We start from the raw sequence: 288,358 nt of genomic DNA on the forward strand, positions 1-288,358 counted from the left end.
AAGAACTTAGAGACTAAGAACAAAAAGATTATTTAATATTCAATTTTTATTAAACTGATTCTGTTGCAAATTGGTTAGATTATTCCATGTAAAAGTTGAATAGCTATAACAAAATAAAACACATGGTTTTAATGTCTATTTTCTCAAACTAAAAATGGATTAAAGAAAAATTACATTTTAAGTAGTGAATGTATATTTCCTATTTTAATCAGAAAAATGAGAATACAGCCTAACTGGTAATTAATAAATTAAGATCATTCCCATCTTTCTACTAAATTATTAAGGAACTTAAGGGATAGTTATTTTTAATAAAGCTGTATACAACAAAATTATTTGTCATATAAAATGCTACTTAAAGGTTGAAAGACAAATGTCAGGGTCATTGATAAATTTAGAAAATTGAAAATCTAAGCAGTTTATGTACACAATATAATTTAGCTTTTCATTCATTTTCTCTGAGGCATTATGTAAGTGCCAACACACGAGATCTGCACATCCACACACATACTCATAAAGCAGCACTGCATAAACACAGGGTCCCAGTGTTATCTGTTCTATGGGGGTCAAAACAAGGACCCAGTATTTGCAGACTTGAGACTGTGAAGACAGGAAAGGAAACCATCTTTGCAAACACTGCACTGGGTGCAATGCCCTCCCAGTGCAAAAGGACCAGAAGCAGATAAAACAATGAAAAGAATGCAACGATGTAATTTATATACCCAATTTCGAGTTTCCTTGACATTACATAGGCAAGGCTACTCTATTATTCTCTTGAGATATGTTGTTGAAACTAAAGACAAACATTCGTAGGAGCTTTAGTTTTCCACTCTCTTAAGTCATTATATAAAAGAACGTACTGGTTCACATTCATGATAAATGAGATGTCTTTAAAATGAACAGAACGTTTTTCTGAAATTTCATTTTATTTCATATTTAAGAATATGACCCTTGCATAAGCTCCCTAGAAATACATTTCTTGTCATAGTGTTCAAGCCCCACTGCACTGTGAAGAAAAAAATAATGTAAGAAATATCTTTTAAGCCACTCGTGAGGGGGAAAAATATGTAGAAGTAAAGATTTACGTGGCAGGAACCAATACCCAAGAAATAAAAACACTTGATGAACTGAAACAATCACCCATACTGTCAATAATGATCCCAAATCTTCCTCTTCCACCTTTTAAGTACATAAGCTCAGCATTTATCTATATAATATCAAGTCTAATAAATGAAGCTTAAATTTCAGTTCAGAAAAAAGAAACAAAAAAAGGAAGGAAAGGGTAGGGAGGGAGGGAAGGAGGGAGGGAGGGAGGGAGGGAGGGAGGGAGGGGAAAAATGCAGGGAAGGTATTTTGTTTCTTACATTTTTTTGTATTTAGCTTTTTCCTCACCTAATACTTCCAAAATTCACTTTTGTATATTGTGGCAACTAAAATATATAATAAAATTTCTGCCAAAAGGGAAGTATGTCAGTTTATTAGCACCAGATGATGCATGTGTCTTAATCCTCTCATACAATGTGCATCTTGGTTGATGTCATATGCATTAGGAATTTGTCTAGGAAGACTGAATTCATGAAGGACAGAAACCATCATTCTACTATATACTTCATTATGCCTAATAGTACTTCAGATCCTGTATCTGTGAGCATTTGCTATTAAATTTATATATCGTACCAGGTATAAAACATCAATTATAAAGGTATTTTGAATTTAAAAAAAACAGAGTTCCCAAAATTTCAATCCAGTTACTCAATATTATGAAAAAACTTTTAAAAGTAAAATTAATAATTGGTGTGAAACTCATACTTCATGCCTTTTGCTTTTCATGTGTGTGTGTGTGTGTGTGTGTGTGTCTGTGTGTGTATGGTATATGTGTGTATATATGATATATAGTCAAATACATGATCTATACATATATGAAAAGCAAAATATCATATATATATTAGCCAAGAAGCCCTAAAATCTAAATTATGAAAGAAGAAAATGAAATGATCACTATCTAATTTATGAAACCTTTAACAACAATTTTTTTTTAGTTTCTAGCTTTAAATTTTAGTTCACAAATTCAAATGAGCCACATGAATATTAAAGTAAGTCATTTTCTTCTGAAGTATGAAAGATGTTTCACAGCTGTTTCTAGCAATCCTTTAACAAAGCTCCTGCTTTTGAGCATAATTCTCAGGGCCAAAGTTGAACAAGTTTTTCTTGGGAGCAAAACTAAAAAGAGAAGGCACAAAAGCAATCAAGAATGGAGTCATGAGGAAGTCAAGGAATGTTTGTTTAGGACATCACTCATCTCCATCATCTGCCTGACTTAAGCTTTTATTACAAAAGCTGCCTAACTGCTGTAAATATTTTCCCACCAACAAAAGACACTTCGTGGATAAAAAGCACTTCTCATCAAATTTAATGTTTAAAAAATTTCATGTATTCCTATTCTTTACCCAAATTAGGGCTCTGCAGAAGATTGCTAAAGTCCACAGCAACCACATGAAGATCCTAACAGAGTACAAAGAGTAGATGTTGCTCTGATCTGAGCCATGGAAGTCATCTTCCCTTCAATTAATTGACTCTGCCTTTATGAACTTAAGAATCTTTCAAGGGGGCTGACATTTCACTCTTATGAAAGAGCTTGGAATGTGACAGGGGAGAGGGAGAAGTAAATCAAAGAAGTGAGCAATTTTCCAGATGCAATGTATTTTTCTTCTTCTTCCTTTTTTTTTTTTTTTTAACTAGAAATTTTGGAGAGCCTCCTGACATCTCAATGCTCCATGCGAAACACAGTGGCAAAAATGCTTAAGGCACAGAGCGCCAAGAACCAGACAGGCATGCATTTGAGCATGCACACACCCACAAAACAAACATCAATTCCAAGCTGTTGCTCCTTTGATTGTAAAGTTTTCCTGAATTGGCTGGATATCTGAGTATGCGATTCAATCAACGCGATTTTAGCATGAAAGCAACAGCACATTGGCTAATGTTTCTTGGTTTTAACCACTAAGCCTCAGTCTTCATGCTGGCCTCTTCACCTAAAAGTTGCATTTATAAAACCTGTCCAGTTGACTGGACTTTAAATCACACCAGAATATTTCACTTGTCACCTTCTGCCACATGGTTGCAAGAAACTGTGCCCAGATATTTCATGCAAATACTGATCCATTCAGAAAGTATCCCCCCCACCCCACTGAGTAGAAATTCACTAAAACATTGAAAGGTTAAAAAAAAAAATCTTGAGACCTGAAGATAAATTCTGAGCAACAGAGTATATGATCGTTGTGTCTTGGAGCCAAAGAAGGGGAAATGGAGTTAGCTCTCAAAGCTCCCTGGTTCAATATTGCCTTTTTCCCCCCGGGGTGTTTCCTCGTTTATCAGGTATCATTTTACAAGAGATTTCTTGTTATCCACAACTAGCATAAATCAATCTATCACAGAAGGATTTGTTTAATACATTTATTCCTTTAAGAAGTTGCATGACCATATTTCATTGACTTGTACAATAGGAAAAAAAAACTTACTACTAAAACAGAGTTTGTGGAGGCTGGTGCATGGTAAACCTATTTAGTCCTTTCAGGGGTCCATTCTTAGATTTTTAATGTTAAATAATAACAACTATTCATGTAAGCTGGTCTCGCTGTATATCTTGACCTTTAGCCCTTCCACACACAGCAGCTTATTGTGGTATCCTTTAAATATGAGAAATAAGAATGTTTTACTTTGCTATGAAAAGAAAAATAAAAGAGTACTGTATGTTACATGGCCCATGAAATATTGGCGGTGTGCTCCTTGGCTTTCATTCTCAGAACGGCGATACTGGAAGACCTCCTTTCAAACTCGGGCTTTGTTTCAAATGCGTGTCCGTTGGTAGCGCCAGTGAGAAGAGAGTCAGTGAAAAAATTGTTGAGGGGCACGTGGCTGAACTGATTCTGGTGGTTTGAAAACCCCGCGTAACTGGAGTCTGTCCGAGGCGAGTGAGAATAAGGCGTCATGCAGGGGGACGCGTCACGTGGCAACATGCACGAAGTAACCACGGAACCACCGCTTGCATTTCCTGCCCACAAATTGTTCTGGATCTGGAATATATAAAACAGCAAATGTTACATTCACACATTCTCACTTGTGCACTCTTACTTTCTTTCCTTAGGTTTACAAAGTTGGGCTAGTTATTCAGTATTTGACCCTATTAGGAGATCTGTAATTTCATTCAAAACATGTCTACAAAACACTGAGTGGGGAAAAAAAAAATCACTGAAAAATTCTTAGTTTGTTTACTATAATAGGCCATCAAAGCTCACATACTTAATCATAGAAAATACTCTCAGAAAATGAAAATTTCTTGGTTTTCTTGTTAGAGTCACAATTTTAAGATGCATATGAGATATTTAGTCATGAATCATGGCTTCTATTCCCTAATCATGGTTTAGGGAAGGAGCTTAAAACATGGTCTTAAATTTAAAGATAATTTTCATCTTTCTCAACACAGTGATACAGCTGTGTTTTTTCCAGTTCTGAAGTTGGACTCAGCACAGCGGTTTTTGTTGGAAACCATGGCTGACTTTTATGCAATTTTGTCTGAAATGATATTTTTAATTGTATTCATTCAGAAAGTATTTTCACTTTCATTGCTTCTTGTGTCTTATATCTCTCCTTCAATAAATTCCTCTGTGAACCTGAAATAAGCATATTTGAAACATTGATTCTACTATTTATATATGACATGGGGGAATTCAAAACAGACATGTGACATGTAAAACAAACTTATAATTCTAAAACATTAACCATTACCAAACAATGGAAGTACAGGTGAAAACCTGCAAATGTTAAGATGTCATGTGAGGATAATTAAAGCACTCCAAACATAACCTATGCAAAAAAGAGGTATGATTTTTACCCAACAAATTCAACATTCATATTATTAAATATATAAAAAAAAAATTAAGTAAAATAAAACTGTCATGCACAAATTTTTCAAAGTTAGTAGCAGATAAAAGGAACACTAAGTAGAATGTTAAAAAAGAAGAATTTTAAATAAATAAGTATCTTAATCATTCTGGGCAAGGAAATTAAACAACAAAAAATAAAAGACTGGGAGACACATAGAAAATCACAAGAAGTGGAAACGGGGAAAAGGAAGAGTTGAGACTGTCACGTGGTATGGCAAGGCAAAGAGATGCACCCTTAGGAGATGACAAATGTATGTGCTATGTGCCCTGTTTTTCTTTCTTTTTTTTTTCTTTTTTGCTTGTGCTCTTTTGTTTTGCTTCCCGAAAGAGAGACTCACTGTGTAGTCTAGAGGTGCCTAGAACTTGCCATGTAGCCCAGGGGAGGCTGGAGCTCCCTGTCCTCCTGTGTAAGCCACCTAAGTACGGGATTACAGGAACGTGCATCACTCCAGGCATGTTGCTCCTAACAACCTGTTCACAACACATTTAAACTAAACATGGCACCAAGTATGTAATGTCACTATATCTGGCTTTCTTCTATTGCTTTAAGTCATGATAAAAAATGGAATCATCAATGATTTTGACACATATGGATGTCTTGTAATTTGCATATCCCAGGCTTCTACATGTAGCTTCTGATGTATTCTTACAAAGCCCAAGTTGAATAGCACTCTATGACAGCCTATGTTCTGTTAATAATTAAAAAAAAAACGTATTCATAAATCTAGCACACACCAATAGAGAAGTTACTCTGAGATTCAAAACAAGATGGTACATTTGTTTCCAAAGCATGGAAGAGAATGTATGCAAATGATTTTAACACTTCCGTGGTGTATCTCACAAAAATACTTAACTGAATAACAAAATACTTCTGTGTTGTTCAAAAGTGAGTTCCTTATATGACTGTATTGAAAAATCTGTTTTAAACTTGTGTCTTTATGTAACTATAAATGTAAATACAGAGTTGACCGGTGTACCTACATGGAGATGTATATAATTGTTTGAATATTTGATTAATCCTTAAGTCACCGTGAACTCTGTAGTTTTACTATTGGCTTACTCCTCTTTACACATTTCATATCAGCCAAAATGATGCCTGGGCTATGTATCTCAAACCAACAAGAGGGCTGTTAATGTCATTACTCCATAAAACTAGCTCTTCTAATGTAACCTGGATGCTTTTCTCAAGACTCAAACATTGCAAACATTGCAAAACCCACAGTCACATGACAGAGAAAGCTTTCAGAAAGGAATTTAAACTTGTTTGTTTATTTGAAAATGAATGGTGATGGGGAACATTTACTTGCCTCTCCTTATTAAAGTGTTTCTTAATTTATAATGTCCCTGAAATTTATTATTCTCATATATTATATTCCACATGCATAGAAATATGTTTCTGACCCCATGACATAGTGAACAGAAGTGGGTAAAGACAAAGAAACAATCCATAAACTTAAATCAAGAAAACATTTATTCTGAAAAGAATTAACATTAATCAACTTATATACTTAAAAATATCTGGAATTAATTTTAATGGAAAATTAAAGGGTAAATGATTTTATTTTATCATTAACTTATCTGGATCTGATCAAGCATGTCAATGTATTATTTGTGATAGAAAAAGTTACTAACTTGTAAGGTATATTTTCAGAGCAGATCAAATTGATAGAGTACACTACTTATAGCGATACTTTAGTTTGGATATACAAACATTTTTAAGAATTTTGTTTCCTCCCTTGCATAATAAACTCTCAGAAACTTTTCCTAATACATCATTTCTCTGTGCTGCTTCTCTAGCACTTCTTACTCCCATCCCAAATATGTATTTCATTTTAAAAATATAACTTTGGGGTCTAATAGGTTTCTATGGAAGAACTTCAGGTGCAAATTATATCACAAAAAATGTGACTTTACTTTCTCTAAACTATTCCCTCTGAGTGTTTATGGATTTAATGAGGATGGCTAGTATCTAGTGCTTGACAGCTAAGGGATATTAGTTAATTACCATGTGTGGCATAAACTACAAAAACTTTTATTTTAACACAAGTACATGGGTGCTTTACTATCTGTTCTTTGTAGAAGGTGAGTCAAAAGCAAAGCAAAGCAAAACAAAAAACAGAGAACTGAGACTGAATTACCAATAAGGCCAAATCTTACCCAAAGAAATCTTAAGACACTAAAATAATGTGACTATTTTTATAAGTTATAATTGATTATTTATTTGTGCATACTTCCAAATATGTGATTCCAAGGCTCTACTGTATGGTAGCAAATCCAGTGATGATCTATCTTAATTATTTTACTTATCTTGGCCTATAAAAATAAATAATAAACCCTTCAAAAATGTATTGAGTATGCAAAGTTCCTAAGAATGTGAAATTTACACAGATCAGTTTCTGCAGGTATGATAAAAATTTAGGAACTACTTGGATTAATATAGTTAATGTATATTTATGGTTGAAAATATAAATCACCACGAGTATAATCCCCACAAAAATCATATTCAGATTCTTCTACTTTGCTGTCTATATCTACATACAGGGTTTTAGTTATCAAAACTTATTTTCCATCACAGATCCATTTAAAAGGTACTTGCTCATTACATATGTAGTATCAGATCATAGAATTTATATTAAAATGACAGTAGTGATAAAATACACATTGCTCTTTTTAAAAATCACCAAAATTAGGAGGCACTACTGGAGTCCAACTTCCAAATGCAATTATCCACTCAACAGCTTTAACTTGATTCATTTCCTGTGGCCACAAGGTCTACTACTTTGTAGGAATTTCATTCTTCACTTACGTTCCATAGAAGAACACTGACTAAGCATTATTTCTCTTACTTATGAAAAGCTTCAGCTGTTAGGCAACTATGACAAAGTTCCCATGTCTTTTTTTTTTCTCCAGGATTTAATCTCTCGTTCTCTCAACCACTTCTCAACTGTCATGATTCAAGACTGTCCATTGATCACATTCCTGTAGATATGTCTGAGTTGCCAATCACCTTCACTCTGACTGTCATGGTGCATCTACAATGGGTTTATTATAGAACAGGTGTGATCGAACTACAGCAGAGGAGACTTGCAACTGTCATCTTCTCTGGGAATGACCTATTTTTAATAAGTTAATGCTTGAAGGCAATACATGATAAAACAGCTGAATTTGTTGGAATCCAGACAACATATTCCTATGCCAATTCAATTAAAGTCTCTACTGGAATCTACAAATTGCATAATCTAAAATTGTGCATTGCTTTTTTGTGAATGGCAAACCTAAGAAAGATCCCATCCTTCTACTCTACTAAAAAAAATGCTATAGTAATTTTACTTTTAAATGGGGGCAAGTTTCTTTGTGGAATATTTCACAGAGACGACAATGGCCATAACTTGTACCAAATTGTTATCTGAATTGTTTGGGGATCTCTAAAGTACCTGATATTCACATGCTACACAACCACAAAATTCCCTTGTGTGTATTTCCTATGCAATACAGGAAAAGGATGCCTGTACATTTTATTTTCTATTTGGAACACATATTCTAAAAACATTCCATGTTTTAATGTGCTTCCTGACATTTTTTAGAGGCTCGCTCTGGGGATGTGTTCAAGGCACTGTCGATGAACTTAGCCATGCCTCTCATTAGCAAGACTGGAAGCTCCACTTCTAGACAGTGCACTCTGCTCCATATTTTACTAATCAAATGGGAAACCTAACACTTAGTTATCTTATGTATTTGGAGTTATGGAGAAAGATGTCTTGTTTGATTCTTTGTAAGCTCAAACTAAATTACACTCATTTTTCTTCAAGACATTGAAAGCATCGGAAAAGAGAGATAGAAGGGTGTGTGTGTGTGTGTGTGTGTGTGTGTGTGTGTGTGTGTGTGTGTGTGTGTGCAGGAAGTTTGGGGGTGGTGGCATGCCTGCTTATAGATAGCTTCACTCTGGGTGCATACAGATAGTGATTTGACATCGCAAGACACATCATACTATGAAATCATATAGTTCCTTTATCATGGAAACTCCATCTTCATGTGGATTCATTCCTTGCAACCAAGATTTAAAGGACATTTTAGTATCTTAAACACGGTGCATATTTACAGTGCAGGTTTCTTTGTAACTTGTAATAGTTTTTTTATAGATTTTAAAGAGAAATTCTGCCTTTATCTTAGCAAAAAAGCTTGATATAAAATAGTTTCTGGGTAGCATTGTAGCCTCTCTCTTCTAATGTAGACCATTTAGAAGTGCTCCACTTCTGTATTAACAACATGGACATGTGTAACACATTTCATTTTGAAGTAGTTTTAAAGCAATTAATGGATAATATTTTTCTCTTAAAATAAATTGCATTTACCCTGCCTCATGTCATCAAAGAGACCATTTTCCTACCTCCTGTCACCAACATTTGTAGTATTCCTATGCACACACACACACACACACACACACACATACACACACACACACACACACACACACACACACACACACACACACCCCTTATACACATTCACATTACCCTTATATCACATATGTGCACATTCCTTGTAGGAGCTAAACTAAACACTGTTTGAAAATAAATAGAGTAGGAACACACAAGAAGTACTCTTAGTGATGTTAGAGCAATGTTTTCTTTTCACTAAAATCCAAAAGTTGATTTGGATCTTTCCCCTTGGACAACTGTTTACATTTATTGATTGTTCTATACATTTTCTGTTCTTACCATGAACATTTATTATTGCATTATCACTATGGAGTTTGACAGATTTTTATGTGATGTCTTCAAAATAAAATTATTCATTTCTACAAATGAAGTTTAATTTTCTAGAAGCTATTACATGCTTTGCTATCATTTCTCCTACTGTAAAGTTTAGCTGACAAAATACTAATAATCATATTATCAGTAACTATTGACTGGCTTTATTATTCATTAGTTTTTCTGGTCAATATATCGATAAGTCAGTGGCAAGAAAAAGGATGATATTTCTAAAGAATGTCTTTGCTTCCGGTGGCTGAAAGTGTCCAACCTGAGTTAATTGGGCAATGAAAAGACCAATTCAGATAGAAATGAGGGCACAGCTTCAGTTCCTACTTGCTAGCTCTAATTTTAATTTTGAAATATTGAAAATGATGTATCAAAGACAAGAATTTTTTAAATCAATTTACATCTTTAATTCCTAAAATACATTTATTAGTTGTGCAATGTGATAAACTTGAAGTCATATAAATTATATATTCATTAGAAGATCCTCTATTAAAATAGTTTCCCATTTTTCGTTTTAAGTAAAATTCCATCGTGGAAATGAAGGCAGGTATTTGGAAGAAGTAAGTGTGTTATTTCCATTTTAAAATCACTATAATATGGAACAGTATGATACTGACAGAATAGGAAAAAGCTGCCCAACAAACTGTCATGTCACTGAAAACATAAGAAATTGAATGCCTAAAAATTTTCGAAGTAGCATCACATAAATGAGTTTAAATTATTATTCTAATAAATTCTCTGAATCAAAGACATAACATTTCATTCTTTGCCTATAATGTTGAACACATTCTTAATTTTATAGGAATTGTGGTAACTGAAAAGGATTATTTATGGGAAATCTCTCCATGTCCAAATGATTTCAAGTGTGAAGGAGTAAATAATATTATTTAATCTTCACTATTTTTTCTTATGAAGAACTGTGTTCATATAGTACATTTTCCAGACATTTCTTTCACTGTTTCTTCATGGATTTCAATGTGAACATGAGTCATCCTGATCCAACAGTACTTAATTTATTTTTATTAACAATTATTTTATTAAATTCACAGCTATGGGGGAAAGCTAAAATGATCATTTGTTCCTAAAGTTTACATTGTGCATATAAAATCTATAACATGAGACAAACATGCAAATGCCTTGATTTTTCCAGAATGTTTCTAATCTTTTTATCTACTCCACTCTGGAGCCATATGTTAACTTTGAAGGTATTCATTCCCTGCTGCACAAGTTTATCAGTTTTATAATTTTTATTGTTTTGTTTTTTAAGACAGGGTCCAGCTATGCAGCCTTGCCTGGCCTGGAGCTTTCCTATGTAGAACCAAGCTGGCCTCCAATTCACAGAGATCTATCTGCCTCTGCATCATGAGTGCTGATATTAAAAGCATGAGCCACCTGGCAATTTTACTTATTTTTTAATTTAGCTTTTGTTTTATTTTATTATTTTTAAATATTTTTTAGATTAAAATAAAATACATAATTTTCTTTATTCCCTTTCCATCCTCCAACACTTTGTATGTACCAGCCCTTGATTTCTTTCAAATTCATTGTTCTGTTTTTTTAATTGTTGTTATGCTTACCCACATGCATTTTACTTGTATTAAAGACAAATATAGAATTTTATTCTTGTAACTTTTTATTAACTAATTTGAATCTTTATAAAATTTTATTTAAAACTATGATTTTTATTTTTCAAAATGTATAAAAACACAAGGAATAAAATATAACATTAGACCAGCCAGGGCAGAGTAATTAGACACCACGCCAAAAGGAGACACACTGATTAAATATGACCTAGGTAAAACTGTAAGTCACAAGCAAAACAAAGTTCTCACAGAAATGAAGGCAAAATGCAGGTTTTAAACCACACATACATGCTAGTTGACTGGCCAAGCTTTATTTCCTATAGGATTGTCCTCTGTTCATTTGAATAATATATGTGTGTGTATTCAAATGTCTATATATTTGTGTGTATATGTATGCTAATATTTCCTATCATGATGTGCTCATGTATTCTAGTAAACTACTTAACTGTATTTTTTCTTAAGATATAAAAGAGTGCTGAAAAAATTATCTAAGTCCAATATTATAACTTATGTTAAGCAATGAAGAAAAGCCATAAAGTCTTCTTCAGTTATGATTTGACATTGGAAAAACAAATAAATGTGAATTTTCACAGTCTAAGTAGTGTGAATTACTTCTTTGAGTGTTATTCTTTATAACTTCAAATTTTTAATGTTTTAACATAAATAAATTTTAAGTTAAAAATTATATGTTTCACTTACATGATAAACTTTTAAATAACTCTGTATAACTAGCTGCACTTTGAGGCAGTGGATATTGATAAAATATTTAATGAAACTCATAACTTATTTTTAGCATATATATACATATATGAAATATTCCTCATGTACATTTATGAAAGCTTATATATTTATACATTAAATTAAAATAGTAGCTTTACCCATTATAAAGCTATTATTTGGATAATATAGACTATCCTGTATTTTTCTGATTTTAAATATTACAGTTAGTGAAAGTTCTGAACTGTCAACACGATTTGTTGGCCTAATGATGGTATGGTTTCTGTATCTTTGGTTCCTGTATCTTTTCATGACTGACTATCCCGTAGTTGTTTCACAGATTAAGAACATTCATTATCCAATATATCAAACAACTTTGTGATTAATTATTTTAGGAGATAATGGTTCATTTACTTTAAAAAAAACTCTGGATGTGAATAAAATAAGTGATAAAATGAGATTCTATATGTATTTGGTATAATGGACTTAGTGATGGTTCTCTCACCACATATTATATAAAACTTCATTCATATCCTAGTTTTTAAAAATAAGACAAAATAATGACTTCAAACCTTTAGCTGAAACTTTCTGTGGAAACATTTTCTTCATGAGAAAATCATTTCGGTGATTTGAAATCACATGCATCCAAACTTATAAAGTTACTCTGTTTGATTGTAGTTAAGTAAATGTGTTTTCCGCCCAAGTCCTTAAAAAGTGATTTTACTCTGATTGGATGAGATTAAATACTACAGTTTTAAGAGAGCAGGTAGGTACTTAGAAAATAAAAATTGACAACTAGTGGCTATAAGAAGCACTGCCGTTTTATTGAGAGTTCGTGCATGCAAGACACTGTCCGAGGGACTTTGCATAAACCTTTTGTTCAACACTCACAAATGCCCTGTGAACTTCCATCCTCCTACTCTAAGTGAGGAGAAATGTTCCTAGAAGTTAATTCATTTGCCAAAAGTCTGAAAGTGATTAAGCGGCAAAGTCAGGGTTTGAATGCAAACCATTATGTTAACCCTAAGATCTCCTCACATCCCAGGATTCGGTGCCAAAGAAAGCAAGTAAACAAGGACTTTTCTGATTATTATTATTATTATTATTATTATTATTATTATTATTATTATTTGGAAATCAATTTAACCCTCAGGATAAAGGAGGAACCATCATCAGTCGTGCACTAGCCTGCACTAGCCTCAGGAATACTTCTAAATTTCCAGATTAAAGACTCAAAAGGAAGCCAAGGAATTATTCAAAATCATCTAGCTACATAATAGATACCTAATAAAGCAAATGTTCCTGTGACCCAAATGAAGGCTAACAGTATGGAGATATCAATCCTTGTAGGGGCAAAGGTTGACAGAAAGTATTTAACCCTCAACAGAAAACAGCTCCTTCTTCAAAATTATTGTTATTGTTATTATTTTATTTTGTTAATTATAAATAAATAAGCATTGAATGTTGACAGATTCTCACTTTTTAAATCCAGGGCTAAAACCATTAAGTCTCTGGTTAGTTGGGCCTAGTTTCTGTGCAGAAATGAGTGACTTAGTATAAACATTACCTAGCTTGTAATTTACCTATAGAGCAGAGGATTTTGACTTAACCATTCACATATCTTCCATTCCTTAATCAGCAACTAACATGTATATGTTGAAAAAATTTAAAAAATATTGGGGGGAATCATTATGATGAGATGGGGTCTGAAGGTCTCTCTAGTCTATTAAAGAAGGAAAGCGGGAAAGAGTTAATTGCTTAAATCCACCAGTGCCGCTTCTGATAGAGACTGCAGAAGCCATCTGTTTCACTGATCATTATTTTTAGTTTTATAATAAAAAAATGTTGAAGTAAATCAAATGAATACTTGCATTTAAATCTACTGACTAGTTAATAATTTGTTTGCTATTACAGTGATACAGAGGTGTTCGATTGTATTTTTAAAAGACTACATGGCAAACAGTAGGAAGATCTTGCATACCTACCCCATACTTCACTGTCTCTAAGAAGGTTCTAATAGAGGGAGAATTTAAGACTGTCAAGGAGGAAATATCACATGAGTAGGGAAGGGAATTCTCATAGAGAAACAGAATCTACACAAACAATGAGATGATGTCCTGAGCATCAGATAATTTAGCTTGATCAGAGTATTGCCAAATGGCTACTGATATTGTAGGCAAAAGCAAAGTATATGTGTATAGATAGATAGATAGATAGATAGATAGATAGATAGATAGATAGATAGATAGATAGATAGATAGATGATAGATAGATAGACAGATAAATAGATGACAGATAGATAGACCGATAGACAGATAGACAGATACACATATACCTTTTGTTTTCTTTTTAACTCTGTGTGTACCCCTGTGTGCAGGCATGTGTATGTGAGTACAGGTGCCCAAACCACTGGCAGCTGTGAGTTCTCAGATTTGCATGCTTGGGAATCAACCTCAGGCTCTCACCAAGCCAGCTCTCCAGCCTTGAACTCACATAGATCCTACGCTCTCTGCCTCCTGAAGGTTGGATTAGATGTGTGGGCAGAATGCCTGGCCTTAATGTATGTGGAGTGGCTGGTTAGTTGGCTGGTTGGTTGGAACAGGGTTTCTTGTAATCCAGGCTAACCTCAAACTCACTGCTAAAGATAGCCTTGAACTCTTGCTTCCATTTGCTGCTAAAAGCTGGGATTTTAGGTATGATCACCATGCTTACTTTAAACTGTTTTCAGCACATTAAAAAATATGTTACCCTAATGTATGTGATTCTAGACATCATATAGCCCATCTTGTTCATGTGCAACAAAAGATAAGCAGATTTTTTTAAAAAAAATCCTTATCAGAGTCTAAAAAGATTCAACAATTTTAAAATATTTTTACATCATTCCTCTATAAATTTTAAGATGAGAGCCTATTTTGCTTTGCAGAAAAGAAGGCACATTTTAGTGACAAAATTAACTATTTCATGATATGATGAATTTAAAAGAAAAGATTGCTGAAGTAGGCCTTGATGCCTGACCTCAGATGATACGGACTCAAGTGAGTCTATGATGATCAGAAAGACCCAAAGTGACTGGGTTAAAATAACACCTGAGTGATTCATTTTTACTGATATTTCTAGCATGATATTGTTACTACAAAGTAATGAAAACCAGTTGGAAACAAAGTTTTTAAAGCATGTCACAAGAGTTAATTATGTCCTATGTAGACATCTTTCTGCTAGGTAGTGATTTTCCATACTTCAAAAGACTGTATTTCAAACCCTCTCTGTTTTTCCTGTATTTCTGTGTATGCTTTTGCTTTCCTGCCAAATTGTTAATTCTTTATTTCTGCCCTGCCTCCAACAGTTTCCAGTTTTCAGCTTTTTTTTTATAGTTTATAGTTTTTTTCCCCTGTAATTAGTAACAGTACCAAATTCAATGTCTTATTGCACTAAGTTGTTGGATTCTATTTCAGTGCCTATTTCTCCTATTATGTGTTTCTATTTTCAAGCTGCATGATAGAAAACATTTCCTTTAGGCTGAAGCTTGGGAGACCTAATCTTGACATAATTTTTTTTTCAAAGAAACTAAAATAAGTCTGCTCCATACTTCATGTGGAAGGAGCATTCTCCCCCGGCTTTTGCCAGCATTTACTGTGACATATGCTTGATTCAAGAATTCCTGACCAAAATAATAATAATAATAATAATAATAATAAAATTAAATGATTTACAAGTAACATAGAATAGTGTGAGAGGTTGTTACAATGCTCATTTTATAGGCATTTATCAATTTCACTGTCAAAATAAATTCAACACAATTCTTCTCTATTCCCATACTTTAGTATAACCAATTTATTTACATGACACGGAAGTTTCAAGGAGGTTAAGAATAAAATTCCCATGATTTGTGGAAGTGAAAAAAAAACTATCCAATGTGTACCTAGACATACCTTATCCACTTCCTGTGTTGTGTTAACTGATGTCCAAAGCTGTAAGGTACAGGAAGCCAATGGCAAAATAATGCCAGTAAAAAGGATGGCTAGTCAGTGCTTTGGGCCCTTACAAAGATTTTAATTGGTGCCAGACCCTATGCCAAATGTTTTATGAAACAGCAAATAAGAAAGATGAGCCAATTCCAAAGTAACCATCAGCCAGGAACACAAATAGAAAATGCAAATAGTGTTCAAAGGCAAAGGGAAGAATACAAGCAGCAGTATTCAAAATTAAGGATTTCAGTCAAAAATTGTGTAGAAATTTTACAATTGTTTAAATTCTACTTGGAAATAGTTCAACAGTTGGTATCTTTCTCTCCTAAAATCTGAAGTTAGTAGTTTCAAAATGATATAAATTACACACTGTCAGTCACAGTCATGTATTATTTCACTGGCTTAGGGGACATTCCCTGCCTCCCTGAAGTAAACTGCAGATTCTAACAATGGAACTCATGGCTTTTTAGAATTATGTTGCTGATAATTCAAAGACTTAAATGTATTCACCTAGAAAGACAGTCTGTCGTATGAGAAAAGATCAGCTATAAACCACTATAGACATGAGCAAAATTAATGGTCTCAGCAGGCTGTGTGTGTGTGTGTGTGTGTGTGTGTGTGTGTGTGTGTGTGTGTGAGAGAGAGAGAGAGAGAGAGAGAGAGAGAGAGAGAGAGAGAGAGAGAGAGAGAGAGAGAGAGAGAGAGAGAATAAATACAACAATAATTACTAAAGAAGAATTTGAGAGTAAATGGGTAAATTGGGGGAACTGGAGGGGGAGTTAGGGGTGAAGTGATATGAATATAGTGTTCATGTTTGAAATTTTAATAAAATATTTAAATAGTATGTTTCCAGAAAGATCTTGTGCAACTGAGCCAAACCTGACTCTGATCAAATCTGAGTGTTATCACAAGTGAAAGTAAATGTATAATTCCTATTTCTGTGCCTCGTTTTCCCCAGGAGCAAAGTGGAGAAAATTTATACCCATTATAGATGGCTGTTATTTTGGTTAAATAAGTTTCTATGCTACCTGTTTAGGACTTGGCCTGGATAGTTCATAAGAGTCCCAAAGTGATTTAAAAAAAAAAAACTATTTGGAACAGTGGTGTCTCTTCCCATGGAGTTTACAATCTAGAGGGAAGCATCTGCATAATGTTGTGTTAAAAATGTAACTGTCACCCCCCCAAAAAAAATAATATGAGTTTAATGAAATTTCGCTAGTCCTGTGGCCATAAGTAAGCACAAGATGGCCATGCTTCTAACAAGGTAGGTGTATGGTAATTGATTTCAGATTAAGTTTGAAAGGATACAGGACATACTAATGGAAGAATGTGGCAATGTTTCGAATCATTTCATAATTCTGGCCTCTTGAAACCTGCGGGAGAAAGACTGACCCATAGCAGTTGCTCATGCCTGCACTGTAAGAAACCATTGATGGGTTCCTGGGCCAGTTCCTTAACATAACTAGACTTGTTCTTCCTAAGTTTTACAGTGAGGGAGCTGAACTTGGTACTCTCTGATGTTCTTTTTTAAATGTATAAAATTGCACGATAAATTAAAAAAAAAAAACTATATGCAAGAGAGAAGTTCCCAAAACCTCTTTTCAAGGAATTTTAAAGACAAAAGAATACCAGAAAAGAACTACACCGGAGGGCTGAATTCACATGGAGGGTGAGAATTTACATTTGAGCAGAATGGCTATTCTCACATTTGGAGCTGAAATGATCTATTTCCTGAAATACCAAAGTAGTTATCCAGAATACATTTCATATGTGTTTCCATGGCAGTACCTCACAACGCATGTATCAACAAGAAACAAGGTATGAAACAACACACAGCATGCTCCAGACAATCCCCATGTCCCTTATCAAGCATCAGCAAAGCAGTGCAGAACATCGTTATTCTATATTAAGGCATAATAGGATAGATATTAAGATGAGAAAACACATGCACACATATCACAAAGTGTGAAAAAGAAGAAAACATTACTGATCCAAAAGAAACAAAAATGAGGAAAGGAAATATGAATGCTTTTTGAGATGTGATTAGAGAGCCCCCATTATTTAAAAAAAATCTTATGTGTGATTACTTTTAAAAAATATGTCTACAGATTATAAAGTATTGAATGTGCTCTCAAAACAACAAGTGACATCAAACCTGACAAAAATAGATTGGTCAAAGAATGAGGTTTTTAAATAGAGTTGAGAACTAAAAGGTCACATTTAACAGCAGCATTTTGTACATTGCACAAAATTGTGGCCACAGAGATTTTATGACAGGCAACACATTTTTTTAATCTAATAAAGAAAAATAGCCTGAATAATTAAAATACATGGTAAAATTAAGACATATTAAATGCTATTTTTTCGATATATAACAAACCCAAAAGGTACAGACCATGGAATATTTTTTTCCAGTGAATCACTGTGAAAGAAAATAATAAAAAATAAATAAATATCATTTAGTAAATTAAAAATTTGTTAAACATGGAATCAGTTTTCTGGAGGTTGAACTTTCACTCTTGATCCAGGACACCCTAAGGTCCCCCTCTGAATCAAGCCATACCCACTGCCCTTGAAAAGCACTCTGTGTCATTGACCATACCTGTGGGTAGCTGTCAGTCCTTGGTAAAACTGAGATGTCATACGCGGCAGCAAAATGGGTTTTAGCTTGCTGTATTTGGCCATATCGCTCTCTTTTCCTCCACTTGGCCCTTCGATTTTGAAACCAAACCTAGTGTGTGTGTTTTTTTAAAAGAGTACAATTTTAGCTGAAGAACATTACACAAAGCAAATGTGACGTTAAATTTTTCATGCTAGAAAGGAAAATCAAGTCAGTAAAAAAGTAACAGCAAAGGAATTTCTTTACGTCAGAACTGGACCCACATGTTTGACTTTCTCTTGTACTTTGATATGAGGCATAGTATGTCCATGAGGTAACATCACTTAACGGAAAGAACGGGATTTTAGACAAGTCCATTTATGTACAGGTGTCTGTGTTTTCAGTTGTGAAAAACAAACCAAAAAAAAGGCAATTTGTTCATATGATCATTCTTGTTGTGATGGGTTATTATCCTCTAAGTAGACTTAGTGAGCCTGAGAGACAATATCTCATACTTTTCTTCCCTCCAGCCAATTCATAACCCAGTTATCATCTTTGTCTATCGACAAATTATCTTGAAAATGTGTCCTAAACTGAAGACTCTTCAGAGATGAAGTTATACTTAAATGATCTTATGGAAGTTAAAAATTGATATTTTAGCTAAAATGGCTGGTAGCAGTAATACCTTGATTATTTAGAAATAGGAAAATAAGATGATATTTTCTGTGGAGCATCATAAGGCTGATAGGTGAAGTGCAGTCACCTGAAATTAAAACTGTGATTTGAAAACACATAACTGTACTTATTATATCCAATCAAAAACACTTATCGATAGTAAAATAAGTGAGGCAGATGGAACCAGATGCCATGAATGCCTATGAGTCAGTCTGCTGCTTCTAGGTTGTTAAACTGCCTTCCATGAGCTCTCTAAATGTATCTTAGGAATCCTCATCCAAATAACTGTATCCCTGAGAGGGACCCTGAATTCTCATTTCTGGGTCTTGGAATTTTTAAAATTCCAATATTGCGGTATTTTAAAAAGAGAAAAAGAAAATTATATTTTAAATGAAAGCTTTGATGTTTTTGAGTAAACACCATCTAGGCAGCATTCAGGAATCAGTCGATCTTCTTTACATAACCATATGGACATTCTAAACGGATTAGAAAGAAATTGGAAATTAAGTATAAATAAATATAAATTGCAAAAACATTTTCACTAAATATTACTCGAAATTTGTGTATAATTTTTAAATACTAAATTCTAATTTTGTATGTTTTATACCATCACAACTTTTGCTGCCTGTCAATATTCAGTTCAAGACCTACATACATGTTGCACATTTAATATTACACTTTGAAGAGTTTTCTGAAATCGCAGCAAGTCTTTAAACAGCATTTTCCTCTATTCAGCACAGAGAAGCACAAAGAATACATTGCATGTCATAAATGCTTTCTGTCTTCTCCCCCTACTCTGCGACGGTCTCTTTAAAATGGGCATCGATTTCCACGCTGCTGTAAAAATGCATGAAAGAGAACAACCTGAGTTAATTAATACGGGTCAGGTTGGCTCTCTCTGCATGTCCTCAAAGAGATAGGAATCTGAACTGAAGGGAAACATGCAGTGAACAGCTGATCAGTCTGCATATAAACATATTTTTCTATGGTAACAAGTATAACTAATTTAAATAACAGTCACGGGACAAAAAACACATGCAGGGCTGGTGTTAATACGAGGCAATTCTAACGTTCTTCATTAGTACAAGCTCCCTATGTATTCTTTTGCTGAACTATGGTAGAGTTACCATTTGCTTCGAGAATGTGGAGCATAACCTGCTGCCTGTCATCCCTGAATCACCACATGTGGTCAATAATGACAAATGGACCATACAAGCAAAACTAACTCCATTAAAAAAAGAAAAAAAAAAGTCAAAATTTATTCATCTTTCTATTACAGTAATTTATGAGAGAGGGAATTCAATCATGCAGTAAAAGTATATAAAAAGAAAAAAAGGTCTTTTGAATTATTGCTGCCTTTCAAATTTGTACTTATTACTTGACAACTAGTAAAGTGTCATTTAAAAATATCAACTCTAGCCATAATAAAAATACTGCTGAGAAAGCAGGTAACATTTTGTCTGGTATAATTCTTTCTTCCTTTCTTTCTTTCTTTCTTTCTTTCTTTCTTTCTTTCTTTCTTTCTTTTTACAAGAAATTAGATTAACTGAACCTTCTGGTTTAGTAATTTGACTAAACAGTTTATAAATGCAATCAAGTGCATAAAAGTTATTTATATTGCATTGTTTAATAAGTACTCTGAAAAAAATTTGTACTGTTATCTAGACCTTAAAATGTAAAATGAAATGATATGTATTGAAAATGGTTGTGGAATTCTAAATGAGCCATTCTATGTTTCTTAAATTTTATTAGGGAAAATATCTTATGGTATACATAGCTATTAAGAGTATTATTATCTCATTTTTCCCATTACAATAATTCCAACCTAAATAAAGCTATATATTTATGAGCTAGTATACAAATAATTTGCAAATAATTCATATAATTTAAAATTAAAACCATAATAGTTGAAAATATACCAAAGAGATAAATTAATATATTTATTTATTAACTAAAGGTAACTATGAAATTTGTTTTTTCACCCTTTAAGATTGTTTTAATCAGAGATATGCAATTATACTCTGTTCTTTTTAATGACTTTCATTATTAAGTTTCTGAGATCACTCTTTTTCCTAAGCTTAGTGAGTGGTCAAAATTATTACAAGTAAAAAGAAATTTTAATGGGCCAATTCGCTCACAAGTTATGTTGGTACAAGTAAGATTTCATAGCTGAAAACATTTCTTCCTTTTTGACAAATCACAAGTATTCAAGTATTTGCTTATTCTAATATTATCCCTCCTTGAAAGGCCATCTTTCGGAACCTACCTGGACCCTGGCCTCAGTGAGCTCTGTTCTCAGTGCAAGCTGCTCTCTGACATACACATCCGGGTAATGGGTTTTTTGGAAGACCTTTTCTAGTTCCTCGAGCTGCAAACTGGTGAATGTTGTTCTGTGTCTCCTTTTTTTGCTGCTGGACACATTGCTGTCACATTTGTCCCCAAGTTCGTCCAGTTCCCCCTTCTCTGGCATCCCTTTCACAGGAGACATCCTGAGATTGTTGCAGCTGTCCATTGCTCGATTAAGCTCGGTGTGAAGGGGCTGTCCTTCCACTTTGGTGATTCCATAGTTCACTGCACTCAGAAGGGAAAAAGAGCAGTACTCAGGATGGTGAAGCATACTTTGATGAAATAACTAATGTGAAGTAATTTAGAGCATCAGGAAATAGGTCTGCTAATAATTTATTTTGCCAGTATTCCATCATCACATTATGTGCAGTGCATAATTATTAATTCAATGTTGACCAGGCTTAAAAAAGTTTTAAAAAATGTGTGCATGGACTCATGATTTGCTCAAGTGCACAGGTTTGTTTTATATGGCAAATGTACTGTTTATGCATATGATTTATAATCTAATTAAAATAGTCAAGTGAAAATTTGCTCCAGACTAAAAAAAAAAAATCTAAATAACCATGACTTTTGAAATATGTACAAAATTCATATAGCATATACTTTTATTTTGTACATAAGACAAAATTAAACTCCTTCTGGTTTTCAAAAACGTGCCATTTCAAGTTTAAATAGGACCTATCTACCAATATTAAATCTATCTCCCACCCTCCACAAATTGATGCTGAGCAGAGATTTCAATGGGATATGATTACCATTACATTTCACATATTTGAGCTCGTGTTTGAATTTAAACTTCCTTCAGAAAGCGACCAACTAATTTTTTAAAAAATTCTTACCACGTTCTGGATTTGCTCTTTAACAGAAAGGTATAAGACTGAAGTGAACTTCTTTACACTAAAAATGTCTCGCAGCCCTTGACTACTTCACTCCTATCTGCGTAGGTCAGAAAGTTGTTCTGTTTTCTCTAGGAGCGCTCAGAAATGAAAATCACACAAACAAATGAAGGAAAGCGGCGTTTTGCGTTCTGTCAGGAGTTTTTTCAGTCTCAATGATGTTCTTGAGATCGGAGTTCAAGCTTGCACTATAGCAAGAAACTAACTGTATCATTAAAAATTACAGTGACCTTAAAAAAGCAGGAGCGATTCGGGGGTTTGGGTTGTTGTGGAGGTCTTGTAAGGAAAACAAAGGCAGTCCAACCAGAACACTAATTCCCAACGAATGAGCCTACTTTTTTCCATTTGTTTCTTTAAAAGGGGGTGGGGGTTGGGTGGGTGGGGAGTGGGATTCCCCATAACAGCTTGAAGAACCTTTTCATGTGTGCTACAAATGTACTGAATTTTGCTGTCTGTATAATTTCAATTGCACATTGGTCTTATGCAAAGGGAAGATGGGATGTAAAATTAACTATGAAGAGGGCTATGACTGATGAACAAAAAGGTTTTGTCTTAGCAGACAAGAGTTAAACCGGGAACTGCGGCAATTAGGGGTGGGGGAGGGGAAGCCGCAAAGACGCTGGGGGCAGGTCTGGAGAAAGACGGACTTTTTTCTCAAATGTAGCCCGGCCACCATCCGTGTTCATTCTATTCAACGTGTCTCCGTTAAAATTCTCCCCAACAGGGAGATGATCGCTTAAAAATTAATGAAGCACTCCAAATCAATCACCACTTCTCTCTCCCCTTTCCCGACAATTAAAAACATTGTGGAGTTTATCTAGCAGTCCGTGCAGGCCACCACAGAACCATTTGGAAAAATCCTGTCAGTTCAAATAACTTCGTGCATGCATCTGAGAAGGCCGAAAACACAGATGCGCCTGCCGAAATGCAGCCAGGACGCCAAAAGTTTCTTGCATGTAAAAATTAGCTGTTCCAGTCTTTCCAAATAAACGATTGAATCACTTAAACAATAATTTCCTCTACCATGTGCATTTTTTTTGGGTTGTAACCGAACAAGTTAAAAGTCACCCTCCGCACTGAATAAAATTAGTAGAATATGAGTTTCATTTAAAATCTATGTACGCAATATCGAGCAAATGAGCTCGCGAAAGAATAAACTTCCATTTGAAAAATCTGAAGGTTCCATTAAAATAGGGGGCGGAGGCTTGTTGTAAATATTTCACACTTAATTCGTTTGTTATTTTAACGCAGCCCGCTCCTTACAGCTTAAGGGTGGCATATACACTATGATAAGGAAAAGTCCTCTTGGAATCATAAACCTGCTTTAGCTGTCGGGATGTGAAATGATAGGTTTGTGCTTGGGCTACGAGATCGAAAAAGATAGATGGTTTGTTTTGATAACATTTTGACTTGGAGATACGCTGGCATTCACAGTTGAAGATTCTGTCCAGAAGCATTCCGAAAGCCTCTTTAGGTGGCATTTTTATGTGGAGTTAAGATAAAAGTAGACAACGCAGAATCCGAAAGTGAGTGATTTTATCGGGAATGCTTTGCACAAAGCCAACGCGATTTGATGTTTAACAAGAACGTGTGTTTGCCACTTGCAAACGCAATGAGTAAGTAAATAAAATCCGCAGAAATCACAAATTCACACAAGCTAATATAGAACAACAGAAACACACCGTCTTTACACACCGTCGTCACGACTTGGACAGCAAAAACAGTTTTGTTATTGCCCCCCACACCCACCCCCAAAGGAACTCGAAAGATTTTGGGTTTCCTGATCACTGTTAACATCCAGTGATGGATTTCTCGTCCGTGCGCCCTGGCGTCCCGGCGGGGGCGGGTTCACAACCGAGGCGCGCTATCTTGACTCAATTAGGATCTATTTAGCGCCCTATTAGCCTACACTGGGGTCCTGGTGCTGTCCAGTTGTGGATTCTCCAGGAGAGCAAAATAGCATCACGCAAGATTGAGCCCTGGACCCCGGTCGGTTGCAGGCGTTCCCAAAGCAGGAGAGAGTAAGTGCTGGGGGGGGGGGCCCCAGGCTGCCTCCCTCCGCTCCCCTACAGTCTGGATCCCCGTTCCCACGTTTCTTCACTCCGACCCGCATCGCACTTCACTTCGGGGAAGGGACAACTGAAGCTGGCTGGGGCTAAGGTTAGAGCCGGGTCCGGGCCCGTCGGGAAATAAGGATAAGGATGGGGGTTGGGGCTGGAGCCGGGCCTGGGTCCGGGTGACTTACCGCTGCTGTCTTGACAGGGCGAGGTCCTGTCTAGGCGCACGTGATGCTCGGCTCGCGGCAGCGGCCCGAAGGCCTGCACGCATTTGCCAGCCGGGGCTTTGCCGTAAAAGGACTCATTGTCCAGCGTCTCCATAACGTGCTCCAAGGCGCCTCCCGTGCCCATGTAAAAGTCGCTGTTCTTGCTTGGCGGGCTCTTCAGGGCGAACTTCTCACTCAGGAACTCCATAATCCTGGAAGGCTGTCCCGCCGCCGCCGCCGCCGCCGCCGCCGCCGCCGAGCTCCCGGGGCGCTGGATGGAGGAGGCTGGAGGGCGCGGAGGGAGGAGGGACCAGTGGGCGGGAGGAGGGAGGGTCAGAGAGGAGGGAAATGGGAAGCCAGTCCCGAGACGACGGGGACGACGACTCCCGGAGCTGCCCCGCTCGCTCCCTGCCTCTTAATAACGTCCCGGCTGCAGAAGGGGCACCCGAAGTTTGCTTTTATATCTTGAAACTCAGCTGGGCTCCTCCGGCAACCTCCCAGTCCTAATGAATATGAAAATGGGCAGGGACTAACTCCACCCCAGGTTCTCTCCCCCCCTAACCCCCCACTCCACCCCCGCGCGCGCGCGCCCCGTCTCCTCCCCCCACCACCACCCCACACTCACTCCACCCCACCCCCATCTTCCCTACTCACCCACCCCGGGCAGGGCGAGGCCCCGGGCCTAGTTCAGACAGACAGTTCCATTTCAGACAAATGCCAAGAGAGACGGACAAGGCCCCGACAACCCAGAAAAACCGTAACCGTCTCCACTGTGGACTGGCATGGCCCGGCGGAGGAGCCTGGTGAGAACGCAAAGTGGTTAACCCTCCACTCCCAGCGCCCTGCTGGGTCATCCCCCCCCCCCACCTCCCATCCCCACCTTCTCTCCCCCCCCCACTACCCCCAACACCCGCTGTCCACCCCGCCCCCACGCCAGCCACTCACTCCCAGAAGATTTAGAGGCATCTTAAGAACTTGAAAGGAAGTATTGCTCTAAAGAGCTTTTATTTCATCCGTAAATCGTTTACGTGGAAGATCCACATTAATCTGAGCCCAGGACGCCGGATACAGCGGCAGCTGTTAACTGGGTGGCTGGTGGTGGTAGAGGGGCCCGAGGTTGCTTCCAACCTAAAAGGCTGGCGTCGCGGCGGGCGGCCGCAGCGCTCGTTCGCCCAGGCCCTCGGTCTTCTTCGCGTTGGCTGTGGGATGCAGTGGCCTGTGGATGTAGCGGTGGTGGCACTGGATGGGGATGCGGGGGTGGGGGGTTGAGCAAGCGTCCTTGAAAAGATCTAATTTTACCAATGCCAGCCAGTATTCCCCCACCTCTGCCCTAGGTCCTCGCGTTCATCATGAGAGCAACATGATGTCTTTAGAAAATTCACAAGGACAGTGCCAACCCCAAAGCCGGTTCTTAACTGGAGATCAGAGGAAGGCTCATCACACAAAGTAGCGTGTGGGGTGGTAGTGTGTGTTGGGGGTGGGAGGTGGAGGGGGTGAAGGCCTTCGGAGTGTTTTAAGAACAGCATTAGTGCTTGCAGTTTTCCAGAGTCGGGGCAGCGCCTTTGTAAAGGGTGATGGAGAAGCCGGTGGTTCCCCAGGAGTGGGGTTGAACTCGCGGTTGCCTTTGCGGGCCTAGAACCTTTAGCCCAGCTGAAGGAGATGCTAGGGCGGGTAAAAACAGCACTTTTAGAGCTGAAAACCATTCTGTTTGGCCTTCTGCCCGACTTCAGGTTCTGAGGAGACCGAGGCATCTGGGGGAAAAAAGGGTTCATTGCCTTGGGCACATCCAAGCAGCCATTTGCAAGAGATCACCCAAGCTTGCAAATCTGGTCAACCCCCCTACAAATTGTGGACGAGGGAGGTCTCTGTTCACCGGTCCTGAAGTAGCCTTTCTCATCCCAGGCCTTCCCAGCGGCTGTCACTTTTCTCCGGGTTGCGTTGGCAATTACACCAGAGCCTTAGACACGTCGGGTATCCCTGTTGCCGCGGGTGGCCTCGCCCAGTTCAGACGACTGTCTGTCAGTAAGGCTCGGACATTTCCACGTTCTTCGGGGGTCCCTCTGACTCACGCCGCCTCACAGGTGAGACCCTCTGGGATGCCCAACCTGGCCAAGCTTGGGAAGAAAGATTCCAAGCACAGAGCACACCAGAACGGTCGCCAAGGCATGGCTGGCAAGGCAAATGCAGATTCCATGGACAGGACCGGAGCAGGAGGGTCAGGAGCAACAGCCACGTTCGTGTTCGCAGTGCCCGCGGTCCACCACAGACAGTCATCCCAAGAAGCGGCTCGTGTTCCCAGGAGTTGACGCTGCCATTTAACTGGTTCTATTAAGTTCTCGATTGAGGCCAAGCTTGCTTCACCTTAGCTGGAGAGGGATGGAAGTGGGGGGAGGGAAGCCCCCCTCCCTCCGAAACGCTTGCGGGAGGTCTTGTTTACAAATAAGAGATGCTGTACTCTTCCCACCGACCCTCAATCAGATTATTCCTCGTGGGGGAGGTAGATTGAGTTAGCCTCTCACTCTGGGTTGGCTTGGTGATTTTTCAAGATCTCACCTCTCCCTTTTTAATCTATCTTACCTCTAGGTATTTTGAAAGTACGCTTTACCCCCAATAAACTCGGGAAAGACGATAGACGACGTTTGATGGGTCTTTGAAATTGTCACAGCAGCCAGCGCTCCTGTGACTTGATGAAGAACTATGCCGAGAATTCCTAGTTATAAACTTAGCTCTATCGGAGAGCTATGTCAGTCTGTTTATAAATACGCATTTTAGGAGCTCCAAATTCCCTGAAAAACATTCGGTGTCTTTTAAATCAAAGACATACGATACCAGTCTCTCCAGGACTTGTGTACCCATAGAGGTCCGAAAAGGAGAAAACTGCCCGGTAGGCCAGGTCAACCGGTGCCTACGGAAGCCTTTTCCACGCCATTCCCCAAATCCAATGACTTCGTGATTGAAGTGGTTGAAGGGGTGGGGTAAAGGTGTCACCCACCCACACCAGATCCCCGAAACCCCTTGGAAATTCAAATCTATTACACGGAACCCCTTCTGTTTTGTGACATGCAACCACACATGCCCCCCGTAACAGGGGGAACCGTTAATGGCAAACTCCCATAACGAATGCGTAATCTGCAGTTTTTGGCAAGGAGCTGAGTCTTCGGTTGCCAAGAGCTGCATTAACTCGATCTTGAGAGGCTGAGATAGAGTTTACAGAAGTGACACAGCCCTAGCCATCAGGGCATTAACATTGAATCTTAAATACCAATTAGAGCAATGATAACTGAGTGGTTTTTGGAAGTCACAAGAAGGCGAAATAAAAGAGGAGGTCATTTCACCTGTGCTACGTCTGTCTGTCTGATGTTTGGGGAGATAATGTTGGAAATAGATTGAAAAACCCTTTGGTGAATGCTCTCACTTATCAAATGAGATCCAGCATGGGTGCTTACTCGCTTTCAAAGTTGCCTTCTTCTAGTCTTTGCCCCCATGCCATCTCTCCCTGATTCAAACCACCCAATGTCAGTGATGCCTGGGAAGGAGGAACCAGCTAATTATGTCAGGATTTAGGTGGCTTTATTTATTTATGTACTTACTTACTTACTTTTTTATTCCTCTTCAGCCCCAGGCTGTCATTTCCAGGTTCCTATTTCACTTTTGCATTTTCCTCACACTTCTTTGCACATCCACAACTTGTACTCTGCTCAGAACTCGGGATACACACACCTTGCTTCTTTTCACGTCATCCAACAAGTCAATCAGAAATAGGCTTCTGGGCTTCTTTCTCTCATCTGCTTCCTTCACCTTTGAGTTTTGAGGGTAGGATATCAACAGAGATGGGGGACCATTGTTTTTCTTTTTAAGCCTGGGAATATCCTGGACACCCCAGGATTCCAGCACTTTTAGATCCCTGGAAGTTTCAGAGCCCTGGAGGAAGCCTCAGCACCCGTGGAGGATTTCAGGGTGGAATGTAAAAAGGAAAGAAAGCAAAGAGATGAAGGGAGTTAAGGAGACTATTTGGGGTGAAAATCTTGGCTGTTCTCTCCTCCAGTCATTAAGATGTGTTGGAGTAAAGGAGATCCTTCCTCTGGCACCATGTGATGGTAAAAACATGGAGAGGGTATTCTGTGAAGATGACTGCTACTCCCTTCTGAAGTCACAGCTAGCATTATTCCTGTAAAGCTTATTGTTGCTTTTTTTCAACCTGGCAGCCTCCTATATATAAATACAGTTTGGTTATTTATGAAGTTTTCTGTACTTGGTTTCCTTTTGAGGAATAAAAATCAGAATAAATATATGAGCTAAAAATATTCAAAAATTCCATTGATATGGTTATTTTACACTCCCCTTAGGGAGAACCTAATTAGAATGTTCCTATGAGTGATTGACCTTATAGGGCAGATTCATTCATTTTATACCATTTCACGGAATAAAAGCTGCTTTGAGTGTTCTTCCCTATGCCAATGCATTTTGGGAAAGGGAAGATATTTTTATTTACATCAAAGCCGTAGAAAAGGCAACATGTGGACCACTCTAGTTTCTTTCTCAACTCATTAAATGAAACATCATGTTTGTTTATTAATAGTGGGCATGTCGAGAGAAGACTCCAAAAGTTTTAGTTTTAGCACTTTCTTATTTCAGAGAGAGTTCTGGGCTTATAGTAAAGCTTGGGTTTTCAGGACCTTCATGTATGCTGAATCAGGAGAAGTATGCCAAATGTAGAAAAGCAATGGCCTGTAGAGCGGGGGAGGAGCTGGTGAGAGAGAGAGACTCTCATGAAAAAGGACTAAAATAATTGAATGTCATGTATCATGGCAGGAAGCCAAGTGGCCTCCTGTTTGTGTATGCTCTGCTGCACGGCTCCTTCCTTGGCTTCATCTTCTGCCTTCCCACAGTTCTGCAGACATACTTGATGCAGAAACATATATTGCATCAAACAGCTTGGTAGTTTTCACACACACACACACACACACACACACACACACACACACACACACAGAGGGAGAGAGAGAGAGAGAGAGAGAGAGAGAGAGAGAGAGAGAGAGAGAGAGAGAGATATTTAAAATATATGTCTCAAGTTATAACATTCCCGGAAAAAGTTGCCTAGAGACTTATAGAGAAGGGTGGAGCTTGTCATTATTTGTCAATTAAGCCTTGTACAACAATGACCTGAAAGAAAAATGAATCTTGAAGTCTTTCAACTGTGCTATTACAAAGCCCTCTGACACTATGTTTATCTTGACTTCAGTGGCAATATTATTTGGTATCCTAAAGCAACTCATGAGTTTTCACAAAGCTATATTTGTTTCTGAGCTTCAACTAGTTTCAGTAATGGTTTTTTCACATAGATCATTTTTCTTCAAAAGAGAAAGGATGGGGTTGAGTTCAGTTCTTTGGTTCTACAGGATCCAAGATAAGTGTAAAAATCTCAGGTGATTTGTCCTTAATACAAATGCTTTGGTATATTTAGCAACTGGTAATATTATAGGCATTGTTTATATTCACTAAAAAGTGTGCTTTATTATAAATATATATATATATATGTAGTAGCTAAAATCATGATAGATTATTTTTATTTATAAAATATAATAGCTATGATAAGGATAATAGAGATAACTTCATTTCTCTTTAAAATTGTGTTCATTGTTCTAAAAAGTTCTGAACATAACAAAGGACTGCTGGAGTTTTTACATTACCTATACCTTTAAATGATGAACACAATTCACAGATCCTGATTGCACTAACAAATTATTAACCATTTAAAACACACTTCCTAATATCATATTTGATAAATAAGGTGTTTAAACTTCTATTCAGTATATTTTGAGTTTATTTTCCTTACTGATTTCTGGGGTATATCTTAAAGACAGATAATGCTTGTCCTCATAAAGTTATGTGTGGTTATCCCACAAGCTTTTTATCCTTTCATGTGGAAGACTTTTTTTTTTTTTTAAGAAATCACAGTATAGATTTTGAGCTCAAGTGACAGATGTTTCTCCTTTGCACTAGAATTAAACTACGTTAAGTGTAAAGTCCATGGTCATTAAAACAAGTCCACTAGGGCAAGCCAGATAGATAAAACCAAGGCAGGTTCAAAGAGAGAGAGCATCCTCCTGTCTAAATAGCTCACCTCCGTCTCAGTACCCTTTGACTCCACAGCACAAGAGGACAGGGTTTGGAAGCTTAGATGGTGAGTGTAGTCCTGTTTGCTAGAGGTGGCATTTACAGGGAATCTAGCAACTTTTTTTTTTTTTTTTAAACCATGGTACTCCCTGCTTCGTAAACCCAACATGGAGAATATGATTCTCACACCAGGATTCATTTCTAGAGGAAGAGAAAAAGGTGAGTGCACCAACTCCTTTAGAAAATCAATAAAGAACTGGAGAAAAGCGAAGCTCAATAGGCACTCTCTTCTCCTTTTCAAACTGCTCCTTCCCCTCACCGCAGCGTTCCTGGCGTGAGTTTGAACAAGTGAGATCTAACTTGCAACGTGTCCTAAGGAGAGTTTTCCGGTAAATAAAGGTCTCCAAGTCTGCGGGAGTCTGATCAGGGACATTCCAGAGAAAGAATGCAGACTAGAGGAAAATCTCAGTCTTTTAAATAGAATGAAAATAACACTTCCTGGGACTACCAGCAAGGTCCCTCCCAGAAAGGAGAACTTGCTCGCTAGCCCAATCCCTCACCGGTGGCCACTTCAGCCCGACTGCTTGCCAGGTCCATCTGGTTATAGTTCCTCAGACAGCCCTTGAGTTTGTTGCCTCACAAAGGTGGATAGAAACCTGGCGCTCACCTGAGTGAGACTCATGGTCCGGGATAGAATACCGAGCCCAGGAAGCAATGAATGATGGAGGTATTGAGCATCTAGGGTGGAAGCTAGGTTTCCAAAAGGTTCCCGAGATGACTCAGCACTGTAGACAATGAGACCTACAACCAGAGAAGACTCTTTGTTGAAGCTTGTGTGTTGGGATGTCTCTTCTGAGGGAAAGCAGCGAAGTTTCGTTTCCAAATGGAAACTTGAAAGGGCTTCTTGAACAAGAAAAAAAGTTAGTGGTTAACCGATTCGCTGCTAATATTTCATCAGCGGTGCTTTGCCCCCCTTTAAAGCCTAACTCTTGGAAAAACAACATATTTTAAGCTTTCCACCCAAATATTGATGTTGGCAAACAGATAATCTAACCGTCCCTTGGTAAAGACAGTGGCTGTTTTGTTTCCCAGATCGGGAATCAGAATTCATCCATATCACAAACTGCTGCAGATTTCGAGGTGGTACAGGCAGGAGGCAGGTACATTTGACAGTAGTAGCTGCCTAGCAGCCTGTGGTGTGTTGGTGCGTTCATGGGCGGGATGGGTGGAACCACGGATTCCTCACTTTCAGCAGAGAGCGATCCAGTGTCTGGCATTGCGGAAAGCCAGGTTTTCTGTGTGACTGCAAGCTGTGAAGTGAAATGCCAGGCCTCCTCCCCATCCATCTCTTCTCAGATTTTGCTCTTAAGGAGAAATTTCTTAATGTCATCGAAAAAAAATTCTGTCATTTTTCATTCAACAAAGCTGACACTTTACCTTTTACCAGGGTGCCACTGGGGGTGTCCAGTCTTACAAAAAAAAAAAAAAAAAAAAAAGGTCGGGGGAGGGAGGCAGGACCTTTGGGAAATAAGTCATCTTTCAAATTCGAACATCAGATGCTCACAAATGCAGCCTTCCTATCAAGTCAAAACAAAATTAACCATTCCTGTCTTCATAGATGCTCTCTAAAAGCACACAACTTCAATGCACAATTGATTGTTTATAGTAAGCAATTCTAATATTTACTGTTCCAGTAACTACTTAGGTGAGTATTTTTTAAGATACCAAAAAGAAAGAAAAAAGTCCTTTAGACATTTTTTTTTTCAGTTTCATTGCGGGGTTTCAGGCACTTGTGCAATATCAAACCCACTATCAGGAGAATTTTAATTTTAAAAGGAACTGTTTGGAGAAAAATCTCTTTAATGCAATTAGTTGTAGGGAACCTAACTCCAATAGTGTGCCTTTCTGATTGACGTTCTTGGAATTCTTTCTTTCACACTGTATTTGATTCATATGTGCTACTTTTGGGGGAGAAGAGTATACAGCCTTTTTTTTTCTCTCTGTATTAGTATTGGCTCAATAACTGAACTGAATTGAACAAACCTAAGTAACTCATTATTCTATTTTGAGTAAGAGTGCCCTTTAATCTTGTATTCTTTCTGTTAGTAAAGCTTAGAACACTGTCTCGGCATTTTTAAAGAAATGTAAATCTTGGGAAAATGAATTAAGGAAAGAAACTTTAAAGTATTTTTCATTTTTTTAAAATGAAATAAAGTAGATTGTATCTCCTTTAAGTTATGTGGGTTTCTTTGAGTTGAACCATTTGGAGCAAAGTTGAAGCAAGCCATGTGTAGGATACAAGAACATCTCTACATCTCCTCATGCAATATCTTAACTCCAGGAGTAATAATGGATTCTGAAAATCACTTACTTTTCTACAGGTGTTCTGTTGTTGATGATGATTAAATTAAAACTTTCACTGAAAATTGAACCATACTCGATTACTTGTAATGCTAGTTAAAATTTTGGGGGGAACAAAAGACTTTGGAAAAGGAAGAGTGACAAAATTAAATCAGTGGAGAGAAACACAAAGTTGCAAATTAAGGTTAAAAACAGGAGGAAACAAAGCTTGTAAGGTTTTGAACAAGGAAGAGTCTAGGATACTTTGAATCTACTGTTTGGCTTAGTTGCTAAGCTAGAACAAATTTCAGTACATGAACAGATGTGAAATTGGTCAAACCAGAAAGCACAGATCCACCCTGTAAATCATGCTCTGTTGCTTTCAAGACTGTTTTTGTAGATGAGAGTAAGGTTTAACCTTTTTCTTTCTTGTAGTGGCTGTGACTGAGCCAAAGGGAATGATTGAAGTCATAAGAATGATTGAGAGAGATGGTGATTTTTTTTAATGTAAGAGAAGATATATGAATCAATGATTAAATGTATGCAGTGTAGACCCAGAAGCAGAAATGCTGAACAGCATTGGATCAGAAAAGAGAATTTTTGTATTAAAAAAAATTCCAACAATTAATGCTCCTATGGCCCTAGTGGGTTGGTTCTCAATAGTTGCATACTACTGGAAAAGAGATGCTCTGGAGGTGCTAGGGGTCATGCAACTGTATTTGAAGTCCAAGCTTCCAAATGATATCGAGCTTAACTCTTGAAGGAGCTCTCATCTCTGAAATGACCTTTGCAAGAAACCAGAGTACCATTGTTTTCTAAACTAGAAAACTTAAGAGAAAAAAAAAAGGTGTTATCCTGCCATTATGTTTTAATTTATTTCATTTATTTATTTATTTATTTATTTATTTATTTATTTTGAGATAGGGTTCCTTTGTGTGTAGCCTTGGCTGTCCTTGAACACACTGTATAGGTCAAGATGGCCTCAACTCAGAGATCCAAGCACCTCTGCCTCTCAAGTGCTGGAACAAAGGTGTGTGACACCACCGCCTGGTTAAGTTATTTATGTTATTATTGATCTCAAAATAAGTAGCATTTGGATTTCCTACTGGCAGATGTTTGAATCTGTGATGACATACACGTTGATCATAATGTGTATTCACATCTATTTACCCATAGTGCCAAAATAATGATGATGATGTGCAGGTTAGATTTAGACTCACAGCATTTATATCCAGGTTTGTACCACCTGTTTGCTGAGGGTGATGGAAAATGGATGTAACCATTCTGATTCTGTATCACTGAGTATAAATTTGGGCAATTTCCATCATCGGGTCAGAAGTAAATATAAAGACAGCTAATATGCTTAGCCATGTAGACAGTGCTTGGTCATAATTTTTTAACATAATTCTTAAAATTAAGAATTTTAAGATCAAAATCACTCGATGACTATGGATCACTGGGAAATCAACTAATGGTGATATGAAATGAAAAAAGGGATACTAAAAATGCAACAGAATTCAAACATTACAGAAAATGAAATATAGAATTTTGACTAGTTAAGAGATGAAAAGGATCAATGACAATACATAGGAAACAAATTTCATAATGCTGTTAGGCCCTGAGGTGTGTACATCCATCCTGCTGTTAGGTTCTGAGGTATGTGTCCCACTAAGATAAGTGTACTTGCCCCCACTTATTATTCAATTAGGATATAAACATGTGTATTGTTTGTAACATACATTTCCCAAGACCTTTGTCACTCAAGGAACCAGGGTTCTACTCTTAGCCTTGTTAAGTATCTCTAGAACCTAAAACAAAGGCAGTTTCCACTCCAGGACTCAGTTTCTACCATAAGCTATCACGGTAAAATTTGAAAAAATATTTTATTGAATTTTTTTTTTTTTGAAAAATGTATGGCTTGAAGAAGTTTCTCTGTAGAAGTTGTCTCTCCCCCTCTCCCTAAACATATGTTTTGGTGGAGTTTAAGTAATGGGCAGTATTTGGAGGTGGAGTCTTTGGAGGAAATCAAAGTGAGATTAGGTGGAGTCTCATGATGAGATTACTGCCCCCCTCAAATGGGGATGAATGATTGGGAAAATCTTTCCCCACCATATGTAGCACACAGCAAGAAAATGGCTTTCTTCAAAGCGTAACCAAGAGTCCAGCAGCTCTAGCACCATGATTCTCAGAACTCCAATTTCCAGAACTGTGAGAAGTCCAAGTTTGCTGTTTCAACACTTCAGTCTGCAGTATTTGTTGTTTAAGATAAGTCGTCACCAATGTTTGCAAATATTGTTAGAAACTCCAGCTTTTCCCCCCAGGCATCCTTGGTTTAGAGACAGCACAGACTGCTGGAAGTAGTTTGAGAAGTCATACATGGGGCAGAGCTCCTAGGACCAGAATCCTCCATCTCTGTGACTATCACCTTGAGAACTTTATGATGGTTCTCCCAACGTCTGTACTTCAGGGAACTTCATTCAGATATACGCATCAGCAATACCGAGATCAACTCTCATCAGGTTCTCAAAAGCTTATAGTGTTCTTTATCTCAGTCATTGAAGTTTTGTCCTTTAAGAACAAGTAATCATCCCACTCTTTAATATGTAACCCTATAGATTTAATATTAATTATATTAATAGTATTTCTTAATATCTGTTTATCTAAGAAATACCCCAATAATTACTACTAATAATATTGACTGGGGATATTATTGTGTTTCTGTTTTCAAAAACAACCTCAAAACACATAAAGGCCACATCATAAGAGCTGTATGGCTATCAATGTACTTCATCATCCTCCCTGCTAGTCATGGCTCTCCAACAACAACTCCTTGTCATTTCCCTCAAGGCCCCCTTACTTCTACACAATAATCAATTCCCTTGTTTGCTCTACTTTCCATTCTTGGCATGTGCCAAATTTATTGGTCTTTGGGTATTTATTTTGGTCATATTCCTATGCCTAAAAATGATTTAACTACATCAACTCATCCCTCAAATAGAATATGAAAATGTCTTTTTCTTGATCATCCTCCCTTGAAACTAATTCTTTTCTCCAGTTTTAAACCCTTGTTTACATGTTAAAATTAAAATTCCTTATTTATTATTTGGTATAGATTGATACTCACTAATAAGTTAATATATGAAAAGAAAAGGTTTTTTTGCTATATAAAATATAATTGAAAGCTTAAACATCAAGTAAAGATTAAGAATCAAATCAAAGGGTGGATGTTCTTTGCTTTGTGTGCCTAGAGATGAACCAATATTATTTTCATTTGAAAAGGAAGGAATAAAAAGAATATGTGGATTCTAGACAATTATGTGACATATCCTTTGGGATTCTTGTGATGGAAACATTTCATTAGTTTATTTTGTAGTATAAAATATTGCCTACAGGCCGGGCGGCAGTGGTGCATGCCTTTAATCTCAGCACTTGGGAGGCAGAGCCAGGCTGATCTCTGTGAGTTTGAGGCCAGCCTGGTCTACAGAGGGAGATCCAGGAGAGCCAGGGCTACACAGAGAAACCCTGTGTCAAAAAACCAAAAGAAAAAAAATTGCCTAAAGAAGTAAGGGACTAATAGTCTTATTTCCTATAAATATAATTATATTAACAATATCAAGATAAGATATGCAGAGCTGATCTACCTTTAGTCTGCTTAGTGGAATTTTGGTTTAATTTTGAAAGATTAGCCTGGAAAGGTTTACTGTGCCATGTTACTATTTACTGTTGATAACACACAACTGAGATGCTAAGCCTGGGACTTTTCATATACTCTGTTATTTGACCTTATAGAATCCTTCAGCTCCATATTATAATGTTAATATAATGGTAAGAGAAGAGCCTCTGAGAGTTTGTCACTTGCTCAAGATGACTTTTCAAAGTGATGAGTATAACATGGGCCAGTCAGATTATATAAAACATGTTCTTTTCACTTTCTTCCATATGCTTCCTACCAAAATATGTACTTAGCAGGGTAAAACTGCTGGGCTGATTCTTTACTTTGTTCTATGTATCATATTGAGTTATTCTAAACATTGGTTTCATTTTGAAGTTCATAGAAAAATCCATGGTTAGACCAAATCTGAGTGATGTAGAGAGATGAGAAACAGACCCACACTTACTATGTCTCCTTGTAATTTTCTGTTGCTACATAAAATTTAGTAGAGAAGTCTAGCATCCAATAACTTTCAATAGAAACCTCAAATCCACATCAAAGTTTAAAATAATAAATTTGGCCTTTATGTATTTGATTTGGAATATGTTTGGTCACTTATTAATAGTTATGCATTTATAAATGTGCAAATCTACAATTTCTTTTAATCCATAGCTTTTATTATCTTGTAATATTAAGGAATAACATGGTTAAAGCTTTCTACCCTAAGACAAGTTTCTCTCTGCCAACCTTACCCACATGCTGATCCTGTACTTATAGAGAGCAGATATAAGGGACTAAAACACGTTACTTTGTTATGCAATACAGGGACTTAAAACCAATCCCTTGTGAACACTGAGGAAAGACCAATATTGTATATAAAAGGCTAAAAAATATTCAAAAGTAAGCTTTGTCTATTTTTGTATGTTTACTGCAACTGTCAGAAACTTGACAGTTACACACGCATCTCATAATGGAATTGTATTTCCCAGTGATGGCTTAGAGTAGTTCTAGTAGGATCCTTAAATAATTCTGAAAGCCTCTGTAACAGACATTATAGCAAGCCTGTGCTTTTCACCGATTCCACTGGTGTATTCAATGATGGGTGAAACTTTCCATTTACTTACTTGGTGACATCCAGCATGGATTTGCAGTGTGCCTAAACTCTAGCCCTCAAATATAAAATGCTAAGAAGACACCTACAGTGTGGCAAAGCTAATACAGATGATAGTCCCTCGGCAATTGTAAACGTAAGCCAGGAAGAATAAGAGGAATTTTTCTATTTTATTTATTTTTTAACTTTTTTTTATTAAGATTTTTTTTATTCATTTTATATACCAACCACAGATCCCCCTCTCATCCCTCCTCCCACTCTCCCCAACCCACCACCTATTTAACTAAAATTATTCTACTGGGTGAGGTGACTTAAACAACTGACAATCCCATGGAGGTTGAGGCTAGTTGATGGCCATGAGTTCAAAGACAAGTTGGGCTATTTAGTGAGTACCAGACCAGTCAGGACTATATAGCAAGAGCCTGGGTAAGAAAATAAGAAGCTTCATAAAAAGGATCGGCTGATAGCACTTGAGCTAGTACTCAGTCTGGAGGAAAGCCGTGGTGATAGACCAGGCTTGACCAAACAGCCCACTGTTCCAGGCTGCTTCATGAGAACTGCCTCACTGAGCACTAGTGAGACCTCATGATTTCATCCCACAGGTCTGTTCCACCTCTATTAGAAAACTCTTGAAACTTATTTGTCCTTCGCCCTAAACTGCTGACAAGGATATGGGTTCTAAGGAAATCAAATGAAAAGCTTCCTTTTATGTTTTGGTTTAGGAAAAATCTTGACTTCTGTGAATAGTGAATCAAATGCATATGTGGGAGGGAGGACAGAAGGTTGGAAGGAGGTATCATCCAAAGCATGTCCTGATCACATACTCCTTAGAATTTAAAGGCATGACTCATTCATGAAGACAATGCACAGCTCATAATGAAGTGGAATGTTCTGCAACAGGCTGAAGAAGATACACTGTTGATTACTATGTTCCCGAAGGTGGAGGTGCTGACCCAGACTCTGAGAAGGGACCCTTGTTATAAGTCAGTGTAGGGACTCTCTCGTATCAAAACATTCTGGACTTGCAAAATGATCTACCTAATACTTCCAGCAGACCTTTTGTGAATAGTGATTCAGTTTGCCATTCTTACCAAAACAAAACAAAAAACTGATGAGTCTTCTGTACTGGAAGTGGGAGATACAGAGGAATGTAGCTGGACAGTTTTCTCTCCAGGTCCTGCCAAGCCCCAGCAGTCTGACAGCCCACTTATAAAATAAACACACAGATGCTTATATTATTTAAACTATTTGGCCTAATGGTTCAGGCTTCTAGCTATCTAGTTTTACATCTTAAATTAACCCATTTTTATAAATCTATACCTTGCACGTGGATTACCAGAATCTTCACATGCTGCTTGTCATGGTGGCGGCTGGCAGTGTCTCCCTCCTCTGCCTTCCACTTCCCAGAATTCTCCTCTCTCCTTGTCCTGCCTATACTTCCTGCCTGGCCATTGGCCAATCAGCATTTTATTTATACAGAGTGATATCCACAGCACTTCCCCTTTTCTTTTTTAGAAAAAAATCACATTTATAATCAACCTGATTTAAATAAAAATATTGGTTTTTCTCTGTCCCATACCAGAGGGCTCTTCTGATATGGGACACAAGAATCTCTTAACCTTTTATTTTAGCAATATGCCTGGGTTTAGAGCAGGAGTGAGCCAATTCCATCTCTAAAGCCACCTTGGTCTATTTGGGAATCTGGGTGTAACTTCCCTTACTACTTCCTGCTGGAAGGGGGTGCTGTATCTTATGGGGACACAAAGAAAAGTTTAGGATTATGGAGTAGTCCATAAGGGTGTATTGTCTGAGCCAGTTGCCTTGAAACGGTTCTGGATGTTGGATCATCTGGGCCTTGGTGTCATCGGAGACCTTTCAGGGGGTCTTGGCTGGTCAAACCTGATGTATCTTAATCTAGAACAAATCCATAGCCTCTGGCTTTTTGTGGAAACAAAAGCAGAGCCTCCTTTTTAAAGCAACATCCAAATTTTGAAGTCAAGGTACCTTTAAAATATACATTTTGGCATAACTAAACAGCTTTTGTAATCAATTTTTTTTTAGTTATGAATATCAAAGAAAACATAATCTAGATTCTCTGTGTGGTAGCCATCTTTACATGGCTTATTTTTTATATTACCTTGAGCCTATTGCTTTAAACTGCACCATTCTAAGACTGAAATGGTGCTGTGGCTGTTGGCTCCGCCCACTTTAGCTTTCCAACATGGCGATGCTATGTTCACCGCCAGCTCTGGGAGCCATTGTGTGTTTATGTTTTTATAGAAGGTTAAGAGATTCTTGTGTCCCATATCATAGAGGAAGTGGGGGAACCTAATTCAGAAGGTGTTAAAGACAAACTATATTTATTTAGGCGACAGTTAGTCCTTCTGTGTATTTAACTTAGATTAAAACTTCATTTATGACCTGAAGACATGCTTCAGTGTCTAAGACCACTGGCTGCTCTTCTAGAGCACCAGAGTTCCACTCACAGCTTCCACATGACAGCTCACTGAAGTCACAGGGAACCTCATGTCCTTGTCTACCCTCATTGCCACCAGACCTGCCCCTAGTGTACAGACATACATGCAGACAAAATAGCCACACACACAAATTTTTAAAAATTAAAACTTCATTTATCATACAGTAGAATGGCTTACATTATAAGAATCTATTGAGATCACACTTCATTTAGAAATTCAACTGTTCTCTTTACATATATGAATACATACACATGAAGATATAAAGTTTGATATATCATGGCTAAGAATGTGAGTGTAAGCCAGAAAGACAAAGAACTTCAACTTGACTTTGTAAGATGATCTCTGATAAAAAATCAAATAAGCACAAAATGAAGAGACTGAATGTCATGTCAAAATGTACAACATGAAAGTCTAGAGCCACAGCAGAGTTCTCCTCCACTTCATCATATTCACTGTATTTAGCAGAATCAAAGTTCTCCTTATTAATATATGGGATCTGTGTGGAGTTTTTGTAGTCGCTATCTATCCTGATCCTACCAATGGCTTTCTGAATCATCTCACAGAGTAGTCTCAAGATCAGAACCACCATAGATAAATGGAATGTTAGCCATCTATATAACACTTATGAGCACAAAACATAATTATAAAAAAGTCACATTTTTATGCTGAAATTTTGAAATATGACAATTTACACATATATCTAAACCGAAATTGTTTTTAATTGACTCTATAATATATAGGTCTAGACTGTTTTCTTGAAAAATGCCTATATCTGAACCTCACAACCATTGATGAGAAAGGCAGGTCCATATAGACAGACAAAAATATCTTGGCAGTTAGTATCATCAAATATTGAAATTAAAAGTAGAATTACATTTCCTGTTAGCAATTACTTAGAAATTGAACTTGATGACAATTGTAGAATATGTTAGGATTTTTTTCAAAATTAATATATTCATTAAATTATTGTCTTTTTCTTTGTTATAGTCAGGAAAAGAATAATCTATATGATAAACATTTCTCATATTTAAAGATATCAAAAACTCCATTTGGCATTATAATTCAGGTAATATAATTTATTAAGGAAGTCTTTATTTGCTAACCCTTATTATGTCAATGACATGTTTTTCTTTTTATAATTAATAAAGATGTTTCTCTTTGCCACACTATTTATTTCAGTTATTTTGTATAGAATACACTGTCAGTTAAACATTTTCAAAATATAATTTAAACCTCAATAGCCTAAATTTAGATCATGCCAGCAAAAACATGAATTAATTACAAACTAAGAAAAAATTAAGGAAATGACCAATCTAATAAGTAAACAGTACAGTTGGTTAATACAAGAACAAAAGTTTATGGTGCTAATATTAAGATTTAAAATAAATACCCATTAAAAGACTTCTATTTATTTTTACAAATATCAGAAACACTTTAATACTTGTCTGTTGCCCCTAGTATATTCTTAAGATAAATTCTCTCCTTTCTGTCAAAAGGAAAAAAATCTCTACCTTCCAGGAATGTTGGTATATTATCCTTTTAGCATATAATTTGAAATTATAATGCATGCAACCATATTTTGGTTTTTGTTACATTCTTATTTTCATTTCCTTCAATGAGATTAGTATACCTCCAACTCATTCCTGAAGACAGTGAGGAATAGGGGTGCACAGTTCATAATGAAGTGGAATTATGGTTTGCGAGAGGCTTAAGAAGATCTATCATTTATTACTGTGTCACGAAGGTGATGCTGCTGGCCCAGATGCTGAGAAGAGTCCCTCTCATATCAAAACATTCTGGATTCTCTAAACAACCCACCTAACACGTCTAACAGGCTTTTTTTTTTTCATATAATGATTCAGTTTGTCATTCTTATCAAAAACCAAGCCAAACCAAAAACTGATGAGCCTTTTGCATTGAAAGTGGGTTACAGAAAGGGAGGGGACACTGTCATTCAGAAGGTGTTAAAAGTAAGACATAGTATCCAGGGAAGACAGTCAGTTGGAGTAACGCACGTGAATAGCACCGATGACTAAGTCTATTACTGTCAATATGGAAATTCATAATCAGCTACATGATAAGACAGGCTTACATATTTTCCTTCTTGAACCCTAAGGATAAATATTTGCTCAAAATAGCAAGGTAGCTGGGAAGGAAGAGGCACTTATGCTCAGTTCTGAAGAGTTCAGTTCTGTCTTGGATCCCACAAGGTGGCAGAAGAGAACTGACTCCTGGGAGTAGTCCTCTGAGTTCCACAGGTGTGCCCTGGCATAACTAGCCCTCCACCCCGCCCCCATCTCTCCATCTCTCTACACCACACACACACACACGCACGCACACGCACACACACACACGCACATACACACGCACGCACACACACACGCGCACACACACACACACACACGCACACACGCACACGCACGCACACGCACACACACACGCACATACACACGCACGCACACACACATGCACACACACACGCACACGCACACACACACGCACGCGTGCACATGCACACGCACAAAATAAATAAATAAATAGCAACTGATTAAATAAATACATAAATAAAATTTTAGGAATGTCTCCTAAAAAAAAAAAAACCCAGAAGGAAACAATTCTTGGATCAAATACTTGGATGTTTTATTAAACTGTAAAAATATCAGTTGCATAAACACAAATATACTAGTAGTACTATAAAATGACAGGTTTGAAATATAAGGTTCTTTAGATAATCACTTTCAGAGTAGGCACAAATAAATCACACTATAAAGAACTTCTGATTTAAACACCATAATTCAGGAACAGTTTTATTCACATTTATCAACTATCACCTACAAATTTAAGAACATCAATAGCAATCACCTTCACAATTAATATTATGGGAAAAAAATCACAAAAGCTTATAAAAGAAGAAAGCTATGAAGTTTCTCTTACATACTAAAACAGTTGAATAATAAACGTCTCATTTCTCATACTAGCCTTTCCACTTCATTGGGTAGGTATATGAACCATAAAACCCTATCGATGTCAGCTTTAATGTGGTTTTTTCCCTCTGAGTTGAAAATAAGCTGAGATAAAATATTTTCCATCATTACATTATGCTGATTTGTGGATGTTGTTAGCAAAGGGATGACCTAACAGTGTTCACAAAACAAGGACATGTGGAGCTCAGTTTCTAGGCTGAAACAAACGAATCCATGTTTTCTTTATAGATTGACAGCCCAAGGCTCATTAACATTTCTATCCCAATCAGGTTAAAAGAGATTTACAGGTTTGAAATGCAACAGGACTCCAAAAGTGCAGGGGGATAAAAACTAAACAAATGCATCTTGAAATCTGGTTAGTCATCGCGGGATGAAGAATTTCACCAGAGAGCCGGAAAAAACAAAAGGGAAAGCAGAAGTTCACTGGATCCTATTACACAGAGTGCGCTAAGGAGAGTCACTGGAGAACCCTGGCTTTAGCTTCGTGAAAGGCATTCCAGATGCAGATTAATAGGTCCTCTGAGCCCTGAGCCGAATGCAACATTTTGCATACTGTATTTGCCAAGATAATAGGAGAAAATTATCCTCATGCTAGTAAGACCTTAGTGAGACCTTTCTGTAATTTAAGAAAAAACACTAAAATTTTAAAATGATGGTTTTCAGCTCGGAAAAAAAAAAAACCTTTAAAATAGCAATTTAAAGGTACTTTAAAAATGTTTAAAGTGACTGAGTATGTGTGAATGAACTGAATAATCTTAAAGAACACAATTCACATTTACGTAAACAAGAATAAAATACACTTGAATGAAACATTACACATAAACTTTCAAATGAATAGGTTGATAATTATTTAAATTTGTATTTCATTTTAACTTAAATAGTACATACATATTTTACTTCTCTAAGAAGCTTCAAAATAAAAATGGTGATTTTTGCTATCTATTTTGAATTGCCATATGAGATAGCTAAGAAATACAATTTGGTACATTCAAACTTATACTGTAGTAATTATTCACTAATATTTCTCTAATCAACATCAATATATTTATATTCCTTTACATATTTTATTAAAATAGTAAAAAGAATAAAATCTTGAGGATATGTGTCATAGAATATAAACCAAACAAGAAAGTGTATGTACAAATTGCCCTGCAGTATCTCGAGAATTTTTTTGGGTGAGGCTATTCCATAAGAACACAAGAGGAAATGCAAACTCTAGCAATGAATGAGAAGTAGATAACTGACCCAGAAAACAAGTTTATGAAATATCATAATGAAACATTAAATACATCATTCTAAAACATTGTTTCCAACTCATAGCAGGACCAGGTATCCATAGACTTAAATAAGTCATGGGCCTTGTGTTTGGGATGCGGACGCTGGAAGGATCAGGTGGAGGTTTTTCACCTTCTTTTTACCACTTCCCCATCCACCGCTGAGTCGAACAGGATTGTCACGGAATGATATGCGCTCTTTAATGGAAGGTCTTGTGTTTGTTATCATTGGTGCAAGTATTTTCTTGCTTGAACAACCTAGACAGTGATATTAAATATACTTTCTCTTAACATGATCCAATCAAATCATACTTTAGAATAAGTATTCCTAAATCAGCAACATGCACTTGAAAACTTTATAATTTCTGAGCATATAAAAATACATTTGTTGAATTAATGTATGTAAATGATATATGAAAAATATTGACACAAATTGCATTTAGGTTAAATAAAAGCAAAACTGTAACATAGGTAATAGACATCACTGTTTCCTTTTTTCCACATAGGCTTCTTTGTTTTTTTCTATCTGTAGGTTCAATGTTACAACAGTATGCAAAGATGAAACATTTTAATGATTCTATACATTTCTACGTCCAAAAAGTTAGTAGTTAGTGGTTTCTATTTTATAAAATAAAGCATATGCTAAAATTGGCCTTAAAAGTTGAGTTATTGAATTATTTCTTCATAACAAAGACTTTTTTGGTACAATAGAAAGTACATTAAACCCGGAAATTAAGAATCTCTTTAGGATCCAATCTAGCAGAACATACACAGAGACAGACACACACACCCCACAGTGGTTGTCAACAACCTGGGTTGTATAAGTGGAGGTTACACATGCCTTAAGTGTTGGGTGGGGAGTATCTTTTCAGCTGTATTGTAATGACAGAAAGCTGTGAGGATATTTTGTGCCCAGGTGCTATAAACGTAGAGCTGGGTGAAGGTTTGGTTATCTGGATCAAGTTATAGATTACCTATGGAGAAGCAACGGCAGCAGCTAGCTGTGGAAACAAATGGTCACAGAAATGGGCAAACGGACAAAGCATGTTTTGTTCAGCCAGATCCAAAGGGGCCATATCAAGAATACTATTAGAAACTTGTGCTCATCTGCTTCAAATCTCCTGGGGATTAAGCGACAGGGCTGTGTTTGTGGGGAAGCCACTGTAAAAGCAGCCGAAAGACACATTCCAGGGCTTCCTCAATACTGGCTTGAGGCGAAGGTTCAAACCACATGATTCTCCATTGTGATGCCTTCGTGTTTAAGGAAGTTTAGACAAGACAAAACAAACTCCCAACCTCCTTTTTTAATTTAGGATGGTGGAGTCTAATGAAAATTTCAATGTATTTTAAAACATTTTAGAAGAATTATCACAAAGGTAGACAGTATTTTGTGATTTAAATTTGTTATGACATTATGAACTTTAAAAACTTATTTCATATTTAAAAATATTCTCATAATTAGAGTATTACACTTTAGTTTCTAGAGTTAATACTGCGATGAAACAAATTCAATGACATTACTGAATGTCTGCAAGTGAGAATATTTTACTGATAGTCTACAAAAAGAATATTTCTGAAAAGTGTGTGCAGGGACTAAAACGTATTGTTTCAGGAAAGGGTGTTTGAGACATAAAGAGATTATCACCTAAGTGCCAAGGACTGCTGGAGAGAGAATACAGTTCAGGGGTTGAGACTTCTCAGCTGGCACTCCTTGTATGCAGTTTCAGCAGAGAAACTAATCAGGGAGGGAAATGACAGCTGAAGCCGGCTTCCACATGTGGCCAGATTCATCCTGCCTTAATCGAGCCCTGTGGGGGAGACTGCAGAAGAGGAGAATGCATTCAAGCCACAGGGATGATCCAGACATGAAGCAGAGATGTCCCATATGATAAACCAGTGGCCTAAAGGGTGCCAGGGGAGCATGCCAACAGCACAGCCTCTTTCTCACTATTATATATTGGAAAAGCTCTAATTTAATTTTTCCCCAAGTAACTGAATGAAATGTCTACTTCACACTTCTTTAAAAGCAGTCAGAGCAAGCAATCGCTACACTCTAGTAGTTAAAACTCTCTGAACAAAATGGAAAATGCAGGCTTTTATGAAAATACACACACACACACACACACACATATATAATGAGTATATATACATACACACACGCACACACACATATATGACTAAGGCTGGGTGTGGAGGTGCAAGGAATCTGAGAAATAATATATTTATATTAAAGTATGAGACTAATAAAAAACGAGTAGGTTTTTCACTAACATCTAGCCAAATGTGCTGCTCAAATACAGAGAACTAAATCAAGTGGTTGCAAGCATTATTCAAAGTAGTAGGTAGAAATAAGTAGGAGCTTTAAAACTGAAGTCAACAACATAGTTCACTATTGGTTAATAGTATTCTTCTTGAAGCTATCTAATAACAACATCTATCATTCAAATACTTTCTGCTTAATATAAGTTTTAAGCCAAAATGCCAAGAAGCATCTAAGCAGAGAAGCATTTTATGTCCACATTATTGAAACATTTATAGATAATTTTACATACTTCTAGAACAATTATTTTAACTTTAGATCAAAATTAATTAAAAAGCTCTAATTACAAGTGTTTCTCCAATCTGGATGATTCTCCTGCTAAACATTTACCATCTGGTCTATTTGTTTAACTAATTCTGCTCTATTGTCATTGTTTTGGATCTGCTGACAAGTCTTCAAATCTTCTTGTACTTATCCTCACTCTGCTCCTATATTTATAAAGCCTGTTTATAAATTTTCCCTTATCTAGTGTAGTACATTCAGGAAATAATAACTACAATTTAAAAAAAACATTATGGGAAGACTTCACAGCAATTGTGAAATATGCTGTTAGTGAATTGACAACTAGGGAATTAATCTTGAAAATAAGCAATACTGTAATGAACCCAGAATTTTTTCTAAGACAATAGTTTAGGTGTGATTAAGTGCCTGAGTTTATTATCTTGCTATGTGTAAATGAACAGTTTAAGCAGTAATCTATATGGCTTATTTTCTCATTGCATTAGTGAGAGTCTTTGTTATCATATAAACTCTCAAATCACTAGATACATTGAAAACAAACAGAGAAGTAAAAATGCATCTGTGAAGGAATCACATATTGGCACTGATAACAAAATCATTACTTCATCCCGTGATTACTTAAAGAATGAAACACAGAAATAAAAAGCAATTTAATACGGTCAATGTATAATCGTTTGAAAATTACTTACCCACATGAAAATAAAAGAGAAAAAGGTTCTTGCTTCAAAACATTGATAGTGGAGTTCGACATACCTTACTGAAGAGAGCTCCAGGAACAGAAAAAAAAAAATATGACCAAAGCGATTTTAGCAGTACTTTTCTGCAGAATTATTGTTATGGGGTTTATTTTTGACAATAATCGGCTGTGTATTTGCAGGCAATTATAGAAATCAGTCAAGTGGGCTCTCACATTGGTGCTGGAAATGTGTCCTCATGAGTGTGCTATATTTCCTACCAAGCCACTTCTTTGCTACAAGAGCTATGTTTTGCTCAAGATTTGTTCTGGTCTTAAATTGAAAAAAAAAAAAAAAAGATTTAATCCTTGGTTCCTAACTAATGCCAAGGTCTATATATACAGTGTTTTGATAAGTAATTTAATATGTAAAATGCTTTGAATGACTCTCCTGGTATGTATAAAAAAACCTGTTAAACGGGTCAAAATAGAAATCTCATGATGTATAGTAATACGTCATTGGATTTTCATCAATACACCCAACACTATGTGTCTGGATATAAAAACCTTTGCAAAGGCCTTCCCATATTGTATTACTTAACAGCAGATACAGCATAAGTAAAGCATGGAGAAAAAAAATTTAATGAAAGTGACCAGAACAAATTTTTAGCAGCAAAGCATTTACATCGATTTCAGTGTGATGAATTAGTTACATTGGTCAAGTTCGAAGCAGGGTGGGTCAGACAGACTTCAAATAACACCACTCTTAAACATGTTTGATGCTGAGTGAAGTGCAGGTAGACCAATTTAAAATCAAACTTGAAGAATATAGATAAAGGATGCACAGGTTATTTATGCCTTGTGAAGAGTTCCTCAATGTTATTTTGCTTGTTCCTGGGATTTTAATTTTTGTTTACAGAACAAAAGGGTTCTATAGGTTATAAATTATTAGCAGAATTTTTCTGATGCTCAAAATTGCAATTAAAGAGTGAAAATTATGTTTATTCTTCTTATTTTCCTTTTGAGAAAGAGTCTAATTATGTAGCCTTGACTGGCCCGGGGAACTCATTATGTAGACAAGGCAAGCCTGGAACTCCTAGAGATCCACCTGCCTCTGCCTGCTAAGTGCTGGCCTTAAAAGCATGCAGCTTCACGTCTGCTTTATATTTATTCTCTTACTATTTAAGAGACAAATAAAAATCATAGGTTGGGTATCTTTGATAATCACTAAAATATCCACAGTGTTTGTTATCAGCATTAGGATAAATAAGATGTCTATATTTGCTTCTTACTTTTTATTTTTGGAGGTGAGTTTTTTAAATGCCAACATGCATAATACAAATATTTAGCATTGACAAAGCATATTGATTAGGAAAAAAATACACCTAAGAGGTAAAATGAATCAGAGAGGGGAGTTTATTGTATAGAATATCTTGTATTTTAACCAGTTAGAACTACTAGAATGATTGTCATATATATTCGACTTAGAATCTTTTAGCCTGCCTTACAGTATGCACTGTTTTCCAGGTTTTACCGCTTTTAGCATGTGGCTGTGGAATTACATCATTTCTTGCAGCTGTCTTCTGGACACACAAGGATGGCTAGCACATGCAGCAAATACGGAGAGCTAACGTCTTGGCTTGATTCTATATATATCTTGTGGTTAATACTGCTCAATACTGACCTTTTTCCTCCTGGAGGATTTTATCTTTGGCGATTTGATTTGGACAATAAAATGCTATAGGATTTGCCTCAGAAATAGATTACCACTCTCTTACGTGGCTCCAAGTCACCCCAAACCCTTCTTTCTATCAGCAATTATTTTGCATAACCTTGATTATTGTGGTTTTATGATTTCTCGATTTCATATTAGATAATTATTGGATTTTTAAACTAATATATTAACCAGGTAATCAAAAGTGCATCTCATTATTCAAAGAGTGAGATTTAATAAACAACAAGCAACTTCTATCAATCACAATCTCCTACATATTGTTGTTCTTAATGGAATTTTATAAGTCAGACCATGCTTGTCACAAATTTTTATGCTGATTTGGGATAAGTCTATTTATAAAACTCTCCAATCACTTTCAAAAAATATTCTTTTCAGAATTATATTCTGTTTCATATATTAACATCGAAGCAACCACAAGTATCTGTAACTAAGAAACTGTGTCTTGGACAAGGTAAATAACTAAATGTATATTTTTATCTTAGTTTGATATATGTATTCACTTGATGCTATCTAGCTCATGTATAACACAATATTAAAACATTTAATTATCTTCTCTCTTCTCTGCCTCATGTTAACTTTGTCAAAGCAAATTTGTAGCAATATTATGCATTTTAAGTAATCCCTAAAATGCTTGTTGCATCCTTTAAAATGTGAACTTTTAGAACTCAATTGGATTTTCAAGTTCACTTGCTGTCTTCACTAGCTTCAATTGCAAATGTTGCTTTAGTTCACACATTCATTCATCATGTGTGTGTGTTTATGCCTCCTGTGGTAGACACTGTCCTATTACTGTTATTCAAGTGAAATTCCTTGTCAGTTTCCTTCTGTGAACCAAGTAATATCAGGAGCTGTTATACTGTGGTGGTTTCCCATGTGACTCTATTCTCCAAATTTCATCTTTAGTGTCCTCATATGGAACTTGTATAAAATGAATACTTATTTCCACATTCTCAGATAGTGAAGACTTGTGGAGAGGTTTCCCAAAAACTTTTCATGGAAACTTTCATTATCCCTTTTCATGCTTATTAGTTCTTAGCAGAGAGACATTTGGCAACAATAAACATGGCTAGCCCGAGGATTTATTATATTATTGCACTTCAGTTTCATTCATTTGGCAAATGCATTTCACATTTGACCATACTCATTTATTTCTGTACCACATTAACTAGTGTAAGAAATTGGTTTGAAAGCAACAATAATAATAACAGAAAAGAAAAAAATAGAGTAAAATAATTTATTTAAGAAGAAAGCTGTCATGAAAGAAATGAGTAAGAAATAAAATATTATAGTTAGAAACATTATGCTTTAATTTATTATCAATAGAGCATGCACGTATCTTGCCCTCAAAAAATTATTTTTTTATCTACAAGGAATAAATGCAGCTGACATGTTATTTATCTCATGTAAGGGCAGATGAAATTTGCCTTTTTGGGATTGTGTCAATCTATGTTTAAACTAGCTACAGCTTCAGATCTGAAAATGTTAATCTGGGGTTACTAATAACTGTTATATTTAACTGTGCTTGTAATCATTGCTCACTGTTTCCTTAAACTATCTCAGATCTTGGATAGTATCAACTGCATCAAAGATATTAAGGCAACAGCACTTTATTCTGTGTTTCCTTTCTCAATGAGACAACTTTAAACATTATTTTTATTTGGGCAGTCTACTAACCATATAAGCATGGCCTTGGTGTGATAACAATTCATTTTAATTTACAATTTTGATTACTGGACTATTCTAAGAGCTGAAGCATCAATGTCAATGTTTGTTCAATTAATTGTCAATACTTCAGAGATAGAATATCAAGATTTAACAAGTTTGTACATTTTAATGTCCCTGCCCAATAACTTAAGACAGAAAACAAAACAAAAAAACAAACAAACAAAAAAAACCCAAACAAGCAAAAAATAACAAAACTTGACCTCTCCACTACCCCCACCCCATACCTTTTAAAACAAGAATAAGAAGGAACCTTGAACTAGCAACATGGGTCAGTTGGTGAAAGTAGGTAAAGGAATTTGCTTTCGAGTGTACTGACCTGAGTTCCCCCAGACCCACATGGTGGAAGATAAGAATCAACTCTCACAAGTTATCTTTTGATCTCTACAAGAACACTGTGTACTGCATGTGTGTGCACCCACCCACACACATGTGTGTGCCTACAAGTATAATAAAAATAAGCCTTAAAGTTAAAAGATTTACATTGGCAAAGACCAAAACATAACAGTAATAGTTCTTTGTGGTGTCAAAAAAATTAGCATTTTTACTATACTTATATTATTATAAAATAAAAACAGGAATAAAGATCTCAGATATTATTGTACAGAATAGAAGTTTAACTTTTCAGTCAAAAACATATTTGAAATGTGCTTACACTTATTTATTTATTTCATATGGGGAACACGAACATGTACCTGCAACAGCACTCCTGTGGAGGTCTGAAGAACCTGAAGAATTTGGTTCTCTCCCTCTACCTTGTAGTTGTGAGTCATAGACTCAGGTACTCAGCCTTGGTAGCAAGTGTCTTCACCTATTGGACCATCTCACCAACAGTGGTCACAAATATTTATAATACCTGAGATTATGTTTAAATATGGGGAAATACTTTTTCTAGGAGGGATTTAATTCAAATGCTTTTCACGGACAGTATGAAAGTCAACTGAGCATGTTCTATAATGAAGCTTTACTGTTTTCACAAAATGTGAACATCAATAATTGTTTTAGTAGATTTGTAGGCAGAACACAGTCAGTTGTACTTTTGCCATTTATTAAAAGCACTAATATATATGTTATTATATATTACATATATCATATATTATATATAATTATATTATATATAATATTACAAACATATAAACATATATATTTTATATTAAGGTGGAATTTACTATTAAAATAACATTTTATTATCAATCTGCTAAAAGAATATTTCATGTTTTTCCATATGCTTCCATCATCCATTTACTCTTCAGTTGGTCAAGTCAAATTCCCTCATGCTGTTACTATAAACATCATGCTGAAGGAATAGCAAGTAGCAGGAATCTACCATCCCAAGCTCTTACTTGAAGCTCCCACTATTACATCTCTGCAAAATATAGATCACCACTCTCAGTTGCAAATTGGAAAACACAGCCAATGTAGTAAGGTATTGATTGCCCAAAGTACAATGATAGTAACAGAATCAAAATTTAGCTTTGTATGACTAGAGTTTTCTTTCTTTTTCCTTCCTTCCTTCCTTCCTTCCTTCCTTCCTTCCTTCCTTCCTTCCTTCCTTCCTTCCTTCCTTCCTTCCTTCCTTCCTTCCTTCCTTCTTTCCTTTATTCCTTCCTTCCTTCTTTCCTTTATTCCCTCCCTTCCTCTCTTCCTTCCTTTTTTTCTCTTTTGTTCTTTCCAAGGAAATGTTTCTCTGTGTAGTCCTGGCTATCTAGGAGCATACTCTATAGGCAAGGCTAGCCTTAAACCTGCCTCTCCTCCCTGAGTCCTGGGATTAAAGGAATGTGCCACTGTTGCCCAGCTGGCTAGAATTTATCTTAGAGAAGACATCATGCTTTACATTCACTAATAAAGCATGGCTTTAACACAATAGCAATATTGACAAAATAATCATAAAATATAATTGTGAGGTACATATCTGCTTGTAAAAGCATGGAAGGGAAAGATTCACCCCTTATCTAAAAACCAGGCATTGAAAAGAAAAAATGAAGAAAAGTTATCAATGTGTGAACACAGTAAAACACTTATGTATGTATGTATGTATGTATGTATGTATGTATCTATCTATCTATCTATCTATCAATCATCTACCTATCTATCATCTTCCTATCTTATACCTTCGACATAATTTTTAAAATTCAGAATCATTTCATTAAGTGATGTTTTTAGACTTCCATATTTTTATGCTTATTACACTGACTTCCCATTTACTGCTCAAAGTCTTGAAAGATTTATGTTACCAAAACTTTTAAGGTTGGTCAACGAATCCTAAGATATATTTGTGGTTATGGCCATACAACATAAACATATACTTAAATAACATTAAGAATAGTCTCTCCTGGGAACCTTTTAAAAATAGACACAAAATAAGAGATTCCTTCATGACTAATCTTTAAGATAATCTCTGAAGAAATTAGTCTAGAATTATAACTTCATGGGTTTTCTTTATTAATTATTTCCTTCATTAATTTCTTTATATTTACTTTTTATAAGTTCCAAATATAAGTTAAATGCTCACCATTTAGAGGACAACTATAAGAAAATCAATTTATTCTTTTAAAAATATAGTTTCAGTTGATATGAAAATATGCAAGCTGGACATGATTAAGTATAATTAAAACATGTTTGGACATCGAAAAGTAATAGCTATTTAACCTAAGTATAAGAAGTTTATAATATTTAGTGAGGAAATAACTATGCATAAGTGTAAGTTATGGAATGTAAGGGACCTATAGAAAATAGAATAACTGTCTATATAGTCAAATGCTAGCTAGAGATCTTGAAACTTTGAAAGTAGCATATGTAAAAAGATATGTTAGGGGCAGGAAAATAAGATTTGAAAATAAGATGACAAAAATGGGCAGGTTAGTTCACCAAAGAAACCATAGTATTTGAAAAGTTTATAAATCAACTTATAGTTATAAATTAGTCATGTAACAAGAATTAGGAGGTGATGTTCCCTTGCACATACCTTTGTGAGCGCTATCATCTATCTTATCCTATGTAAGTACGTATATATGTATATATGATGCATGTATGTGTGTATCATCTATTATCCATCTATCTGTCTATTACTGATCTATTGACATTATAAAATGTAAAATTATACATTTAGCTAATTACTTAACCAGATTATGAAATAAAATATCATGTGTGACTTTCCTCATCTTTAACAGCAAGATGAGGTGTGTTATTATTTTTGCTGGTGGGATACAATCAAGTATGACCTGCTATACATTCTCTGCATTCAAAATAGTTCTTAGCTGACTCTTAAACAGGTGCTATTTTAAAAGTGGCAGTCAGTCATATTTAGGTGTCAAGGCATCCTCTAAGTTTGAAGGAACCAGGTGCCCCCATTCAGAATACTCTTAGTGATAATTACTACACCTACTCAGATGATATCTTATGAAAATAAGACATTGAGGAATATTGCTCAGAGAGAAAGACTGCTATGCTTGGTGGAGTCTTTTGAAAAACACTCACCCTCACCTAACCAAGCATCCTCACTGGACGAGCTAGCCGAAAGCTGCACATGTCACTTCTTGAACCATAAAATATGAACACCTGGGAACATTACCACACCTTTGCATCAGATGAGATTTATTATCGATGCTTTCAGAGAGAAATAAGGTATTTAACCCAACAAATAACGCTATTTTGAAATTCCATTGAGATTTTTCTTAGTTTTGAAAACAAACTGGAGCTGTAGTCTCTATTTCAAAATCATAGTATCCACTGTGGTAGAGATATATGATCATGAAGCCTAATGTTTTTAAAATATCATAATTTTGGTATTTAATTTAATGTGAAATTATATCTATCACACATAATAGTCACTGATGTATACTTGATGATCAATACATGTTTGTTTAGTGATATAGCTTTTCTTCAATTTCATTTCTATTAATACTTAATATAGTCCAAGCTGTGGTCTTTTGTAAAGGGAAAACTGTGCCTAATTTACTCTTTATACAAATGTTCTTTGTATATACTCTTATAATGAAAAATTTTTATTATTCTATTCAGAAAGTAGTAATTTAACACATGAATTTATGAACATGTTCATTATCAAGTTATTACCAGTTACCAACAAATGCATCCTCACAATATGATTTGTAATAAGGATGTTTCTCGAAAGCATTTCTCTTTTAAAATGAAATCCATACTCAGCTTACTCATGAAAAGGTTTTTAGAGAGGCACTGCAGGAGGATGAGGCTTTGGAGTTCCTGACCAGAATGTTAGTAGAGTGTCCCCTGTGATAAACTTCCCTGAGTTATGAGTTACAGGACCAAATCAGGAGCCCAAATCCACAGCAAATATTTCTATAGATCAAAAACTCCATGATGGATAGACAGTGTGGTCTTGCCCTGAACTCTTCTTTGTGTAATATACTGAACACCAAAGTGAACTTTACATTCCTTTTTGAATGGACAATTAATAGACTGACTTCAAAATAAGCTGGAACTATGGAAATTTGTGTCTCATGATAGGGTTATTTTAAAAACTCACCTGGAATGAAATCCTTCATATACTGACAGACCATCCTCATGAATGCTTATAAATATGAGGACTTGAGCATGACAATGTCTCTTAGACACTAGAAAGTCTCCAGTTGAATTTCTACCAAAGCTTTTAGCTTCCTTAATCAGCATACCCTGCCTCCAGCGAAGGAAGAAGAAAATGTCATGTACTCTCTCTCTTTCCTACCCTTTTCCCAAATGTCACTCAGTACAAGTGAAGCACACTGCTTACAAGAGGTGTTCTGCTCTCAACACTACGTTAATTGAGTCACTTCTGAACAATACACACTTCCATATTCAACAAAAGGGTTCACATGTCATGAGATGTTTCTATGTATCCAAATGAGGGCATGACTTGGGGTTTATTATTCACTATTACCGAGCCATTGTGGATATCCAATTCTTTGCTAATTGTAAAAATGAAGGCTATCAAGAAAGCACAGAAGTTGCCATGTTAAGTATGAAGAGACAATAAACATTCAATAAATGGCTTGAAAATTTTTATGCTCTACTCTTTATCAGCCAAGTTATGAATTGGAGGATTCAAGTAGCTGCTTTCTCTTTTCTGTGGGGATGGAATCTAATTTGTGAAATTCTTCAATTTTATTTATATTAGCTGTCAAAGAAAAATTATCATGAAGTGTAAAGATAATAAAAGTAATTGTTTTCTTTTGTTTCTTTTTTAAGAGGGTTTCTCTGTGTAACCTTGACTTTCCTGGCACTCACTCTGTAGACCAGGCTGGCCTCAGACTATCTGCCTGCCTCTGCCTCTCAAGTGCTGGGATTAAAGCCGTGTGCCACTACACCCAGCAATAAAAGTAATTTTCAAAGCTATAAGTTGCTTTTACAGTACAATTATTATTGTAATGCATAGTAGATAATAGGTATTAAATGGTAAAAACAGACAAAGCCAAAATAACTAATAAAATAAGATATTTTGCATAAATGTTATTTAAATAAGAAACTCACTTGACATACAAGTTTTGAATAACAAAGAAACCTCCATTCCTTCTTTGCAAACTTTATGATGGTTCAGAAATCTAGATAGTGATAGTAATCTTGGCTTATTTTAATGAAAAGTAAAGACAAAAAGAAAAGGGACAAAAATTAAGAAATTCTCTGTGCCAAGATACAATTGCCTGTGACAGCTGGCATAATAAAAGAACACGCAAGAGAAAGGCAGTTCTGCTGTTGGTTCATTTTAAAATCTGCAATAAGACACAAAGGATACAACGACAGAAAAAGAGCGGAACCTGTTGTTTCCTTTACAATATGCTAAGTAATATGTCACCTAATTTACACATTTTACTGATTTATTCATAACACCCTGTGAGAGAAACATTCTTGTCCCATTTTACAGATACTAAACTTATTCTTACAAGTTAATTTATCCACAGTCGTATGACTTGTCTCTGATAGTAGACCTGAGATGATAAGCCAGTATTTATCTAATTATGAAGGATACATGTTACACTATTATGGAAACAGTGGAGGATAGTATTTAGAAGAGTCCAAAGGCTCCCAGAGCATTTCACAGCTGTGGCTCATAAACTGCCCTCTAGATTTGGCTTTCAAAGTAAAAAGAAATGTTTTAACTTTAACAGGGTGACAAGTTTTGAGAGAGAGAGAAAGCTCAAGGAAAAAGAGCTTTCAAAGCTATAAGCAGTTGGCCCAGGGCCATGAAAGCGCAGTGTGTAAAATCTTTGAAGGTTAAAGGATCTCTATAAACTAAAAGGCTAAACCAATTATTTTTGGTCAAGAAACTAAGAGTCAAGTCCTTATACATGAAGAACCAATTAGCCTATTTACCTCTGCACTTGAGATCTCAGCTGCCATGCCTAGGTTGTGATCATAAAAACACTTACTCATCACTTATTTTGACCTGACATTATTCTAAATGCATTCTATTTGACTCTAACGGCAATTCTACAGAAAAGTAGCACTATAGTCCGTTTTGAGGTACTAGGTTATGTTTGACGTCAGTACTCACAGTGTTTACAATTATATTGTACGGATGTAGCAGTAGATGAATAATTACAATGACTAAGTATTTTACTCAATCATTTGGATATTTAATTTAATCCTTTTCTAAAATGACTTATCTTAAAATTTCACTTGCTAAGCTTATTTAAAGACTGTTAGTGTTTTCAATATAGTCATCTATCATCAACTAATTGGAATTTCATTGTGTGGGAATAGTATTATTCTGTTGTGTTACAGATTGTATTAGGTTGAGGAGGCAGTCTGCAGGCGTTGGGAAGGATAATAGAAAGTAGGGGTATTCAGGTATGTTCACAACACATTTATACCACATCATTAAAGATTTTTAAATAATACAAAGGTAAGTATAAAAATAATCTAGAGGATTTATAATCGAAAGGAATTCATGAATTTTATTTAATGATCTTATATATTCTGTGACCTATGGTTCAATGTCATGCATATGAAACACAAAGCTGTGTGTTACAGCATAGTTGCTGATTTATTGAGCAATTTGAATTTTAATTATCTGATGGCATATAATCAACAAAGTTTCTTGTTAGTGTTATTTATTTCTTCCTTTTCATTTTTTTTTTTCAGTGCTGGGGATCAAACTTAGGCTGTGCTTGCTAAGCAAGCTCTCTACTAGAAAACTAAACAACACAAGTCCTGAAGAAATGTTTTGATACTCTGTACAATGAGAAAACAGTATTGTGCTTTTGTATTTCATTTTAGATTGTTCATTTTTTAACCTTTAGTGATTGAAATTGATATCCAATGCATAACATGGGTTGCATTACTCATATATATGTATGCCACAGCTGAAATCGATGTAAACAGCATATTCTAGCAAGAACCTCGAAATTTATAAAAGATAGGAATTTTTCTTTATATCAGTAAACATAAAATATTGTTAAATCATACAGAGAAAATAAGCAAATTCTGTAAAGTAATAAATATGCCAGAACTGTAAAATCTTATATAACTGGGAATATGTGCAAATTAGAGATATTGAAGTAATTATTATAAAAGTAAACCAACATTTATCACAGTTAAGTTGCATGCGTAAAGGGATTTCAATTCTTATAATCTACTGAAGCCCAAGCATCTGGATGAAAAGTAAGGGCTCCAGAAGCATTTCCAGGTTTGATTTTATCTGGAAAGCGCTAACTGTATTATTGATTTTTTTCACATTCAATAGAATATGAATTTTGTATAAATATAAGATCAAAGAGTATTGAAGCTTTCAAAACAAATAAGGATAATGCTATGAACTTATGTGTGGACTTTTATTTCACTCGTGTTTTGGAAAATTAACAAATATAATATGAAGTGAAACAATTTTTACATATTACAGGTCATTTCAAATGGTCTAGGATACAAATTAAATGAAAAATTAGAAAAACAGGATTTATTAATATAAAATTCCTCAAGATGCAGATTTTTTTATGTTTACCTTTTTGAGAGTTTATACCTGTTATATATTTTTGTTCATATAACTTTTTACATCTGTAAAGCAGGCTGTTCCATCCCTAAATTAAAATTGAGAGATAATAAACATATTTGGTAGGCGTGACTATAAAGTCACCTGTGACAAACATAATCAAAATGACATCTTTCAAATTAAAGTATTTTTTAAAATCATGTTCATTTAATACTTTATCATGCAAAATTCTGCTACATTTGAAAATGTTTTCTTTAAGACATAACTTTCTTTGAACCATTTAATAATGACGAAGGCCCAAATTCTCTGGTTTAATATACAAATTCAACTTTTAAAGGTTATCCTTAGAATCTTTAAAAAAAAAAAAAAGATCAAAGCATCCAACATGATCAAGAGAGTGGATGAGTGAGGAGCCTTGATTTACATAATCTAATTAAAGAAGTACTGATGCCGTGAGTTTTAGAAATAATTTAATTTGGTCCATATCAAAGAAGACATGTAAAGGAAGGAGAGAGGGCAAAGGCAAGTTTGTGGGTAGCACTGGTGGCTGGCACCCTAGCTCCTATCTGTGAAAGAATGCATGTTGGCATTAGCTTTGGTCAATTCCATCTGTGATGTCTAAATTAATTCTGAAGGAAACCATAGCTTACTTGAGGATCCCGATGAGTATCTGCGTGCCTGGCTTTTTTTTTCTCTGTTCACAGACAAAGCACTTCCACTGGTCATGGAAAAAAGGTCTAAATCCGTGTCTTCTCTGCTTACAAGTCTTGCCTGGGAGCAATGGGAGAGAATGTATACAATCATGAAACAAAATATGGCATTTTCTGAATGCAGCTCACATTACCCCAAATAAACAAACAGGCTCTGTCAAACAACCTTCTTCAAATGATACCACAATCCTTTATTGCTGCCCAGCCAGAACAAATGCACTATGTCAAAGCATTTTTTGCAAATAAGAGACGATTTTCAAATTGAGGTTCGCTATTTGAGTCTGTACAACAAAAGAAAACATTTTAGTACAGTAATTTTCATGAAAATCAATCTTAGAAGCAGTGGGTGAAACTACAAACAGCTTAACCTCACTTACTGACCAAGTATATTATTTAATACTTAATTAAACGTTAGAGATGTCATATTATATTACTTTTACAGTATTTGTATTTAGACCGGGTACAGCATCATTTTCTATCAACAATCCTTGACATGAATTTTCCATATTTGTGTATCACTGCATCACAGACTATATCTACTCTTCTATTATAACCATTGTCAGTGTAAAATATTGCACTTTAAATGGTCTAATTTTGAGGTACTGTTAAATATATAATAATTTCAAGGAATATTTTATGCACCCAAAGGATTATTCAGTCATCTGAAATTACAGTTGTATTTTATTACTATCTTATAGTGATACTTAGCATCAAAAGAATTGCTTGTTACCTATAGGATACTCTCCTACAGAATGTCTTGTATCATTAGGAATTTATCAAGGTTGAGCTGTGAAGTGGGGAATATCCGTTATAAAAAAACAAAACAGCCTCTAAGTGGCTGGGCTCTACCCAAACCACTGCATAATTGGATTCCTATGAGAGAGTGTTGTCCTAAATGTTTGATGGGAGGAAAATTTAAACATGGTGAAATAAAGGCAAGAAACCACGACTGTGGTTAAAAGCTATCTCTGTGTAATGAGTTACACAGACTCAAGGAACCATACCACCTCCTCCCTTCCCTCATCTTCCATCTCCTCTACTTCCCTCCCCCTCCTCTCTCTTCTTACACATCTCCATCTTCCTCTGTCTCCCTTTCCTCCTCCTTTATCCCCCTTTTCTCCTCCTCCTCTCCCTCCCCTTTCTTCTTTGAACTCTGCTCTCTTCCTGGCTGCCCTGGAACTCTGTAGTGATAAAATTACAAGCATACACCAAGTCTGGTTTGCCATTTTTCTTTCCTTTCTTTTCTCATCTTCTCATTCTCACTCACAAATGAATGAAAATATTTTTGTGTTTTTTCTCAAATAAACATAATTTTAAAGTTTGGGCATATTTATGTTGCATAACACATTTTAAATTTGTATACACTATGGAATAGTCCCCAAAAGCTATTGACATATGAATTAATGAGCAAACTTTCAAGCCTTCCGTAAACAAACCTTTGGACCATATCTGAAATTCAAACCATGAAACAGAAAATCAAATTTTTAAAGTGCAATATAACAGGAACATATGACTTCACATACGTGTCATCTAACAGCTTAAATTTACATGAGTAAACATTTTTGTTTTACTTCATGGGAAGACAAAATGGTGGGATCCTGGCAGCCTTCTACAGAAAACTAGAATTTCACACATAGGCTCAAACCTCGACTGTCGGTGGATCTGGTAGAGCTCATAGATTATTAAGGTTTACATTCTATATCTGACACATTGGCTTTAGCACTGGTCTATCAGTTAACAGAAAAAAACTGTAAAAGAAAAGTATGTCTTTTCTGCTGTATGCTTGTTATCATTGGGATATGAAGTATCTCCCCAAAAGGCTTACATTCTGAAGGTTTGGTCTGAGCTGGTAGATCCAATCTGCGGTGATTGGATCATGAGGCCTCACAGAATCTTTAGATTAATCTATTGAGAGACTAAAAATCTATTCCTATAATTGGGAGATGTTGCAAAAATTGGAGGTAGGGCCGAGTTAAAAGAAGTATGTCACTATATCTTATCCTGGGATCCTTCCTGTGTCTCTCTGTCTCTCAGCTGCTGTTACCATAGTTCCAGAAACACAGACTCTCGTGACTATGGGCTTAAGCCTCTGTAACAGTGAGGCAAAAGAATCTTTCCTTCATCAAGTTTTTTTTTCATGTATTTGCCATAGTGACTAAAAATCAGACTGAACATGAAAAAAAATACCTATTCAGTATTTTCTTTGACTCCACGGGCTCCAGGACTGTGGTGACTACTGAGGATGACCAGTCATATATGTCAAATGATGCAGTGTTTACATGTAACTTAGAGAATCCATTGCTATAGCTTAAATCATTATCCATTACTACTAACAACTAACACAATATCAACTCTACATGGGTAGATCTTCTAGTGCACTGCATAGAAGACAGGAAGAAAGAAGTGTTTACAGGTTGGCCACACAGGGTATTTTCCCACATATCTCATTCTTATATTTTAAGTCAATCAATATGAGTCCAGTGAATACAAAAGGATAACTGTTTTTTTAAAAAAAATATAACTAACCACAAATGAAATATTTATGTTATGGAAATATGTTAAACATCATGTTAAATGATGGAATAAGCAGACTCAATTCAGATAAGAATATTCTAAATGGAGTTCAATACCAATTATTTACTAAAGAGTAACTCTGAAAAGAATTTTTTTTTTCAGTTTTGTTTTCTGGACACTTCCTTTTCTAGTCTACCTGTGCAGTTCTGAAGCCCACCTGCATCTCACCAAAAGGATGCAAATTTGAAATAGAACTATATAAATATTTAGAGTCAGATCTACCTACAATTGCCACAACATAATCAACAATAAAGTTTTACATTATTTAGTAAGGAATAGGGACAATTGTCTAATCAATATGATGTTAAGAAACATTTGCATGCATTGTACTTTTTAAGTGAAGGTATAATAATATTATACTTCTATTTTTTTATGTATTTCTCAATGTGTATGTTTTTTCTGCATGCATGTCTGTGTATTGCTTGCATGCTGACATAGGATAAGGCAGAAGAGGGTGTTGGTTCCCCTGGAACTGAAGCTACAGACAGGGTGAGACTCTAGGTTGGTTCTGGGAATTGAACCCAGATCCTCTGCAAGAGTAAGCCATGATCTTAAACACTGAGCCATGTTCCAGGCCCTTAGTATCATACTTCAAAAACAAATACCTATCTGCTTATTACTTGGATTTAACAATGTATTTCCCACTCAATATTAGTCTCTAAGGTTATAATGGAGGTGAAAATTCATGCTGTCTAACAACATCTTAACTATTGTAATACTGGTGTAAAAAAAAAACTGCCCACACAGCACATCACATAAAACCATATATAATTTTATACAGTACATAATAATTGACAGTGATAATAAAAGACTTTAGATCTATTGGCTAATGTAATTTTTATCACTGTTTCAGAGTATAGTTCTATTTATAAAAATAAAGGTTGACTATATGCATAAGGAGTATGCACTACACAAGAACAGTTTAGTACATATTTCATATACTATATCTGTAACTTGTAAGAAGAGGTCATATCAAGAGAAGGATCTATGCTATCTAGGTTTGAATAAGTGCAGTATATGAGGCTCACACAACAAAATCAATCAAAATGATGATATTCTTCTCAGTAAGTGTCCCGTTGTCTACTATTTTCTCAACTAATAAATTTCAACAATTTCTTTTAAACTGTTTTTTCACTGTATATTGTATCTGTAAGATCTAAATTTATTCTATTCCTTTTAAGTGTTTCAATAATCTGCAGATTTTGCAAAATCATTATATATACTTCAAATATTCCATCAATTTTACTTAAAAACGTCACTTTTACTTATACAGAGCTGAATTACGAAGATGCTCTTTTTCATAGTAGGTGATTATCATTGCACAGATTCCTTTTCTTATTAATAATGCAGAATTAGTAAGAAACCATCTTAGATGGCAGTGGGCAAGTTACTTCACATGTTTTAGATAGCTCTCTATATAACTTACATGCAATGAAATACATAGACCTGAAGTAAAATTCAATGTTCAAGATTCATGTTTTTAAAGCTTTCAATTATAACTTGCAAGGAAGCTGCAAAAAACAATACCAAACATTTCCTTGGTAACCTACACCTAGCTTGCCCATTAATTTGTTTATGACAAAAATAGAATTACCTTTGCTTCTTACAAGCCATGAAATTGGCATGTGGGTTGCAATACTCCTAGCTACAGCCCCTGTTATGTCTTGAGTAGATCTTACATGTAATATTTGTTTTGATTGTAGTTCTATTACTCTTCATTATATGTTTACATCATTATATCTTCCATTACAATCAAGTGAAAAAACTGTTTCATTTTTCCAAAGAACACCCTTTACTCTTGGTCACCCTCAGGCTAACGAGCAACCACTGATATGGTCTCTATTTAGCACTGTGATGTTCAGAAAATTATATGAGTGCTGTTGTACAGTATTATACTATACAACAGTCTGAGGTAAACTCTTTAACATGGTGTTCTATGTGCATGTTAATGTTTCCTTGCTTGTTGCCATGCAATCACTTCATTTTACATCTATTTAACCTCTGTCCACTGTTATATTTTCACACACTGAGTGGATTTTGGTTGTGTTAAATTTTGCAGCTATTATGCACAAAACTACTACAAAACTGTTGTGCTGTATTTAAAATGAATATGTTTTCAAATTCGTTGAGAATTTTATTTTATTTTGTATTTTTTGGTATTCTTTTTTAAATTTAATTTTTTTTTCATTTTACATACCAACCAGTTCCCCCTCCAATCCCTCCTCCTGTTAATCCCTCCACACCCCATCTACTCTACCAACAGGGTAAGACCTCCCATAACAAAGCCTGGTATATTCAGTTGAGGCAGAACCAAGCCCCTCCCGACTGCAACAAGGCTGAGCAAGGCATCACACCAAAGAAAATGGGCTCCAAAACGCCAGCTCCTCTACCAGGGATAGATCCTGATTCCATTGCCATGGGCCCCTCAGACAGACCAAGCTATATAACTGTCTTCCACATGCAGAGGGCATAGTTTGGTCCCATGTAGGCTCCATAGCTGTGGGTACAGATTTCGTGAATTCCTGGGAGCTTGGTTCTGTCTTTAGATTTTCCCACCATGATCTTGATCCCCTCCCCACCCTCGTACTCATATAATCCCTCCTCCCTCTCTTCTACTGGACTTCCAGAGCTTGGCCTGGTGCTTGGGTGTGGACCTCTGCATCTGCTTACATCAGTTACTGGATAAAGGCTGATAACAGTTAAGATATCCACCAATCTGATTACAGGGAAAGGCTAGTTCAGACACCCTCTTCACTATTGCTAGGAGTCTTAGTTGGGGTCATCCTTGTGGATTCCTGGAAATTTCCCTAGCACCAGGCTTCTCTCTATTTTCATAATGGTTCTCTCTATCAAGGTATCTCTTCCATTGCCTTCGACCTCAGTCATTTCCCCATTTCGATCATAGTCATCCTATTCCCTCATGTTCTCATCCCTTTTCTCTCCTCTATCCCCTCTCTCCACCCTCAGTTTACTCAGGAGATTTCATCTATTTCCCCTTCCCAGGAAGATCCATGCATCCCTCTTAGGATCCTCCTTGTTACCTAGCTTCTCTAGAGCTGTAGGTTGTAGTCTGGTTATTCTTTGCTTTACATGTAGTATCCACTCATGAGTGAATACACACCATGTTTGTCTTTCTGGATCCGGATTACCTCACTCAGGAAGATTTTTTTCTAGTTCCATCCATTTGCCTGCAAAATTTCATGATGTCATTGTTTTTGGCAGCTGAGTAATACTCCATTGTGTAAATGGACCACATTTTTTTTTTATCCATTCTTCAGCTGAGGGGCATCCTAAGTCTACCTCAAGACACAATTATACCACTCTTGGGCATATACCCCAAGGGATGCTCAATCATACCACAAGAACACTTGCTCTTTGAGAATTTTAAATTTTGAGAACCTATTTTGATCATATTCAGCCATCTTTGTACTATTTTTTTTAATAAATGTTCATTTCTTTGGGAAAAATGTGCAATAGCTCATCTATTGCATGTACGTTCCTAAATTTTCTTCATTAAACTTCTTTAATTAAAAAATAATTAAAATAAGCCGGGCGTTGGTGGCGCACGCCTTTAATCCCAGCACTCGGGAGGCAGAGGCAGGCGGATCTCTGTGAGTTCGAGGCCAGCCTGGTCTCCAAAGCGAGTTCCAGGAAAGGCGCAAAGCTACACAGAGAAACCCTGTCTCGAAAAACTAAAAAAAAAAAAAAAAAAAAAAAAAAAAAAAAAAAAAAAAAAAAAAAAAAAAAAAAATAATTAAAATATAATCACACCATATCCTCCTCTACACTTTTCTCTTTACAACCACTCTGATACTACCCTTTATTACTCCCTCTTAAAATTGATGGTCTTTTTTTTCAAAATTTAAAATTTCAAATTGATCTTTTTATTGTTACCTATATGACATTATTATATTGTTAGATACATTTACATGTAAATATATAAATACAGCCTGCTGAGTTTGTTAATGTTGATTGTGTGTATTTGATTTCAGGGATGATCAGTTATTATTGGATAATGTATTAGTGGGATCAACGCTGGGAAAGATTGATCCTCCCTCTATCAGTAGTCATTAGTTGTCTGTGTTTGCTTAGGGTTGGGCGGGCATTCTGTGAGGTTTCCCTCTTCTCTGTCAGCATGACCCACAACATGACCAGCATGCCAAGATATCCCTACAGGTTTAAGAGTGGCATTCACAATGTGGTGGTAACCAAGAGCTGTCTAATTAGATGTAAGGCACATTCAACAGGAGGGAAATCTCATCTGGTACTGGAAACCTAGTGAACTTCTTGGGACAAGTAAGATCACGGATGGTACAGTACTACTATTATTTTACTACATTAGCATAATCCCTAACTATAATCTAAAACTTATCCTTATACCCACAGATAAGTGTGGTTCTCACACTGAATCAAGACAAAGAAAACAAAACCTTCACTTTGCAGCAAACAGACCATTACAGAAAAATCACAACTGATCATAATTCAGAGATCATGGTGTGCTCAGCTCGAATGGATGCCATCTATAGTATAACTGCTATAACTAAGCCTCAGGGAAAATCATACACAAACTGGCTTATTAGATCCCATTCCCTAAGGTGCAATGCCTTAGTCAGCCTTGATGCAGGAGGGAGGAGCTATGTCTGGCCCCATCATGGTATAACAGCCTGTGTTGACTACTCAAGGGAGGCCTTACTCTCTATGAGGAGGGGTTGAGTGTAGGATGGGGGTAGGTGGGGAGAGCAGGAGAAGAGGAAGGAGGGGGTACAAGGGTTGATATGTAAAAGGAAAGGAAAGAAAATATTTTTAATAAAAATTATATATAAAAAAGAAAGATTATAACAGCAGAGAAACAGGATGTCTTCTCTATGATGGTGTATCCTAGAAACAAGAGAGAACTTACACATAATATCTTAACAGTATGGTTACCTAGCAATTCTTGAACAATTACAATACCAGTAGATACGTTAACATGGAAGGGGTAATTCAATAGACATCATATCCCCAAATTTTAAAATCTGAATCTATTTCTAGAATAATGTGACGGTTCTCTGGAAAACCCAAGAATGTGATTCATTTATCAATTTAATTCAATTACCAACATACTTTTCTATATTTCCTCATACATTTTACAATATTATAAAATGATATTTTCTAATTTCTTTCAGTTGTGTAACATGCTTTGGCCTTATTTAGGCAGAGATATTATTTTCTAGCTCCTTTACATGCAGAAATTGACTTTGATTATGCTTTATGCTATAATATTGAAGTTTGATAAGAAGTATACATAATAATTTTTATCTCCACTATTAATAATTTGTTGCCTTTTAATTTTTTTCTCCTTTCTTAAAAGTGGCCATTAATGAATTTGTGCAAAAATATAGCTAATTACACACAAACACATATATAATTATGTATATATGTATTTATTATGTATGCATATATAATTACATATTACAAATATGTATATATGTAATAGTAACAGTCTGATGTACTAATATTTCTAATGTAATATGCATGACACTATCACAGAGGAATCTTACTAAAATACAAGAAAATATTTAATGAATGATAATTTTGAATAGGAAGATAGAAATTTTCCCTTCCTTCCTCTCTGTCTCTCTCTGTCTCTGTCTCTGTCTCTCTCTCTGTCTGTCTTGTCTCTCTCTCTCTCTCTCTATATATATATATATATACACACACACACACACACACACACACATATATATATATATATATATATATTAGATATATATTTAGCAATTATTGTTCAAATTCAGGGAAGTCTTTCAAAATTGTTCAAGAAAACACTATGTAAGTGCTCTGACAGCCATAATATTATTTTTTATCACAAAGAAAATTATCTTTGGAAATGAAATTCTCCATGGAAAACAAAATATTAATCCATTTTCTTGGGCAATGTAGAATCTGAGTAAGGAATATTCTTAGTTTTCATGAATAGGAGGTGTTGTCCGCTTTCATCACCTACAGCAGAACCATATACTCACCAGTCATGATGCCCTCTTTCAAAAATATCTGAAACAGCACTGAAATTTTTCCCTTTTATGAGATTCACTTTTCTAGACCCCATGTTGGCCACATTCCTCTATTTACAAAGTCTTTCTTCAAGTAGCGTACAGAAGAGTGAATTTAACAAGCATATGCCTTCCATTTTCTAGACTACACTCTTATTACTATGCTTAGAATGTGACCTTAAAGCTCAAGTAATACCAGAGTATCACTCAACTCCATAAAACTTAGAGGGGTTAAGCTGCTAATCACTTGTTACTTTTAATATGGTTTGATTTTCCAAGCTGGGAACTCATATTGCTGTTACTTTCCAGTGTAATCTACAAATTCAGCTCTTAAAATCTTGAAGAAAATAATCTCATTAAGCAATTTCCCATTCAGAGTAATTTTGTTTAAAAATGGTAACAGGTTAATATTTTCACATCTGTCAAATAAAATTATTATTTTAAACAATGTCATATTGTAACATTATATTGCAAGTCTAGAAAATACGTTATTATTTTAGCATATGGCATTTGAGGTCACCGCAAAATAGATACAGTTGTGATATTTCATAGCTTACACATATTATGAACATATTTTAAAGTGTTATTTATTGAGTACGTGTGTCTATAACATTTTTCTGTAACTTTAAACATATTTCTTACCACAAGTTGAACTCTTCCACCATTAAGTACATCTGGATCTAACTCAGGCAAGAAGTGATTGCTTCACGGTGACACAAATGGAAAACAAGGTATAGTAAAAATACAGAATAAAAATATTAAAAAATTCCCAAATATCTTTATTTATAAAATAGAGATGACAGTTTTAAATTATGTTATATAATAAATGCACATATTACACATATATTTCCATCATTATTTATAAATTAAGTTTCACAAAAATTAATTTCTATATAACACTTCAACAGTACCTCTCTTTTTAAAATATAAACATTAATGAGCAAAAACCTTAAAGGACCAATTATGATAGTTAATAAATTATAGAAAATCTAAGTGTATTTTAATGACACTTACTTACTCTTTTCCCCATTTTCCTTTGGCTCTTTGAGACAGGGTCTCATGCTGTCCAGGCTGGATTCAAACTCACCATATAGTCAAAGGCAAGCCTGAACTCCTGATTCCTTTGTCTCCCTTCCAAGTTCTGGGACTACAGGCCTGCATCATCACTTGTAGCTTTTACAGTCTTAATCTTTTATTTGAGATAGGCTAAGTTTTCTAGTTTAGTGCTCTACTATGTTTAATGCACCCTACTAATATTTACAGTGAAGTTTAATTTTATCAGAATATTGACATTTTTCTTTTGAAAGATTTTTGTCTTTGTGAGCTATAGAGATAATGGTGGTCTGTGCTTAGAATCAAAGAGCTGTGTGGCCTGAGTAGGGGTGATAAATAGATCCATAGACTTTGCCGGGCAGCCAACCTAGCCTAAATCAGTGATTCTCAGACTAACAAGTGACCACTTCTCAAACAACACTGTGTTAAAAAAATAAAAAGACAAAAATTGTATGGTTAGAGAAGGGGTGGTGGATCTGGGAAGAGTTGGGGAAGGAAGTGATTATGATTAAAACTCACTATATAAAAATTTTAAAGAACTACTAGAAAAAATAAGGAAGAAGGTTCCTGAAGAACGACATCAAAAGATGATTTCTGACTTCAACATAATACACACACACACACACACACACACACACACACACACACACACACGTGCATTTGCACACATATACGTGAACTTCCCCAAAGTGCAGATGCACGCACACACACACAGAGTTTTTTATATTTAAAAGTTATTTTTAAATAAATTACACAAATCTTTTATATATAGTAAATACAAAATAGAAATTCTGAAGAATTGTTTCTTCTACTAGATACAGATTTTACTTACTAGTAAATGATGATATTCAATGTTTAAACATCTAAAATTCACCTTAAATATTGTTTATATTTTCCACTGTACCACATCTATATTAACACTTTAACTCCTTACCAAGATGTCTCATGTCTAGTTAATAGAGACAAATAATAGATTTCGTTGTATTTGTTATAATTCTAAGGATGATAAGGATGATAAGGAAGAATTCTTATGAATTCAGTCAACCTGAATAATGTGAACACGAAATAAATTTGTTTGCATTAATTGGAATGCTTAAAAATAAAACATGAGAACTTTTGATGGCTTTCTTTCTTTGTTCATAATAAATATGTCAAGTAACAAACGGCTTCCATTTTCAGTTTTGTTTTTACATGATGTCCACATTTTGTAAGAAGTTAAATAACCTGAGGTCCTCATATGTGAAAGTTTAAGTCACATTTATCATCATAAACCTTTAACCCAGAATTTTAGCTGTCAATTTTATATAAAAAATTAAAACAAATCTATATATTGAGACAGCCACAAACACTGGATACCACATGTTTTCTTTAAGAAGTCAAGGAGACTGCATGGTTTGTGTGTTGGTCTTAGGCATAACAGAATAGAATTCTTCCTAAACACTTTATGGTGAAAACTGTAAAGAACAATTAAATCCATGCTGTATGAAAGCCTCTGGCAATGTGATGTATTGGCTTTTGGCTATGAAGTTGTATTTGTTTTAGCACAATTAACCCAGGTTTCACTTTTCAAGATATGTTTACGATATAAAAATCTAATTTAAAGGAAATGACCTCACCATTTCAGGGCTCTGGAACTAGTTGCTTCTGGAACGCCAACTTGTGTATGAAGCCACTGGTAGGTGTACTCATGACTCCTTTCTGACTTTTCATTCATGGTGGTCGGCTTGGAGAGGGCATCTTCCTCCTCATCTTGGGAAGAAGTGTGTAACATTCATCATTCAAAGAATTCAAACCAGGGCAGGTAGCTCACACGATGTCAAGAATTTCATCATAATAAAAGAAATATTGACTAATGCATGGTGACTAAATAATGTCAGTTGTTAAAAACTAAGCATCTCCTCTATTGCAGTTTCAATTACATCTATGAAGAATAAAAGAAAATTTTTAATGCAGCTACCATTGTTTAAAAATAGTATCAATTAGAAAACTCGTTTTTTTTGTTGTTGAGACAATAGATTTTCTTATATTAATAGGCTTGCTTTTCAGCTTATTTTTAAGATCTAATTGTCCTTACACCATCCTCATATACAGTAGAACTTATAGATTACAACCAAGGCATTTAAAACAGATTTTTGATTTTACAGAACTGAGCTTTGTGTAAGCTAGTATTATTTTCAATTATTAATAGTTTGCAACAGTTATTCAAAACAATAAATTTCATTGTGATATTTGCATACATGGTAGAGGAAGGAACTGATTCTCAAAAGTTGTCCACTGACCTACACATACCACATGCTGTGGCACAGGAGAGCTCACATTATCACACATCCAAAGTAAGTGTACAAGTATAGAACGTGCTAAATGAAATCTTTATGTTAAATTGCAAAAATTTCTCTGTCTCTGTTTCTCTCTCAGCATGTGTGTGTGTGTGTGTGTGTGTGTGTGTATGTGTGTGTGTGTGTGTGTCTGTGTGTGTGTGTCTGTGTGTGTGTATGCGTGTGTGTGTGTGTGTGTGTGTGTGTGTGTTTAGAAAACCCTGCAGACATTGCTACTATGCCAGTGTTCCACATTTCAGCATTCCATCTTTACTTTGTAGAATTGTTTAGCACTGTGGGCTAGCTCTATTATATTTCTGCTCTTGTGGGGTGCTCATGATTGACCAGGGCTTGCTGGTGTTGTAAGCTTGATAGACTGCATGTTTCTAAAGTCAATTCATGCTAACTAAGCCCACAAGTATATAAAACTATAAAATCTGATGGTTAAAGAATGCCAATATTTTCAGGTGCAGCAGTAATTACAACATTGAAGTGGTGACTCAAATTGCAAGTTCAAGTTTCATCTGGGCTATATGAAAATCACCAGGCAAGACAAAGAAAGATATTGAGGAGGCATTTAAATAAAAGGGAGTAAATAAGTCAAAGAAAATTGAATGTTAACTTATTAATTTGATACATCTCATTGCTTGAATCAGAATATTTTTATGCTTTTTGGAAAATGAAGCATGTCTTCAAACTCTTACTGAATATGTATAATATACTTCTGTATACACACAAACTTTAACATGCATAATGCTGAATACGATGAGAATGAACATCTTACATCTCTTTTTCCTGTAAAGGTCTGAGAAATGACATTGGCTTTCAATTCAAGATGTTAGGAAAGTCTAAAAGAAGGGTGCTTGTTTCTCTAATGTCTAAGTTACTGTTGCTTCTGGTGCTATCACATGATTCTAAAATGTCCACAGCTCCTGCCAAGCAATCTCCAGGCTACCCTTCACTAGTTACAACTGGAGGAAGAATTCCCTCACATGCCCAGGCTGGCCAATGAATTCAAGGGCAGAGAAGCATTTGATACATACCGAAAGTGTAAAGCAGACTGGCACAAAAGGAAGACGTGTTCTCACAGTTACTCTACAAAGTGAAGCGTCTCCTCTGCAGATCCTGGGTTCTGAACTACCGTTCCTGATTTACCACACCAGGTACAGTTCAGTGATGTTAAACAGTAAGACTTCAGTGAGTCTGATGGTCAGCTGAGCAAAGGCTCAATGCTTACCCATCCTTAATAAGTAGGAAATGTTATAGTAAGTGTATGTAGCTTAGAACTATCTGTGGCCTTCTGTTTCTTTAATACTGACATTTACTGCCATAGTAAATTTACTTATCAATGCACTCTTGGCAAATATCTCCAATTCTTCATAACACTAACTGGTTTCACGGCGGAACTCAGACAAAGCTCTAAACAATTCCTGTGTAAAGAACAGATCTTTCGCTGTAAGGGAAATGTATATAGACCATCATTAAACCACAGACTTGTATATGGGCTGAAGCTCAGCATAAGAAACAGACCAAGTACAACGTGAACTTGGCTGACTCTGACCCAAAAGTAGTTTAAAGTTGAAGGATGTGGTTCCATCCCACCTCAACCACCCCAAGATTATCCTGTCACTGAGAAGAACACCCAAAGTAAAATTCACTCTGAATCATATAGAAGGCCTTCTTCAGCATCTTTGTTGGGAAAAATCACAGAGGCTTAGATTACTTTACAGGTCTCTCTGGTCATGTTGTTTCATAAGCCTCTCCCTTCATTGTTAAAGGAAGCATCATTCTGTCTGTAAGAGGTTAAGTCCAGGACCCCACTGGCCTTTACTTTGCATCCTGCTTTACCTGTTTACCTGTTCTCTGAACCTCAGAAAGCCGACTTCATTTGCTACTAGCTAACCTCTGGTGACTTTAAACCAGAGCTTTGAGTAATTTTAATTAAAACAATTGTTGGACTCAATAATAAACTGCTATGTCATTACTAGAGACAAGAAAAGAAAACCTAAAAACAAATTCCATTTTGCAAAGGCAGCTACTTTGTAGCACTTTGAGGTAAGGTGTTTTTTTTTCCCATAAATTTGTTTGTTTTCACTTCAATTTACATTAGAATATGGGTTCTTTATATTGTTTCCAGTTGGTCGCAACACAAACATTATATGCAACATAATTCTCATCTTAAATAACGTTTTTGTTGATTAATATAAAATATCAAGTTGTCTGGTGATCAGATTTTTTTCAAATTTATTTTAATCGTGTGTGTTTTGTTTGCATGCAAATGTGTGCATCATATGCATGCAATGCCCTTGGAAGCCAATACAGAGTGACAGCAATCCTGGAAATGAGTTCCAAATGATTGGAGTTGTCCTGTGAATGTTGGGAATTGAATTCCAGTCCTCTACAAGAGCAGCAAAACAAATGTCCTTAACCTCAGAGCTATCTCTCTAGTTTCCTGATGATGAGGTTTTTTTTTTTTTTTTTTTTTTTTTTTTTTTTTTTTTATCATACCATTTAATTTATTTTCAGGTAACTTTAGCAAAAAAATGTCTAAAATTATATATATTTTGGGAAACTTGGTATTTGTATACATTGCCCTAGAAAGTTTTCACAAATATTGTTTATTGAATACTTGCTTCATGTTGGCATGTTAAATACTTTAAAAGTTATTGATAATTGGACAATATTATCCAATTATGGCTGTGATTTATTTCGTTACTGCCAGGTAAACAACATTAGCTCATATAGTTATTTACTAATTTTATATTATATACTGTGAAAAATGTTTCTCATACTTTCAAGTTCGAAACTACCTAAATCATATAGCATCTTCCTTTATGTTTTTGACAAAGCATACAGCCTTTATTATTAATGGTGAAATATTTTTCTTACTCATTGTTGATTTCAATTTTTTATTCTCTTTTCAAAAAGGCCATCTTTCTAGGCATGCATATCTGTGTGTGTCTTATATATCATCCAAACTATATGCCATTTTCCTCTCATGGCTTGCATCTCTGAATTCAATACACTGCATGCGGTGTAGGACTCCAGGAAGAAATTCTACACATTCTTGGTGATTTTTCTTCTACAACAAAACTCTTCAATTTATTCTTTGTCCTTGTTTGTCACCTTCTGTTCTTTTGTAATTTACTGCAATCTGTTATATCCTGAACCTAAGATGGGCGTGGTGGCTCGCCCTTACCTTCCCATCATCCTGGAGATTACAGTAAGGGGATTGGTGTGAATTTAAAGCTGGCCTGAGCTATAAGAGTAAGACGTGACTCAACCAACTCCAAGCAAATAGAAGACTTTAAATTTCCTTATCTTTCAAATACATTCATTCCTTACTGTCATTCACTTCTCTGCTAAATTAAATTACACAGGCCAATTTTCTTCTTTCGAATACCATATAAACCACATTTTTATTGCTTCCCTTCAGGTTATTTCATATTTTTTTTTAGATGTTGGTTTGCCGGGGTCTACATAGTTGAACCTCTTATAAGCATCACAATGTGCTGGCTTCTGATAATGACTGAGTAGGCAGAGTTTTCTATCTCATAGGGCTAGCAAATTGAAGGGCTAGGAATGAATGACTTCCATCTTACTTCTGGAAATATCTTATATTGTCAGCTTCATTTCAGAAGCATTACTTGTATTCTTCATCATCATCATCATCATCATTATCCTCAAGTTTGATTTTGCTCTTGAACCTTCAGGTCACCCAGAATGGATAGGCTGTAATGATGCCTGGTTATTCTTTACTTAGCACCAATATCTAAACATAAAGTAGAGTAAGCGTACCTCCATGATATATCGTTATTATGGTCCCTATTTTCCATGCTTGAACCATTTTGCAAAGGAGTGAACATGCTGTCTTTTATCCCCCATTATCTTACATGCTGAAACCCATTTCTTCCAGCAAGCAACACCACCTCCATTTTCAAGTCTTTTATTGTATGTGATTCACTGAGATTGATTAGGGTCCAGCAAGAGCACAGATAGGTTGTATATTGGAGCACAGACTACTTTTCTGTGGCAACATTACTATTTGCCAACAACTATTAATTGTCATTAGAACCTCAGTTAGGGGTGGGGACTCTGTAGCCTCTTCCCTGATGAAATGTTGTAGCCCTAATATTTTACACACGCACACACACACACACACACACACACACACACACACACACATATATATATATATATATATATATATATATATATATATGTCTATCTATCTAAGTGGACAGACATTATATATATATATATATATATATATATATATATATATATATATATATATATATATTAACAGGCATTGTGTAGGTAACCATCAAAACAGCATTTCTTCAAGTTATTCTTCTACTTCCTTTCCTTTCTTAATGTGGTATCTTGAACTGCTAAAGGTATCTGCCTGCTAGTAATGCTTCAGCAAAATAGTTTATTCTTGGTACCAATTCATTGGGACTGTACAACAAATTAACATACTGCTAAATTATGAAGAATTTTGAACTTACTCATGGTTTGAATGAGAATAGCCCCCTATGCTCCTATATTTGCATGCTTTGTCTCTGTTTGATAGAACTATTTGGGAAGGATTAGGAGGTGTGGCCTGGGTGGAAGAAGCATATCAGTGCAGGTGGACTTTAAGGATTCAAAAGCCCATGCCATTCCCACTACCTCAACCCCTGCCTCTCCCCCACCTCTGTTCTTGTGGATCAGGAAGTAATACTCAGCTACTGCTCAAATGCCATGCTTGCTAGGACCATGCTCGTCGCCATGATGATCATGGACTCTAGCCCGCTGCAACCATAAGCCCCAATAAATGTCTCCTTTTAGAAGTTTTCTTGGTCACGCTGTCTTATCTTTGCAGTACAAAAGTAAGGAAGATTTCAGACGTCACTGTCATTACTCCTCAAAAGTCTTGTCTTGTTTCCTCCAGATTTTGTTTCCTTACACTTGCCCGTCTTCTTCTGCTCTTGTAACCACGCACCACCACCTCCTTTGAGGGCTCAATTCTGGCCAGCCCTTTGGATGTCAGAGTATATTCTTCTCCCTCTGTACTCTCTCTGTACTATCTTACTCTTAGTTATACTGCCTCATGTCCTGACTTCCATCTGAATTCTTCAATCACTATTTTTATCCCCTTGTGAGAGAAAATGCTTTTGTTATGGTTTGAATCTGAAATGCCCCCAAAGGTTAAAGTGTTCTCCAATGCAGTAGCCTTGAGAATGGAGTGGGCACTAGGGCACGAACTTCACCAATACGTAAATCCACAGATAGTGCAATGGTTTGATGGACAATGGAGGTAGCAGAAACTCTGGAAGGTAGGCCTAGCTGGAAAGGTCACTAAAAGATGAGACTTTGAAAGGTATTTCTTGTCACTGGTCCCTTGCTCTCTCTCCTCTCTCTGTCTCTCTGTCTCTCTGTCTCTCTGTCTCTGTCTCTGTCTCTCTGTCTCTGTCTCTGTCTCTCTCTCTCTCTCTGCTTCTCAGGTGCCATGAGGTGAGCAGTTTCGTTCTCACACATCATCTCCAAAGTGATGCTTTGCTTTCCCTTTAGCCTCAAACAACAAACTCCGTAGACTGCAATCTCTGATACTGTGAGCCAAAATAAGTCTTTCCCTTTATTTGCTGAATTGTCTGTCACAGTGATGAAAACCTAACACGCCTCTTTTAGAAAACCCATCATACCTCTTCAATCCCACAGCTGAAACTCTTGTTCCTCAACTGTCTCTGGATTAATACACAAAGTGGTTTTTGTTTGTTTGTTTGTTGTTTTTTAAATAGTAGACAAGCCTTGCTTTAAATCTTGAGAAGCATCTTTTAAATTCCTACCTTAATCCACCAGACACACTATAGTTACCCAGCTTTTTGTACCTGCAAGTTTTTTCTTCAATGATGATATCTCTGCTTCAAGTCTTCAAGTATCAGTTTATAAAAACTATTCTTCAGAGTAAACCATCTGACTTTCAACAATGTGTTTTATATTTAACTTAGAGTAGTTATTAGTATGGTTTTAACAGGTTGGTTGTATGTGAATATTTGGTCCCCAGTTGGCAGTGTTATTTGGGGAGTCTGTGAAGGCATTATAATGTGGTCAGGTGGACTTATGTCATTAGAGGTGGGCCTTTGATGGTACAGCTCTGATTCTGGTTCAAGTTTAGCTTTCTGCTTACTGATTCATCAAGACAAGGAGACACCTTGTGCTAGTTATATCACCCCTGTGATACAATATGAACCAAATCAACTTGGGCAGGAAAGAATTTATTTGGCTTATATATCCTGACCATTGTCCATTACTGAGGGCAGCCAAGACAGGCACTCAACCAAAACAGAACTCTGGAAGCAGAAACTGAATCAGAGACCATGGAGGATGGACCATCTGCTCATGTATGTGTGGCACTGAATACAGTGGCCAGGGCCTTCACTTACCAGTCATTTATCATGAAAATGACCTAGGATTTGCCTGTGGGCCAATTTGATTGAGGTATTTTTCTCAGTTGCGGTTCTTTATCTTTTCCTAGAAGACTGTAACTTGTGTGAAATTGACAAAATAAAAAAAAAACTAAAAAAAAAAACCTAACTAGCACAATTTACCTCTTGTCAACTTTATACATAATACTCACTATTAAAACAATTTTCAGTGTCATAAGATAAAATATAATATAACTTTAAAAGTCCCATAGCCTTTAAAAATTTCAAACATGTTAAAAGTACCTAAAAATAGTCAACATCTTTTTAAAAAGTCCAATATCTCAGCTGAGTGTGGTGATGCATGCCCTTTCATCCTAGCACTTGGGAGGCAGAGGCAGGAGGATCTCAATGAGTTTGAAGCCAGTCTAGTCTACAAAGTAAGTTCCAGGACAGCCAAGTCTATTACACCAAAAAACCCTGTCTGGAAAAACAAATACAAAATAAAAAGTTTAATATCTTGCAACTGCAGCTCTTGTGAGATAGAAAAAAAATAAGTGAGTTATGTAACTTTTTCCAAGAGGGCACAACTGTGACAAAGTTACAATTATACCAAAGCAAAATAAAATTCAAACAGTGTGAATAGTTCAATGCCCAATGTCTGGAACTCACTCATGATCTGGATTCTAAAAGCCTTGGGTGGCTCTATGTCTGTTCTATTCTCATAACATACAATTTGTCTCTTAGGCTCATGGTTGCTCTACACCTGCTGCTTTCATAGGTGATCCCCCTACAGTCCTGGCATCTCCAACATTCTGGGGTTCTCAATTGCAACTACGGTTCCACTTTCACCAGTGACCGTTCTTCAGGGACTCCAACCCTGATGCACAGTGCCAAACTGCAGCTGCCTCTCTGTGATTCCTCCATGCTGTCAAAATCAGTAACATGTGGGAGTCTCTTACACATCACCAAGCCTGGCTGCCAGCATATGATGCAGCCTCCTTCACTTCCCGGCTTCTGGACCAGAGCTCCTGTGTGCTGACCCTGAACAAATTCTCCCCCAAAGGTTTCACCTCAATGATGCTGTTCTTTCTTAATAAGGGCTAATATCTCAGTCCTATCTAACCAGCATCAATTGTCCTAGGAAATTCAAGTTTCACTTCAATGGTTCTTGTCTCTTAATCACAGTTGATTCTTCAGCCCCAAGTGACCAGAAACCACAGGCTGTTAATTCTAATATATCACATGAACAGCCCTGATAGTCTTTGCTTCCCTCTGAGACTTCATAAGCCAAACCTCCATCATCTGGATCTCTGTCAGTATTATCTTCCAAGTTCCTACAACAGCTTATTAAACTCTGAGCACTCAATGGCCTTTCCAGCTGCAAACTCCAAAATCCTCCTATAATCCTCCCTTGAAAATCCATGGTCAAGCCAATCTCAGTAATATCTTCCTCTGTGGTACCAATTTGTCCTAGTTTGGCTCCTGTTACTGTGATAAAACACCGACCTAAACCAATCTGGGGAGGAAAGTATTTATTTGGTTTATACATCCTAATCACTGTCCATCATAGTGGAAAGTCAAGGCAGGAACTCAAGCTGGGCAGGGACCTGGAGGTAGAAACTGAATCAGAGACCATGGAGGAATGATGCTTACTGGCTTGCTTCACATGGCTTGCTGAGATTGCACTGTTACAGGACCTAGGGCCATTGGCTCCGTGGTGGCAGCACTCGGAGTGGGCAGGTCCCGCCCACATCAACCATTTACTAACAAAACGTATGCAGGCTTGTGTGATGGCTGCATTTTTCTCAATCGAGTTTCCTCTTTCCATATGAGTGTAGCTTGCATCAAGTTGACAAAAATCTCACAAGCACACCCATCCCCAACATGTTGCCATGGGCATCGACTGGGCTACATTTTCCCTGCCATGATGGATTGAAGCCACAGACCGAAACAAATCTTTCCTCTGTACGTTGCTCCATTAAGTTTTATGTCAAAACAACTAGAGAAGGAACTAGTACAGGACGCTCATTTCAAGGGACCCTATAAGAACTCCAGGACACCTGTCTTTATGTCATATAATTTCCTATTTTTAATGTGTGTTTTGCCTCTTAATATAAGCTCTTGATAATATTAATGCATAATCTGACATCACTCAGGAAACATCGGTGAAAAAGGAGCATTTGCCATAATTGTTCTTTCTGTACTTAAAAAGTGCAGAGCTCTCCTCTTAAATCCGTTGAACAGGCTCACATTTTCCCCTGACAGCAGGGGCGGCTCTAATATGCTGCCCAGTAGAGGTATGGGCCCACTCTCCTATGTGCTGCAGCTGGTAAGGGGCAGGGCCATCTCTCCCATTCTCGTGACACTGGGGCCAGCTCTCCCACGTGTGTCAAGGAGTCGGGGTGGTGAGGGCATCTTTCCCTCGCCCACGCCACTCTATGGCAGAGGAGCCCGGGCAGAGTCAGCTCTCCTGCTCTCCTGCCCTCTGGGCTAGCTTAGCTGCACCCCCCACCAAGAGGTGCAGGGCCCACTTTCCCAAGTGCTGCTGATGGTGTGTGTGTGGGGGGGGGGAGCAGTGCCAATTTTCCCACTCTCATGACCTCAGGACCAGCTCTACCACTGCCACAGGCAGCAAGGAGCAGGGCAGGGGGGGGGCAGAAAGGTCTTCTCTCCTTAGCTCACTCTACCATATAGCAGATGAAGGGTGGGGGCAGATCTCTCAGGCATGCTTGCGGGGTGGGAAATCATCTGCGCCTGTGTCAGCTTGTATGCTGAGTGGTGGCATAGGTGAGGGAAATATGCCCTCTCAGCCCACCCTTTATAAACCACCTGTGGTAGGCTGGAGAGCTGGCCTCAGGGGCATGAGAATGAAAGGGCTGGCCCTGCCCATCACTAACTGAAGCAATCTGGAGTGGTGAGCCTTGCCCCTTGCCTGGGCAAAACAGTAGAGCTGGTACCTGGTGGTGTGAGTACCAGAGTAGGTGAGCTGAACTTGAGCATGTGAGAGCAGCAGAACTGGTCCAGCTCCTTGCTGCATGCTGCATTGGGTGAGCTAGCTGGGGCAGTGTCAGAGAGCTCACCTGAGTGGTGATGATGAAGGAAAGATGGTGGGCTGATTCACCCAGCTACGACCCAGGCCCAGAACTAAGGCTACGAGTTAGCCCACCCCAACATCCACTTCATCTACGAACTGCTGGAGTATGGAGGGAGAGGGGCGGACTTGCAGATCCAAAGCTACATGATCTCCATGACACAGGACAACAACAGGATATCCAAGAGGAGTCTCAGTGAGAGCCTATTATCAATAGTATAACAGAAGCCAGAATCCTCCAACTAGACCAATGACTCATTGCAATGAACACTTACAGGTAAAGATGGATGGACTAAAGGGTATACTGTGTGACTCACTGGGCCACACTACAGCTTCCATACCAAGATTTGTTTGTTTTTGATTTTACTTTTACGTTTGGTTTTGCCTTGCTTTGCAGAGGAAGGTTGCAAGGGTTGAGGGTGGAAATGAGGGGATGAGGAGATGGATGGGAATGGGATGCATGATGTGAAATTCTCAAATAATGAAAAGTTAGAAAAAAAAGGTGCAGAGCTATAATGCAAAGGCTTTTAATTCATAGACAAGCCTGAGTATTACGGAAAATAGCATATGTCTAAACATGATTAACTTAATTACTAGAGTAGGAAGGAAAATTAGCTCTGAAAGTCAGAATTATATTAGAATAATAATAATAATAATAATAATAATAATAAAGACAACTAAAACTAGCAAATCCAAACACAGAACCAAGAAGATAACCTCTTCATAGTTCCATAGCATATATAAGCCTAGAGAAGAGTGGTTTTACTTGAGAGGTTCATCAAAAGAATGAAGTAATTTAAAAATTCATGGAAATATTATTCTTTTCTTCATAAAAGGCAATAAAAGGTACTCATTAAATCCATATGCTTCAAATAAATCAAATTTCTAAATTTTCTGCATAATATCCTATACGGAGGGAAATTAAGATTCAATTATCATTAAGGGCACAGAGAAATAAACTAAGTAGTTATATTTTTAATTCACATGGTAACTTTCCCATGACTGTTTCCTTTTGCACTAATGGCTTTTCTCAGTAATATAATTTTGAAATAGTCTTGGTTTCATGAACAGAGATGAGTTCATCTGTTTACCAAACGCTTTTGGGGGACATTGTTGTGGCTACACAAAATGCTTCTTCTCATGCTGTGAAATATTTTAAGTCATTTTGATAAATGGGTGACTCTACGTAGCTCAGGCTGGAAATACTAAAAAACTGCTTTATAAAGCATAAGTGGTTTGGATGTGTTTAGTAAAGAAATTATTACCTCATACCTCGCAAATAAAGGACAATTGAAAGTGGAATTTGGCATAAATACACTAAGAGAATTTGAGTTTCATTAGCATCTGTATAAATACTTGTTGATAGGCTGTTTACGGCTTCTTCCTTAACCAAGCCAATCTGTGGCTGGAAAGCCTACAGTATTGGCAGGAAACCAGTAATTCTCTCAGAGCCATTTGAATGTGACAGCAACATCACTATTCTTTAAAGACATATTTAAGTATACATGCGCTGGATCACTAAGGGAAAAAAATGACTTCATGAATAAAGACGAGGATTGTTGGTAAAAAGATTAAAAACAGAAACTTTGGGAGGGTAGCCAAAACTGTATATGTAAGGTCAAAGGCTAACTACAGCATTAATCATTCCTTTACTCAGTTCATTCAATTTTTATGGCCAAACAGATTTGAAAAAAAATTGAATGAAAGATACTTGTGAGTTTCTGACATTTGAATTAACTCTTAAAACTGGGCTGTTAGGAGACACACAAGGAGCATAAATGAGTTTTATGAATGCAAAAATAAATAACAAAAAACAAACAAATAAAAATACTTAAGAAGCTTTATATCTAAAGTAGTTGATATTTTAAAGATCTTTTAAATGCAGAATTGCTTGGTGCCTTGAATACTTGTGAAATAACAGAATAAATCCTTTAATAAAGGGTTTATTATCCAATTATAAAAAAACCAGACTATCTAGTTCTTCCAAAATATAACATATTTTTGACATTGTGTTCTCAAGTGATGTGTGCCTCTTTGCTCATGTGGGTATAGTGTATTCTTGAAGGTACTTCTATAGTTTCCTCCCTGACAGTCACAAAAATTTTGTTCTATAGTTTCATATGAATCTGGCACAGCACTTCATTATCTATGAACAGAGGAGCTGGTTGTGACATATAATGAATTAATTCTGAAAATAACTAATTTAAGTGATGTGTTTGTAGTTATATTTCATCTGTCTTTGTATCTGTAGGAAAGTAACTTACACAGAATAATCTGGCTTTTCACTTACAGGCCATGTAGTGACACACAATTGACTTACCATCTCTCTACTTTTTTTTATCCTTCTTACAGTGAATGTACAAATAAAATAAAATGAATAACTATGCTGCCCTTAATATAGAGGTATTTTGTAATTGTATTCACATTGCTATAATTTTCAAAGAAAATGGATTCCATTTTGTGTGGCCTTAACATTGCCTCACTTAGCACAGGCCAGTCCTATCCTATCTTGCAGGGAAAGTGCATGTATGAGTTAAAGTTTCCAGGGCTCTACTGGAATGAAGAGAAGACTTCAGAGTTAATCACAATGGGAGGGAGAACAGTTTTCTGGAGGTTACTCCAGGAAGTGCTCCTTAGAAAAATTCTAAATCTTCAACAGATATTTTTTAAAAAAATATATTTTCTTTCATAATATGTAAGGGTTCTCATGTGTCCTTTATAGAGAAAAATCAATTTCCAAGAGATAAGAAGGGTGTATGGTCCTAATTGATTTCAAGTTATTTCAAATAATTTTTAGCAATTGCTTAGTAATAACCATGAAGGAGGTTCCATTGACATGATTCTCTCCTGTTTCACTTTTTTAATTTAATTATCCTTGGAAAATATTCCTCTGTCTAACCTAGATTCCCTCAGGGAGTGTTAATATGGTAGGTCATCCAAACTAGGGCCCACCCAAAAGAATAATCAAGAATAATGATGTAATTAGGATGGTTTTCAGAATAATATGCTTATATTGACCAAATAAGTACTATTTGCAATTATTTTTATAGTTTATTGATCTGTTTCTGATATAAACGTACACAGATTTTTGCTCTTTGGTGAAAAGACATCTATAATTATAATCATACATATATGTACTTATTAATTGATATCCAGGCTTATGACATAATTTCCTTTACCTGTTCTGTTTCAGTGGAAAACAGTAAGTGGTACTACAATGATTCATTCAGGCTAGGAGATCTAAATAAACTATTGAAGTTTTCTTGATGTCCTTGTAATCATATAATATTACATAACAATATAACAGAATATTCCTCTACCACACATATCTACACGTTCATAATTAACTTCTCATTGTGCCTATTATAATAGTTCAGTTATTTCTTTATATTATTGTAGAGCAGTGATTTTTATGTTTTAAATTCAAAACAGATATTCTTCTGTTATGGAAAAAGTTCATAGGAAATACTAAATATACCTTAAATATTGCTTGCATTATAAACAACAATAAATACAAAGTGTATTATTTTACACACTGAATAGACACAGCCTAGAGAATATGAAGTGATATTTTTTTCTGCAGATGAAACTTCAAGAAGATATTTTATTCTTATTCCATTATCACTAAAGAAGATGAATTATTACTTAATGTAGTAAAACTTTATTATACTCAGATTATGTCATTTTGATGGATATCACTTCATTAGAGACAAGTTCAAGACTCCTGATGGGTTTTTATGCTGGCAGAAGAAGCCCATGGAGTAGGTTTGTACCTACCACAAAAGTCACTCTCAGCTTCAAACAATTACAGAACACACAAAACGTCAACATAACATACATATGAGACATTAAGACTCAGAGTAAAATATTAAAAAAAATACATTATAATTATATAAATTAAAATAGAATGAATATCCCATGAGATCTCTGGTAATTTCAAAAGTAGAAAAATCTGCAAATAGAAGCCCTACAAAAAAACTACAAGTATAATGACTATACTAAATGATATAATATTTACTTTCTTGATTTACTTTTTACTGCTTAACTCCTATGTATTTGAGCAGCATAGTTTTTGTTAATCTTAAAAGGTTAATTTTTGAAATTATATGTATTTGTCTATGCAGGTGCCCACAGAAGCCAGAAGAGGGCATCAGATCCTCTGGCAGTAGAGTTATGGGTGCTCATGAGCTGAATCAACTATCATGTTGATCAAGGTCTTTATAGTCCCACGAGTTGTTTTCTTAGTTATCAACTGGATACATCAGCCAGAGACTCAGTGAATACTGGTCACTAAAAATGTAAATATAATTACTTACTTACTAAAATAATGCCATGTCCAGTTTTTCCCTCAATTTTTTTTTATCATTCTTTGTGGATCTCACATCATGCATCCTGATCCCACTTATCTCCCTGTCTGCTTGCTTCTGCCCTCTGCCTTTGCAACTTCACCCTCAAAAAAAAAAAAAAGTGAAGCATCTCATCTTGGAAGCTGTAGTGTGGCCTGGTGGGTCACACAGTTTATGTTTTAGGCCATTCATCTGTACTTGTAAGAGTTCACTGGTCAGATGAATAGCTCATAGCAAGTATTAGTTTTGTTCAATATTATTTGAGAGTTACTGTGTACCCTGTGGGGTGCATAATATAGTTCACTGTATTATATTTTAATTATTGCACTGCATTTCATTCAATGGATTTGTTACAGTTTATTCATACCACTCTTGTTTGACACAGGGACAATTCTGTAAGTTCTGTAAGTTGTGATAGATGGTAGGTTACATGTATGACAAGAGCTTATCTCTTCAGAATCTATTTTCATTACTTGTGTACTCAAGTTTCCACTCAAAATATAGACTCTATTAGCAAGTTTAGAGTTTGAAACAATACGGTGATATTTTATTTGTGCTGAAATGTGATTTTATTTGTATGTTAATAAATAAAAGTGCCTGGGGGTCAGAGCTAATAGCAAGCCATAGCAGAAGTCTGGCAGTGGTATCACATGCCCTTAATCCTGATCATATGACAGGCAGATCTCTGTGTGTTCAAGGACACCACCAGCATGGAGACACATGACTTTAATCTCAATACCAACCATAGAAGACCTGGAGGTCTGAATAGACAAGCAGTGACAAAGAGGTCATGTGGTTAGGTTTACAACCAATTAGAAGGAAGGAGAGAAAGTCAATAAAAAGACAGATACACAGGAAGTAGGTCTCTCTGTCAGGGGAAGGACAGCAGCGGCAGTGAAGGGTAAGAAAGGGTTTTTAGTATCAGCTCTCAGCTACTGCTCTGACCTCTTGGGCTTTTAACTCTGTATTTGGCTCTGTGTTTCTTATTTAATAAGACTGTTACATCTACAAAACAATCTACCAGAATTCAATTGAGATTGTCCCTCATCTTTAAGTCAATTTTGGAAAATTAATACCCTAATTGGGTATCTCATGGTAGCAAGTAAAAACAGTACTAAGAATGGGTTACATTTTTAAGCTGTTGGTCAATGAGTTCCCATAGACTTCCAAGCATTAGCATCTACAGTAGTACTCTGGTCTACCCTCCAGAACTTGATAATAAGATACTGTTGCAGAGGACATTGTATAACTGAGAAATCAATCTGGCACTCAGTGGAAGCTTCATCCCTATTGGCTAGCTCTCATTTTTCTAGAGAGTGTTATGCACACCAACATAGGAGACAATTAGTCATCGACCACACTGAGTTGTGAACTCTGCAAGATACAGCAATGACTAGCCTGAAAAGGTATCCCTGTTGGTAAAACAGTGGCACTAATGTTACAGAAGTAACCAACCATGTTCTGATTGGATCTGAGGCACACTCCATGAAGATGAAACCCATACATAGGGTTAATGGGATGAAAATCTGTGGCTAGATAGGCCCTCAAGAATACTATTAGTAGATAAAATATTAAAACTACCTTTAATGGCCTATAAGTAAACATAGATCAGAGCATCTCTGAACCCTTATCAGAGAACCTTCTTGTAGTGGATGGAAGTTAGCATAGAGACCTTCAACTGGTCAGCCCAGAGAGAATAAGTGTCAGCAGAGTTCACAGTCTTAAATTTGACACACACACACACACACTAATTATATATATATATATATATATATATATATATATATATATATATATATTATGCCCTTTCCATTGAGGCTCAGAGAAGTTTTAAGAATAGGGGTAGAAAGTTTGTAAGAGCTGGGGTGTTGGATAACATCAAAAAAAAATTGTATTTTTCAGACACAACAGGGAAGTCGCACATGTGAACACACAGTGACTGTGACAGCATGTAAAAGATTTGTGCAAGCACAAGACAGACAAAGCCCCAGCACACAAGAAGGTGGGAATGAAATCCCACCCCACCACTAACTGAGGATCTATTGGCATTTGATGGTTCCTGGGAGAGGAAGAATACGTTTTCTTCAATGATGTAACCCCTGCACAGGTCTGCCATGTACCACATGTGAAGCCCAACTCAAGAAACTACTTGGGCAACACATGATGAGGGCTGCAGAGAAGAGGAAAACTCATAGTTGGGTAGGTAGGGAGGGAAGGGTGGAGATGGTGGTAATGTGAGGAGCTGTGGGTAGGAGAGACTATGTTCAAACTGCATTGTATGCAATTCTCTAAGAGTTAGTAAACTATTGTCTTAAAATATTTAAAATTAAAGTCTTATTTCATAAACATACTTCTAGAAATATCAAGTTTGAAAATAGTGCTGCCTATGCACCACTGGTTTAGGGTGCACCCCACCCCCATTAAAATGTCAACTAAGCATAAATGTACTAACTTGTACATAAATGTACAAGCCTAACTTGGCTTACTATTCCTAGCCACTGTACAATAACCATTGCCCCACACTTCTCTGTATTTAAAGTCCTAATTTTTGCAACTGTTTAATGAATTGTGTACTGATATGGTAAGTTCTCTTACTTTGTAATAAATTGGATTTGGGTCAGTTTAGTTAAGATATTCTGAGTGTTTGTTTTTTCCTTCCAATAATTTTTCACATACATTGACATAAAGTAGTTATACCATCTGTTATTCCACCCATTTTTCCATCCACAAGGCCGGGTAATTTTCTCATGAAGAAAACATGCCAATATACATCCAATTTATTAATGTTTTTGGCTTTACTAAATTTATCTTTACTGGTACAAAATAGTGTATTTTTTATTTTATTAAGCAATGATCCTATGAAATGTAATGCTGTAACATTGTATAATTACTTTTTAAAAAGATCATTATAATTTTTTATACTTGTGATTTCTAGCCACTTTTAAATTTATAACCAATTGAGCTTCATTTTAGTTTGCTTAGTGTTATTTACTTACAACTTAATAGCATTACCTTCAGGAAATGCACTATGCAACTGTTTAATTCTTACCAACTTTCAGTTCTTATTCAAAAGCAATAAGCATTCAGGCTTGGTTAATATCACTCTGTGCTTCAGGATACCATACTTTTCAGTCAATAAATGTTCTATATAAGAACTTCATCTATAATTTATTATGTTTATCAAATCATATCCTTAGTGATTCTCTTGAATATTCTTTAAGTCACTGAAGGAAATGTCATTAAAACTTCTTGATATAATTGTTGAAATTTCTTCTTGTTACAACTTTAATTTTTTACTTATATTACCATTATGTGTTATACTACTTCATACAAAATTCAGGGCATTAGAAATGTATTAGTTATTTTCCCGCTCATCTTGACAAATGCAAGACATCACACCATAAAGGAAGGATGATTTATTTTGGTCCATGGCATCACTGAGTTTAGTCCATGGTCACTTGTCTTTCATGTGTTTGGATAGAACATCACTGGCCTGGGGCACATTGTAGAGAACCTGTATTACTTCATGTTGGACTAGGAAGCAGAGAAAGAATAACCAGCTACACTGCCTTGTCATATATTGGTTTGACTCCTAGGTTTCCTTTTGAAATTTTGGCCCAAGTATCCATAAACTTGTACCTCTTATATTGTTGCATTTACAATATTGGTTTGCATTTAAGTTGTGGAGGTAACATCAAGGTGTGCTATATGATCAAGCCTTAACCACGCTAGTTGGACCATGGATGCATTAGCCTCTGAATGCCTGTAGATTTGAAGACAGTGAAAGGAATTCAGTGAAGACAAGCAAATGTCTTTGTGGCTCAGTATCAGCAATGTGTCTCAGAGATTATCATTTTTCAAAGGTAAAACTAATAAATAAATTTATTTTTCTATACTCTGAAGCTTCAGATGAGTGTCTTGTAAATTCACGAGATGACTTCAAGAAATATTTTTCTTTATAGTCAATTAAATACTACGTCATCTTTAAAAATTCCTCCAGTCCACAGGTTACCATGCAAAGTGATGTCATACATACACTTTGTCATAATTCATCTTCCTCTCTGATGACCCTACTCCACCCCTACCATTTCCTTCTTCTGATGTTCTCTCTCTTACTTAATTGACATCTTTATGATGCTGATTTCTTTGTCAGCCATGCATTCTTTAGCCTAATGGACTTTAATTAGCACCCTCCAAATTTTCAGTCTTCTTGCTATTTTTACCTACAATTCTTACCTCAAACCATGCTAAAAGTGGTACTAAATATGGCACAGCATGAAGAATAAAATTTCCTCTGACAAGGTAACTCATCACTTAAAATTAAGTCTTTTCCAATTTCTCATGACATGAACAAGATGTAGACACATTTTTTCTAATATCATATATCATGAATGGCTTTTAGTAAATTTCTAAATATGAGATTTATTCCCATATGTAGTCTCATGACCACAGTGTTTGCTGGCTGAATTCTTCTTTGCATTCTGGTGTCTGGAACTACTAGTAGAATTAAAAAATTCAGCTGAGCTTGCAGAATTCTTGAGTTTTATTCCCTATGTCTCCAAGATTCTCCAAATCCCCATCACAAATCAGTCCCAAGCATTTAAAAAGCACACAGTCATACTTAGTCATGGCATTGACCCCATTCTAGTAATGTATTTTCCATATTAGTTACTTTTCTTGTTGCCCTGACAAAGTTTCTGACATAAATAATGAAAGACTGAAAAATTTGTTTTTTACTTCAAGAGTTGAGTCTAATCACATGCCCACATGCTTGGGCAAAATTCATGACCGCAGAAACCTTTGCAGGTGTGGTTCTGTTTCACTGAGAATAAGAAGCAGAAAGAAAGGAAGAACCCCAGTGGGGTTCATCCATGCATAATAATCTTCAAGGCATATCCCTGCTTCTACTTGACCCAACCCCTAAAAAACACATAGCCTTCCCAAATAATATGAGCAGTTTTCAATGTTAGAGCTATAGGGAAATTTTTTTATTCTAACAAATCCTATCTTTTGCTCAACTATAATCTATTTTATCAGATTTCTTCAGTGTTTTTTTTGTGAGGTATATAAAAATATTGTACGAACAAAAATAATTTCCTAGTGTTTTAGATTACTTAACCTAACCCTAACCCTAAGTAAATCATTTGCAACTATATTGGATCTCCCAAGAAACTGGTGTTATTGTTTGAAATGTGCCCACATTTTTAGCCGCTGAAAGACTCTTGCTCAGCTCCCAATACTCTGGATGCAGGTGGCATCCTTAAAAGGTAGCAGTTAAAAGGAGTTAAATCATTAGGGAGTATTGAATCCAGAACTACTCCTAGCTTTTCTGCCATCAAAATTCATGTCTCATTCACACCCATAATGAACACTGACTTTCCTAACGCTGCACAAATAGACCCCCAGGAACCATTGACTGGAAACACAGAAATTGTGAGTGAAATTTTCTTCGTTTAAGTTGACATTCTCAAGTAATTTGTCAAAGCAATAAAGAACTGATTAACATAATTGATAGATGTGAATTTATCCAACATTTTGTGATTTCTATTCATGTCTGAACCATATCCTTTTGCTTAGCCAAGCAATTATATTAACTGCTTCTTCTTAGTCTTTTTCCCGACAAGTGTAGAGATTATATTAGTTGTATCTGTTCATTTGGTTTTTAACCCTAGAAATCACAATGCATTTACCAGACTTAGTGCAATCTATAATTAACCAATTAAAAAATTATTTTACTGCTTTAAGACAGCACCCTACTATACAGCTCTCACCAATGAAACTTGGTGTGGACACTCACCTGGCCTGGCACTCAGAGATCATCCTGTCTGTGCCCTTGAGTTCTGGGTTAAAGTTCCCTGCTGGCAAGCTCAGCCCTAATTTACCCTTTTCTTAGAGAATGTAAGCGAATTTACCTCCAGCTGACTGCATATTAACATTTCTCTTTGTACTTTACATTAATGTAATTTCATGATGTTGTTATCTAAATTATTAATTTATGCTTAATTATACCAACATTATACAACAAATACCCACCATAAATGCTTCAAACAACACATGGATATTGCTCAATAGTATCTTTTTACAGGGTGAGTGCTATTCAAAGTCAGTTGGTGTCAGAAAAGCTTGTAAAATTCTGTTTTTATGTAAATAACCTCTCATTCATTGTTTTTCCAAACAATGTTTTCTGTGCTGTTCAAAAAATACAGAAGAAAGTCCTTTGTTAGGGAGAGGCATAACAGTCAGAACAGACAGGCTATAGAGACAAACTGATCAGATACACACCTGACAGATTACAGAGGGCAGAAACCACCCAATACACCCAGATGGAAGACACCAGAGGAGAAGCAGGGAACTCAAAATCAGATTCACTCTTTGTCATATATTAATTCAAGAGGAGGTTACTTTGGTTTTATGTCTTAATGTGACATCTACACAGTCTATAAGGGCTTTTCTTCCTTTTTCTTTTTTTCTTGCACAAACAGATAAAGAAACACCAAAACAAAACAAAACAAAATCACCACTAGCACTATCACTAGCACCACCACCACCACCACCAACAACAACAACAACAGCAAAACAAAAACAAAAACAACATCCTCAACTCACCTATTTTAAAATATTTTTATTTAACAAGAATCAGCTAGGGATTTCAGGTTGTTTTATCTGAAAATTCCAAACTGTGGAAAGATATTTCAATGATACATCTTGGTAGCTACATTTCCTACATCAATTCTCTGGTCACTTTCTATTTTGTTATTTTCTCCTATTGATTTTAAAACATCAACTTTCAGTTTCACTTCATCTTATTTAAAGGTGATCTCATCTGTGGAGCAGAAAATCTATTAGCACTTCAAGTACAACTTCATCAATTATTAAACAGGAAACACACACCTTGAATTCTTACTATGACAATTCAGGCTATAAAATTCATTTTTTAAATGTCCTTCTCTATTGAAGTATGATTGATGAACAGCTATGGATTTATTTTCAAACACATCATATTTAGGATTCAGTATTATGGATTTTTTTTTCATGCATTCAAGATAATTTTGAGTTGTTACTGTGCCATATTTTAAATAGCTTCTTCTTTACCTGGAATCTAATGAGCCAAATTTAAAGCAGTGGTTCCCAACCTTCGCAATGCTGTGACCCTTTAATATGGTTCCTCATTTGTGGTGACCCCCAACCATAAAATTATTTTCAATACTACTTCATCATTATAATTTTGTTACTTTTATTAATTGTAATGTAAATATGGGTGTTTTCCCAATGGTCTTAAGTGACTTCTGTGAAAGGGTCACTTGATCCCCAAAGGGGTTATGACCCATAGGTTGGGAACCATTGATTAGATCGCCTCTATATTTCTCTTTATATTTTTACCTCTTCGACTTCCATCCCTTTGCACTGGAATTTGGATATGGTTTCTTACAAATTTGCAAACTCCTTTTATACTTGTATCATTTTTATTAACAGTATTTTTATATTGCAGCCCTTTATTATATTAAAGCCATTATATTTTTATGAACATTATTATACTGTGTTATTATATTCATGGGTATGTATGTGTGTGTATTACTTCCCTCCAAATTTTTCATACTAGAGGTTTTAGCAATGTCACTTTCTTGTCCTTTCTTGTTAGAGTGTTTCTATTTGGATAAAATTGAATGATCTTTCAAAAAAATCTTCATATTTTAAAATATTTATATAAATTATAAAAAATTAAAAAAAGACTAATATTTTATTTTATCTTACTGAGTGGATACAAAAGTAGAAAAAGTCGGTTCCATTTACTTCACCAAGTTTTGTTTAATTTCAAGAGTTTCTCTCTGCTATAGAAAATGGCAGTCTTCCTGGAACAAAGTTACCCTAATCCATAAAATGCATATATTTAAATCACAGACACAGGCAGATAAATTAAAATTGTTATAGTCACAAAATACTGTAAATTCATGTTTATGAAAACGATTATATGCCAAGAAGTGGTAATTTTACTCCAATTGTTGCCAAAGGGGTCCATAAAATGAACTAATCAAAACATGGAAACAGAATTTGAGGCTGTCGAAATAAATGGTTAAGCAGTTAAGAGTGCTTCCTGTATAATCATGAGGACTGGGGTTCAGACAAAAGCACCACAGGGCAATCCAGGTACCCATGCCCACTTACTACCCCAGGTTTGATGAAGACAGAGCCATGAGGATTCGAGAGGCTTGCTGTCTTCTAGCCTGGCTCTAAAATATGGGCTCCAGATTCAGATTCCTTACCTCAAAGGAATTGGTGAAACATGATAGAGGTGGATATCTGATGCACTATACATAGAGACACATATTCATATAGGTAAATAAAAAGACAGATGTCTAAGTTGGAAAAAAGGGCTTTATCCATAAAGTAATAAGCATGAACGTCAGTAAATTTTCATAGGTTCACTTTATCTCTCAATTTCATAAAGATAAGGTGAGAGAGATGTGAATACCATGCAAGGTAGGTTTGTGTTGTAACTAATGAAGTTGTTTTCTTAATATATAAAGCAAATTACATTGTAGACCAAAGTGTTTACCCATATATTTAAGAGGAAAAACAACCTCTTTGCTCCCCTCAAAGAAATCAGTGCTATTTATAGCTAAAAACATTCGGTTTTTAATAGTTTTTCAGCATAGAAAGATGTAGTAGTCACAGTTGTACTTATTTTCCAAAATGTGAGAAAAAGCTTTTTTTTTTTCCTTCAGAAAGCAATTAGCATAGAAGGAGTGCAGCATTATGGGATACATGGGTTCTGACCGGCTCAACCATAATTCCTATGACTAGAATGTTTACTGCACTCTGCCATATTCATAATTTAATATCAGAATGAATTTAAAAGAAACTTACAAATTCCTCTGAAACCAAATATGGGAAAATTGTATTTTAAATTTTTCCTTATTTTTTCCAAAAGAGAAAATTAAATTATGTGGGTTTTTTTTTGCAGCTGGTATATTAATAACATAGTAAACTCTCATTTATTTCCATATTCACAAACATTCTAAAGGGAGTTTTGTGGGAAAATACAGAATTTTAGTGAAGTGGAAGTATTATGTGGACTTTAGGGTCATAGAGATAGAGGTTGAAATTCCAGTGTGCCATCTGCAAAGTTATAAAACTAAAGTTTCATTAAAAAGGTTATTTTTCTCTTAAGGCTATTATCAAGAAGTAATTATCTGTATAATAATTCTTTCCTCAACAAATAGCACCCTATGCTTTTTTCTCTCCTGTGCCCCCTAACTCAAAAATATTAAGAATACAGCTTATGTATAAATTTGTTAGATACGGCTATTTACTAGAGATATTTTATAAGGGATTTGCTTTTGTGTGGTAAGTAAAGGATCTTCTGTGGACTCATGTCCATAGAACTGTTAAAATCATAGATGATTGCTTTCCTTGTTCAATGGAGTTCAAGAATGATTTCGAACACATTTTTGAGATATAGGGCTAAAATACAGGAAGAATCATCTCCACAGGAAAATATGTATAACAATTAAGTGTCATTCAAAGAACATGAAGAATTGTTAAAACTCAATGAAGCAGACTACTTAAAAAAACAAACAAACAAACAAAAAAACCCTAGATACACAACACCAAAAACATAAACAGCAAATCAGTGTGGATAAAGATGTCAATTCCCAAGCCCCTCCCCCTGCATCAAGGCTATGGGATTGGACCTGCCTCAGCTGAATGTGCTGGGCTTTGCTGACTCCCCATAGGAGGTCATACCTTTTCGGAGGAGGGGATGAGGGGGAAGGCTGGGGAGAAGTGGAAGGAAGAATGAAGGTGGGGATCTGTGGTAGGTATGTGGAATGAATAAAAAAAATTGTTAATAAAAAAAAGATGTTCAATTTCTCATACCATTTAGGAACTCCAATAATAATGTGATACTACTACATCCCTACCAGAAAGTGAAGTATCCAAAACATTAAAACATCAAGCAGTGAGGAAGAAGTGGACCAACAGGGAATCCACAAATTGGACATGGACAGTCACTTTAGAAAACAGCCTGGCAGCTGATTAGAGATTAAACATGCTCTAAGCATATAACCCAGTAATCACACCGTGGATTTTACCCCTAAATGATCTTAAAGCATACAGACACATAATAAATACTGCAGCTTTCTTTATAAATGCTAGAAATTCAGTGGGTGGGTGGCTGGACTGAGGTCCAACCAATAGTGGGCTATTTGTGAGCTCTGAAAGGAAATAAGCTAAACAAGGAAAACTATACCACCACCATCAAAATGGGCTGGACACACTGGTCCTCAATTATAATCCTAGAACTCAGGAGACTGTGGCAGCAAGAGTGTGTCAGGAGCCAACTATTCTCAAGACATTCCAGCTTAGCTGAAGATACAAAGTGATGTCCTGTTAGAAGAAAGTATATACCACCTGTGCTGCTACTGGGTGTTATGGGCAAGGAAGCTTCTTTTGCAGGGGTACTGATGACTGCGGACTCATAATTGGGAGTGAGAGACATTGAAGGATTCTGTGACAACCTCTCTCCCTCTCCCCGAAAAAAGAAACAGTGCAGATGGGAAGTCATTGAAGAGAACCCTTACAATTGTGATAGATGATGAAGTGTATGTAGCTCTTCACAGTTGATGGGTTCTGGCAAGGGTGGGGGAGTGGGTAAGAACTCAAGTCTTTAAGGTGCTGGCCACTGGGAGTTTGGCTGTGCTCCAGTGAGTATTTTGGCAACACAAATTGAACTTGCTGCCTTTTTTTTCTTTTGGGGCTGGGCGAAAAGCACAGGGTGAGAGGAATGGACAGCAAGTGTGGTCAGGGGGCATTGTGTGAAATTCCCAAATAATCAATAAAAATATTATGCTGGAAAAAAGTAGCTATAAGGTCATAGATATAAAATGAATATTAAATACACATCAGTAAGTGAAAGAAGACAATCTTGAAAGTCTGTATGCTATATAAATCCAACCATATGATGCTCTTAAAAAGGCACAATTACAGAGGAAGTTAAAAAAAAAAAACACTGGTTCGTTTAAAAGGGAAAATAAGATTTGGGAGAAAGGAAAACAAGGTACACGGTACTATCAAGATAAACCTAAAACAAACTCTGAATTTTAAATATCGATGATGTGTTAGTATAGCCTCTACCATTCTGGTAGAGATAAAATGACTCCTGTTGATATTCTGCTATACTCATAGATAAGTGCCTTGCTTAACCATCATCAGAGAAACTTCCTCCTACAGCAAATGGTAGCAAATACAGAGATGCACAGTGACAGAGAGACCTTGGGACACTTAGCCCTAAGACAGATGTCTTCATAAAATTCCTCCCCTCAGAGTTTAGGATAACCTCATGGACTAGGGGGCAGAAAAGATATAAGATCCAGAGGAGATGGAGGACACCAAAAACTCAAGGTCCTTTGAATCACAAGGATCAAAGCCCATATGAACTCACAATAGACTGAAACAGCATGAAAAGGTCTGCACCAGGACCTCTGCTTGTATATCATGTCTATAGGTTTTAATGTTTTTATGGGTGAGTGTTTGAATGAGTAAGACTTTGATTCTTGTGCCTTCTTTTGGGTTCTTTTCCTTCTGTTGGTTTTATCCAACTTTGATGTGATAGTTTGTTTAATCTTACTATATTTTATGCTGTTATATTTTATTACTGTTTCTTAGAAGCCTGTTTTTTTCTTTTCTTTTTCTTTTTTTATTTTTTTCTCTCATACAAGACATCCCGACCAGAGTATCTGCTCCCTTCAGTCCTCCCAGTTACCCCTCCATCTCCTCTCTCCCCCAGATCTACTGCTTCTCCATTTCCCTTCAGAAAAGAGCAGGCCTCCCAGGGATATCAACTGAACATGGCCTAACAAGTTACAATAAGATTAGGCACACATGCTCATATCAAGGTTGGACAAGGCAACACAGTAGGAAGAAAAGGGTTCAAGGAGCAGGCAATAACTAACATCAAAGATACCCCTCCCCCACTCTCACTGTTAGGCGTTCCATTTTCTAATGAGACAGAAAGGGAGTGGATTTGCATGGGAGAGGAGGTGAGGAGGAACTGGGAGCAGTAGAGGGAGTAGAAACTGTTATCAGGATATATTATGTGAGAAAAGAGTCCGTGCTTAATATAATGAGAAAGAAGGGTACTGGAAATAAAAATAAATGAAGTGTGTATGGTCAAGAAAACTACATGTGCAGGATGTACAGAAAATATGTACTCTCCACTCAGTTTCTTTGTGGAATTAAATGACTGAAAAATAGACTCTGTTTCAAAAGAAACATGAACCTTTCAGGCCAATGGTTGGATCTAGAAAGGACCATATGGAGTGACATAACCCAAACCTGGAGAAAAAAATGTCCCACGACCTCTTTCTGAGGGTTCTAGCTCCAAATATTCAGATGTGACTACATAGCTGGAGTAACTGCAGAAATCAGGAAAATAAAAGTGAGCCATTGCCAGGCTGGGGATTGGAGGATAGACAGAGGAATAATAGACAGAGGATACAAATGAGTTGACGGGGAAATGGGCTGGTGTCTAATTACTGAAAGGGAAGGTAGACAAATACGGAAGAAAGAGAGAGAAGGGTAAAATAACGGTAAGGATTGTGGTGATATTTTATTTGTGCACCCCAATAAAGCTTATCTGGGGATCTGAGGAAAAAGCCAGCCACTAAATTAAACATAGAAGTCAGGCAGTGGTAGCACACACCCTTAATCCTAGCATTCAGGAGGCAGAGATCTATCTGGATCTCTGTGAGTTCAAGGCCACAGTGGGAACAGAGCCAGGCATGGTGGCACATGCTTTTAATCCCAGCACTAGTTAACCATACAGGTCTGGAGATGAGTACAGACAAACAGGAAGCGATAGAGCTGGGTGGAAAGAGAAAAGTGATGTAGCTGGGCAGAGAGAGGAAGTAAGATGGCAGGGCACAGACAAGTATATAGGCATGCGTATACAGGAAGTAGCTCTCTTTGGCTAAGGATTTCCTAGAGGTAAGATGTGTCTGGCTTACTCTCTAATCTCTCAGTTTTTACCCCAATATCTGGCTCCAGGTTTTTTATTAATAAGACCTTTTAAGATTCATGTTACAAAGGATATCTGAAAAGCTTACACTATTAGTCATCTACATAAAACATTACCTATAATAATGAGAGTCTAGTATAAATATACATATATAGTTTAAATTAAAATATCCCATCTGAGCAGACAATGTTTTCTTCAAAAGCCAAAGACCATCTAACAAAATCCCTCAACACCAGGCATGAGAATCCTCCTTTTGAGTTGTTGGTCAGGGGTGTCAAAGAGACTCCTCAAACATCACAGGCCATTACTCCTGCCTTTGGTTGCTCCCCAGTTGTGCAAGTTAAGTTCCTGCTGCTGAATTCAGTCCAAAGTCGTCGCCCCCCTGCCCCCCCCAAGCTGAAATTGATTTGAAAACCTCCTTACTGACAACTGGCTTTCATGGTACCAGAGATGCCGTGCAAGCTCCCCAAAAAAGGAAGTAACCCACAATTCTACCCAGCTATAGTGCCGTGAACCACAACAGCCAGCAAAGCATGATAATCCCAAGGGTATATCAGTGGCATATGTAACTTAGTGACCAACAGCTCTCTAGTTAAGACTTAAGACCCACTCAATAAGAGGCAAATAATGCCCGACATTGGAAACATAGTCAGAACTACTGAAGTCATGGGTCTCGGAGGAAAATCAACATCTGCACTTTACTAAAACAACATAACCCATAACTATAACATCTATCCTTATACCCACAAGTGAGTGTAGTCCTTGTCCTTCATCAAAGAAACTCTTCTTTCACACAGGTGGAGACCATTCCAGAAAACCACAACTGATCCAATGCAGAGCTGGGGAGCCCTGTTCCCAGTGGATACATCTCCAGAATAACTCTTATACCTACAGCCCAGGGAACATTGCATAAGAGGTGTGTGTGTGTGTGGGGGGGAGTTAGGAGGCAGAGGATCAGGTCAGGGCACTTGTTGTGAGACTGTGTCTCCTAAAAATGTCAGAAGCCACACCCACAAGTGTCTGTCATAAAGCACATTGCCAGAAATGCACATCTATCACATTTACTGATGAAGCAGAATGTCAGCTCTTCAGGGACATACATGAGAAATTTTTGTAAGCCTGTGTGTCTGCTATGCCGGGAGGGCAGATTTGGAGGTAGAGAAAAGATTCCAACATCAGTAAGACTTGCAGTTATCCAGGAAGGTACTAATTACCCAGTGGCCTTCTGCAGAATTGCACTGTCTTTCCTTGTAAAAGCTGCAAATCCATTTTATTTTGCCATTTAAGATACACACATTTCATCTCTGAGAACTTACAAACGAATTGTATAGTACATTGTAGAACTATTAACTTAAAATCAGTTTGAAGCTCTTATAGCACATTAACTATACAATAAAACTTATTGATCTTCTTGCTGGGCAAAGAGTACAATTATCTCTTATATTCATACCTAATTTTAAGGGTACAGTTGGGAGTATTATTTCACATTTTATTTAGTCAGTAGTATACACATATAATATGCTTAATATTATATATATATATATATATATATATATATATATATATATATATATATATATATATATATTGTTGTAGTTGAGGGTTTCCATTGCTGTGATAGAGCGCTATTACCAAAAACAACTTGGTAAGAAAAGGGGTTCATTTCATGTTATAGCTTTTGGGTCATACTCCATCACTGAGAGAGCTGGGACAGCATCTCCAGAAAGGAACCTGTATGCAAAAGTCATGGATGGTCAATGCTTAATAGCTGGCTTGTTCTCTATGGCTTGCTCAGTTTGCTTTCTTATACAATCTAAGAACACTGGCCTAAGGATGTCATTGCCCAGTTATACTAGGCACTTCAACATTTCTTAATATTGAATCTAACCATTAGTTTTCTTAAGTATTCTGTAGGCTCAAAATGATACAGTTTTGGAGTGTGAATGATATCGATAATAGGAAGCACACCAGGCCACCCAGACCAGCATGGCCCCCATAGCAGCTTGGCCATCAGACACTAACATGGCCCCAGGTGGCAGCCCAGACCCCACCACCACCACCAGTGATTGGCACAGTTGGTCTTTGATGGTCTCAGGAGCCACAGACATCAACACAGATCCTGGCTGCAGGTAGAACCCCGGGCCCAGACGTTGTCCTCACCTGCTGCCCTGGTCCACATGCTACCATGGCCCCAGCTGAAAGCCCTGGCCACCCAACTCGGCCTGGACTCAGTGAGGCGCCGGCACAGCTTTCGGACACCAACCTGGTCAGTTTTTGGCCCAGAACACACTCTTCACATACCCCGTGGCCGCTGGTGCCAACATGGGTCAGGGACACCAACAAAGACCCCGGCAAAGGCAGAACCACAGACCCAAATATGGTCCTCGGCAGCAGCTGAAGCCACATTGTCACCATGGCCCCAGGTGGCTATGCAGGCCGCCCAAATTGGCATGGCTCCCTTGGCAGTTTAGCCCTCAGACATCAACATGGCCCCGATGGCCACCCAGACCACAGGCCCTTGTGTAGCCCCCAGCAGAGACAAGAGCCACAGACATCAACACAGCGCCCCTCCCCAAACCCCCCAGGCTGTTCCAGGGCCCGGGAGCAAGACCTTGGTCATAGCCTAGACCCATGCATCTCCCTGGGCGGGGGTGACCAGCTGGCCATTTATGTCAGCCTGTTCTCCACCACCCTCACCTCTCCAGATCCACCTCTCTTCAGCCCAGGAACCATTCTGTCTCTCCCTATCTTCTACCTACCCACACTGTACTCGCCCATCACCTTGGTGCCCAACCACACAGCGACAGGGCTCTTGGTTGGATCACAGGTGGCACTTGGTTGAGCACAGCTCTCCCTGTCTACAAGGAATGGCAGTGCTGGTGTCTTTCTCCTCCCCCCATGCCCAGGCCTAGAGACCTCAGGCAGTATTTGATATGTTGGTGCCTGATCGCTTGGAGCCTTTGGCGCTGGGCGGGCTGCTGGTTAATTGTGGACCCCCAGATCACAAAGACAGGGGGAGCACTGGACACAGATGGAGCTCAGGCACAGATGGAGCTCTCCCAGACTTTTTGGTGGTGGTGGTGTTGGGAGTCACAAATCAACCAGGAGCCGTTGGCCTCACCTGGGGCTTAATTGGCAGAGGACACAGATGAGAGAGAGAATAAAGAATGTGGATTTTGGTGGCTGGGCATGTGAGAAGGATCTGGGAGGAGTTGCGGGAGGGAAAACTATAAATAGAGTATATTGTATGAAAAAATTCAATTAATAATGTAAAAATAAGTTATTCCATGAAAAAAAAATGCTTACATTGCAATCAGCATCTAAATCCAAATATTTTCTTTAGCATACTATTTTTGCAACAGAGTATAATTATTCAAAGCTATCATCAGTAAATCAAATTACCTCAGATAAAAATTGTAATCTTTAAGTATTCATCATAATAATTCAGTGCATTTTATATGAACTGCTTCAGCTTTTATTGAGCACCTACTATTTATTTGCTGGGAATTTTTCTATGCAACAAAGACCTAGCTGTGAGACAGCAGAGTCCTAAACTTTAAGCAGCATATGGGAAAAAATTACTTAATAGATGCTACACAAAAATTTAGCACATGATAAGCCCTAAGGCCCTAAAGATACGTTAGTTCTAAGAGTAATGGATGGAAGGCTATAGAAGAGAGGCTCTTTGTCAAGTCACGCTGATTGTTAATTGTGCTCTGTGAAGCCACAGGAGGTTTTGCCAGTGGAGCCTAGTGACTACTATAGAAAGTAACTGAGTGGTCACATCTACTTCCTAGACCATTGCTGCTTTATACTACCTTGAATTTTTGAAAATATTTTATGTGGAAAAAAAGAGAGGCTTTCTGCTAAAATATAAATTTTGAAAACCATTAGCCAGTTGAACAATCACTAAATCTTAACATGAAAATATTTAATTTGTATCCCAGTCAAATGCCCATTTATACTTTGAATTCACATAACTAAACCATATGTAAACACATTAAACACATAACTAACAAACTGATGAATCCAAACAATCGTGATCACAATTTTCAGTTAAGCTATAAATAAAATTATATTCATGATTCTGTTCAGGTTGTTGAGTATGAAGTAACCTTTATCCAAGTTCACATTAAGAGAACTTTGAGAAAGATCTGGTATCCACTGATGTTCAGGTTACAGATTTTTTTTTCCTCATTGAGAGGCAGGTAAACTAAAACCAAAAAAAAAAAAAACACATTCACAACAATAATAAAATGTGGTAGGTGCATCATTTGGACACAGAAGTGGAAAAGCTCTTTATGATCTGAGGATGAGCTCTATAGGACCCAAAGGTGTCATGTAAGCTGTCAAGAAATAAACACAACTGATAGTCTTGTCCAGCTGTAAGGTTTATGAACAACAGTGACCAGCAGAAGAAGATGTCCTGACTGCATAACAGTGGCACATACATCTTGGGGGCAACCAACAGTCGTTTGATTGGCCTTCATGTACTTTCAGTAGGAGGAATTCCATGTCTGGTACTATAAGCCTAGCCAACTACCATGGTGAGGTCATAGACCTGAGAGGAGACCTATGACTGTCACTTTCCTAAACCAGTATATTTTCTAACTGCATTCCAAAAACTTAACCTTTTGCAGATAAGTGTAGCAGTAAACCATCATTAAAGAAGCTTCATTTAGCAACAGACAGATGTCATTACAGAAAGCCACAACTGGTCAAAATTGAGAGAAAAAAAGAACCAGTGCATCTAGCACCAATTAATACATCTACAACACAGCTGCTACGCTAATACCCTGGGAACATTGTTGAAAATGGGACAGAAAGATTGTAAACTCTAGAGGAGAATGAAATCTGCTCTAAGATAGTATTTTCTATATATGACAGGAAAGCCATACTGGTGGAATCCTAACAATATGGTCACCTAAACAAGAACCATACAGTGACACCATCAGTTGACACTCCAATATAGATGGAAGAAAATCTCCTAGAGCCCTACTAGAGGAAGAGCTGCAGGTAATTAATGGCTGTGGAGAAAGGGAGAATATGTCTTCCTCAATTCCTAATTGGTTGGTTGTCTAATACCAAGTGGTCAGCCTTAAATGCATACATATCTGAGTATCAATAAATGGACTTAGTATACTGTATTTATGTAGGTAGGGGTGTGTGTGTGTGTGTGTGTGTGTGTGTAGGTGTGTAGGTGTCTGTTTGACAATACTGTTTAAAGAACAGGAGGTCATGAATTTGAGAGGGAAAACACAGGAGGAATTGGAGGGGAAATGGAGGAACAGGAATGGTATAAACATAGTACTCATGCATAGAATCTCAAAAAGAAAAATGCCACCAACAAAGGAAATTTATTGTAGAAAGCTGTAACATATTACCTACATTGTATTCATTTCATTTAATTCTAACAAAAATTTTGAATGGTACTTTTCATTTTTAGTTTTAAAATGGAGGCCAAAGGTAATTTGCCCTTGTTGACAGTGATGAGGCTCAGAGCTAGCTCTGTATTTGTTTTATCTAGTCATTCTCATAAACTGATGCTATCCTACCTCTTGACATCAACCCTAGATCTGATCAGATTAAGGAAATGGACGATGGGATGTAGGGCCTATTTCTTTGATTCAGAAAAAAAAAAAGGTAAGAAATTATGTAACAATACGAATTTTTAAATATGATAGAACCAATAAATGTCTTAGAAAATGGGTATTTTCTCTAAGAAAGAATACAGAGCAAAGACTTATTAGAAAAATTAATCACTGCACAATTCGTTCAGAGTGAAGTGTTGCTATGAAAGTTCTCAAACAGATGCATACAAAAATAACAGTGGTATGCCATGTCAGGAGAGGTAGCATATGTAATTCACACAAATCTAGGCAGGCTGAGCAGCCTTCCTGGCTAAGAACTAGGAGTTACGCTTGTTATGGGGAACTCTCAAGGGTACCGTGCAATCAGAGGTCACAATCGAGGCAACAGAAGCAATGTCACCATATCACAGAATGGGCCAATTCAGATCAGGCTCATGACAGTCACTGAGGTCAAGGCTTGCAGCAAGTAATTGTGTTAAATGGGAGTATTCCCTGTATACTTTTAGAATTGTCATCTGAACAAACAGGTCCAGGTCATCTATAGGTTACATCTGAGTTCTTTCCCTGGTACTTAAGATTTACTTTCTGGTCTTAATCCCTCACAGTTTTTTATCTTACAATTGAAACTTTGTTTTGACCAAGTAGATGCATCAAGAATTTCTGTTGTCCAACTTGAAATCTCATAACCAGCAAAACATTTCATTTCAATGTCTGCATCTGACACTTAATTGTGTCAATGTTATTTGTTCTGAAATGTTGTTAAAATTCTGTCACAGTGACAATATAAATAATTTAAACCTAATAATTTAGTGCATTACACTTAATTACATTATACTTAAAATAATAAGAAAATAATTGTATGTCTAAATTAAATAGTTCAAAATCGATGCGTCATTGCATATGTTTTACTAATAAGCAATTAAATTTCAAAAAAAGTATATTTTAGGAAAAACTATAAAATTTATAATAGTATGTAGTATGTAGAAAAGATTTATATTTTTGTATCTTAAGTATTATTTAAATTAAATGACAAAAATACAATATCTAATGGGCTTCCCTTCAAACTTACAAGAAACTTATTGTTTGCATAATATTTGTTTATAATCTCCTAAAAGCAACCTGAATTTTATGAATTATTAATATTAGTTTCTTGAACACCTAGATAACATTTGTTAATTTAGTAACAAATGTTTAAACTATCCACATTTTGCTACAATTTTGATTATGGATATAATTTCAACAACTAAAGTTTATATTCATTAATTTGAATATATATTCTTATTTGATAATGATTTCTATCTTGCTTTTGAATGTCCTTAAATTTAACATTTAAACTGAACATAAATACAGACAATTCCATGGAATAGTTCCAAATGAAGCTCAAAAAAAAATTATGATATCCTAAACTCACTAGCAGTGAATCAGCATTCAACTGAGTACCCTGAAATTCTCTATTTTTTTAATGACTTTTCAGCTAGTGCATTACCAAGGAAGAAGTGTGGACCTTGGGAGTGATATGCCATGTTACACTCTAAAATACATTACTCATCTTTATAACGAGTAGTTGTCTATTTTTAAAGCATTCTTTAGAATGTGCTAGAGAAAAACTGAGAATTTGTTGTCTGATAAATTATGCCATCCTTGTTGAAAGTGTAAATTGCAGCTTACACAACTTAGGGTAAATGTCAATTATAGTGGTTTCTCAATATATACATTTTTCAAATAAAACTTTAAAAATTAAGTTCTAATGTATTTGTAATCTATGACTTCATTATCTATAGAAGGAGGAAAATATCAACCGTATGTTAAACATGAAACTGTTATTTTAAGGAAACACTTCTTGACCTCATTAAAACAATTAACATTTCATAACACTATATTTCACATCCAAACTATGGAAAAGCAAAAAAAAAATTATCAAAGCAAACTATGGTCAATTACATTTTCAGATCAGCAAAATGCACTTGTAAAAGTCTTCCTTCCCTTAATTCAATTGTCTGAGCTATTTTAACAGATCAGAAGGCAGTTAGACACATTCCTGCCTGCTGTGGGACAGAGGCAAGGTTTTCTCTGTTGTTCTTCTGTCTTTCCCTAGGTATAAATGCTAATAGAGAAATTAGGCTGCACACATGCATGTGTGTATAGCTATATACAATTCAGCTTATTTTAATCTAACTTGTTTGTGAGTTTACTGGTGAATTATTATAATAGCAGTACATTACATTGAGGGTATTTTTAGAATGGCCTAGATTATTTTAGTAGAAGGGAAATGAGAAACTGGACTGCAAGTTTGTGGTCCAGAAATACCTGCTGATTTTTAATCCTCATGGACAAGAGAATCAGTGCCTTGACAGTTTTAAGTATGTTCAGTACAGAGAGGTAACTTATTTTTATACCTTTGTATTTAAGATACATAATTTCCCTTTGAAAGAAAGAATTTAGTGAAACTCCCTTCTCTAATACTATGGCATTTGATTTGTTTCTAAAATTATCCGGGTTTCGCACTCTTAGACCTAGGTCACAACCTTATTGAGGGACAGGAAATAGTTATCAGGTCATCCAGTGGTCAGATGGAAAAGGATTTGAAATGCTCCAGCATTTCAAATAGTCCTAAGTGGACTCTATTCATTCAAATGATTGACTTCGACATTGAAAAGGTTGGAATTTCTTTACTGGATCGAGACTGCCTACACCTATGTGATTATTGCAAAACTTAGAAAAATCTAGTGTCAGCAAAAGTCTCATAGGTCAACAAAAGCAATGAACTTTGGAACAGGCATGGTTATTTTAATTAACAATACTTAAGTTGAACTCTTTTGGTAGATTTGAATAATAAAATTGAGGTGTAAAAACAAGAGGAACTAACATTATTTCTTTATGTTATTTTTCTTCCAAACAGCTTTCAAACATTGAGGTAATTTAGCAACTTATTTTATTATCATACAGGATAAGATCACATGATTGTTCCTGTACTCCTATGGTTAAGTTCATGCACAAGATAAGTTCTCTTCTGTTTTTATATCTGCCTGATACTATTCCAAGTAAATATAACCTATTTCTGAAATAGATGAAAAAGGAAAAACAAGAGGAAGTTGGGAGAATGGAGAGTAAATATTTTAAAAGAATTACTCCACACTAGACAATTTTTCCTGAAGTTCAAATCATTATTGATAATAAAAATGATCACTTTTTAAGTCAGTAATCAAATTTGATACAATAAAATCTCGTGGACTAAAAAGGCATTTTAAACCTATATGGTCAGAGAAGGACAACAATAATGGCAAAGTGTTGACAAAAACCACTCATTTCTAAATGTCCAAAAGCCTGGGAGTAGTACTTATGAACCTGAACACGGCATGAAATAAACGTGTGACACAGTCACAAATACACTTAACTGCCTACCACTACTGAAATTAAGAATTATCCAAGACGCTTTACTCCACAAAATTGGAGACCGGCAGCTCTATCACTGATAGACAGAAGGTTGGAAAATTAAGCACAGGTTTTATTTTTAAGTTTTATTTTATAATAAGAAACCAGGCCACTAAAACTATGTAACCAAAGCTGGAGTGCGTGCACTGGAAGGCCCCTGCAGTCTTTTACAGCTTTTCAGAGGCCCTCGTTGTGAACTGGGTTTGCACTCTGCCAGCGGAGCAGACCTGACCCATGGAGAGCACTCTTTCAGATCAACACTGCCTCGGGCCTTTCTGCTTTCTCCAAGAAGTCTTACATTTCAGGCATCAAGTTGAATTTCTTCTGGAGATGATTAACCCAAACCCATGACAGATTTTTTCCAAGATATCCAACCCCTGATGTTTATTTTATCCTGGCTCTTTTTTGGATGTACTGGACACAAGTAACTTACTCATTTTACATGTTAAAGGGCTGGTGGGGAGCCATTAATTCCCTTAAAAATGAGAAAATATTTCAATGTGCGGGGCTTTATTGTGTGGGCTCACATTAGCTACATGATTTTGAATTTTAAGAAAGATGCTTCTCCTCTACTATAGAATTTAAAAAAAACAAAAAACAACATTTCATCACATCTCAAGATACAGATCTTACACTTTTTGGGGAAATGCATTCTTGTGATGTAGGAAAAAACACAATGTTAGAAGGATCAGTTTCTGTTTCCGTAAGCTTGGTTTGTAGAGGGTTTCAACTAACCTATGTCTTGGCACACACAATTTCAGTTAATAGTCAAATAAAAATCTATAAAAGGTCTAGTCTCTTTGTGCTATACCAATCAACCCCAGTCATTGTTTTTATTCTTCAAGTTTTCTTCTTATCAGTGAGATGAATAAGTCAGGTGCTTGATGTCATAGTTGAAGTGGGACTTTTAAACTTCAAGATGGCTATGTGAATTTTTGAATATGGCAGTAGTGTTTTAAAACAAGAGTTTCTTTAAAAAAAAACATTACAATAGGTGAGGTCATTGTAGCATTTTGAGAACATATTAGGACCCAGTACTCTGATAAAAATAGAATTATAATCATAAATATGAATTGTTTAAAGAAATTTTATACATTACACTATTGCAAATGTATTAACTGCCAACACATAACAACATAATATCATATTTAGTAACATATTACATGTTTTTATACTAACAACTGTATCATAGGAAAAACAAAAAATAAAGGCTTTTAAATGTAAGAGCTTAGTTTCATTATAGAACCTGATAGGGGAAAATTATGTTAAAGGGTGTAAATTCCAATTTGGCATTATATGCCAAGATTGAAATGTGTTTCATCAGATAGAAATATGTGCAGATGTGTATCTGTGGACACAATAGGAGTTGGAGAGCAGTTTAAGTTAGCACACCACCACAAACACAAGTCCATTGGAACATAATTATGACATTCATTTATTCATATTGTTTAAAAAAAAACTTGCAACCTTGATTTAGCATCTGCATGATGATAAAATGTTAACCATTTAGTAAATATAGTTTAGTTTCTTAAAAGCAAATTTAATTATTCCCTATGATAGAAGTCCATCTAATACATTTCCAAAGAGTATTTCACATAACATTTTCCCATAAAAGAGAAAGAAATTTCATATATAGTTTATGGTCATAGATTCAAAACACACAGCATATATTTTTAGGAAACTTCAAGTGATTATTTATTTCTCATATTGATAAATATCTGAAAAATGTTTTAAAATGTTAAGTACTAGATCATAAGAATTACAGGAAATCAATTCAATGTATGTGCTGAGGAATTCTAGAAGTGTTAAGTTTTCTCTGTACCTGAATAAAATGGCAATGCAAATTTTATCTTTATAAAACATATATCAATATCTGAATCAAAATATTTTATCGTTAAGTGAAGGATAAAAACTAAGTTAATTTTTGTAATTAGATTTATTACTGGAATGTTTGGAGATATCAGTTTCTTCTTTTGTTCATGCTTCAGTGGGCTACCTAAGTTCAGGACCTTGCACAGGGCAAAGAGAAGAAATGGCCAGGGACAGCATATAAACCGGGTGGTAGGTTAATGTCAGAAGTGTGACTGATTGATTGATTGACATCACCTTGAAAATCTGGATTAAGGTACTTTATTAAATTTATCCAGGTAAATTTTTAAGTAGAATGGATCACTGACTAGATTCAGCATCTTACCCGTTTGCCAGAACCTGGAAAATTCCTTTGCATGCAAAAATAATTCACTAAGCAGAATAATAATTGTCTTACCACACACCACCTATTTATGCAAACTACATCCAATATGAAATATATCAAAATGTATCCAGTTACTATAATGGAATTAAAATTTAAATATAATTTTATTGAAAATGGCTACTGTTTTTGATATTGGCAAGAGCTAAAAGTGGTTCCAGTGTTTTATGTGTACTAATTCATTTGCTGAGCTCCGAATTATACATTATTTCTCTAACGTTTACCTATTTTAAAACTAGAAAACAGATACAGAAATGCTAAGGAGGAGAGGTTAGATTTAAATCTAAGAGACCCGAGACCACAATCCAACTTTGGAACTATTTTGGCTGTTGTATTTTTATTTCTTAAAATAAAACAGCAATGTTAAAATATTTTATAGATGGTAGTGAAGCTTTAGGATAAAACATAGGATCTCAAAGTTTTCCCAAAGCATTGTGAAATCTTTATAGAAAAACATCAATCATTTAGCTTTTTCTGACACATAAGACATATATTGACTATATGTTTAATTTCATTCCTTCAGATGTTTGCAAATTGATGAAACACTGAAAATTAAGGAATGATATTTGTACTAAGGTTCTTAAGATCAACAGCCTCACCGCTGGTTAGGGTCCATGAGTGTATCTTTGAATGAATTATGATGTTTGCTAAATAGATCTCGAGGTGGCTGAGAGTAGAACTTATGGCTTGGATGTGAACATAAACATGTCAGAAATTGAAATTGGGAGGAGGTCAGCGTATGAGTTTGGGGAATAGCAATTGACAGGAAGAGTTTTCTAAGGAATCAAAGTTTTTTTTTTTTTGAAGTCACAAATGTATATTAATTCACCAAACAGTCCTTGAGTACCTAGTATAAATAGATCCAATACAGTTAGTGGGTTCTAGGGCAAGAGGAATCAGACCTATGAACAAGATTTGATCTCTGAACTTGAAAAGATAACAATCTGGAGAAGACCGATGATAACACAGGGGAGTTTGGAAAAATGGTGAGGCTGGGCTGCATTAGAAATGATATTTATTTGAATTATGAAGAGTAAGCATGACTGAAATGTAAAATTGAGGAAGGGCATTGCTGATAAATGTAAAAGTATGAGGATGAGAAATTATTTTGAAAACAACAAATAGTTTATTAATATTTGAAGAAATACTGAAGTACAATATTCTCAGGATCTATTTTGGGAATGGAGAAGAATGTTACAAAGTCAAAATGGAAAAGTAGTTTGGAAACAGGAAACCTGGAGTTTTCATTAGAGGGAATGGGCTTTAAACAATTTTCACTGATGGTCAGCTGTAGGCAAGGTTATGGTTAAGTAGGGTAGGTATGCTAGACTTGCATTTTATCCCAGCATTTGGGAGGCTGAGGCAGGGAGATTTTGTGAAGCAATACTAGGTTACATCGTGACACTCTGTCTTAAACCAAACAAACAAAATGACAAGACAGAAAATAAAATAAGAATTATGGTTTAGAAGGACATATCAGTAGAAATGTAGATAATAGCTTATGCAGGACAGATGTGCAGATTTCAGAATGAGGGCAGGGTATTTTGAGGCAATCTGATACATGGAGGCAGTACTTACTTTTAAGATATGAGACTTACATAAAATGAATGATTTAATACTCTAAGAAAAATGTAAATGGATGATTAACAATACTTTTAATAAAGATATAATACAAAGAATCAAGCAGGCATAGAGTATAGAAAGACACTTCATAGTAGATATGTCAGGCATGAAAAATGAATGAAATATTAAAGGGATAATGATAAATACAAGATGTTTGTTTATGATAATCTATGACCACAAGTCCTGGGAGAGAATCACCTGTCTATAAGGATCCCCACATATAATCTTCATACTAAGGTTTCTTTGCTCATGATATTGTATGTGGTGATTTCATGGCACACATGAAAGCTTTTGAGAGTCAGGTCCCTAGTATCACAAGATAACTGGTGGTGGAATCTTTAGAAGGGATGCAGCAGGAAGGTGGATGTCACGGAGATGCTTTCCTTCGAAATTATACATGGAAAGATTAATGCTTTCTTTGGGAACTACTTTCTATAGGACTTGGTTGTTAGAAAAAAGTAGGATTGGCCATTTCTGTTTTTTTACTTTCTCTGTCTCCATATAATCTCTTCTTCATATACCTCCGACTATGCCGTAATATCATTTGTCAGAAGGATCTCGGTGGAAGCTGAACAGAGGAGAACATATCTGTCTTTCAGGCTCCAAAATTTTGACTTGAATATACCACTTTGCTTTGTATGTTCCTAGTTTTAGATTTTTTTTTGAGACAGAGTTTCTCTGTGTAACAGTCCTTGCCTGGCCTCAAACTCACTGAGATCCACCTACCTCTGCCTCTACCTCCTCCTAAGTGCTATGATTTAACGGCGTGCACCACCACAACCTGGCTAGTTTTAGATACTTTGTTATAGTACTGTAATTCTGAAATTATCTAAATCAAAGACAAATTTTTAACAACTAAGATATGTGTTGATTATTAAGTGAGGAGCCAATAAAGTTATAGAAAATTTGGGGATGATAATGAAATTTACATAATGACTTCTGTCCATACTGATTATTACATACTGTGATAAGTGATGAGATGACCTAACACCATACATGTACTGCGAGAGCGACATGTTGCAGTTTTCTCCAAATGTGCATGAACAGACCTTTCTCATCTCCATATTTCCTCTTCTTTCTCGTCAGTCCTAGGGTAACATCTCCAAAGGTCATTACCTTGTAGCTGATTTTACCGTGTTCTGTCTTTATTTGTCCTCAACGCATGTCCTCAAACCACCACTTTAACAGCAAACTTGATTTTTCTCATCTTATAATGACTTTTTGTTTTTGTAATATAGAGAGCCAAATTCTCAAGGTAGACTACAAAGGTTGGGTGAACATTGTCTTGCCCCTGCCGTGTTCTCCAGTTGCATGCCAAGGTTTGTCCTGCTCACATCAATGTTATCTTATTTTCTTGAATGGCCTCATCAACATCCACTTTTAAGGTCATGTCTTCATTTGGATTACTCAATTCTTGTTTTTCTCTTCTTTTTACCCAAACTTTAAATCCTGCTCAAATGATCATTTCTTCCCTAATCTTCTGGGCTAGATTCACATTGGGTTTTCCTTGTATTTCTTCCACAGAATACTATTTAGTTTTGTTTCCATACACTTAGATAATATTTATTAAACGCAACACTGCCTGTCACGTGTTTCTCTTCTGCCAAATTAGCTGACTCCATTATCCATGATTGGTGTTTACTTCATTTTATCACACTCTATCCTGATTCTTTTGCATGACAGCAATGTCAAGATGTATTGTCAATGAATGTGTTAAAGGAATAAATAGGTAAGTCTATGCCCAGTCCCTAAGTTTCAAAGGCTTATCATTCTAATGTTGTAAAAATGCTTTTGATGACTTTATGCAGTGCATATTATTTGTTTTAAAAGATATTGGTTAAACAAAGTTTTTAAAAGTTAGATAAATTAGTCAAAAATATGTAAGCTATTACAAGTGCTCAAATCTATTTAAAATTCTATGCTAGTGACATTTTTTTTTAAATTCTCAACAACTGGAATAGAGATACAAAAAGATAAAAGTAGTGCAAAACTCCATCAAAACACAATGAAAATATGTCTGGGACATGACAAGAAATTTGATTCACAATTAAGAAAACAAAGTGAAGTCTTTCTTATGTAAATTTGAAAGTGGAATGGTTCATGAAAACTCTACAGTTTATCTCATTTCCACAATCTAGGGTACACATATTTCCCATCATATAAAAAGATAAAATATTTGCATATAACATATATATACTTTCCTTTATACTTTAACTCTTTGTAGATAATTACTAAGTAAAATTGCAAAATCTAAATTTATATTTTATATCAATAATTACTTAACAATATATGTAATTTGAAATTATATTTAATTAATGCTGTATAGTGATTTAAAAATGGAAATCAGTGCCCCTCTCCCACTTTCCACCTCCTTGATCCTAAATTTAAACTCTGAAAAACCTATCATATAAAACAATTTTAGTATTTTCATTATTTATCAAATAGACCTTGATTTCATTCACAAATCTGACTAAGGTAGATCATTATTCTTTAATATAGACTACAAATCTGCAGTTACTTCTCCTTGGCCCATCTTTAAAGCTAAGTTTTATCTTTCGGCATCCTCTTACATGATGATTCCAGTGCCTTAGGAGCAGGGGTTGTGTATCCCATTTAGAGCTGTATGTCCCAGGGTCTCCTATTTTCTGTATGTTGGCCAGTTGTGGTTTTCTGCATTAATTACTACCTACCTCCAAAAGAAGATGATATAAATGGTAGTATTACGTGTGTGTGTGTGTGTGTGTGTGTGTGTGTGTGTGTGTATGTGTGTGTAGAAATAATCACAGAAAATGAGGTCATAAACCTGAAAGAGAGTAAAAGATATGGTGGGGTTGAAAGACAGGTAATTTGGGATGTCTTGGATGGAGGGAAAGGGAAGGGAGCAAGTGATGTAATTATATTTTAATTAAAAATGAAACAAAGAAGCTTCTTTAATTTGGTGAAACATGAATTAACAAATGAGTATAAAATAAGAACATGGGAGTCAATTTAACAGAATAATAGTTTTAGGCTCTCCTAGAAAGACTAATTAGCCATGATTTTCTGGCACAGTTTACAGTGTCAGGCATGAATTCTCACTTGTATATTAATTAGGACTTAAATTCAAGCAGGAAAATGGTTGGCTTCTCCCATAATATTTGTACCACTATTGCACCAGTGGATATATTTTGCCAGGTTGGCCATATGGTTCATACTTGAGTAAGACTGTTGAATTCTTCTCTAGTACCATGAAAGCAAGTAGCAGTGATGAAGTTACTATGTCAGCACCACCTTGATTTCTCCATATCCTATGACTCAAATGTGTGGTGTCTTAGTGCCTTACCATTAAGTACTGGAAGGTAATTAAGAGCAATGACAACAGTATCGAATACTTGAGGATGGAACTTTGTAGAACCTCAGTAATCAACAACTTGAAAGTGGTAACCCATGGTTGGCACAGGGAATTTTATTAGACAGCCAATGGTGTCTAGGAGAGGCACAATCATCCTCACTCCCCCCACTCCCACCAATTATAGGGTAACTCCATTCATTCTCCTTGATATATGGGTACACAAGTATTTTATGAAGACTGGATAGTAGTAGGTCTCCATAGGTAATTTTCAAAGGTCTTTAGTGTTAATCATCTTTCTTCTTACTGCCTTCTCTACCCTGTGTACCTTGGTTAGACCTTAATCTTCCACTCTGCCTCCTTTTAGTGGTTTGAGATGTAAGTTCTTAGCTGTTCCCGCTGCCATGTCTTCACTCTACCATCATGGTCTCTAAACCTCTGGACCCTTAGGACCAACTAAATGCTTTCTTCTTTAAGTTTTCCTTGCCATACTGTCTTATCACAGCTATAGGGAAGTAACTAATGCAGAAGTTGGTACCAGGAAGTGAGCTATATCTGTGACAAGCCTGGCCAAGCCCTTTTTTTTTTTTTTTGATAAATGTAGATAACTTAGGGATTTTTGAACTAAATTAGCATTTCAGTGTTGTAAGTGGAGCTTAATGGGACATCATACTAGAAGCTTGGAAGACAGTAGTGATGAGGGCTATGAGGACTGTAAAGGCCCAGTTGAAGGTTTTGTAAGTAAATTTTAGCAACTTGTCTACAGACCATTCTTATGATATTTTGGCAAAACAAACAAACAAACAAACAAAAAAACAACCATGTGGTTGCTTTCTGCCCTTGTCCTAAGAATTTCCCAGAGACTAAATTAGAAGGAAATGGACCAATTTCTTTGGCTGAGGTAATTTCAATCATAATATTGACTTTGTTGCGTGGTAAATATTAATCAATCATATGCTGGCCTACAATGAAAAAGAGCAAGTGAGGTAAAGAAAAAATATGAAATGCATGTACAGTTTAAAGGAAAAAAGAGTACCAGAAAATTAAGTGACGGAGCCAAGATTGATTATGAAAGAGATAAGAAAACTAAGGAGAGGTCTGATCTAGATCTACAATAGAATAAAGGGAAGCATGTCCTCAGGGCAAGACCAGACCTAGTTGAGATTTAGACTAAGGAGTTTTCTGCTCCTAAAACAACAAATGAAAGCTGATGTAAATGTGATTTAAATGGGTCAGGTTCCATCCAAGCAAGCAGCTGGACTGAACAGTGTCATCCATACTGTTTGGCTTTAGCGTCATAAGGATATATGACTAATGGGGTTGTGGAATCCTCCCCTTTTTAAGGAGAATCACCCAGGACAGGCCATATGTGGCAGGGTAGTCCCTGCATAAAGGCTCTGACAGCAAGATGTCTTAAGAGGCCATTGCATGGAGCTGTGGAAGTGAAGCCTGGATTGCACTAAAAATTGCAAAATGTTGGAGATGTCAGATCTCTGAGATATCTGCCAAGGAGAGCTTCAAACAGAAAGTGGAACCAGCCCAAGAGAGAGATGCATATTACAGGCAGCAGAGCCAGAAGAATGGAATCATCGCCTTCTCACATCAGACATGGGCTATAGGATCTGGAGTTTGCTCTGTTGGATTTATGTGTTGCTTCAGTCCAGTTCCTCACAACTCCCAGAGACCTCCATTTTGGAATGGTAATGTATATACTAGTGTGCTATTGTATGTCAAAGGTACATACTTTGCTTTTTTATTTTTACAGAGGTTACAGTATGATGGTGGTGAGGGAGTGGGAGGTGATGGTTTGAGTGAGAATAGACCCCGTAGGCTCATATGTTTTGATGCGTCATCCCCAGTTGATGGAACTGTTTGAAAAGGATTAGAAAGTTTGGCATTATTGGAGGAGTTTGGTTACTGGGGGTTGTCTTGGAGGTTTTGAAAGACTCAGGCCGATTCTACTGTGTTATCTGACTCCTGGTTTTGATTGGAGATGTGAGCTCTTTGCTACCATGCCTATACCCCCATCATCATGGAGTCTAACCTTCTAGAATCTTAAGCCTAATTAAACACTCTTTAAAAGTTGCCTTGGTCATGGTGTTTTATCAAAGCAATACAAAAGTAACTAATACATAAGCTGGCACAAAAATGGGTTTCATCCTCCTTTGGTTGAAATATGGCACAAATGGACCTTGACTAGTTTTCTGACTTCTATTTTTACTCCAAATAAAAGATACATATCCTAAATTTCAACCTAGTATTCATATATAGGGGCAAACATGCACGGTTTTTCTTTTGTGGTAAGGATTATACTGTTCAGAATGATTGTGCATGTTGCACATACTCTTCTTTTGCATATGTTATTATTTTCTCATATTGAATTAACATGATTTCCACATTGTTTTCTTTGAACAGCAATTCTCCCAATCCTCCCTTATAATGGTGCAGCTTTTGTAAGTTTATATATTCAATTATTACACATCTGTCTGTAGTTCACTGCTGATTATTATGTTTCTTCTATTTCTTCTAATCACCATTAATGCTTCTGGATTTTTGATAATTTATCAAGCTAGAACTTCCTAAACTAAGCTATTGCTCTATATATTTTCTCTGATTTCATTTCATTTTGTATTCATGATGCTTTCTGAGAAATATCTTAAATATAAACTTCTATAACTTTATTTTCTGTATAATTTTTTTTTATTTTGAGAGATATATTTTCTTTGAATTCCCTCTTTGTGACTGAGGCATCTCATTTTCATTTGTTGGACCTAATCTTATGTTACATCTATGAGAATATTCATGGTATTTTTTAAAGTTTTTTTGTGGTAGCATAGTAGTTGATTATTAATTTATTTTTTTCTCTGTAATCATGCTGTAAGTTTTGGCATTTGAAAATTGTCAGTAAAACACACATACACATACAAAACAAAAAAAGTGAGGACTATTATTAGAGAGCTTCAATTTAAGATGACCCACCTGGAAATTCCTGATGTTAATTAATAGTAAGAATGCTTCACATGTATAGATTTAAATCTCTAAGAATTCTATTATAGTCTCTTTTCTGGTCAATAACGATATGGTGTCATGAGCTCAATTTCTATACATATAAAACTCTCTCTACTGAAGCCTTAATTGTCAATATATGGGTGTTTAGAGCGAGCTCTCTGGGGATGTAATTTGTGTTGGATTAGATCACTGAATTAGTTAGTATTCTGTTGCTGTGATCAAACACCACAATTCAAAGCAACTTACGAGTTTATTTGCCTTTGGTTCTAAAGCAATAAGAGTCCATCATGGTAGGATGTGCAGGAGCAAGCAGCAGGCATGTTGGCAGTTTCAGGAAGCTAAGAGCTCACATCATGAAATGTAATCATGATCTAGAGATAGCAAACATTAAGTGGTGTGAAACTATAAATCCTCAAAGCCCACTCTCAGTGAAATGCTCCAGCAAGAATCTACCTTCCAAAGATTCTCCGACCTCCCCAAAGAGCGCTACCAACTGGAAAGCAAGTGTTTGGATATCTGAGCCTGTGGGTCTTATTCTAACAACCCCAGCCAAATAAGCAGGGCCCTTAATTGGTCTCATTTATTCTCCCCTCCCCTTCTCTCCCCTGATTTCCCCTCTCCTACTCTCCCCTGCCCCACTCCCCTCCCTGCCTCCATTTCCCTCCTCCATCCCATCCCATCCCCCTCTCTCTCTCTCTCTCTCTTTTTTTTTATCTTTCTTCCTCTCCCTATGCCCCTCTCCTTTCTCCCTTTTCCAAAAAGGCAACTGTTTTGAAAACAGAGAGACAACCATTGCCAGGAACTGAATTCAATAGAACGTAGATCTTGTACTTTCAGTATATAGAATTATGGAAAAATCAAGTCCTGATAAGACACTTGGTTTATGCCAATACGCTCCTACTCCCCCTGTAGCTTGATATTAAGTATGCATGTCTACGTTTCCGCTTAGTGTTACCAAAGTGACAAGAGCTGCAACAAAGCTTGGTGTTCTTGAGTTCAAAGACTGTGTTTACTCATAATTAAAATAAGCAAAAAGTTAAAATATAGCTCCATATCCAAGAGTCTGCAACTCAATGTAAATTTTATTTTAGATGACAATCCCTTCTTCAGATCCTTTCTTTCCTAACAGTTAGGTTAAAAAAAAAAAAAGGTTTGTAAACCAAAATTCTAATGCTACTTCATTTTTAATCCCATGCAAATACAAGCAGATTTTGGCTTATATAATCTCTTCTAAAAATAATGAAGATTTTTCATTTCTTGGAACATAAAAGTTTATCATGAAAATTCTAGTGGTTATAAAGATAAAACACTTGGTACAAAACATTATACAAACTGTAAATGACTGTTACAAAGAGAGCATTATATATTTATTATATTATTATAATACATTATAGAAAAACTATTATTCAGCATAGGATGGAAATAGTGAATTGTGTCCCAAGGTTGATAAAAGTCTTCCTAAATGATTGATTTCTGAGAGTACAAGAGGAAGCTATGCGAAAGGATTTTCTGGGTTGCCCAAGGACAACTATACAATGTGACAAAACAAACCACATGTTCAAAGACATCTGTGAGTATCTTTTAACCTAATCTAAATTTAGGGTCAGAATTATTTGTTTTTACTTACTCAGAAAACTATTTTCTGAAGATTTACTTTTTAATGATGAAAGCTATTTTATTTTCTCATCATAAATTTAAAAATAAAGTATTTTAAAGGCACAAATTTAGTATTGTCATGTCATGTTGCATGTGAACACTATTCTTGTCTTTTATACACACATGAAGTCAGGTCAAACTTGGCCAATGGTACATGTTTCTTCATAACTTTATGGTCTATGGCCCTACAAATACCAGCAGGGGATACCAGAGATGATATAAGATATTCACAATGTGGTAAGAATATAGTAATTCAAATTATAGTAATTATAGGAAACCAAGCTACTGACAAAAAACCCACATTTGCTAAATCTTTGTATCCATGTCTAGTCTGATTAATATTGTATTTTACTCCACAAAACAAGACTACCAGCATCTCTTAGCAGGATGTTTTCAGGATTTCTTTGCTTCCACATTCCCTGTGGTTAAATGATGGTCAATCTAAATGTTGGCAAATCTCTGTTAACTCTTAATACATAAACACCACACACTATTAGCAAGTATTTTATATACAGCTTTGGAAACACAAGACCTAGTCTAAAACAATCTGCATAATATGATTTTGTGCTCTAACCTGTCATTAAGATGGAGAAAGCGGAGGAAAATGCTTGTAATCATAAGGCAAAAAATCCCACAAAAGAAGATGGTTTGATTAGAATGCTCTGAAGTAAAAATTATAAACATTAAGGTTTTTCAAATGTCTTCATTACTTGAAAATTTAATACAAAATATTTAAGCATTTATGACATATAGGAACATATGGTATCTGTAAATCTTCTATTTTACAAGAGGACAAACAGGATTCATGTTTGTGATGACAGCGCCATACTGGGATTTAAGAAAACTTGGCTTTAAAAATCAAGTAAAATTGTTCCAGGGAATGAAGAAATAAGACTTAAAACTGTCTTCCTGAGAAAGTTGTCAGGCTAGACCCAATTTTTTCCAGCTTGATTTTTTTCCCCCTGGCTAATCCCAGAATTCTAAATTTGCTTTAGCTTTAGAAGTAGCAAATTTGGAAGTTCAGTAGATGAGGGTAGGGAAGGAATTTCATTTATGTATAAATATAGATGAGCATACATGAGGCAAGAATACATTGTTCATTTTGCGGCTGTGTGTGAAGGTTCCTAAATATCTGAAAATGAACAGACATGAAGTAAAATATTGCCATTCATTATCATGAAACCACAGTCAAATAGATTTGGTTCTCAATAAGGTAATATCATAATGTCAATGTTAGTAGCTAACTTCAGCATAAACATCAAATATTTATTTCAATGATAGTAAAAAAAAACCCAACTTCATTTATATTGGTGCCAACAAGGACACAAAATTAAAAATGAAATTCACCATCAGTTTCCTCGAGTTTTGCATAACCTACTATAGTAGTGTTTATTTTTACTCAGAATTTTAACTCTAAAGTGTGCAAATTTCAGAGTTACCCTAAAATCTTCTTCTTCAAAATGTGCATTGTGTTTTGACTTTCCTAGCTTTGATTTTATGAAGAAATCAGCTCCTTTTTCAGGCTCTTACTCTTTATATGACTTTGGACAAGTTATTGATCAAGTCCTCAAAATCATGAATTCCTCACTTCTAAGAATTGGACAGTTATCATACATGTATGTATCATAGTCTCTGACAGAGATTAAGCCCATAGTCCTTAATAATAAATGCAAATTTTAAGCAATAAAAAGCTATTAATTGAGAGTTGATTAATATTGCCAATAATTTCAGGTTCTGGCTACGTACTATGTAATTATGATATGTATGTATGTGCTTTATGATAGGATCTCAGGTTGTACTGTCACCACTCACAAAAGTATGTATAATTAACCAGTTTTATGAATACAAATTAATGACTCAGCAATTAAGCATATTTTACAAAGAACTGAAGTTCAGCTCCCTTCTGACTCCACCTCCAGAATGCAAAACATTATCCTTAACTTTGTGGGCACTTGCGTGCGTGTGCGCGCATGCGCGCGCGCGCACACACACACACACACACAATTAAAAATAGTAAAAAATAAGCCTTAAAAACTAAAAGTAATTAAAATAAAACTAAATGTATAATACAAATTGACACAAAATAGTAAATTAGCAGAAGTCAGCCTCCTGAAGAGCATATAGATAGTAGCCAGGAAAGTTGGAATTCAAACTGTTATGACCAAATGGTATTTATCTCTGTGATGCACAATTATTGTGACACATGAATCTCAATAAACTTATTCTTAATAGTGAAAATTTGAAAACTTTTCCCCTAAGATAATAGAATAAAAAGATAACTAATCCAACTACAGAGTACTGGTAGTTTTATCTGGAAGAATTAGGCAAAACAAAGATATAAAAGGCATTATAATATGTGAGGAAGTAAAACTGTCTCTATTTGTTGACATGATAGTCTTATCTAGTCTACTACCCCAAAAATCCTTGTGTTATTTGATCAGTGAATTCAGTAGAGCAACAAAAAACAAAACATGAGTAGTTTTTCTATATATTTATAAAATGTACACATTTATAAAACTCACAAATGAAATTAAACCAACAACTTAATGACAAAGGCAACAACAATAAAATCCTTGTATACAAATTTAATTGAAGAAGGAAAAAAGAACTTGATATTGAATAATACCAAACACACAAGAAACAAACTGGCAACTGAAGAAACATTTAGAAAATGAAAAGCCAACCCAGGCTAAAGGGCTGTAAGTTACTTTTTGCTTACATCTTCATACAAGACTTTTCAACAGATTCAATGTAATTGTATCAAAATTCCAAGGTTGTTATTCACATAAATGGAATAAAATTATTAAATTTGCATGGAACCACAAAAGAGCTAAAACCATCATGAGCTTAGAAAGCAAAACTTAAGGCACCAAATTCCCTTATTTCAAAACTTATTAGAAAATGACTGTCAGCAAACGGCATAATGTGGACATGGAGACAGACACATGAGCCAGCGGAAAACTCAGAAGCCAACCCACATTTATGCTTAGTCTCATTTCTGCACGTAAGTCTCAAGAAAATACAATGTGGAATGAATAATTTCTTCTATAAATTGAAACGACCACTACAAAAAATAGGGAGGGAACTCAAAGACAATGACTCAGGCAGTGGCTTAAAATACATACTATAATAATCTATCTATCTATCTATCTATCTATCTATCTATCTATCTATCTATCTATCTATCTATCTATTTATCTATCTATCTATCCATCCCTCCCTCCCTCTCCCTACTTCCCTCCTTCACTCTCTTTCTTTCTTTCCCTTTCTATCATCTATCTATCATTTGTCTATCTATATCTGACTATCATCTATCTACCTACCCATTCATCTATCTAAAAAAAGGACATACAAATGACCAATATGTATATGAAAGCTGTTCAGAATCACTAACATAAGGACAATGAAAACCATAATGAAATATTATGTATTTTAGTTAGATATTATTACAAAAACAGAAGACAAAAAGCCATCATGTGGAGAAAATGGAACAGATATACATGGTTAAAGCAATATAAATTAGTACAAGCTATTATTTAAAAACACTATGGAAATTCCTCAGAGAACTCAATATAGAAGTACCATTTGATCTAGTAATTTCACCACTGAAAAAATATTCAAAGGGAATGAAGACAGTATGTTTGAGATATCTGTAATTCTGTGTTTATTTCGTTATTTGTAGTCATCAAAATGTGTAAATAAATGCAGTGTTTATTAAAACATGAACGGGTAAAGAAAATATAGTATACATATACAAAGAAATATTATTCAGTCTTCAGGATGGTGAAGGAAATCCCATTATTGTGACAACGTGAATGAATTAGAAGGAAATTAGTGTAAGTAGCATAATACAGTATGAAAAAGGCAAATGACTCATCATGTATCATATGTGGAATCTGGAAATGTTGACCTTATGAATATAGAGAGTAGGATAGCTGTTACCAGAACTCAAGGTAGGGAGAGTAAAGGGAATGGGGAGCTGCTGATCAAGATCTGGACAAGAAAAATAGGTGTTGAGTTCCCCCATACAGCAAAAATACTATGGAAGATAATGATGCCTTGTCTGCTTCAGAATAGCTAATGGTACAATGTAAATGTTTCACCATAAAAATTATAGGTAGTTGAAAAAAATGCGTGTTTCTTAGCTAAATTTAATTATTCCATGTGATATTCTTATACAAAATACCACATTGTTCCTCATAATTTCGTATAATCGTGATTTATCAATGGGTATAATATTAAAAGGAATAAAATAACTTACAATAGGAACTATCCAGGATAGTGACATGAGCATCCATATACCATTTTCTACTGACTGAACCTGAAAATCTCTTTTATAAAACAGTTTAATGAATGCCATACTATAAGTAATTAAATATACATGTTTTAATTTGCTGTTTATTTATAGCTTTAAGTAATTATTTTGGTTGTGAGCCTAGCCTTTAACGGCTGAGCTATCCCTCCAGCCCAGCTTTAAGTAATTAAAGCATATAGTTGAAACAGCTTATTTTTTTTAAAAGATTTAAGCTGTGTTGGACAAATTGTGGCATACACACTTATAACACTGTTTCCTCTTAAGTCACTGACAAATATTGAAGCGTGATTTCAGTATTCTTAACATCACTTAAAACAAAACAAAACCAATTTTTTTTTCAGAGACTTTCAAGGGAATATAGAGTTTTGATTTTCAAGGCAAGATTAGATATTTAAACCCAAGTGAGAATTATATGTGATAAGAGAGGTGAAAAATATGTACCTAATAATCAATCAATCAAGCAAGCAAACCCATAATAGATCTCCATAATCGTTAGGCCCTCAGTCCTATAGGAAGAACCAAATAATATCTGACACATGGCATACTTTTGGTTACCCTGCATACAGATGAGGTCAAAATCTAGCCTTGACTAGGATTAAGTTAAAAATTTTCTATATTTCCACAAACATGGCAAACTATTTATATAGGTATTTTATGAAAATGGACTGATAAATGTTAAGGTTTTTACACTGTGCTACTTAATATAATTAATTCCCTACCAAATATTCCTCAGGTGTAACCATATTTTTCATGTGGACATCTTCATTTGTCTATTGACATCCGGAAAAAAGGCCATAATAATAATCAAAACATTTAATATAATTTGTAAGACGCATGACATTTCACATGGTCATGACTGCAAAATTGAAAAAGAATGTTTTTCTATAACTCATACAATGTTACTATAAAATAAATTAGAATTATAGAATCAATACTCAAATAATACTATGATCTAATTTGAGGAAACTCAAAAAATTATAAAACAATGCTGGCATACCTTAGTTCTGAGATACTATTCCACATGGAGTTATTTAATCTAAACATATAGCAAATTTAATTTTGATTTCTCTCATTGAGTGGTGGTTCAAATTCCCACTATTAATTTTATTTCATTTTTTCTTAAGGGAAAATAAGTTCTAACCTTCGAAAACTAAAAGATAATGATGGTTACATTAACCGTAAGATTAATTGAATTTTTTGTCTTAAAAATATAGTGTATAACATGCAAATTGTATCTTTCAAAATGCACCAATGACTGGGCCATTGCAGTTGTTCAGCCTGCTACATTAACCTTTTCTCTGCATAATGGAACCTATGCCTAGGTGCAGGTTGAGTTCAGAGCAGCAATTAAGACAACATGGGGTTCAACCAGGAAATCAAGTCTTTCATCTTTAACACTTCTTTACAAAAAGAGACATGTTAACATTTCCATTGGAAATTTTCTTTCATGTAGAACCATTATTGTCAAGTCCATTCCTTAAAATCAAACCCCTTAAAACAACCACAAGAACTATTACCTACTAGTTAGAAAATCTATCTGTCTGTCTATCTCTTTCTGTCTATCATCTATCTATCTATCTATCTATCTATCTATCTATCTATCTATCTATCTATCTATCTATCTATCTATCTATCTATCTACATAATACTCATTCAATATACTAAAGGGAGTTCCAAATATTTAGGAGGATTCCAAAACAATACATAGAACACCAAAACAAATACACTTCACATGGGAGAAAGAAAACTAAAAACAATTTTGGTGATACAGCTTATGTCCAACAACTGCACTCTACAGAACATTTTATGTATCTATTGTGAACTTTTCTTAGCCTATCTATTACTAATATAATATATTATATTAGCATAGTTAGAAAAACATGTTGTTCCCATGTAATCCCGTGGTAAGAAAGTGAGAAAACACTGGAACATTTTAAGATAGAGTTCTTCTTTCTAAATGTCCAAGTCATCTAAATTAAATGTCTCTTTCTTCTAGGTATTTCCTCTCTATGGGAAGGATGTCTCAATTCTACAGGGAAAGGTTATCTTTGGAGTTGATACTAATCATATCACAATTGCTATTTTTATTTATAAAAATAGTGAACTACTAGTTAACAGTATCACCAGAAAAAGAATGCTGTTTGAAAGTCCCTGTTTATTTTATTTTGGGAAACATAATTTAATTATATTAAAATATTCTCTAAAATATTGAGGTTTTTATTTTTAATTTTATGTGTAGGGATAATTTTGATTGCATGTGGTCTATGTACTTGTGAGTCTCCAAGTCGATTCTTGGATTTGAATCCAGGTCCTATTAAAGAGTAGCCACTGCTTTTAATCAATGAGCCATCTCTCCAGGCCCAGTACTGAGTTATACCCTTAATGGGCACTACATTTTGAAATTGTCTTACCATGAAAAATTGAAACTATTAAGACAATAGAATGAACACACATACCATAAAAATACATACATGACATATTCTGTTCATGCAATAAACTCAATGAACTGCCCCACCTGCTTTATATATCTTTTTAAATATGTGTTAGTTGATACAGACTTTTGACAAAACTCCAGATATATGTCTTCTAACCAAACACACTTTAATATGTCTCTCTATTTCACAATAATTTAGTGACTTCTAAATCATAATGAAATGCAAATTACAATGAACCTATTCTTAATCAGGATATTAGTGACGTATGCATTTTAAGATTTATTACATAAAACATACAGAAGACAATAGTTACTTTCCATTTAAAAATATGCCTCTTTTACTCTGTTATAGATAATTATTGGGAAGCATGGGTAGAATAAATTATAAAAATGTTAGTACTACAAATAGGTATGAAACTGGTAAGTCACATTGTGGTTCTGTTTAATAATACAAGTCTATAATTCTTTGGTATGATGAAATCAGAAATGTAACCTCTTAACTAGAAAACCTTCAATTCTGAAAGCAACTGAGAAAATTTTCACCATTGAAAATATTTTAAATAACAGAGTATAGCTTGCACTGTTTAATGACATTTGAACATACTAACTATAAGTATATTATAATATGTGATCAGTATCACTAATTGAAACTAATATACTTTTCACCTGTTAAAATTTATTTTTATATTAAAACTGATGATATAATATTACATGGTTATTTATACAAAAAATGGAAGGCATTTAAAATCCAGATAAACACTAATACAAATAAAAAATATACTAATATATCAACAAAGTATAGAGTTTTTATTTTAATAATTATAATAATTCTTCTTCAAGGCTATTCTACACACATATATAAATATGTATGTATATTTCATATATGCAATTTGGGTTTTATGAGGACTGAAATCATTTTAATAACTTATTTCTATCCTTACAGACCTTTTAAATCTTTCTGTATCTTTCATTAAACCTTACCTTCAAAGTAACCATCTCTCCTGAGCAGTGTCTTCTTCGATGGCTTTGTAACAGAAACTTCATTATTGTTTTTTTTGAATAATGCTAGTCGCACAGAGGGGTCTAGAGAAGGAAGATAAGAAAGACCAGCTCTTGGTTACTCCTTATCTAACACGATCATGTGTTTCCATTATGCTGGTATTAACAATTATGTACATTCCATTGGGTCTCTGAAATTGCTGAGGCCTTCTTAAGCTAGATAATGTAAAAGAAAAGGGCCCAACATTTATACATTCTTAGATATATGATCAAACATATCACCCGCCTTTAGTATAATATCAGAAATTTTAATATTATGAAAATTTGAACAGACATACTTTTGCCAGTTGGCATCATCTTTTTATTTGGGAGTCATGCTACCAATATTTTAGTTTCTTTTCTAATGTTTTTCCTCAAATTAGAAAAAGCTGTTGATTAACAGGGAAGATAATATACTCACTATATTCTCACTAAACTATACAGAGAACACACGTTTGAGATGGAAGCAAGACAGAAAAGAAACAGATTACTAGAAAATGTTGATTTCATGTGAAAAAGTGGTGGTGTCCCTTCTATACTAATGTACACACAGAACAAAAAAATATGAATTTTTCTATATTTTAAAGTTAGAAATATAATTAACCTATCATATTACAGAGTGAGTCACTGTGAATGTAAGGCATTTTCTTATGAATGCAATTTCTTATTAACAACAAATGATTTTATAGAATGTGAGATGGGATTTGGCCCTGCAGTACTTAGAAGTTTTGCCTAAAGACTGAGAAGGCAGTGATGTCAGCACTAGGGGATGAAAGTTAGTGGGAAAGTTAGTACTTTTGGTATGGTTACATAAAAATCACCTTTTCGGCGTGACACTTTCTTTTTTAATTATCTTTAATTATCTTCTATTATTTGAAAAAAGTCTAGGAGAGTAAGAACCTTGGTTAACGTCTAGTGTAACAGATTTAAAAATATCAAAGAGAAAAGAAAAGACTTTACACATCCAAGATACTTAAGTACATTTATAGTTTAATACTAAAGTAGTAAGTTCCGGACTGTACACTGAGTGAAAGAAATGCATCTGTGGAAGCATGCTCTGTGATGAGTAACCTGGAACTCCCAGTAGTCTTCTAGCAGTAACTGAGCCCCCTTAAGACTCATTTTTTTTTGTGTCTCACAAACACTATATTGATCATGTCTACAGAAACAATCTTTCTATGTTTGGCTCCTTTCTGTGGTATCTGTGCCCCAAGGTATTACAGTCATTGTAAGTTCCTACAAAAACCTCCCTAGAAATTAGCAATCATAATAAATGTATAGCCACACCATAGTACAGGTAAGATGCTATATAAGCCATCCACATATCTAGGGATATGTCAAAAGAAACATGTCAATTAGGGTAAGTATAATTCCATAATCTTATATTACAAACTGTGGTAAATGGTAAATGGTTGTGGTTTGTCATGATCATGTTTGGACTCTCTCAGTGTTCTTTCTTGTTGTATTCTTATTAGATCTATGTTGCTTTCAGAAGGATGATGTTATAACTCTATGTAACTGGGTTAGATATCAGTTCGAACTTTTACTACTTGTGTGAATGTGAAAACACTGCTCTCCCAATCTGTCTCTTTCCAAATTGAACAATAGTGACTTTCCATGTGAGAGGTGAAATTGTGGGAAATGGTTCATGCTCACTCAGCAAATGACACAAACAAATATAAGTCAATGCAAATCATAGCAACATTGCCAAATAATTATGTTCTTGGCAAATACCTTGAATATAGGAAATGGATAGATCCAACAGTGGCTAGCTTTTATTCCAATGAACAAAATATTGTGGACAAAAACATGAGTCGGTGCCTTATTTGGAACTTCCTTGGAAAAGTAGCACTCTCCCTCTGTATGAATTCATGTGTGAAGCAGGGGTATCAATAGCACTTCCCTCATACTGTTATCCAGAGCCAGTCGCTTAACACACATAAACTATTTAGAATTCATGTCTGACAAAATTTACTCATGAAAATAATTTTATTTATCTTAAGCATATGCAGAGTACTACTACATTATAAATATCCTTTTAGTTTCAGAACACTTTGATTGCATCACCTTAAATTGATTCAAAAGTTCATTTAAATTTCAAAGGGATAATGATAAGGAGAAAGAAATATGGTGATTTAACAGGGGAAAAATAAATGGATACTAATAGTCCCTAGATATAACACAATGAATAAAATAACATTTTAAGGCTTAGGAAATGCATAGTCATGTAGGGAAATCACGAAAAAGGGATACTGTAAAGAGAATAGCTTATGGATCATTTTGTGTACATTGTACAGTGGGCCAGAACCCAGGCCCACCTTTTACTCGTTGCAGAGACATGAGCAAACTGATCTTGTACTCTGTCCAATGTTTCCAACATTGACTTTGACTATGACAGGTGACACAGTGTGTGTGTAATGTCCAAACTACATGCTCACATAAGTATAGGCACTCAATAAATGCCACAAGCAAATGTAAGTCAGCACAAATAATGGCAACATTTCTAAATTATTAAATTACTGGAAAATGCCTTTAATCATTCATAGAATAAGGTAGGTCATCCAGAGAATAGATAGATGGATTCAACATTGTTCACTTTTAAAGTCTGGTTTTCTCATTAAGTATACTTGGGTAATTATTGTTACTTTAAAAAGTTCTTTCTCTTTCCTAGTATGCCTTGCCAGTGTAAAAAATTAAATTAACTATACCTTTAAACATATCTAAAGAGACTTTCAGTTATGAGAACCAAATTCATTTATACATTTGACTCCATACATGATGCTTTGAAACCATTATCTCATTAAGGTAAAATAATTTGAGTCAATTCATAAAGTTTCTGTGACAATATCTATCACCTACATAATCCTTCTGTTTCTGTAGTCTCAGTTGTGACTTATTACCTCAATGTCATTCTTCTTGTACAAATTATCATAAAATGCAGTTATTGTGACTTTTTTTGAAAGACAGGGTCTCAAACAGTCTAGGTAGGCTGGTCTCAAACTTTTAGGATAGCCTTTAACTTCCACCTCCCTGCCTCTACCTTCTAAGGGGATTTCAACCATGCACCACCATGCCCAATTTTTGTAAGCTTCCAGGGGCTGAAACCAGGGCTTGCAGTATGATGACAACATTCTTCAAACTGAACGACTGTACTAGTTACTTTTCTATTTCTGTAATAAAACACCTAGACCCCAAACCAACATTGAAAAGAGAGTTTATTTTAGCTTATGGTTGCTGAGGGATAAGAGTCCATGATGGCTGAGCAGAGTCTTAGCAACAAACAGCAGCCATGGCCAGAAGAACAGGAAGCTGAGAGCTCACATCTTGAACCAAAAGCACAAAGCAGCCAGAGCAAACTGAAAGCAGAAATGTATTTAAATCACATCCTGCCCCATGTGCTTCCTCTATCTCCTAAACCTCCTCCAAACAGTGTTACCAACTAGCGACCGAGTGTTCAAATGCTTGAGACTATGGGGGACAGTTCTAATTTGAGGCACTACATTCAACTCCCTGGCTCTAGTCTTATTATGGCCATAACATAATGTGAATTTCATAAATTCAACTTCAAATGTTTTCACAGTCTTTTACAGTCTTAGCACTGTCTGAAAAATCTAAAGTCTCTTCCATTAACTCAAGGCAATCTCTTAGTTGTAACTTCTTGTAAAATAAAAATGCAATTTACATACTTCCATCATACCATGGCACAGAATATATATTACCATTCCAAAAAAGTGGAGTATGAGCCTATCAAAGAAATACTGGAGTAAAGCAAAACTAGAACCTAGCTAGGCAAAGACCAAATCCTGTAGCTCCATGTCTCATGTCTACTACTTTAATTTCTAAGAGCTAGGTGCTCTTTCCACCAAGATTTCCTTCCTATAATATGCATCTCTCTCTGGCTGGCTCTGCTCCCTCTATACAGCACTCCTTGGCAGATATCACACAGCTAACATCTTGGGTATTCACTGAAGTCTAGGTTTCATGCATACACTCACAAAATGGGCTTTTGCCTTCTCTGGCCCTTCACACAGGAACTCCTCTGTCACATGTTGCATGCTCTTATCAGCTCTCAGAAAACAGGAAGTGAGAATCTATTCTTCCTTTACTCTTGCATCGATCATGACTCTAAAGCCAGCATCACACAGAAAACACTGCTAAGTTTGACTTGGGATGGACTTTGGCCCTCTTGAACCACATTAGCACCAATTTTATTTGCATATATATGTGTATTATCAACTAATTTAAATTTAACTTCCATTATATAAATCCATAGTTTATTAAAGACTCACAAATTCATAAGTATGTCCTTCTTTAATGTAATTTTAATGTAATTTATTGTCGAGTCAGGTGCCAAACATATTAGTAGACTCTGGGAATGTAATGCAAAGTAGAGATTGGACTTCTTACCATTCAAAATGAATACTATTATTGCTTTTGAAAGCACAACAAATTAGTGTTTGACTAAAATTCTTATTGATTCTTTCTAGGACTCTTTGAGGTAAATAAAATAAATCTTAAGGAAATCTCATTTTGCTGAACTTTTGTCAATATTGGTCATTCTTGATCCATCTCACTTAAAAGTTCCTTAGCTATATTATTATTTTGGAAACTCCTTTCTGACAACCTATGAACAGCTCAAAACGCAGAAAATGAGTCTGTCCAAATTTTCTACATTACTTAATTCTTGTATATGATTTAGTGGTACGAACTGGCTTAAGCTATTTCTCATGGAAATAAAACCAACAAATACCTACTGCCCGAGAATTGTATGCTTGACACTAGTAGGTGGTAAAAGAGCTGATGAATCATCTTTATCCTTCTGTGTCATGCTTCTTTCAAAAATAAGTTAACCTGTTTTGTTTCATCGTGTTTTTTCCTTTTCTTTAATTACAAAAGCTTAAATTCAACATACATAAATTTGATAAATACAAAGAAAAATATATTTTGTCTTCATTTTATATTTCCTACCCTTATACTTTGCCAGCTCGTAGGCACCCAACTCCTTCTACTTGGAGCTTCTAAGGAGTGGTAGGCATCAAAACCAGCCACCCACTCCTTTTCCTCAGCCCGCTTGTCTAGTCTTACTCCCAAATATGCTCACTACCCTCAGGTTATTGACCCTGCATGTTTTCAATAGACCAGGGAACTCTCACTTTACATATGATGTTCTTCATCGCAGTGCTGAATCTTAAACTTCCCCTCAGTGTCTGATAACTCCAAATCTGATCGCCAAATTCTGAAATCACTTTTGTGCCTCCTTCAGTGGGTCAACAGAACAAACAAACAGACAGACAATGAGCAAAACAGGACTAGTCACTATTGTTTCTAGCTGATGTCAATCATCATAAGGGAAAAAACAATTACTAAGGCAAACAACAACAACCATAATTCAAACATAAACTGAGTAAACCATGATAATGACAACGTCACAAAACTTTAAACTTCCTCTCAAGACTGCCAAGCCATTCAGCCATAATCTTCCCATTCTTCTCTCTTCAGCTTCTCTTTATTTTTTTTCCTATGCAAAGGATACTCTGTATCAAAGAAGTAAGACGAAACAAACCAGACCTGGGTGCAAGGCCTGTAAACTCAGCTACACAGGACACTGGGTCCCACCGCTCCTTGGAGCAGATGGCTTTGTTTATGCCAGCAGATTTCATCAGCACTGGGGCTTCCCTCAGAGCTGTCCGCACTCTTCCTCGGCTGTGTTTCGTGATTAATCAGTTCCCTCAGCAGTTTTCTTCCTCTATCGGCAACTGATTTCATTAACCGCGCTACCTTCTCAAGTCACCGGACTTTCTGCACTTGCCGTGTTTGCATTTTCACATTAAATGAAAACTGTTGATTCATATTCCTTGGCTAATGAAAGTATGTAAAAGATACAAACAGGAAATATTAAGCGCTTTCTCCAGACCAGGTATTTTCTATTTTTCATGAATGATATTTAATGCTTCTGTACTCCATGTGTGTACATGGCTTCCTTGAGGATCACCGCTCTGTTAGAACAGAGAATACTGTTGACTCCATGTGATTAATAGACCACCCCCCCCCCTCTCTCTCTCTCTCCTTTCTCTTTCCCCTCTCTCTTTCTCACTCCTCTCTTTTCTCTCTCCCCCTCTCTCTTTCTCTGTCCTCTCCTTTTCTTTCTCTCTCCTCTCTGTCTCTGTCTCTGTCTATTTCTGTTCTCTCTCTCTCTCTCCTCTCTCTCTCTCTCTCTCTCTCTCTCTCTCTCTCTCTCTCTCTCATACACACACACACACACACACACACACACACACACACACACACACTGCTCTCCTTAGCCAGCAGAATTAGTGAGTTTACAGCACTTTTGTGGACAATACTGCCCTCTCATGGCTTCAAATTTTCTCATTGGCAAGTTTTCCGCATAAGATGTGCTGAATATCTCCATTAATATTTATTTTTTCTAGGAAACTCATAGTTTTAGGAGAGTTTAGATTTGAGCATTGCCCTTAACGGCTAAAAGTTTAAATGATGGTCATAGTCAAGTAAATTAATAGCACATCACCAGCTGAATTAATAAAAACTAGAAAGGCAACAGGATTTTGATCTAAGTTTTAATCTCTAAAAGAAAACCCACGTACAGAGTCTTATATAATTTACTCAGAGATGAAAATGGTGTAAATGCTATGCCATGGACTTAGTAGAAGATAAGTAAAATGTGAGCAGTCAAGAGGGTCCCTCCTGTTTTCTTTCTTTCTCATTTTTAACCTTATTGTCTATGGTGAGGAGAGAGTACAGGATAGTCATGACAATCATGAGAGACTCATCATTAAGTTCTGTATTTAGATTCAGATTTTAAAGTCAAATTGATTTTTTTGTCATTAATATATATTTATGTAAAAATAGCAACAAATACGGACCACAGAGATTTAAAGTATTCACTCAGTGGTAAAGAGTCTATTGGGATTCTGTAATTAGTTGATGATTTTCATTTAAAAAGTCACAATTGTAGATGACAGCCTTTACCTGACATATCGTGCCTATTCACGACTGCCGTAACATTAAGTTAAAAACGGAGTTATGAAGTTTAACTGTGGGGTTTCCCTTTTCATTCTTGACCCTATCACGCCCCCTTGTGACTGACAAAAAGAAACTTCCCTTTTGTTTAATTATAGATAGTTGTGACCACAAATTTAAAATCAGTAAGTAAAATAGAAAGAAAGAAAAAGGGACATCTATGCAGGTATTGCTTGCTGGATCATTTGCTGAAATGGATTTAATATGTTGACTTATCAAATCTTCCTCATCCAAAACAAATAAGGTTTTGATGATCACCACAGGAAGCAAGACATTTCCAGCAGCAGAATGATAGAAGTTCTGGTGACATCAACTTTTCTCAGCTCTCTCCAGGAGAGGGGACGGCAAACATGGTGTTACTTCCATTCAAGCAAAACTTCTCGGACAGAAATAAGCAGTTACTTGTTGAGTGCTGATTGGGTCAGTCCTCAACTCGTTTTGCCTTTGACCTTGGCTCGGGAGTTTCTATATTTTTGCGTTATTCTTAAAACAGCTCCTTTTTGAAATTCTTGTGGAGGGACAGAAAAACAGATCAAAGCAATAAAGACATTTATTGAACTACCTTATCTGCTGTATTGTATCCCACATGCCCAGACTGAGCATCAAAACTCTCTGGGTCTGGAGTTACTATTTCGCTGAAGTAGCCATAACATGGTTTGGTTCACAGCAGATGAACTTCATAGGGGTTTACAAAATGAGTGTACAGCAGGAATAGACACAGCATAGCATTTACTTAAGCTCATTTTAAAATGTTTAAATGTTCAATGTTTTGTATCTGACCAAAAAGGATACAAAATTATATTTATGTCAAAAGATTAGAACATAGAAATAAAAATAACTAATCACATACTAAGATAGAAAAATTACATGTTTAAAAACCCCCAAACCATGAATTTATCAATGGCTAGTAACTGATACGACAAGTATTTGATTTATTAGAAATATGAAAGTTTTTTTTAGATTTTTAAACTTATACATGAATATACATAAATCAGAATTCAATAAAGAGGTAATTTCAACAAATAGGTAATTTCTGAGCTATAAGAATAGATTTTCTTCTTGGTTACTTATAACAAAAGTACACATTAGACGAGTCATTATTAAACATTATTACAAATTATTAAACCCATGAGATTTAAATTCATGACACTATAAAGAAAGAAGTTAAATGCAATATGTAGATAATTTTAAATAGGTTTAAGAAAAGATATAAAATCATAGCCATTTTCTATTTCTTGCCTGATGTTTTTATATTTAGCCTGGATATCAAAAAGAATCAGAGTGTCCAAAAAAAAAAAAAAAAGAAACAAAAACAAAACAAAAACAAAAAGCGAATTATTTGTAGAATAGTTTCAAAAGTGGATAGGAAAAAGAAAATAAAAAAGATGCCTCCCAATTTTTAGCAAATTCTTCAAAAACCATCAAAAAATAAATTGAATTTCTTTTCTAGGGATCATATGTAAAATCTCTATAGATAAAATCTACCAAACTGATGTATTTAGTTTACTGACTAACCAAGCATTTGGGAGCTCTCAAAGGAATGAGTACATGAAGCGGATGGTTTTTGAATCAACATTCCATGAATTACCAGCTTAGAGACAAATTACAGCTTAATTGCCACAGTGTACAGCACACAGGAAAGTCAATACCAATGTACATGAAACAGGGAATCGTTTAAAATAAAAGGGCAAAATAGATCATTAAATGTGATAACATAATTTTCTTTGGAAACCAAGGATTTTGTAGTTACTATCTTAGATGTAGTTATCTATGCATTAATTTCTGTTCACATTAAATATAACATAGAAAACTTAATTTAAAAATTAATTGTCAGTTTCACATACAGCTACCGCTCAAAGGCCATTACTTACCTAATTTTTTCCTTAATTTTTTTGACTTCATTTTCTGTGCTCTCTTTAGCATCTGCTGAGCTGTAGATATATCCTTAAAGCCCCTGTTGAAAAGATAAATTTAAAATATCTAAGGCATATTTAGACATATACATATATGTAAATGTACATGTTTCAGTTCTATCACATTCAACAAATTTGGAATCCCACTTAAGAAAGCCTAACATACTGCAAAGATTAGTTTCTTAAAGATTAATGACTTCTTGAATGCCCCCCTCCAAATATCTGCCTTAGATATCCAGCAGTTCTTCAATTTCTTATTTTCTTTAGTGTAAAATAGAGGACTTACCATTCTTCTGAAATTTTTTCTTCTTTTTCAGATTGCAGTAAACTCTTCTTACTGCTGTTTGATTCAGGTGTCCGGGATAAAGTTCTGTTTTCTGATCTGCTAACAGAAATGCATGTTTTTGCTCTTTTTTTTTTTTTTAACAAAATCCACACAAGTATAGCAGCTCTCTTAAAAACTACAAGCTGTTTATGTTGTCTCAAACTTGGAAATAAAATCTATTTAAGCCACAGAGGAGCTTTATCTTGAAAAGTCATAAAAGTCTTCCATTAATTTAAAATGTTTACATTTCAATTACATGGAGCATATTTCAGTTCTTTTGCTGAAAGGACCGTGGCTCTAGGATTTTTATTCTAGTCCTTCTCTCTACCTGTCAGTCCATGAAGATCCCTTTGCACAATGACTGCATTATTTCACCAAAATGTAAGTCGGGTCCTTGCTTTAATGCTTCTTCTACACACAATTTGAACAATAGAATTTCCATATTTAACATTCCATGTGTTTCATCTTCTAATTCAGTCAATTCACATCTGTTTTTATAGATGTCCTACTTTTGTAAGGGATGTGTAACTTCTGTCTTTGCTATTCATAAGTTGGTCCCCGCTTAAAAGAGTCAGTTAGCTTACCTGCTACTTAACTGTGTCTGTTCTGATGAAAACAAATTTTCTTTCTCATTCCATAGCCATGCCTGAGCTGGACGAGTTGGTACAGGAAGTGAAGTTTCATCATGTTTCAAAGCCTGAGAGTTCTTATTCTCAAAATGTAAATAAATGTAAAGTAAATCGAACGATTCCAGCATTTGTGTTGTTACCTAACATGTATAAACCTGAGCAGTCTCAAACGGGACATTTATTACAAAATTAAAATGACAATAAAATGAAATTTCTGGAACACGCTTAAATATTCTTTTATTACATGGTGAAGAATATGCTTTTTAGTACAGCTCATGTATAAAAAGTGATTAATTGCAAAGCTTCAAAAATCTCAGAAAACAAAAACTTCAAAGATTATCAAATAAATAACAGATATTGCAGTCCCTTGACCTCTGGTTGAAGATCCTCAGCTGCCGCCTCTCGGTGCGTATTTCTGCATTTTTAAAGTGCCGTCAACCAGTAATTTTAGTCCACTGCCAAGCATGCAGCTGAGGCACATCATTTTTTTTTTTTTCTGGCTACTGTTAAATAAAGTGTTGAAAGAAATCCAAAGTAAAGAAAAAAATAAAGAGCAAATGAAAGAAAAGCTACATGAAAAATTACATCTGGGGATGAGGAGGAAGTCAAAGGCTTCTAAAAGTAATTATGTTTTTCAGGTCAATAAATTGCATTATTAATCACCACAGCATAGCAGAACCTTCAGAAGCCAGCAAAGATGGAGCAGTCAGAAGTGTCCATGACATTTTACCTTTGGCCAGGGCAGCTGGTCGGAGGAAGGCAGTGTTTGTGAAGGGAAGCCGGTGGAATCTAAAACTGGCCAGTCTTTCTCCAAGGCATCCTGCATAAGTAACGGCATCAGAATGGACAAAGTGTAACTCGCAAACCTTTATCAGGTTTCCTTGAAATTGTACAGTGTATCAGAAATATTCACAAATCCATGAGAAAATATAGGAAAGTTTGACTTAATCTTGCAAAAGGCTGTGCCTCTGTCTGGTTAAGTCGTACATTATAAAATATTGATGGGGGTTTTTCATCAACACATCGGATGCTAAGGAAAGAACTGATATTTGATTGCTCTAAAATTGAGGTAAATATTGTTCTGCATATTTATTCATTACTGACTTTCAGCTAAGTCTAGAAATAACTAAGAGGCATCAGTATTTTAGCTCACTGTCATGCAAATTATATTTTCTACTAAACATTGTTATTTAAACTACAGTACTTTAACACATTAGAATCAGTTTTCCTAGTACAACACATAAGCTAAGGTTTGTCTTAATTTTTTTTTCAAATTTCAGAAGTATTTTGTGTGGACATAAAAGAGAAAATTTTAAGAATTAATAAAAAATGAGTAGTATATAATTTCTCATGTAATTATTCTCCAACACAACTCTACAAATGGGAAAAAAATTGGTTAGTTTACACTTCAAGTGTAAAATTTCTGCTTTGTAACTCCTTTCTCTTCATCCTGAATCATACTTGTTCCACTTATACAATTCCCAAGTTTGTTCTTTATTCAATGAAGTTATATTAATTATATAAGTGCTATACATTTAAGATACAATTATCTGAATTTTATTTAATTGGATTATCTTATCAGATATATCTTAGAATAAACTTCTGTGATTCTTTATGAACAGGGGTCACCAAAACACAGATTAGCATTTAGAAAGCTGTAAAATAGCCAAACATTTTAAAAATTAGTACGATTATATTCTAAGGGGATATTAACAGAGTTTTACATTCACACAAATCCAATCTGCCATGGTTTTTGATTGACTACTGAAAGTGTAAGACTAAGACATAGAGATAATCGGTTGACTAGGTAACAACACACTGTTACTTGGGCCTTAGTCTTAGGAAACAGAACCAAGTTCATGGTATTCTGATACCATGTAAGTAGAACAATACCCAGTTAACTATCTTGTGGGAGTTCCTACTATGTATTATTAACATACAAATATCTGTCTTACCATTATATTGAGTTTAATAGTTACAATTGGACAGTGAGGAGTTAAGTTTAATTTTATTGTGGTTATAGCAAGTAACAGTCTACTAAATATCTCTGAGAGGATTTTAACTATTCTCATGACAAAATAATAAATATACTGGTTATTGTATTTTACAATAAAAATAATATTTTGATTCTACCTGAAGACATATTTTAAAGTATTATATTACAAATAATAAACATACAAATTTTATTTTTCAAATAAATTATTCAAATGTGAATATTCTCCAATAAAGCATTATTGAGACAGACAGAAAGGGGGGCATGAGAGAGAACTCTCACTGACACCTTCAATGTTCTTCTTTCTCATATCTTAGAATGATAAGATAAGAAAATGGCAGCCCAGAAACAATGCTGTTGTTCTGTGAACACAACAATGAGAGGAAACAAGAGTTTGTTCTTCAGACTTTGAAAGAGTTGACACAAAGGGCATTTGCTTTGATATTTCTGGAAAAGTTATGAAAATAAGATATTGCGAATGTTTGCAACATATTTAAGCTGCTAATATTAATCACTTGTTAAATCATGTCAGAAACTCAGTAAACTCCCTTTGACTTCTACATTCAGAATGGTTTGTCCAGTTCATGACAGATGATTAAAAAAAATTTGATGACTGCCCTTAAAAAAACAGAACTACAGTTCAACATAAAACTCTTGACAGGATGTAGGCTCCAATTTTTAAATTATTTTCTGAGTGGCAATGTAGACTTATTCAAGGAAAGTTCACAGGTTGCTGCACACCAGCTATCATGAAATTAGTGATCCTACTGTAAGGGAAATGGTTCACATGGAAAGATGACAACCAGCAAAAGACACCAGGCCATCTGACTAGTTGCTATGGGAGACCACTGGTGCTGCCAGGCCTGGCATGACATTATACTAATCTTCTGGTAACTAAAAAGAAAATAACCTGTGCTTTAAACCATCTGTCCAGACATCTCATTTGTTCTGTCCTAGAAGTACTGCACTAGCAGTACAATTCCACAGAATTTCTATGTACAACAGTACTCCAACAGCAGTACTCTCCACAGAAGTTCTATGTACAGCAGTACTCTAATAACAGTACTCTCCACAGAAGTTCTATGTACAGCAGTACTTTCCACAGAAGTTCTATGTACAGCAGTACTCTAACAACAGTACTCTCCACAGAAGTTCTATGTACAGCAGTACTCTCCACAGAAGTTCTATGTACAGCAGTACTCTAACAACAGTACTCTCCACAGAAGTTCTATGTACAGCAGTACTCTCCACAGAAGTTCTATGTACAGCAGTACTCTAATAACAGTACTCTCCACAGAAGTTCTATGTACAGCAGTACTTTCCACAGAAGTTCTATGTACAGCAGTACTCTCCACAGAAGTTCTATGTACAGCAGTACTCTAATAACAGTACTCTCCACAGAAGTTCTATGTACAGCAGTACTCTCCACAGAAGTTCTATGTACAGCAGTACTCCAATATCAGTACTCTCCACAGAAGTTCTATCTACAGCAGTATTCTCCACAGTTCTATGTACAGCAGTACTCCAACAGCAGTACTCTCCACAGAAGTTCTATATCTACAGCAGTATTCCAACAGCAGTACTCTCCACAGAAGTTCTATGTACAGCAGTACTCTCCACAGAAGTTCTATGTACAGCAGTACTCTCCACAGAAGTTCTATGTACAGGAGTACTCTAACAACAGTACTCTCCACAGAAGTTCTATGTACAGCAGTACTCTCCACAGAAGTTCTATGTACAGTAGTACTCTAATAACAGTACTCTCCACAGAAGTTCTATGTACAGCAGTACTCTCCACAGAAGTTCTATGTACAGCAGTACTCTAACAACAGTACTCTCCACAGAAGTTCTATGTACAGCAGTACTCCAACAGCAGTATTCTCCACAGAAGTTCTATCTACAGCAGTACTCTCCACAGTTCTATGTACAGCAGTACTCCAACAGCAGTACTCTCCACAGAAGTTCTATATCTACAGCAGTATTCCAACAGCAGTACTCTCCACAGAAGTTCTATGTACAGCAGTACTCTCCACAGAAGTTCTATGTACAGCAGTACTCCAATAGCAGTACTCTCCACAGAAGTTCTATCTACAGCAGTATTCCAACAGCAGTACTCTCCACAGAAGTTCTATGTACAGCAGTACTCTCCACAGAAGTTCTATGTACAGCAGTACTCTCCACAGAAGTTCTATCTACAGCAGTACTCCAACAGCAGTACTCTCCACAGTTCTATGTACAGCAGTACTCCAACAGCAGTACTCTCCACAGTTCTATGTACAGCAGTACTCCAACAGCAGTACTCTCCACAGAAGTTCTATCTACAGCAGTACTCTCCACAGAAGTTCTATGTACAGCAGTACTCTCCACAGTTCTATGTACAGCAGTACTCCAACATCAGTACTCTCCACAGAAGTTCTATGTACAGCAGTACTCTCCACAGTTCTATGTACAGCAGTACTCCAACATCAGTACTCTCCACAGAAGTTCTATGTACAGCAGTACTCTCCACAGTTCTATGTACAGCAGTACTCCAACAGCAGTACTCTCCACAGAAGTTCTATCTACAGCAGTACTCCAACAGCAGTACTCTCCACAGAAGTTCTATCTACAGCAGTACTCTCCACAGTTCTATGTACAGCAGTACTCTAACAGCAGTACTCTCCACAGAAGTTCTATCTACAGCAGTACTCCAACAGCAGTACTCCAACAGCAGTACTCTCCACAGAAGTTTTCTATAACAATACTCCAATAGTAGTACTTTCTACAATAGCACTCTTTAGAGCATGTTCTGGTGGAAGCTTCACCTCAACTCCCCTCCCCCAGCCCTCTCCCCAATCCCTGCCCTGTCTCAATCACTTCAAACACTGCTCCTCCCCCAGAGATGCTCAAGACCACTCCCACGGCATATTTAAGCTGCATCTCAGGAAACAGACACATGGTTTTTCAGTATCTCTTCCCTCTCTCCTCTATGGGGGCTGGAAAAATCACCCAGGAGGGTTTTATCTATTAAACCGGGGCCTTTCTTTCTTCCTTCCTTCCTTTCTTCCTTCCTTCCTTCCTTCCTTCCTTCCTTCCTTCCTTCCTTCCTTCCTTTCTTTCTTTCTTTCTTTCTTTTCTTCCTTCCTTCCTTCCTTTCTTTTTTTTTTTGTTGTTGTTTTTCGAGACAGGGTTTCTCTGTGTAGTTTTTGGTGCCTGTCCTGGATCTCACTCTGTAGACCAGGCTGGCCTCGAACTCACAGTGATCCTCCCGGCTCTGCCTCCCGAGTGACTGGAATTAAAGGCGTGGGCCACCACCACCCAGATTTTTCTTAATTTGGTGTGATTTGGATTGCTGCGTTGGTGGAGAGCACCTATCAGGGTGCAGAAACTTTTCATAGCAGTTGCCTCTAGAGCAGTACTCTAATAGCAGTACTTCAGTAGTAGTGCTAACTGCAGCAGTATTCCAATAGCAGTACTCTCTACAGCAGAACTCTCTGGAGCAGTGCTCTCTAGAGAAATACTCTCTACAGCAGAACTCTCTATAGCAATACTCAAGATGCAATTCTCTCCAGAACAGTACCCCAAAAGCAGGACTCTAGCAGTACTCTCTAGAAGTTGTCTCTATATCCTCTATGGCAGTATTCCAATAGCAGTAATTTCTACAGCAGTAGCTGTACTCTCTGTAATAGTACTCCCTAGACCACTTCCCTCTAGAGGAGCACCCTATAAGAGCAGTTATCTTTAGATCAACACTCTCTAGCGCAGCATTCATTGCCTTATTACATAAATGTAGAATGAGTGTTTTTTTCTCCTGAAATATGTTACAGAATCTAGAAACAGCACTCTCTTTCTCAGACTTTGATTTTCATTTCCTTCAATTATGTGTCTATGTTGGGAGTTGGGGAAGTTTGTGGCTGCTTCTCAATAAGTGCAGTACCGATGGATGCCAGAGGAGGGCATCAGATCTCCTGGAGGTTGTGTTTCAGGTGGCTGTGAGCCACAAGATGCTGGGGCTGGGAACTGAATTGGATCCTCTACAAGTGCATGCAGTGCTCTTAGCTGCCCATCCAGCTCTCCAGAACCCAACACATTTTAAATTAATATTTAATTATATAGAAACCTTTGGAAATACTTTTCTTTGCCTGTAAATCTATACAAACTTACACAGAGTTCTAGAACCATTTTAAGCACCACCACCTTTGAAAAATTATCATAAAGTGATAAAGATGGTTATAGTTATCATTTAAATACAACCAGAAATGTTACCAAGAGTGCTATATATGAATGAAAGCTTATTAATATCAAATGTATTGGGTATCACATAGTACACTGGAGAAAATAAAATTGCAATGTGTCAGAAGGAATTTGCCAAGGATTATGAACATAACTCTACTGTGGAAAATGTATATTAATATATTATGTCTATTATTGAATACTTACAGGAAGTTTAGGTATTAATTTAAAATACCTTGTCCCAAAACCCTTTAACTTACAGCTGAGATTATGGAGGGCTTCACAATTCCTCTTCCTTTATGACTGTCATCCTTAATATTGAAAATTAAGTTCCTTAATATTGAAAATTAGCTTGAAAGTTTGATCAGACTTAAAAATATTTTTATTTGAACAGAGAAGGGATCATCTAATAAAATTAAACTTTCTCTGCCTCTGACTTGCCCTACCAAACCACAGTAACTTAGAGAACTTCCTGGATTACTCATAAGGATGTTCTCTAGGGGAGCTGATTCACTGATTGGGTCTGTGTTTCCAGTGTACGCTAGACTTGTGAAATTGAAAACTTACCCATTTGTCTTGCAGTAGATGAAACCTCATCTAATGGGCCATTAGGATGCTTGCTTCTAAATATTGACGGCATCATAATTTCAATTCTGTACCACCGTTGCTATTTTTCACCACATCAATCAGCTGATATTAGCACATTAATGTGCTAATAGAATGAGGTCTGCATAATATTTCAGGTTCTAGATCATTTAAGTCTGACAGGTATGCACTTTGAATCATATATATCACACTTCAATTTTAAACAGTGTTCTGCCACAGTTGTTCCTGGGAAAGACAAGTATTTCTTTTTCTTAAAAACAAACGCAGGATGATTTGTTTTCTAACTCCATCCATTTCCCAGAGCCAGAAAGAAAAACATGATATGTACTCACTTATAAGTGGATATTAGCTGTTAAGTAAAGGACAATAATACCACAATCCAGACCCAGGGAGGCTAAGTAACAAGGAGAGCTGGGGTGTGTGTGTGTGTGTATGGATCTCCTTGGGAAGGGGAAATAGAATAGAATGGACTAGGAGTGGGTAGTGATATAAACAGGAAGGATCAAGTGGGGGAGGAAGGAATGGAGGGAGAGAATTTTGGGAGAGAAGATTGGAACTGAGGCACATTTTGGGGAGGGGTTGGAATCCTAGTGCAGTGGAAACTTCCTAGAACCTATAAGGATGATCCTAGCAAGGACTCCTAGTAATAAAGGATACAGAGCCTGAACCAAGCCATCTTCTGTAACTAGGCAAGGCTACCAGTGGTGGAACTGGGACACCAATCAAGTCACAAAATCTTCGACCTACAACCTGTCCTGCCTCCAATATGTGCTGGGACAGTGGTGGCTCAGAGCTTGTGGAAATGGTCAATCAATGTCTGTTTTAACTTGAAGGAGCCCATGCTGGACACTGCCTGGATGGCCATGATCTGGATTCTGGATGGCGCAGACACCTAGGGTAGAACCTAACACAACTGAAAAAAAGTCAATGAAATGATTCCAAACAATATTCTGTAATAGTCATAGATCGGTGACTATATCAATTGCCATCAAAGAGGCTTCCTCCAGCAGCTGGTGGGAGCAAATGTAGAGACCTGTAACCAAACATTAGGTGGAGCTTGAGGAACCCTGTAGAAGAAGGTGATTGACATGGCGCATAAAATCATTGGCTCACAGGGGCTCACAGAGACTGAAACAACAACCATGGAGTCTGCATGGGTCTGAGCAAGATCCTCTACATTCACGTTATGGTTGTTTAACTTTGCATTCTTTGTGGTACTTCAAACAATAAGAGTGGTGGTGTATCTGACTCTTTTCTTGCTCTTGGGATTCTTTTCCTCCTTCTGGGTTGCCTCATACAGCCTTGATAGGAGGGTCTGCGTCTAGTCTTATTGTAACTTATTATGCTGTGTTTGGTTGCTATCCTAGGGAGGCCTGTTCTTTTCTGAAAGGAAATGGAGGAACTGTGGATCTGGGGGTGAGGGGAAGAGGGGAGGAGAAGAAATAAAACAAAACAGGTACAGGTCAGCATGACTGACTTATCCACAAGGTACAGCAAGTACCAGTGACTTCCTAGATGTTTAAATTAATCCTGATGAAGTTTTATAAATATGCTCTTGGACTTTGTACATGGACTTCGTGAATGAAAAATTCAAGTATAAATAAATAATAAACTGAAAACGTAAATTGGTAGTTACTGAAGAGAGATATAATGAATTTGAGTAGGTGAATTGAAAATAACAATTTATTGCCTTTGAAAGCAACACTGTAAATCCTAGGAGGTATAGAATGGAGAAGGAGCAGTGACCCTTTTTTCTCAAAATGTCCTGTACTTTTCAAGAAAATTCTCCGATGGAATCTACTTAACTGGTGAAAGGCACCTAACATTTAACTTTCTGTGAATCTTCCAGCCCTACCAATATCTTCCAGTTCTGACTTGATGGTGATTTCCCCTAAACTCACTAAGAAATCTATCAATACAGAAGTGAAAGTGCAGAAATCATCCCGTGAGTCATGTCACATTTCACATTATGCTCCTCTGCTAGATTTTTCCCTCTATCATTCCCAACCATTTTATTGGGTGGACAAATCTTTTGTAGGTGTTACCGTCCCAGCACACTGTGCCCTGAGAATGCACTAGTCTACCTACATGTCACTCGATTAAACTATTCTGAATGAAAATATTAACTTATACTTCCTTATTGTGGGGCAAGGAGTCTATAACAGCTCCACCTGGATTACGTTCTTAAGCCTATTGGAAGGTCAATCTAGAAATTGAAGCACAAAGCCTAGGCTAATGACTATAACCTCAATTAAATACACTTCAAGACAAATTATATGAATTCTGTCCCAACCCTGTCATTCACAATACTCAGAGTGGCCACTGGAGTGTATTGTGAGAAAAAAAAAAAAAACCTGCTTTATAGAGCTAAGGGACTGATACTCTTGGTGGGTAATTATTCATCTCTGTATATTCTATGGTAGTTTCTATTATATGCTCTTCTTGCAGAGATGTTCATAAGCTAACGAACAAGAGAATAAATGGTACTGTTTCTTTGAGGAAGAAAGCAGTGTGTTTGCTGTACAACATAATAAAATAACAATATCATCTAAAGCATAAAAAATATGGCATTCTCTAAGTCAGGATTAGTAGAAGGGTACTCTTCAGGTATCCCATATTGAAGTTCTATGTACAGAAACTGTTAACCAATATGAAGTTCTTGCTGCCTACAGTAAAGTTTACTTTCATCTGGAAGTCTTAATTCTTCTAAAAATCATCCAGAAAGTGTGCTTGCACAACTTGTTATATTGTATGTAGGGTAAAACATCACAGACCATGAAGCTCTTGGCACTTAATAAATTTGGTTGACTATATTTAAGAAAACAAAAATAGCTGTTGGTTGTTAGTGTCTTTGGACAACCACTTGCTACACAGCATGACATTTAAGGGACAAAATCATAGCATGCTGAAGTAGCTGTCTAATGCCAGGAAATTTGTCAAGCTAGTTCTATATTTTTTTCCCTTTGGATAATTAGAATAAAAATATTCAAGTGCACTTCTAAAATGCCCTGAACTTGTGGCCATGTTGTTTTATGTTGCTATCCTGGCACCAAGCATGGTGTGTATCATGTTATAAGCATCAAGGAATGGCTTCTTAGAAGAGGGTAAGTTTGAATAGATTTTATGTGATTGTATTATGATATATCTTTAAAGTGCAGAGTCTGATTCAAAAGAAAAAACCTAAAACCTACACTATGAAAAACACACACCTCCATTTAAAAGAAGATGAACAAAGGATCTGAGCAGATACACTTCAAAAGAACATACACAAATGATCAAGATGAGTATATTCAGGAGAATACACATAAAAAACACAATGACATGACATTGCATGCAGGAAAGATGGCCACTACTAAAAAGGTAAACAGTAACAAGAATGCAACAGGATATGAAGAAGAATGAGTTCTTTTACATTATTGGAGGGAAAGTACATTACTGTAATCCATATAAGGAAACAGCATAGAAATCCCTATGAAACTCAAAATAGATCATCTGACCCAACAATTCCTCTACTTGGCATGTACCCCAAAGAAATGAAAACAACGTGCTAAAGAAAAGTACATGTGCCCATGTTCATTAAGAAATAGGTAAAATAGTCATGGTATGAAATCAACTTAAATACCCATCAGTGAGTAGGCAAAGAAAAATGCACTATATGGATGTCCCTATACGGAGTGGGATGGTATTCAACCAAAGTATCTGATAGAATGTCACTTGCAACAAGACAGAAGAACCTGGAGGGCACTGGGAGAAAACACACTTGTGATTTCACTTATCTATGTGGAACCTAAATGAACTGACTCATAGAGTTAGAGTAGAATGTTGATCCCGATTAGTAAGGACAGTGCTAGTGAGGAGAGAAGAGAGGCTGGTTAATGGACCCGCATTTTAGTTTAGAAGCTTGAGTGGTAGTTTTGGAAATAATGTCCTTGCTATGTAAGTATGAGGATTGATGTTCAAAACCTCAGAGCTCATCTAAATGCTGTGCTTTATGGTTTGTCTGTGATCTCAGCATGCAGAAAGGGAACATCAGTATCTTTGGAGCAAACTTTCTAACTAGAATAGTCAAGATGGCAAGCTCACGGTTTAGCAAGAAACCCTGCCCCAATACACATGATGGAGAGTGACTATGACAGCACCTGATGTCAACATGGAGCCTTCACACATTTGCAAAGTTCACTCCCACAATGTGAACACGCATACACATATGACACAAACATGCATAAGCAATCAATTGGTTTATAAAAAAATTCAGCTCATTATCGTACATTATGATTATTATTTAACAACATATTGCCTTCTCAAAAAAATTCTGAGCAGATTAAAAAGAGATTACCCTTTAAAAATGAAAGTTTGTTTCAGTAGTGCATATATTAATTAGTTAGACTTCGTTATGTCACTATACACATATACATTTTTTTTTTTTTTTGGTTTTTTCGAGACAGGATTTCTCTGTGTAGCTTTGCACCTTTCCTGGAACTCACTTTGGAGACCAGGCTGGCCTCGAACTCACAGAGATCCGCCTGCCTCTGCCTCCCGAGTGCTGGGATTAAAGGCGTGCACCACCACCGCCCGGCTTAACATTTTTTAAAACATCATGTTACAAATAATAAATAGAAGCCGGGCGGTGGTGGCGCACGCCTTTAATCCCAGCACTCGGGAGGCAGAGCCAGGTGGATCTCTGTGAGTTCAAGGCCAGCCTGGTCTCCAAAGCGAGTTCCAGGAACGGCGCAAAACTGCACAGAGAAACCCTGTCTCGAAAAACCAAAAAAACAAAACAAAACAAAACAAAACAAAAAAAAAACAAATAATAAATAGATAAGCTTTATTGGCCACTTAAGAACTAAACATGAAATACATGGATTTTATGGCATGGAAGGAAGAAATTCTGAAAAGAATATTAAAGATTGTAAATCTGTGTGAAATGATTAGATCTCTATCATTTGTATTTCTGGAGCACCTTTTCACAACAACAAAAAAAAAAGAGAAAAAACAATTGAAGTAAACCTGCACAAGTATTTTCCAAAGCTGTTGAGAGGCATGAACCACAGATTTAAGAAGCCTTGACCTCTGTCAACCCAAAGAGGGAAAATTCAAAGATAATTATGCTCAGGTAAGGCAACAGCAACAACAGAAACAGAAAACAAACTTAAACGAAATTGACAATCTTTCAAGTGTCACCAAAAGTAGAATATGTGTTAAAGAGACACTGTCAGTTAAAGAAAAATATTAAACATGTGGTTATTCAGGAAGAAATGAAGAGAACAGACAAGGCCAAAGATCAAGTAAAAAAAAAAAAAAACTAATAAAAGAGGGACAAGAAGAAAAGCAAAGTATTTGATTAATGCAAAAGAAGGGGTTATAGAAAAACTTAAAAACTAAACACAGGATGGAGAGGACAAATGGAAAAACACATAATAGAGAAGCACCAGCCGAAGAAATCTGTGTACGCATAAATATAGAGCAAATACGCTTAAAACAATTAGTTCTGCAGAGAAACTAGAGTAAAACTAGTGTATTAGGGATGGCTCTGTGATACAATGATTTAATTATTGTAAATATGTACATTGTAACCAAAGCCTCAAAATAGGAGGCTTGCACTGCCATACAAAAACTGAAAGTTGTCTTAAAAAGCCCATAACCATAAAAGATTTTATTATTATCTCCTCAGTAACCCACAGATCACTAGGAGGATCGAAGATTACTTTAAAGCAGAAGACAGTTATTATAAGAAATCAAGATTTTCATAACGATCTGTGCTGGAAGATGGTCCAGTCAGTAAAGTGTTGGCTGTGCATGGATGAAGGAAGACAGGAGTTCCAGTCCCAGCACTGCAGTGGGAGCTGTTCCAGCTTTGACCTGGAAGTACTACCCCCACTGAGGCTTCGGTAGCTGTCAGGCCTACAAGTCGGGGCTGAGACAGGAGTCCTGAAGACCCGAGATCCGGATGTGCTGGCTCTCTTGGTTTCTGGACCCTGGATGCTGGAGGTAGATGGAGCAGAGTTCTCCAGAGAACACCACTGGACTGTTCTATACCTTTCCCAGACCCTGTAACCTATCCCTTTACTTGTAAGTTACCCCACAAATTAAATCTCCCTTTTAACTATGTGAAGTTGCCTTAATACTACAACCAATATAGCACCCAAGGAAAACTATGGCTGTGGCATATTCCTGCAATCTGACTGCTAGGGTGACAGACCATCCCCAGGGATTTTTAGCCATACTTTCCCATAGGTGAGTTCCAGGCTCAGACACATCACTGTCTCAAAAAATTAATTTGGAGAGATATACATGATGGCAGCCATAGTAACAGACATCTTCTTGGGTTCTCTACATGTGCCCACAACCACATATACACACATGAAAAAAAAAGTAGCAATTTACTTACTGCTTAAGGAATATGTATTTCTTTTTCTTTTTTGAAGCTATATATATATATATATATATATATATATATCTGGGTTTGGGTTGGGTTTGTGCACCCATATGAATGCAATGTTCTTGGAGGCCAACAGAGGGAGTCAGGTCAGATTCTCTGGAGCTGGTTTAGTGGTTGTAGTTGTGAGTCTACTGTTTGTGAGTGCTTGGAAACCCAATGTGGATTTTCTAGAACAATATTAGGTTCTGAACCACTGCACTATCCCCCCAATTTCTTCTATGTGACATGGAGCATGTCTCCAGACTTTTATAAGCAGTTACCAATCCTAAAACAAAGTGTTTCTGAATATAGAAAGACTGAAAATAAATGAAAACCAAATATATGAGACCAAAACAGCCTTCAGACCAAAACCTGAAAAAAGCTAGAGAAGAAAGACAATTTACAGGCTCAAGAGGTTTTTAAAAACAAGTTAAAAAAAAAAACTAAACAAAATGTTTTATGTCAAAACAAGTAATATGTTCATAACTGCACTATACTAAATTGATTTACTCAAGAAATGCAAAGTTTTGTAGTAGGAAGTTAATAATTTATGTGTGAAAACTATTTGATAAAATTAAAAGAATATACATAATCATCATTAGCACCATGACTGTAACCTGTTAAATGGTAGGAAATGTAGCAGTTTCCTAATGCACGAAATTTCTACAGAAGACGAATAGGAGCCATGTTACTTAAAGACTACCTATTAAATGTTTCCATCTTGAAACAAAGAAATAGAAAGATGTTTGCTGTGATTACTATGATTCAAATAGCAATGGACATAGAAATCAAGAGAAAAAAAGAAAGAAATGCTAAAACATATAAGAATAAAAACAGAAAAAGAAGAAAGCTTCTTGTTATTTGTAGAGGACATAACCGTACATATAGGGTGTAATCAGACATTTCTCTCTTGCCTTCCTTCACCTAAATACCTAGTAGCCACTTTCCAAATTACCACACAAAGGCTTATATTAATTATAAATGCTCGGTCAATAGCCCAGGCTTATTACTAACTAGCCCTTACATTTTAAGTTAACCTATATTCCTTATTTATGCTCTGCCAAGTTGCAGTACTTTATTTAGCAGGGCATATTTATCTCCTGTTCCTTCTGCATCTGCTGGCAACTCCTGACTCTGCCCATCTCCTTCCATTCATTCTTAGTATGGTTGCCCCACCTATACTTCTTGTTTGGATATTGGCCAATCTATGTTTTATTAAACCAATTTGAGTGACAAATCTTTACAGTGTATAAGAGGATTATTCCACAGAAGGGTATTTAGAAATTTTGAGAGACTACCCACTAAAATTGGAAGTAATTTCAGCAAATTGCTAAAAGATGTGAAAAGGAATCCTGTTTACAGAACTGAATTTAATATACAAACACATCAAATACCTAGGAATAAATGTAATCAAACTGCCTGAGAGCTGTAAAGGAAAGCTTTACATGTATCTACTTTAATGTAGATACCTCAGAAATTTGTATTTTTCTGTTGACATTATAATAAGAGAGCAGAACTCAGCATCTCATAAATACATACATACACAGCAGTATTTTCTGTTTTGAATATATTGTTAGTACATTTGATCAGTGAAGAATATAGGTTCTGATTCACTCATATCATATCTTCAAAAATTGGATAAAGTATTTTTGACAACTAGCAGAGATAAATTTACCATGGTAGCTAGACTAGAATGATATTACAATTAAACTATAAATAGTCTTTGAAAAGCTGTTAACTTATTTTCAAAGTAACTGGAGATTTATTATTAGAAAAATAATACCTTTTTTTTCCAATGATAACGAATTCTCACTGATGTGTCACTATGTTCAAATGCAATTGAAATTAACTGATTGAGCAGAGATTGGATCTAAGACCTTCAATGGGTACATGAAACCACAGGTTAAATCAAGTCCTATATTCACTATTTTCTCCTACATATACACACATTGCTGTGATACAGTTTATTAAATATTTATAAGCATTTCAAAACAATATTGAATAATAAAACAGTACAAGTGTTCTAATATACTGTCATAAAATTACCAGCACAACCAATTTTTACTTCCAACTGCAAGAGTAAAATAATCTTAATATAAACACGTACATTATGATTATACAACATTTGGCCTAATAACCAAGACATCCAAGAAGTAGATTGGGAGCAGGTAGGGCACATGCTGTAGATAGCACACAAAAAAAGCAGATGACCTCATATCCTGGACAAGATTGTGGGAGATGTCACCACAATACTCAGGACTGAGCACAGTTGATCAATCTGAGTTTTCCATTCAATATTTTCATAGCACAAACAGAAGGGGAGTTTTATATTAACTAAACGTATCACAGTCATGAAATACAAAGACAGAGTTGAGGAATTGTTCTATTCAAAGGAGATGAAGGGAAAGATGCCAAGTACTTGCCACCTACAATCCTGGCTTACTACTTCTCAGACTAAAAGTTAGGCATTAGTAGGTTAGGTGAAAATTTAGACAAGGTCAAATGCATCCTAATGTTCTATCAATGTAGTTTCCCCAAACTTTTCATTGTCATTAATGAATAGCATGGCAATAGCCTCCAGAGAATCTGATCCAAGAGGACAAAATGACTTGTAGCCATTCCGTTGCCACTTTATAAACTGTACAAACCAGGAGGACAGATTAAGAAAAGCATAGAAAGTAGCAGTAACACTTATCTTATAATGGTACTAACAACCTTAGAAAGCATCTCAGAATTCACAAAATGGCCAGCCTATAATGATGGTGATTACCTGCAACATCTGCAGCAACCAGCTGAGGAGTCAGCCTTGAAACCATCTAGAACAATCTTTTAGGAACAATATTTGCTTGTTATGGTTGACACTTACCTCATCATACTCAAAGTCCTCTAAATCTATTTCTTCGTATTCTTCTCCAGATTCTTCATTCCTGAGAGCATCCAGGGCCATGGCCAGTTTCTTTCGTAAAATAAAGCCCTTCCAAACTGCCTGAACAAAAATGTGAAGTATGTTATGCAGGGTTACAGATCAAACCCTCAAACAGATTCTCTGTGTTATCCCATTAGGAAGATAAAACATCCTAGAACTTAGTTTAATGGCTCAATAATCTGTTTCTTGAACTTTATGTGACATGTAAAACTGCAAGATAAATTAAACGACCACATGTGTCTGCATCTCTAGAGACGTCCTCTGTGGTAAGCGGAGAAGTGTCTTTAACACTCCCCTCTACTGCACATATAGGTCAGCCAATCAATTATCTGACAATTCCTCTAGGACCCATTCTGAACCAAGAAGAAAGGCATTTTTTTAAAAGGTCAATTTTGCTCATTTCCAAATCATTATGTTTAAAATAAGACAAAGCTCATTTAGAGAAACCCCAGTGTATTTAAATGACCATATTAAGGAGGAAGTATCATGGCCCAAAATAAATTAATTTCAGGGAAAAAAATAAGTTAACACAGAATAATGCAACTAAAAATAATCCTGTTCCTTAACAATCCTGGAGGAGAGAAGCTTTCCAGCCTATGTCCCCAAGTACAGTAAAACTCCAGAGAATAGGAGATGTTCCTATATTACAAGAGGGGGCTCTAGGATGCAGGAAGTCTAAACCAACATTGAGGTACTGAGTATGTTCAAGTGCATAGGAAGGTATGATTGCTATTGAAGTACAAATGTATGTATGATTGCTTACATTTAAGAATTAAATACTAAATTATAAAATTAATTTTTAACATGGTTATATATGAATCAGCATGCATTGATACATCAACAGAAGCTTGAATTTCCCACCACTTGTAGGGAAGTAGAGACCATAGATCTAGGTGAGACCCAAGGTAGACGCAGTTTAACAGTGAGTTCCAAGCCCTGTCTCAAAAATTAAGAATAAAAAGCTTTAATGCTCTGACCAATCAGCCTTTAAATATGAATTTGAAACCATGTTCATGCTCAAATAATTGTTAAAAACTAAATTATATGAATAGGAAAGAACTAGATAATAAAAATATGATTGATCCTCTGTGTATAGTTATACAAGATCTTTAAAGTGATTTTTTAAATGGTTTTATTGATTATAACCTAAAAAAAATACACCTCAGATGCAAATTGGACTGTGAGAGGTATTTTAGAACAGTTTAAAGCAATCAGATTTTTTATAGCAATATTATTGATATTTTTGCTACCCTAAGAATCATAATATACAAAGTATATAAATATAGCCAGACTATATTTATCAATGGACATCACCCACATCTGCAACAACCGGTCTCAGAAATCAGAGGACATAGAAGAGTCTAGGAAGCTGAATCAGAACCTAAGGAATTGTCCAAGAACCATGGAGAGTTGTCAGTGGATAGGTAACCTCCCTGCTTGTAACCCTATGGAAGCCTAACTGAAGAGTGATATATATGCTTTGCAAACTAATCAGCTCGCTTCAACCCTAGCCCCCCCCCCTTTCCATAGCAGCAGTCACCAGTCAAAGCTTTCCATGTCCTTCACTAGAAAACACCCACATTCTCTTCTCCATCTTTCAGCCACTGGGATTGTGGTTCCTACAGGACATTATGAATAAAGCACCTGTATGAAGGCCCACTGTGTGAGTGTCTTCTTTATTTTCCATTATTTGTGTATAAAAACCTCTGACCTGGCTACACACATACCACACAGGTGAAGAATAAGAGAGAGAGAAAGGGAAAAGGTGAATTAAATATGCCACTGGGACCAGATTTTCTAAAGAAGATAATAGACACACATACAGAGTGGAATAAATGAAAAATTTTAAGGTCTCAAATGTAATTTTAAAATAACTGGACAGTGTAAAAGGATCACTATTCTATCATGTGACCCATCATATATAAATATGGAACAGTAAATAAGGATCATTGGTTTTCAACTTTATTAAATATCTCTCACATGCCATATACAGATAGCAGATCTTAAAACATGCAGTAAAACCTACATGAATGGATTTTCTATTCTAACAGTGGTAGGGACAGAAAATAGACAAAACAGATAAAGAAAATATGCAGAAGGCTAAAAAATGATATAGTCTAATAATGAATGGTCAGGAACAGAGGGGATACTTCAAGACAATTGCATTTTAGAAATAGAATATCCCAAGACTCCATACATTCTTGCACTCTTCTGTAGTCAACTTACCTTGCAATTAAACTGTCAAAAATTTCATCAAGAAGCATCCAAACATAGAAAAGTCCTACCTTGTCTGGCACTATTCAGACAAACACAAACTCAGCTAAATTTGCAATTACTGATAGCAATGTCAGCACATGTGGGCCTGGGCAGGACTTTGAAAATGTTGATATAGGCTGACACGGGACATACAGTGTCTCACAATGTCACTTCTGTATCTGTAGTTATGGGATTTTAGCAAATGAAGAATCAAGCACTTAATCTTCTTCGTCATGACTTTCTTCTTTTCTCTGACAGATAGTATTAGACGTTTTCTAGTTTTATTCAGCAGTAGAGGCAAAGACTTATGGTTGCTCGAGGTGCTAAGTGGTTATTTAGGGGTATATACTTGAGTCTTTTAATGTTTCCATTCTTATCCCAAAACCTGTGAGACCCTGGCTTCTAGGGATAGGGCCCTACTGTCTGGTCTGGTTGCACTATCAGAAAGATCAATTCTCTGTCACTCAATTCATCTACCCATGCACTGTTCACATTGTGATGTGGAAATTGCATTCTTCCTCTCAATACCAATGCATTCTTCTCAAGCACTGTCTGTGTTCTACTGCTTTTATCCACATCCTGCTTTCTACACATGGAAGAAAGTTGTTCCAATCAAATCTCTCCATCAACAGATACAATTTAGTTTCTCCCAACATAACCTTGAAAGTAGTAACAAATAAGTTAGAGATGGATGTGGTGGTATTTGCATGTATTCTCGTAACTAGAAGACTACTACAAGTACATCAGGAATTTAAAGCTAGCATTGGCTACATGGTGAGATAGAGGCTAGCATCAATACTTTATTTCAAAATACAGGAAAAAAAGTAAAACTTCAGATTCCAATCTCAGACTGACAGACTGACATACATTTTTAGGAAAAGCAGGTGGTATACCTGGAGTGCAAAAGGGATTATATTCTCATTTAGTTTTTTTTTTTTTTTTTTTTTTTTTTTTGGTTTTTTTTTGAGACAGGGTTTCTCTGTGTAGCTTTGCGCCTTTCCTGGAGCTCACTTGGTAGCCCAGGCTGGCCTCAAACTCACAGAGATCCGCCTGCCTCTGCCTCCCGAGTGCTGGGATTAAAGGCGTGCGCCACCAATGCCCGGCCTCTCATTTAGTATTTTAATCCTATTTTTAGTTTTGCTGATTTGTCTTTTACCTAACCTGTGGATTTCTAGTTCAGCTTAGGATTTTAGCCAATTTACACCAAGCTTAAATTTAATTCTGTTGTTTCATTACATTGGCATAGCATCGAACCCTTTTAATATGTATGTCTCTACCCATAGTTAATAACCACACAGCCTTTGTCAGAGAAGCCTCTCTTTCCAAGGAACTTCAATAAAAGTGGAGATTATGGATGCATAAAGTGAGAATAAGTGATGGTTTAGTACACAGCCTTTAGTCATGTATACCATCCACTCCAAGGACCAAAGAATAATGAGGAAGAGTATATATACAGACTATAAAAGCCTGAAGGTACAGGGAAGGGCTGACAATGCCACCTGGGCAGTCTATCACCATTGCAGTCTCAACAATGATAGTGACTTCACGGGGTCTGCACAAGAATGGGCCCTCCACAGCCAAAGATGGAGGAATAAGTTAGGGGATTCTACCTCTTACTAATTGTTGTTGCTTATTTTTGCTCTTTTGAGGGGGCCTACCATCCAGCTCCCAAATGAATCACACATGGAGATTTATTCTTACTTATAAATGCCTGGCCTTAGCTTGGCTTGTTTCTTGCCAGCTTTCCTTAAACTATTCTGTCTTTTGCCTCTGGGCTTTTCCCCTTCTCTTACTTATGTAAATCTTACTCTCACTCCATGACTTGCAGTGTAGCTGGATGGTTGGCCCCTGGAGTCCTCCTCTGTCTTTGGCTACTCCTTTTTCTTCCTCCAAGATTTCTCCTATGTATTTGCTCTGCCTGCCAGCCCTGCCTATCCTTTCTCCTACCCTGCTATTGGCCATTCAGCTCTTGATTAGACCATCAGATGCTTTAGACAGGCACAGTAACACAGCTTCACAGAGTTAAACAAATGCAACCTAAACAAAAGTAACACACCTTAAAATAACGTTCCCCAACACTACTGAACTACTTTCTATGGATATATTCAGAGAGAGGGGGTGCAGCATTGCCTTCAGTCACATTGCACCCTCTGGTGACTTCACAAGGCTCAAATGGAGGCTTGCAATCCAGTGGGAAGACATGATCATGGTTATCCTAAATGTACTCTCAAACAAAGATAAAATTATGAATGGTTGCTATAGTTAAAAGACACAGGTGATTAACTCTTGGTCACTTTTGCTTCTAAGGTTGAACTATATAACAAAAAGCTTCATTGAGTGAATAAATAAAATAAAAAGCTAATCAAGTTAAAATTCATTTGGAAATCTGGTCTTGGTGGTATTAAGGTAAATATTTTACACATTTACTTTTATTTATTTAATTTTCTAATTAGCATGCAAAGTAGCATTCTTCCTATTTGGCTTTGTCATCATAATTTTTTGTTTGATTGATTCTCCCTTCCCCTCCATGTCTCTGGGCCATGAGCCCACTGTCTCCTTCTACTCTTTCAATTTTACTTCTTGACTTCTAAGTTTGTAACTGAAGCAGATATGTTTAGAATTTTTAATTTTTGTTAGAGTGTTGAAATATTTTTCTAGAATAGCTATCAATTGGATCAAATTATTAGCTTCAACTACACAAATTTTAGATGATTTGACAAATACTACATTGAAATAGTAGTGCTTGGAAACAGTAACCAAAATTTTCCCAGCTAAAAGGGTTCAAGGCCAGAATGGATTCATTGCAGTATTCTACCAGACCTTCAAAAAACTAACACCAATACTCCTCAAATTGTTCCATAATAGAGAGGAAGGGAAAGTTCCAGATTCTTTTCATGAACAATGTTTTTATCAGTCCAATACCCAAAACAAATAAATATCCAACAACAACAACAAAAAAAGAGATTGATAGGCTGATTAGTATAAATTTAAAAATTCTCAATAAAATACTTGCAATCTAAATTCAAGAACATATAAACAAGATCATTGACAATCAAACCATTGCATTCCAGAGATGCATGAACTGTTTAACATAATAAATCACTTAGACTCAAGGACAGAAACCACATGATCATCTTAGGCTACTGACTTTCAGATTAATTTTATATTCTGCTACTTTGCTGAATATTATTATTAGCTATAGGAACAATACTTAGTGAACTCAGTGGATCTTTAAAAAGAGCACATGAACTTGAGAAGCAAACAGGGTGAGGTGTATTGATTCAAAATTCATTATATGTGCATATCAAATTCTCGATAAAAGAACCTAAAGCAGATAATAATAAATGGAAAGGTATAAAACATCAGTGACCCTCCTATATACCAACTACAAACACACTGAGAAAGAAAGCAGGAAACAAATAATTTATAATAGCCTCATAAAAAATCTTGAAATAAATTAAATCAAGTAAGTAAAGGACTTCTACAATGAAGAGAAGTTTTAAATATCATTATGTGGTTCAGCTTGAACCACATAAATGCTCATAATATTTCAGATATAAGGATTATTATCTACAGTTTTAATAGTCAGCAGAACCATAGCTACCTGCTAGCCTACAGCCTGCAAATCTATATAAGTGTAGAATAAATTCAAGTAACTTTAAATCACTGAACCTTTTTAAAATACAGAATTACTGAGTGAAAGATGAGTAAAAAAAAATTTATGACTAACTCCGCTATCAAAAGTTTGAAATTGCCAGGCGGTGGTGGCGCACGCCTTTAATCCCAGCACTCGGGAGGCAGAGCGAGGCGGATCTCTGTGAGTTCGAGGCCAGCCTGGGCTACCAAGTGAGTTCCAGGAAAGGCACAAAGCTACACAGAGAAACCCTGTCTCAAAAAACCAAAAAAAAAAAAAAAGTTTGAAATTAACCTGAATATGAAGAGCAGCCTTCTCCCTCAGTTCTTGGATATTCATAATATTTTTTCTTCTTTCTTCATTTGATGTAGTCTGGTTATTAGTAAAGGGATTATGCAGCGGTTCTGTTGTGGTAGGATGTGTTTCTGCAGAGAAATTGATCTGTCTGCGTGCAACATAACTACGCCATTGGGCTTGGATTAACACAGCTGCCTTACTAAAAGAAAAAACAAAGAAAAATATTTTAGTATGCATGAACACACAGAAGGTAGTTAGAGGTCTTCATAAGCTGCTGCAAACTATGTCTTTTATATATGACAGGGAAAATGCACCCATGGACTCTCAACAATATGGGTGCCTGTACAGGGTCACCTCAAGGCAACACCAATTGGTATGTTGTTGTAGATGAGGATAATCTTAGCCCCATACCTAGATGAAGAGCTACAGATAATAAATACCTGCTGAGAAAGGGAAAATCGGTGTTATTCAGGACTGAGCCCCTGATAGGTTATCCTATCCCACATGGTAATCCCTAAATACATATGAACAACATTAAATGGGTAAGTCAAGTTGTATTTATAAATAAATATGTGCATATATATTTATGTATATATGTGTGTGTATGTGTATGTGTGTGTGTGTAACAAATAATTAAGAAAAAGTTATAAATTTGAGAATGAGTAAAAGAAACACAGAAATTAGAGGGGGAGAGGGAAGGGTGAAAATTATGTAAATACACACTCATAAGAAATTCTCAAAAATAGAAAAGAGGTCTTTATGACCTGTACATGAATAGAGAGAACATAAAATGTCATTTGAAAACAAACTCCTTCTTTGTTTAATTATTGTCATAAATGTAAATTACTATAGACATCTAATCTGAAAGAAAACAAAAGAACCAAGAGCTCAGAAAGGGATTTATTTAGGTATTAGGGATTCTTCTAAATAATGAGAACATTGTTACGGTGAGGAGAGTGTATAAAAGAGGGGTTCTAAAAGTATAGAGCAATATGGACTTGGCAGGAAGGGTTAGATGCTTATCACTATGGGTTGCCTTAGACAGGACAAGGAAATGGCATTGATAGCATTCTCCATGGTAAGAGGAAGGACCCTAAGAGGTTTAACCAGCTTTTCTTTACTTCTTGGCCCCTTGAAAATACTCTATTCACTTATATGTCCATTAGGAAATTCTAATGTAACACGAATCTTAAAAGGTCTTATTAATTGAAAACCCAGAGCCAGATATTGGGGTGAAAACTGAGAGATCAGAGGAATACGACAAGCAACAGACAACCTTACCCCACTGACTCGTTAGCCTCCAGAGAGACCTATTTCCTGTATACCCACGCCTATATGACTTTCTGTTCTGCCATTTCACTTCCTCTCTCTGCCCAGCTACATCATTTTCTGTCTCTGTACAGACCTCTATGGTCAGTGTTGGGATAAAAAGCATGTGCCACCATGCCTGGCTCTGTTCCCAGTGTGGACTTGAACTCACAGAGATCCAGATGGATCTCTGCCTCCTGAATGTTAGGATTAAAGGTGTGTGCTACCATTGCCTGACTTCTATGTTTACTGTAGTGGCTGGCTTTTTCCTCTGATCCTCAGATAAGCTTTATTGGGGTACACAGTTAAAATATCACCACATTCTAACATGTCATAGCAAACAGCTATCAATTTTAGAAACTGAGTAGCTCTCCTGAGTTGGGATTTGTTTCCTTTCTCATACAGATCATTGAAGGAATATTATCAAGGTACAGGTGTAATCAAAATTCTATCTTAATTTCTTGTGGAATTCCTGAGTTTGACTTATTTTTTTTTTTTTGTTTTTGTTTTTGCTTTTTTGAAACAGGGTTTCTCTGTGTAGCTTTGCGCCTTTCCTGGAACTCTCTTTGGAGACCAGGCTGGCCTCCAACTCACAGAGATCCACCTGCCTCTGCCTCCCAAGGGCTAGGATTAAAGGCGTGTGCCACCACTGCCCGGCGACTTAAAAATTTGGAGAACAGATTTCATTCCTCGAAATTTCCTTGGCAGAGTTTTCAGTAAGTTTACGCTTGATCTGGCGGATTGAATGAGATGTAAACCCATAATCTTGAACATTTAAATTTTTGGTCTCGAGGTTTTCCATGTGTACACTGAGCTGTGGCTCCAGACACCATGCCTTCCTGTTGCCATTCTGCCTTGCTCTAATGGTGATGTATGTACTCTTATCTCTTTGGAACTTTACCCTCAGATAAACCTCTTCACAAATTGCCCAGATTAGGTGTATTATCACATCAATAGAAAAGAAACTTACACGGAAGTTGGTACCAGGGAGTGGTTTATTTTTTGAATGAGAAGGCCTGAGAAATATCACAACAGGCTCCTAATAATGCAGTTAAGAACTAGGCCTCAGATCTTGCTTCTTGAAACTGAGCAGGCAGTTTCTGAGGAAGCCACAAACAAAAGACAATTAATTACTGGTGTCCCTGACAGTAAGGATGGAGGGAACTATAAGTTGCCAGTTTCCGCAGTAGCTCAAGGTAATAACGAAATAAGAACAAAGCCTGGGACTTGTCCAGGCCCTTCTAGCCCTAGCCAATTAGGAATGTACTAATATGATTGCCACTCACATAAGCCAGTCATATCTGAGATGAAACTCCCTTTAGCTGTGCATAAAAGGAGCCTGCAAACCTGTCTCAGGGCGGCCCTTTTGTGTAGGATGTGTGGCTCCAGCATGCTGGTACCTTATTCTCCAGATAATAAACGCATTTGCTGATTGCATATGTGGATGGTGGTCTTTCGTGGGACTTCTCCAAGACCCTAAGAGTGAAAAACCTGCACATGTCGTTTTTTGTGGGAATGCAGTTACTTTGGGAATTGGGACCAGAAAAGCTATTGAATGCTGTAAAGAGAGATTAATGAGCCATTTTAGAGGAGCTTACAAGAGAATGATACTGAGAGCAATGTGGACCATGGAGACCCAAGTCAATGGGTTTCCAAGGGGAACAATATTATAACAACTGAGAATACTGTTGTTATATTTTGGTAAAAGAAAAAAAAATGTGCTTGAGTTCTGCCCTTGTCCTAAGCACTTTCCTGAAGCTACATCCAAAATCTAATGGACTAATTGCCAGAGGAGACTTCAAAAAGATTTAATATTGATACTGTCCTATGGTGACTAATAATCACTATTGTGCAGTTCTACAAAGAAGAGCAAGTGGGCAGAAAGCAATGTGGAGTTAGAAGAGAAAGAGAACAACGTTACAGTCAAGGCTTACACTGGGAGAAAACAGGAAATTCAGGAAAGACTTGATCTGTTTTGGAACAAAGAGAAGGGTACCCTGAAGGTAAGCTTCTGAAGTCTGAAAGCAAAATTCCTAAGGGATTTTCTGCTCCAAGAAAAGAACAAACAAAAGCTTCCATAAAGTGATTCCAGGGACCAAGGATCTATTCCAACCTGTCAGCCATAGCTCTTAAACCTACCCAAAGGTCACCACCAACTAGGTACCCAGTATTCAAGTGCCCGAGAGAGGGATATCTCATTGAAACCACCACATTCTATTTCCCTACCCCTACAGCCCTTATCATAATGAAATTATGTATTGTCTGATGCCAAAGTCCCCACAGTCTTTCAAAGCTATTAAAAGTCCAAAGCCTCTTCTAAGACACACACGTGGACATCTCTAAAAGAAAAAGGTCTTACCTTGTTTCACTGTGCTCAGTAGTTTGATGACTATTCACTGGAGAATCTGCCATCTTCATTTCTTGGAATGAGGCTCTTCTAGTGGAGGGACTGCCTATCCTACCCTGTTCATTCTTTTGAGCCATGTCTTTCTCCTGACTTCTTTCTTCTGGTGCCTCCCAATTTAATGGGAAAAATCTGGAGGCAGACTCCATCAGGTTTTCAGAAGTATCTGGTGAATCTGCTTTATATCTGTCAGTCCAAGAGCGGAAGTCCTTGTTTTGGAGTGTGCTATTGGTGTTTGAAAATGCTGGATGTTTTTTCTTGCTGTCTGGTTCAGTCCTCTTGATGATATTTACATCCCCATGTTCATGTGCACGTCTGCACTCATTACTGAGTTTCATTAAGTTCTCATAGTAGTGACAGAGTTTGTCTGCAGCATGCAAAGTGAGAATGTCCCTGAACAAGTCAAAGATGAGAATATTAAATAAGTAGAACTACACCAATGGACACAAAAACATGTAGGTTTTAAAAATAAAATTTACGATATGGCCAAAAATGGACTTAAAATTGGCAGCACACTTCATTATAATTTATTTCTAATCACTTATAGACAATTTTATATGATTTTGAACAAAACTCAATATATTAGTTTATTAAGATCTATGTTAAACAAGACAAAAGATTTGAAACTTTTAGGTCCATTTTAATTCTGGGCATTTTTAGTTTAAAAAATATCAAACCTTTTACTATCACAAACATGAGAAATAATGACTACCTCAATTTGAAGAAGTTATTCATTAATGAAAAGTATTTTCTACATTGACTCTTGTTACACAAAATATTTGTATTGGAGAGTCAAAGAACTTAAATTATGGGAAACTTTTCATTTGTGTTTTTCTATGGACAACTGTTATCCATGGCAAGAATAACTCAAACATAAATGATTAATGTCCTCTTGAACAATTATTGGATTTCTATATTTTAGGGTTTAATCTTATGTAATTGATTAAAATTCTTTATTTACTCATTAGTCATACTTTCATCTTTCATGATTCCTGCTTCCTTTTGAGTGTGCAGCTTAGTTTATAGCACTTGTAAAGTATACACAAGGCACTCTATTCTATCATATGCCATAATAAACAAGTAAATAAATTACACTTTGACAACTATTTTATGGATACAGCTAATAAATCGTAATAATTTGTTTGAATGTTTTTATTCCATTAAAACCATTTTAAGCAGGCGAAAATTTTAATATGATTTACCCATATAGTCACAAAATTTTCAAATCAAAAATGAACTGATAGATATATGTATGTCAAAATTAATTATTAATTGCAATAATTAAATTATGACTTAGTTTCTAGATACCCTTAGAGCAAACTGACCATACCAGACTGTTATCCAATACCAATGATCAACCCCAAAAACATATACATAAGTGCCATTGTATGGACTTGTATTTAAGTTATTTAAGTACTTATGTCTTGTGTGTGTGTGTGTGTGTGTGTGTGTGTGTGTGTGTTTTACACATATTATGTTACACATAAATATTTGTAACAAGTAAAGAAAAAAGGAGTCCATGCAACTAGAAGAGGCCTTTCTGTCTTTCCTGGATAGCAATTATAAAGCAGATTCAACAGATATTTCTGAGAACCTGATTGACTCTGGCTCTAGAACTTCCCCATTCAAGGGGGTACATAGGAAGACTTGAAGGATGGGAAGAGAATAGAAAATGGTTTAATTATATTATAATCTCAAAAGTAAAGATGTATTACGTAAACAGTGAAGATATGGCTTAGTAATTTCATTAAGCATTAGGAAACACATACTCTTTTTTCTCTTAATAATGGGACAACTATAGGTGACACATTCAGAAATATTAATTCTCTTTTGACTTCTGGAGCAATGAAAAAAATTAATTCTGTTTTGGAAAGACCAGTTTAATTCATTCATTGTAATGCATTCATAATTCAAGGTCAGGAAAACGAAGCTCTCACTTTTCAATATTGGATTAGGATAACTCCTAGCTTTTGTCCTCTGAACATGTAGAAACACTGATAGCCTTTGCCTAGTGTGATGACATAGTAGGGTAATATATAACTATTACATATGTGTAGTATGACACTCTATGTATACTTTGTATGTTTTCAAACTTACTTGATTCCCTTGTAACTATGAATTCTTGAAGGGTATGCAATCTTGTGAAAAATACTTGAACAAATGTATGACTACTACAAATGCTAAAGGTAGAAAATGCCCCCGACACACCGCTTCTAATCAAACTAGTGTAATCATAACAAATCTAATCATGCATTTCCATTGTATCATTTACTTTAAATACAACAGGAGGAAAATCAGAATCTTACCCCTTCTGTGTGATATACTTGTCAGTTAATAAGTTGAACTCTTGAAGTTGATACTGACAAAGTGTCAATAACCCTTCTAGGTCCTGGTGATAGTATTCTTCAATATGGACATCAGAGTGAGGTTTTAAGATGTCACCATTGAGGATTCTTAGAGCAGGTAATATTTTAAGTATAGAATGCCTAGGAAAAAGTTAATAATCTCAGTAAGAACTTATGTTTTAAAATAACCATAAAATGTCACATAGCAAGCTTATCTCAGAAAATAGTTAAATTTACTTAAAAACGTGTTCTGTCGTATCCAAGATCAGTTCTACTGATCCTATAACTTTATCTTACAATGAATAATAACCTCAAGTTGCTAATGAGAGAATCAATGTTGGAAACTTGGGCTAAAATTTACAATACAAAATTGTCACTCTTATAAAAATAATAATCTGAGAAACTGTATAATGACAATAACTTTGAAAATTGCTGTTTACTTTAGAGCTAAGGCAAACTTTTATCGAGTCTCATTAAAATATAGTGAGTGGTGGTAAAAAGGGGTGGAAAGGATTCTGGTTTTATATGATCAAAGACATCTAGAATTATGTTTTCTCCTTAATTTTGCTAAAGAATATAATAATAGACCTTTTAAGATATGATCAAAAGATTAAATCAATTTACAATATGAAAGCAAGAGAACAGGATAGATAGCAAGATCTGTAGATCAAACTTAGGCATTAGAAATGATCTGACCGAGCCTTTCAAGAGGAAAGTGTAAGTGTGTTTTACAATGTAGTTAACACTGTTTCACAATGGTCACAGGGGAAAACTACACTTCTCAAACAAATAAAAGATATTAACTCCTTCTTAGAGAAAATCTAAGACACTGATGACTGATACCAAATGAAAAAAAAATAGAAAGAGATATGACATGATTGTGGATAGAAGAACTCAATGTTATCAAGGCAACAATTCTTCCCAAATTAATTTAGAGAATCAATTCATTCTCAGCTAGAATCCATGAAGGTATTTAATTAATGTTAATAAATGAATTCAAAAATTTATATATAGAGATGGAAGATCCAGGAATGTCATTCAAGAAAACATCTTACTTCTAGACTAACTTTGGAGCTATGGTAAGTAAGACAGTATGGATTAGATAGAAACAAACAAACAAAAACCAAAAGGCACATTTATCAGCAGAATAGAAATGAAAGCCAAATGTAAAGCCACATGAATCTTTGTCAAAAGAGTAAACACAATCAAATGGAGAAAAGATGGGGACATTTAAGTGAAAAAATTCTGAATGTAGAGAAATTCACACCTTTCACAAATATTCACAAATATTAAGTAAAAAAATGCATCATGGACATAATTGTAAAATTAAAATATATAGGAAATAACACAAGAGGAAAAAGTCTAGTGCATTGATAACCTTTTAGATCAAACAAACAAACAAAAAATCATGAAAAGGGGAAAAACATTGAAAAGCTGAATACAACTAAAATTCAAACTTCTACTCTATGGGGAAAAAAATGAGAAAATAGAACAAACCATAAGGAAGGAGAAAATATTTGAAAATATGAATGTAATAAAAGACTAATTGAAAATATACAAATAAAAATGAAAATAAGTCATAAAACTAATTTAAAAAATGGGCAAGAGAATGAAACAGACACTTTACTGTCGTGATTTGAATAAGAATGGCCCCCATAGGAGCATATATTTGAATTCTTAGTTAACAGGGAGTAGTACTAGTTAAAAGGATTAGGAGGTACTGTCTTGTTGGAGTAGGTGTGGCCTTTATTGGAGGAAGTGGGAGTAGGCTTTGAGTGTTCCCTGTATCTCTCTGTTCCTGATGTCTGTGGGTCCAGATATAGAACTCTCAGCTAATCTGCCTGCTTGCCACTATGATCAAAATGGACTAAACCTCTGAAACTGTAAGCAAGCCAATTAAAAATAATATTTGCCATGGTCATGGTGTCTATTCGCAGCAATAGAACACTGACTAAGATACTTAATAAGGAAGGTTTACAGAAGACAAGTATATTAAAAATGTGCAGTTTCAAATTCACTAGGGACCTGCAAATTGTTAAAAAAAATTTAGAAATAATAATGAGCTATCATGTACATCTTTCAGAATGGTCAAATTCTAAAACACTGATGACAATCAACACACATGAACAATCCAGAACAACTGAATTCTCTTAAATTTCTGCTGTGAACCACAATATGTCACATTTTCACAAAATCTGATTAAAAAAAACCTAAATATGCTATTCTAGATAACTGAGAAACAACTCTTAGGATTTACTCAAATGAATTTAGAATCAAAGTCCACCCTAAACCTCTATAAAGGTGCTGACAGTCACTTTATTCATTCATTAGTGTCTAAACTTGGAAGCAAGCAAGTTGTCATTTGGGGGTGAGGGTTATCTGGTCCAGAGAGCCAAGAGGAGACTGCTGAGTGCTGAGGAGAAGTGACCCATGAAGATGGGGCGTGATGATAACAAAATTCATATTAATAAAAAGAAATCAAAATAAATTGTGCTTCCTTCTGTTTGACTCTCAGTATAGGACCCTCTTGGAAATGTGGAACTCCAGAAAGAGATTAGAAAGATCACTGTCTGTCATAGATTGGAGGAGCATGGATTCAGAAGGAAGTGGAAGTATTCTGTTTATTTGTATTAATTTGAAGAATGCAATGTTGAGATAACAGTTATCATTGGAATGATAACAGTTCATAGCTATTGAAATAAAATACTGCAAGTGTAAACATTTGATTAGGTTATCACAAAATCAAAAAAAGCTTACTTTCTAAAATAATGCTGCTATTGAGTATAATTTATGCGTTTATCCACCACACAAAATAGAAAGTCATGGCAGACTTAGAACTAGAAAAATAATGTTTTAGCTTATGCATGACCTGCATCCATTCCTTCCTCATTCTCTTAGACCTTTTTGTTCTCTTCTCTAGATCTTAGACTGTATCCACATGTAGAGATGTTTACATATATATATATATATATATATATATATGTATATATATATATATAGTATTGTTTATATTTTATACTGAAAGTATGAAAGTTAATGTGGAGCCCTACAGCTTCTATTCCAAATGCCCGTTCTACCTGTATAGAAGTTCACTGGGTAGTATGGACATTTAATCTGGTTAATTTTCATGTGTGATGCTTTTATTTACTTGTAAGTTTTTTTTATAATAAAGTTTATAAAATTTAAAAATCAAAACTGCTAACAATCAAAACACAAGGGAGTTATCCATTTTCCACATTCTTTCCTCTCAAACATTTTATCATGATTAATTAAGTAGCATATTGTTCCACCTCCACAGAAGCACTTGGTCGAGATTCCTACAGGATATGACAATGCCAATTTATAATTGCAATTATAAATCTAAGGTATGAACATATAATAAAAGGCAAAAAAATGAAGGATAAATCTGTATCATCCTGCATAAAAGAGAAAATGCTCTGATTCTATAACTCATACTGTTGGATGAGAGCCAGTTCTTAAACTGTGGGTCAGCAACCCTAAACCTTCAAGAGCCGGATGGAAATGCCCTTGGAACTTAACCAATGATTTGTTCTAATTGTTTTTAGAACAAAGCCTGTTCCTATATGATAGCTTACTTTGCAGAGTGAACTTGAGTGGATGACAGAATGAAGTGTGTCAGGGCATGTTGTCAGTGAGAAAATATATATTTCCTATTATACCTTATCACTTAGGACCTGGTTTAAAAAGTTTATACCTTCCAGAGTATAATAATTTCTCATTGAACAAAATAATACCAAGTCATTGAACAGAATTTTTGCCATGAAAAAAAATGATGCTGGACTCCATTTGATTGGACTGATGAAACAAAACTAAAAAGGCCTTCTTGAGCAACCATCTCTCAGGTCTCATTTTGGCCAAATGAGGAGAAAATAACAAAAGGAAACAATACTTGGGCTGCTATTATAATAGCCATATATCTAATATGTTCGTTCTTAGCCTTAGACATTCTCTAAATTTCCCAAGGCAACCAATGGCTGCTGAGAGAGGGTTACTCAATTTTCTTTAGATCATCCAATTCCAAAATGATTGTTCTAAACATATGTGGATATACATATGAGGAACACTAAATGGACTAAGTCATCATGTATACAGGTATTAAAGATTTTACATACATATATTTAAATATACATATATACATAAAAGGAATAATTCATGAAGTTGAGAGGGAATAGGGGGTTGGGAGGATTGGAGGGAGGAAAGTATGAGGCAGGAGTTCTGTAAATACAGCACTTATGTATGAAATCCTCCAAAAAGAATATTTTTTTAAATAAACAACTGTTCTTTTCTAATGATTGACAGAAAGAGAGTAGATTGGGATGAGACAGGAGGAAGGGTGGAGCTGAAAGGCATAGAGGGAGAGGAAACTTTAGTCAAGATATATTGTATAAGAAAAAGAATCTATTTTCAACAAAATGGAAAACAATATATATGTAATCTATAGTTCATATTGCTCAGTATATACAATGAATTGAATTGGAAGAAGACTATAAAAAGATATAAACTAATTAGATGCATGGTTCTCTTTTTTAATGGCATTAAATTTAGTGGTAAAGATTTAATTTTACTAGTGAAAAAGTAGATGATTAAATAATTGTATGAAAAATATTGTGTTACCAAGTCTACTTTCTCAAATTACTTTAAGCTTGAAATTCTTATCAAGACATTAAGAAAGGGTAATTCCCTCTGGAAAAGGTACAGGGATCTTTGAGGAAGAGGGAGTGGGAAGACTGTAAGATCCAAAGTTGGGGGATGACGTGTTTGCTGGACACAACAGGTTCAGTTGCTCATAGGAACTCACAAGGATTGTGACAGCGTGCACAAAGCAGGCATAAAGCCAAGCCAGATAAAATCCCTGAATGGTGAGTAGAGGGGAGGCAGAAAATCATACTGCATCCAAGGAGCTGTTAGCATCTGATAGCTACTGAGGGAGAGAGAGAGTTCTTTCTGATGATGTGACCCATGGTAGGTCAGCCACACTATGGAGCAGGCCCTACTATCAACACGAAGAAAATAGGCCTGTTTGGGAAAAGGGTGATTTAGGGACTTAATTTAACTTGATTTATATTCACAGAACTAGAGAGACTTCCCTATATCTCTTTTCCTCACATGTGTGGCCTTCCTGTCTTCAACATTCTCATAAAAGAAATTTGATACATTTGCAAGTATTCATGAATCTACACTTAATTATCAGCCAAATCTATGAGCTCATCCTTGGTTTTGTATGTTCCAGCAACTATATAACAATGCATATCTGGCACTATTGTATTAAACAGAGAAATTTTGTTGTAATAAAAATCATTCTAAACAAACAAAAAATTGTTGGGCCAGCGGTGATGGTGCAAGTCTTTAATCCCAGCACTCGGGAGGCAGAGCCAGGTGGACCTCTATGAATTTGAGGCCAGGCTGGTCTTTAAAGAGAGATCCAGGACAAGCACCAAAACTACACAGAGAAACCCTGTCTCGAAAAAAACAAACAAACAAACAAAAATAATATTGGGCAAAACACACACACACACACACACACACACACACACACACACACACACACACACACACACCAAGGAGAAGAAGGAGGAGGAGCAGGAGTTCGAGACTAAAAGGTGAGTAGGAAGGTGAGGGTGCAATATGGGAGGCATTGAGGGAAAATACAATCAAAATACTTTGTATGACATTATCAAAGAATAAAAACATATTTTTTTCTTTTTTTAGAAAGTAAAATCAAGTAAGTTTAAGGACAGCACTGGAAGTCAGATGTGTTCCAAATATTGCAGTTGGCACTATTTGGCAGTCCTAGATAAGAAAGGGACAGAATAGTATTTCTATCACCAGAAACTTTCCATGTGGCTAATGATATAAATATCATTATATAAATTATTTTAGCTAGGGAGTATAATTTAAGTAAGACTGAGCTGGGCTTGGATTTCTGTTTTAGCCTTATTTTGATGTTGTCTTCCTCACTTTGACACACAAAAGTTCCTAAGCAGTTCACTTAAATCAGAATTTTTTGAAATTCTACTCGATGTAAAAATTTGCATGGATATTCAAGATAGTAACAATATTTTAAAATCTGAGAGCTATATAATCAAGATTCAAATTGAATTTATTTTTTAAAATATAGTTTTTTCCCTTAACTTTTGAAGGGAACAGCAAAAGACAACAGTGTGTGGATTGTCCTTAGGTTCACCAGTCAGCCATGTGAGCTTAAGAGGAATATATGGGAAAGCTGATTAATGTAGGGAATGAAGTATAAGAACACTGTGAGATTTCAAGATTAGTTTTTCCAGCTGGGCTCCTCCTACTCAAGAGCCAAATCAATATTTCATCCAGTGAAAACTTCCTGGTGCATATTCTGCCACTTAACAAGCTCCATTAATCATCAGTCAATGAAACAAATTCTCAAAGGAGATTTCAAATGTTGCCTGTGGATTATGTCTTAAAAGAGAATTTTTTTTCAGTACATCAGTTTTTGCATGTTATCACTGGCTTGACATGAAAGTAAGAAGCCAATTGGGAAAATCTATAACTAATCCCTTTGTGGTACCATGGGGTTATGTAAAGTTCACTGAAACAAACTGTATCAAAGTTGCCTGAGTCCTTTCATTAACAAATCCATATTTTATAGACTTCTTGATTTTAAACCCTCTAGATAAATGAATCTCTTCTTATAGATAATGGAATGTATATTAGAACAATTGATCTAACTGAAATTTGACAGGCTCAATTGTCAAGTAAGGAATATGCCGGTCCAGTTTTACTTTATTTTCCAACTTTCATAAGGAAAACATTGAAGTAGTAAGTTAAATAATTAAATGGGCTCACAAGAAGTTGATGGAAAATGTTTCTTCTATCAAAGCAAAATCCAAGTTAATATCACAATAAGTTGACTTTTCATCGCTGCTCACATCATAATCACATTTTTAAATTTTCATTAACTCATCTATATGTGAGAAAATATTATAGACTAATTATATTTTAGGACTACTTTTAGAACATACAAAGATAAGTTAAACTATTCAAATAACTTTAATAATTTTTGTTAGAAATTTGGTAGCATATTTTGTCACAAGAAATGATAAATAGTATACTCATGGATTAAAAACTACTTCCTTACCTCCAGTTTATTTCCTGAAGTACTGGGTTTCCAGTGAGACAAAGCTCACGGAGAGAGTAGCATGCATTGAACCAACACATGACACTTGTCAGATCTAAAAATAAAAAAAAAAAGTAGAAAAGAATTTGCAAAGTAGCATAGACAATTTTAACATGAACTGTCACAAATAAATCACCAATTTCCCAGTTAAAATAAAATTATATTTTAATATTTTAGTTTTTCCCATTGAATACCTCCAAGCTTTCAGAACAGACAGGATGCTGAATAGAACAGAGACTAGTAGAAAATTATGTTTCTATCATTCAGAACTTGTGAACTTTGACAACTCATTTCGACAGTCCAGTTTTAAACTATCTTGATATGTGAGAACCAAATGAGATAATGTACTTAATGTACTACACTTAGAACAAAAGTTATGACACCAAATACGAGTAATACAATATGTGCTGAAGCTAAATCCATCAAGAGACACAATCACATAGACCTTCTGTACTTGTAAAAATAAAGCTTATGGATAAATCTAGGCTACTCTATAGAGCAACGTGTAGGGACTTGATTTCCCACAGAAAACTAATGCTGATTATACACGCACTCTTGTGTGCACACACGAAGACACAGACATGATATATGTATTTTAAGTCCAGATCTGACAGAAAGGAAACATACAATATATCCTTTTAGTAGTTTTAGGATTTCAATATTTTTCTGTCTAGAAGAAGATTGTGGCCTATCTAGACGTACAGTGGAATACATCGATTCTGTTTTGCTGAATTAAAGTGGAAACTGTTAGAAATGAGGCTAGAATTTGTGGGGAAAAGGATTCAGAAGAAGGTACATGAATGTTGGATATGTCTTTTGAGAATTCATCACACGGTCTTGGCAAAGTGTTGAGTATTGTACAGGCTGAAAGACTCAAAACAGCTGAGGTTTCCAGCTTTAGGAGAAAGGTCTAATAAACCTAATGTTAAAACTTACACAACAGTTTTATGAATGACATGAGGATTTCAGACCCAACATCATGAGACCTGCTCAATCATCTCAGAGATCCAACTAAAGTCCGGGAGAATATATATATTGTTTTTATAGCTTATAGTGGAAACATGTGGCTGCTGCTTGGAGGGGACTGACTGGAAGAGTAAATGGGGAAAACATTTTAGGGGGATTTGTTCAATTCATAATGCCTTAATAAACTTTTAATGGGTGAATAGGCAGGAATAGAAAAGCTAGCAGTGATCTTTTTGCTCGTCTTCATACATACAAATGCATACATATTCAGACCAACTCTTCACTTTATTTGAAACAGAAATTAAAAGCCTATTATTTAAAAGAAAGAAATAATAGAATTCCAAACTTACCAGAAAGACAATTGTTGCTGACATCTAGTTTTTCCAAAGACACAAAATGAAAAAGTGGTACAATTGTTGTTAAACTGAAAACAAAATACAAAAATTATTGAGAAAATTAACAAGCATATTCTTGTTATTTTCTTTGAAGTACAACTCATTTACCTAATGCAATTATATAATTATATACAATTATCTATAATTGTACAATACAATGCAGAACAATTAAAACATTGAGTAACAGTATTTATTAAAAATGTAATAAGCCTAAGAATGTAAGTAATCCTATTATGGAAAATCAAAGTTCATTTTTAAAAAGAATTTACCGTGGAACATTACAATAATGGGAGATTTTGATTCATTTAAAAAAGAAATTACCATGGAATTGCTAATTTCAGTCACAAATACCGTGAGCTTTGATGTATATTTGCTATTCAGTTTAAAATGGGTAGCTATCTGCTTATTATTTAGTTTTATATATTTATAAAGCTAGTTATACAGAAATTATATTATCTGTTTTTCCTTCCTTAGTGTAAACACATAGCCTACATCTTTAAAATATAATCTTTTTTGAGGGGTTGCTATGATATTTTAAATGTTTTAATGTAAATAAAATGACATCACCCCCCCCCCATTTTATTACTCTAGGCCCTCCCTGCTACACTAGCTCAAACATCTCCAATGTCCCCTTCCAAGTTGACAGCCTATTTTTCTATGATTATTATTGTTACATACACACACATATGCAGAAGTGCATGTGTGTGTGTGTGTGTGTGTGTGTGTGTGTGTGTGTGTGTGTGTGTAAATCACAACTGGTCACAGTGCAGAGATAAATAAGTCATGGGGAGTCCAGCTCCAAAGGATACATCTACATCACCTCTACAGAATCTATGGCTCAGGGAACATCCTAAAAAGGCTTCAGAAATATAATAACTAAAACAGGCTATGAAACAGTTTCTCCTATTAATAGTCACACAAACAAGATTGGAACACGGCAAACTCAATGGACATTTTAACATGGAAATGGAAGTCTTTTCAGGGTTCCACTCCTAGACAAAAATCTAGAGGTCACGAATGACTGCTGGGAGGAGAATTAGCTTCTCCCAGGGTACAGTTCCCTTATTCATTGTCCAGTGCAGACTGTCAACCTTGAAACTATATACTACACACAAACAACAAAACCAAACTCAACAAGTTGAATATATATATATATATATATATATATATATATATATATATATATATGTGTGTGTGTGTGTGTGTGTGTGTGTATGTGTGTGTGTGTGTGTACACATACAAACCTTTTTAAAAATCACTTTTAATAGAATAACTAATTAGACTCATTATTGTTTTATTAAAAAATATTTTAGACTAGATTAAGTTATCACCAATATAAATACCCAACATTGTATTGTGCTTAGTTCAGATTTGGAAATATGCTTAACATATAAATACAATATCCAACAGGAATAACATTATAAAATTTTATATTAATAGAATGGATTTAAGCTTGTCAAAAATAAAATATTTAAAATACATATTTTCATAATTCATTTATACTAAAGTGTAATTGTGAAATTATTGATGCTTACAAAGTTTCTTTTTTATTCATTTTCCATATTATAATGGTCATTAAGACCTCACTTTCAAACAAGAAATAAATGATACTTAACATATTTTATATATATATATATATATATATATATATATATCATGTAAAAGCTGTGAAAGGCAAAATAATTTTATCTTGATTGACATTTCTAATGGAGATAAGTCAAATATTTGTTGCATAATAACGCACAAACATAGCTTTTTGCAAATTAAAATCACACCAGTTTACCTGAATCTTTAAGTAATGCAAAAACTTATTTGCATGAACTCATTATTAGGAAACGTGAAACACCTTTGTAGTTAATTCTCCCTGTTAATATGGGAATTCTGTAATTGTTCATCATAACATTCAGCTAAAGAACAGTTGAGTCTAATACTATTAACTCTCTGTCATTTCTTTATTTCTGTTTCTCTCTCTCGTGTGCGTATGTGTTTAAAACTATTATGACTATTATTCTAAGGTCAGAGGCCACACAGCAGCACTGTGGCTGAAAGCCTCACGGTGTCTGGCACAGACTCACCCTTGTGTGCACCTTGACTCCTCCCTTGTTCTACCCTGTTCTGCATTAGTAGAGGGAAAGAAGATACTGCTGATGAAACCTACACGAAATAATGAGGCTACAAGAAAATGCCTCTCACTGTCCTTGCTCCTAAGCACAATATAACCATTCATTCTAATCCTCTACACTACCACTTCTTTAAGAGAACCTCATTTGTGACAGAGTTTATAATGAAAAATACTAAAAGAAAATAAGAAAAAAACACGGGAACTACAAACCCTTTTCTGTACCACATAAGAATAAAATTGACTTAAATGTCCCATGGATGTGACAGGAAGCAAAGGAAGAAGACAGGATAAACAAATGAGAGACAGAGAAGAAGGGGGGTGATTGGAGGAAAGGCGGAGGGAAACAGGCAAAATTGAAACATTGTGGGTAGGTAATTATTAGATTTAAGTCTTCATCTTATCGTGTTTCCATCCTGAATGTGTACTTGATAATTTTGCAGATATGAAATGTTGATTCTTCAAGTTATAGCACAAAAACACTTAACAAAAATTATGTTTGTAACTTTGCTACATCTTAATATTAAATCTTTGTATTTCTAATAAAAATTTTCAATAGCTCATGAATTAGTTCACTCTTCATGATACAGTACTTTCTTTTCTTCAGAATATTTTGTGTACTTCTCAAAGCTACATGGCGACATATATTTGGAAACATCAAAAGAAAACAATGACATTTAAAAACAAATATGACTTTCTTTAAAAAAAATCTATTTAAATAAATATCTGCTATGGTCAAATACCCTTGTAATATTATATTTTTATCTCTTCATATAGCCATTCTTTTAAAATCATGATTTGTAAATTGTTCTTTTTTCAAATTTTAATCAAGAAAACTGGCTATTTATGAGTCTTCATGACTATTCATTGTGATGGTAGAAATTTGATCATAGGTTCCTTTTTCCCAAACGTTTATAGTTTTTCCCTTTACTGAAATTTCATGAATATTTTTTTCCAAGAAAATTCAAACCAGAAAGACAAAGGGACATTAGTGAAAACCTAATACGACTTGACCTTGTCACATTAGCCCTGGGCATTAAGAGATATAAATTTCAAAGACGACAAAAATGCAAAGATTTGTACATTGAGCACCCAATGGGTAAGTTTCCACTCTGCCCCCACTTAGGGTCTCCCTGGAAGGAGAACAGTTTATATAGGCAGAGAGTCTTCTAGTTAGAACTCTTCTGAGTCAAACTTAAACCAGTCACATGTCCTAATGAAAATTTAAAACAGAAGACTGGATGAAACAAGTATTCCAAACAATATTCACTAAGTACCACTCTTTATATGTATTCCATTTGCTCGGAAAGAAAATATGTGGGTGTATAATCTCTTCCTTGTGATGGAAAGTTACCAAAAAAATCAAAGAAAATATATACGTTGTGAAAGTATCCTAATTACAAATCCCAATGATGTCTGTATAAGTGCATTTTAATGTATGCATTTTAAATTCAGAGATTTCTGAAATGGACTCACATGCATCTCCTATGTGGATGACAGCTAGAATTTTGTATCAGAAGGTAGGCAATAGCTTTTTGGCACTTGAGAAGAAGTTAAGTCTCAGTCAGTGAAAAGACCTGCTTAAGGCCAAATGACTGGTTTTTCACAAATTCAAACCACAAACCTGAACTGGCCTATCTGAATTTTAACATCCACTATGTGGCTCTGCACACAGTGCATAGACAGAACACTGTAACATGGATCATAGCTAAAGAAATAAATCTGCTCTGGATAAAAAAACTAAGCCTTGAGATTATTTATATATTATTCCATTAGGAAATAATTTCCTTTCTTTGGGTGCCTTCAGATTTCTGCTTTAGTAACCGCATGTGCTGACATATGCAAAGGATTTGATAGTATAAAAACATATTTAAACATGTGATAGTATTATAAAAATTCAATCTGGTGCATGTAATAATAATTCTACGTAATATATAATCGCTGTATATTCATTGTAAATAATTCTGTTTCATAAGAACATTTTTGTAACAATACACAATGTACATTGACTGTGTTCCTCACCTCCACACCCATATACCTACCTGTCCCCTTTATCCCTAAACAGTTTTTTCTCTACCCCTATGCTATAAATATATGCATAGTGTTTTTTTCTTTATAAGATCGAGGAGCCACAAATGTTATTTGACTTTTTTAGTATGAATGATATTTTGTACAGACAAGCTACAAAGGTTAAATTTTTCTGTCTCTATGAAGTTTTTAAAGGTTACAACATTTGCTCTCAAAATAACAAGCCCAACTCCAGTAACCAAATGTGATATCTAAGTAGACAAAATTACAAATAATAATTATTGGGAGTAATTATTCCAATGATCCTTATCAATTCCAAGAACCGAATTGGTCGAGTTGAATAATTCTCTTTCAACAGATTGATATGTGACTATCATCTGAGAATGGCAAAGCCAAAGCTTATTACCTGTAATCATTTTAACTTTGAGAGAAAAGAGTATTTCATTGTGGCTTAAAGTAGTCAAAGAACTAAAGATGTTCTTTTATGATTTCTTAATTAAAATGTTTTCTAGTATTAGAAATACAGTTGGAGAAGTACTACTGTATGTGTGTTGTGCCCACTCATATATAGTTTAGTCCGTGTGTCCAAGGCATAACTGATCACTTCACTTTGAGATTGGATTTGTTATAATGATCCTATGCATTGATGTAGGTCCAAAGTACATATGTTGTTTCACGTGAAGGAACTTATTTCAAATCCAAATAATGTCCAGTTAAATGCAAATCAGCTTTCATAATTTAGATATGATTACAACACTCTAATGGGACTTTAAGATGTGTATTCAATTTTTAATTTTCAAAGATTAATACCTCTGTGTTAAATCATTTGATACAAACATGCTCAAAATATGAGTACTACTTGGCAAAGACTGAGAGATTAGTTTTGTATTGTTAATAAACATGCACTCATTTGTCCTTTCTCACAGGTCTTGTAAACATCTTATAACTCAAAGAGGTAATTTCTTGATATTGGTGATCCAATATTTGTAATAAATAATAAATTAATCATATTAGAGTGGACAAGTTTCAGTGAAATATTAAGCACAGAAAGACAGAATAAAATATATTGTAGTTATATTTTGACTTTACACAATAATTCTGTTCAATGATCCAGATGTTTAATTGTCTCTATGTGTCCTTGGATGCAGGTACTTTTATTAATGTCAAGATACTTTAAGTGTTATTATTTTATATCCTTTTGGAATTCAAATGGAAACCCATTTTAACAAGTGCAAATGACAAGCAAATTGAGCGAGGATTAAAAACCATTGTTTTCTGACTTAATAAATACCATTTGAGAGAGTGAGGCATCCCTCTGAACTGAATTTCCTACATTCTGTATTTTCCAAAGACTAATTCTCTATAAACATAAACAAACCTGCCCTGAGATGTTTCTACAAGTATATTTTTGAGAGAAAACCAAATGAGGAGAATAAAATTTTAGTGAGAACCTCAGGTAAGTCAGCCACTTTATTTTTTTTTAAACTCTAGATAGTTATATTTGTATCTTGTATGCTGATTTATTTTGATGCACCCTGATTTGCAGGAATCCCAATTGTTCAAGTTTATGTACATCACATAGCAATTTTAAAGAACCATTCCTAAAATAAAATGTATTTTCACCTGTTTTGAGAGATACTCAGATCTTTCAACAAAGGCAGCCAACATGAAGAAAGTCCTTCCACGTTCAAGATGCTGTTGTCGTCCAGATGCAGTTCTCTAAGCAGAACATGGTTCTTTAAAGATGGAGGCTACAATTAAATGTATTTCGTTACTTGATAACAGGCAAAATATTCTGTAGCCAAATTGAAAAGTATAGATTCTACCAAAGCTTGTAAGAAATAGATTCTGATAAGCAACAAACCATAATTAAAAGTATAATATTGTGAGTCTTTCAGTATGGATAAAATGCATAAAATGCCTACTAATTAACTTTATTATTTTTGATAGTCTTTATAAAAGAAGTTTCATGACAAAGTGCAATTTAATCTCAATGATAGATAAATGTGGTCCAACTTATGTACCTAAGTGAAACAGAAATATTATGATATGCTATAGCTTAGTATTCTTAAAAATCTCTTTTTTTTTTTTCAAAAATCCATGAGCAGCAGTTTTTTTTAAAAGATTTATTGATTTATTATGCATACAGGAGAAGGCACCAGATCTCATTATAGATGATTGTGGGCCACCATGTGGTTGCTCAGAACTGAATTCAGGACCCCTTGGAAGAACAGCCAGTGCTCTTACTCTCTGAGCTATCTCTCCAGTCTCATCTTAAACTATATTCAAAAGACAATATAAACATTTGGGGTTTTTCCTAAATGTATCAAAACACAAAATAATGCAAAGGGGCCAATGAGCAGGGAAAATATTTAAGAGAGGGTAATAGAATATAAGGATACAAGCATGGAAGGTGAGATGCTGGGGTTAGAAAGGTTTAAACCAGAAGCAGGACAGAGGCAAGGCAATGGGCTGGGGGACTGCATCGGGCAGAGGGTCAGATAAAAGTAAAAATGCATGGAAAAATCATAAGGAAATAGAATCAAAAACAGAAATGAGTTTTTATTGATGGTACCTATGTAGGTAGATAAAGTTGCTCCCAAAAGCTAAATATTATTAAATGAAAATCCTAGTTCCAGGAGGCTCTCCTCTACATGTTTTTAGCCCCTAAGCAATATGCACTACATGTTTTTAGCCCCTAAGCAATTGCCACTGTTCTTGATTGCCCACCAGAACTAGATGGTGAAGGACCTATTGATGAAGACTCCATCTGCCTTGGTTGCATGACGTAAAGAAATAAAACTGGAACTGGGCTGAAATCTTCTTTGCTATCTATCTAGACTTCAGATTGCAGCAAAATACTATACAGACATCTGGGAGAGAACTATCATTAACCCTCATACCCAGTGTGCGCCTGTGTTCAACAATACCCACACATGGTTTGAGCCCAGTAGTTCAACAGTGGCAACTCTGTTATGGGAGTAAACAACTGATTTCTGGTTGTATTTGAAATCTCCTCCACAGGAGAAAATTCCTGCCTGGTATGGTAAACCTGATACAAACCCCATGGACAACAAGTTCATAAGTTCTAATGGGGAAGATGATGCTGTTACTTTGTCAACTAAGCATGAGGTGCCTTTCAAAAATGTCTTCTCAGTAACTAAGCTTATTATCATATACTATAACTGCCGTCAGTTTCAGAGAAACTTGGTTTTACAGTGGTGCCTGTAGAGACTCATAGCTGATCAATGTAAGAAGAATGCTGAGCCATAAATGGGATAGCTATAATATCCCTTCCAAAGCTCACAGAACATCTCAAAAGGAACAAAAGAATGTTGGGACTGGAGGGAATGAGGTCAAGCATTTGGAACACTATCTTCAGGGCATGACATGGCTATTACATTCTTGAATGAATAGCAGCTCTGATAACATGCAAAAGATCTGAAAGTTAGGCTTGTCAACACCTAGTCATGGAATGGGAAATGTCCCATGGAGCCATACCCTTCTCTGAAAATTTCTATGAAGTAAATAGTGGTGTGTGGTGGTATTGTGTTCCCCAAAATATTGTGCACCCTAATAAACTTATCTGGGGTCAGAGACAGAACAGCCACTAGATACAAAGGCTAGAAAATGGTGGCACTCACACCGTTAATCCTAGCATTCCAGAGGCAGAAATTCCTCTAGATCTCTGTGAGTTCAAGGCCACATTGGAAACAGCCAGGCATGGTGACTCACGCCTTTAATCCCAAGAAGTGAGCCTTTAATCCCAGGGAGTGATGGCAAAAACAAAAAGATATGTAAGGTGTGAAGACCAGAAACTAGAAGCTTTTAGCTGGTTAAGGTTTCAGGCTTTGGAGCAGCAGTTCAGCTGAGATTCATTCTGGATGAAGACTCAGAGGCTTCCTGTCTGAGGAAACAGGATCAGCTGAGGAACTGGCAAGGTGAGGTGGCTGTGGCCTGTTCTTTCTCTCTGATCTCCCAGCATTCACCCCTATACTTGGCTCAGGTTTAATTTTATTAATAAGAACTTTTTAAGATTCATGCTACAGTGGTGTTTATACGCTCCAGGAAAAAAAGATTCTCTAGCCACACTCCTGTTCACAGCCCTAATGAAACTCATGGAATTTCTCTCTCCCTCTCCTCTCTTTTCCTCTCTTCCTTTTCTCTCCTTCTCTCTCCATCCCTACCCCCCAACACATACAAAAGAAATGATACAAGAGGGCATCCAGTTCCAAAAGGAAATAACTGGTACAAAATACATTGTGCACATGTATGGAAATATCATAATGAAACCCATTATTATGTGTAATTAATATAGGTAACAAAAACTAAAAAGTAAAAAAGGTAACTTAGAAATAACATACAGTTGATTAATTAAAAATAAAGAAATAACATTCAAACAGCTTTCAAAATGGATGGTAGATATTTCAACTAGAAGAAAGATATTGCATTAGTTACAGACATCAGATACTTTAAATAATTTACCTCTCTTAGGTAATTTCCCTGCAACTTTACTATTTGGAGCAATCCACAATTTCCAATGCCATCAACATCAGTAAGATGATTATGTGAACAATCCAGGTATACGATGGTGGGTGCTTCACAAAGACCTTTAGTGCTAATTAACTGATTGTGGTCCACAGTTAGTTGCTGAAGGTATTTCAAAGATTCTAAACCACCTGAAAGATAAAGTTTTTTTTTTTTTTTTTTTTTGGTTTTTCGAGACAGGGTTTCTTTGGGTAGCTTTGCGCCTTTCCTGGAACTCACTTGGTAGCCCAGGCTGGCCTCGAACTCACAAAGATCCGCCTGCCTCTGCCTCCCGAGTGCTGGGATTAAAGGCGTGTGCCACCACCGCCCGGCTTGAAAGATAAAGTTTTTTAATATCACACTTGTATTATACATTCTTCCAGAGACATAGTATCATGAAAACTGGTATTTGGGGATAAATTAAATCTACATCCATATTTGTACTTTTTAATACAGTGTTTCCCTGTAAACCCAGGCTGGCCTGAAATTTGTGACAAAGTTCATGTTAGTATTGATCTCTCGAACGTCCGACTTTACCCTCCCAATTGCTAGGACTACAGACACACAAAACTGTGCCTATTCTTGAAATATACAGTGGTTAATTATGTAGTTATATGTGAATTAAAAACTGAAGGAAATAATTAAAGCATTGGTTGGGAAATGAGAATTTTCAAACAATGAAACAAGGAAAATTGCCAGTCTCAACATAAATTGTATTTGAACTCTCAGTGGCAAATAACATTTTTTTTAAAACTTTTTCAAGCATCATTCAAGACAGGTAAATGAATGAAACATAAAGTTGCAGGAATAAGCTTCTTTTGACAAAAGAAGCTGAAATGAAACAGTAGACAAGACAAACGAAGAGTTGGGAGAAGCAACACAGAAAAATAATAATGGCATATGTCTTTACATTATAAAGGGTATTTTTATTTATAATAAATTGCATGCCATGCATAATGCCAGGCATAGTTACCAAAAAAATGTGAGAAGAGGTCACTCCTTTGGCAGCAATGAAATCACTGGAAACTTGCATGATAGAGATATTAATAGCATTATCAAGATAAAAGCCACAGTACAGTAGAAGCTAGAAAGGCATAACTGCTTTGTAGCAATGGAGAAAAGTTTCTTCAAATGACTCTATGCAATTTGGCTTTCATTATCTTTCTGAATACATTGTCTCATGGTGTCTCCCTCTCTCAATATATCCAAAGCTAGCCAACAAGCTCTGTCTCAGATGTGTGACCCATGATTCACATCCTGTCAGTGTGAGAGCAGTTAGGTTCACCAGCGAACATCAAATTTTAAAACATACCCAATCATAACCCCCATCAAATAAGTATTTTTAATATGTTTTAAAAACTGTCAAAAGATTTCAATTTAGTGGAAGCAAGATCATTTCAAGCCTCACAAGACTGAAATGTCTTTGACCTAGCTTTTGTGGTGGTTCAAATGAGAACAGCCTCCACAGGCTAATGCATTTGAATACTTGGTTCCAAGAAGGTGGAACTGATTTGGAATGTTTGGGAGGTGTGCCCTGGGGGAAGTGTGCCACTGTTGTGAGACTTTGAGGTTTCAGAAGTCCATACTATTTATTCCCAGTTCACTTTTTCTGCCTTGTGATTGTGAATCAGATGTAGTTCTCAGCTACTGCTCCAGTGCCATGCCTGTCTGCCTGCCTGCTGCTGCCATTCTCCCTGCCATGATGGCCATGGACTCAGGTTTTGAAACTGTAATCTGCAATTAATGCTGTCTTCTATAAGTTGCCCTAGTCACTGTGTCTTGTAGCAGCAATGTGAAAGTAACTAAGGCACTTTCCTATTTCTAAGAACCCATGGTAAGCTTACAAGTACAAATGGTCACTGATATTTTAAGTGGAAAAAACGAAGGTAAGTTACATGAATAGTGAACCGTTAAGTGTCATAGGATAGCTCTAAAATTAATATGCATAATTTTCTTCATATAGTAGTTCTATACAGAAGGACAACAATGATATATTAATGTATGTAAATCTACACAATGTTTTAGTCATTAAACAAATCTAAATTGTGTGTGCTTGTGCGTGTGCATGTGTGTGTGTGTGTTTGTGTGTGTGTGTGTATGTGTGTGTGTGTGTGTGTGTGTGTGTGTGTTTGAAAAGGCAGGTATCATACTGCCCAGGCTGATCACGAACTCTGTATACAGCTGAGATTGAAATGAATTTCTTAATGCTCTTGCTTCCACTGAGGTGCTATAATGATGAGAATACATATCCATGTCAGGTTATATGTGGTACTAGGGATTACATGCTAACCGGTATGTCTATATGTAAAATATATAGATATCTATGAATGCATATATGTGTTAGATAATTAAACCAAACAATTGATCATAAACATTCCTACATTAAATGAAATACTAATTCATATTCTTTAGGCAGAAAGAACAATGAGAAAAAATAAAGTAACAAGAGTTACGCATGTGTAAGATATTACTAAATACTAATACTACTGAATTTTAATAGTAAAAGTACACTGGGTCTATCTTACTCTAGATGTGGCATCTATAGTAAGTAAATGGAGTGTGAAGTAATACACAATGTGTAACAAAGAAGAAGAAAAACTTAAGACATCAATCCAAGCAAAAGCAGAAGAATGGAACAAAGAAGAACAGGCATCTCAAATCCAGTAAAACAGTAGTTTTAAACTCAAATGTATAGGATTACTTATAATTATTAGTTATACTTAATTATTAGGAACGAACATTTAAATCTAAAACTTTTAGCTAACCTAACATATGGGTGGAGGGAAAGAGCAAAAGTAACAAAATTTCAGATGAGAAGACAGAAATCTCAAAATGTGACTTAAACTGTATTTAGTAGGAAAGCAAAGAAACCAGGGTGTACCTCAGTGTAACCCCATGTTTTCAGAATCAATATGAGTCAAGATCCCTGTGCTTAGGTTGCAAATGGTGATTGATATATCAAGTGATTTTCAGTTCCCATAACCATAACTAAGTAACAGTAGACACAGATGAAGACTTCTAACACAATCGCTCACTAGAACTAACAGTCATGCTTCCCTACAACAAATAAGATCAAAACTAAAGATAAATAGGGACGGGAGACACAATGGACAAAGGCCAGCAATTAAGAGCATTTACAGCTCCTGAGGAAGATCAGAATTCTGTTCCAACATCAATTAATCTGGTGGCTCACAACCTGATGTCCAGTTCCACGGGAACTGACACCTTCTTTTGGCTGCCACGGGTGCATGTGTACACACACATGCATGCAATTGCACACACACACCTAAAAATAAATCTTTAAAAACAACTAGACTAAATAGGTGCTGTTCAGAGACTATTTGGAACTGATGACTGGGGGACAGTGCCAATGAAACAGATGTGGAGTAGCCTGTTCCCGGATAGCCTTCTAAAGAGAAGAAAACAATTCAGCATCACAGTCCAATTTAATTTGAACCCATAAAGGTCTTCTCATAATAACCCCCACGTGAGATTAAACTCACCCGCCATTATGTATGCTTTTCCCCATAGCCCTGCTGTATGTACCCAGCATAAAGCCATGAGTAACACTAGAAGGTTATAGAAATGACACCACATGCCCATCTGGAACCAAGGCAACACAAACCTAACAGACCAGAATCCTAAGATATACCTGCAGGCAGATAAAATTGTTACAAAAAAATAAAGGTGAAGACAATGATTCTACTAGAAGCAAACTATTAACTCACAAAACTGAGAAGCATGAAGGGGGAAGACAGTATGATACCAACAAAGTAGAAGAATAACTGTCTATCAACAGAGTCCCCCCAATTGTTAAAATTCCCCCCAGAAAATTAAAAAACAATGATTCTAAGAAAACCCAATGTGAAAGGATGTATTGTACACAGAAAATTCAATCAATCAAATTAGAAAATAATTCGGATATAAAGGATAAACTCTAAAAAAAGAATTTAAAAAATGAAATGAAAATTTTGGACCAAAACTATGTAATGAGTAAATCAGATAAATTAAAAGGAAAAGAAAGCAGAGGAAAAAGTTTGCATGTTATAAATAATAATTTCTCAAAAGAAAATATCCAATTAGTGAACATCTATGTGAAAAAGAAATTCTCATATCACTAGGCATTAGGGAAGGACACATCAAAAATCACAATAAGGTAGCATTTAATCCAAGATAAAATCACTGCTAAAAGGTTAAAAAATATTAAAGGGCAGGTGAGCATAAGGAGAAAAGAAACTCTGATACAGTGTTGTTAGGAATGTAAATTAGTACAGTCATATGGAGGATAATACAGAAAGCTCCCAAAAGATTATATGTAGTACAATCACATGACTCAACTAATCCATTTCTGGGTGTATATGCACTGGAAATGTAAGACATATCTATACTATTGTGTTTACTTAGGCAAGAGAATCAATCAAGATGTTGGTGGGTGGATGAAAGGACAAAGGAAACACAGGGTGTCATCACAATAAACAACAGGATTATTATTCATCCAAAAAAACTATAAAATTCAAATTCGATGCAATTGAAGGAGGTTAGATAAGGTGAAGTAAGCAGACATAGCATGACACATACCATGTTATCACTCATATGTGGACACTAAACATGTTGCTTTCATAGAAGAAAAATCAGGGTAGTGATTGCTAAAAGTCAAAGGAATCAGTATAAAGGCTGGATGACTAATGGGTACCAATATGCATGTAATTATACAGTGCTAAAGCACAATAGTAAGACATTAGTGTTTAAAACATGATTGGATAAATCCATCATGATAAACGGGTTTATATACAATTTCAAAGTCTTCTTTTTATTAATCATTTCACATGGTAATTACACAATGAGGACATTTTCAGTACATATTGTATGCTGAGCATATTTTTCTCTGTAACCCCCATAAATCAGTTTCAAAACATTTTCTTCTCTTTCAATAAAGATAATTCCTGTCCATTTATAGTGAAGCAGGGCAGAGATTTAGGAGATGCTGGTATCATGGTTGCCATAAAAAGAAAGGGTTTAGAGGAACAAAGAAAAGGCAACACAGCAAATACCTCACAGCACAAAATAAAAAGAAGTCCCCGATATGTTGTTCTCATCTGACAGGGGAATTCTGATGAAGTGGGAAAAGCAACATTCAAATGTGACCGCAAACCTAAAATGTTAACATATATATATATATATATATATATATATATATATATATATATATATATATATATAATTTCATGTTATTTGGTAAATTTTGATTATGTTACATAGAAAAATAATGTTCATTAAAATATATTAATCCATAAATATCTAGTTGGGTATTTTGGTAATAACCAGGGAGCTCAAAGGCTCCAAACTGAGGTAAATGATAAATGCTTAAGAAGATAGAGTATCAAACATTCTGAGTGATCACTGCTCACTATGTACATGATAAAATTTCCATCATTGTTGAGCACTTTCAGAGGTCTGATATCTTAGGAAAATATAAAAGCTGTCTTCAGTTAATTCAGACATTAGGAGCTAAAAATAGCTCTCATTTCACCATATCATTTGTTCCACAGAAATTTTATAACTTCAAAATCTTTATTACTAACATTTTAGACAAGTAAATGAAATGTCTTCTTTTTCACATTCTCAATATTAAATATATAACCAGCAAAATAAAACTATTTGTGACAAGTATTCAGTATTTGTTTCAGAGTGTACAATGGTCCCCTATATCCAAAAGAAAGCTGATTTGAATACGCCAGAGGCAATGGCTAAGATAGAAAACTTTACTAGAGATGAAAAGGAATATTTAAAAGTGATAAAATTTGTCTAATTAACAAAAGTTATTTATAAATTTATATGAATAAAATATCATGTTGTCAAAACTATTTAAAGAAGAATAAAAGATAATAGGCATCAAAAGAATAGCGAAGGGAATAGATGGGTACAAGTGATCTGATCAAGAAAATGGGAAAAGGGGGGCTCTTTAAGGAAGGGGGAGGTAGATAAATGCCGAAGGATGGATGATAGTAAAATAACAGTAAGAATTTTTGAAAATCATAATGAATCATTCTATTAATTATTTATTTAAAACCTCTACATAACATATAAATTATATATATATATATATATATATATATATATATATATATATATAATTTCACACACACATATATACATTATATGAAAGAAATTTTTCCTATTTGGTCTGACAATGCTCCCTTCAAGATCCAAAACCACCAAAGAACATGCCAGTACCAGGCCTGAAAAGCTTTCTTTATAGAGTTGTTGATTGGGAGTATCTAACAGACTCCCAAATGCTATTGCCCTTGGTTGCCTACAAGAGGTAAGTAAGTCCCTATTGCTGAAGACACCATGGATTTCAGACACAGGGTTCAGAAGTCCCTGACTAGAGCTGACCTAAATGGCTTCTCCTTGAAGACTAGCTTTCATGGTACCCAGAGGTGCAATGCAATCTTCCAAATGAGGTAAGCAACCAGCTGTCCTACCCAGCTATAATTCCCATGAGTCACAACCAGGACCGGCAAGGGACAATAATACTAAGGGTGTAGTAGTGACAGAGAAACCTTGGTGCTAACCAACAGTGCTCTAATTGGCCCTAAGACTTGATCAACAAGAGGGAAACAATACCTGGTTAGAAACCTAGCCAAATATGCAGGGCAAGTGAAGTCATGGGTCATGGAAGAGAACCTACAACCACCTCTATTTTAAACCAGCAAAACTCCTAACTATATTCTAAACACTTATTCTTGTATATACATATAAGTGTAGTCTCACTTCTCATGGATAAAACTTCTTACAACAGATGTGCACTATTAAAAAAAAAACAGAAGCAATCAAAATGCAGATTTGTAGAGCCCAGGCCCAATAGATACATCTACAAAACAATTCCACACTTAATGCTCGGGGAACATGGCAGAAGAGGAGGAAGACATACTTCAAGAGCCAGAGGACTGGGGAGTTTGCTGGGAGACTGTGTCTCCTACTAATATCAAATGCTACATCCACAGTCTCACTCATATGATCGTCTAGACATTTCAGTCATATGACCACCTAGACATGAGCTGAACAAGGACAACAATAGACATGCCAAAGCAGATGGAAGAAAGTCTATGAGCCCTCAACCATATGTTCAAAGATCTACAGGCAACTAAGTAATGCTGAAAGTGGGAGAAACAGTATTCAGGAAGAACACACCAACTGTTTTCCAATACCATATGGTAAGTCCTGAAAACGTACATACAAGTAACATTATTGAGACTGAGCAGGCTATACTTAGGAATATATATACACATACACATGCATGTGGCAACAATTTTTAAAAAGAGGTTATGAATATGAATTTGAAAGAGAGCAAGGAGGAAATATATAAGGAGTTCTTTAAGGAGAAAAGGGAAGAGAAAATTAGTAATTATAATATAATCTCAAAAATAAAATAAAAAATGTAAAGAGAGATTTGATGTAGGGCTGGGGAGATCACTTATTTCATAAAATGCTTACTTTGTAAGCCTGAGGACCTGAGTTTAATTCATATATATTTTTTAATCCCATATAGTGAAATTCAGTTGTGGTCATACACACTTGTCATACCAGGACTGAAGATGCCCAGGTTCACTGTGGCTACCTGGGCAGCCCAATCAAGCTTGTCGGAGACTCCCAGGAAAATAAGAATCCATTTCTCAAAAACCTAGCAACCAACCAAGCAAACAAACAATGCTTGAAAGCACCTGAGTAGTGACATATATGTTTCCATGTGAACACACACACACACACACACACACACACACACACACACACACAGAGAGAGAGAGACAAAGAGACAGAGAGACAGAGATCATTATGAATTACTGCCTTGATTTTCTATGCACTACTATGCTAAAAATTTTAGCACCACATTCCATGGATCAGCAGCATAGCACAAGAAACGAACCGTCTGAGTTCTACAGTCCCTGTAGACAAGAGTTTTGTTTTACTGGTGCTTGCTTCTTTTATTTATTAAGTGGGTGTTATTTTTATTTTTAAGGTTATTAAAAATAGTATTTTAAAGTATGCAGAAGAAAACTTCCAAAGGATAGATATGACATTAATGAAATATATGCAGTAAAACAAGAAATTAAATAACTATAAATCTGTAGAAATTGAATGTTATCTTCAGGAAGATCATATTTTTTAAGGAAAAGTATATTAATAAAATTAAAAAATGGTTTATATAACTGATTACACAGTAACTTGATCCAGTAAATATACTCAGATCAAATAAGGGATACATAGAGATGGGAAGGAGGTTAGAGTTCACTTGTACCTTTCTTCTTTTATCTCATACAATTTTGATTAAAAAACAATGGATGAGACTAAAACAAAAACACATACGAAGATTGCTATTAATTGTTAATACAATCTAGATTCATCTCAGAAAAGCCTCAGTGAGCTATTGTCCAATCAAGTTGGCCTGTGAGAATATCTGCAGCGATTGCCCAGATTATAGTAATTTGTGTGAGAAGACCTGTCCATTGTGGGTGGTATGATGCTCTAGGCAGGGACTTGCGCAGTGTGTAAGTGTAGAGAAAGCACATTTAACTGGCCTGCCGTACTCCATGTTCTCTACCTCTTGGCTGCAGGTATAATGTGAGCAGCACCTCCTTCAAGTTCTTGCTGCCTTCACTGCCTTGCAATGGTGAAAGGATGAGCCAAATAGGCCTTTTGTCTTTAAAAGGTGCTTTTGTCATAGTGTTGTTGATTTCCCATAGGCAGGAAAAGAAAAATGGAACTAAGACAAAAGCTCCACACTCCTAACAAAATTATTCTTTCCTAGTCAATATAGCAGACAGTTCTTCTTCCCTATCAAAAAAACCAAACAGCCACAAAAATATTCAAAAACTCCTTTCAAAAGACTGAAACAATCACAAATATACAGGGTTCCTAAATCAGTCTTAACTTTATTGCATAAGGAAATTCTTTAAAAGACTCTTTAAAGCCCCCCCAAGTCCTGGAAAATATGCTTGAACTTAAGCCAAGTGTGTCTATTGCTCAAGGGTCCACAGTCCACAGTATAACTTATTTGTGTTCCTACCTGTTTTAAATATCTAATGCAAAGCATTCTTACATAAATGAGCCAATGTCCAATAACACAGTCCAGTCACTCGAAATAAACAGCAAAGCTAAAGATGTGAAAGCAACCACACAGCTTTCAGTAAATACAATGTTGAAGTCTGGGCTCTCTCAGCTCCTCAAAGGTGTTTCTGTGCAAAATTTTTTCATGAAGACCCACACATAATGCTCAGCTGAGCTTCAAATTTTTAATTTCAGTGAAAATTCCAAAGGGTTATAAATGATGTAGAGACACAAGAACACTGAAGCAGGAGTGAGGGCACTTATCCAAACTATAGATTTTCAACATAATTTTGTCTCGAGTTAGATGAAAACCTATGGTCAGCTTTTTCTCTACTTGCAAACCAGAGCAATCCCTTTTTACAGTACACTACCCCATTGTGCATTTCAAAAGGTGATCTAGTGCCATCTAGTGGACACAAAAGTTTATGGTATAATACTGAAAATATTTCTACAAGCAAAATCTCTAGAATTTTTACTTTACTTATTCCTCAATGACTCAAACACATATTTTGGAGAAGAGCTAATCTCAGTGTATTTCTGACATGTCTTGCACATTGACTACGAGTCTTAAGTTCAAGAGTTGTGTTGCAGATGTATGTAATTATATTGTAATCTTAAAAACTAAACCAACATTTAAAAATAATAAGGCATCAGAGTGGATTCTAAACCTGAAATCCTGTCTACATCATTTACTGGCAGTGTAACTTCAACTGAATTACCTCAGTATATGGGTATTTGTTTTCTTAAGTATGTGGAGGAAAAGAAGATTCATCTGTACCTACTACATAGTATCTACATGAAAAGCAAAGTACACGACTAAATTATTTGAAGGAAGGTTGCTTATTTCTGTTATATTAAAATATATTTTTTTCTGAAATGATATTCAAAGCTTTATTTTCATAGAACATGGAGTTCTTTTAAAAAACAATATAAATTTAATGTTTTTGTTGAACTCATTAAGAACATGAAAATGAAACAACTAAAGAATATTTGATTATACACCTGATTATAAATTACTTTTTTTCATTGGCATCCCCTATTTTTAAAAGAAAACAACTTCAAGAAAATGTAAAATCTTAAGATTCTCTGTGAGTCACTTTCAGAAACATTAACCATCAATGTCCAACTCCCATTCCAGAATTGTTTCTCCATCTCACAAATTGAAAACAAATGTCTTCCCAATTTTAGGCAGGAGAAGACACCAATTATAGAAATCATACCCAAACACCCCATTTAACTGCAGTCCAACCAAACTAAACTTTGAATGGAAATTCGAGAAAAAGAAAACCTAATTTCGGAAAAAAAAGAATAACTGAATGTCTAGTTTTCACTGATAAAAGTGAATTCACGAAAGATGACTTGAGCAGGAAGCATTTGTGTGCTCACTCAGAAAGGACTCCAGATCATGTCAAATTCTTCTTCAATGGAAATGCCTTTCCAAACAGTGCTAAGAGTTCATGGCAATTTAAAAACTTGATTTTGGTTTGGTTTGTTCTTGTTTTTATTTGGCTGTTTACTTGCTTCCTATTGTTTTCTTTTGGCAGGGGTGAGGGGGATATGGATATGGAGGTGAGTGGAGTTGCAGTGCATGATGTGAAACTCCCAAAGAATCAATAAATAAGTTAAAAACATAAACATGCACGCACTTTATATTACCATACAATTTGTACAAAAATGCATACTCCAAAAAAGCTGCTGATCACTTAACTTCACTGATTAAAATAAGACATACTTTAAGTTGAAAAGTTAGCACTGTCATTTAATTAATATTTAAATGTATATTTCAAGAATAATAGTGAAAATTGTATGTTCCCATAGATACTGCATGTCAATATATTTAAATATCAAATTTGACAATAATAAAAATTCAGTTTCATAACTTATATTTACCATTACTTTTGTTAACAGTACCACATATTTTGAAGTTATTTCATATTGTCTCTATTTATAATAATGCATTGTTTTATTTGTAGTGAAATGATTTTAATTTCAAGTGAATTGCTTTAAAGAGAGATCAATGGTAAAATCACTATTCTTGTCCACTTAAATCTAAAGAAACACAGTCAGATAAAAATTATAATATTTTCTAATATTAGAAAATATAAACATTTGAGTGAGCATTGCTTATTGCTACATCAAAGACAGAGGGAGCTTAGCAAAGCATTGGCAACCAGTTAAATTTGAAACTAAAAATATAAAATAGAGTGGTATCCCTGCCAATTTTACTTCACCTACTTAAGAAATATTATACAATGGAACTCTAACTTGCTGACTTAGAAATACTAATCCATCTTTGTGCTCTTTCGTGAGAGTTCTTAAGAGCAATCTATCATCCAAATGACAAAATCTATCTTTTCACTTAGCCTGACCAGAGTTTCTAAGCTGTTCCTAAAGATGAAAAACAGACTCCACTGGTCTTGAGGAAAGCACTTGCAAATGTACACTCTTCTCACACTCCATAAATACAGCAGTCTCGCTACACCCAACAGACAGCAAAGACATCTTAGCCTTGTTTTCTCTGTACTACAGAGATACCTCAGGCACATCAATTAAAGCTGTGGCAGTTTTCACATAAATCTTATAGATACCCTGTCTCAGGAAATCCATTGCTTACACAAATTCCCACATAGCATTACTACCACACTACTGCCAATAAAAATGGTGACTCTACCAATTCTTCTTAAAAAGGGCATCTGGGTATTTTTGTTGTTTTGTTTTTGTTCTTGTTTTTTGCTCTTGTTTTTAGCTTTGCTCTAGTACTCTAGTGTGTGCCCACATAATAATACATTACCACGTCTCTTGCCTTCATTGAAAAAAAATGCATTATTCCTATATGTATTTACACTAGAATTTCAAAACAAAACAAAAAATGTATCAACAATTTTAGTATTTCTATTTGGGAAATAATCATGGGTGGTCTCAGAGTATGTGGTAGATGAACATTAGAACAGAATATGAGGGAATCATATTTTTAAAGTATACCCTTTAAGACGATTGAAAAAAAAAAAAAAGATGGCTTTGAAAAACAAGGATGTTTTTCTTTCCCAACACAAAACAGAAGTGGATTGATTGATGGACGCTACCTAAACACAACTGTCCCCTTGCATGCAGAAAACTATTGAAAAGGAACACATGAAAAAGTTCCAAACCTGATACTTTAATACAAGAGGGAGTGAGTTACAATTTTGACATAATCCAGTCTGAACCAACATTTGTGCAGAGGCAATCTTGTGGGAACTGAGAGGAGGCAATTGGTTGGTAGACAACCTGTGACTTTTCAAGCCTTCCTCTGGCAAGAGAGAACACCCTGTGGAGTAAGATGACAGAGCTCAAACATAACAAAAAGTTGTTTGGTCACTACAAATGACAATGGCCTGTGTGACAGAAAACTTTAAACATGGATCAAAAAGGTAACTCCAAATCTGTGCATTATGAATATAAATATTTAAATCAATGATACTCAAAATGTTTTAAAGTAGAAGATGGTTAGTAGGCAAGATCAAGCAAACAAAAAAAGCCATGCAAGAAAAATGGGATTTAGTTTCAAGGACATTAGAGATACAAATATGGAAGAATAATATTCAAAGCTAAAATTCACAATAAAAATAAAAGAGTCAGCCGGGTGGTGGTGGCACACGCCTTTAATCCCAGCACTCGGGAGGCATGGCCAGGCAGATTTCTGTGAGTTCGAGGCCAGCCTGGTCTACAAAGCGAGATCCAGGACAGGCACCAAAACTACACAGAGAAACCCTGTCTCAAAAAAACAAACAAATAAATAAATAAACAAACAAATAAATAGAGGCTTCTTTGAAACAGTAGAATTTCACAGTCTCAGAGCACAAATCCAAGGCTATATGAAGCAATATATTTCTAATTATTATAACTAATTTATATATTTCTAAATATTATAATATTTAGATTACAATCTAAATATTAAAATTATTATTATTAATAACTGACATTTAAAATATCACAACACTACCAGTCTAAAACCAATCAAATAGGCAGAAAGTTTAAATGAAATAACTGAGATACATCTTATAGAAGAAAATTGTCTCCCAATGAAAAACATAAGTTGGCTTCCTTTTCAAGGCACATAAAACATATATTAAAATTAACACCATATAGGACTGACAAGAAAGCCATGTAATATTCTAAATAGTAGAAGTGCAAGTTTTTTGTTGTTTTTTTTTTGTCTATGAGAAAATGAGAAGGAAAAGGGAAATGAGAAAGAATAATAAGAAACTTTCTTACAAAGAAATTTAAATCTTTAGAAAAAGGGTAACCAATAACTACAGAGCCAATTAAAATACATATCAGAACCCACAGAAAGGAATGTGTGAAGATTTAAGTATTTATGCCAATACATACACAATATTTGAATGAAATGTTTGAGAATACAAATGACCAGTGTAACAGACAGAAAAGAAACCGATATTCAATATCAGACTTGCAAAATAACTCTACACATATTAAGGGTGTACAACACCGACTTTTCTAAATTACAGGTACACCTTGGCCTGCAATATAAATCACAGCATATTAACTGAACTTACATTAGTCAATAATTCACAAGGAGAAGATAATATGAAGTCATAGAAAAGGACTTTTATAAACTCCATAATAAGTGAAAATTTCAAAGAATTTTTTTTAAAAAAATCACTTAAAATGTGCTATATTTAGCAAACACACACACATATGAGAGAGAGAGAGAGAGAGAGAGAGAGAGAGAGAGAGAGAGAGAGAGAGAGAGAGAGAGAGAATGTTAATCAGAAAACTGATTAACAACTGGACAAGACTTATAGAGATTAGGAGGCTGTAGAATTCTCAGCCCTAAGTAGGACATACATATACTTCTTCCCCAGAAGCTCAGAGATCATTGGGAAAAAGGTGGAAAGACTGTATATTTTCCAAAAACAGCAGCTGCACTTACAAACTCCTAGTGATTGCAACAGTATGCACAAGACCTGTACAAGGTCAAACAAGACAAAAATCACACATCGATGTGGGAAGGTGGGCATGAAATTCCAGAACTAGCTGAGGAGTTACTGACGTTGGATAGCTACTGTGGAAGGCAGACTCAACGGTTATTAATAATGTAACTCCTGGTAGGCTGACATCATAGCAAGGGAAGACATTGCTCCAGGACTAGGTAGAGCACGGAACAGTATTTATAATGAAGTCTTGCCAATGCAGATGAAATCAAATTTGATCAAACTCTTATATCACGCTTAAGGGAACAGTTTTAATGACACGGAAAGGAAGTACACTCACAAGCCAGAAGAATTATGCCATACACAGGTTTTGCCACAAATAAATACATGCGTATAACAAATACTAGAATTGCTACAGATATAGGATTTCAAGATCTTGCTAAATGAAAAGTGTTTATTATTCATGCTATTATTCAAACAAACGTGATGTTTTTGCAATAGAGATAAGAATATAGGATTATGTATTATTGGTTCATGCAAGGAATTTACTACACTTTTTAGGTGTAACAATATACTGAGGTTAGCTTAAAAAAAAGAGGCATCACGTTCTCAGAAGCTGTTTCTTCAAACGTGAAGAGATAGAATTACATTTAAGGTTTCTTTTAAAAATTAAAAAAGAAATAAATAGGGCTGGAGAGATGGCTCAGAGGTTAAGAGCACCGACTGCTCTTCCAGAGGTCCTGAGTTAAGTTCCCAGCAACCACATGGTGGCTCACAGCCATCTGTAATGAGATCTGGCACACTCTTCTGTATACATAATAAATAAATAAAATCTTAAAAAAAAAAGAAATAAAAAAAGCTCAAGTAAACACTGAACATATATAAGGAGTATATGGATTTTCTGTTGTATTAGTCTATTTTCACAACTGTTTTAAGTTTTCCCACATCAAAGAAAGAAAAAGCAAATATAAGCAAACACATGGAAGGAATGTCAAGGAATCTAAATAGAACCCAACCTACATGGGCAGAGGGCTGACTTATCTCGTCGACATACTCCACGCCCATCAGACATTTCTATGGTAGTCAGATTTAATCGTGACTAGGGTAGAAGAGGAAGAGAAGATAATACCCATGGGGGGTGAAGCAAAAGTGTAAGCTATTTGTAGAGCTACCAGAGTCAAGCCTTCATCAAGTTCCCAACCTTTTGGCAACCCTTGATTGTTTATTAAGTGTCTGGTCCCTACCAGGGTCCTTGAGTATCTGATGTTAATTTTTTAAAAAAACGAAAAAACTTAAATGTTTATCTGTCCAACCTCATGCATTAGAAAGTATAAAATCCATAGTTGCAGCTACACAGCTATGCACATTTAATTAAGAGGTACTGGGAGGACACAGGGTAATTCACACTATTACACTATGTGATGTTAGCAGCCTTGGTGAAAGAGGGAGGGGTCAGTTCAAGTGATCTATTTAGTAACAAACAGCAAGTAAATAAGGAAATATTACTACGAATGCTGAGAAGTGTAGCAAGTATAGGATCAATAAAATAGGCCAGAGAAGTGGCTTTTAAATTCCCCAGTGGAGTTTAAGTCACTTCTATAGGAAACAGAACAAAGAAAGGAATGTTCTAACTTCAGTGACAGCTAACAGCTACTCATTAGTATTCATGGTTGTATTGTTTTTAATACACATTTAAAAAATGCCATTTTCCAATACAGATTAAATAGGTATTAAAATGGAAAATATGCAAATCAGGAATAGTGGCCTATGGTGTGTGTGTGTGTGTGATTATGATATGCATATTCAATGCATTGGAATTTACTATCTCACTACTGAGGCCAAGTTGGCTCAAGAATCTGAGTGTCTTCCCCTCTTTACCACTGAGATTACAAATATATGCTCTCAAGCCTGACCTGTTTCTCATTTCTCATGTGTATATATGTGTATGCACATATGTGTATGTAGTATGCATGCTGTATGCATGTTCAAATACATGTATGGCACACTGTGGATCCATGTGCTCGTGAAAGCCTAAGATTGATGTTGAAGGAATCATCCTGCACTGCTCTCCCACCTTATTCATTGATGGACAACCTCTCAGTAAACCAGAGCTCACTGATAAATGTAATCTCACAAGCCAGTGTATACTGAGAATCCCTTGTCCCCTCCTTCAGTGACTGGTATTACAGGTAGGTCACTATACTCAAGCAGCACTGACATGGATTCTCTGATCCAAGCTCATGTCCTCAAGCTTGAACTTCAAGAACTTTAACCACTCAGCATCTCCCTCATATCTTCCCAGGGTTTCTTACACCAGACTAAGGTGTTCATGCTTACAAGTCAACACTTTACCAACTGAGATATCTCCCTAGCCCTCGGAAAGGCTAATTCTAAAATGAGTGAACAAAACAAAATACAATTATGTAAAATAAATGTTTAAATAGTAAAATTGACCTTACTTATTCGAGTGATTTTGTTATGTGAAAGTTCAAGGTTCTGGATATTAGTGCATCCATCCAAGCCATGAATAGAAGTCAGCAGGTTTTTATTAAGAAGAACAACACAGAGATTTTCCAAATTTTCACAATTGATAGTCTCAATGTGGTTTTCCTAAAGCAAAGAAAGAACAAGTACAACAATTCTATTTCAACATCTTATAAATATAATACTTAATCCTTTCAAAAATATCAAAGTTGAGATATGATGTCTAAATCAGCACATAAGTTTCTAATTTCTAGAATAATCATGCAAATAGCTATACTATGAAGAAGAGAAATTAATCCACAAAGAGTTGGCTATTTTTACATTTGCTTAATATTCTTTAAAAAATATAGAGAATAATACAACAAAGTGTCTTGAACAACCCAAAAGAGCACAGTGGAATATGTGTTGGTTATATTGTTTGTGCTTTCAGATGGGAAAGGGTGTGGTGGTTAACTGAGCCCATTCTCAACATTATTCCTAAGAGGATGAAGAGGGGAAACTTTCCATTTTACTGTGTATCTCTCTGACTTGTAAGGACCATGCTTTCACAAGTGTAGCTGAGAAAGGGCACTGAGAAGCTACTACTCCACCAGGATCTGTTGTAGATGCAAAGTTCGTGAACTGATGGCTCAAATTGATGAGATTTTGTGGTCTTTGGGATATGAGCCTATTTTCTATATGTGGATCATTAAAAAGACAATGGGTGGTAGATTGTGAAGGAACATTAGTTTGATGGTCTGTTAAAATCTTTATAACCCAATATTGGCACATATGTGGTTCCCTCCCACCTGAACTCAGAGCTCAGCCAATGAAACACTGGGTGACATGATGCAGACAGATGCTTGATATGCACTTGCATACTGCCACATTTGGACAAACTCCCAGTCTCAGAAACAAAGAATCCCTAACAGCCACAAGATAGTCTAACCTTTGAGACATCCCTATATAGGCAACCAAAAAAAAATTTTGGAAATTCTCAATCCAACTAATATATGACAATTAAAAAGGAGACCAAGTCAACATGGTATAAAATATATAGTCCAGTCTGGCTGCAGAAACAGAAGAAATCACATGACTGTTTTTATAATACTATTTTAAAGAATGTTGTTATTTGTTACAGTGACCACACCATTTATGAAACAAAATCATTAATTTCTGACTCTGAATATCCTCAGCGTACCCACTCAGTCCCTAGGAACTTAGGACTGCAATGATTGCTTTAAACCTCATGGATGAAGTGATTTTACTGCTTCTTCAAAATGATCATGTCTGAAATCTAAACATGCATCCATTTCATATTTATTGTATGGTAAATAATAAAAGCAAACAACTTACCTGTGCATCGATGTACTTAAGTTTTTTGCAATGGCTCAGGCCATGCAAAGAAGTTAACCCACAGCGTCGGAGGGACAGAAGCTGAAGATTTGTACACTCTGCTAGTGTAGAAAGACTACAGCCAGGCAAGTCCTGGAATGTAATGGCTGTAACCTAGAAATTTCAAGGAGACTGTGATGAATGACACTATTGAACAGCACAATATACATGACATTAACCTTGCAAAGGAGTTAAAAAATTCACTTAAGTAATTGTATATTTGGAAGCCTAACTTTATTAAGAACTCAGTCTATCTATCTGGTCTCTTTTTCTTGCAATATATCAAGGAAAGTTAATGCAATCATTCATAGTCAATTCAAGTTCAAAGGTAAAGTACATGGAAGCAATATAACAATCCCTTATTAAGTTTCTCCTGCAGTTTTAACAAATTTTTGTTGTTTTAAGGTTTGAAATACTTTTCTGTATATAGCATAGCATAAAGCTATGTGTCTAACAGTAGCATTGAAATTCCTGGATTTCTGACACGGACACACGTTGATGGAGATAGACAACATTTGGCCCATTTCTTACTTAACCAACAAAAATAGTATTTCTTAAACTTTAGGTAAATAAAGGTTCTACTTTCATAATCATCTCAGACTGTTCCAAGTATTCACTACCTAAAGCAATCCATGCAACCAATTATCTTTCAATTTTTTAGGAATGAAAACATATCATCCACTTAAATGACAATGTCAAATGCACTTCTTATTGAGTTTGAATGCAAATAGATAAATTCTGTAATTAGAAAGATGGCCATACACTAGAAAATGAAAACATTTAGACTAAGAATTGAATAGCTCAAAATTTGACAATTATAGCAAGCTGTGTAATAATAAAGGTAGATTGTCTGTGAAAAACATTATCCAGCCTTATTTAACAACATGCCTTTTTCAGCCAACTATACATTCCCAATCAAGTTTTAGTTACTTATTAGGGAGCAATCTCTATAATTTCTGTCATTTCATTTTATTACAATTCATGAATGAGGGTCATATTGGCACCTTATTAGAGGCATCTTCCTTCGAATGCATATGAGGAGTTTCACACTATTCCTTCCATTTGATTGAACATTTACAAATTCCTGTGATATTGGAATGTATCCTATACCCCATCCTAAAGTTTTCTAAACACATGACATCAAAATAAGTGTTCATATTCATTGTTTGACACATGCATTATAGCAATCACATGCTTTAAATTGCTTTATATCCCTGAAATTCAGGTAAATATAAAATTAGTAATCATATGTGTCCAACACTTTGTTCAGCTTGAAAAATATCAGTTGGGGTATAAAGCAGTTTGACTAAATGTTTCCAAAATTTCAAAAAATCAATTGTAAAAAAAAATGAATTGTTTCAACTTGTAGCAAAACTCAAATATGTTTACATTAGTCATATTTTCTTTCTTTCTTTTTTTGTTTTGTTTTCTTTTTGTTTTTCGAGACAAGATTTCTCTGTGTAGCTTTGTGCCTTTTCCTGGAACTCACTTGGTAGCCCAGGCTGGCCTCGAACTCACAGAGATCCACCTGGCTCTGCCTCCCAAGTGCTGGGATTAAAGACGTGTGCCACCACTGCCCAGCAAGTCATATTTTCTTTTTGTGTTAAGGACGATACAAAAACATATTTGAAAATTTTGTGTCTCAGGCTCTTGCAATTTGAGAAAGAACTCTTCCATTTATGGAACCTATGATTAATTCATTATCTTCATAATTATTACTATTTTTCATTTACTCACACGTTTTCTCAAATACTTCATATATATATATATATATATATATATAATGACTCAAGATTGCTATAATCTTTCAGAGATTTAATTATGAATTATCCTTAAGTTTAACCTAAGGAGAAGTATACTCCCCCACCCCAACCACCACCTTTAAAAACTCTTCCAAAGATGGTGCTAGCAGTTAGGACAAACCCAGAGATGTGAAGCTAAATGACAAGAGAAAGAAGGAAAGTTACAGTGGTTAAATAAAACACTATGGCAAACTACCTGTCAAACAGAAAAATTACAGGAACTTTCTGGAAACAACAAAAAAATATTTTATAGTATTTCAGTATTTTCTTGACATATTAAGACATATTTTTCACTTCTATAAAATATATTTGAAACTTCAAAGAAAAATGTAGCTTGCATCAGTTGCTTTAATGACAGGGAAAGTATCAAACCAGCCATTGCTAACCGCATCTCTCCAGAGACTTGAATAATAGGTAATATTTGTTTAACACATTAACCACAAGACCTGATTGGCATTTTAGGAGACCCTTGGATGATTAAGCATTACTCTAAAAGAAGTAAAGAGAGCTAATTATTGGGGAATATTATTTTAAGATGTGTTACTTTGTCTATGTTGCATTTGTTTAACTCTGTGAAGCTGTGTTACTGTGCCTGTTTAAAACACCTAATGGTCTAATAAAGAGCTGAACGGCCAATAGTGAGGCAGAAGAAAGGCTAGGCAGGGTTGACCAGCAGAAAGAATTAATAGAAGGAGAAATCTGGGAGAGGAGAGAGCTAAGAGCAAGAACAAGGAGAGGAAGACATCAGAGGCTAGTCACCCAACTACACAAGCAGCAAGGAAGTAAGAAAGGAAAGTGTACAGAAATAGAGAAAGTTAAAAGCCCAGAGGCAAAAGACAGATGGGTTAAAGTTAATAAGAGCTGACAATAAACAAGCCAAGCTGAGGCTGAACATTTATAATAAAGAATAATCCTCTGTGTGGGACTGATTTGGTAGCTGGGTGGTGGGCTCCCCAGAAAGAGCACAAACAAACAACAACAGCTAATTCCCCTTTTGTGGAAATTGACAGGAGTTCTCAAGGAAGAAGAGGGCAGGAATAGAAGAAACATCCAGGAGAAAGGTTAGTACTCTCCTCACTGATAGGGCAGAGATCAACTACAACAAGGAACAATAATTGAAGGTTTACTTTCAAAGCAGGCTACACTGTAGGCCTAGAACTATAACCTGAGCTAGCTCTAAGGTATGTACATGAGGGCAGTTTTTGCAAGTAATGGCTCTATTGCTATCATATTGAAAAGCCTGATAAAAACTTAAGGGAAAGGAAGAAATGCCCCCAGAAACAGCATCATCCAAGTAAAAACCAGTGAATACCCAGAGAAAGGATATATATATATATATATATATATATATATAGCTGGCAGCCATGGCCAAACACTGACTAGGAAATGGACAACATTCTGCGGTGTAAGTTCGAGCTCTTGTTTCTTAGGTTGTTTTTCATCAACCAAGATGTCTCTTCTAAACCTCCTCACAATCCAGAAGTGGTGGTACAGACTGGCAATTCCAAGTCATCAGAGGGTTGAAGTAGGAGCAGGAAGATTTCAGCCCACCGAGGCTACATCGTGAACTTAAAGCCAGCCTGGGAAATTCCATGAGACCCTGTCTCAAAATATTTTTTTCTTACCAAAGGGCAAGGGATATAGTTAAGTTGTAGGGCTCTTGCTAGCATAGTTCTATCCTGAATACACAAAGAAAGTAAATCAACAAACCCAATTAATTTATTTTCCTTTCACAGAATACACAGGAATCCTATTTACAGTAGTCAAAATTTATGGAGCATTTCTTTGCTTATGTTCCATAGGGACAAAGGCTGCATTTTCTGTTCTGCTCACCAATAATTATCAGTCAAATATATTAGACTAATGAAAAACTTCCAAGTGAATAAAATACTGTATTATTTATTAGTATTTTGATTTGTCTAGGCACCTGTCCATATAATAAATGGAATATAGTCTAGGGGGTAACTTGGTGGGAGAACACTTGAGTGGCATACACAAGGCCCTGACATAAAGCAATAAAAAGGACAAACACCCATGGTAGTATATGCCTGTGATCCCAGCACACGGGATATGAGGTAGGAGTGTCATGAGTTTAAGGCCAGTGTGTGCCCCATGGCAAGACCCTATCAATTTTCTTTTTAAGTAAGGGCAACAAAATATGAAGACATAAAATGTCAAGAAGTCATAAAAATATTTTAATGAAAAAGACATGTAGAAGATCTGGGGTCACTTGTAAATAGCTCACTGTCTGGAGTCCTGTTCTGCCATGTAAGAGGGCACTCTTAACCCATCCTCATGATGGAGGGACTAGTGTCCCCTAGTGAAGTTAATCCTCAGAATCCTGGTCACCCATAGAGATCAAGACATGTCCTCCTGTCTCAGGGTGAGGAGCCAGTGACACACAGCAGATCATGGGTAGTTTTTTTTCCCCTTCCATTCCCTCTTGAGGACATGGTGCCAGAAGCCGGTCTCCTACTCCAACTGAGACTCAAAGGACTTTGATTTGGAGCTTGTTCCTGACATGTGTTGGAGCTTGCCACCACATTGACAGATGGAACTGGTATCTCTCTTCTGCCAAATAGTCACACATCACAGTTTGCCTGTGTGATAAGTTATCTTATGACCCAGAATCCTTAGACATTCTGTAGCACAAAAATAAAATTCCAAAGGCCTCTGGAAAACCAGGGTTCTTATGGTCTTAAATATCTATCCTGGTTCTATCTAATATTAGTTGCCTAAAATTTTATTTTTAGCTTCAATGATGGCCGGGTATCACCATGTACAATCTACCCTAATGATCATTTAATCAAGCGATAGAGGGCAGCCATGTCAGCTCAAGACTATACTGCTTAAAACTGAGATATTTTCAAATGTTATTTTCATGCCTCTAGAATACATCTTACTAATATATTTGACTTTCAAATCACAGGTAAATAAAAATTGTAACTTGTTTGAGGCATTATACAATCAAAGTTCCTCATACATAGGTTTCTATGTCAAGTTCATTAGATGTTATATTCTTTATAACACAAAATTAGTCGCACTTAATGAAAACTATGCTGTGTTTCCAGTATATGTGTACTGCAACTGCATGGCATATAGAACATTTGCATACAGGAAATCTAGGCTCTTCTATCCTGTCAGTACAGCTTTCACTGCAGCAGGCGTTTTCATGGGAATGGAGGCACAGCAATTGCTCCAAGAGTACTAAGTGTCCTTATATAATTCCAACCATAATTTCCAGATGTTCCTACAGGGCCTTGAATCAGGACTCAAGACACTGAAAAGTATAAATCAAAGCTCTTTAGACTTTGGTGGGTAAAGTCCTGAAATTTTTTACTTGAGATCTTAAAAATATAAGCTCTCTGAAACAAGACAGTATATCATTAGTGACTTCATCTACTAAGAGGTAGAAATATTACACATAAAACCATTGAAAGGCAAAATTACATTAGAGAACATTAATTTTTCATTCAATATAAAAATAGTATTGCCAAGTTATAAATACCTGCTGTAAAGTATTCCAAGGGCCATGCCGGAGAATGGCTGATGTATCCAAAGGAGGCATTGTATTTGCTGGACACTTCACAAGTCTCTTTTTTTTAATAATTTCCTTGAGTTGATTTTGCTCAAAGATTTCAGACCAAGGTTTAAATGACTTTATCCAAGCCAGTCTCCTTTCCTTAACTGAAGATAAAACTGTTACCTGTGAAAGAGAGCAGGCCAGGCCACTGTCCCTTTCAGCCTTTGTTTGCTTCCATTGTTCTGGAATGGCTTTAATCTCTGATTTAGGACAGTCCCCTTCTTCAGTGACCAAGTGGCTATTAGCACTGTGACTGCCAGCCTCTTCACTGGGAGCCAGTTTGCCTGAGACAAAACCCTGCTGATTTGTGTTGCCTTCTGTATGCACCAAGGCACTTGAGTTCATGATCACAGCATCGCAGGTCAGCACATTGTCTTTTGGGATTTCCTCAATTCTTTTTGATTTTAAATCAATCTCTTTGTCTTCCAGCATTACATTTCTTTCTACAGGTGCAGGATTTTCAAATATTAGTGGCAGTGGGTCTTTTTGCATGGAAATAGTTGAAGAATAATTCTCTTCATACAGTGATCTATCTTGCTCTGTTAGGTCTCTCTTTTCTACCTTTTCAGCCAATCTCTCTTGATCATCATTGATGATTTCCTGTGCTCCAGTTTTGTCCTCTTCACTCATTTCTTGTTTGTGTCCAAACATTATTTGGGTTTCTTGTCCCACATTCTCCTTTGTGGCTTGCTCTACATTTTCCTCCTCTTGAGTTTGGGTCTTTCTTTCTTGCCCCTGGCACTGAGTATTGACATTTTCCTTTAGGTCTAAGTTTTTCAATTCATATTTTTGGTCTATATTTTCTAAGTTAATTTCTTGGTTAACCAATTTTTCTGAATATTGTTTCTTTGGTAAATTCTCACTTTTTTCATTCATTTTAAATTTTGGTAAGTTTTCATTTTTCTCATTCATTTTTAATTCTGCCAAAATTGTCTGGCCTGGTTTTAATTCTACTCCTGTTGATTCTGTTGCTGCAAACCCAAACGTTATTTGGGTTTCTTGTCCTACAATCTCCTTTATGGCATGATCCACATTTTCCTCCTTTTGAGTTTGGGACTTCCGTTCTTGCCCCTGGCCCTGTGTATTGACATTTTCCTTTAGGTCTGAGTTTTTCAATTCATATTTTTGGTCTATATTTTCTAAGTTAATTTCTTGGTTAACCAATTTTTCTGAATATTGTTTCTTTGGTAAGTTCTTACTTTTTTCATCCACTTTTAATTTTGGTGCATTTCCATTCATTTTAAATTTTTGTAAGTTTTCATTCATTTTTAATTCTGCCAAAATCACCTGGCTTGGTTTTAATTCTACTCCTGTTGATTCTGTTCCTGCAAACCCAAACATTATTTGGGTTTCTTGTCCCACATTCTCCTTTGTGGCTTGCTCTATGTTTTCCACTTTTTGAGTTTGGGTTTTTCTTTCTTGCCCCTGACACTGTGTATCAACATTTTCCTTCAGGTCTGAGTTTTTCAATTCATATTTTTGGTCTATATTTTCAAAGTTAATTTCTTGGTTAACCAATTTTTCTAAACACTGTTTCTTTGGTAAGTTCTCACTTTTTTCATTCATTTTTAATTTTGGTAAGTTTTCATTTTTCTCATTTATTTTTAATTTTGTCAAAATTGCCCGACTTGTTTTTAATTCTACTCCCATTGATTCTGTTGCTGCAAACCCAAACATTATTTGGGTTTCTTGTCCCACATTCTCCTTTGTGCCATGATCCACATTTTCCTCTTTTTGAGTTTGGGACTTCCGTTCTTGCCCCTGGCCCTGTGTATTGACATTTTCCTTTAAGTCTATGTTTTTCAATTCATATTTTCGGTCTATATTTTCCAAGTTAATTTCTTGGTTAACCAATTTTTCTGAATATTGTTTCTTTGGTAAATTCTCACTTTTTTCATTCATTTTTAGTTTTGGTACATTTTCATTCATTTTTAATTTTGGTAAGTTTTCATTTTTTGCATTCATTTTTGATTCCACCAACATTGCCTGGCTTGGTTTTAATTTTACTCCTATTGGTTCCGTCAATGCAAGCTGTTTACGTACATTTTCTCTCTTGTTTGATTGCTGAACTAGACAAACAGCTTCTTGCTTCTTTGAATTGGTGCCCTCTAATTCTTCAGCTTTAGCAACCTTATTCTTCGACACGTTTGCCACATCTGGCTGCTTGGCGTGACCTTCCGCCTTCCTTAAAGCGCAGCTGATGATCAGTGGTTGGCAGGCATCTTCCCTGGGTCTCATTTTCTCCCTGTTTCGTTGTTCTTCTCTTTCTTGTCTCAGGATGCTCTTCTTCTCCTCGTATTCCCTTTCCCGCCTCCTCCTCTCCTCCAGCATCTTCTTCTTTCTCTCCTCCTCAATCTTCTGCTCCTCTTCAATTCTTCTTCTTCGTTCTTCCTCCTTTTGTCGGATCTTTGCTTCCTTCTCTTTCCGCTCTTGCGCTTTCCTTTTCTTATTTTCTATTTGCTCTCTTATGACCGGGCTATATTTTCTGTAAGTTATAAATCCTCTATATGTAGCTTGAATTTTGACAGCTGCGTTATGCTGCAAATTTAGCAAACGTGTTTTTTCTTTCTCCTGTAGCTCTCTTAATCTTGTTCTTTCCTCTTCCATTTGTAAATGCAAGTTTCTAATACGTTCCTAAAATAAAGTGAAATAAATAGTAATAAGCCAAAATTGATAATTTTATAAGTAGATTAAAAGTAACACAAAACCTAATCTAGAGTCAAATTGCTATAAGGCTCACTGAGAAAAATGGGTCATTTATTTCATAGAAATTATTATTTTTAAAATGCATAGATTTGGGTCATAATTGGAAGTTGATAATATTCTTTTAAGTTAATGAGCCAATAACTTAACAATTAAGGAATTATCTGCAGGTAGAAAGCATTCAAAATCAAGATGACACCGGAAAGACAAAGGGAAAAAAAAGAAGCCAAGATATACAGGTCTCAAATTCCTGATATGGATGCTGTAATAATGGAGACCAAAACATAAGTAAACAGACAAAAATATTCAGCAAGTTTTAAAAGAATATTTGTAAGTAGGGCAAATAAACAAGTAGGAGGAATAAATGATTACAAACTGGGTTAAATCCTCAACATGGAGATAACCTTTATGATATATATATATATATATATATATATATATATATATATATATATATGAATGATTTTACATTAAAAAAACAGGGGAAAAAGGAATGGTTGAGTGGATGATGGCCTAAGGAAAAACTTTTTTAATTTTCAAATAAAAATATATGAAATATATATCAGGAATAAGATAGGTAAACACAAAACGCTTATATATGACCAGTGGGCATCCCAGAATAAAGATCTGAGAAAAACTAAAGGGCTAAAATTAATACAAATTATTTTTGTATACAAAGAAAAATATACAAATTTTTATATACTGATACAAAAATAGCCATAGGAAAAACAGCAGAGTTAACTAACTTTTTATTTTTAGGATATTCTCTTTCAGTGAGAGTTTCTAAGGTTAACAAATTTCTAAGGTTGAAATAAGTTAAATTCCATACCATATAGGCAACATTATTATGCTCATCATTTTAAAAAGCATAATAAATAATTCAGTTCAAATGGAGAAAAACAATGCATGAATACAAAACAACAAATATATACCTCATGCTCTCTATATTTTTCTTTCCATATTTTCTCTTCTTTATGAAGTTCATCATTCATTTTGTCCTGGTCTTGCTGGATGTAGAATAACATCAGAATATTATTATATTCAAATATCAAAAGACATATTCATTATGTCAGATTCTATCAACACATTTATAAACAATGATTAAATGTAAAAATTTCCCTGCATGCTCAGTTATTATTAATGAAACCCCAAGATAGCTAAAATACCCCTAAATGATAAAAAGAACTGGTGAAAGTATCACTAATCATGATCATAATTGTACTACAGACTACAGAGCTATAGTAATAAAAACAGAATGGTAACAGCACAAAATCCAGCATGTTGACCAATGGAATCAAATTGAAGACCAGAACATAAATATACATGCCTATGGACACTTGATTTTTGATTTAAAAAAAAAAAGCCGAAAATACATACTGGAAAAAAGACAGCATTTTCAACATTTCATTGAAACTGGATGGCTGCATGTGGAAGAATGCAAATAAATCCATACTTACCACCCTGCACAAAACTCAACTCCAAATGGATAAAAGACCTCAACATAATGTCAAATATATTGAATCTAACAGAAGAGAAAGTGAGGAAGAGTCTTGAAGTCATTGGCACAGGAAAAGACTTTCTGAACAGAAGACAGCACAGAAACTAAGAACAGTAGTTAATAAATGGGACGTCATGAAACTGTAAAGATTCTGTAAGGCAAAGTACATTATCATTCAGATAAAGAAGCAGGATACAGATGGGAAAAGATTTTTTAACAACAACTCATCTGGTAGAGAGCTAATATCAAAAAAATGTAAAAGATGCCAAAAAGTACATCAAGAAAATAACCCAGTTAAAAAATTGGGAACATATCTAAAGAGAAAATGCCCAAAAGAGGAAATTAAAATGGCTGAGGAACATTTAAAGAAATGTTCAACATTCATAGTCATCAGGAAAATGTGAATCAAAACTACTTTGAGATTTCATCTTAAGAACAGTCAGAATGGCCATATCAATAAAACAAATGACAGCCCATGCTGGAAGAATGTGGAGTTAGAGAAACACTCATCCATCACTTTTGAGAGTGCAAACTTACACAGCCACTATGGAAATCAGTATGGTGATTTCTTGGGAAGCTGGGAGTTGAACTACCTCAATATCCAGTTATACCACTTTTGGGCATATACCTCAAGGAGACTTCATCATACTACAGAGATACACTTGCTCACTCGCTCAACCATGTTAATTGCTTCCCCATACGTAAGAGTCAGAAATTGAAAAGAGCTTAGATGTATGTAAATGGTTGAACAGATTAAAAAAATGTGATACATTTACACAATGGAGTATTAATCACCTGTTATGAAAATTAAATCATGAAATTCACAGGTAAATAGATGGAGCTAGATAAAATCATCATGAGTGAGATGATACCCTAGACCCAGAGAGACATATGCTATGTGTTTGCTTCTGTGTGGATGTTAGTTGTCAAATCTTCAACAATCAACCTACAGTCTGCAGAACCACATAGGTTAGGAATAGAGAAAGGGGCTTGGGGGCAGGGATGGATCTCTCTAAGAAGAGGAAATAGAATAGATAGTTATTGATGGACAAGGCTGGAGGCTTTAATGGAGGATCTAACAGGAGGGGGAAGGGATGCGAAAGGGAATATGAAGAGAGATATGTAAAATTTGGGCCATTTGAGAGGTGGTATGGTAATTAGATAGAACCCATACCTGATGCTGCTTGGGAGGACAAAAATCTGAACCTATATATGCCAGTGACCTAAAAGAAATCAAACAATACTGTTATGCTAAAGGAACTTAGCAATAAAATGACTTATAACCACATTCTGCTATGCTCAATTGATCTGTGCCTTGCTCATCCATCATCAGAAAAGTCTATTCCTGAAGAATATGGGCAGTCTTATCAAATTCAGAGTGAGGGATCTTGGAACACTACAAGGGATATCTTCATCACATATGACCCCTCCAACTCCCTGCCCAGGGCCAAAAAACTCTGCAAAAAAGGAAGAATGATTACAAGAGAAAGAGGGAATGAAGAACACCAAGAAATTAAGACCCTCTAAGAATGTATGAACTCACAGAAACTGTGGCAGCATACAGAGGGTCTGCACACATGGGGGTCGTGTAACATGAATCTTAAAAGGTCTTATAAGAAAAAATCCAGAACCAGATATTGAGGTGAAAGCTGAAAGATCAGAGAAACAGAACAGCCAGCCACTACTTTTTACCTCTAAAAAATCCTCAGTCTAAAGAGAGCGAGTTCCTATTTCCATGAATCCTCAGACTAAAATACTATGAGTCCTCACACCTGAGGGTCTCAGTTGAACTGCTTAGTTCCCGGCTCCTCATGCCTTAGATGCCGTTCTCTACCCAGCCATGTCACTTCCTGAAATTAAAGGCATTAAAAGCATGTGCCACCACTGCCTGACTGTTCCCAGTGTGGCCTTGAACTCACAGAGATCCAGACAGATCTCTGCCTCCCAAATGACAGAATTAAGGGTGTGTGTCACCACTATCTGGCCTCTATGTATAATCTAGTGGCTGGCTCTGTCCTCTGATCCCCAGATAAGTTTATTAGGGTACATAAAATTTCACTACAGGGTACCTGGCCAGAGAGGTGGACACAGGCCCCCTTTGCTAACCCAGAAGCTATCTCTAGTTCATAACTAACTTGAAAATAAAAATCAGTTTTCTCTAAGGGATTCTCATGGAGGAAACAAATTACTCTTAAGGGTTGGTTCCATCCCAAGCAGTAGATGGACAACACAAAATGAACTCAAAGGTTCTTGGTCTTAACTCAGGGCTTTTATATATTTAATAATTGTATAAAAATACTACTACTACTACTACTACTACTACTACTACTACTACTACTACTACTACTACTACCATTAGTCTTCCTTTGTATATGTATTATGGCTTTCAGTTTTGGGTATTCCTCTGTGTGTGTGTGATCATGTGTGAGTCACTATTCATTTCTTGTGTCTTTTCTTTGGCTCTTTTTATTGTTTGATTGTTTTCTTACTATAATTTGTTTGGCTTTGTTTTATCTAATTTTATTTTATTATTAGTTTTATATGTCTTCTTATTTTCTAATGAGAGTCAGAAAGGGATGGGCCAGATAGGAAGACAGGTGGGGAGGAACTTGGAGGAGTTGGAGAAGAGTAAATCATAATCAGAAGACATTGTATGAAAAAAATCTATTTGCAATAAAATAAATAAAACTGAGAATGTTTTTGAACATTCTATTAACCATTAGTTCTTTCCACAGGGTGTAAACTTGAAATTAACATTAAAAAATAGTCCTCTGATGGCAACTGGGTAGATGAATTGGAAGACTAAGTAGAGAGAAGGTAAAATCAATTAGAAATAATAGCAAATATTCTCAATCACTAGCAAAGCTTGACTATTTCAAAGGGGCAATAAGAAATATGAACACAAAGGTGGACAATATAATTTAAAAGGATGATAAGAAGAAAAAGAGGAAAGAGTAAAATCTGTTTCACATCAGCTTTTAGTTCATTTAATTGGGAATACTGGAGGACCCCAACGCAGGAAAAACACAATGCACACAGCTTTTGATGCATTTGTGTAGTATGGGGTATCAAACTCAGCTTTCTGTTCTTATGCAGGCTGTTACTGATCAGTGGTAGCTATGGGTGGTGTCAAATAATAAAGTATAAGATGTGATAAAGGAGGAAAGAACAGAAGTTTGGCAGAGTGCCCTGAAATGGCAGACATAAATCTAAGTAGATAGGGATGATGAGCTGCTAAACCTGTGGGAAGAGAATCAAACCAGTGTGATGCAAAAGTAAGAGAAAGTACACAATCCAAAGAAAAATCAGTGTCCTGATGGCTCAGAGGCCCAATAAGAAGCAAAAATGAAAGTGTGAATATAATATTTAGAGATCACGGATTATCTCTTTCAAGATGGTTTTACTGGAAGGGGTCATCATGAAGGAAACCTGCCAGGGTAAGGACCATCTGAGAGATGAGGAAGAAGGGATGCTAAAAGCTAATTCTTTGTGAACCTCATCTACTTTATGTAGAGTTCAAAATGTAACAGCGTATGACACAATGAAGCTGAGTACATAGCTTTTGTTTTGTTTTAGGATTAGAGAAAATTGAACATAATGATAAAAATTATAAAAGGAAATTTAATGGGGCATGATGGTTGATATTATTAGCCTGACAAGATCTCGATTCCTGTACGAGACAAATGGCTGAGTTATTACGTTAGTGAGAGAATTTTAAGATTGGGTTAACTGAGGTAGACTCATATGCTAAATGTGAGCAGTGCCATTCCGCAGAATTGGGTCCTAGATTGAGTAAAAGGTACAAAGCCAGCCTAGCAGCAGCATGTAACTAATCTTTTTTTGGATCACCAGCTCCCAAATAATGACACATTTTTATTAATTATGAAAGCTTGGCCTTAGTTTAGGCTTGTTCCCAACTAGCTCTTAAAACTTAAATCAACCCATTTATATTATTATATTACATTATGTCCAACCATCTGGCTTATTACCTCTTCTCAGTACAATATGTCTGACTTCCTCTGCATCTCTCTGGTGAATCCCCTGCCTCTAGATTCTTCCCCTGAGGTCCTGTGGAAAATCTCCTGTCTCAGATTCTTTCCCTGATTTCCTCTCTCTCCCAAGAAGTCCTGCCTATCTTCTCCTGCCTCAATATTGGCCATTCAATTATTTATTAAATCAATCAGACTGGAGAGGTGGCTCAGAGATTAAGAGCATGCTGGCTGTTCTTGCAGAGGTCTTGAGTTCAATTCCCAGCAACCACATGGTGGCTCACAACCATCTATAGTGGGATTGATGCCCTCTTCTGGTATAAAGGTGTACATGCAGGCAAAACACTATATACATAATAAACCAATCAGAAGGTGCCTTAATGAGGGAGGTTAAGCAGAGAAACATGTTCATAGTTATTAATAATTACTAATAATAATATTAACAAAAATATTAACCTACACAGTAGCATTCATATCTTTGTTCTTAAAGCCATGGATTTCTGACCATGCTGAAATATACTCAGCAAACTGTATCGAGAATAACCCCCCCTCTTCCTCCTCTAAGTTGCTTTCATCAGGTATTTCATTACAACTATGACAAAAGCAAATAATCAGTGTATTTCAGCATTTAGAAAAAAAACCTGGGCAAAATAACTAAAAATAAAGTGAAATGGGGAGTGAACATCTGGCAGAGTGGAAAGCCTTTGCTACTGCAAAGAGGTAAGGCAAAAAGAGGATAAGTGCAGACACTGGGGGATATGGTATGAGAAAACAGATAAAATTTGTAATTGATGTAAAACAATGGGAACATTTGCTAATAATGAGGTTGCAGGTGCTGAGTGGAGTCCCTGAAAGATCAATGGCAGATGTTTCTAGCGAAGGACAAGAAATCTAACAAAGTTCAGTCCAGTGCTTGGTTGTGGATCACTGCATCTGCTTCCATCAGTGACTGGATGTAGATTCTATGATGACAGAGTAGTCACTAATCTGATTATATGGAAAGGTAAGTTTAGACACCCTCTCCATTATTTCTAGGAGTCTTAGCTGGTGTCATCCTTGTGGATTCCTGGAGATTTCCCTAGTACCAAATTTCTCCCTAACTCCCAGTGGTTCCTCTACCAAGATAGCTCCTTCGTAAGTGGAAGAGATGGAGGAGGGATCACAGGAGCAGGTGATGTCAAGATCACGATGGGGAAAACCACAGAGACAGCTGACCCAAGCTGGTGGGAGCTCATGGACTCTGGCCTGTCAGCTGTGGAACATGCATGGGACAGAACTAGGCCCTATGAATGTGGATGACAGTTAGGTGGCTAGATCTGTTTGGGGAGCCCCGGCAGTGGGACCAGGACTTATCTTGGATGCACAAAATGGATTTTTGGAACACATTCCCTTGGGTGGGATACCTTGCTCAGCCTTGACACAGAGGGGAGGGGCTTGGTCCTGCCTCAATTTAGTATGCCAGATTTTGTTGACTCCCCAAGAGAAGGCCTTATTCTCTCTGAGGAGTGGATGAGGGGTGGGATTGCAGGAGGTGAAGGGGTAGGAGAATGGGAGGGAGGGGGAACTGAGATTGGTGTGTAAAATGAAAAAAAAAGCATTTTTAAAAATTAGAAAAAGAAATCTAACAAAGAATGCAACAAAGTACTACTGGGAAACTAGTAAATTCTATATTTTGAATCCATTATGTTGAACAGTCCGGCCCAAAAGCTTCCAAACTCCAACGAATAATAAAGTGCACATTTAGGAATTCATTAGCTCTACAAATAAATTATTTTCTTGAAATTTTATGAAAAAATAATTCTCAGCTTTAAAAATTAAGTTTCAATCATGGACAGTAGAGACTAGTATCACTTAAATATGTACCTGACTGATCTTCCAGTGGTAAGGAAAAGAACAAAAAGCTTAATAGGATTTGATAATCATGTATCCCGTAAAAATGAAAACACCACTACTCAAGTTAATGAAGTTATTCAGCATAAGCCAGTAAACATTTCTCCAATTAGCTTCATGCAGAGCATTCAAAACCCCTGAATTCCGGAGAATACACAAACCAAACTTAGTGAAAGATAAAATTTGATCTTGCCTCTTTACAAGCATGCAATCCAAATCCCAAAGTCTGTAAATTTACCAATAAGCTGTTAGTATGTTTTGATTGTACAGACCACAATTTAAACACACCCAACAATTACAAAAGCAACCCGAATAATCTACAGTGAATAAACTTACCTTTAATTAGGGACAGAAAAGAGAATGCCATCTACATTTCTGAACTACTTTAAGTTAATATGTCTTATATAATGTGTCATATGTCAGACATTACAAAGAATACATTATATAATCAAAGGAACAGTCTTTTCCTATGATTCAAAAGGCATGAAAACGTCATATTATGATGCAAATTTCAGATTATGTGGGATATTCCTTGAGATTCTATAAACTCCAGAGGCCTCCAAGATCATAAGTTCACATCGGAAATTTTAATGGAATTTATGCAAGCTAATCAGAGCATTAAACACTCATCCCAAGATCAGGCATTTTCTCAACAAAAGTGATTAAAAGCCACAGAGTAAGCTCCTCCATTTATATCACAGTCCAGATATCAGTACCTTTCAGAGATAGCTATGCTCTTAGGAAGAGTAGAAAAATTCCATACCTTCTGAAGATTTTCTAATTTTTCCTTCTCAGCTTCAAACTGTTTTATCCAGCAATGTCTCTTCTCATCATCTTCTTGAAATTTCTGTTTTTCTAGATCACTCTGAGCTTCCAGAGTTTCTTTATCTTTATCTTCGAGTTCTCTTTGCTTGTCCTGCCAAGCTTCAAAAGACTTTCTACATCGTTCTTCTACTTCAAAGTATCCAAAACTCAAGTCCGCATCATCTGTATTCATTGAGAGGAGCAAAAGTACTATGCTTGAGATAAATCTATCATACTAGTCTATTTTACTACATAAACATACTACAAAAGCATATTACCGAAGCAAAAGGATATACATTTTCAAATGTAAATGGATGTCGACAGCCACACACCTTTGTGCATGTGCAATCTCAAGTGATTATACATGGAAATTCCTTACTTTCAATAAGAACTCAAATAACTTTCCTCAAAGTATTCCCTAAAATTTAAAATAATACTGCATGGATGCAAATATCTGTGTATTTGGAGGTAAGTGACAGAGTTAAGAGATATTGTTCAGCATTGTTTTGTTTAATAGTCTTTTGTGTTTCCATATGAATGTTAAGATTTTTTTTAAGTTTCTTTGGAGAAATATATTGAAATTTTGATGGGGATTACAGTGAATCTGTTGATTGATTATGGCTATTTTCATAATATTAATATTACCTACTATGTATATGCGAGATCTTTCTATTTTTTTTTTTTGGTGTCTTCTTCAATTTCTTTCTTCAGTATTTTATTTTATTTTATTTTTAGAATTTAATACATGTATTTAAACTTGCCTTTGTATAATATGCTGGCTAAAGTCATCTGAGAGGAAGAAATATTGAGAAGATACCCTCATAAAATCATGCTGTGGGCAAGCCTGTAGGGCATTTTTAAATTAGTGATGGATATGGGGGGCCCATCCCATTTTGAGTGGGGCCACCCTTTTAGCTGGTAGTTCTGGGTTCTTTAAGAAAGCATGCTGAAGAAGGCATGGAAAAGCAAGCCAGTAAGCAGCATAGCTCTATAGACTGTGCTTCAGCTCCAGCCTCCTGCCATGTCCGAGTTCCCGTCTTGACTTCTTTTAGTGATGAACAGAAATTAGGAAGCATGAGCCAAATAAACCCTTTCCTCCCCAACTTGTTTGTGGTCATGGTGTTTTATCATAACAATAGGAACCTTAACTAAGACATATGGTGAATGGGATTGTTTCCCTCATTTCTTGCTTAGTCTGTCTGTCTTAGTATCTGGAAAGGATGTTGATTTGAGTATGTTAATTCATAACCTGACACTTTGCTGAATATGTTTGTCATCTCTAGAAGATTTCTGGTGTAGTCTTCAGGGCCTCTCATGTATAGAATCATGTATTCTGCAAGTAGAGATATTTTGACTTATTCCTTTCTCACTTATGTTCCCTTTATTTTCATTTTATTTTATTGATCTAGCTAGGACTTTGAGAACTCCATTGAAAATGGGTGATGAACAGAGATACTTTGACTTGTTATGATCTTAATGGGAATGTCTCAAATTTTGTCTCCACCTAACATGATGATGGCTATCAGTTTGTCACAGCAGCCTTTATTATGTTCCCAGACAAATTCCTTCTATCTCTAGTCTCAATAGAGTATTTATTATGAAGATATGTTGGAGTTTTTCAAAGGTCCTTTCAGCATCGATGGAAACGATGATGGGATTTCTGTCCTTTTCATTTTACACTGAATTATGTATATTGATTTACATGTGTTGAACCGTTGCTGCCTCCCTGGAATGAAGCCAACATGTTGGTGAATGTCTTAAAAACTAACTAAAAATTGTATATCACTTCCATCCCCTCCCATCTCCCTTCCAACTCACTTCATGTCTTTTTGGTGTGTTCTTGGATTCAGCGTGCAAGAATGCTATTGAGGAATGATGACTTTCAGTTTTTAAAATTTTTGTTATTGTGTATTGTGTACGAGTGCCACAAAGAAAAATTCTCAATGCACTTTGATATAATATAAAATGCATTATGATGTAATATAAAATTTTTCAAACATATAACTGGGAATATTGCCCACCTGATAAAATACATTCCTCCATGGGTGTGTCAAAAATAACAGGCTCAGAAACAGAATCAGATTTGGCAGAATGAGTTAGACTTCTCATAAATTCTTCCTTTTCTATTACAGATAATATCTGGGAGGTTAAAATAGTATCTTCAGTATTTAATTATTAAAGAAACCCCAAATAGGATAAAATTATAATTTTAATAATGTCTAAATAAACATACTGAGAATTTGATTTACTGTAAACCCTTTCAAATACATTAATAATTATTTTCTTTACAAATACATTCTGTTCTCTTAAAGTTTTACAATCTAAGCCATCAATATTAATCTATAATAGTCAGTTATATGCTTAATAATAACTTCAAAATATGTCTACCTTGCTTCCTGATGAATTCTATATTATCTATAGTGATTGTTCATGTACATAGGTCATTAATATAGTCAATATTATACAAAGCTAACTATTATCTTCTTAAACCTGAATTATGCACAAAGTATTATAGAACTATATATTCAATGTAGTTTAAAATATACACGACATCTTCAATGAAGTAACAAAATTCAAAATTAGTATTTTCAAATCTGAATGTTAATAAAAAAGAATAAAAAGGAAACAAAATATTTTTTAAGCTATGCTCTGACTCTTACAAAGTAAGAACAGAGCTAGATAAAATAGATCTTATTGTAACTGAATCTAAGAAGAAATCTTTCAAAGACATTCTTCAAAATACACAGGAGGTTTCAACCTCTAAAATGCTAGACTTTACTGTGATTTTTTTCCAGGAATTTTCTCCTGTGTTATTTTCCAAAAGTAACACAAAATCTTCTACTCTTAAAGGTTCTCTGAAATATTTAGAGTACTCCTGTGAAAGCACTTCTTTCATGAGAAAAACAATAAGCACTGTAATATATTTATTTTTGCTCCAAGAAATGTAAAATGCAAAGTTATTTTACTGTTCTGTGTATATGAACATTTAATTCCCAAATTCTAATGGTTCAAATCACTATTTTAATAACTGAAATTTGTGTAGTTTTATATAATATGCCAGAAGATACCAGGAAACCAAATACAATTTTCTTAAAATCATCAAACTGAAGTCAATAAGCTAACTCCCTATGTACAATAAATAAATAAATAAATAAATAAATAAATAAATAAATAAATAAATAAATAAATAAATAAATAAATAAATAAAAAATTCCTAACTGCAATGTGAGTACTTTCAGTCAGATATTCAATGTATACCTTCATTAATTGCTCAGAATTTGCTTTTGATTCAGCTGCTGATCCAGTCCTCAAATGCATATGATTGTTAGAAACTGTACCATAACTACAACCTAGAAAAAGGGAAAGTAACTATAATTTCAAATATTAGAGTGTATGTCAAAACCTCAACCCTTTTCATTACCATTTTATCTTAATTTCTACCAACATACTCGACCAGTAACAGTAACTTTATAGAACAGAAAATAATTATTAAAATGTTGTAAGAAAATTATCACTATTTATAAAATAAAAATAACCTTCTAAAGCACTGTATCTAGTTATCAATTTTCATATCCATGAATGAGTTTAATTTTTTATGCATATAGAATCATTCTTGCTTGGTAATACAATACTGTGTGACTCAATTCCTGAAGAGATAAGAATGAGCAAAAATCTACTCACCCCAGATAGAGAACTGACCATACACCAAAAAGAAACTACCAAAGTTGAACTTGGTAAACTTGGTAAAAGATAATTGTGTTTACTCATATGAATATGAGTAAGGGGTTTCTTACAGGAAGAAGATCGATGCAAAACAGCTCCATCAACACAGTTTACACCACCATCACTTATCACAACACAGTTCACACCAGCATCACTAATAGCTTAGGAGGGCTGGAATCCTGAATCTTACTCTACAATTTGCAAAGGGCTCAAATGGATGGAGACTATCTCTGAAAGCAACTCAGTTGGTCTAAATAAACCTCTTTGAAACAGCACAGCTGGTCTCTCCCTCTCCCAGGCACTATGATGGCCTAAGTATTTTCTGGGTAGTTATCCTGGTCTGAGACTCTTCTAGGCAGGTAGGTTTGCCAAAGAATGTCTCTCAGCATTCTTTACTATAAGCCTGAGGAGTGAGGAATCTAGTGTGTCTGGTCAGTTTCATGAATTTCTAAAGTTTAGGGGCTGGTTACTTCCTGAGTCTTAAGAGCCTACGTTTAGATATCCTGAGCCTCACTGAACTTCCTGAAGGATGGACTTTTTTACCTCACTTTAGAACACAGTGAGTCTTAAGGAGCTTACCTCTAAAATGGACTGTTTTATTTCAAAGGAAATTGCATACAAACATAACATACAATGACACCTTGACCAGAACTATATCAAAGCTAATATTCTATTAGCTAGAATCTTGCCCAATATAATGAAAATATTTCATTACACATATTAATTTAAAGATTAAAATTATTATGATGAATGGTATTAATTTTATATTATGAGATTTAATTGAATTTTATGTTCGTCTCATTGTCGGTTCAAATGTAATTACATCCCTTTTCATTATTCAATTAGTGTGTTATATTTTGTCTGTGTTTTCTAATAGAAAACCACCTTTACAGAGGACTACTCCAAAGATAAACTCTTCCCATTTACTTTATCAGATGTGATCTTTTTCTTCTTCAATGTTTATTCACAATCTTTCTGGCATGCAGGTGATGTTTCCATTTATTGACACAGGTTGTATTAAAGGAGCTATGGCACAGAAATAAGACTCTACAAGAGAAGATTAGTGTTTCTGTAGTGTGTGCGTGTGCGCGTGCGCATTTGCGTGTGCGTGTGCGTGTGCGTGTGTGTGTGTGTGTGTGTGTGTGTGTGTGTGTGTGTGCGTGTGTGCGTGTGTGTGCTGGCATTGACTCTGCACTTCCTAATTATAGTAGACAACAGTTCTGCAAGGGGCAAAGTTAATTGGGGTTTCATCCTACAGTCTGTCTTCTCAGTCCTATCAAGAATTATGCTACTGATTGTGGTAGCTGACCCTCAAAGAGGGTTCTTCAAAACAACAACTCCCTCTGATAATACATTCTGTGTACTCACTGAAGACATCAGTGTCTTCTAAGTCCTGAAGAAAGAGTTCTTCAGCAGTTTTACTCTTGTTCTTTATGACGTTGATACAGTGAAGAACTGACTCTGGCAATTCAATTAGATCCTAAAATTTGAGTAACAAAAGTATGAGAAGGGCTGCCAAAAATTATATGTCAAATATTGCATTACTCATTTCCCACCAAAATTTTGAACAAACTATGTAAAGAGATAAAAGTGCCTCCATATAGTGGGCCTATTTCAGACAAACATATTTGCTTTGATTTTTCATTCTATTTTCAGGCAGTTATGTCTTCCTAGAAAATTCTAAGACAGCAAGTAAAGAATAACGAGGGAGTGAAGTGTAAGATTAAGTCAGTATTTCTTAACAGGTAATATTCCACTCCTGACAGGAGACAGAATGGGGGAAATGTTATGAATGAACCTTCTGTATGCTATGAAGATGTTTCTCTCATTGACTGATAATAAAGTTGTTTTGGCCTATGGCAAGACAGGATAAGGTCAAGAGTAAGAATCAAACTAGGACTCAGAGGAAGAGGGGCAGAACCAGTAGATGTAAGAAGCCACCAAAGAAACAAAATGCCAGAGAACCAATAAGCCAAGAACCATGTGGCAATAAATAGATTAATAGAAATAGGTTAGTTTAAATGTAGAACTAGTTTAATAATAAGCCTGAGCCATTAGTCACACATTTATAATTAACATAAGCCTCTGAGTGGTTATTTAGAAGCAGCTGCCAGACAGGGCAGGAGAGAGAAACTCCACTTACAAAAGAAGGTTACCTAGTTATAATTTTCATTTTTATTATAGGTATTATGTTTCCAATGCCTTCATAAGTTCTTGATATTTTGTTGATATATTATGAATATTTATTATGAAATAGAAATTAACCCTGGAAATATTTTCTAAAACTCAACATTACCTAATACCTTATATAATTACTTAATATGTAATTATCAAATACTGTTGAATTTATGTAACGTTACAGAATGTCTATCACCAAAGCCTATGTAAATAAATTTTCAAATTTGCTAAATACCTAAATAGATTGGTATTTTTATACTACTTGTACAAATGAAGTTTATTACTATGTAAATATCAATTATTATTAGAAAGTATAGTGCAAAACATACTATTTATGAAATATTTCAAACATTTAAATATATTTTAATAACAGTCCCAAAGCTATCAATAAATCTCTACATGAGTAGAAACTTTCCTTGAGGAAGATAAACCACCGTGTGACTGAGTGACTGAATCTATACAGATATAATTGATACAGAAGAAGATCACAGGCTTAATATCAAGGAACCAAACAAAGCTTTCTGTCATATTGGGTTTCCATGAGTTAAGAAAACAGCACTTTGCCTTTATTATACCTAATGAAATGCATTGTTAGTTTTAACCATTAACAACCACCAGTTTATGCAGTTAACTTTTCCCCTTACCACTACAGAAAACCAAACAAAAATCTATGACATCATATTAAACTTGTCTTGACAGAAGTACCCACTCTCCTCTTTTGTTCTCTGTCTTTACTGAAATTGCTACTTCCTGGTTAAGAAGAGTTTTGAACACAAATAGACAGTAGTGATTGTTGTACATTCTGTAAAAGACAATCTCCAATCCTTGAATCTTTCATCTTGAGTTAATACTACAATTTATTTTCCTTATAGTAAGAGACATTTGATTTCTACAAATATTTTGATGTTATCTTAAGCCAGAGTCTGAAAGGTCTATTATTTCTTTATGTATGAAGCAATAAAAATATAAAATCTATCCTTTTTTGTATTTAATATTCTAGCATTTTCTCTCATTTAATAATTGCAAAATCAACAGGATATTCTTAAATTGATCTTTAAAATAATACACAAGTGAAGAATAATTATAAATAGTGAGAAAAAGCAGAAAGTCTAAAAGTATAGCATACTGGTAGCACAGTGGCCTATTGTAAGGAAAGCCATGAGTTCAAGACCAAGTACAGGCATGGAGTAGGGAGGCAAAACTATACTTGAACTTCACAAAGTCTTCTGTTAACATAAAGCATGAAGCAGAAAAGGAATCACAGCTACTCTTTACTTAAAATGTTTTTTGCATATAAATACCTACCAAGGAGCATTACTTATAACTGTTATCTAAAGCCATAGAGATGCACACAAAAAGCACACAGAGGGTTGGGGATTTAGCTCAGTGGTAGAGCCCTTGCCTAGGAAGAGCAAGGCCCTGGGTTCGATCCCCAGCTCCAGAAAAAAAGAAAAACACACAGAAGTAAAATTCTTTTTTAAAAAAACCCTTTCACTAAAGACTTAAAAGTTTGATTGATTCTTTGCAATTTTTACTTGTTGCTATTTTATTGGCTTAAGCCCCAAGTTTGATTATTTCTTGCCATCTATTCCTTTGGAATGTTATTTCCTCTGTTTTGTTCTAGAGCTTTCAGGTATGCCATTAAGTTCCTAATATGAGGTCTTTCCATTTTTTATGTAGACACTCAGTGCTATGAACTACCCTCTTAGAACTGTTTCATTGTATCTACTTGTAAATATAAACAGAAAGGAAAGAAATCAAATTATCATTATTTGAAGATGATATAATACTATATATAAGCGATTGTAAAAGTTCCATCATGAAACTCCTATAGTTTCAGCGAAGTAGGTGGATATAAAATTAATATACACACATAAACAAACAATCAGTACCCTTCCTATATACAAATAACAAATGAACTAAGAAAGATATCAGGGAAATAACGCCTTTCACAATAGTCTTAAATATAAAGTATCTTGGGGTAACTCTAACCAATCAGTGAAAGACTTGAATGATAAAAACTCTAAGGCATTGAAGAAAGAAACAGACAATATCACAAGATAGAAAGAGCTCCTATGCTTATGGATCAGTAGGATTAACGGAGTTAAAATGACCATCATGACAAAAGCAATTGACAGATTCAATGCAATTCCAATCAGTATTTCAATACAATTGTTCATAGATCTTGAAAGGACAACTTCAGCATCATATAGAAACATAAAATCAGGATAGCTAAAACAATTCTGAATGATAAAAGAAATGTTGTAGGTGTCACTATCCCCAGTTTCAAGTTGTACTATAAACAAACAATAATTTAAAAAAACAGCATAGTAATGGCACAAAACAGACACACTAATTAATGGAATCAAATTGAAGACCCAGACATAAAAGTACACAACTATGGACACATGATTTTTAGATTTTAAAAAAGGAGGCAGAAATAGATACTGGAAAAGGACAACATCTTCCACAACTGATGCTGGTCAAACTGAATGGCCGCATGCAAAAGAATGCAACTAGATCCATACTTATTACCCACCACAAAACTCTACTCCAGATGAATCAAAGACCTCCACACAGGCTTTTGGTGGTTCTCCACAAACTGATGGCGAGACTGAAGAAAGAAACCTACATAACCCACTGAATATGAAGAACTCAAGTTGGTGCCTGCCTATAGCTTTCACTTCTATGAACTAATGTTCAGAGTACCATAATGTACTCTACATATTACCAAAGGAGAAAGAGAAACACCAAACTGTTTGATATATAATGATGACCTGCTTGCAAGATAATGCTATTGCTGTAGTGGCACAACAATTATGGGATTAACTAACCTGTGTCTGATAGATTTAATGTTCAATCGATTCCCAACACTGGGTAGCCAAGAACCTGAGACTAGATAACTAGGGGGAAAACTAATACTACCTTTCTGCTAAAAGTACTCCTCAGATATTCTGCTGTACTTATAGATCAGTGCCTTTCCTAGCCTCCATCAGAGAGGTTGCCTCCTGCAGTCGATGTGAATGAGTACAGAAAGTGACAGCCAAAAATTATGCAGAGAGTCAGAGATCGTGGAACACTCAGTTCTAAATGGGATGTCTCCATCAAAGCCCTCCCACACAGGGATCAGGGAACACTATAGAGAAGGAGTTGGAAAGACTGTAAAAGCCAGAGGGATGGATAACGCCAAGGAAACAAGACCTAGACACAGCAGGGTCGATGCACATATGAACTCACAGAGACTGGCAGCATGCACTGGGCCTGCAGGGGTCTGCACCAAGTGGTGTCCCAGCACTGAGAAGAAGTGGATAAAAGCCCATCCCTAACCCAGAAGCTATCTCTAATTAATAACCACTCTCAAATGAAAAATGAGTTCATGCTAATGTAATCTCACTGGGGGATACAAATTACTCTTAAGGGCAGGCCCCATGCCCAGGAGGGGTAGATGGCTAGTACAAAAGATAATCAAGAGCATCTTTGAAGGTTCTTTGTCTCATAATGTTTTATCATATATATATATATATATATATATATATATATATATATATATGTGTGTGTGTGTGTGTGTGTGTGTGTGTATGTATATATACATATATATGTGTGTGTGTACATATACATATGTACACATATATAAAATAATCTCACAGGTCTTTTGCTTTTATTGTTTTTTTGTGTTTTTATGGAATTCCTGTGTATGCAAATGTGTGTGTTGTGTGTGTGTGTGTGTGTGTGTGTGTGTGTGTGTGTGTGTGTGTGTACACGTTTCATGTGCTTTTTCTTTGGCATTTTTTCTTCTGCTTGTTTTTTTAATCTTATTTAATATTATTATTATTTAGATGTATCTTTATTTTCTAAGGAGAGACAGACCGGGAGTGAATTTATCTAGGAGCTGAAGTGGGGAGGATCTTGGAGGAATTAGGGAAAAGGAAAGCATAATCAGAATGCATTAAATCAAAAAATGTATCTTAAATCATGAAAAAAAAAAGGCTTAAAAGTAAAACATCCCTGTAAAGGCTCAGCGATCTTTGCAGAGAAGACCAAATTTAAGAGCCAGAGGTACAGGACGACTACAATTAAGCAGTGTTTTTTTAGACACGTCAGGGAAGTTTCACATGAGCTCACAGTAGTTGTGACAGTATGCACAAGGTCTGTGCAAGCTTGATCCAAACCAAATGCCAGCATGAAGAAAAGTGGTCATGAAGTCTCTCCCCTAGCTAAGGAGCTGCTAGGAACTGATAGCTACTAGGAAAGGGAGAGATGACTTTTTCTTTCTTTCTTTCTTTCTTTCTTTCTTTCTTTCTTTCTTTCTTTCTTTCTTTCTTTCTTTCTTTCTTTCTTTCTTCTCTCTCTCTCTCTCTCTCTCTCTCTCTCTCTCTCTCTCTCTCTCTTTCTTTCTTTCTTTCTTTTTTTGGTTTTTCCAGACAGGGTCTCTTTATGTAGCTTTGCACCTTTCCTGGAACTCACTCGGTAGCCCAGGTTGGCCTCGAACTCACAGAGATCCCCCCTGCTATACTTCCCAAGTGCTGGGATTAAAGGCATGGGCTACCACCGCCCAGTTGTGGTGGCGCACGCCGGTAGGATTTGCTGAAGGAGGCAGAGGCAGGAGGATCACGAGTTCGAGCCAGCCCGGGCCACATACTTTTTAGGGCTGGAGAGATGGCTCAGCCATTAAAAGCTAGGCTCACAACCAAAAATATAAGAGATGACTTTCTTAAAAAGCATGACCCTTCTTTGGTGGACCACATTCCATCCAGTAGAAGGCAACACATCCAAGAGTTTATGGGCAGCACCAATTTTTCATTTTGAGTTTAAAACAAAAGGACATATAGGTGAGTGGGAAGGAAAGATGAGGTAGATTTTGGAGGAAGAATTGGGGGATAGTACGAATATGACCCCAGGCAGTAGGACCAGGACCTGTCCTTGGTGCATGAGCTGGCTTTTTGGAAGCTAGGGCCTATGCTAGGACACTTTGCTCAGCCTAGGTGAAGGGGTGAAGGGAGGAGGGGACTGGACCTGCCTCAGCTGAATCTACCAGGCTGAGCTGAATCCCTATGGGAGGGAGTCCTTGCCTTGGAGGAGATGGGAATGGGGGATTGATGGGGGGGGGGGTACGGGAGGAAGGAGGACAGGGGAATCTGTAGCTGATACATAAAGTTAAATTAATTATAAAATTAAAAAAGAAAAGAAGTAAAGATACTAGTTGTAAATGTAAGTTTAAATAAGAATTTGTAAATGTAAGCTTAAAAAATATAAGAAGTAAATAAAAAATACATGATACGAAATTCTCAATGAACTAAGGAAAAATGAAAAATATGGAACACTTACAGTATCACTATTGTCACTCTGAGTTTCTGATTCTGAATCGTTTTCAACCTCATCATTCTCCAACGAAGAAATGCTGATTTTATCCAGTTCAGCTTCTATTTCTTCTCTGAGCTTTGCTTCACTGTCATCATTGTCCTCCATAATTCTTAATAATTAAAAAATAGCACTTAAAAAAGAATCTAATGTCTCTAAAAAATGATGGGTTCTGTAATTTGTCACACAATCCAATATGCACATAGACATTTAATTTAAAGAAACTTCTATGGCACCATATTAGACTAGCTCTATATGATAAGGAACATGGCTTTGCCTATTGATTCACTCAATTTTTAAAGTATTGACCACAAGATGGCCAAAACTATTACTATTCTTTCATTTCAAGAAAAAAATCACATTGAGTTAACTGGCCTATCTCCCACAATTAAGAAATTTCAAGGCAATCTTGTCTTTGCAAACACGGTCTGTCTAAAAAGATGAATAGTTTGACTATCTAGAGATTAAGAAACACCTAAGAGAAAAACTCAAATCTATTTCTGGGAGAAATCTATGGCTACTTTGTATGCATTGAGTCCAAATTCTAGTAATTCTGCCTTACACAGCCACATGCTCTTGCTAATCTGGCACACAGTGACAGATCATGTACAGAATATTAATCTAAAATTTGTGTTTAAATCCTTAATATTTGAAATGGATATTGATCACATAGCACTGTGTCTTTACATCCTCATCATCATCACCACCACCATAATGCTGTCCCAGATACTCAGGACTGTGGTAGGCCAAGCATTAGAGGTTAAATAGATAATTGATGATCTTCACTAGAAATTAACAGACAAAAGGTTATATTGTAATTGTTCCCATTGGATCAACATGTTTTAACAACAAGATAGAATAGGAAAAGTTAGGATGATGCAGAAATCAAAATATGACTGCACCATATATACTAAAGATAAAAAACCTGTAACAATTTTTGGTTTTGCTCCAAGTATTTACATGTTCATGCACATGTGCATGAGTTGTAATGCCTTGCATGTTTGCATAATATTTTCACTTTATTGTAAGTCCTGGGGCGAAGGAGGGTTTGAAAAGGAACTGGTTAGATCTCACTTTTTCCCCTACAGCATTTCCCCAAACATTTCTTGTTCCTCAAGTCCTTAGACATTCTTGTTCTTTCTTCCCCTTTCTTCCCCTTTCTTCCCCTTTCTTCCCCTTCCTTCTTTTCCTTCTTTTTCATTTAACTTGGATCAACATTTAATCAAAGCCATGCCATGTGCTTCATTTACTATTGACTGAACAGAATAATTCAGTGTTCTCTCTCTCTCTCTCTCTCTCTCTCTCTCTCTCTCTCTCTCTCTCTCTCTCTCTCTCTCTCTCTCTCTCTCTCTCTCTCGGCTTTTTGAGACAGGGTTTCTCTGTGTAGTTTTGGTGTCTGTCCTAGATCTCACTCTGTAGACCAGGCTGGCCTGGAACTCACAGAGGCTCTGCCTCCCGAGTGCTGGGATTAAAGGCGTGCGCCACCACTGCCACCACCACCCGATGTTGTGTTCCTAGTCTTTAAAGTCTACTTGTCACAGAAAATGAAATGAAACATTTGGTTAGGGCTTTTTACTTCACTCTTTTTAATGCATCCTGTTGGGAGAGGAGGACCTGCAATGAAGCAATTTTCCTCCAACATAAAACTGTCCATCTTGTGGGGAAGTTCCTCATGACACAGAATATAAAGGAAGGTAAAACATTCCACCCTGATAGGAAACTTCTTAAGACACAGAATGTTCTAAAGGGGAAGGGAAACATTCCACCCTGCAGGGAAGCTCATTAAACTCAGTAGGCAAACTATTCCAAAGCTTCCCAAAAGTCCTGTACCCCAATCTATTCACTGGGCTGCTCCCTCCTCACCGACTGACTTACCAGCGCTAGGCACTGCTTTGAGACACTCAGTACAAGCAGAGCTGCCTAGAAGAGGCTCAGATTGGCCACCTGGAAGAAACAGAGACAAACAGCTCAGCAGTCTGAGAGTCAGCTTGGCCTTCCTTCAGACTCTACAGTGTGTTTCACATTTCCAGCATTTGTGAGCTCCCAGCCATGTTGGAGTGGGCTTTTGGTGACCCAGCTTTATGGTGATTCAATCATTTCTGAAATACCTCCTCAAATATATCCCTGTAAATAATCCCAATAAAACTCGCCCGTTCACCGAGTTGGATTTGGGCGGTACCCTTAACTTTGGGTTGTCATAGGTTTCCCGCGTGGGACCAGTAGGCATTTGCTCAGCTCTCCCCAGGAATAGGGTCACTAAAGGGAGTTTCTCTTCTTACTATAAACATTCTTCCAATACCCTAAATCAGACTTGCCACCTACAGAATTGAGTCCCACTCAGTAATCCTTTTTCCGTATTGCCTCATCTTACATGTTACTTCTCTGGATGGCTCTCCACATAAACATGGACTTGAGAAAATAAAAGCCTGTATTTGCCTCTCCTATAACTATGGGCATCACGTAGCTTTCCACCTCACTAGGGATTTCATGACCATTTTCTGTGTTCCCTAAGAAATGAGAACTTAAATTTACACCCAGATTATACACACACACACACACACACACACACACACACATATATATCTATATATATCTCTCTCTATATATATATATATATCTCAGATAATATATTCTCTCTCTCTCTCTCTATATATATATATGTATATATATATATATATATATATATATATATATATATATATATATACAGAAAATAACTTCCTCAACTAGGATCCTAGTGTTAGTAAGCCGCCCTAAGACTACCTCCAGTTGATAATGAATCACCTGGGCTCTCTTAACTGTCTAAAGTGGAGAAAGATTAAGGAGCTCTCCTCGTCAGCCATGGCATAGAACAGGCAAACGTTCTGCAGACAGTAACAACAACAAAATCATTATCTATGGGTCATATGCAAAGGGGAGGGTCGATGGGAAGAAAAGAACGGACAGTTGAGGTCAGGTGTGGTCGAGAGGAGTGTGACAGGCTCTCAAACTGGCCAGAAGGAATTTCAAGTTTTGAGAGAGCTAGGAAAACCCTGAAGGGAATGGGCTGGAGTCCTGCACCATGCAGCCCTCGGGCACCCCGTCCTGGAGCCTGGCCTGCAGATACGGCCGTTTGGTGCCCTGCCCACCATATTGAATGGACCCCGGCGGCGACCAGAGCTGACCCGCTCACACTCACCCTGCTCACTCACCAAAGCGATCTGGGCTTCCTGGGAGCCAGCGCCCACAGCAGCTCAACAAATCATAACCATGGCAACAGCCAATCCGGAGAAGGCGGAGCAGCCTTTCTTTACAGGTGCCCCGACAGGACAAACAACTTTGATTCTAAATCAGAATAGTCACTGCGTTAGGAAGAGGAAATCATTTCTCTTTCGAGGTAATTATTAATATTTATATAATTTGGGAAATTACTCAACGACGATATGGCATTTTGTTATAATTATTCAAGTAGAGGTAACAGCAATCGACTACTAGATATCTATGTAGATACTGTTTCTTCTACAACACTCTTTAAAAAGTGAATTGTGATGTGTGGAGAAGAAACCAATAAATAGTTTGCTGCCATGACAATAGGTTTTTTTCAAGAATGAAAGAATTCTCAGTTATCAATTAATGCCTTATCAGGCCTTTAATCCTAAGTTTGTGTGGTGTAGCAAATTTGAAGTTTTTCAGTATCGTAAAATATTACTATAAAATACTGACAGAAACTATTGGATACAGACCACGAAGCCCAATGTATTCTTTAACATAATGCCTTAGTGTGTTTTGCAGAGCAACTATAAACATTTATAAAAATTTATTATTTTAATAATTAGTGGTTTAATTTTTTAAAGTTTGCAAACAAGCTATTATATTCTAAGAAGTCATGATTAAACACAACAGGCTATTTGCTAGACACTATCCACAACCAAACATGTCATGAAGCCTTTGGAAGAAAACAAACAGAGAGTAAGTCTGGCAACAATGATATTTAATCAATCCAACAAAATACACTGAGAAAGTAGCAGCTATTCTGTACTGAAAAAAACACATTAGTACTTTACCAGAAAGAAAAATAGCTTGACAATATCTGGTTTAAGATATAATAAACTTTAAGGTATTTTCTTTATCAAAGGTCATGCTCAGCATCCATTTATTTAAGTTTAACTACTAATTTATAAACTATTATAACTATTTATTTTAAATGCTTGGGTTAGCATATAGAGATTCATATGTTAAAAACATTTTAAGATTAATTTTGTTTGTAATTATCAAACTATTGACTTTTTCATAAAAATGTTCACTCCTTTAAGAATTCATTTGAAGCTTACTTTTAAATAACTAATTTTAGAAAGTGCTGATTTTGAAAATGTCCAAATGAATTTGTCAAGAAAATTCATATAAGATACATAGAAAGCCTTTCTGAAGATAATCCATGATGATTGGATTTTAAGGATTTATTATCATTTTATCATATGGATGTTTTGTCTGCATGTATGTCTTTGAATTCTGTACATGCTTGATGTCTGAGGAAGATAGAAGAGGGTATCCAGTTCCCTGGAACTAGAGTGAGTGTTATGAACCTCCATGTGGTGCTGGGAACTGAACCTGGGTTGTTTGTAAAACAAATGCTCTTATTCACTGAACCATCTCTCCACTCCAAGGATTGAGATTTTTTTAAATTTTTTTTTCATTTTACATACCAACCACAGTTCCAGTCCCTCCCTTCTTCCCGCTGCTCCACCCACCTCTCCCTACCCCACCCCCCACCCCCATCCAATTCTCTGGAGGGTAAAGCCTCCCATGAGGAGTAAACAAATTCTGGCTTATCAAGTTGAGGCAGGACCAAGCCACTCCCCTTTGCATCAAGACTGAGCAAGGTATGCCACCATAGAGAATGGGCTCCAAAAAGCCAATTCATGTACCCTGATAAGTCCTGGTCCCACTGCCAGGGGCCCCACAAACAGACTACACCACACAACTGTCACCTACATTCAGAGGGCCTAGTTTAGTCCCATGCAGGCTCCCCAGCTGTCAGTTCAGAGTCCTGAGCTAGGGTCAGGTGTCTCTGTGAGTTTCCCCTTCATGATCTTGACCCCCCCCCCTTGCTCCTACAATCCCTCCTCCCTCTCTTCAGCTGTACTCCAGGAGCTCAACCCAGTGCTTGGCTGTGGACTTCTGCATCTGCTTCCATCAGTTACTGGATGAAGGTTCTATGATGACCATTAGGGTAGTTACAAATCTGATTACAGGAGAAGGACAGTTCAGGCACTCTCTCCCCTACTGCTAGGAGTCTTAGCTGGGGTCGTCCTTGTGGATTCTTGAGAATTTCCCTAGCCCCAGGTTTCTCCCTAACCCCTTAATGTTTCCCTCTCTGAAGATACCTCTTTCATTTCTCTCCCACACCTTCGCTCCCCCAACTGGATCATCTTGTTCCCTCATGTTCTCATCTCCCATTCCATCCCTACCGCCTCCCCCGCCCCCCAGTTTACCCAGGATATTTTATCTATTTCTCCTTTCTTTGGCATCCATGTGTGTCCCTCTTAGGGTCCCCCTCTTTACCTAGCTTCTCTAGGACTATGGATTGTAGTCTGGTTATCCTTTGTCTGACATCTAATAAAGTATTAAGATTTTTACAATCATATTTTTCTTAGGATTACTTTAGAAGAAAATTGTTAACTCTAAGTACTAATGGTAATTAAACTAGAACATTATCAACCAAATAGATACAAACTACAACAAATATCTAAGATCGTTGTAGGTTATAAGCAGTATATTTTGTTTGCTTTTAGTAGAAACACAATTAGCTGAAAAATCTTCCTAGAAAACATAGCCTCAGTTTGAATATGTTAGTTTAGCTCAGTGTTTCTCAACCTGTGGGTTGTAATCCCTTTGGCAAACCTCTATCTCCAAAAATATTTACATTACAATTCGTAACAGTAGCAAAATTATAGTTATAACACAGCAATTAAATGGTTCAGGTCACCACAACATAAGGAGCTGTATTAATTAAGGGATCACAGCACTAGGAATGTTGATAACTGCTGGTTTAGCTTATCCATAACCATTTTACCTTGAATGGGTATTTTTTTAAGTTTAATAGATAACACAACTTCATGTAAATGTTAAGAATCATTCCCAAGTGTGATTGATGGAAAGCCTAACAGCTCAGTACAGCATATTTCCTTTAGAAAACATGTAATAGACATTTATTTATTAAGAGAATGAAAGGATGAGAGAAAACTGCTTGGTATCCAACAGGAATGATATTTCTTCAAAATGGTTAATTGAAGAACAAAACTACTTTTATTTAATAGTATTTGGAATAGCTATAATCCCTGTATATGTAATTGATATAAAGAGCGATGTAGTGCTAAAATAGCTTCCCAGAGATCACACTGATATGATTTTTTTGTAGAGTAGCTATGAGTAATATATTTTGAGGGGTAAATTCACATTTTTATTGAAAACTCTTTTTTTCCTCTTACAATATATTCTCATCACAGTTTCACCGCCCTCATTTCATCCCAGATCCTCCCTGCATCCTCACTCTTCAAACTCCATGCCTTCTTCCATTCTCTTTTAAGAAAACAGGTAGGCAAATAAAAATGACAAACAAATCAGTATTTTAAAAAAGTAAAAGCAGTGAAAAAAAAACACTAGAAACACAGACACACACACACACACACACACACACACACACACACACACACGCAAATAAATTAAACCCATAGAAACACAAAATCAGAAGCTATAACACACAAGCAAAAGACAAGTAAGATAAAAAAAAAATGCCCAAAGTGATATGAGATGAAAAATCTACAGGAATATCATCGTTTTTGTTATGTTGGCTCTCTACTGCTAGACATGGTGCCTACCCTTAAGTGTGGTTTGAATACTCAGTGAGACTCCATTGGAAAAAAACAGTTTTTCTTTTGCAAATGGTTGTCAGTTGGAGACAGATTTTTTGGCTAGTGATGGGAGATGATGTGCTTTGCCCTCTCAGCACTAGGACACTTTCTGGTTTGGACCTCTGTAGGCCCTATGCATGCTGCTGCAGACTACATGAATTCATATGTGCAACAGTCCTGTTGTGACTAGAAGTTCTTGTTTCCTTAGTGTCTTCCATCCTCTTTGGCTCTTAAAATCTTTCTGCCCCCTCTTCTGCATAGATCCCTGAGCCCAGAGTGGAGGGGTTTGATGCACATTGTCCAGTCCTGGGTATCTGTTTTAGTTCCTGTCTCCTGCAAAGGGAAGATTATCTGATGATGACTGAGCCAGAAAAATGATAGATGGGTATAGCCAAATGTTATTAGGAGTCATTTTATTGCTGTGTTCTTTTAGCATAATAACAGTATTTGATTTTTTTTTTAGGTCTATTGTTTACTTGGTCTCAGTTCTTGGCCCTCAAGCAGTGTTAGGCATGGGTTCTATCTCATAGAGTAGGCCTTAAGTCCAGTCAGTCATTGGTTCATTACTCCCACAAATTTTGTGCCGCCATTTCACCAGCATATTGGGAGGTCAGATTACCTTTGTAGATCAAAAGATTTGTAGCAGGGTTGGTGTTTACCTTTCTCATCTGGCAGCATGCAGAGAATCTTCCAGTACCATACACAATAGTCATGAGTATCAACTGCTCTAATTGGGCACCAGCTCGACTTCTCTGTCTTTGATGAGATATGGAAGTGTTGTCTTTCAGTAATAGGGCCTTCCTATCAATTTGAAGAGAGCAATCAATAGCCAAGGCAATAGGCTGAGTTGTTTGGGGGTTTCCATGGTGCCCCTTTGGCCAACAATTCAATTAGTTGTAACACATTCTTGCACTAAAATGAAGAAGACTATGTTCTTCCCTTTTCTATATCCCACCCCCCAGTTCTCCAGTCCTCACTCCCTCTCAAATTCAGGGCCTCTTTTTCTTTTTTTTTTTTTTCCATCACAGGCAATTTATTTTGTTCTATTCATTCACAGTTAATACAGAAAATACTTGGAAACATTTCCATATAATATTTGACACAGAAATCATCAACTAGAAGTATACAGTGTTGACAGGAGGCAGTACATTTATAATTTATAACCCCAAATGTATTTATAAATTAGAAATGGAAAGATCTACAAATGAAATTATGAAGGTTCACTAAAGTCATTTAATCTGTCAGTTTCTCATTCATTTTTATGTCTTAATAATATTCTATTGTATGAATAAGCCACATTTTATTTCTCTCCAGTATTTGATAGCTATTTGAGTTGTTTTAACTTTTTTGCTATTAGCAACACACTGCTGTAAACCTTCATGTACATGTTTCATAGGTGCACGTTTTCAGTGGTTTGAGGTTATATTCCTAAGGGTAGAATTGTTGAGTAACAGAGTAACAATGTTTTGCATTTTGACCAACCACCAGACTATTTTGCCAAAGTGGCACACCATTTTACAATCTCACAAAATCCTTGTTTTTTTTTTTTTTTTTTTTTTTGGTTTTTCGAGACAGGGTTTCTCTGTGTAGCTTTGCGCCTTTCCTGACACTCACTTGGTAGTCCAGGCTGGCCTCGAACTCACAGAGATCCGCCTACCTCTGCCTCCCAAGTGCTGGGATTAAAGGCGTGCGCCACCACCGCCCGGCTAAAATCCTTGTTTTTAAGGCTCTGATTTTTGTACAAAAGCATTCAATCATTCTCTCAGACCAAACCAGGAAAAGTAAGCTATAGTTCAGAGCTGTTCTATTCCATTTACTATGCAAAGCCAATCTTGGCATTTGCAACTCTCAGCCCTTTTGAGTATTCTTGCAGTGTTCACCTTTTCCTCCACCACTTTTTTTTTCTTCTTTTTCTCTGGTTTATTTCTATCTATTACAAATGTATAAAAAATCCTCCATCAACACTGCTGATAGCAGCAGAACCTTGAGAAATATACCTTTGGTTTGCCTCAGAAAAGGAACACATATTGTACTGTAAAGTTTATAAAATTGGCGCAAAACATTGTAATAATGTTACAATACCAGTTTTAAGAGTTCAGTGACTAATGGGGAGCCGATGGGATACATGCAGAACTGTGAAAGCGATCTCACTTAGCCAGCTGTACACATAGACTGTAAATCTACATTCAGATCATTTCTGAACTAAGACTATCATCTCAGTTTATCTGTTGAGGTCAACCAGGAAACCCTAGAATATACCTTGATTTTTGCAAAAAAACAAAATAGGGGGAGGGGTTTCTTCAGCATTTCAGTCCACGAGCAACAGTATCCTAACAGGCAAAGTGTTCTCTCACTGTCAACATAGAATGAACTGCTGCTGGAGGTCAACTTGGGCTTTAATTTGCATTAGCACTTACATGCATAGTAGTCCAAGTTGTTGACCTCATGACTTTAAAAAGTAACTCTAAAAAAGTAAAATGGCCCTTCTTGGAAGACTAAAGAACGATATCCAGCCACAGTTGTAAAAAGTCTCATCAAAACAATATACCCTTTTATGAATTACGCCTCAATTAAAAAAAAAAAAGTAGCCCCAAATAAGAAGAGCTCTGAAAAAGAAAATATAACTTAAGATATTTGAAAAAAACAAGGTGAATACAGGTTCAAAAGTAATTAAGATATATTTTCTTAAGGCTATCTAGAATTAGGCTTTAAAGAATTCTACCATTTCAAGTTTACCACTAGTTACTAGATACCTATTTACAAACAAGATGTTCACCTTTTTTGTTCCTTTATCAAGAGAAAAATCTACCTTCAGACTATGAGGGTGGTGATGGGGAGGGACTAGAAAACAAGATTCAAACAATCCCATGCAAATATCACATTTTTCAAATGGAAGAACTCCAAACTGCACTAGAAGTTCCAATCACTAAGACACTTCCCATTGAAATGATTTAAGTACAACTACATGGCACCAAGGTTTAGGCCTAATATAGGCCTGACAACCAAGTCCTTGTTTTCTGGAAGAAAGGCCTCAAAAGTCCCACTCAATTCCATATAACAATACTTCAAAGATCAATTAGGTTTTCCTTTCCTTAATATTTTTGTTTTTGACTTCTAATCCTAAAGACTAGATTAAAACTTAGCTCATTTCCCAGAAGGCATTGCTTCCCTTTGCTCTATGAAAGAGTCCACCAAGACCTCTTCCTCGAAACCATCTAGCCCCCAGCCTCCAGCCTTTGCTTGTGATGCATCCTTCTCAACATCCTGAAAAGGTAATGTAGGTAAAATATGCTCATAAACATTAAAACTAGTTGTTAGAAAGACGTAACTAGCTTTATAATTTAAGTTTTAAAGCATAAATACTTGCAGCTTAATCTGCACTGACAATGATTGTCGAAGCCTAGAATTCAACATTTACAAATTCTCATTCACACACACAAAACACACTATTATCACACAACTTGTGTCTTGAGAGAATCTTCTGCTTTTTAAATCTTTGGCCTCCCAGTCAATCCCAAATTCAACCAACTTTTCCGAGTTCTGGTAGTTACCTGGACCACTGAGGCATTGCCACAAGACTTCTTCTCTTTTGAAACATCCTTTTTCTCTAGATATTAGGATAGCTACACCAGCTTGTTTCTTCTGTGGTGTATGTTGGTGTGGGATTATCTATTGCTTGATTTTTCATGGATGTGTTTAGCTTCTTTGGGTTGAATTTTCCCTTCTAGTGCTTTCTGTAGGGCTGGGTTTGTAGACAGGTATTGATTAAATCTGGTTTTATCCTGGAATATTTTGTTTACTCCGCCTATGGTGATTAAGAGTTTTGCTGGGTATAATAGTCTGGGTTGGCATCCGTGGTCTCTTAGTGTCTGCATGAGATTTGTCCATGATCTTCTAGCTTTCATAGTCTCTATTGAGTAGTCTGGTGTTATTCTGATGGGTTTACCTTTATATGTTACTTGGTCTTTTTCCTTTGCGGCTCTTAATATTTTTTCTTTGTTCTGTGTGTTTAGTGTTTTGATTATTATGTGGCGAGGGGACTTTTTTTTTGGATCCAGCCTATTCGGTGTTCTGTAAGCTTCTTGTATCTTCATATGTATTTCTTTCTTTAGGTTAGGAAAGTTTTCTTCTATAATTTTGTTGAATATATTTTCTGTGCCTTTGAGTTGGTATTCTTCTCCTTCTTCTATCTCTATTATTCTTAGGTTTGGTGTTTTCATGGTGTCCCAAATTTCCTGGACGTTTTGTGTTATGACTTTTTTGTCTTTAGTGTTTTCTTTGACTGACAAATCTATTTTCTCTATCATGTCTTCAGTGTCAGAGATTCTCTGTTCCATCTCTTGCAATTGGTTGGTTATGCTCGTTTCTGTAGTTCCTGTTCGTTTTGTCAGGATTTCTATTTCCAGCATTCCCTCAGCATGTGTTTTCTTTATTGTCTCAAATTCATTTTTCAGATCTTGGAATCTTTCTTTCATCTGTTTAATTGCTTCTTCTTGGCTTGATTTGATTTCTTCCCATTTTTTGTTGATTTTTCTTCCATTTCTTTAAGGGAGTTTTTAATTTCCTCTCTAATGGAGTTTTTCATTCCCTCTCTAAGGGAAGTTTTTATTTCCTCTTTAAGAGAGTTTTTCATTTCCTCTTTAAGGAAAGTTTTTATTTCCTCTTTAAGGTAGTTTTTCATTTCCTCTTTAAGGAAAGTTTTTATTTCCTCATTGAGGGAATGTTTTATTTCTTCTTTAAGGGCCTCTATCATCTTCTTAAAGTCATTTTTAGGGTTGATCTCTTCTGTTTCTTCTGTCATGGTATGTTTAGGTCTTGCAGGTGTAGAATCACTAGGTTCTGATGTTGCCATATAGGTCTTTATGTTGTTGCCTGAATTTTTGCACTGGCGTCTACTCATCTTTTCCTCTGTGCGGTGCAGGTGGTGTCTGTGTCTGAGAGTGCCTCTCTTGTTCTAATTTTTAGTCTTGGTTTAGTAGGGGTTCTTGGTTAAATTGGTGCTATTGGGCTGTTTCTTCAGGGACAGCTGATTTCAGTCGGTGAATTATATACTTATGATTCTCGTGATCTGGTTTGGTGACTGCGTAGCACCTTCTTCTGTGTTCCCAGGTCACCTGATCTTGTTTCTTCAGACTTCAAACTGTAGGCATCTGAATCCTCTTCCAGATGGGTTTCAGCTGAGCAGGGTAGTCTCACCAACACCTCCAAGTTGTTGGGTTTCACAGGATCAGCAGTTGGGCCCTGGGTTGTCCCCAGACGGAGTGTCCAGACTTGCCCTGGTTCCGACCTATGGAGATAGCCTCTTCCCCAGGTGTTGGGGCTAGGGGCATCCCCATTCCAAGCTGTGTCCACCCCTCTCCATCCCCAGGCCTGTCCACCCCTGTGGCCCACCGCCACAGGCCCACCTGCGTCCACTTGTCTCCACCGCTGGGCCTGTATGTCCCTGTCTGCTGCCGCTGGGTCTGTCTACCTCTGCGGGCGGCCAATGGGCCTGTATGTCTCTGCTGGCTGCCACAGCGGGCCTACCTACCTCTGCTTGTCACTGCTGCCGGGCCCATCCACCTCTGTGAACTGCCACCGGGCCTGTATGTCTCTGCCGGTTGCCGCTGGGCCTGTATGTCCCTGTCGGCCGCTGCCACCGGGCCCGTCCACCTCCGCAAGTCGCCGACCTGTGTCCGCCTGTCTCCGCCGCGTGGCCTGTCCACCTCTGTGGGCTGCTGCCAGGCCTGAATGTCTCTGTCGGCTGCCGCCGCCGGTCCTGTCCACCTCCGTCTGCTTATCTCTGCCACAGGGCCTGTACACCTCTGTGGGCCGCCCGCTGGGCCTGAATGTCTCCGCCAGCTGCCGCCGGGCCTAAATGTCCCTGTCAGCCACCGCCACCGGACCGTCTACCTCCGTGGGCCGCCGCCACAGGCCGACCTGCGTCTGCTTGTCTCCGCCATCTTGATTGTGGGCCTCTTTTTCTTTAATTGTTATTGTTACATACACATATGCATAGATCTATAAATACAGCCTGACTAAGTCCATTTAGTGTTGCTTAAATGTATATGATTTCTCGGCTGACAGTTTGGTAAAGAAAAAACAACTAAAGGGCTCAACTCATCCCCGGGGAAAGGTAATTATCTATCTGCATTCCTTAGTAGTTCTTTGTCTAAGGGTGAGGCCCTTTGAGACTCCATGTTAGCATTGTCCATGTTAGCATTGTTACCATTGTTCATGTCTTGTTTAGGAAGCCATGTTCTTGAGGTCTCATGGCTCCCTGTTACTTCTAGGAGACACAGTTTCACAGAAGACTTCCTGGTCCTCAGGCTCTTATGGACCTTCTTCTTCCCTTCCGAATTAAAGGTCTCATGTTCCTTTCATTCTCCTGTGTACCTTGCTATTCCTCTCTCTAGCCCTTCCCATTGCTGTGATACATTTCTACTTTTCTGGTTTCTGTAGTTATTCTAGGATGTATGCTTCATATACATATACATCTGAAGAATTGTAGCTAAGAACCACAGATGAAAGACAATTTGTGGCATTTGTCTTTCTGAGTCTGGCCTATCTCATGTTTCATTATTTTATGTTTCGTTACAGATGAATATTATTCCATTATGCATATGTACCACATTTTCATTATCTATTAGTCAATTGAAGGTCATGTATATTGTTTTTATTTCCTATCTATTGTTACTATAATGACAATGAACACAGCTGTGAGAGTATCTGTGGAGAATGATGTTGAGTACTTTGGGCATATGCCAATCAATGGAATAGATTTATATAGTAGATTTAGTTTTAGCTTGTAGAAAATTCTCTACACTAATTCCCATAGTGATTTTGAGATTTTGTAATCTCATCAACAGTGAGGTAGGGGTCCCTTTCTACACATCCTCTTCAGCATTTGTTATCAGTTGGCCTGTTGTTTTTGGACATCCTGACTAGGGTAATATGAAATGGCAAGGTTGCCTTTCCATAATGACCAAGGAGGATGAACATTCTTGAGGTATATTTCTTATCTATTTTTATTTCTTCTTCTGAGAGTTCTTTGTGTATATTCATCACTTACTTTTTGGATGTTTTGTTTTGTTTTACTTTGTCCCTCTGTCAGATGTACAGCAAGCAAACATTCTCTTCTACTCTGGAGTTTCTTTTTCACTCAGTTAATTGTTTCTTTATCTACAAGGAAGCTTTTTGGTTTTATGAGGTCATGCTTGTCAAGTATTGGTCTTAATTCATTGGAGTCCTGTTCATGACACCCATTCCTATATCTACATCATGCAAGTTATTTCCTATGTTTTCTTCTAGTGGTTTCAGTTTTCCATTTAATTCATCGATCCATTTGTAGTTGATCTTTGCACAAGGTAATAGATATGGGCATAATTTAATTATTCTACATGTGAGCATCCAGTTTTCAAAATAGCCTTTGCTAAAGATGCTATCTTTTGTTAGCAAGTTACCTTTCCTCCCTGAATTTTTATCCTCATTGGTAGTAGTAGACATAGTAACATAATCTCACATAATTTGTAAAATTTTGATTATCAGTGGAATTTGTAAAGAGAGAGAGAGAGAGAGAGAGAGAGAGAGAGAGAGAGAGAGAGAGAGAGAGAGAGAGATTGTAGAGTGTGGAGAAAAATAACAGCTTAATTATCACGCTTTATAGCCTTGGTTTCAAATTCTCTTTTTGGCTCTTTATCATCCAAATATATTTCCTTCTTCCTTCTTTATCCCTCCCCCACCCCCATCCTCCCACCCCCTGTTTTTTACTGTCATGCTCTATTTTTTTGTTGTTATTGTTTGTTTGTTTTTTGAGAAAGGGTTCTCTGTGTAGTTTTGGTGCCCATCCTGGATCTCGCTCTGTAGACCAAGCTGGACTTGAACTCATAGAGACCTGCCTGCCTCTGCCTCACAAGTGCTAGGATTAAAGGCTACCCTGCCCAGCACTGCCATGCTCTTATTTTGTTTTTCATTCTCATTTCCATTTTGCAACTTAGAAACATTCATGTCTTATGAATCAGTGTATGATCTTTTTAAATTATCTCTCTGTTTTGGTTGCTTTTCTAACTTGTCTTCCACAGATTGCCAGAATTATGGCTCAAATTACCTTCAGGGCACAAAGAGAAAATTCTTTAATATCCTTGTAAGATGTTGCCCAGTAGAATCCCAGTACTTGATTCTACTTTTGTACCTTCACCTTATATTTTTGCCACTTGCAATCATGTCTCCCTTCACTTTTCAGTATATCTGGTTAGCTCTCTCTCTCTCTCTCTCTCTCTCTCTCTCTCTCTCTCTCTCTCTCTCTCTCTCTCTCCTCATATGACCACTCTATTTGACTTACTAGACCTTTTTCAATTAATATTCAAAGGACATAGCTTATTTCATCTTTCTAATGAAGCTTCAACAATCTCTTTATCCTTTGTCCCTCATTTGTCATCTAATTCAGATTTAGCAACAGGTTTGAATATTTTACTTCTTGACATGCTCTGACTTGTTCAGCCTTGCTTTTTCATCATTTGCTAATTCAAAGGAACACAAAAACAATAGCAACAAGCAATTAAATTTAATTGAGCTAATGAAAATCAATTCTATGAATAAGAGAATTACTGTAAAACATTCATCTTTATAGGGTTCATGGTTTTGAATGTTTGCTGTTGGACCATTTAATCACTTAAGTGAGAACTGAAAAAAAAAAGAAATACATACCAAGACATTATTTAAATTAATTTAGAATAAATGCCTCGTTCATAGTAAAAGCAAATTTGTACCTTCCTTATCACAAATATTTATATATAAGAACACATTGCAACACATTTGTGTATCATTGTGTTAGCCCATCTTTGTTGTTGCCACCTTGTGAGGCTTGTGAATGAACAGATCATCAGGTTACCACATCCTAGTCTTGTAAACACGGTCTTTCTTGGATTATTGCTTAAGTACCCAGGGTGTTTTGTTCTGACATTTTCAAGTTGAATTACTTTTTGAAATTACTGTGATCATCCTCCTTACCAACTCAACTCCCTTTCCAAATGCTTAACCTCTTTTGACTTTGATGTAACACTTATATCCAGTAATATCTTCCTCTACTGACTTCCTTGAGATCATGCTTTATTTTTTTCACATAAAAAATTCCAAGTTTTACTGTTCTTTACCATCTAAGTTCTGGATTTTCTAATTTACATTCAAGCACCTTATGTTTTGTTCACTCCATTATTTTGGATAATTTCATTAATAACTCACACATGCCCAGCTCTTACATCTCACCTCAGATCCATTTCTAATAACTGTGGGTCTTAATCACACAAAAACAATGACATGAAATTCAAACTTTAAACACTGAACTTATGAAAAATTTCTCCATTTCTATTGCTTGCTATTGTTTTTAATTATTGTCATCCTACATAAATTCCTCCAATAATCCTTCATAATTTTCCATAAGAAAGAATTTTGAAACTGTATCCAAAGTTTCTGACCATATTTTATAATTGTCCATTCCTAACTTGTAGATTATCTTGGATTTTATCCTCTGTATCCTAGTATCCTAATTCACTTTCTTCCTCATCCCAGAAATACATTTGCTATAGCAATATATATATATATATATATATATATATATATATATATATATATATATATGTGTGTGTGTGTATGTGTGTGTGTGTGTGTGTATGATATATTCTACTGCAGCATCAGGTTATGTGACTGTGTGGAAGGAACTGAAACAGGAAGGGGATGTATAACTTTCATCTCATTTGCATAAGCAACAGTTGCCTGGGTTACTCACTTTCTTCTCGTTGCCTCTGCTGTAAAGCTGACAAATGGAGCAAATTTTGTAATCACACCTGTGTATGTGTATATGATTATGTATACATATTGTATATGTTCACACACACACACACACACACACACACACACACACACATATATATATATATATATATATATATATATAATTTCGGAGGTTTCTACTGTATTAGATTTCCATACTACCCCTCAAAATGCACCTTAATTTTAGCTCTTCCTATCCATATTCCTTCCCACTACCCCCCTCTCCACTTTCCATTCCTATTTGATCCTCCCATTCCAAACCCTATCCCATCCATTCATAACTACCTAATCTATTTCTGTTTCCCAGGGAGATCTTCCTGTCCCTACTGTTCTATTACTCTACACTTACCCTTTGTGGTTCTACTGATTGTAATTTGTTATCATTGACTTAAAAGCCACAATCCACATAAAAGTGAATATACACAATATTTATCCTTCCTAATCTGGGATAGTATTTTCTAGCATCATTCATTTGTCTGCAAATTTCACCATGTCATTTTTCTTTGATCATAATCAGTGTTTTTTATTTTACTTTATTATTTTATTTATTCTTCTCTCATACAATATATCCCAACCACACCTCCCTACATTTCCCTTCTCCCAACTCCTTACCTCCCCTCTACTCCAGATCCACTGCTCCTCTGTTTCCCTTGAGAAAAGAGTAGGCCTCTCAGTGATATCAACTGAAAACAGCGTAAGATGAAATAAGACTAGGAATATACCCTCATATCAAGGTTGGATGAGGCAACCCCGTAGGAAGAAATAGGTCCCGTGAGTAGTCGAAAGAGTGAGAGATAACCCCACTCCCATTGTTAGGAGTTCAACAAAAACCCCAAGGGAAAGAATCAGAGCATGTATGCAGAGGGCCTGGTGCAGACTCAAGCAGGGTCCATGGTTGCCGCTTCAGTCTCTGTGAGTCCCTCTGAGCCTTGCCTGGTAGACTTTGAGAGCCATGTTCTCCTGCTGTTTTCCACCCCTCTGGACCTGCAATCCTCCCCCACTCTTCCTCTGACTTTCCCAAGCTCTACCTAATATTTGGCTTGGGTCTCTGTATCCTCTCCCAACAGCTGCTCTCAAGCAGCTCAATCCTATCTGATGATGTTTGGGATGAACACCACAGCAGCATATCAGTAGGGATTATTTCATTGACTCTTTTTCTTTCTGTCAGTTGTGGTTTGTTCTACCCTAGGTCTCTAAGCCATCCAGCTTCGGTTGGGTGTGAGTCTCAGATTAGACCAGTCGTTGGCAATTCCTACAAACTTGGAGTCGCCATGGCCCCAATGCATCTTGAAGACATGTTGTGGGTCATAGATTTTGTGTCTGGGTTGGTGTCCCAGTCCCACCACTGGGAGCCTAGCCTGATTCAGAAGATAGCTGGTTCAGGCTTCATATTCTCCATTACTAGGATTCCTTACTAGGTTCAACCTCATAGATTCTAGAAGCTTCCACTCTACTAGGTTTCCATATGGCCCCCTAAATGCCCACATATTTGAGTCGTCTCTCCCCACCCTCTCTCCTTCCATCACTCTGTCCTCTACCTGATCCCTCCTGTTCCCATCCCCACCTGCCCCATTCACCCAAAATAATCTATTCTGTTTCCTCTTCCTGGAGAGGTCCATGTGCTCCCCCCACTAGACCTCTCCTCTTTGGCTTCTCTGGATCTGTGGGTTGTAGTGTGATTGTCCTTTACTTAACAGCTAATATCCACTTATACGTGAATACATACCATGTTTATATTTCTGGGTCTGGGTTGCCTTGTTCTGGATATTTTTTTTCTAGTTCTATCCATTTGCCTGAAAATTTCATGATATAATTTTTTCCCCTTACACTTGAGTAATGCTCCACTCTGTAAATATACCACAATTCCTTTATCCATTTTTTAGTGTACAGAAGGTTTCTATCTTCACTAAATATCTCAGACACTTCATGGGAGAAGAGACTAGTACATTTAGAAAATATACACAAGTCAAATTGAAGTTGAAGAAAGACGTCAAAGCTGTCATATCAGTGAGAGGGCCACAGGAAAACCGGCAGAGGTGGAATATTAGATAGGCATAAAAGGTGTCCCCAATAAGTGACTAGAGGTATGTTAATACTGAAACAAAACAACAAAAATTACTACTTTCAGAAAACAGATAAAAGTTCAAACTAAAACCCTCTATTCTTCAAATGCATGCCTAGAAAAAAACAAAACAAAACACATCAACAACAACAAAAGAACCAGATCTTTCAAGATATCTTCCTGACAGAGATGAAGACGTACTGACAATTGGTACCGAGGAACAACAAGCAAAACACAGAGCAGCTTCAGCAGAATTAGAAGGTTGGCATCTGAGATCCCCACAGCCAGGCATAATTCATAGAAAGAGAGAGAGAGTCTAAATGGGAGGTCCCTATCCAATCCTGTAGATGTAACCAATCGTCTTATTAAAATAAGAAACACAGAGCCAATGTAAACGAGAAAGCCGAGAGGTCAGAGCTCAGAGATAAAATCTTACCTCCTGCAGTGCTCCTAGCTTCCCAGAGAGAGAGCTTCTTCCTGTTTGTCTGTCTTTAAATAGTCTTTCTGTTCTGCCTTCTCATTGGTTGTAAACCCAACCACATGACTGCCTTGTCACTGCCTGTAAGTACCGCCCTCCAGGTCTTAAAGGTGTATGTCTCCAATACTGGCTGTATCCCTGAACACAAAGAAATCTACCTAGCTCTTCTAACCACCACGTTCTTGCTATGGCTCTAATAGCTCTGACCCCAGGGCAACTTTATTTATTAACATAAAATTAAAATCACATTTCAGTACAAATAAAATATCACCATATTTCCCCTTTTCTATTTTAATAAAAAGAACGGCAAAAGATTATAACTAATAAAAGAAAAACTATACACAAAAGTACAATAACTATATACAATATATACAAGTAACAAATACCTAAACGATGTCTAGTCCATTTGTATTTGACAAATCAGAGAAAATAATTCCCTTATCTATCCTATTTAAGTAAGTCCAAAATGTATCTAATTCACTTTTTATCCTAATTAATCTTCAACTATAACTAACTAATCTTCAACTCCCTCAGAGACCCAAGAAGGAAATAATATTAGCTAACAAAAATAAAAACAGGAAGTGCACAAAAGCAACTTCCAAAAATTTTGTGAGTTGACAGAAACAGCCAGCTGCCTGGACAGTCACCTGAGGTTTCTCTGCAGTGTTGGGGCATCATCTTCAGCCTATAGGCTTAGCGTATCTGACAGACTCATTTGTGAAGTAGGATGTACACAAGGTCAACAGTTCAATCTCACATTGGGTGAGAGCAGTCCATGTACCAGAAACACCTGAATTCCACTAGTGTCATGTCATGATTCAGGATTTTAAATTCTGGAAATTGTTGACAGTTTTTGAATTCAGCTGTCCATTCTTCTTGGCTGTGTATATATGGCTTCATCTCAGCATCCCCTTCTTCTCCACATCCCTCTATTAAATGCCAGTCTACTATTGAGAGGCGTGAGCTTTCAGTTGCTGTTCCATTGCACAACAGAAGCCATTGGCCCTCTGCTTGTTCAGCTGCCTTGTAAGAAAAGGGCACCGTACCTTTTCCAGATTGTGAAGGCCACTTCAGGGATAGTACCATATTGACCTGGCCTCAGAAGATGCCTTCTGATAAAGCCATAACCACACTTGTTTTGGCAGGAATCGATAGTCCTTTGTTTCGTGTTCTGTCTGTCCATTTTGTCCTGTTGATTCGAGGATACTTTGTTGTCCAGTGGCTAACTTTTGCCACAATGAAAATTAACTCCATATGCAGTTTCTTCAATTCCCATATTTTCTCTGAAGTAGATTGGTACTGCCAGGAGCTGACATGTCTCAAAAAAGAAAAATTTCTAAGTTATTAAAACATTTTAAATGCCATATTCAGTAGATCTCTGAAGGGTTTGAAGATGACCTGTCTAAAATATATCTGCTCAATTTTTAAAACATATCTAATATGACTACAATTTCTATTGTAATGTCTAACTACTAACTTTCATTTCTTTATATCCTAATAGTTGGTAATAATGTAAAGTATTTAAAACTAGTAATTGTCTTTTTCTTTTCTTTTCTTTCTTTCTTTTTTTTTAAACAAGAACCTTAAATCTAATCTCCTTTGCTTAGCCTTTTTCCTAACCCTTGACAACAACTTGTAACCAACCCCCCTAAATAATGAAAATTATCCCAGACCCAAAACCCATTAAAAGAACCAAAAAAAACCCACCCACCCCACACCACCTCTTTGGGAATGTGGGCGTCATATTCTTAAAATTGCTTCCTGCTGGGTATGGGCGAAGTTATCTTTATCCTGAAAGAAAAATTTTAGGTTAATTGTCAAATTCTAGGAAAGGTAACTATATCCTTCATTATTATCGGGGACCTCAGGGGACCCCATGGAAGAGGAGGTAGAAAGAGAGGAAGAGCCAGAGAGGATGGAGGACACCAGGAGAAGAAGGACCTCTGAATCAACTAAACAAGAAGCGCATGAGCTCATAGACACTGAAGCAGAAAACACAGGAACTATATAGGTCCACACCAGGTCCTCTGCACATACACTATAGCTTTTAATTTTATTTTATGGGACTTCTGTGTGTGAGAACAAGCACATCCCTGACTCTTGCACCTTCCCTTGGGACTTTTTTCTCTTTCTGTTGGGTTGTCTTGTCCAACTTCAGTATGGTAGATTTTTATTATATTTTGTCATGTTTGATTGCTGTCTCTTAGAAGCTTGGTCTTTTCTACTGAGAGACAGAAAGGGAGTGGACCCAGAGAGGAGGAAGGGTGGGGAGGAACTAAGAGGAAGAGGGAGAGAAAAACTATAATCAGAATATATTGTATAAGAAAGAATCTATTTTCAATGAAAGGAAAAAATGAAAAATGGAAAAAAAGAAAAGAAAGTTGGCATCTGGTTGAGTTTCTAGTAAAAACTGTGGTCATCTTTACAAAATCATCAATGTCCAGCTAGGAGAAAGGATGTTGAAGAACAACAAAACATTAATTTTAAAATAATTTTTAATCTTATTAATGGAGTTTTATATATAAGACAGCCATGACAGGCTTGGGAGCCTAGACACAGCTTCTGTGACAGGCTTACTGGCAGGCAACACCTAGATCCAGGAAAAGCCATGAGCTCATTAAATGCCATTAAATGCCAGTCTACTATTGAGATCCAGGGATCCACCCAGGGATCCACCCAGGGATGGGGAAGTACCTAACATCCTAAACCCAGGGATCCACCCAGGGATGGGGAAGTACCTAACATCCTAAACATTCCAACCATTAGATAAGGTGACCAGATGTCCTTGAGTCTAGCACACACCCATTTTTTGTTTTACAGATAGCCCTAGACAATTGTCAACCATTCAGGGTCCTGGACCCTGGAAATCCCCTCACCCTAACCTCTGCTATGATCAAAACTCTGCCCCACCTGAGCTCAGGGCTCTCTGTTCTCACCTCTGTGTCAAACAGACAGAGGGTCCAAGCTCTGGAGCTTGAAATAAAAGCTCTTTGCTTTTACATGTGTATGTATGTGGTGGGGGAGAATCTTCATAAATAATCTGTGTGGAAATGTAATATGTTTTATAGGCAGTTATTACAAAATAGAATTGATTCTTTTGTATGTCTTGGATGTTTACACATGGGATTTGGTGCATTCCTGGGATTTGATTTGATTTCTGCCTTATATTAGAGAGAAATATTTTTTTAAACAACTTTGGATACATACCTGTTTTTCTTTCTTGAAATCAAGGCAGCCCAAGTTAAACAGTTGTATACATGATTTGTTCAGCAGGTGGCAGTATTTCTCTAAGGTTCATGAAGCATGGTGTGACATCTTATTAAGGAAGAGGACTGAAATGCTAGACCATTTTGTAGGAAATGTGAGGAGAGGGACTCAAAAATGTTGTTCAACAAAGGAAATGAGAAAAGAAAAAAAAAGAAAACTGAATTGTTCTAACTGTGAGTTATTTACAAATCTGAAAACTTACAAAGACAATGGAGCTCAATATAATAACAATTCTCATGTTAAATATATGTATACATATATATATATATTTATTTAATTATCAGTAACTATGACATGACTGAAACAAACTAATTAGCCACAAATTGCAAAACACTAATTTTTGAATACCTTTAACTTTATAAAATGCTTCCAACATTTACAATATTTCTAGCCATTTTTTGTAATGAGTGTTGCTCACTGTGGTCAAGAATTTAGGAGCAAATAGACTGTGGTTTTCTCGATATAAATATAATTGTCAAAAGGGAAGCAATGTGCCAGGTGGAGGTAGCTCACCCCTTTAATCCCAGCACTCGGGACGCAGAGGCAATCAGATCTCTGTGAGTTCGAGGCCAGCCTGGTCTACAAAGCGAGTTCCAGGAAAGGCACAAAGCTACACAGAAAACCCTTGTCTCTTAAAATAAAAAAAAAAAAAAAAAGGGAAGCGATGCATATTTCAAGTGCTGAGTAGCTGGCTTGTAGATAGTGGCATTTGGCAACCCTATTCAGCAACACAGGTGCAGAACTTACCTACTTGCTCAGTAAACGACTGAATCACTCTAGTAATTAAATATAGGTTGGCAATACTATAGAGTATAACATTTTTGATACTTAATATCAAATTAGACAAAAAAAATGTAGGAAAGAAAAATCCAATTGGAAATCTTATTATGAAATGAGTCCTTCAAAATGTTGAGTACCAGTAAACTGGAGGCTTATTAAATGTGCCATCTTTCTCCTCTGCTGCTTATATACTTGGCTTATGGTAAAAGCACTCGTGACATCTGACTGCAGACCTGTGATTTCCCTTTCCATGATGACAATAATATTTTGCACTTACTGGAAGTCGAAGGTGAGCCAAGCCTTGGGCTAAATGCTTCCCACACAATATTTAATTTAATAGTGCAGCTATTCAAGTGGAACAAGAATCATTTTCATATTTTCTTCTTCATGCCCCATCGTTATGGAGTCAACATCAATTCTTTAGAATCCTGGTGTACCTCATCGTAAAATATCCCCTGAAAGGGAATCCAGGAACTAATCTTCTATGTTCTGTAAAATACAAACAAAACAAACTAACCCTGTGTTCAAGTCACTGTTTGAAATCCTGATTAAGGTATGTCTTTTCCTTTTCATTACCAGCAATTTTCAATTGATTTACCTCACTTAAAATCAGTTTCCTCTTACCTTTCTGAAAGATCAGAAAAGCAAAGGAGCAGTAACTAGTGACTTTTTGTTTGTTTGTTTGTTTTTTGTTTTTCAATACAGGGTTTCTCTGTGTAGCTTTGTATCTTTCCTGGATCTTGCTCTGTAGGCCAGGCTGGCCTCGAAATCACAAAGATCCACCTGCCTCTGCCTCTCGAGTGCTGGGATTAAAGGCGTGCACCACCACCTTACCTCTCCAGATCGTCAGACTGAACGGGGCCGAGACCCGGTCTCTACCTACCTTATATTCCTGTCTCTACTTCTCAAGTGCTGGATTAAAGGTGTGAGCCACCAAAGCCTGGCCTCTATGGTTAACTAGTGGCTAGCTCCGCCCTCTGATCTCCAGGCAGGCTTTATTTATCAAAATACAAACAAAATATCACGCAACATGTTAATTTTGCTTACATGTCCATTCACTGTCTATGGTCAAGGGATGCAGGGCAGGAACTCAAACAGAGTAGGAACCAGAAAGCAGGAGTGGAAGCAGAGGCCATGGAAGGGTGCTGCTTACTGGCTTGCTCAGCCTGCTTTTCTATGGAACCCAGGACCATCAGTCCAGGAGTGGCCCCACTCACAACAGGCTAGGATCTCCCCATCAATCACTAATTAAGAATATGCCCTACAGGCTGAGCTTATGGAGGTTTTTTTCCTTAATTGAGGTTCTCTCCCCTCTGATGACTTCAGTTTGTGTCAAGTTATCATAAAACTAGCTAGCATAACTGACCCCCTTCTCAACTTGACACACAAACACATCACTGTTAAACCACACTCTTTCCTTTCTTGTTTATGTAAATATTAGACATTAATAAATACACCATAATATAAAGCATTTCACAATTAAAAAGTCTGAAGGTTTTTAAAAATTCACACTTAAAAATTCAGTTTCTTCTAAATATCATGTCTCTTTTAAATTCTGACATCTTTTAAAATATAATGTCTCTCAACTGTGGGATCCTATAAAATAAAATTAAAAAAAAATAAGTTAAATACTTTCTTACTCCAAGAGGGAAGAACCAGGGCACAGTCAAAATCAAATAATAGCAAACTCCAACTCCAACTGTGAAAATTACTCAATGTCTAATGTCTGTGTCCCCTCATTATCTCCTTGGCTCCTCCAAAGGGCTTGAATCAAATCCCTGGCACTGCCCTCTGCAGCACATACAGTTTGGCTGTCCTAGTACCAATGTGTCTTAGTTAGGGTTTCTATTGCTGCGATGATACGCCATGACCAAAAGCAAATTGTGGAAGAAAGAGTTTGTTTACTTGCATTTCCATATCACTGTTCATCTTTGAAAGATGTCCGGGCAGAAACTCAAACAGGGCAGGGGTCTGGAGACAGGAGCTGATGCAGAGGCCATGGAGGGGTGTAGCACGAATCTTAAAAGGTCTTGCCAGTTCCTCAGCTGATCCTCTTTCCTCAGACTGGAAGCCTCTGAGTCCTCATCCAGAATGAATCTCAGCTGAACTGCTGCTAAAAGCCTAAAAGCCTAACCAGCCTAGTTCCTGGTTTTCACACCTTACATACCTTTCTGCTTTCTGCAATCACTTCTTGGGATTAAAGGCATGAGTCACCATGCCTGGCTGTTTCCAGTGTGGCTTTGAACTCACAGAAATCCAGATGGATCTCTGCCTCTGGATTGCTAGGATTAAAGGCGTGTGCTACCACTGCTTAACCTCTATGTTTAATATTATGGCTGTTCTGTTCTCTGACCCCCAGATAAGTTTATTGGGGTGCACAATATATCAGCCACAGAGGGATGGTGATTACCAGCTTGCTTTTTATGGTTTACTTAGCCTGATTTTTTTTAATAGAACCCAGGACCACCATCCCAGGGGTGTGTCACCCACAATGGGCTGATCCCTCCCTCATCATAAGAAAATGCCCTACAGGATTGCTCATAGGCCAATCTTGTGGAGGCATTTTCTTAATTGAAGTTCCCTACTAAAACTAAAGAAGATGACTTTAGCTTGTGTCAAGTTGACATAAAACTAGCTAGCACAATGTCAAAGTTTTAATTTCACACTTTGATTATGTAGGAAACTGGTGAGACATAGATACTGACTCAGGAGAAGCCAAGAAAAGATGCTCATACAGGCATCACTTAAGAGATACAAAGCAGACCCAGAATGGGGAGAGCTAATTTCACATTCTCTGTCTCTATCTTTGTCTGTCTGTCTGTCTGTCTCTCTCTCTCTCTTACACACACACACACACACACACACACACACACACACCCCTAAATGCACACACCAAAAAAAAATCTACAAAAATTGTTTGTTTCTTTAACACAGAATAACTTGAATGATAATAGTTTTCTACAACTTGCAATTTTGAACAAGTTAATCTATAAAACAGGAAAAGAGAGGCACCCAGTAGATCAATCAAAGAATCCTAAAGTTTGTTTGAAAATATCTGGAACCTATAAAAAGAATGCTTGGTCAACATTTTTGTTCTGTTTGTAAGACTTTCCCAATTTTGTCTAAGAAGAAATGACTTAAAATAATTGTGAAATCCAGTGATTCAGAATATTAGTTCATTTAGATCATCCCTGACATTGAAACTAACCTCACATGTGATATTTTGAGCATGCGCTAACAAATAAAGCTTGCTTGAAGATCAGATTTTCTATACATGGAGAAGTGAAGGTCAAAATCTTTTACTCCCCCAGTGGCTGCTGAAAAGATCCAGTAGGAAGAAAAAGAACACTTAGAAATGATAGCCTCTCACATTGAGCCCTCTTTTCTGAGGAGACATGGGGAAAATTGTTCATGGAGTTTTCACTTTCAATGCAGTATTAACAAGATCCTCGACTGTGACATGATCAAACAGACTTAATCATTTCCTAGTATGGGTCAAAAGATAAGCTCAAGGATATACCCAAGTGGGAGATTGTGACTGTCATAAAGAAAACAGAAAGATGAATTAATCTTTCTAGGGTATTCATCTCAGGGGAGACATTGGTCTACATGCACAAGGCACTGGGTTTGATACCCAGCACCAGACAACAAAAAGAAAAAGTAACCATAGGAGGAGGGCAGAAGTAGCAGCAGGCCAGTTAGAGGAGGGGATGGGTCAGCAGAGTAAAGATTTGTATTTCTCCCAGATAAACTCCTGAGTAGACCAGCACTGTCTCACAATCTTGAATTTAGTCATTCTTCTGTAATGTGTTTATTGTTTTATTGCTTAATTGACATACAGTTAAAATTGGTTTCACCTGGAAAAGTACTAGCAGTTATTTCCCTCTTAGGGTGATTTGATAAGCTACAAGTGTTTGGGACACGTCTAATTAGAGAAGTGTGAGAGTTCCATCTGAGCCAGAATGTCAGGACTGCTATGCCATCAAGGACAAGAAACCCTAAACCTCAGGTTCCATACAAGCCAAGTAGCATCAAAATACCCACTTCTGTTAGGCAGAATGAAGTGCAATAAATCAAAGAATAAATGGAAAGCCTCAGATGGATCATGGTCATAATTAACAGCCAAGGGGTCAGAGAGATGTCTCAGTGGTTAAGGGCACCGGCTGCTCTTCTAGAGGACTTGAGTTCAATCCCAGAACTCAAATAGCAGCTGACGACCCTCTGTAACTCCAAGGGGTTTGACTTCATATTCTGGCTTCCTTGTGTCATGCATGGGAAACAATGCTATACACAAATATAAATAAACTATATAAAAAACAAAGGCCAACCAGTATTTGGTAGCTTGTGTTGGTAAGATTGATGTTCCACACAGCTCTAGATAGGACATCTCCAGTAAACACTACCCTTCAGAGCTCAGGGAACCCCGGGGAATGAAAAGCAGAAAGTATCTAGGCTCTAGAGGAGACAGAAGACATCAGGAGAACAAGGCCCTCCAAATCAACTGAGCAAAGATCATAAGAACGCACAGAGACTGAAGCAGCAAGCCTAGGGCCTACACAGGTCTGCCCCCAGTCCTCTGTGTGTATAATATATACATATTATAATATATATATATATATATACATACATACATATATATATTAATGTAGTGTTTGTATGGGATTCCTGAGAATGAGGTGGGTCTCTGGCTATTGTGCCTTCCCTGGGTTTTTCTTTAGTTGAATTGCCTTGTCCAACTTCAATGTGATGGCTTTGGTTGCAGCTTATTGTGTTTTATTTTGTTACATTTTGTTGTTATCTCTTAGAAGCCTGTTCTTTTCAAATGAGACACAGAATGGGAGCGGATCTGGATCGGAGGGGAGGTGGGGGGTAATTAGGTGGACTCGAGGGAGGAGAAATTATAATCAATACATATTGAATGAGAAAAGAATCTATTTTTATTGAAAGTGGGAAAAGGTTGCTCTTCCACAAGACCGAGTTTTTTGTTTGTGTTTGTTTGCAGATGCAGTAAAATGGTGAAAGGACTGGTTTTTGTCATCTCAAAAGCTTACAAGAATAGACCTGATTCTGGAAATATAATAAGCTCTGAGTAAAGAGAACAGGAAGTATTTATGTAAGAGTGAGATTGTTTTATAAGTACTTTGAATAAATTGTCTCATTTTATCTCCCAGTTTAATCAGATGGGGTTACCCAGAATTCACAGATGAAGGAAAAACTTAAAAATTTAACAAGGATCACATAATAATATATGATATATATGATATTTGACAGAGTCTAGATTCAAATCTATATAATATTTTATACTTGTTATAATGCTTGAGTTATTATTTTTGTTTAACAAACTAAATAACAAATGTATTTTCAGAGAACTAAAAGAACTTGCAACTTATATTTGCTCACTTCTCTTGATGGATGTGATCTGTATATATATATATATATATATACATATATATATATATATATATATATATATTGCTTTTTCAGATTATATCACAGTATGGAGAGAGGACTGAACTATATTGAGTTGATAAAATAATAAACCGGAGCATAGTTCTATGTGAGGCCTAAACATTATAAATGAGATGTCCATGTACAATCCCTAGCCACAGACAACATTACGTGTAGGTTTGTTAGAATAAACTAATATTTCGGAGCTCTGTCTCAGAAGTGCTATTTTAGTCATTCAACTCTTCGTAAACTTATCTTAGCACATACGGTAATATAATAGTCCTTCCATTCTTACTAAACTTGTCAGTGCATATTGTAACTTAGGCAGCACAGCAGTTGAAACTTTCACCAAGACCTTTAGAAAATAGTGAAATGTTTGCTTCCACCATCCCCTCCCAGCAGAGAGAGTTTAAGCTGGCTTTGAGCATGTTGCCGTCCATCACTTGGTCATCATGGCACTCCAAGCTAGTTCTTTGGTGCATTCTTAGCACATCTTGCCAGGATTCCAGGATCAGCCTTGTAAATGAGTCAGTCATTTCTTAGACCTTCTTGTGATTGTTTTTATTATTTTATTTTATTGTTATTCTTTTGTTCTCGGTGGCAGTTTTTTTTTTAATACAACACAATATTGAGAATAAATTTTACATTATTCCTAAGAAATAGAAATATGCTAAATCTCTTTTTAGGTACAGCAAGTGCAACAGCAGTTCCAGTTAAATATAGAAAGTACCTCTATAGTTAGAAGCAAATATGGCTCAGGTGATTCCCTGCACTATATTCTGGTCTTAAACATAGCTGAAATATATTCAAACTAAGCTCTTTTTCTACCTTGTACTGTAATAGACAATGTGCAAATACAATTATTTCATCCAATCACAAACTATTTCTAGAATTTAGTTCTAATTGACATCAGCAGTCACAGCAGTAATGTAACAAATTAAGCAAAAATATACTTGTTTATTTAATTAAACTCCAGCGAAGAATTTTCTCCATCACAGAGTACTTCAATATGCATTGAAATTACATAACAGCAGCATTTTGAGTATTTTAAGATCAACTTAATAGAACTTTTTCCCCTAGAAATACAGTATTGTGACCAACATGATTATACTGATACTAATTGGCTCTAGAACAAGAACAATGAAAATTTAGAACAGGTGCTTTGTAATGGCACCAAGTCTATATTAAGGGAATGGTTTTGTGATGAGTGAATGAATGAGACTTACCTAGAGGTAAAAATCATAAGTCCAGCAGTTCATGCTGATGAGGATGTGGATGTAAGGGGAACATTCATCCATTTCTTATAGGAGTACAAACTTATACAGTCACTATGGAAATTATTGTGGCAGTTCCTCAGGAAGATGGAAATTCATCTACCTCAAGATCCAGCTGTAACACTCCTGGGCATATACCCAAAGGATGCTTCATCCTGCCACAGAGAAATTTGCTCAACCATGTTCATTTGCTGTTCTACTCATAATAGCTAGCAATCAGAAACATCCTATATGTCTCTCAACAGAAGAATGGAAAAGGAAAATGTGGTACATTTACACAATGGTTTATTACTCAGCCCTTAAATACGATAACATCATTAAATTTGTAGGCAAGTGTATAGAACAAAAAAAATCATCCTGAGTGAGTTATTACAGACCCAGGAAGATGAATATGGTGTATGTTCACTTATATGTGGATATTAGCTGTTAAATCAATGATAACCAAGCTACCATCGAAAGAACTACAGAGGGTAGGTGTAGAGTAAGGGACTAGAGGGAACAGATAAATCTTACTAGAAAAGAGGAATAGAGTAGATAATTATAAGTGGATGGCAGGGGTGGAGGACTGGAATGGGGGGCTCAAGTGTTGGGGAGAGGGGCTTGAGGGAGGGAATACAGACAGAGACAGATGAAGTTAAAGGCTATTTGAGGGGTAGTATGGAAACCTAAAACATCAGAAACTTCTTAAAATGTATAAATATATAAATACATATGTATGAAGGTGATCTAGATGAAACCCCAAATAATGAGGGAGACAGATTCCTGACTAGACACCTCTTGTCACCAAATAAAGATTTCAGTACTTAGACTGGGTTACATCTAATTGAATTGTTGGACAAAGAGGTCCCATGGAAATCCCTAAATGACCCAGGCTACTGCCAAGATAATAGGTTGCTCTTCATAAAGTGAGACAAGTCCCCATTGCTGAAGAAAATACCCACACAACTCATTGAATACAGAGAGGTCAATCTAGTGTCTATATAGAACCTGTAATCTTAAGTCCTAGGGTCTTTGGTATGAGAAGGCGTTCTGCATGCTATGGAAAGGGAAATGTTAGCACCAAGCCAGCTGCAAACCCTTCGTCATACAATGGTACCCAGCATGCAAGATATGCTAGTGTAAGGGTGGCACAAATTTTCTGGGAGTAATCAACTAATAACTGATATGAATTAAGGCCCACTCCACAAGATGGAACCCGTACCAGACACTTCTTGGGTGACCAAGAACCGGAGACTAGATAGCTCAGGAACCTAATATAAAAGCAAATAATACTTGTCTTTAATGACAACAACAACAACAAACAAACACAATGACAAAATGACTCCTGATGATATTCTGCTGTGCTCATAGATCAGTGCCTTGCTCCCGCATCATCAGAGAAGCCTCCTCCTGCAGCAGTTTTGGGAACACAGCCAGACATTGAGATAGATAGATAGATAGATAGATAGATAGATAGATAGATAGATAGACAGACAGATAGATAGATAGCGCAAGTTGGAAAACAGAGCCCTAAATGGGATGTCCCATCAAATCCTTCCCCTCAGAGTTCAGGGAACCCTGTGGAAGAGGAGCCACATTTTGCATATAAGGTTCATTCTAATTTGCTAATTCCCGATTCGTCTCTTCATCCATCTATTCAATGCCTAGAAGACTCCAAATACTACTTTGTAAAGTGAGAACAAAGAAAACAGAATAACCATTTTCTCTAAAGCACCATTTAGATGTAAGGATGTCAAGTGAAATAGCTCCCATTCTCAGAGGAATACTCTCTAGGGACATAAAACATCTTTAAATTCCTTTCCTACCAAAAATATGTCAAGAAAACAACAATAAAACTTACACTCCTGTGATGTTTTCATTGTTTAGCCTCTTTTATACATCATTTTTCTTCATTTCTTTTTGTATTTGTGTACTTACTCTTGGTGAGAACAATAAAATATTTTTATTATAGCTATAGCATCATTGAAAAACAATGAATTTTCACAAAGTACACTATATAAAGCAAAGGAATCCAGAAGCTCTTTGAGGATAAATTAAATTTTTGATTAAGCCTTCAGTAGTTTTCTGACCACTTGGAACAAAGGGGTAAGTGTGTGTACATGGGACATCAACAATGCAAAACCACAGTATGGAATTGTTGTAGAATATTATTTTAAGGTGTGCTACTTTTGTTTATGTTGCATTTGTTTAACTCTGTGGAGCTGTGTTACTTTGCCTATCTAAAACACCTGATGGTCTAATAAAGAACTGAATGGCCAATAGCAACGCAGGAGAAAGGATAGGTGGGGCTGACAGGCAGAAAGAATAAAGAGAAGGAGAAATCTGAAAGGAAAAGAAGATAGGGCAAGAGAACAAGGAGAGGAGAACACAAGGGGCCAGCCACCCAGCCACACAGCCCACCATGGAGTAAGAGTGAAAGTAAGAAATAAAATACAGCAGTAAGAAAAGGGAAAAGCCAAGAGGAAAAAGATAGATGGGGTATTTTAAGAAACACTGGCTAGAAACAAGCCAAGCCAAGGCTGGACATTTATAGTTAAAAATAATCCTCTTATGTGGTTTCCATCCTATTCTCACCAAGTTGATCAATTTTATAAGGATGAATTAATTAAGAAAATGGGCTGGGCAGCGCATGCCTTTAATCCCAGAACTCTGGAGGCAGAGCCAGGCAGATCTCTGTGAATTCAAGGGCAGCCTGGTCTACAGAGTATGATCCAGGACAGGCACCAAAGCTACACAGAGAAACCCTGTCTTGAAAAAACCATTAAAAAAAAAAAAAGGAATAAGCCTCCGTGTGTGATTTATTTGGGATCTGGGTTGCAGGCACCATAGTAGCAAAAACAAACAAACAGCATGGAACAATGATTGAAATTCAATAAAGCTTATTACTAATTGTATTCAAGTAATGAGACATGCAAGTGTATTTATTTTCATAATAGTCACTGTCATATATTTTATGTTTTAAGAATAGGGTAAAGAGTACTAGACCTTAAATTATACCTATAAGGCTCTCTACATGCTTTAAAAAAATAGATGCATGTGTATTTGTTATGTGTGTAGTGTATATGGTAACATATATGTAATGATTCAGTATGTGCATTGGGCTAGAAGAGGATATTATGTGCCAAATATGGTCAGCTTTGATTTTGCTCTCTGATATTTCAGAATGCTAGGTAGTGAAAAAATGGCTAGTAGGTCAAAGAACTATGAAATTTAAATAAACTGAGACAATTTATTCTAATAAAATGACAATTTTATCTAATAAAAATTGCATAATGTTTTAAAAGTTGAATTATTTGACCAAAAACTTTGCAAACATCAGTAGTATTCTCACACAAATTAATAATAAACGTGTCATGGACTTAGTAAGCATATTTTTTCTTTAATGAAATTGCATTTCCATAATATATAAAGATGCTGAATTTCAGGATTTACTTTGATTACTGTTGCTCAGTGTTCATAAAATAAGCTTTATGTTTATAAAATGCACATGTGTTTGTGTTTTCATGTAGGTGCACAGTGGAGTCCAGAGTTGGATGTCATGTATCTTCATAAATGGCTCCCCCATTATTTAATTTCTCTCTCTCTCTCTCTCTCTCTCTCTCTCTCTCTCTCTCTCTCTCTCTCTCTCTCTCTCTCTCTCTCTCTCTGTTATCTCTTGGGATTTCTCCCTGACCCTGGGGCTCACAGATTTTACAAGATTGGCTGGCCAGCAGGCTCTAAGGCTCCTCCTCAGTGCTATGACTAACATGCTGCTGAGTCAGGGTTTTCTCCATAGGTGCTTGGGGTCAAACTCAGATCCTCATGGTCTTAGGGCATACACTTTACTAATACATTCTTTCATTTCAATTTGCCTGACTATTATTGGATAGCTGCTACTGTACATTGAATCAATAAATCATTTCTCAATATTAGCAAATTTCCCTGAATCCCATCATAGCAGCATATCATGCCTTTATACATTATTTTATCGATTTGTGATATCTTATGCACACACCCTCACATACACTCTCACACAAACACAAACACGTTTATAGTCAATGTTATTTATATGGAGGCAATAAGCTTCCGTGTGACATCATCCCTGAACCTTTGGTGACTTTAACTCTTTACAGAAAGGAACTCTTGTTTTCAGATAGTAATGCTGAGAGTCTCTAAGGCTGACCAGATTCAGTGACTTGCTTGAATGACCCACAAAACAAGACATAGCATTACACATGAGTAAGATTTATTGCAAAGAAGGGAAACAAAAAAAATCAAAACTAATAGATGAATAGGATAAAGCTAAGATAAAACCAGCTGCCGCCTTTTGAGAGTCCTCTGTCAGTGGATTCACATAGGACATGTATAATTTCCTAGTAATAATTTTCCAGAGCACATGACTAGTTTTGTTCCACAGAAGACTGTTGTAGGATTACACAATCCAATACTTTTACTGGGGACTGGTCTCATAAACACATTCTGCCTACCATGAATATACATTTGCTTTGTATATTAGCTTCTTAACGTGCCCTTAGCAACAAGCACATAACCATTGTTTCGCTTTTCTAGTGCATCCTTTCATTAAATCATTCAGAATCAACCTGAGCATACTGTGTTTATCAAAACACATCTGCTGCTCCTGCAGACATGTTTGTTCATCTGTTTCTATGACCTTAAGTAGCTCCTTTCACCTCTCTTTAAGTATCATAGAGAAGCAGAAAAGTTGAGTGGTGGTGTTTTATGAATGTTTGAGCTTCACAATTAATATTCTAGAAACTTTGTACTCAAAGTCATATACCAATGATACTGGGATAGCCGGTCACTATTGATACATACACAGTGAAACCCCTACATCGAAGGCTCAGGGAACAATGAAGAGGAAATGGCAAGATTGTAGGAATCAGAGGACCAGGAAATCTATACTGCAAGATTATGTCTTAAAGATATTACAGGGATGCTACACCTATGAAATATTGACAGCATGGCCGTGTAAACAAGATAAGAAAATACCAGTTGACATGTCAATGTGGATGGGGGATATCTCATATGACCTCACTCCTAAAGAACTACATGCAATTAAAGACTGTTGAGAAAAGGAGAATTAACTGCTCCAAGGATGAGCCTCTGAAATGGTTCCCAAGTGGTCAGCTTTAAAAACATATGCATACAAACAATGCTAAACAGATCCAGCATGTTACATTTATATATTTATCACATATAGATGTATAACAATCATAATGAATAAGAGGCTATGAATTTGGTATGTGAAAATAAGGGAGGGCTTGGAGAAGAAAGGGAGGAGTAAATAATGTAATTATATTTTAATTAAATAAAAATTTAATAAATTAGGTTCATTCAAGATGAAGCAACATCTGGAAACAGAAGATCCCTGAGAACAAAAGAAGAAATTAGGCAAAGTAAAAAATTTCTAATTGGAAAATGGTTGTAGGCATGCAATCACAGATATGGTGATTGAAATTCTTCACATAAAATTCATATTTGAAGATCTGATTGTCCCATCAGAAAGCACAATGAAACCAAGGAGGAAACTCTGAAACACAATAAAGTAGTTAGGGCCATTTTCTGCAAATGAAATTAACACTTTTTTTAAGGCTTTGATTTTTTAAAGTTCATTTATTTATCTCTAATTTGTAGTGCATATGTATAAGATTGTATGGATTTATGTGAATCATATGCATACAGGATCCCATGGAGCAGAAGGGGATACCAGATTCTCCAGAACTGGAGTCACAGACAGTTGGGAATGGATATATTAGTGCTGGAAATGTATCTGGGACCTCTAGCAGCCAATGCTCTTAACCTGTGAGCCATCTCTCAAGTCTTATGCCATTTTTTTAAAAGATTTATTTATTTATTATGTATATAGAAGAGGGTGCCAGATCTCATTACAGATGGTTGTGAGCCACCATGTGGTTACTGGGAATTGAACTCAGGACCTCTGGAAGAGCAGCCAGTGCTCTTAACCTCTGAGCCATCTCTCCAGCCCCGCCATTTTTTTAATCAATAAAAATGAACAATGACTGGAATTGAGATGCCATCTATTTTTTTTTTTTGACACAGGATTCCTCTGTATAGTTTTGGTGCCTGTCCTGGATCTTGCTCTATAGACAAGGCTGGTCTCGAACTCATAGAAATCCACCTGGCTCTGCCTTTTAAGTGCTGGGATTAAAGGCATAAGCCACCACCGCCTGGCTCAAGATGCTATCTATTAAAAAAAAAAAAAAAGTAAGTTCAAGCAAAATAAGCCAGGATACACAAGAAATTTACAGAAAATTCTTAAAGTTTTTTTTAAAGAACATGGAAAATGAAAAAAGTTTTTTAATATTTTTATTTGTATCATTTGTATCAAGTTACCATAAAATACTTTATCCATTGAACATAATCCTATTAATCATATACATCATAATTTACATCTGTGTGCTTTTTAAAAATTACTGTATCTACTAGTATACTGCTTTTTGTAGAGAGAAAGTAGCAAAATGTCATGCAACACACACCCTCTGCATTCTCTATTAGTACTGCAGTCTCTGAACACTGTTCCCAACTTCTTCTTCCTCATCACCACAATCAAAGGACACATTTAGGGGGCTTTTCTCTTGCTTACACTTTATTCTTCATTGGCTATAGAAACACACACACACACACACACACACACACACACACACACACACAATTTGCTTTTTCATAATGCAGAACTTGGATTTAATTCTTTTTCTTGCTCCCTCCCCCTTTTTCTCCGTGTGTGTGTGTGTGTGTGTGTGTGTGTGTGTGTGTGTGTGTGTGTGTTTATGTGTGCACAACTAGAAAGGATACTAAGACCATGAGAAAGGGAAGAGGAATTCTTAGAAGAGTAGTTGGTGAGGGGAAGAGTTGGGATAATAGAATACATGTGATCTGAAAGCCAAAGAGAGGCTACCAAGAACAAGGAGGGAGAGTGAGGCAGGAAGCATGTAAGAACAAAATATGAATAAAAGCTATAATTGTGCCATAGTAAAGTCCATTAGCTTATTACTCAGTCAGCTGACTTCAAAATAAGTAAAAGCTAAGTGGTCATGGAGGCAACTGTAGTACAATGTCTGGTAAGGGAATGCTACTTTTTATGCAAACTCCCAACTTCCTACAAGTTTTAAAATCAGTTCTTAAGAGTTCAGCAGTGTGTTTCACACTTTCAAAGGTGTCTTTCACAGTGTGTCTCAATTTGCGGGTTTTCTTAATAACTTTGTATTGTGAATGAGTCGACACTTGTTCTTCAGGAAAAGCAAAGCTGAATAAAAGGGTGATTAAACGCTGTGAAGAGGGTGCAAATACCCAGGGTGTGTTGTTGTTGTTTTTACCACGCACATCTCAAATTTTCCGCTCCTATAATTATACATGTTGTTATTTAACTTCCTCAACAATCCAAAAGAGAGGCTGGGAGACATCAAAAGAACTACACAATGCTCTGTATTTAGGAGGAAAGAAAATCAAGATTGAAAAGTAGTCGGCTGCACTGTAAGGTCTTCACATTGGTGCCCTGGATGTTGTTACTTGCCAGGAGCAAGCTGAGGGGCATAGTCACGACAAAAGGAGAGAAGCAAGGCACAGAATCCTCGCTACCAGTGCACAGGGTAAGTGCTTAAAGGTAGCAGGTGAGTTTATTAGCTTATAACAACATAGCGATACTGCACTACTGAACGTTACGGCCACAACTGAGGTTAGGCTGGGGTGACATTTTTTTGTTCAGAAAGTATTTTTAAATCTTTGGAAGTTCTAAAGTTGGAGCCTCTGATTCTGGCAAAGTAGAGGTTAGCGGGCCGCAACTATGTAACAAACAGAAACAGGCATTCAGACTTAAGGCTTCTGCTTGGGATCAGGTGGTGTTTCACTAGAGATGCCTCTCTCTGTTCTCTATTTCATCCACACACTATAGAACACACAGTCTTTTATAAGCTTATATAAGATCAAAATATTCCTTTACAATTTTTGATAGCATATTAAGTATTTGAGTTAAATTTGGTGCATATTTTATTTCAGGACATTAATATTATTGATATAATAATTCATTTATCTCATTAATGTATTAGTGAAATAAGGAACAAATTAGCAATTAGATACATTAATGTTGGAGCCTTCAACATACTACTTGTCACAAAAAGCTGACATTTATGACTAAATATATAATTTAATAAAAATTTCTTTTTTAGAAAATTTCTTTTAAAACCAATGTCACTATTAAAGAAATTAGAGTATAAGAAACATTTAACATTAAACATATATATATATATGTATACATAAAATGTCTTAACAATTGAATTATTTGACTTTGTTTATGACTATACATATTTACATGTTTATATTATACAGTCTTACTAACTATTTGCATAAACTAAATGAATATATAAAACTGTATACTTTTGCATTGAGCGTGAATGACATTACCTTATATATTACTGTATAATCATAAAGTGTATAAACTGTTTTAAGAACCATAGAAAAGATTTAATCTAAAATTCTGTTTATTTATTTAGTCTTCTACTTCTGTGCTGGGGATTAAGGAATCGAACCTGAGGCTTTGAGGAAGCACTCTACCAGAGAGAGACATCAACAACCATTAAAAACAACAACAACCACCACATAGCTTTTTAAACACAAGCATGGTAATAGTTCATAGACTTCTCAGTCTTGTTTTTAATTGTGTCGGGGACAGTGAAAAGTATTTACGACCTTGGAACTACCTCTTTTCTCATCAAGCAGGACAATGAGATATAGCTTTGTTTACTAAATATAAATTAAACTACAAGGAAAGAAAGGATTGGAAAGGACATTCTGCACTATCTGAACACAAATTAAATTAAATATTGCAATAACCTCCAGGAATATTCTGGTTTCTGTCACTATTGTTTTTCACCTGAAATGCTTCCCTCAGCATTTTGTTGTTGTGGTTGTTGTTCCTTTGTTTTCCTGCCTTACCTGTTTGTACTGTTGCTGTACTTTACTAATACGGTTCTGTTTTCTGCATCGACATTTCTGCTTCATGTTGCTTACATCCTCCTCCCCTGCACTGTGGTGGTCCAGCAGCAGACTCACGTGAGCACCGTCACATGCTCTTCTTGTTGCTAAGAGCAACACTGCAGATGGCGGGAAAAAAAATGGGCATTATATATCACATGTTACACATGGAAACACATGTTGGTGAGAAATAGCTTACCCTGCAGAGGGCTCTTTGCCTGCACACGTTATAATTTGGTGATTCGTAGTCATACTCTTTAGAATACCATGCTGAACATCACTTAATAAAAAAGTATTTCACTGTCATTTTAGAGACAATTATATCTCTTCTGACAATGTAGGCAACTAAAGAACTAGGAAGATTTATAACCTCTCAATATTACTGTCTGAATAATAAAACGCACTTTACAAACACACTACCCTTGGTTATTCATTTGTGACATATATTTAACCTCATCTCAAAGCCAATAAGAAATATACCCAATATTTAAAATGGAAGGTGCACCAAAAGGACATGGTCAGTTTGATAACATATCTGATTTTCTAATTTCTGTGTCCACATAGTTCATAGTACATGCTGCTTTTCCTATAATCTTGACTTCAAGTAAATGTGTTTCAGACTTGCTTTACACTTGGGGATCTCATACATGTTTTTAAAATGCTATAAATACTGTCAGATTATGTATATACAAATATACTTACTAAGTATTATCTTTGATATAGATATATGTATGTACATTAAATAAAATAAAATAGTATTGAATCTTAAATCCAGTTTTGTTTGTCTCTTTCCCTTCAGAGGGAACATTATTCTTTTCATGGATCAGTGACTGAGAGTAGGGCTTTGTCTGAATTTTTCTCATTCTGAATACTTGTCAATCATACTGGAGAGGAAAATTGAACAGATTATCTTGGGGAAAAATGACTGTGATTTTCATGTGATGAAAGTTGAGTATCAAGTTAAATCTCCATGGAAAAAAAGAATTGAAAAGCTGGAGCAATTATTGAGCTAATTAAAGAGAAAGAGGTCAGAACATGTTCCCTAATCTTACTCACTGAGTTATTGCACAATCTTTGTGTTAAATTATACTAAGATATTTAATAATACTATTTAAATAACAAAATCACAATGGAGAAACTAAATATTTTGCAAAAGAAAAAAAATAATTCCCTCTTTAGGTGCTGTATATTTAAATGCTTTGCAGAAAGCAGTAACTATTCTCCATTGTAATATATGTATACATCTATATTTTTCTGTGTTCTGATTTTTCAAAGAAAATAGACTTAAGACAAAAATTAGGATGTGAATTTCTTCATTACATTAATGAAAATATATGACTTGGAGCATGGCTTATGCTTTATGAGTTTCAGTTACTTGATATTTAACAGAAAAGTATATGATATTAGAACAATTATATGTAAATATATTTTAGAGGACATATTTTTACATAAATATGTGTCTTGCTCTTAAAGGCTTATTGTGCTAATTCATGGGCAGAACTTCATCCAAAATGAAAAACCTAGTTGAAGAAAAAACTCACATGAAGTGGTGAAATAAGACTATTGTCCAATATTGAAATTTCAGTGTTACTTTTTAAATAAATGTATACATTTTTTCTTTTGGCTTTATTATCTGATTAAATTATTCCTTGAAAGGTTAGTTGATGAGACAATAAATAAAACAGCTAATGATCCTGATAATTGTACAAAAGGAATGGTAATTTCTAATGAATTCACTGTCTTGTTTGAATTTCATCTAAGCAAATTATTTTATGCATTGATAGATTTCTCCATGTCAATTAAGAAAATAAGCATGAAGCAATTCAAAAACTAAGTACTTCTTTAATATTAATCATTTGGCAGTTAATCAGCCACCAGCAGCGATGCCTTTTAATCCTTTCTCTTTTTGTTTTCTCTCAGTCCAAAATTTGTGAACTTCATCATCAAGTTTTTTTTTTTTTTTTGAAAGGACAGTGTGATGACTTCTTGCCTGCACACTTCTCATTACTGATATACTTTTGATAGCTTTCACATTTCAGAACATTTCTATGCTTCGGAGATTTTAGAGAAGTATATTTTGAAGTCTTTGTACAAAACAATATTCTTAGGGAAATATTTTGACCAGGAATATTTTAGAGAACAGTAAACACACCCATGATTACTGAATCCCTAAGATATGTTACCATTCCATTTTCTCAGGTTCTGAACATTTACTGAGAATTTTGTGTGTTGCTTCAAATACAGTGCTGCTAGCCTTTGCCCTTGCTGACAGCAGTAACTATTTCCCATTGCAGGAGTGAAACAGTGATTTGAATTATAATAAGCGTTTCAGGGGAAAAAATGTGTCAAATACTGTAATTCTCAATAATAAAGGAAATTAGCCTACTTCTGTACAGAAACAGTTATTTTTATGCTGATAACTGTAGGAGGAATAAGATGTAGATGAAGAGACGGGAGTGGTGTAGAGAAGGAAGTTGGGTGCTGCTGATTTGAACGAAGGGCAGGGTGTTTGAGCATAATAGTGAATAAGGATGAGGGTGGGTTCTGTGGGTTTTCTTGTGGTACCCTTGACACAACTGGGTCCTACAATCATTCCTTCCCTTCTTCATCAGGATTCCCCAATCTCTGTTTAATGTCTGGGTTTGGGTCTCTGCATCTGTTACCATCAGTTGCTGGGTGAAACCTCTCTGATGATAGTTGGGCTAAACACCAGTCTATGAGTATAGCAGAATAACATTAGGTATCATCGCATTGTGTCTCCAGCTCTGCCAGTCATCAGTTGGTCACTCTCACAATTTCTGCACCATCTTTACCTAAGTTCATCTTGTAGGCAGAACAAATTGTAGGGTGAAGGGTTTGTGGCTGGGTTGGTGTCCCAGATCTTCTGCTAGAAGTCTTGCCTGGTTACAGGAGATGGTCAGTACAGGCTCCATATTCCCTACTGCTAGGGGTCTTAGGCAGGGTCACCCTCACAGATTCCTGGGAGTTTCTGTTTCTGTAGGTTTCTCGTTCATCCCAGAGATACCTCCAGAGTCAACTCACTTGGACTTATAGGGCCTCACAACTATGGACAACCAGGAAGCTTGCATGGGACTGACCTAGGCCCTCAGCACATATATTACAGTTCTGTAACTTGGTCTCCATGCAGTAATACCAGGGCATGTCTCTGACTCTGTTGCCTGATTTTATGACCCATTCCTCCTGCTGGATTGCCTCATCAAACCTTGGTGGAAGAAGCAGTGCCTGGTCTCACTGTAGCTTGAGATGTCATGGTTAGCTGATATCCAACTGTATCTATAGAGAAACAGTGAAAGAGGAGTGGATGGGGTGGGGGATAAGGAAGGTGGGGGAGGACTGGAAGGAGGGGAGAAAAGGGAACCTTTGGTTAGGCTATAAAAACAAGAAAATAATCAGCCAATCAATAAATAACATCTTAAAAATAATTTACAGTATTTTGAAATGGAAAGTCTTTGATTTTATCACCATCTAAAATACATTATGTTTTCAAAAACACATTTTTTTTTGGTTTTTTCAAGACAGGGTTTCTCTGTGTAGCTTTGCGCCTTTCCTGGAGCTCACTTTGTAGCCCAGGCTGGCCTCGAACTCACAGAGATCTGACTGCCTCTGCCTCCCGAGTGCTGGGATTAAATGTGTGTGCCACCACGCCCGGCTCAAAAACACATTTTAATGTGAATTTTTTTTTTGAAAAAAAAAAGGATGAGTGAGGGTAGGGAAATATAGAAGACCAAGATCACTGGCAATATTGGGTAGGATATTATAGGGCACATTAGGGAGTTTGGATTCTGTTTCAAATGCAATAAAAATCTATTAGAGGAGTTTGTGAAAAACTTTAGTGTGATCATGTGTACATTTGTAAATATAGCCAAGGCTTATAAAAGAGCATTAATGATGAATAGTGGAAGAAGCTAAGAAGTGCAGGATTAATAGGACTTAGTCTGGGAAAGAGACAAGTGCTGATATAGATTAATAATGAAATCTAAATAGCATTACAAAGTGGATTTAAGACTGCTTGGCTATTGATAGAACATGTGAGGTAAGGAGAAAAATTGCAGCAAAACTCAGCATATTTCTGTTTGGAATGCCTAGCAACAATGAAAGAAGAGTGAGCCATAATTCTATTAGGAAATATCCATGGGAGTAACTGTAGTGAGTGTGTAAGGTTCAGGCAGGATGAGTCAGAGCATAGGGAACTTTTAAATGGAAAAGAGAGGGAGACCACATTAAAGAAGAACATATTTGCATATATTTATCCAATACCCATTGTCAGGCATGAAACATATGTATAAATAACAATGTACAGACTGAACAGGCCATAATATATATGTGCATGTATAATAAATATTATTAAAATATATAATATAAATATGTCAAATATAACATTAAAATAAAATATATCTATATTTAATATTAATATTATCCATTTGTTAAATGTTTTATATTATGTATTTTTATATTTTTACTTACATATTTATATGACACATAATATATTTATATAACATAATATAATAAATGCATATTACACATTGATTATATATCAACATGTGATTATATATGCAAGCATAATATATTGCATATTTATTTGATATGTTAAACATTTATATAAAATAAAACAAACACATTTTATGATATATTCATTATATATTTATTATATAATATATTACAATATGATATAATATATATGTATGTGAGTGTAATAACTGTTAGTGAAAAAAGAGAGCATGAATTAGAAGGAGAGCAAGGAAAGGGAATAAGGGAGGGTTTGGAGGTAAGAAAGGGAAGGGAGAGGTGATGTAATTAAAATATCAAAAAGTTTAGAATGTAACAAAAGAAAGTCCATATTTCACATACTAGGTAATATAATAAAAGTCTCTATTGCTAGGCTTACATAGACTGAGAATCTAGCTGTGGCTGTAGCTCAGCTTACAGAGTGCATGCCTTGCCTGCTTGAAGCCCTGGGTTCATTCATATACAACTTCCTGGAGGACTAGAAATGAGAGAAGATTGTTTCAAATGTTAATAATTCATTTTGTTTAGCTCTTCTTCACTTAATTGTCCTGACATTATCTTTATAGAAAAATCAGATATTAGTTAAATGCATACAGTTGTGTGCATATATTTCTGTGTGTATACATGATGAGAACTGGAGACGGAGAAACCAGTCAGATAGAGAAGGAACCAAAAAGCAGCTGTTCTGTGAGTCAACTCACTGGAGGCCCCCACTGCCAGAGTTTCAGTTCCTGGCTCCTTTTTAGTTCTTATGCTTGTCTGAAAGCTATAGACTATAAAAAATTAGAAAAAAGAGGTCTGGATACCTTAAAGTTGGCTCGGTTGGACTGACTAGCTCATCTTCTTCTCTGTGCCTCATGGAAGTTTATGGTCATATTTTGTTCGTGCATTAACCAATAAATCTTGCCTGGTGATCAGAGTGTGGAGGTAGACACCAGAGGCCAGGCAGTGGTGGCACACACCTTTAATCCCAGCATTTGGGAGGAGGAAACAGGAAGTGATGTGGCTGGGCAGAGAGAGGAAATGATAAGGTGTGGTGGAGATAGGAGATCTTCCCTTTTCAGGCTGAGGATTCCATAGAGGTAAAAAGTCTCTCTAGTGTCTGGCTTCTTTACTGACCTTTCAGCATTTACCCTGATATCAGGCTCTGGGTTTTTATTATTAAGACCAGTTAGGATTCGTGCTACAGAAATTTCTGCCCTAATCCCAGATTAGCACCTCAGTGCCACCCTATGTCTTGCTTGACCCCTCCTCAAATACAAGAGCTCTCTCTGTCCCTGTCTCTGTCTGTCTCGATCTCTGTCTTACTCTGTCTCTGTCTCTCTGCCTCTGTCTTCCTGGGGGATGTCTTTATGTACATTGTGAATTTATGTTGTTACCATTGGTTAATAAATAATCTGCTTTGGCCTCTGACAAGGCAGCTTAGAGTGAGGTGGGAAATCCAAGGAGAGCAACCAGAAAGAGAAAGACAGAATCTGGAGAGAAGTGAGCCAGCTGCTGAAGGAGCAACTTATAATGGGACGCAGGTAAAGCCACAGAACACATAGCAATACATAGATTAAGTTATGGGTTGAGTTAAGTTATAAGAGCTAGCTAGCGAGAAGCCTTCCATAGGCCATGCAATTTGTAAATAATATAAGCCTCTGCGTGTTTACTTGGGGCCAAGTGACTGTGGGATGTGGGTGGGAGAGATTTGCCCTGAAAGAGGGCCGAACAGGACACAGGAAACCTTCTGGCTACACTGTCTCTCTCTGTTTCCCTCTTGGTCTCATTCTCTCCTCTCTTCTTCCTCCTCTTCCTTCTGCCCCCTCTCCTCTTTATCTCTCTCTCTCTCCTACATACACATATGAATGTATAAAAAAAAGCTTCTATCTAAAGCTCTCCTTCAATGGTCCATGAACGTCATTCTTAAAACAGAATCTTGAGAGCCACTGGTTTGAAGTGCCTTTGCAGGCTGACTTCTCTAGGAACTTAGTTCCTGAAGTGAACTCAATAGGAGCCAAGAAAAGCTCTGTCAAATTCAAAAGTAGCCCCAAATTTCCTAGATCATATATATTGGATTTTATATCAGTAATACTCATAAGAGATATTTACTCCTAAAGGAAAATTACATTCTCTATCCCAGCCACCATCAACTCCATAGCTTACTAGGCAAGGAAGAACCTCAGAAGGCCCCCTCCCCCATGTTGGAATTGTTAACTAGCTTTTTTTGTACAATTCTTAGGCACCACAGCTGCTATGGGCGCATGTATGCGACAACCTTGGCTAGTCCAGAGAACAACATTGAACAACACCCTTTATCTTCTGTATCTTCTGGCTCTTTTTTTTTTTTTTTCAAGCTCATTCTGCAGTGTTCCCATGGGGTTGGTGATGGTTTGGTATAGATGTTTCATCTATGATTGAGAACTTACAGTTGCTTTTTCTCTGCACTTTGCACAGTTATGAGTCTTTGCATTAATCACCACTCATTGCAATAAGAGATTTCTCAGACCAAGATTGGGAGTAGCAAAATTGTATAGATATAAACATAAATATTAAGGAGGCAATTTGACAGCATGAGCATTTAGAAGAAAAACATCAATAGTTTCTCTCCTATGGCTTATCACTTTCCTCATTATGGTGGTTTTAATCCTGTTTGCAGTGCTAGGTATGAATGCCTCCTAGGTGGATAAGGCCTCAAGTCCAATCAATAGAGGTATTGATTACCTATAAACAGCCTTGCCATGAATCTGCAAATATAAACATGAGCATTTCAAAAGCAGTTGAACAGTATGCTTTCAATATTTCTCTTTGTCTGTCAATGTGACACAGCTTAGAATCAATGAGAATGATGTCTCAATTGACGTGTTGTATGGGTCAGACTGGCATGTGGGCATGCATGTCTGCGGTGGATTGTCCTGATTGCCAATTGACTTAGGAAGGCTTAACCAACTGTGGGCAGCAGCATCCTTTAGAAAGGTGGTCTTGGGATGCATCAAAAAGTTAGCAAATCATAACCCTGCTAATAAGCCAGGAAGTAAGCCATTCTGCAAGCTTCCTCTAAGGTTTCTGCTTTGGGTTCCTGCTTAAATTTCTGCCCTGACTTCTTTCAATGACAACTGTACGTTGAAATAAACCCTTTCCTGTCTCAAGTTGTTTTTGGTTGTAGTTTTTGTCATAGCAACATAATGAAGCCAGAATAAATACCATTTAACAAAATAACATCTATGTATTCTTAGTTAGAGCCCATGACTTCCATGGATTTTGATCATGATTACTACACTAGGCACATATTCAAAAACTATGTTTTTAATGAAGAGACAGGGAATTAATTAGCAAGCAGGACAGCACGTGAAATGGTGATAGTCATGTAACTCATAGCAGTACCCTAACTCATTCTTTAAATACTTTGAGTTTTTAATTCTTTTAATAATTCAAAAAAATAAAATTTCAGAAGCTATTACAATAGTTTACTATGAAATCATTTGACCAAACTATTGATAGTTAAAATAAAAGGTGAAAAAATTTTTTAATTGGAAAAAAATTAAATTAGTAACTCAATATACAAAGTGAACCAAAGAACGGACCAGATTTATCTTCTGGGTGCTAAATACATGCTAGAGCTATGTCTCAAAAAATTGCACAACTGTTTGAGAAATAGGCAGAAAAATCTTACTTTTAGAAATGTTTAAGAAAAAATATGCAAGCTTCTATAACAGAAATAAGACTGGAGATTAAGGGGAAAACCTTGTGAATGAATTCTTAGAAGAAAAGATGAAAGAAAAAACTCACAAATGTGGTCTGAACCCAATGACTTTCAGATCAAAAGCTGCTTTCAGCAGGCCCGTGATACAGATAATGGGATTTGTATTTAGTCTCACTAACTAGAAGACTAATATTTCTTGACGGTTGCATATATAATTAGTGGGTGAGATTATAAATTTACTCATTTAGTGCTATTTTAAATTTTTTATTTATGTCTGAACACTGGCTTTACAAAGGGGACATGCCAGATATAATTTACATTATGTAGGTCTTAAGAATAAATCTTGTGATATTGCTGGCTGTAATTCAGAAGAATGAAGATTTAAAACTTTAAATCCTAGAGTACCCTTCTTAATGATTACTTGTTCAGCTAGTTTTCTTTTAATTAACTTCATGAAGTAATATATTATGACTGCCCTTGACTTCATGATGTATATTAAGGGAAGATAACTTGTTAGTTACTGGTTCAATACATGAAACACCATAAAATCTATATCTAAATTCTTTCATTGGTTTATTATTTTAAATATAAATATTTTAAATAAAAGAAACTCCTCAAATACTGATAGTTTAGAAGAAAATTATTTTCAAATATGGTCAAACATGAGTCATATATTCAGATACAATATATTTATAATAAAATATAGATCAACTACAAGCATGGGTGCTCAATCAGTTCATCAAGAATTTCTAATAATGTATTTTTAATAAAATCACCTCCCCTCTCTAACTCTTCCTAAATTTATTCCTTTTCATACTCACCCAAATTTGTCTAAAGAAATAGAAAAAAACACCACCACATAGATCCATTTATCCTGCCCATACATTCTTGGCCATATGGCCTTTCACTAAAGTCTGATCAACCTACTCTAGGCCACACACTTACAGAAAACTAACCCTTCTTTTCCTGGTGGAAAACTAAGAAACTGTGTCATGTTGTGTCTTTTTATAAAGCATGCAAATTCTAACCATGATTTAAGTGTGAAATTGAGTAATTATAAGGAAGCTCATATTGTTGTGAAACATCTTCAGAATATTCTCATCTCAAACATTTGAAGCTATGTCTGCTAACTACTCCCTTTTGTACCCACTCCAATCTCCCAGCTTGTCAGTACTCTTGTCTTTTCTGTTCCTCTGAATTAAAGTACTTTGAATACCCCACATATATGGAATTATACAGTATTTGTCTTTCTGTGCAACCTCATATGTCATCCATGTTATAGAAAGTAATAAGATTTACCTTTTAAAGCTAAAAAAATACAATTTTTAAAAATTTTATTTATATTGGTGTTCTGCCCGTTCATATGTCTGTACACCATTTATGTACCTAGTAACTGTGGTAGCCAGGGTGTGGTATCAGGTCCTCTGTAACTGTACATGATTTTGAGTCACCATATCTGTGCAAGGAATCAAACACAGATCCTCTCAAAGAGCAGCAAGTGCCCTTAATTACTGTCTTTGTCGGGGTTTCTATTGCTTTGATGAAGGAACTCAAAACAGGACAGGAACTTGGAGGCAGGAGCTAATGCAGAGGCCATGGGGAGTGAGTATTGCTTACTGTCTTGTTTCCCCTGGCTTGCTCAGCCCATTTTCTATTGGAACCCAAGACCACAAGCCCAGGGATGGCACCACCCACCAAGGGCTAGATCCTCCCCCATTGATCACCAATTGTGAAATGCCTTACAGTTGGATCTCATGGAGGCATTTTCTCAACAGAGGCTTCCCTCTCTCTAATGACTCTAGCATGTATCAAGCTGACACAGAAAACCAGCCAGTAAAACTACTGGGTTATCTCTTTAGTTCTAAACATTATATACATATATATTTTTTTTCCCCAGTCTTTAGTGGTAATTATTCCTTCATGTATTGGGACCTCTAGCCTCCCTTAATTTAGCCCTTCCTGTAATCTTTTATACTACTGCATTCTATCTCTCTCCTTTGAAATCCCCCCCCCCATAACCTCTTTACTAATTTCTTGACCTTGGTGAATATTCTAAAAGAAACACACATATCTGAAGATTCAAAGCTATAACCCACAAATGAGAGAAAACATCTAACATTTGTCCTTGTGTGCCTGGATTACCTCATTCGGAGTGATTATCTCCAGAGCAGCCAACTGTGTACCTGGAATTTTTATAATTCCGTTTTTCTTAACAACTGAATATTATCCTATTATGTACATGTACCACATTTTCACTATCCATGCATAACTGGATGGGCATGTTTTTTCCATGTCTGTCAAGTTATTTTTCATCTGCGTTTTATGAATAGAGCAGCACTGAGCATGAAACTAATGGATATTGTTTTCCATATTTGTAAAAATACATGGTACCAGATAGCATAGTTTAGGTGCAAAAATGCATAAGAGTTACAGTTACCTGTTTAAAAATCACAGCTACACTTTCAGAACATATTCATTGATTCCTGAGCTCAAAATCACCACTAGCCTATTTATGCTAATATTTAGCTAGAAAAAGTGGTAGAGTTTCCAAAGATGGTTCCAAACCATTCCTGTCATCTCTTTTCCTAAATGCCACTCACTTTTTCTGTTTATGAAAAGAAAGTTATGTCTTTTTTATTGAATCTGGGTTGGACTTCACCACTGTTTCAAGCAATGGACTGTGAAGAGAGGCATGCTCTGGGAATTTTGAACCAATAAATATAAAAAGCATAAGATGTCACTTCCTCTTCTGTCCTCTGAGAACACTGTATGCCCATGAGCAGCATTTAGATAGGACATACGCAGAAGTGGCCACATGGTTGAGTAATGAGGACTCAGACATCTAGTCACAGCTGTCATCTGTATGTTGCTGCATGACACTTGAGCTGAATTGACAGAAAACTGAATATCTGGGTTCCAAGTAGTCCACATAATTTGAGATATAACAAAAATCATACATTTTTAATGGTACTTATTATTATCATCATCATTATTATTATCATCATCATTATTATTATTACCATCATCATCATCATCATCATCATTATTTTACATCCCAACAACAGTCCCAACAGACTCCTCCCAGTCTCTTGAACTTCCCCTCTACTTCATTCCACCCATTTGTCTGTTTCTATTCAGAAAAGGACAGGCTTCCCATGGATATCAACCAAACATGGCATATCTGATACTAATTTATGATGGGGGAAATTTGTTAATACAGGGATAGAAAACTGAAAGAGCAAAAATCACCTGACTCCTGTGTCTTCTGTAATGTACTGAACTGTACATTTTCTTATTTTTTTTCCAAATAACAAAATACCTCCTTTGGGGTTAGACAAATCAGTTCTTAATTTTTACTTTATCTTGTATCTCATCTACTGAAAGCAAATTACACTAAAAGCCTCAGACCCCTGCACAGTAGACAGAGCAAAACAAATTACCCCCTTAATTCAGGGGCAAATATTAATGAAATAGTTATTTCAATTGCATGTGCTACTATAAAACAAGGCCATGTATAACAACCCGTGAAGAGACAGGAGACAGCCAGCTAGTTTTCATTTATAGGTGGTGGTTTAGTGAGTAAAGTCCTAGTTTCCAAGCAGGAAGACTGGGGTTTGAGCTCCAGAACCCAAGTAAAGCTGGGCCCCACACCATTCATCTATAATCCCAATGCTCCTATCATGACATACAGAAGAATCATGGAAATCTGGGGAACAGGCAGTCTGGAAAACCAAGAGGTTAACACCAAAAGAGATACTCTTTGTCAAACAAGGTAGAAAAGGATTGACACCCAGGATTGTCTTCAAATCTTCATATGGCATGCAACCGAACAAAGACAGACAGACAGACAGACACACACACACACACACACACACACACATGTGCACACAGAAATGTATTTCGGCACACATTGTGTAAACAATGAACAATCAAACACACTGTGGTTATATTTTATAAAGAGCTACATTGTATGAGTTAGTGTGAAATGTTTATGATAGAATTTACATAAGTAAAATGACCTTAAATAGCAAATCATTTCAAAGGATTCTGGTTATTTTTCATAAGGTATTGCCCTATTGCTGCTTGATGGGTCTACATTAACTGGTAAATGGAACAAATAAATAATCTGGGATTACTAACAGTTTCAATTATATAAATGTAAGGAACTAAATTTCTTAAATGAACTAGGAACATTTCTGTGTGTGTTGCCCATGGCAACAGTGAAGTTGACTAAAGAGGCCCAGCAGCTTGCTAAACATTGTTTTGAAGATGTAACATCTGTTTATTTACAGAAGCACAGACGGATGTTTGAAGGCCTGCCTTAGGATTTAGGGTGTCTGACTGGTCTTGAAACAGATCTGTGGCTTACCCAATTACACTTGCACCTCTCTTGCCCTCAATGTAAGTATTTCAGTGATCAGATATATTTATTGTATTGCTTTCTTCTGTTCATTTATTCACCCATTTGCTCAGAACTATTTTCCATGTCTACAAAAGTCAGGCGGGAATACTAAGAATTAAAACAAAGTTACCTCTTGATTATTAGTATTATAGAGTAGATAACCATAGGAAAGTGAAGTGTATGAAATAGATTACATATATTCCTTATAGAGTATATTTTGTCCTAATACTATAGTTTCAGTCCAAACTGAAACTCAATATGCTATCAAATGAGAGTGCTTGCTAAAACCATAATAGTGTCCCCAGCAGAGTTTTTCAGTAATTTCTGAAATGCTTCCTGAGCGGTAATGCAACCACTAAGAGATGGACCGCTTTGGCAGTGCTCAGTGGAAGTGGAGAGGGTGCTCCACAAAGAGATGTGTAAAACCTGATTGAGGGTATGTCTGATAGTATCAAAATTCACCCTCCTCTATTTTTGGAGGCTTAAAATCCATTTATTCTCCAATGAAATCACATTGACTTGGGGTGGTGGTGGTTAAGAGGTAGAAGGAGCATTTCAAGGGATGGGGATAGGGTGATTTGGTGTTTGCCAATTTACAGTGGGAAATGAACTCTCCGTTACAAAATATACCCATGTATTTGTTAATGAAAAAAAAAACATGTTAAATAGGCATGGAAGCTACCCCACACCTGCTAGCTGCTAAAAACATTTTTTTTTTCAATTGTTTGTTTGGAGTTTCTGTGGCTTTAAGATTTGTTTGTTGTTTGTTTGTTTACCAGTCCTCATGCCTCTGCCTGCCAGCTGGAATTGCTGGCATACACTCCCACAGCAGTGTCAAAGGAGAAATTTTGAACCCGGATTGTAGACTCTACAGCTCAGCCAGGTTTTCCTACAGATACATTCCAGGGTTTATGGGTCACATATTCTAGCCTGCTACTTATATTCCAGATGAGAAACTTAACTGAGACATGGAACACTTCTGTGATCGAAGAAACTTTTGGAAAAAAACAAAGAAACAACGCAAGTGTGCTATTTTTGAATAGGTTCTGAAGTTGGAAAACAGACAAAGAATATATACAAGAATGGGGAGACGAAGCTAAAAGGCCCGTTTCGGAGCTGGTGGTTGTTCATGCTTGCACCTCCTACACATTCATACTTTCCTTTCTCCTTGGAACATTCCTTTAGCTGTTCACTCTTCCACTGGAATTTTAAACACTGGCGATCTGAACTCAGCTTCGCATCACTTGGCAAGGAAGATAGGTAAGTCTGTTTTTCTCAGCGTGCATTAGCTGAGCCGAAGACACAATCCAAAGAGTGTAGAAGGGGACATCACTTTATACAAACAACTGAGTATATTTAAAATCACCTGTCCCATGGAGAACCTTGACGATGGTATTTGCTTAGCAACACCATTGGGGATTTGTTAATTTTGATTTATAAAACCATACTTATTTTTTTAGAAGTAAGTCCATTATGGAATAAAACATTTTTTTTTTCTCTAAACTCTTCATCTATGATAACATCATGTACCACAAGTAAACTCATTGGATTTGACCTTGGTTCTGTTCTTAGCTTGGCTTGATGAAGAAGGTATATGTACTTCACATAGTAGGTACACAACTGACCATTAGTTACTGTCGAAGTCATAGCCTTGCTTTCATCAAGGACATTTTCAGTGGGTTCTACATTCATACAACTGTAATATATTCTTTAATATTGCCTGTGTTTTAATTCTTTACTGGTTTAATTTATGAAAACTAAGAACACATAAATATAAAACATTATATGTAGATACCTTACTTCCATGAATTACTCCCATGAATTTTCTAGGAAAATGGAATTCTAAAGATTTTGTTCTTTGGCACATTGTCTTGTCAAGATGGGATTTATGTTAGGGGAATTAGAGAAAATAGGAAGATACTTTGAAGTTGCCTTAGTAGTAACTGTGACATGAAAAAACACAGAGGTGTGAGTATCATCATCCACACTACAACAGGTAGGGTTCCATGCATGCTGTTCATAGAAACTAATGTGTGTGTGTGTGTGTGTGAGTTTGTGTGTGTGTGTGTGTGTGTGTGTGTGTGCGTGCACGTGCACATGGACGAACTCAAGTCCTTATACTTACTCAGAAGGCATTTATGTTCACCAAGCCATCTTTACAGTCCACGAAAATTAATCATTATGTAATGTTCAATTTTTGCTGAATTATTTTCACTGTTACTGGGGAAGAATTGGAGGCTTGTTAATATTAGTGTGAATTTTTTTTAATTTAACAAAGTTTAAATTAAACCTCATAATGCTTTAGGTATTTTATTGTTTGGAAGAGCTTTTTTTGAACAAGCTGCTTCCTGTAACCTGAAGGGTAATCTCAGAGCATACATTCATAACTGAACATTAGTATAGTTCTCAGATAAATCCTGTGGCATTTATTAAAGATGTATTATTTCCTGTACAGCATAACTTTTTTATTAACATATTTCTCAAATATAAAAATGCAATTAAGGTTTGTTTATGTCATATTTTTAATTTTAAAATATAAAATCAGACTTTAAATAAGATTACTCACTATCAGTGGAGATAAAAGAAGTGGACACATTTGATGCAGGGATACTTCAAAAGGACCAATGTACTAATCTACTGTATTTAATATTACGACTTTAGGTAAATAATTCTATTTAAAGTCAAAGTTGCTTGGAAGTATTTTTTCATCTCCCACGAAATAAGAATGTATTGTTGCAATTAAATAATAAAACAATAGGAAATGTTTTTCATGTTATCTATTTAACTATGAAATTTAATAACATGCTGCTGAGGATATTGAACTGTAAGCCTTAATTAAATATGGGGAGGAGATTTAGGAGAGATATTGCAAAAACAATAATTATGCTATAATCCTTACAAGAAGTATTATTGCCTCTTGTATTTATTGAAGTCTGTATTTCAAGGACTATGCTAAGTAGTTAAAATATTTTGTTTGCCTTAATATTATAGAATGTATATGAGTTAGCTGTATGACTAATGATACATTTGTGCAGACAGAAGTAAGAATAAGTAACCTACAAAAAACAACAAAAGTTGATGTAATGCAAATCTGAGTTTTGATTTTGGGCTTAATATCTAGTTTTGCATAGAAGGAAAAATATGCCCTTAAAATAGAAGCTTTAAAAATAATGCCATTAATATGAAATAAAAGTTTTAAGTCATCATAGTTTCAGTTATTTCTCTAATGAAAAGCCCTTATTATACCAACAGGAGCCATGTTAACTATAAAAGTGTGTTGTAATTGTATCATTATAATGTTATTTTGTGTATATATAAAAAAGTGTATATGTGCTTGTTCATGTCTCTGTGGATGAATGTGTAGAGGCTCGAGGTTAATCTTGGCTGTTTTTACTCAGGCATTATCCATATCACTTTGAGAAAGGGGATTCTCTTATTTAACAGGAGCTCACAGAGTAGGCTTGAATTGTCAGTGAGCCCCAAGGATCCACCTAGTTCCATCTTATAAATACAGATTCCAAGTGTGTGTCACTATGCAGAATGGGTATGTTTTATGATTGTTATTTTTTTTTGTAGGTTCTGCAGATTATGTGAAGATCTTCATGCTTGTGTGGCAAATACTTCCCAGGATGAGCTTATTCCACCAATGCAGAATATTGTAGTTTACACGTAATAAAGCAGCATACTATTCCTGTGGCTAAAATGCTGGCTTAGTGAATGCACATTCTGGAGTCTGAGAGGCTAAATTAAAAAGCCATCATTACTTGCTAGCTGTGTGACTTTAAACATATTACTATTCCCTTAGTGCCTTGCTTTTACTATCCCCCAAAAGAAGTATATCCAAAGTACCAACTTCACTTAGAAAGGAAGGATTAAGCAAGTTCATGGGTATCATGATCACAGCTTGCAGATAGCACACAGGGCAGACACAGAGCTAGTGCTCCATTGCACACAGTTTGTCCTTCTGGACATTGTGGGGTAGATATTCAAGTCATTGTGGGGTGCTTGAATTTATAAATTATACAAAGAAAAAAATTAACTTATAAAATGTGCTTCTGCGTATACACTGACAACTTTGGCATTTTAAAGTTACCTTTCTTATCGCAGTGGGAGTTGACTTTTTTATGGGTTTAACATAGATTGTCTTAATTTACATTTCTATAATAAGTGGACCATAGAGTAAAAAATAACTTGTACTAGTAAGGTAGCCAAAAATCCATGCCTAATCTATCATAAACTCATTCTGTAAATCTTTGCAGAACAGATTTTTATACCAGGCACCACTTTAAATGTAAGAAACAGTAAAATGAATGGAAAATGCACTGTTCTGTTGTTTATAGATATCAATTTATCAATCATATGATTAAGTTATAAGATTATCAGCAATCATCTAAAGTAGCTATCAAATAGCCTCATTGGTATTCTCAGTCTCTGGTAAGCCTGAAGTCACTGATCCCTACAATGTCACGAAAGAAAAGCATTTTTTGAATTACTGTCTCAGAGATTGTGGCCTGAATCTACTTGAAATATGAATTATTCTATAGACATTGGAAAGTAAGGAATTGTAAACATATGTGAATAGATACATCTTACTTACTCATAGAATAGTCAATAATATGGTAATAAAATGAAAATCTTATAAGGCGCTTGAGAGCATTTCTGGATTTTTTTTTAATTGTTTGAGGATTCCGGATGTGCATGTAATGTGCTTTTATCAAATCTATCCACTATTCCTTTAACTCCAACTCATCTCCTATTCCTACAACACGATTTTTTCTGCCAAATCATGTAGTTTTGTGCCTGCTTGCATTTGTTTTTAAGCCTACAAATCCCATTTATTCTTCTTGTACCTGGATGAAATCTTTTTATCTAAGTTTGGGAAATGTTGCTTCTATCATTTTTATTAAAAAATATTCTCACTGCCTTCACTACAGTATTGTCCTTTTCTGTTCAGATTCTGAAGGGTCTGCATTTTAATGCTATCCAATAATTGTCTGATGTTCTGTTCTTACACATTTTTTTTAATTTATCACTAAGCTTTACTGAGTGGTACAATTCCATCACCAATTCTGTTTTTTACATGCCTGATTCTCCTGTTGAAAGTTTTCACTAAGATTTTTCATTTGGCTTGTTGAGTTTCTCATTTCTAACACTGTTTCAGTTTGAATTTTCTTCACCAACCCTATCTCTTGTTGAATTCTATTTTTGTATCTTGGATTCACTTTCTAATTTCATTCATCTCTGTTTTTGTTCTCTTGGAGTATATTGTATTCCTCTAGTTATTTGAACATACTTATAAATACATTTCAAATTCTTTATATAGAAATTCTTCCAGCTCATTTTCACTAGTTGTCATTAATATAGGATTAGAGAAGACATATGTTGTCATGTTTTTGCTATTATTTTTGGTTCTATGCAGGATCTGTCACATATGGGGAAGTTTTTTTTTTGTAAAACTTTTAAAATTATTATTAAGAAATTTTCAATTCATTTTACATACCAACCACAGATTTTCCCCTCCTCCCTCTTCCCACCTCCCAGCCTTCCCCTTCAACCCATCCCCCATTCCCACCTCCTCCAAGTGAAGGTCTCCCATGGGGATTCAGCAGAGCCTGGTACATTCAGTTGAGGCAGGTCCAAGCCCCTCCCTCCTGCACCAAGGCTGTGCGAAGTGTCACACATTAGGCACTGGGCTCCAAAAAGCCCGCTCATGCACCAGGGATGGATCCTGATCCCCCTGCCTGGGGGTCCCCGAAACAGTTCAAGCTAAACAACTGTCTCATATCTCCAGAGGTTCTAGTCCTATCCCATGGGGGCTCCACAGCTATTGTTCCACAGTTCATGTGTTTCCACTAGTTTGGCTGGTCGTCTTTGTACGTTTTACCATCATGATCTCAATGTCCCTTGCCTATAGATGCCCTCCTCTCTCTCATTGATTGGAATCCTGGAGCTCAGCCTGGTGCCCAGCCATGGATCTCTGCAACTGCTTCCATCAGTACTGGATGAAGGCTCTATGATGACAGGGTATTCTCTAATCTGGTTACTGGAGTAGACCAGTTAAGACACCCTCTATACTATTGGTAATAGTCTAAGGTGGGGTCATCCTTGTGGATTCCTGGGAACTTCTCTAGCACCCTGTTTCTTTCTATTCCCATGATGTGTTCATTTATCATGGTATCTCTTGCTCTCCCACTCCATTCCTATTCCAGCTCAAACCTCCCATTTCCTTATGTTCTCATCCCCCACTTTTTGCCCCCCTCACTCCCAGTTTGTGCATGTAGATCTTTTTCTTTCTTTCTTTTTTATCCTTCCCTACCCCTGTCTGTGTGTCTGTCTGCCTGTCTCTTTCTTCAAGTTGCCTTGTCTTTCCTTTCAGTGGGTGCATCTACAATGTTCAAGGGAAACCAAGTCATTGTAGGGTCAATGCTGAACCATTTCCTAAAATTAATTGAAATTTAAAATTAGAAAAAGATATTTGTTTTGGTGCATTGAGATGGTTCAGTTGGTACCAGCACTTACTGCACAAGCCTATATGTGAGTTCTGTCCCTTGCATACACATAAATGAGGAAGGAAAGAGATGTCTCCACAAAGTTGCCCCATAACTTCCACATGTACACCTTGGCATGCACACACTACACTTACACTTACACACCATGCTCACATATTATTGTACACAAAATTAACAAAATTTAAAATTTTTTAACATGTGTAATAAAATAATGGTCATCATAAATTTACTTCAAAGTATCATTATTCACATCATAAATTCAAAAATAATTTGATTTATTGAATATTTTAGATGATTATTTGAATGTTTTGTTTAAATTTTAATATTTTCATTGTAGTTATTAATTTATGTATTTAAGGTGGTGCTAGTTGTTGGTGATGTGTGTGTGTGTGTGTGTGTGTGTGTGTGTGTGTGTGTGTGTGTGTTTTAAGAGCCATCATGTGTGTGAAATTCAGAGGGCAACTTGTAGGAGTTAGTTCTCTCCTTCCACAATGTGGGTTTTGGGAATCTAACTCAACTTATTTGGCTTTATGGCATAAAACATTATCTACATTAATCCTATACAACAAGCTTTAATACTATGCATGATTTGACATGTAGTTTCATAAATGTTCTTTTATGTTTACACTGAGTACTGTGGCACTTGGAACTCACTATTAACTTCCCAGCACAGCAAGACTTCATTTATATTGGCTTAACATACATTGCCTTAAAAAGCAAACATGTTTTTAGTGAATGCCACCATGCCATTTTAAACGGATTAGAATAGCCATAAGAAAAAGAAGTGCATTAATTTTTCATAATACTACTTAATATTAAATATTGAAATTCCATTATGGTAAAATCATGAAATCATAAGTTACACTGTAAACTACAAATCATGCAAAGAAGTTTATAGAAATATTTTTGCCATATATGATTCTACCATTCATTTTGAGAGAACATATAGAAAAGTAAGAACAAACCTAAAAGACAACAGAATAATAACATGAACCTAAATGTGAGATGTGTATGCAAATAACTCACATGAATTCATGTTCTGTAGAATCGCATAGAAAATTGAATGGAAATTGTATTTGAGTCAGATTTGGAGCAGAGTATAAGGAAATCATTTTGATTATATGAAAGTAAATGAGCAAAACCATGGGAAAGGATAGGGATATCACAGAGCTGGTGTTAATGAAGAGTCCATAAGGGGAGATCAGTTTAGCTCATATCAGAGAATACTGAGTTTATGTTTTGTGACATGTGTACCCAAGATAGTGGAGGAAACTACAGAGAGTGACAAGAGTTCCAGTCTCTCAAAGCTGTCAACCAGACACCATGAGAAGTGTTTGTCAAACACATACTGACCTGTTTCTTAACCAGAGAAGATACTCAGGAGAATTAACATCTAATGACTTCCAAAACCATCCAGGTATTTAATACCTTATATGGTCACTTGCACTGATTCTATAGGCTGGGATTACTGATTCTCTCAAAAAGAAATAGAATATAACAAAAGTGGATGATTATCCATTTCAAAATTATATAATAAAAGGCTATAACTTATGCCTTGGTTACTGGCTACTTTTGGTAAAGCAAGTGTCATGTATTGCTCTAGAAACAGAGTGTCCAACTAACAGTTACTCAGAGCACAAGGTCTTCCACCAGCCAGGCACATGGCAGTAGAGCCTCCTTCCAACAGTTCTGGGTGGATAGACTAGGGATAACCTTATGACACACCTTAAGGCAAAGTTGACCACCTGA

The 288,358-nt window shown here is 36.0% G+C and overlaps 3 protein-coding genes across 9 annotated transcripts; 1 reads left to right on the forward strand and 2 right to left on the reverse strand.

Annotated features, from left to right (window-relative positions):
• Window positions 1–3,436: 3,436 nt before the first annotated feature.
• Window positions 3,437–25,247, reverse strand: Alx1 (ALX homeobox 1). The gene is made up of 4 exons (XM_006990178.4): window positions 24,727–25,247; window positions 21,506–21,810; window positions 18,568–18,696; window positions 3,437–4,070 (listed from the first exon to the last, which is right to left on the reverse strand). The coding sequence occupies exons 1-4, from the start codon at window positions 24,950–24,952 to the stop codon at window positions 3,750–3,752; spliced, it is 981 nt and encodes a 326-aa protein (XP_006990240.1). The 5' UTR covers window positions 24,953–25,247; the 3' UTR covers window positions 3,437–3,749.
• Window positions 25,093–28,082, forward strand: LOC143269306 (uncharacterized). Its single transcript, XM_076554397.1, has 3 exons — window positions 25,093–25,194; window positions 25,412–25,547; window positions 26,647–28,082. The coding sequence occupies exons 1-3, from the start codon at window positions 25,093–25,095 to the stop codon at window positions 27,048–27,050; spliced, it is 642 nt and encodes a 213-aa protein (XP_076410512.1). The 3' UTR covers window positions 27,051–28,082.
• Window positions 28,083–43,056: 14,974 nt separating this feature from the next.
• On the reverse strand, window positions 43,057–231,737 carry Lrriq1 (leucine rich repeats and IQ motif containing 1). Of its 7 annotated transcripts, none has more exons than XM_076553850.1 (28): window positions 231,684–231,737; window positions 230,368–230,436; window positions 228,460–228,604; window positions 222,325–222,436; window positions 220,492–220,583; window positions 219,255–219,372; window positions 217,193–217,416; window positions 209,985–210,059; window positions 206,275–208,983; window positions 200,926–201,078; window positions 199,566–199,716; window positions 183,023–183,216; window positions 180,161–180,288; window positions 174,346–174,419; window positions 172,991–173,084; window positions 165,820–165,999; window positions 163,469–163,906; window positions 159,799–160,000; window positions 153,555–153,674; window positions 138,190–138,279; window positions 137,415–137,536; window positions 136,792–136,887; window positions 136,464–136,546; window positions 127,495–127,596; window positions 71,314–71,446; window positions 69,287–69,347; window positions 59,979–60,099; window positions 43,057–44,957 (listed from the first exon to the last, which is right to left on the reverse strand). In XM_076553850.1, exons 3-28 carry the CDS (start codon window positions 228,598–228,600, stop codon window positions 44,776–44,778), a joined length of 6,195 nt encoding a protein of 2,064 aa, XP_076409965.1. In that variant the 5' UTR covers window positions 228,601–228,604; window positions 230,368–230,436; window positions 231,684–231,737; the 3' UTR covers window positions 43,057–44,775. The 7 variants fall into 7 exon arrangements, with proteins under 7 accessions (XP_076409965.1, XP_076409964.1, XP_042119182.2 ...); XM_076553849.1 differs by having other exon boundaries at window positions 136,792–136,890; XM_042263248.2 differs by having other exon boundaries at window positions 136,792–136,890; window positions 137,415–137,542.
• Window positions 231,738–288,358: the final 56,621 nt, after the last annotated feature.

The sequence above is a fragment of the Peromyscus maniculatus genome, chromosome 18, assembly GCF_049852395.1.
Source record: "Peromyscus maniculatus bairdii isolate BWxNUB_F1_BW_parent chromosome 18, HU_Pman_BW_mat_3.1, whole genome shotgun sequence".
In the NCBI taxonomy this organism is placed as follows: domain Eukaryota; kingdom Metazoa; phylum Chordata; class Mammalia; order Rodentia; family Cricetidae; genus Peromyscus; species Peromyscus maniculatus.

Excerpts from the sequence above, each read along its gene's own strand:
- Alx1 (XM_006990178.4), bottom strand. The coding sequence starts at position 24,952 with ATGGAGTTCCTGAGTGAGAAGTTCGCCCTGAAGAGCCCGCCAAGCAAG. Across the intron at positions 21,811-24,726 it reads GCCCTGTCAAGACAGCAGCG|TGAACTATGGAATCACCAAA; the intron begins GTAAGTCACCCG and ends TTCTGAGTGCAG. Across the intron at positions 18,697-21,505 it reads TCACTGAGGCCAGGGTCCAG|GTTTGGTTTCAAAATCGAAG; the intron begins GTAGGTTCCGAA and ends CACACACACTAG.
- LOC143269306 (XM_076554397.1), top strand. The coding sequence starts at position 25,093 with ATGGGAAGCCAGTCCCGAGACGACGGGGACGACGACTCCCGGAGCTGC. Across the intron at positions 25,195-25,411 it reads CTGCAGAAGGGGCACCCGAA|GGCGAGGCCCCGGGCCTAGT; the intron begins GTTTGCTTTTAT and ends CACCCCGGGCAG. Across the intron at positions 25,548-26,646 it reads TGGCCCGGCGGAGGAGCCTG|GCCTTCCCAGCGGCTGTCAC; the intron begins GTGAGAACGCAA and ends TTCTCATCCCAG.
- Lrriq1 (XM_042263248.2), bottom strand. The coding sequence starts at position 228,600 with ATGGAGGACAATGATGACAGTGAAGCAAAGCTCAGAGAAGAAATAGAA. Across the intron at positions 217,417-219,254 it reads GGAGGAATGTATTTTATCAG|ATGATGCGGACTTGAGTTTT; the intron begins GTGGGCAATATT and ends CAATGAATACAG. Across the intron at positions 160,001-163,468 it reads ACTGAGCACAGTGAAACAAG|TAAGGCAGCTGTGTTAATCC; the intron begins GTAAGACCTTTT and ends TTTTTCTTTTAG.